This window comes from Macaca fascicularis, chromosome 16 (assembly GCF_037993035.2).
Source record: "Macaca fascicularis isolate 582-1 chromosome 16, T2T-MFA8v1.1".
Taxonomy (NCBI): domain Eukaryota; kingdom Metazoa; phylum Chordata; class Mammalia; order Primates; family Cercopithecidae; genus Macaca; species Macaca fascicularis.
The window spans coordinates 14107899-14396256 of record NC_088390.1 but is presented as its reverse complement, the minus strand read 5'-3'; the positions used below and the strand labels follow the sequence as shown (position 1 = coordinate 14396256).

Genomic DNA, 288358 nt, shown 5'->3' with positions numbered 1-288358 from the left:
AATCTCTTGGGGAGCTTCTTAAATATACCCATGTTAAGGCCTCTGCCCCTAGTGTTTCTAAATGTAATTGGTCTGAATTGTGTTCAGGCTTCAGAATTTTTTTTTTTTCTTTTTTGAGACAGGGTCTCCCTCTATCACCCAGGCTGGAGATCAGTGGCACGATCACAGTTCTCTGCAGCCTTGACTTCCAGGGCTCAAGTGGGTGCCTCATCCTCTTAGGTAGCTAGGACCACAAGTGTGCCACCACACCCGGCTCGTTTTTGTATTTTTTGTAGAGATAGGGTTTTGTCATGTTGCCCAGGCGGGTCTTAAGCTCCTGGGCTCAAGCCATCCACCCACCTTGCCTCCCAAAGTGCTGGTATTACTTGCGTGAGCCACCGTGTCCAACCAGGCTTTGGAATCTCTTGAAGTTTCTTCAGGTCATTTGAATATTTGCCCAAGCTCGATGACCACTGCTCTAAACTGTGCCATCAGGTTAATAAGCAGATTTTGTGCCGGGCACAGTGGCTCACACCTGTAGTCCCAGCACTTTGGGAGGCTGAGGTGGGTGGATCACTTGAGGTCACGAGTTCAATACCAGCCTGACCAACCCGGAGAAGCCCCATCTCTACTAAAAATACAAAAAATTAGCCAGGCATGGTGGCGCATGCCTGTAATCCCAGCTACTTGGGAGGTTGAGGCAGGAGAATCGCTTGACCCTGGGAGGCAGAGGTTGCAGTGAACGAAATCGTGCCATTGCACTCCAGCCTGGGCAATAAGAACTAGAAATTAACAGCAATGTTAATACAACACAACTAGAAATTAACAGCATTGATTTGCTTTCATTGTGCCTTTTAACAAGAGCAAAATTCCATCTCAAAAAAAAATAAATAAATAAAAACTAGATTTTAGGTCCATTTTGTTGTCTTTCTGTAGAAAAAGCATAAAATTGATGAGATGGGGTGCAAAGTCAAGTCAACACTTCTATTTCACACACCTATGTCACTGAGTGGCCAATTTCTAGCTTTGAAGAAACTAGTCTCCACAGAATGCTAGCTTTTGAAAACCAAATCTTAAGTAAGGCTCGTTTTCTGACTGACGCACTTACACCCTGTTCTAGTTAAGTCAGGGTTTTCTTTCCACTGCTTTCCCAAAACGCTAGACTAATTTTCAACTCCATGCCTCTCCGAGGTATTTTCTTAGTGGGAGGCACAGTGTTTCCAAAAATGTCAGAAAACCAAGAGAACTGCCAGAGATGATTTGGGGTTGGGAGGTGGGCACCCATATTTTAGAGACCTAACCACGAATAACATTGAGTAAGTCATTCCTTCACCAAGTCCCATTTATTCTTCATGGCAAGATGCAAATCTCACTTATGTGCCAGTCTTGAACTGTAGAATCTTTGCCAGGAGCAGCGAGCGAGCCTAAGGTAAGGCTAGTGCGGCTTCAGTGATACTCTCTGGCTAGAAATGAACAGCATTGCTTTGCTGTCATTGTGCCTTTTAAAAATGATGATCTCTTGATGGCAAGACATCATGGTTTTTTCCTTAAAATATGTTTCCTTTTAAAGTTAAGTAAAATCAGAGTGTGAATCAAATGGTTAAAGTAGCAAATACTAATTGTACAGATGGTGTGCCAGGTCAAAAGTAAGCAGAAGGTAGTTTGAGACGGATTAAAGACACAGAAATGCTGCCGGGCGCGGTGGCTCAAGCCTGTAATCCCAGCACTTTGGGAGGCCGAGGCGGGCGGATCACGAGGTCAGGAGATCAAGACCGTCCTGGCGAACACGGTGAAACCCCGTCTCTATAAAAATACAAAAAAATTAGCCGGGTGTGGTGGCGGGCGCCTGTAGTCCCAGCTTCTAGGGAGGCTGAGGCAGGAGAATGGCTTGAACCCGGGAGGCAGTGGAACTTGCAGTGAGCCAGGATCACGCCACTGCACTCCAGCCTGGGCGACAGAGTAAGACTCCGTCTCAAAAAAAAAAAAAAAAAGACACAGAAATGCTGCCTCATCTGAGTCCTTTCTGTCTCTGTCTTGCAGATAAGGATCTCCACCTAACAGAAGAACGCTCTGTAAAAGTGAGAAGAGAAGGCACCTATTATCAAAATCCACCCAGCCATAGGAGCTGTGCTCACATTGCACCTGTCGTGTGACATGTGGCTGCCCATGCACACGAACCTGTGGCACTGAAAGACTAGGGCAGGCAGCGGCTTCAGTATTCTTGGAATCCTGTGTCATGGACAGCACTTCCTGGGGGCTGCAGGGAAGCTCCACCGGGGCACATGAGCCCCTCTCACCTATCTTGTCTTCAGAGTCATTTATAAAAAAAAAAAAAATCCACCCTAAATGCTTGTGGATTAGTTGTATATTGGATTGCACCCTTTAAAATCTGAAAGATCAGCCAGCCCTCAGAATGACTCTGTGTGTGTGTGTGTGTGTGTAAGTGCGCATGCGCGCACGTGGGATTATTAAATAAAACATTGCTACCTTGTCTTTCTGAAATACTTAAGAAGACATAAAGGTACCCACATGTTGGCAAAATATATTTTATTTGTTCATACAAAGAAATAGTATGAATTACCAGAATTTCATTTGCCTAGAAACATCTTTCTCTGTGTAAAATTAATTTGTGTTATACATAGGACAAAATACTTGATTTAATTTTTTGTACATATTGGCTATCCTAACATCCAAGTTATCAAAGACATACTGCTAGAATTTGCACAGTATTTTAGATTACTGGGTTGAATGAGACTCAGTGATAAATTAATGTCACAAAAGTGAAAAACCATCTAACCACACCTTTTAAGTTTTATTGGCCAGCCTCTTGACAAGCTGAAAAGAAAAGTCACATTAGCTTCTGTGTCAGCGTCTTAGATATGTACTGTTTCTAGTATACTGGAACCTTCCATTATCCTTTTATACAAAAATATCCTGGCAGGATCTGAAACTGTTTCTCCAAATGTCTAAAATGTATCTGTCACTCAAAATGACCCCCAAAGAGAATCCTGGGAAGAAAACAATTTCTCCTCCTCCGTCATCCAATTAAGTATTTATTAAACAGTCACTACACTTAAAATACCTTTCCAGGTACCACCTACTAAGTTAACAGACTACTGTTCAAACACCGCAAAGAAAGCATGAACTAGATAGAAACAAGAAAAACCTCCCAATTTTTTTTTGGTTGAACTTTTTGTTTGTTTTTAAATGAGAAAAGAAACAAAACTGAGGAAAAAAAAATAAAGTATTCCAATGAATATCAGAGCTTTTCCTGTAAATTGGAGGAAGCCCAAAACACATGCCTGGACAAATTGCCGAAACAGAAAAGGGTGTTTTTCTTCTGGTAGCTAAAAAGTTAAGCTTGGTGGTCTTGCAGATTGCTAGAACAGGGAGAAATCTAAGGCTTACGTTACCTAACTTCCGCAGGAGGAAGATGACCATCAGATGACGGGGTGCAAGCTCCGGCAGATGCTGCCACCAGATCTGTCAGGAACTTTAAGCCATCAGACCCTTATGAGGAGATGTACATGATGCTTGATTTGTCTTACATAGAAAATCTTGCTGTATTCCATCCGTACTAATTACGGACATCTGTTGGAATTCAAGGATTTGACCCAGAATAGAATTTTGACTCACTTCAGTGTTCATGACTAAATGACCCTCCTTCTACCAGAAAATTTCCTGTTTCAGTTTTAAGGCAGGGAATAAAGAATGTAATAAAACATTGTCCAGCTTGGAAAGAGGGCGGGGCCCTGAAGGGGAGGGAAAAGCTCCTGCGTGTTTTCCTATGGCTTTGTTGCATACTCTTCTCTCAACTCTTCCGTAGTTCCACATCGACAGCCACGTCAGACCATGCGAGTGGTCAGAAATTAGACAGGGCAAGACCAGGTAAAAGACTTGGATACTGCCTTTTACTTCAAGCCAAGTTATGCTGTAAACTGAAAAGAGGTGTTCTCAGTTTGATTTCAAATAAATGAAAAAATGCATGACCAATTAGCACCCTTTTGCAGGTGTTTTTCACACCCACTCATCAAGAAGGCAGAACCACACTATGATTCGGGTATTTCCCTAAGTGCAGGTCCCACATTACTTTCTGGAGACAGTGGAAAAGCTAAGAAATGGATATAGCATTGGAGAACAGGGAGAAACCTGACATGCGCAGATCCCCCATGAGCTTCCTCCAAAGCAGAACCTACACAATGATGGTTTGGCTGCTAAGTGTAAGCTAGTTAGATGTAGGCTAAAACTTTTGGGCAAATACAAACCGGATTTTCAAGACATCACTTAAAGACCAGTGACATCTCTGATCAATTTCCAAAAATGAATTATCTTTTCCTCTTTTCATACAATGTTTCTTACACTATCAGGCAAGTGATCCCATACAACATACAGAAGTGTCCTTTGTAACTATCCCATCCCAACCATTTTGACAATATGTCCATCTTCCCACATATTCCTTGATGGAAGTATAACTGAAATCACAATCCTTTTACGGTAGAGGCATTCTGGTTTAAAAGGTTTAAAAAACTGAGGTTAAATTAAACATGTCATTATGTGATATTGCTATATGTTTAACCAACTGCCCCTGTATTACTATATGGCTACTCAATTGCCACTATATTGCTATCTGGTTACCCAACTGTTATAAACCAACAGAGAAGCATGGGGAGAGCATTCTGCACATCAGTGACAGTGCTGCTAACCCTTCTGTCAAGACCTGGCTAAAACAAGGGACAGCTGTATGAGCATCAGGCTCAAGGGTTTACAGGCAACATGGGGCCAGCTTTCCCAACCTTTTTTTTTTTTTTTTTTTACAAGGGCCACTCTTCGTTCTTGCTGTTTGGCCACTGGCTACCACCCATATTATCACTCTGAGAGATCACTCTGAGATGAGCTAGGAATTCCAAAGACACATCAAGCTGAGGTGTCAGACTCCCTTCCTCGGCCAGGCTGCCTGTCCTTTTGAGGCCTTTGTCCTTTCTGCCTATTGAGGCTGTGAGCCTGCTGCCCAACACTGGCTGGCTCTGTACCTTAGCAGCACCTTGGTAGACACTGATGCCGAGGGACACAGCTGACCCCTCTGAGTCTCGACACCCAGCGCCCTTGGTTTGTGCCGGCGGCTCTGCTAGCCTACGGGATTCTTTGGTGTGTCAAAGCAGAACCGTCTGCCTGGGGAATGCGGCATGGTGTAGTTTCATGCAAATTAAAGGAGATCATCTTGATTTCTAAAGCAGCACCCAAGCATCTCACACATGTGACCTTGGAAAGAAGGGGCAACAATCTGCATACACTTCACACTGGTTAACGAACCAGGGAATGGGGCAGAGGAGGATACAGGGCCATCCTTTAAAAATCAAAAGCTGAAGTCAATGGACCCTAGCAATCTGACTCTAAAAGGATGTGGATAGCGGGCGCAGTGGCTCACGCCTGTCATCCCAGCACTTTGGGAGGCCAAGGCAGGCGGATCACCTGAGGTCGGGAGTTCGAGACCAGCCTGACCAACATGGAGAAACCCTGTCTCTACTAAAAATACAAAATTAGCCGGGCGTGGTGGTGCATGCCTGTAATCCCAACTATTTGGGAGGTTGAGACAGGAGAATTGCTTGAACCAGGAGGCGGAAGTTGTGGTTAGGCCCACATTGAGCCATTGCACTCCAGCCTGGGCAACAAGAATAAGACTCCATCTCCAAAAAAAATAAAATAAAATAAAATAAAGGATGTGGATGTCCTTGTAAAGGGAGTGAGAGATTCCTCCATGTACTGAATGGAGGTGGGGACAGAACCCTAGCCCTGTGGCTTTCGGGCTACATCATTGGACCTACATCTGCAAGGAGGCTGTTACATGAGGTCTGCCCTTCAGAATACAGCCCTGTTGAGGCAGCTCAGCGTTCCTAGGAGGTACACAGGCAGGAAGAGACAGGGAAGCTGGAATGGGAGACCCAAGACAAGACAAGGAGGCAGCAAGTGGAGAACTCAGACGGTGACTGAAGGCTGAATACCCGTAACAACAAAAATCTCAAGTTGTGCTTTTCTTTGTTTTAAATATAACAGGTAGGGGAGAAGAAAGAAATGGAAGCACCATCAATTGTGAGGAAGAGAACAAAATTTTAGAGTTAAACACTTTGGAATGTTAACAGATTATGAAGCTAACTCTCTCAAGAGTGTGGCTAGGCAGCTTAGTGAATTAATTGCTTATGAATTAAAAATAAATTATTATAAAATAGATTTCTGTACATTTTACATACATATAATCTCTGTCAATAGATAAGCCACGTGGGTAAGGTACACAGCCCTGGTCTGTTCAATCCCAGCCAAAGTCGTGCCCGGTCATCTGGTAGAACTTGAGGTTGAAAGGCCGGTAGAACTCGCGCAGCCTGCGCACCACCTCGCGGTCGATCTCAGGGTGGGTCCTGCCCTTGGTCTTGCCCAGGCAGTGGGGCCGGCTGCTGCCCTCCGCCTTCTTCAGGCAGGGGAAGCCCTTGGTCTTGTTGAAGTAGAAGTGCTTGTCCGTGATGATCCGCTTGAGGCCCAGGAAGTCCTGCACGCGGCCCAGCTCGCCCGCCGGGTCGCTGATGAGCCGCTCGCCGCTCACGAAGAGCATCTGGCGGATGGGGAAGTGGCGCAGCCAATGCTCCAGGTGCTTGGCGTAGATGCCGATCTGGATGGCGCTCCACGACGTGTCGATGAGGCCCGTCGTCCTGTTTTTGAACGTCAAGCTCTCGAAGGTGGGGATGTCGGGCCGCTTGGACAGCGTCTGTGTGTAGTCCGAGATGGCCCTGGTCACCGGGTCCCGCACCACCACGATGAGCTTGGTGTCCTTGGACATGGCCGAGATGCGCGCGGGCGCCTCCCGCGTGACGAAGTAACTGGGCGTCTTCTCCATGGTGATCTGCCCGTCCAGGGTTCTGGGCATCAGGTCCCTGAGAAAAGCAAGCAAACAAACCGGGGTCAGAAGGTGACGCCTCTCTGGCCACACGTCTTAAGGTCACCACTTCTAATCCCAGCTCCCTCTTATTTCTGGAAGCAGTGGTAGAAACATGTAAAAATGCAAGTGGAACTTTAGAGATGAAAGGTACATTAGCATCCCACCTGGTGTGGAGGGCAGGTACCATCTACCGGAAACATGAAGGCCCCTTCACCAAGGTTGAAAGAGCAAGCTACCTGTTTCTCTAAAATCCTCTTGTGGGTATAACCTTCCCTTATTTTCGCAGCTTTCAGATTGCCCCAAGCATCTCGTGCCAAAATACAAAAGCCTTTGGCCTCTGGTAAGTGCCTTTCCTAAAAATATAGCACCCAGGATTCCCAGAGATTTCACTGTCCATGAGTCCTGCCGCTAGTCCGCCTTCCCACACTTGCCAAACCCAGGCAAATGTGCCGTGGACACCGGAAGGAAACATCCCTTGGGTCCAGCCCAGTTGTTCCAGCTTTGTCACAGTGACTGCTGACAAAGCCTTTACCCCGCAAAGCAACAAAGCACACAGCAGTCAAAACATTCGGTGACATCAGGTAAGTAAACTGATACAAACATGCCACGAGAAAATTCCCAAGACACAATTCTAGAAACCTCCAAAAATACTTTAGAGGGGGTACTATGCTCACGGCCTGGGTGACGGGATCAATGGTACCCCAAATATCAGCATCACGCAATATACCCACTTAACAAATACCTGCATATGTATCCCCTGAATCTAAAACAAAAGTTGAAATTATAAAACAACAACAACAACAACAAAAACGCGCTGGGCACAGTGGCTTACGCCATTAATCCCAGCACTTTGGGAGGGGGAGGCCGGCAGATCACCTGAGGTCAGGAGACGGAGACCAGCCTGGACAAAATGGCAAAACCCCGTTTCTACTAAAAACTAAAAATAAATTATCCGGGCGTGGTGGTGCATGTCTGTAATCCCAGCTACTTGGGAGGCTGAGCAGGAGAATTGCTGGAACCAGGGAAGCGGAGGTTGCAGTGCGTCGAGATGGTGCTATTGCACTCCCGCCTGGGCAACAAGAGCGAAACTCCGTCTCAAAAAAAGAAAAAAGAAAAAAAGGCTGGGCACGGCGGCTCACGCCTGCAATCCCAACACTTTGGGAGGCCGAGATGGGCGGATCACGAGGTCAAGAGATCGAGACCATCTTGCCTCACACGATGAAACCCCATCTCTACTAAAAAAGCAAAAAAATTAGCCAGGCGTGGTGGTGGGCGCCTGTAGTCCCAGCTACTCGGGAGGCTAAGGCAGGAGAACGGCGTGAACCTGGGAGGCGGAGCTTGCAGTGAACTGAAGTGGCGCCACTGCACTCCAGCCTGGGTGACAGAGTGAGACTCCCTCTCAGGAAAAAAAAAAAAAAAAAAAAAAAAAAAGAAACAAATTAAATGAGCTTAGATCCAGCAATCCCATTTCTGGATATATATATATACAAAGGAATTGAAATTGGTATGTCAAAGAAATATCTGCATTTCCCTGTTCGTTTTATAATAGCATTATTCAAAATTGACAAGATATGGAAGCCACTTAAGTATCTATCAACGGAGAATAGATTTTTTAAGTGTAGTATATATGCACAATGAAATACTATACAACCTTTAAAAGGAGGAAATTCTGTCATTTGCAATAACATGAATGCAACTGTAAGACACTATGTTAAGTGAAATAAATCAGCACAGAAAGACAATACTGTGTTATCTCATTTATATGTAGAATCTAAAAAAGTTGGTCTCACAGAAAGAGAGTAAAAATGTGGTTACCAGCGGCTGGTTGGGGGATTAAAGGGAAGATGATGAAAGACAAGATGTTGATCAAGGGGTTCTAAGTTTCAGTTAGACTGGAGAAATAAGTTGTAGTGATCTATTTCACTGCACAGTGACCACAGTTAATAATAAGGTATTGTGTATTTCAAAACTTCTACAAAAACAGATTTTCAAGTTTACCACACACAAAAAATGATAAGTTGGTGAGGTGATGGATATGTTGATTTGCTTGATTGAATCTTTCTTTTTTTTTTTGAGACGGAGTCTCGCTCTGTCACCCAGGCTAGAGTGCAGTGGCATGGTCTCGGCTCACTGCAACCTCTGTCTCTCAGGTTCAAGCAATTCTCCTGCCTCAATCTCCTGAGTAGCTGGGACTACAGGCGCCCACAACCACGCCCAGCTAATTATTGTATTTTTAGTAGAGACGGGGTTTCACCATGTTGGCCAGGATGGTCTCGATCTCCTGACCTTGTGATCTACCTGCCTCGGCCTCCCAAAGTGCTGGGATTAAAGGTGTGAGCCACTGCTCTTGGCCATTGATTAAACCTTTCTGGAATGTAAACGTAGATCAAAATATCATCTTGTACCCCCAAAATATGCACAATTATTTATTACAAATAATTTTTTTAAAAAAGGAAAAAAATTAAATGAAAGTCATAAAGCTGACTCAGTTTAGCTTAAATTAGCTCCTTAAATTAGTTAAGGAATTTGGGCTCTAAAGTCAGACTGCCTAGGTTTAAATCCTGACTCTACCACTTATAAGTTATGTCACTTTGAATAAGTTATTTAACTTTTCTGGGCTTCTTTTTCTCGTCCACAAAAATGGAGCTACCAATACGTATTCATGGAAGTTTAATGAGGATTAAACAATTAATCATTATAATATGATTAGAACACACCTGACATATGGAATATACTTGACAAATATCAGCCACTACTACTGTCATTATTATTATCGTTATTAAGTTGCTCAATACACAGTTTATGGCATGTGATAGAACCAAAATTCAGCATATGTGTATAAGTGCTAGCGTGTATGCATCAAAAGGAGGTGTGTAATCTAAGTGGATACTAAGCTTTGGCCACAGATCTACAATCAGGCAAGTTATTATTTACAAGTCGGATCATTTATTGTGTGCCTGCGATTATTCTAGATATCACGTTAGCGGCTATATCATCTATTAGCTATCTACTATGGAATAGAGATTTCTGATTGATTCCTGCCTAGGCACAGGAATTAAAGGGGAAAAAAAAAGACAATTTCCACATTATTTTTGACCAAATATTTACCTCTCAGTAAGGCATTCTAAGCTTCAAGCCATCTTAATCCACAGAGACCACAATTGCCCTGTCTAGCACTGATAGGGAAACAACAGAAACTTTATCACAGGAGACAGAAAAGGCAATTCTCTAGAGGGCAGGCACTCCTTCTTCCGGACTGCCAACAGGGAGTTTGAAGAAGGGTGCTTTTCCCTTAAGGAAGATTGCGCAGCAGCACTGCAGTCAGCCTTGGTTTAAGCTAAAGCTGGATTGACCCACTTTGCCCATTAACCACTTAAATTAATGTAGCAGTGTCATCAGCCTAATGTGGTTGAGGATTAGAGAGAGTCTCGGCTCGCAACTTATTTTGCATTTGACCAAAAAGCAGGTCAAGTCAGATAAAGCCCAACTTCTTTTTCCTCTGTGTTAAACCATCTGCAACTAGACAGTTTACAAGAGGTTAATATTCAGAATCAAAGCATTATCACCACGATTGAAGGAATATACCAAACCCCAGGGTTCTTCAGGGCAGTTGCAGAGAAGGGGGTTTAGGGGCATACTCGGTGTCAGTCTGACCTAGCATGGGCTTGGAAGTCAGGCCACCAAGTTTGACTCTCAGCACCTCCATTTACTAAGGTGTGTGACCCTGGGGGATACATCACTTAATCTGTTCATGCTGCAGTTTTCTCATCTGAATTTAAAAAAAAAAAAAAAAAAAAGATGATGTTTGCCTCCCAGGGCTTTTGAAAGAACTGCAAAGTTAGCTTTGGTACCCAGCCTGGTACCTAGTAGGCTGTTAGAAAAATGTTATCAATTATCTTCTGTTAACAAGATCTTGGAAAGGATGTAAGGAAGCAAGGTTTTTGCGCAGGGGACTTGTCACTCATTCAGTTCTACCCCACAGTGGGGCAATGAGGGAGGTTTGGCTCCTGGAAGAGGCTAAGTGCAGGAATGCTGGATTCTGCTTTCAGCCTGCCTGGGGTCCACAACCTTCCCTGAACTCTGCAGCTGGAATTTCCTCACTGGCCCTAAAGAAGGGTTTGTCAGAAGCTGAACAGAATGCTAAATTGGCAATTGTGTATAAGAAACCACATAATAAAGCTAGTAAAAAGGAAATGAGAGATCAACCATAAATAAAGATTCCCTGAGCTGTGGGCAGATTTACTGTGCTCGACCGCCTGCTGGTCCCCTCAACCATATAAGAGCCCCTCTCCCCAGGACAGTCTGGTGTTTGTCTACATGTGTCAGAAAGCACTCAAGGAGTCTCAGAATTTATTTTGATTATTGTGAAAATAACCGAGCCAGGGGAACTACTGCTGTGACAGAGACTTCTAAGCCCTTGTCCAGTGGAGGCTCTGGGGCTGCGCTCCCCTCAGCATACCTGGGTGCAGACAAGCAGTGGCTGAGAAGTGAGATCCACAACAGAATTTATCATTTTGGCAAATGCCTCCTGAGCCCTCTCCAAAGGCTTCCTGGGACACATCTGTAGTAGGCGCTGGGCTCAGACCCTGGCATCTCCCAGCATGCCCCTGTGGATCCAACTGTTACAGAAAAAAATTACTCAGCCGGGCTCGGTGGCTCACGCCTGGAATCCCAGCACTTTAGGAGGCCGAGGTCCACTTGAGGTCAGGAGTTCGAGACCAGCCTGGCCAACATGGTGAAACCCCATCTCTCCTAAAAATACAAAATGAGCTGAGCATGGTGGCACACATGCCTGTAATCCTGGCTACTCGGGAGGCTGAGACAGGAGAATCTCTTGAGCCTGGGAGGCGGAGGTTGCAGTGAGCTGAGATTGCGCCACGGCACTCCGAAAAAAAAAAAGAAAAAATTAGTCAATCACGCTTGTTAAATCACAGTAGCAAAGACTTTATTCAGGACCATCGTGATAGGTATAGAGACCCACTGCAATGGAGTCTTGCAGTGACGGGGAGACAGACTGGCCTCAACTCAGAACACAGCATGGGCAAGCGGGGTTTATAACCAAGGATCAGGGTGGAGTCAGTGGGTAGAAAATTACTACGAGGTGCCATGAGGGATAAGGGAAATTCTGGCTAAACCGATCTAATGGGACTCTCTCTGAAGATAGGCCAAAGTGACCAGACATCACCTGGGGGCTGGTGGAGGCTGAGGAACCTGATAAGATATCAACGGTGAGGAGTTCATGCTAAAATGACTTATCAGGGGCCTTTGCTAAGACTGGGTTTTACAAGGAAGTGCACAGGAGGTCCTGGGAGAAGGTTCAGGAGGCAGACTGAAGTTTGGTCAAGCAAAGAACCTTTGTCACACCAAGTGAGAAGCATGGCAGGCCTGAGAAGTGTGTGAACGGCTCCTGGCACAGACCCATCCAGGCAAGTCCCTCTTTGCCCCTTTGGCTGCTCTTCTTCCGCCACCCTCGCCCCACCACCACGCAGTCCTGGAGTCAAGTTCTTTCCATTCACTAACTGGGCACACCTTCCTCTTCCTCCGCCCCTCCTCTAGGCACGCTTTCCTGCCCTCACTCTCAGAAACCTCTCTGGTCTCAACAGTGGCACAGAGAAGAAAGGATAAGGATGTGGCCGAGGGTGAGACCCCCTCACATGGAATCTGCGTGCCCATCCCAGCAACCTCAGCAGCCTGTCCAGCCCCAGGCTGGCCCCGACAGTGAGCATATGATGCAGGTTAATTGAGTCACTCATTATGAAAGCCAGTTTCTCAAAGGGATAGTCAGAGCTCATAATTATATAGCGCGAACTTTCACCTGCTTTATCACCTACTTTAGCGCCTTTGTGGTAGTTACTGTAATCTCCAATTCAAATGAAGACACTGAGTCTAAAGGAGAGAGGGTGACTTGCTTGGAGATGGGTCACCAGCTGCAGGTCAGAGAATTGGGATGTGTAGTCAGCTCTCCTGATGGGCCTCCTTCCATTCATGATGATCCTCTCTCTTTAACACACCTTTGCTGCTTCTTAATATGATTTAGAACATGTAGAGCTACACACCTGTCCTCTCTTTAAATAGATTTCTGTATTTTTTTCTTTCATTCATAGATTAGTAGCCTAATCGGTATTTCAGTGCTAATCAGATCACTGCCGATCATAACTGTTCAAACAGGCCTCCAATTTCGAAACAATAAGGTTCTTTGGTTTACATGTTCCCATTGTTAACTGCCTTCTATGGGGCCTGGAAAATGACCAATCATTGCAACAGCACCTCCTCTCCAGCAACGCTGCCTTACCTCTTCTTCCCCTCTTTACCGCGTGGGCAGGAACGGATAGCTTTTTGAAAAGCACATAAATCTGGCACATATCACTAATAGACGTTTGTGAGGCCGATGGGGCTAGACAGCATCTCCAGTCCAAAGCTAAGGAAGACACAATGCTCACAGCCCACAACAGTATTCCTTGGGACGAGCCTAGGAGATACTATCCAGATATGTGTGCCCACATGAACACAGGGTGACAGAACCCAAGAAAGATCCTACTTCTTCAATTAAACCTAAGGGCAAAGCAGGCTTGTCACCCCATTAAGGTTTGGGGATGACAAGCACAGTGAACTTCCAGGACCACCAGTGGCCTAAAAAAACTGGGCCATAGTGCATGATTCTGAGAACCAGGAGGATTTGGAGTATTTCAGGCTTTCAATTTGTTTAAGGATATTTCAAGAAAGGTATTAAGCCAGGCTGGGTGTGGTGGCTCACGCCTGTAATCCCAGCACTATGGGAGGCCGAGGCAGCTAGATCACCTGAGGTCAGGAGTTTGAGACCAGACTGGCCAACATGGTGAAACCTCATCTCTAGTAAAAATACAAAAATTAGCCAGGCATAGTGGCTCCCACCTGTAATCCCAGCTACTTGGGAGGCTGAGGCAGGAGAATCACTTGAACCTGAGAGGTGGAGGTTGCAGTGAGCCGAGATGGTGCCATTGCACTCCAGCCTGGGCAACAAGAGCAAAACCGCGTCTCAAAAAACAAACAAAAACAAAGAAAGGTATATAGGCCGGGCGCGGTGGCTCACGCCTGTAATCCCAGCACTTTGGGAGGCCAAGGTGGTCGGATCACAAGGTCAGGAGATCGAGACCATCCTGGCCAACATGGTGAAACCCCATCTCTACTAAAATAAAAAAATTAGCCGGGCATGGTGGCGTGCACCTGTAGTCCCAGTTACTCAGGAGGCTGAGGCAGGGGAAATCATTTGAACCCGAGAGGTGGAGGTTGCAGTGAGGTGAGATTGCACCACTGCACTCCAAAAAAAAAAAAAAAAAAAAGGTATATGCCACCTCTGTGGCACTCAGTTTCATCCTAGTTGCATTTTATTTTATTTTATTTTTTATTTTTATTTTTATTTTTTGAGACGGAGTCTTGCTCTGTCACCCAGGCTGGAGTGCAGTGGCCAGATCTCAGCTCACTGCAAGCTCCGCCTCCCGGGTTCATGCCATTCTCTTGCTTCATGTTAGCCAGGATGGTCTCGATCTCCTGACCTCGCGATCCGCCCGTCTCAGCCTCCCAAAGTGCTGGGATTACAGGCTTGAGCCATGGTGCCCGGCCCTTAGTTGCATTTTAAATCATGCAGGGTGCTTTCAACCAGCATTAAATGTCTGGTCCCTCCCCACACCCATTGAATCAGGCCCTGGATGGGTGGGGCTTCAACATGGGATTATTTTAGATGATTCTAATGTGCAACCAGGACTGGAAACCATTATGCTGTGGTATCTGTGGGCCTGGAACTTGTCATGATCTAGTCATTTATTCTGCTGATATTCATGTGCGCCTAAGTGGAGGTACTATGTGGGTATAGAGGTCCACCACTGTGGGGGAAAAAAGTGACAAAACAACATTGTCAGCAGAACTGAAACTTGTTCAGCTAATCCAAGACTAGCTATTTGAGTCAAGGCTAGAGGAGTGAGGGTCACACGCTCAGATGCCTGTAGACCACCTCCCAGGGCCAGTGAGGGCTTGTGTCCTGATGGTCTACAAACTGCAGAGAAAAGAAAAGCATTCCAATCAGGCAGGCCAAGTGCAATGGCTCACGCCTGTAATCCCAGCACTGTGGGAGGCTGAGGCGGGCAGATCACCTGAGGCCAGGGGTTCGAGACTAGCCTGGCCAACATGACAAAACCCCATTTCTACTAAAAATACAAAAAAAAAAAAAAAAAAAAAAATTAGCCAGGCATGGTGGTGGGCTCCTGTATTCCCAGCTACTCAGGAGGTTGAGGCAGGAGAATCACTTGAACCTAGGAGACGGAGGTTGCAGTGAGCTGAAATCGTGCTACTGCACTCCAGCCTGGGTGATGGAGCGAGACTCCATCTAAAAAAAAAAAAAATCCAATCAGCCTAAGATACTTGTTGCCCCTAAACACACACCACACCCCTCTGAGAGTTGGTTAGCCAATAGGAATCAGGCTACCAGTAAAACAAAACAAATGAAAGGAAACTAGAAGAAAGATAAGTCCACGTCTACTGGTGTGATAAAGAAAAGCTAACAGAGGTATCTAATTCTTTCATCATCAAAAGTTAAATAATATTACACTAAGCAGAAGAAAGACAGGTAAAGAATAATACTAGTATTAAATTGTCTAATTTATGCTTGTATAAGAGTTTGTGGCTGCAAATTAAACTCCGTGCTCTTTTAGAGTGTGTAAGTGCACTCTGCCTCTCGCCGTGGGACGCCTCAAGCAGCCTCAGGACTCAACAGAGTCCCCACCAGCAAGAAAGCCCTCACCAGATGTGTCCCTGAAATCTTGGTCTTGTCAGCCTCCAGAACTGTAAGAAATAAATTCCTTTCTTTATATAAAAAAGGAAAGAAAGAAAGGACAGAAGGAAGGAAAAGGAAAGGAAGGCACTAAGCTCTCCTTTAAAAGAAAAAAATTCCATGAAAGTAAGATGAATTCATGGCATAAATTCTCGTTTTCCTTTTTCCCAATCTTGAGGCAGGATGCTCAGAATCACGTTTGAGGATTTAGAATATCCATCCGCAGTGGCAGATAGCCTCTGCTCCTTGCCTTTCCTCTCCAGAATAGAGAGGTCAGCCGAGAAGATGAGCCGACTTTCTGTCAAATCAGTTTCCCACTAGGGAACGGCGGTCCCAGGGCTTTGGAGAAACACGAGACTTTACCACTAAAGCATCCCAGCTTTTGCTGGGGCTCTTAAATACTGCAGCTAGAAATGGACTATTAAAAACCAACCTTGAAGGCTAAAGGCGTAGGAAATTAAAATGAACCAGAGTGGTTCTAAAAAGCCCTGTAATTCTGATGTTACCCAGTACCAAATGTTGCCCTAATTTCTTCTTCTGCTTCTTCCTTTCCTCGGGTGATATCCCTCCTCCTATAGCCCAGCAATTGAAGTTACTGTTTGAACTGGTAAATTACACAACAATAAAAAAAGAAGATTATTGAAATGGGCGTAACCTAACTCACAACAGGCAAACAGATGCCTGGAAATTTATGTAAAACAGATGATGGAAGTTAATGTGCTTCAGAGAGGAGAGCAAGCTGCAGCCCACATTGAGTGGGGGTAGGCCCAGTTTTCCAAACCAATTGAGGAAAACTGGGAAGAGCAAAGGAAACCTTCACCCCACCCACTTCTCCTGGCCCGTTAGGAAAATGACTTCCTTGTTTAGTCACAGAAATACCCCATGTTTTCTGAATTCCAACAAAGATTCTTTTTCTTTTTTTAAACATACTTTTTAACTTATATAGAATGAAAATCATTCTTGGTGTCCAGTTCCAATAATTTTGACAAATGCATAGAATTATGTAACCACCACTATCACCAAGAGGGAGAACAATTCTAGCATTTCCCAAAAGCCACTTATTCAGCCTCTTCTAATGAAGATTTTACAAGTTCCCTTTGAAAGGGCCAAAGGTTGCCCAAATCCTTGTTTTGACACTGCTTTGGGGAAAATATTGATTGAAATGAAAAAATGGTCAGTAGAGACATAGAAAATTTTTTTCCTTTTTCTTTTCTTTGTTTTTTTTTTTTTTTTTTTGAGATGGAGTCTTGCTCTGTTGCCCCGGCTGGAGTGCAGTGGTGCAATCTCGGCTTTCTGCAACCTACGCCTCCTGGGTTCAAGCGATTCTCCTGCTTCAACTTCCAGAGTAGCTGAGATTACAGGTGTCTGCCACCACGCCCAGCTAATTTTTGTATTTTTAGTAGAGATGGGGTTTCATCATGTTGGACAGGCTGGTGTCAAACTCCTGACCTCAAGTGATCCACCCACCTTGGCCTCCCAAAATGTTGGGATTACAGGCATGAGCCACTGCATCTGGCCAAATCTTCATATAACTGATATATTTACTGTTTTTTTTTCTTTAAAGACAAGCTATTTTTGTGAAGATATCTGCTCCTAATCGGCATGTCCCAGTCGTTACTTTCCTGGGCTTCAGCTTCCTCATCTGTAAAATTAGCTCAGCAGTGGAGTCTCCAGAGGTTCTGCCCATTCTGATAAACTGTTCTCACACCAATCCCAAGAGCTTCAGCTTTTCTGGGCCTTTCTGGGCCTCAGCTTCCTCATTTATAAAATTAGTTCAGCAGTGGAATCTGCAGAGGGTCTGCCCATTCTGATAAACTGTTCTCACACCAATCCCAAGAGCACGGGACAGGAAATTGTGACGTCACATCCGCTTTACCTTCCAGGAAGCCCAGGTCCAGCCTCTGAGAAGTCACAACTCAAAAATGTGACAAAGAGAAATCTTTACAAACACAAGAATCAAGATTTCTAGGAAGGCTATGTTTCCCCCCTCCCCACTCCAAAGCAAAACTTGTTCCTAGCATCTACACAGCCACAAATCTGTCTAGGAAATAAGGATGCCTCCTTAAAAAGAGCAAAGGAAATAGAGAGCACAGGTTTTTCAGTGCCAAACCGACCAGCATCAGCAGCTAAACTCAAAAAGAAAACACTGGGATCCTGGGGGTTGGGTGAAGGGCAAAAAGAGATGATTCAGAGAATATTTTAGGGCAGTGAAACTATCCTGCAGGAAAATAACATGTAGGTTCCATGTCATTATACGTATGTCCAAACCCACAGACTATGCAACACCACCAGTGAACCCCAGTGTAAACTATGAACTTTGGGTGATAATGAGATGCCAATGTAGGTTCATCTATTGTATCACTTTGGTAGGAAATATTGATAATGGGTGAGTTTATGCATGTTGGGGGTGAGTAGGAGTATATAAGAAATCCCTGATGAACCTGGCATGCTGGCACGCCTGTAATCTCAGCTACTCAGAGGCCCTGAGGAAGGAGGATTACTTGAGCCCAGGACTTTGAGGCTGTACTGGCTATAATTGCGCCTCTGAATATCCACTGCACTAAAGCCTAAGCCACACAGTGAGACTCTATCTCAATAAATAAATAAATATCTGTACCTTCCCTTCAATTTTGCTGTGAACCTATAACTCCTCTTAAAATTAAGTCAATTAAAAAAACAAACAAACAAACAAACATGAAAAAACACTGGAATCTGGCAAAGATTCTTCTCCCAATCAAACGACTCAGGCTCCCCCAAACTTTTCAACGAGGCCTCAACTTTTGTCTTTCTCTTTGTCTCTGCAATGTCCAATTTTAGCAATTAATTCTACTGAGTTGGTTTAGCTAGAATACCCCATCCTCTAAAGCTGATCAAAGGTTCTCAGCCTTGGCCGGGCGCGGTGGTGGCTCACGTCTGTAATCCCAACACTTTGGGAGGCCGAGGAGGGTGGATCACCTTGAGGTCAGGAGTTCAAGACCAGCCTGACCAACATGGAGAAACCCCTCTACTGAAAATACAAAAATTAGCTGGGCATGGTAGCGCATACCTGTAATCCCAGCTACTCAGGGGGCTGAGGCAGGAGAATCACTTGAACCCCCCGGGAGAGGGTGCGGTCAGCCAAGATCGCACCACTGCACTCCAGCCTGGGCAACAAGAGCGAAACTCTGTCTCAAAAAAAAAAAAAAAAAAAAAAGTTCTCAGCCTCTACCATCCCTCAGGTGATGTTGGGCCACCCTGGCCTGTCTTCAGTAAGAATCTGGTTAGGTGGGTTTAGCCAGAATCCCTGGACCCCGATGACTCCTCTTAGTAATTTTCTAACCACTGACAACCTCTCACCCCCTGCCCAAAGACATCCCCTACTCCTCCCACACCCTACCCCACCCCCTCACCCACAGCACCTTGCCTATAAATCCCCACTTGTCCATGCTGTATTAGGAACCGAGGCCAGTTCTGAGGTCTCTTTTCCTTTGTTGCAATAGTTGTTGAATAAAATCTGTTTTTATATCACTTTGACGACTATGGCTCTGGTTTTCTTTGACAGATCCCATCTCTCTCGTTTCTTTCCTACTAGAACAATCATTTTCTCCTCTGGGGACGAACAGGGTCTCACCCCTTAACCAAGGCCAATATCATCGGTATTACTCTCATCACCTGTATTTTTGGAACTGCGGGCGCTTCCTAGGGTGCAGGGAGCATGCGCAGCTTTGCTGGTCTTGAAACCCCTAGCAACCACCGCCACGCACTCAAGAAAAAGAAAAACTCTTCTTCCTACTCAGTAAAACTGAGATTTGTCAAAGTCAGCACGTCTTAGCCTAAGACATTAAAAAAATAAATAAATAAAAGGTCCTCTTTTATGAAAGGATGCCCCTCGGTTATAAGGGACTCTGCTCTGTACCCTCACCGTGCTGAATGGGGTTACCCAAGCCCCTCCTTTGGCTTCTGCTGCTTGGAGCTGGATCCTTAGCTCCTGCTCTGTTCCCTGGGGAAGGAAATGTGATAATAAGGGAAATGAGGCACCCACATTCCAAACCGGTGGGATGGAAGCTGAGGGCTTATTTCAGGCTCAGCGTTGACTGGACCAGTTGCTCAATCTTCCCATTCCAGGGAGATCGGTGACACCTACTCAGGTGACCAGCTTGAAAGGGCGGTGGGAGCGGTTGCAGACTTTTAGGTTAGCTGGGAATGGGGGAGGGTAGAGGACGCTTCCAAGAAGCAAACTTCCTAGCTGCCAGGCAAGTCCTAGAGGTGGAAGACGCTCGCAGGTTATGCGGGGAGGGCATCTGGTACTCCAGACCAATGCGTTAAAGTGTTTTCAAAAGAAAATGCAAGGAAAAAAGAAAGAGTAGGCCGCAAGGTCATTAGAGTCCTAATCACAGCATTTTCTATAGCAACAAGCACGGCCCAAACTACTGTCTTCTCCGAAAGCCAATGTACTAATCTTAAATATTCTCCTCCCCAAAACTGCCCGGGATCTTTCCACATGACCTTATACATCACAGGGAACCTCAGGGGTCAAAAAGACAAAGGTTGCAGTCCCTCCTCTCCCCTTTCTTCTTCTACTGAAAGATAAGACACCCAGCCAGGGATGCGAAAAGGGTTTTCCCAGAAAACGTAACACAGTCATGGGGACAATGACAGACGAGAGCTGTAACTTGAACTGCAAGTTGTAACTCCGGGAAGTTTCTTCTTGAAAGCAGCTTTCATCCCAGGGAGTGGGGTTTGGCGGGAGGCGGCCGGGCGGAAGATGTGTATCAGCCCTGCCACTCCTTATCTGGAACCTCCTTCCTTTCCTAGGAAGCCTCAAGCCACCTTTTCTGAGAACTCCCTTCAAAGGCCCACATCTCCATAAATAATTATCTCCATTTGGAGGAGATGTTTGCATATCAAAGAACTCCTTTGGGAGGGTTTAAAATAATTTGAACTGAAATTGTAAATAGTTACTGGCTCTCAATTTCCGATTTCGCAGCAGGATCCGTAGGGCTTCCGGAAGTGATGTCATTATTCATTAAAAGTTTACTAGGCCTTTTCTCTTTCCTTTTTTTAAATGTTTTAAAGGTAATGGGTAGGAAAGAAGAAAAATAACAAAGGATGGACTCCCCAGCCCTCCTCCTCTTCCAGCCCCTCTCTCCTTTCTCCACGCCTAGCCCCCAACCCCCACCACAAGGATTTGGCCTCCATTGTCCTAGAATTTCAATACTGCTCAGAAAGTGAAAAGCCCTTGAATACCATAAGGGGGTGGGGCTCAAAAGAGCATCTCGCTTCTCTGGGTCAACCCAAGATCCCTTTCATTGGGGCAGAATCCTCGGTTATAGGCCCCGCTTCACAATGGCCAAAAGTTCCTGTTCCTGGAAGGGGCTGGGGGTGGGGGTGGAGGGAGGGTTTCAATTAAAAGCTAATAGTCTTTTGTGGGTGAGCTCTCTGGGGTACTGCTCCTGTTTACAGGACCTCACTGTACGCCGGGACAAATCCTGTGAAATCAGTGATCCTGTGTCCTATTTCCTAGGAGCGCGCGGGGGAGAAAAAAGCAAAAACAAAATCCAACTTAGAAATAAAATCATTATAAAGAAAGAACAAGAGTTTTCTGGGAAGCAGACTTTTTAGAAAGTAAAATTAGTGCTGCCCATGGGCAGGGGCGGGGCAGAGCTGAGTACCCAGAAAGAAGGGGAGGAGGGCACCGAAATCCAACGGCAGTTGAAGTGGTTCTGTTGTTTCCTGCTTGGACGGATTCTTCTCTGCACACGCTGGGCCAACGTTTTGTCTCTGATGAGTCCTAGCTTCCCTATCTGTAACACCCTTCTTTTTTTCTGGGCTGGTGGGGGCTCCAGCCCTATGTGGGTTACTTTCTTGGCAACAAAGGGTCATTCCTCCAGCAGGCAGCTTGCAATTCGCTTTTTTTTTTTCCCCCCACATGCCTCTATCGTCCCCTCCCTGCTCCCAGCTTCATTCCCAAGAAAAGCAGCTTTCCCTGTACCCTTGGTAGCACAGTGTAAATGTTTGTAAACAGGCCTTCAGCCAGAGAGCTTCCAAAACACTCTGCAACACCAGTCAACACAGAATTGATGAAAATCACTAAACCTCCACCCGCAAGCAACACACACACACTGGGAAACCAGGAGAGAAACAGGATAGGGGGAGGGACTGCTCAAAGCAGAGTGGGCACTGGGCATATGAAACCCCAGGTTCCTGCTCCTGCCCGGACACGGACAAGAGGTACTCGGACAAGACCCTCAAAAGCTTGGACTCAGTTCTCCATGTATAAAAATTAATGGATTGCTTTAAAAGGGTGTTCCTCAGCTCTAAAGTTATTACAACTACCTTTTCTCCCACCACTCCCCACATACCACTTCCTCCTACAGCCAGCAGTAGGGTGGCACAAGCTGGCAAAGGTTAAGTAGAACCTCTATAAATATTTGATGTTTGAATATGTACAAAACGCACCCCAAGGGCATCAGTACAGGCCACCCCCAGGAGGTGTCATCAGATGGTGTTCAATGTCAAATGTACCCTAAAATGAGGCACTCAGTCTGGTGAATCAAAAGAAAAGTGGAGTTCAAGGTCAGGCTGTGTGGCCTCAGGCAAGGGCCGCCTTCTCTCATCTGTAAAACATTTGTCCTGCCGCTTTTACGAAAAAATTCTTCCAAGAATCCAGTGTAGTTTGTAGGTGGATACACTCTGAAAGCAGCAAAACCCTACCTAAGGGTAAGGTGGGATGCATCCCACTCGCATCCCCTCTTTATATCTCCCTTGGCATTTGGCTCTGGATGAGAGAAATGCTGTTAAGGAAGAAGAGACATAAAATTGGTTTTTAAATTTAAAGGCTCATGTAACAACAAATATTTAAAAGAGTTTGCATTTCCTGTAATTTTCCCCTTGTGGTATGAAGCATTCCATTTTTGGTGCCCTCTTTCTTAGTCTCCCTGTAGGATGTTGGAGAGAAAGGAAAACTGAGTCTCCTTCTGGGGTTAACATCACTGAATGAACTGGATGATCAGCCAAGGAGGAATGGAAAATGAGGCAGCTTTTAATACAAGCTCTTTCTTTTCTTTTCTTCTCCCTCCTTCTTTCCTTCCTTCCTTCTTTCTTTCTTTCTTTCTTTTTTCTTTCTTTTTCTTTCTTTTTTTCTTCTTTCCTTTCCTTTCTCTCTCCTTTCTTTCCTTCCTTCCTCTCTCTCTCCTTTCTTTCTTTCTCTTTCTTTTTCTTTCTTTCTTTCCCTCCCTTCCTTCCACACTCTCTCTCTCTTTCTTTCTATCTTTCTTCCCCTTCTCCCTCCTTCCTTCCTTCCGTCTTTCCTCTCTCTCCCTCTCTCTCTCTCTTTCTTTCTTTCTTTCTCTTCTCATGGCAAACAATTAGGTTGAGAAGGAGAGAAACAGCCCCAGTTTAGGGGCAGGGGTCCATCTGAGGCTACTAAAAAGAAACAACCACTGTGGGAAGACTCAGTATCATCAGCGACCTTCCCTACCTCCTGAGTGCAGGACCAGTAGGAGTTTGGGACAAGAGAAATTTCAATCAGCGCTTGACTTAAGTCGTGAGGTAATGGCTCCATCCAGCTCTCTGCTTCCCTTGTGCTCAACCAACAGAACTCTACTTCATGGCAATCCACTAAAAACAGTACAAGGTTAACTAAGTCAATAAAAATCTGAAGACATAAGCTTGAGTTCAACTAAAATGAAGGGAAGCGAGTGCAAATAAACCTCTGTTATCATAGGCTTTAAATAGCTCAACAACATTTTAGAAAAGAAATGAAGTGCTCGCTCACTCTTGTTTTGTATTATTTTATTTTGTAGAGACAGGGTTTTGCCATATTTCTCAGGCTGGTCTTAAACTTCTGGGCTCAAGTGATCCACCTAGCACAGCCTCTCAAAGTGTTGGGATTACACAGGTGTGTGCCACCTTGCCAGGGGCAAAAGAGGCAATTTCTAACCAGAGAGAAGATCCCAGTGAGTATAAAACTTGAGATGCTACAGACAAAGTAAAGGGTACTGTTTCTCCTTTCACACTCCTCCTTGTCATCAGTACTTCTTCCTAATTGGCTTGTCCATGTGCTTGAGGTTGACCAAGAGATGTCTCAAGAAAACAAGAGACATGGCAATGCCAATGGAAACTCTAATTGGACACCCATCAATTAAAGTCCACACCCCCTTCCCCAGCCTTTTTGGAATTCTCATCTTGTGAAGTTTAGATGTTACCCAGAACCAACTTTCAACAGGAGAAAAGTAAGCCCAACCTCCCTACATTCTCATCTTTTCACTGTCATGGTCAACCATTTATTCTAAAAGCCCAAAACATTTGCAACAGATCAGTATACAGAGTCCAACCTGCCTTGTGCATTTCACCTCCAAAGATATGAGAGAAGGAAAGCGTTAGAGGCTGAAGCTATGGACAAAGGTTCCACATTATTTGCTCAGGTTCCATGATTATCTGTTACATTCTATGAGAGCGTTTTGGTAGATGATGTTGCCTAACTGGTGAGTCTTAAAACTTCCAGCAACTTTTCTGTGCTTTAGACAAAGCATTCCCGTTTGTCTCCCATTCCCCACTGCTAAGGAACAACACAGTAAACACCAAGGAGATTAAGTAACTAAACCATCAGTGAGAGAGCTGCTAAGAATTACAAGTGAGATTAGCCTTTTACCCTGCACTGGCCTGGTGAAAAACTGACCCTGTGACTATTTTTAAGCCTAATGACCATTTCTAAAAACAAAATCTCTAATTGAAACTTATTGCCTTCCATGTTTTGTCTTGTATTTGTTTAGACTGTGAGTTTTAAAGACTCTATCTTAAAAAAAAAAAAAAAAAAAAACAGGAAAAACAGCAAAACGCCAGGCATTGCAAGCACTTGAAAATATTTGTTGAACGAAAAAATACATGAATGAAAGAAAAGGAATCAACTAGCAAGGCTTAAAGCTAATGACTGGAGGTCATGATGCAAATGTATCTAGAGACTCAGTGGTGAATCAGGGGCAACTTGGAATAATAAACAGGTGGGGCCAGGTTTCAGAAGGGTAAATCGTCTCAGTATCCTGATGCCCAAAGATGATACATATATGTATCATCACACCCATTACATTAAGTGACACAATGACATTAAGTGGCTATACCCATAAAAGTCTTGAACTTAAATGCTAAGCAAAAACACACAACAAATGTGGTAAGATCAGAGTTCTTTATTTTACCTGTGGATCACAGCAAACTCTGAGCCCATCTCCCCATTGAACTTGGAATGCTTTACTGCTGGTGGCCAGCAATTAACGTCTGTTCAGACTAATAAATGGTTACAGTTAATAACAATGAGAAAAATTGCACTAATTGGCAGATTCGTGTTAATTATTACTTATTATTTTGCTTTAATTATTACTACAGTTAGTTTGCATTCCCAAGCATCCCTCAGGGGATGGCAAATGTCTCCTAGGTAGCAGCAAGAGGAAAGAAAACTCAAATTTAAGTTTAATATTTGTCATGATGATGAAGGAGTCAGTGATATGGCCAGTAAGTGTTGTTGATCGGGATGATTCTTGCCCTCCAGGGGCTTACCGTTTATGTCGAGAGAAATTCCACACACAGGTTTACCAAGAGATATTATATACTTGACTCAAAAATGAGAAACGTGAAAAATTGGCACCCAGAGGTTGTGCTCGGGGCAACTGAAGCTTCTTCTTCTTCTTTTTTAAGACACAGTTTCGCTCTTGTTGCCCAGGCTGGAGTGCAGTGGCGTGATCTCCGTGCACTGCAAACACCACCTCCTGGGTTCAAGCAATTCTCCTGCCTCAGTCTCCTGAGTAGCTGGGATTACAGGTGCGCACCACCACGTCCAGCTAGTTTTTTGTATTTTTAGTCGAGACGGGGTTTCATCATGTTGGTCAGGCTGGTTTCAAACTCCTGACCTCAAGTGATCCACTCGCCTTGGCCTCCCATAGTGCTTGGATTACAGGCGTGAGCCATGGCCCGGGTCCTGAAGCTTCTTTGAGCCTGCCCCAAGGGAAGGTAGAAGTGAAGAAATCAGGAACAAACGATGTTCCTATTTAGAAACATGAACAAAGCCTACTCAATGAGACAGCCATTGGGCCATTTAGCCAGGACTGAAGTTTTCGTTTTTTGTTTTTCTATTTGTTTTTAAGAAATGATGGCAAATAAGGTTAGAAAAATGGGTTGGAAAATAGGCTGGGAATACCCTCATCCACTCTGCCCATCCCTCCATCCTTTGCTTCCACAGACATCTTTCCGAAAGCCAAATCTGGAAATGTTCATAGCTTCTCGCTGTGTTGAGAATGATCTGCAAACTCCCTGGCAGGGCACATGTGCATTCATTCACTCCAAGGGAATTCTAAGTTCCTCCCTCACTGTCTTTCCAACCCTCCTTCCAACTCTGCTTCACTCCAGCTATCAGCAAAGCACCTGTGGTTTCTCCAGTGGGTCATGAGGTTTCTTGGCCCCCATGGACTTCCCTCCTTGTTCCTTTTTCATAACTATTACATTCCTTCCTGAAAATGCACACACACATACATGCACACACACACACAGAATCATCATAACCTCTATCCATCTGCTACAGCAGTCCTCCAAGGGTGTGAGGACTGGTTTATTTGCACTGTGGCAAAAATAAATGGTTGCTAGATAAAGGAAGAGTCAACAAATGCAGGAACAAATGCTAGACAGAATTTGGATTTGACCTCTGAGGCAATGAGAAGCCACAGAAAATGTAGGAGATTGGCGGCATGAAAATCTTGCGTTAGGCGTCAGGGAGCCAGAGCTCACCAGCAGCATATCTTAAACAGGCTTAGGCTTTGAGCTGATTATAAACTCCACGAGCCTGCTGAAGACTAGTATTTTTAAAATGTGAAGAAATATGGAATAAGCAAAAAAAAGATCACTAGGTGTCTCCAGTGGAAAACTTGCATTGTTTAGAGCATGCTCGCTGACTAGCTGACTCTAGCCTTTTATTGCTTTTGAGAGACTCTGCAACTTTCTAAATTATAGACAGCAATCCAGGAATCCAATATAATTCTTGATTCTTGACCAGAGATATGCAAATAAATTCTTTCTGGTGGGAGTTCTATGGACTTTCTTCTCTACCTCCTACTCTGTGGAAGAGGTCAGTTTCTCATCTATTCGTCAATTTAAGTCCAAGTAAATTTGTATTCTTTTGACTTCTCCTTTGAACCAATGGTAACATTTGTCTGGTTCCTTCATTAATAATGAGTGAAATAAGGCTTTTAACATAGTCATTGTATACCTGGATGAGAGCATGATTTTAGCTTTTTCTAAGAAAATTATCCTTTAACAAAAAGGCTGGATTAACCATGTGCTTCTTGCAGGGGCTCTATCTGTGCCAGTAGCCATTGCCCCATGGCAACCTCTTTATGCCAACCACTCGGCTTAATACTAAGAACAGTCATGGTTCTCTTTGAGCAAACAGCTTGTTTTTGTGATTTGTGTAATTAAGGTTTACCCTTTTTAAAAGCTGTGAGAAAGCTGTGGATCAGGTCCATAGTCATTTGGGGTACGTTTCTTAGGACAACTCCTGGGTCCATCTTACATGCCCACTTTTGGTTTTCTTCTTTAACTGTCATGTTTTATGTGCTTTTTGTGCTTTATATATCATTTTTAAGAATCACTTTAATGGTGGCTCACACCTATGATTCCGGCACCTTAGGAGGCCAAGATGGGAGGATTGCTTGAGCCCAAGAGTTTAAGACCAACCTGGGTAACACAGTGGAGACCCTATCTGTACAAAAATTTTTTAAAATTAGCCAGGCGTTATGGTGTGCCTGTAGTCCCAGCTACTCATGAGGCTGAAGCGGGAGGATCACTTGAGTCCAGGAGGTCGAGGCTGCAGTGAGCTATGATCACACCATTGCACTCTAGCCTGGGCAACAGAGCAAGACTCTGTCTCTAAAATATATTTTTAAAAAACAAATGATAGATAAAAATAAATGAAATTATGTAGATCTGAATGGGGAGGGGATAGTGAGGATGTAAAAGAAGGGGCAGCTAATTCTAAACATTTTGCTACTCAGGAAGCTGAGACTGGAGGATTGCTTGGGGCCAGGAGTTCAAGACCAGCCTGGGCAACATGGCAAGACCCTCATCTCTAAAAATAAATAAACAAACAAACGTTTTAAAGGAAGATAAAAAGAAAAGCCAGTAACAGGTTAGAGATGGAGAAAGAAGTGGGGACAAGGAGCACCCTCGATTTTTAAGCAAAGTTGATCAAAGGCATGACACTAAAGTACTTTGCGTACACCCACAGAAGTAGCAGCAACCCAGGTAGTTTTAGGGGTAGAGGGTGAGGAAGAATTTAGGTGTTCATCCAAGAAATGTTATAAACAAATGAAGATTTAGGTCCTGTGTCCATGTGTAAAAACAGATCAAAACTGAGAGAAGGTAAGAATAACCCCAGATTATAGGCTAGAAAAGGTCTCCTGAGTCCAGAAAGGCTCATTCTGGGCAGATGAATCAGCCTAGGTTGGGGTTGGGGGCAGGGGTTGGGGGTGCACCAAGAATAATTTATTGCCTGTCTCTGAAAAGCTCAGTGGTGTTCTCTATTCTCTGACAAAATCAAGTAAAGACCTTTAAGCTGTTACTTTCCCAAATGAATCAATTTCCAATTCCCTGGGCTGGGAACACAGGGCATTAAGCCCACAAGCAAACACCACCCAAAGGAGAGAACAAGAGCTGGGGTCTCTATTGCCCCATTAGCACGTTTTGGAGATTAATCAAGCTCAAACCTCTCCAAAGACAATGTTTTCCTGGGTTTGCTAAACGCACATCGATTCACTTGTCACTTGGAGACAGTCAGGACTATATCAGGCAACAAACTGAGGAACGGAATCAACCAACTACAGAGCTAAAGCTGGTGCAGTCATCAGCCTCCTTACATCCAATACGAAGTTATCTCAATGAATCTGGAATTGAGATAGCTTTCTTTATCAGACAAATGTGTCTATCCAAGGAAGGATCCCCTTTCCTGGGCTCCTCCTTCCTCTGAAGATAGATGATTCTTCACTTGTTCAGAACAGAAATAGGTCTTATTAAATATTACAACAGAATGCTACCCTTGCTGACTGCAAAAAGGTATACAAATTCCCCAGTGCAGTACCAAGGAGCAGAGATCTGGAGCTTTTAGGAGCTGCAGAGAATCTGAGTAAAGGAATGCACCCTCTGTGCGGCAAAATGCAGGTATAAGACATACACACGGCCGGGCACAGTGGCTCGCGCCTATAATCCCCAGCACTTTGGGAAGCCGAGGCGGGTGGATCACCAGGTTATGAGTTCAAGACCAGACTGGCTAACATGGTGAAACCCCGTCTCTACTAAAGATACAAAAAATTAGCCGGGCATAGTGGCACACGCCTGTAATCCCAACTACTCAGGAGGCTGAGGCAGGAGAATCACTTGAACCCAGGAGGCAGAGGTTGCAGTGAGCCGAGATCGCGCCATTGCACTCCAGCTTGGGTGACAGGGTGAGACTCTGTCTTAAAAAAAAAAAAAAAAGACATACAGACAATTCTCGGTTCTCAACTTCAGGAGATTCACAGATTCCAGCACCACTGTGGGCCCAGATTAAGAGCCTTGGCACAGCCCAACAGCTACCCACCAGCCACTGGCTGGTTGGTTGTTCTGCTGGTCAAAAGCCTGGTTGACATGATCTGTGTTAGGCGTCAGTGAATGGGAGAGAGAGGACATGGACTCTTCCAGACTTTCTAGATTTCATCCATCTGGGAGGTTAGCATAACACTTAGGCCCACCCAAACACTCTCCCTGAACTACACACACATGAGATCTGCCTTTATATTTTATTAAGCATTGAAATGATGAGTCCGCACAGTTTTGTGAAATCGCAAAGAAACTGTCCAGTCCAATACTCAAAGTTCATGCTACAGAAAAATAAGTTTGCCTCCTGGAAAGAATAAATAGTCTTCCCTTTTATCAGAAGATGATTCTCTTTCCCTTGGTCATCATGATGTCAGCTCTAAGATTTGCATAGCACTTTACCCGCCACAAAGGACTAGATATTCAGGATCTCATTGGCTCAGTGTAATAACAATGAAGGGCTGTTTCCTTCCTTTTAGAGAACGGGACGGTGAAGCTGAGGGAGGGGAGACTGAGTGGCCCCAGATCAAATACTGGGCAATATAGCAAAGCAGGGACTCAAAATCCAGAATGTGAAACGCTGAGTCTCATGCTCATCCTACTTCTCTACATTTCTAAGAACCTTCTAGATCAAAATGCTCAAATATAGTAACCGCCCCACCTCTGACTCATCTCTAATTACCCACCCCCTTTCTAAAGAGATTTTCATCTTATTTTCCTATCCGACAATTTAAAAAAAGGTTTGGGTTTAAATTAATTTTTTGGAGTTATAGGGCCTGTAAATGATAATGAAATAAACAGCACTTTATACATACATATATAAAAGAGATGATGATGATAACGATGGTGATGTGTGTATATATATATACACATATATATATGAGAGAAAAATTAATTTAGAAAGTGGAAGCTAAATCTTTTACTGGTTCTTTGCACTTCTGCACCAATGCCTTTATTTTAGGAGTTCATTTGTCACTCAATCCCACTGAAAAGAATGATCACAAAACTGAAAATAACCAGATTAGCCTCTTCAAACCACAGCCCTCATTCCTCTGTCCCAATTCTTATTCTGTTTTATGTACTTCAGCCAGTATTTTTTTCAACCTCATCAGTGTTCTATGGAAGAAAAACATCACTTACCCACATTCTGGAACTAATATTACAGGCCAGAGTTGCTCAAGGCAGCTCACCTAAAAGGTTCTGCTGGTGATACAAACCCAGCTGGAAAGAAGGAAAGAACTGGAATTTCACAACGTGCTTTACGGGTATCGTGGGCTCATGAACCGACCCAAGGCTATCCCCTCTCCCCTCCTTCTTCCCTTTGAATAAACCAAGTGTGTAAATGGAAAAGAGAGCTGATTCTAAAGGTTCAGAGGCCAGAAGTCAAGTTCAATCCATCTTTAGAAGAAGGAAGATACATGAAGCTGTGCCAGGCTGAACAAGCCTCTCGAACCAGGAGACGAACGGGCTAATAAATTAGGACGGCTAAACTACTGAGCCGAGGAGCCAGAATCAATCCAATAGGCTGCCTCCTCTTCTAGCTCATTAACTATTTGAGATTACCATCATATGGGGAGTAGCCTCTCAGCTGGAAATTAAATTAGCCTAGCTATAAACCTGGAATGTAGACAGAAAAGTGTCTGATGAGTGAGCAATCCCGGGGAAAAGATCCACCACCAAATGCTTGTCCAAACTCCATCCTCAGGCACTCCCAGCTGGCCTTCCTTTACAATTTCTCTTTTTGAACAACAAAAGGAGTGAGACTGCCTTACTTTGGTGTTCAGAAAATGCACAGTAAATCAAGGTTGTACACACACACCCCACCGTCCCTGCAAATGGTCTGTGCAGAGGGCTGAGCTCAGTAAGAAGGGCGGCAGGCACTAATTGCACACTCAGAACAGGTGTGTGCCTGCAGAGCCACCTCTTAATTACCAGGTTGGGCATTTTGGCACTGGCAGCCTGGCACTGAATGCTGGAACTGAGCGGCCAACGGGGCTGTTCGCATTGTAGGTCCGTGGAGCTGAGAAATGGAATTTCTAATTACATGGCTTCAGCCTAATGAAAGACTCCTTCCAGACAGGCAGAAAGCAACCAGATTCGAGGACGTGGAACCTGGAACACATCCTGAGAGGATCTCTGGCGCTGGCCCTTTTTTCTGAGTGGCATCTTTTTTGATCACCAGCAAAAGCCATTTGTGTTCAACGCTACTCAACAGCATCTTACAATTCCCACTTCTGAGCTGACATACTGGAAAAAGAACAAAAAAAAAAGCGCAGGATAACCTGTACTAGTTACCCTTTGATGTCACGAGATTAAGGCTTACTTACAAACATCCTCGATCCCCCTCGTGGTGTTACTCTCTTCTCCTGGTCTGTCCCTGCACCAACCATATTTTTTCATAGGAACCTCCTTGCCTTTTCACAGGCATTCCTTCTGCCAAGATCTTCTTTCCCACCCAATCTGTACATGAACTCTTATTCATCCATCAAAATTTCACTCCCATGTCACCTCCTCCCTGAAGCCTTCCCAGTGCAGCTCCTCCCTGCCTAGACAGATTGAAATTCTCCCTCTGTAGGGTTTGTTTTTGAACTACTTCTCTTTTTGCAAGTATCATGCCATACTGTATTTAGCCTTCTCACCCTCTCCCTTTATTCTCACGCTCTACAGTCTGTCTCTGCAAAGCAGTCAGGGTTTTTCTAAAATGTAGGACAGGTCCTGTCCCTTCCATTCATAAAGCCCCATACACGCTGGCATCCCACACTAAGATCTGCTTCTCTGACCCTCTCTGTCCTCATCTTTTTACCTTTTCACCTTTTTAAAAAGGTCTTGCTATGGAAAAGCATAAGAATGATATAATGGACTTTGGGGACTCGGCGGGAGGGTGGTGAGGAATCGAAGACTAAACATTGGGTACAGTGTACAGTGCTTGGGTGACTGGTGCACCAAAATCTCAGAAATCACCACTAAAGAACTTATCCATGTAACCAAAAACCACCTGTTCCCCAAAAACTACTGAAATTAAAAAAAGTCCCTCCTGACCTCCAGCCTATACTGTCCCTTTTCTCCCATCACCCTCTCCCACAAAACTGTCTACCCTCTCACTCTTGGTGACATTATATTTTTATTAGTCTACTTGTTTATTTCTTTACCGCCCATCTCCCTACTCGAATGTAAGCTACAGGAGGGCAGGAACAGTGCTCATAAAATAGGCACCCGATGATATTTGTGAAATGACCAAATCTTTGAATCCCAGAGCCTGACCCAGAGTAGATGCTCAATAAATTAATAAAGTCAGTACTTAAATTCTAAGGAACAAAACGAAAATCAGTGGACATTCAGATACAGAGAAAAAAAGAGCTAACTAGAATTAACCTGATTCCTCCCCCTCTTCCCTGTGCCCACTGTTGGTTTCCAAATGGATATAATCAATCCTCAGGGACTGCCCTAATGATGGTCTCCTCTGGGAGGAGGGTACATGGTACCTGTTCTCTCAATACACTCTGAGTAAAGAGAAGCCAAAGGATTTTAGAATGGAGACAAAACAGCACCAAATCCAAATCAGAATGTAACCGACAAGCTGCTAGAAAACTGTCTATGGAGGGCATGTGTGAGACAGAATCTAAGCCCACCACTACCCTTGGGCTTGCAATCACTCAGGAGGCATCTTTACCTGCAGCCCAGACCGCTGCTGTCTGCTAGTGCCCCTCTCCGCACCCGAGCTTCTGGCACCTATGATCCATCTGCCACATCTGGAGGCTGATCAACCACAAAAAACTCACAGCCCTCGCTGATGTGCTTTTGCACTTCCCATCCCCCAAACCCACATCCCCAAAAAGACACCATCTGGGTAAAATGAGGTGGCTTCCATCAAAGTCCTCGAAACCAGCGAAAGCTTCAGTCTTGAGGAAGCCAGTACATCTGCTGCCTGGCAAATGCTCTTTTCACAGAACCCAAAACAGTCATGGGTCTGTTCTGTACTTCTGTTTCCAGCTGGGACTGGAAGAAAACACCACCCTAAAAATAACAGTGAAAGACTGAACATTCCCTTGGAGGAGACAGATGGGAAGGAGACACAGCCAGGGCAGGGGGCCACCCAGCCACAGTGGCAGCTCCCTAACCAGCTGCCTCCTGGCTGTGTCCTCTTGAGTCTATCTCTCAGCCTCTCTTCTCCGTCTCCTCTAAACAGAAATAGGATCTGATCGGGGCAACCCAATTCTGAGCTAGACCTTATCAATAACTGCAATCACTTTTATACGCTAACAAGGAAGATTGCTAAACTTAACCACAGTGAGTGATGGGCCCAGGACTACATCACACTGGGAGTGCTGGCAAGCAGGAGCCAAGCGTGGCTGCTTTAGACTGCTCGCAATTCTGAGACTGAGGGCGAAGGTTCGCTCCGACCCTGTCTGGTTGAGCCAGAGAGTCGTGGCCAAACGTGGCATTCCCTCATCTCCTCTCCCACTGTGCCTGCTGACATGCCCCTCCTGAAGAATGACAGGGATCCTCTCTCAGCAGCACTGGTGAAGGGAGAGGAGAGGTGGCAGGGCCCAGTCTGCAGACTACCTGCCTCTCCACACCGTCGGGCTGGAGAAGCTGGCCTGGGGAGCCTGGCGGGGAGTTGGAGAATGGCTCTCTTTCCCTCAGTACTTCAAACCACAGAATGAAGGTGCCGAGGACAGTTACCCAAGCTACCCAGGGAGGCGGCAGGGAGAGGGGTGTGTGGATTCTGCAGGGGCAACGAGTGGGGATGAGGAAGCACGTCCCAGCCATATTTGCAAACACCACAAACTGCTGCTTGTTCCTTTGGGAGCCTTACTTGAATCGCTCAGCACAGCTGAATGTGGTTCATCTTAGAAAACCATCTATGTGTTTTTTTGCTTTCTCTGTCTTGAAATCACAAATTTTTAAATTTTCCTTGCAAATACATGAAAAGAATTTGAATTCACAACTCATAGAAAGCTTGTGAATATCTCTGGTATAGGAGCTCTGCTGGCCCGAAAAACTCCCTGTCTGTAGGATAAAAGTCCTCTCTTTAATGTGCCATTCCGGCCTCTCCACCTCTGAGCCAGCCTCTGGACTCCTCTCTCCCCCAGTCCCAGGCACCCTCACTGTTCTGCCCAGGCTGCAGTACTCCTGTGTGCTTCTCTGGGCCTTTTTCACACAGAGCTTCCCAGTCCTGAATATTCTGATCAGTTTCCAGGACAACCAGCCAGCAAGCTCCTATCCATGCTTCAGAGCCCAGCTGGATGGTGGCTTTTTCTTTGGGCCTCTTTCTCTCCTCTCTCTGCTTCTACAGCATTTCTTACTTTGTTCTATACACCTCTCGCCATGGCCCCTTGACCAAGATGGTGAGTTCCTTGAGGATTTGAACAACGGCTTAAAACCTTGTTTTCCCAAATGTCTGCCTATCACTTGACCCATTCTAGGAGTTCCAAAACTGTCTGGTAGATAAAATCATGAATGAAGGAATGAACGAATGAATGAATGAATGAATGAATGAATGAATGAATGAATGGTAGACAAGATGATATTCCACCAGTAGTGCCATCTAGATGCTCTGGTCATACACTGGCAATAAGGCTGCCCTTGTTATTGCCTGATTTTCACAAGGCTGCACAGAAAGAGAAGGTGGGTATTAAATTTCCCTTTAAAAGATACGTAACTTTATAGGAAGGGAAGTGTGATAAGAATGAAAAGCTAGTTGAGTACATGCAATAGAGGATCCCACTCTGGTGTGAAACTGTTCACCCACAAACCATGTGAAATGTCCTTGCCAAACGCCTCCTCCAGAGCAAGGGCTCAGGTAGACGTGAGCAGGCTATCCATGCAGGTGTTACAATTTCCCTGAATACGAAGAATCTATGGTAAGTGTATCAGGAGATAATAAGATAACTATGGCAAGCTTAGAGTGCTTGCAGGAGAAATCCAGATACTCCTGTAACTTTAGTTTTATACAAACAGGTCAATCAATCCCCATCTCTCTCTGTTAAAAGGCTCCACTCGCCTCCTTCCCCAGTGACACCTAATCTGAAAGTTTCCTTTGTTTCTGGTGCTGTGTGAACTGCAGAACGCTTTTCAGTGTTCCCCTTGGCCACACAAAAAGGGGAAAAGGCATTTTTAAAGAAAGTTATTGGCTTCGATTGCAGCTCAAGGCCGCCAATGTTTACATGTGGCACTCACGTTATTTAGCGAAGGCCTCAACATTACACCCAGGGTGAGCAATCGTCTCGGAGCCAGCATAAAACATACCCAGACCCCAAGAGGAGCTACACAGTGCCAGGCAGGCTGAAAAAAGGCTTCACCTTTTCCAACACCATCAAACATCTTGCTCCATAAACACCACCGACACAGAACACTTACCTTTGAAAACAGACATAAGCTGCTTGGGGGAAAGCTGAACCTGCAATTAGCCTGCTTACGGAATAACAGCAAGTGGAGGCCTACCAAAGGAGCTTTCTGCAAGACCTGACTTGAAATCCTAATCAGCAAGTCTGTTCCCCTGGCCTCGGCCTCAGCCTCAGCCACTTTTTATCCAGGGTCCTTGATTCACTGCAACTCCACTTCTCGCTCTTTATTCTTTTTGCAGCAATCATCTGGGGCCCGGGGAGGGTGCAAACATATTAGGTTTGAGATGACATCACAATGGGAGATGTGCAGGAGAGAAAGAACTCAAGCTATAGGAATAGGAAGCCTGCTGCAAGGGGTAAAGGTGGATGGAGAGAGAGCGGGAGCACTGGATTAGGGTCGGACTATTAGAACTGCAAGAAACTTCAGAGTATGGGCCAGTATGGCCCAAATTGGCACCTGGATGGACACAATGTCTCAGGATGCTGGTAGGTATGAATGAAAGAAGGGTTCTGTACTCGTGGGGGAAGTGCTAGGTGAAACAAACATTTATTTACTTTAATTTATAAATAATTTTTTTTGTTTTTAGCTGCAGTATTTATCAGGGCCTTTAATATGCTAACATGGAACTCTTTTTTTTTTTTTCTACACTCTATTAATCAATCTTTTTTTGTTTTGTTTTGTTATGGAATCTTGCTCTTGTTGCCCAGGCTGGAATGCAATGGTACGATCTCAGCTCACTGCCACCTCCACCTCCCAGGTTCAAGTGATTCTCCTGCCCCAGCCTCCCGAGTAGCTGGGATTATGGATTGCAGGCACCCACTACCACATCTGGCTAATTTTTTGTATTTTTAGCAGAGACGGGATTTCACCATGTTGGTCAGGCTGGTCTCGAACTCCTGACCTCAGGTGATCCACCTACCTCGGCCTCCCAAAGTGCTGGGATTACAGGCATGAGCCACGGCACCCAGAAGAACTTTCTCTTCACTCAAAGAAGCGTGGAACAGTGCATCTCAAAGTGTGACCTGCAAGACTACCCACAAATTGTCCTGGAGGAGATACATGCAAAACCTGAGAGGAAGCATTTAAACCTATTATAAGTAATTTGACATTGCGACAGCATCCAAGGCCATATGATCAATGAACTCACTGGCCAGTGTGCGCGTTGCTAATTGTATGGCAGGAGGCACATGGCATGCTCTGTGTGCTTGTCGCATGTCATAGGACAACAAATTGAGCCACAGTGGATTGGGGGAAAACGTGGTCCTACAGCAGAGTTGGCTGAGAACTGGTTTAGGAAACGCTGCTGGTTCCAATTTCTATGGTACACATCGGGTATTCTGCTGACACCAGAATAACTGAGTGACCTGACTAGGTCACATCACAATGTATCCACAGCAAAAGGCTGACCTTAAGACTCACCAACTGGGAAACCCGATAAAAGAAAAGTCAGTTAGGGAACTAAAAAAGTAAAAAATAGGAGAAGCATGTCACTGAAAATGATTTCATCATCACGGTGATTCTGATTTTAATGGGCAGCCAGCTAAGCAGACCTCCACACATCCTCTCCTGCGATCCCTATGAAGGTGTAAAATGAAAAAGCCAAATAGATAAAAGCTCCTGCCCAACTCTCACAAGAATGCCCGTGATGAACTGGATTGAGGACATTTAATCCTGAAATGTACATACCTGAAAAAAGTGGGAAAACCGTTTGCAGCTCCCCACTCTGGTAACAAATGAGAGAAGCTGCCCAAGTGTGAGACAGGAAGGGGCAGGGAGGGCGGAATGTGGGAAGGAGAGAAGAATCCCCCATCTAAAAGCCCAGGGGCTCACCAGGTCCAGCCATTTGTTGCCATGAGAAAGGCAGGCATGGTACTGTCCCATCCTTTACAAAAGCAGCAGGAAATCTGGATTTGTATGTGAAATCTCCCAGCCTGTCAACATAGGCAATACATGTGCATGTTTTAAAACTCCATGAATGGCCGGGCGCGGTGGCTCACGCCTGTAATCCCAGCACTTTGGGAGGCCGAGGAGGGCGGATCACGAGGCCAGCAGATCAAGACCATCCTGGCTAACACGGTGAAACCTCGTCTCTATAAAAATACAAAAACTTAGCTGGGGGTGGTGGCGGGCGCCTGTAGCCCCAGCTACTCTGGAGGCTGAGGCAGGAGAATGGTGTGAACCCAGGAGGCGGAGCTTGCAGTGAGCCGAGATCGCACCACTGCACTCCAGCCTGGGTGGCAGAGCAAGACTCCTGTCTCAAAAAAACCCACAAAAACCCATGAACATTCACTGTTAGGCTTCATTGATATTAGGTTCAACAACAGGCAAAACTAACCGGTGGTGGTAGAAGGTGAGATAGTGGTTGTTCTTGGGATGGGGACAGTGACCAGAAGGGCATATAGAGGTAGCTTTGGGGGTTCTTGAACTGCCACTTCTTGGCGCTTGTTACCAACAACATACTTGTATGTTTGCCTTGTGAAAAGTCATCAGGTCGTGCACTTCTGATTTGTATACTTTTCGATAAGTATGTAAATAAAAATTTAAATAAGAAACCCAGGCCTGGCAGGGTGGCGCACGCCTGTAATCCCAGCACTTTGGGAGGCCGAGGCGGGTGCATCACCTGAGGTCGGGAGTTCAAGACCAGCCTGACCAACATGGAGAAACCCCGTCTCTACTAATAATACAAAATTAGCCGGGCCTGGTGGCTCATGCCTGTAATCCCAGCTACTTGGGAGGCTGAGGCAGGAGAATCGCTTGAACTCGGGAGGCAGAGGTTGCAGTGAGCCGAGAGTGCGCCATTGCACTCTAGCCTGGGCCACAAGAGCAAAACTCCGTATTAAAAAAACAAAACAAAACAAAAAAAGAAACCCAAACCCCACAGATTTATAAACAATGTAATGGGCCGGGCGCGGTGGCTCAAGCCTGTAATCCCAGCACTTTGGGAGGCCGAGACGGGCGGATCACAAGGTCAGGAGATCGAGACCATCCTGGCTAACACGGCGAAACCCCGTCTCTACTAAAAACACAAAAAATTAGCCGGGCGAGGTGGCGGCGCCTGTGGTCCCAGCTACTCGGGAGGCTGAGGCAGGAGAATGGCGCGAACCCGGGAGGCGGAGCTTGCAGTGAGCTGAGATCTGGCCACTGTACTCCAGCCTGGGCGACAGAGCGAGACTCCGTCTCAAAAAGAAAAAAATAAAATAAAATAAAATAAACAATGTAATGTCTGAGATTTCTTTCAAATAATACTGAAAAGAGATAACACAGCACTTCCTTAGAAATAATGGAGGGGGCCAGGCACGGTGGCTCATGCCTATAATTGCAGCACTTTGTGAGGCCAAGGCGGGTGGATCACCTGAGGTCAGGAGTTCGAGACCAGCCTGGGCAACATGGTGAAACCCCACCTCTACTAAAAATACAAAGTTAGTCAGGTGTGGTGGCGTATGCCTGTAATCCCAGCTACTTGGGAGGCCGAGGCAGGCGAATCACTTGAACCTGGGAGATGGAGGTTGCAGTGAGCTGAGATCACATCATTGCATTCCAGCCTGGGCAACAAGAGTGAAACTCCATCTCAGAAAAAAAAAAAAAAAGAAAAGAAATGAATGGGGGAAGTCTTGGGGAAGGTATAAAATAAAGCCATGTCGAGAAGTGGTTAAGAGAGTGGTGTTCATATGCGGGCTGCCATCTCTCTGAGGTTTCTCCTTTTGTGTAGGGAGAGCTAAATTAACTGGTGCTTCAAGGAAGAGGATGTCCTGCAGAGAAACAATGCACACAAGCCGTCTTGGCACAGGTAAGGGTGGTGACTAGCAGAGCTAGCAGCTGCAGAGTAAGTAAGGGCCAAGTTCTCCGTGGAGCGCATGAAGTTGGGATGGGCCGGATCAGCTTTATATAAGACATTTTTGGCCAGGGGCAGTGGCTCACGCCTGTTATCCCAGCACTTTGAGAGGCCAAGGCGGGCGGATCACAAGGTCACGAGTTCGAGACCAGGCTGGCCAAACATGGTGAAACCCCATCTCTACTGAAAAAAAAAAAAAAAAAAAAATTAGCTGGGTGTGGTGGTGGGCGCCTGAAATCCCAGCTACTCAGGAAGCTGAGGCAGGAGAATTGCGTGAACCCAAGAGGCGGAGGTTGCAGTGAGCCGAGATCATGCCACTGCAATCCAGCCTGGTTGAAAGAGCAAGACTCTGTGTTGGGAAAAAAAAAAAAAAGACATTTTCATGCACACCTGCTGGGGACTGTACAAAACCCAGTGTCTCCACGGGTGGGGCGTTCACGGTGCTGGACAATATAGCTCAGAAGCAATGGGCCCCAGAGTGTAAAATGTTGGAGGGGGATGTCAGTGTGATCCCAAGAGCTGAGAATCTGAGTGGCGTGGTTGTGGGGGGCAGCGCAAAGGGCAGGTGGGAGAGAAGGGATGAGTTGGTAGAGGAGGGGATGGGAGCAGGCCTCAGTCAGAGAAGGGGAGTCAAATGCACAGATGTTGGGGCAAGGGCTACAGGGATAGCAGGAAAGTGCTGGGTTGACACACGGATGGCGTGGTTGAAGACTGCCACCATCAACACGGGCATCATAGCAACAGAGACAGGCTAGGAACCAGTGTGGGGAGTAAAAGAGAATAGGGACAGAAAAATGGATGAAAAAACAGAACCTTGCAAATGCTTTTAAGTGGAAAAGTCTACATCTTTGGGAGGAAAGAAACAACAGAAGAGATGGCTTAAACTGGTCCAGAAGGAACATGGCATTGAATTGCAGCCAGGTAGACAGCCTCCAAGTTGTGGAGTTTGAAAGGCCCTCAGGGAGTCATTCCCTTCTTCCTTAGGTCCAAGAGGTAGAGCCACCTACAGATACAGCTGTATGACCTTAGGCAATCTCTGTGAGTTTCCGTTTCCTCCCTTGGAAAATAACGGAAATCACACAGGAAGCATCACTGTTAAGATTAAGTAAGCGCCTGGCCCACTCGCCTGCACACAGCAAGTTTTTGCATACTGAGGCTAAGACATATTTTTTTTCCTTTTTTTTAAATCACACAGTCGCTGACTTTCTGGCCCCTTCTTACCTCCTTAGCCCTCTTCGGAAAGCTACTGGAAAAGTAAAATGCAAAAATCACATTTGAAAATTCGTACTACCTTATCTCATGCTTCTGCTTCCTCCTCAAATGGTTTTCAGATTTACCAGTAATTTAGTAGGACTAATGATTTCAAAAATAAAAATAAAAAATCAGGCTTAAATTGCCTGCAGATCTCCTTGAGCCCGTAGATGTCAGTCCACTGACTAAAACAGGCTTCTCAGGGACAAGTTCATGGCTCCTGTACTTCCTCAGTGCTTTAAGTGCTGCTTTGCACTAGATAAGAGCAAGTGCTCCAATGGGATTTTTGAGGCAGTAAAACTACCCTGAATGCTACTATAATGTGGGATACAGGTCATTACGCATTTGTCCAAACCTATGCAATGTACAACACCAACAGTGAGCCTTAACGTAAACTACGGACCCTGAGTGATGGATGATGTGTCAAATGCGGGTTCATCAGTTGTAACAAATGTACCAGTCTGGTAGAGGATGTTGATAGTGGGAGGCTGTGTGTGTGTAGGAGTGATGGGTATTTGGGAAATCTGTGTACTTTATTAAATTTTGCTGTGAACCTAAAACGGCTCTAAAAATATGGTCTGGGTCTGGCGTGGTGGCTCACACCTGTAATTCCAGCACTTTGAGAGGTTGAGGAGGGCGAACTGCTTGAGTCTAGGAGTTTGAGACCAGCCTGGGCTAGCATAGTGAGATTTCATCTCTACACATTTTTTTTTTTTTTTAAATTAGCCAGGCATGGTGGTGTGCACCTGTAGTCCCTGCTACACCAGAGACTGAGGTGGGAGAATCGCCTGAGCCGGTGAGGTAGAGGTTGTGCCACTGCACTCCAGCCTAGGTGACAGAACAAGACCCCGTCTTTAAAAAAAAAATATATATATATATATATATATTTTTTTTTTAAAAGTGCTCAATAAATCCTTGTTAGATGAGTGAAAAAGTAAGTAAACACGATTTATACGAATGTATTATTCATTGACTGTAGAAAAGGATTTTAAATGGTCACCTTTGACTTCCTCCATTAATAAGTATTTTAAATCAATGATAAGGTAATGATCACTGCCTTTCTCTCTTTACCCCATTACTTCCCACACTCATCCACCCACACACTTGGGGATCTTCCGTGGGAACAGGATGTTTACTGCTTTGTGTATCTGTGTCAACTGGCAGCACTAGCATATGCTAAGTGCCCCGAGGCAGACGGGAACAATCAGAGAAGAGGGCACCAGGGACCAGCCCGACAGCACATCAAGAGGAAGGGCTGGACCCAGCCAGGAGAGTTTCCTGTGCACAAGGCCAGGACGGGCAGGGAGAGGCTGCTCAGCTAGGAAACGGCACCAGGAGCTATCTGGAAGAGAATTACTGGTCTCTAATTGTGTGCTCTGTGTGTGTGTGTCTCTCCCCAGGGAAACTGTACTTTTTTAATGGAAGTAATCACGAAATTTTGTATTTCTTCAACATCTCATGCAACAATGTTCAACGTCTTATGTGCACTTCCCGACGTGCCCTTTTCATAGGCCTTTAGAAACGCGAGGAAAAAGGTTGCCTTTTTCAAATCCACAAGAGTTCTTGGCACCACGGAGGAAGCCTATCCGCAAAGGCTGGGGCTGGGGCGTTTGTGGGCTGAGTCCACCTTGGGCAGCACTAGAAATGGGTGGGCTTATCAGTGCCCACGAGGAGAGATCCCCTCTCCCCTCTGAGACTGTCCAGGAGAGCCTTCCTTCCCCTCCTCCGGGTAGGAGCGGCTGCAGGGCCCTGTGCACACGGCTTAGGGTTAGGACTAGCCTTACATGAGTGAGCAGCGGGGAAGGTGCTGGGGAGAGGACGGACCACTCGGTCTGAGTCCAGGTGAGATTCAGGAATCGGAGGGGGCTTGAGACTTACTGGCCTTTTCCTCCTCTCCTCTCCTCTCCATCCCAGTCCTTCTCACTTTCTCTTCATCCAGTCACTTAATGGGCCAAATTATGGAAATCAAGGTATTCTATGTTATCTCCCGAATCTGCGGAATCGCACCCATTATAGAAGTGGGTGGAAAAAGGATTATCCATTTCTTTCCCCCAAAGAGAAAAGGGGGCGGGGAAAGGGAGAAACGAAAAGCGTGCTCTTTGCAAACTGACTCAACTAAATTCACTTTCTTGCCAGCGACCCCTCCCGCTTCCCAGATCCAAAATAAGGTCGGAAAAAGCCGAAGTGTCCTCTCTGGCTGTAAAGAATCCACTAGGGCCCACGTCCTGCCAGCGAGGGCTGCCTAAGGCGAGGCGGTCTCCCTGCAGGACTCGGGAGCCGAACATTCGGGGAACACACATCTCCGCTCCAGAAAACAGGAGAATTTGTGCAGGAGGGTGCAGACAGGACAAAGAGAGACGAACCAAAGGAATAGAGTACAATAGATCAGCTGATAGGCTCGACTTGGAAAGCGAAGGCAGCTCAGGACCAAATCAGCAGCGCGGAGTAGAAGCTGAGCAGCGGAACAGCCAGGCCAGCACCGGCGGGGGCGGGGCGCACCCGCTCAGCCCGCCTCTCTGGGCGGGGTTCTCCTCTCAGGCGGAACCCCATTGGTCTCTCCGCAGCCCCTCCACCCAATCAGCGCGAAGACGGGTCCCGCCGGCACCGCCCACCTCGGGTGCAGGCAGCTCAGCCCGGCTCAGCCCAACAGGTGAGGCCGCACGGCGGGGCTGGTCACGTGGCCACGGCAGACGACCCGGCCGGCAGAGGGGCGGGGGAGGGGGCCCCAGTCTCGGCTGCCAGCCCTGCCCCCGCACTGGGAAGCTCCGCCATCTGTCTCCGGCTCAGCGGCCCCTGGGCCAGAGGCGGCGATCCCGCGCGACACCAGGGCCTCGCCGATTGATGCCCGAGGCCGGGCGACTCGGAGCCATTTTCCCTGCCCGTGGCAGCGCCCCCGGCCACCCTTCCACAACGCAATGTCCAAGCCAACGCCCCCCTTGCTCCCGAAAGGAGCGTACACGTGGCAACGTCGTGGGCCGCTGGGGCCCTGCTGGACGCTTCCGTCCCCAGACCTGAAAAAGGGGGACGGCTCTCCCCCCCGCTCCATTCATTAAATCACGAGTGGGATTCTCACTGCTCTTCCCAATGTTTCTTTCACTCTCCATTTGCTTCTCAAACCTCACGTTGCCCAGAACCATCTTTCAGCATTTTATGGGTTTCTAAGCAAGGGTGACAGTGTTAAGTAGTGTGGGGCAAAAAACTTGGGAGAAAACAGGGATTCTGAATCCTACGTGTAAGGTGCTTCACGGACACACATGGAATCGTTCACATTCTAGGCAATGGTGTTTAAAACAGTGACCCCTTGGCGAGAGAGTCTGGGCCGAAACACAATCAACTTGATGTTAAACCAGAGTCTTATTTTTTCACATTTGCCATATTTAGAACAAAAATATCTTATTCCAACACTGTATGGTGGGTGTACTTTTTTTTGCTGTCCGGAAAATATAAACTCCGCTCGGACAGTACTCTTCAACCAGCTCTAAATCTAAAGATACGCACTCATAATTTTTACAAACAGCAATCTTTGGGAGGCAAAACCTGTGCAGTACAACTTTGCTATTTAAACATGTTTCATCCACGACACAGTGAAGTACATTTTCTGAATGAGCCAGTAAAAATATATTTTTGATATTTTTCAGGTTACAGGAATTGTGTGAAATTTGTATTTAAAAGAACTCATAAAGGAAATTTATACCACTTTTATCTATGTACAAATAAAATTAATGGTGGGTCTTATTAGCATTAGCAGTATTTTAACACATAGCCTCTTGGTTGCCATAAAAATTATTTATTATCATTTTATTAAGATGGTAATTGCTTCTCACATCCTAAACTTTTCCCCAAATCTCTTGACAAGAAAAAACCAGAAATAAAAATCAGCATGCACGAACATCAGTTTTATTTGATGTTAGTTTTATTTTGGCATAGTTTGAGAGAAACCCGAGAGTTCCAACAAGGTAATGTTTTAAATATATAAAAAGTTTCATGCTCTACTTACAATTAGTTTTCAAAGATATCAGTATCTCATTTCTTTTCGGTCATGGTAAATGTTTTCATTCGAGGTAGGCAGCATATTGTTTTCATTACCCTTTAAAATATGCCACATACTTGGGGGACTCATTTTGCTGGAATTCCTGACTGTCCCAACAGCCTAGGATTGAAATTTCTCTTACTGTCTGAAATCATCGACTGTTAAATGAGAGAGGTAGCGCCCTATTTGGAAACTAACTCTATTCACAGCAAAAGAAATGCTCATTATGCCCTGCCTTTAGAGTAGGCATTTTGTGTTTCTGTCAATCAACTTAATTTCCATGTTCATAGAGTGAGAACATAAAGTATTCAAAAAACTACTGACATAGAAACCAGTCGGCAAGCAGCCTAAGTCACGTATTTCAGTTCTGAAGCTTTAAATAAATGCCACCTCCCTGATTCATAAAACTAGCTGACTGGTGAGTTTGTCTTTTTAAAAATTCCTGGTGTGCTTTTAATTATAAATAATTTTAGTGATTCAAGGAGTCATTTCGTATAACCAGAAAACCTTATTCCTACAACATATTATAAACCAAAAGATAAATTAGCATACATACGTGGGATGAGGTTATGTGACATTGACTTTTCAAAATATTAAAAATTTTTTTTTTTTTCAGACTAAAACATCAAACTAGAAACTCAGAAGCTGTGACAGGTCATTTTAAAGTTTCAAGCAATACAACTTTAGCTGGAAAACTATCTTTCACAAATACTAGTCTGTGCTAAATTATAAATTTTCAATTATCAGATTCCATTAAAAAACATAATCTAGTTTAGCCAACATGTAATTCCTACTTGTAGTATTCTATTTTGATAAATATTTTTGAAGACATGTACTGCAACCTAATTTTTAGAGACCTGTTCAATAATAACATATCATTTGGAAGATAATAAGTGTAATCTAATTCATATATTTTAGCATCATATTTATCTAAAACAAATGGGTTGCTATTAAATTTTGACTCTTTTATTAACTCAGAGCATCTGGGAAAACACTTATGATTAGGTTAATTTATGTTATATTTTCCCTTCAACTTGTAGAAGATTAATCAACCATTTTATGGTCTAATTTAGGTGCCTAATTAAAAACAGAGTTCAACACATGCTCCACTGTCTTGCTAATAAATCTTGACAGCTTTGTAACATGATGGTTTGTATTTCAAATTGTTGCATACAAATGTAGATTTTTTTTTTTTTTTAATCTTCACCCAGCATCTTGGAAGTGAGTTCCATACTTGGTTTAAACTCTGGGACTGAGAGAGTGCAATTACTTCAAAATGGATTATCCCCAATCAGATCTTATCTTAAATTTCCCTCAGTGAAGACAGAAACATTCTTTGCTACCAGGTTTTCTGAAGTAGACTAGAAAAATAGGGGGCAGTTTTGTTTTCTCAGCATTTGTTACATTGAAAATGTAGGGAATATTGCTATTTTCAGCTATTAGCCTTCAAGAGAGAGATTTCTGAAGTTACAGAGTTTTCTATTTTCATTCTAAAAAAATCTGCTGAAAGTGTTAGCTGTAATTGTCTGCTGATTAATCAGTACAAGTTAATTATGGACTTGATTTGAGGGCACTCTTTTTTAAGAATAAATTAATTTCACGAAGTTCTGGAACATGTCATTTAACCCCACAACCTCCCAGCCTTAAAAAGGGCAAATGACAGAAGATAAATCTCAAGAGGGACACTCACTATGTTTTCTCTGTCCGGATGCTTGAGGGATTTTTTGTCATTTTAGTGACTCCCTTGATTCTAACTGTCCTTTGCAGAAAAATGAAACTGACACAGTGGTGTGATTATCCTCACTCTAGTTATTAACCAATGTTAGATGTAGTAACTAGCCTGTTTGGGGGCTGATATTGTTTTCAAGTGAATGACAAAATCTGCAGTCTGCACTGAGACCACTAAAGGCATGTCAGAAAGCTGTCAAACTCTTCTAAGGCAAACTCAGTTTTGGACCCATGCTATATGATAAATATCCCGCTTCGATCACTTAAGCGAGGAAGCGTGATCCAGAATGATCCAGAATGATCTCTGAAGCAGAACTGCCTGAGTTGGTACATTAGCTTTGGTTCTTCCCAGCTGTGAGATCTTGGGCACATTGCTTAACCTCTCTGTGCCTGTGTTTCCTCATCTGTAAAAGTACCTACTTCACAGAACTGTAATGAGGATTAAATTTGCTAATCCTGTAAAACTTGAAACAGTGCCTGGCACATAGGGAAAACATTCGGTAAGTGTTAGCTACCACCATTATTATGCCACACACACACACACACACACACACACAATATACTTTGTTTAATGTTGGCCAGAGCATTAAAGTGTCAGCTTATTTTGTATGACCCAGACTGGGAAAGGGAGGCAGAGGTGGTAGAGGGGGTTTCTGCCGCTGTACAGTCTAAGGCATATTTTTGTATAACAAACGATAATTACGCAATATTTCGCTAACTTAATTCCCAAACGGAGGTCATTAAAATTTCAGAATATTTACCAACACTTCAGTAAAATCACAAAGTGAAACTTTCAAAGTTACAGATTTATTTTTTTGACCACTCAAAGTTTAAATTAACATCCCAAGTGTAAATGTACAGGGCAGGTGCTTTCTCCACCTTGGCATATGTGAAATTGTCCTGAAACACAGCCCCATGTTTCCCAAACACTATGGGGTACCCATGGAACAGGAGATAACACCCAGTTTCACCAGCCTGCTTGATGAACCTCTCTGTGGTGCCTGCTAAGTTTGGGAGGCCTGATTCAAGAGGGTTGCATAACGAATTGGAAAAGTCAACCGAGAAGAGTCATCATCGCAGACTAAAACCAACTGCAGTTCCAGTGTGGATGGACAGTTCGTACTAGCACGTTTGATTTTTGCGGGGTCAAGGAGGTAGAAAGGCTCCCACTCTCTGGCCAGTGGCACGGTCAGCTCTGGGCACCACCTCGGTGGGTTCCATCTCTCCGTGACCCCTCCTGATCCTGCTGATGGTGTCTCCTTTTGCCAAGTGGAAGGAAGAGCAATCAAATTCCGAGATGTCATGCAAATCTGCCAGGCCCTGGGCTACTGGTTAGGCCACTAGCAGGCTGTGTATCAACCGATTAAACCCGTTAACGACTCCCAGACACAGCCACGACCTCGTTCTCTAACAGATTACGATGCTGATCCTCAGACTCAACCATTCGTGCCCATCGTTTTTTGTTCTTAATGCCTTCAAAATGTCTCCCCACTCTCATATTCTCTAGTTTTTGAGGACTTGTTTTAACCAGGTTTCTGAATTACAACTCTCGCTGGTTAATTACTATTTATACTCTTCTCCAATTGGCTGCCTGACTGCAGGGACAGAGCGGAGGTACAATGGCGCACACCTCTGGCAAGGAGCAAAGCTTGGCAGACAGGAGAGAACTCCAAGGCGGGCGAAGGGTGCACTCTGCGCACCAGATTTCAGGTAAAGCGCTCTGGGTCAGGAGTCTCCTCCTGGCGGCGTGGTCTGTTTAAAGTTAAAAAGGCCGCCTTCAAAATAATTGTGACGTCCATATCTTTGCCCAGACATCCATTCATTATTCTTAGGTAATTAAAATTTTTAAAGTAAACAGATAGCATTTGAAATATTTTTTCCCCCTTAGAAAATATCCACCAACCCTGCGGCCGCGCCAGACGGTGCTGGTGCAGTCCAGGAACGCAGTGTTTGGGGCCAGTTGCGGCATTTACAGTGGGCTCCTCCGGCCGCCCGGTCCGCCGGGTCACCGCCCCGGGCCCTGTGCCTCCTGGACCCGGGAGTCGTGCTTGTCAGTTCTGAGAGATGGCTCGGGAGGACGAAGAACCTCCCGCCTCCGGCGGCCCAGCCAAGCCCTTGCGACCCCCTAGGTCCAGCCGCCGTGCGTGGCCACTCGCAGAGCAGCCCCCCGGGCGCAAGTACCCACCCGAACCTCCCGGGCTGCGCTCTCCGCTGCTGGCGCGCGGCGAGGGTTTCCATGCGACTTCGTTCTTCATTCAGCGTTTTTCAGTCAATCAAAAAGAACGTGGCAGGTGGAGGGCAGCCGCCTACGAGACTGCGTGAGCCCTCCTGTGGGGATTTCCATAGCTTGCCCCAGGTGCTTCAAAACCGCCTGACATTAAGGGTTCAGTCCTTTTCCTGCCAGTTCCTCCCAACCCGGCCCCAAGTGTGTCTGATCTCAGAAAATCCTAGGCTGCCTCGGGGCTCTGGCGGGTTCCACCTGGAAGGGCGCTAGTTATAGCCTGCCGCCCCGCCCTGGAATCACCATCCCAGGAGGAGGGGGAGTGGTGGTGGTAGAAGTAATAACAATACAATCGATGACAATAGCTAACAATTAGAGAGGTCCTCACGTGCCTGCGAGGCACCTTACCGTACCAGCGCATTCACTCTTCCCATCCCTGCCCAGAACTTGCATTATTCCCACTGCACAGATGAGAGCATCGAGGTTCACGCGACTAACCGGGACGTGAATCCAGGCGTCGGACTCCAGAGCCCCCCATTCTTGTCCACCAGTATCCCGAGACTGGGTCACAGCCTGGGAACGGTGGGAAGGGTGACTCTCACAGCTGGCTAAACCTCGAGACTTAGGCAACTCCTGACAATAATAAAAAACATTAAGGACAAAGGGGAAGGGGTAGGACGAGGCTGGGAAGGGAGCGGTTTTAATCCGCGGGGTCAGCCCTCTTTTATTCTCCATCCCACCCAGGTCCCGAGAGTGGGGTGGGCACAGGGAGAGGGGTTCAGTTCTCTTCTCCTCTTTTGTTTTCCCAAGTCTCGAGCCTCTGTGAAGCTAATTGGGCCTGGAGGGGTGCCTGAACGTCGTGTTGGCTGGGGTTGCGGGTGGAGACCCCAACAAAAAGGTGGGGGTCGGTACCTGAGCCCCTGGTTGAAGACAGTTACCGGAGGTCGAAATCTAGACCTCCTGCCCACTCGCACTTTACCCGAAGCTCGGGAATCCCAACAGCTCACCCCAAAGACCAGCAGCTGCGGAAAGCAGTGGGCAGAGGTAGTGATTATGACCCGGGGGCCGCTGTCCCTTTGGAACCTGACCCGCAACCCGAGTCGAGAACAGAATTTCCGGAAACCGCGACCTCAAAGCAACCCTCATTTCTCAATCAATGGGCCCCCGAATATTCTTTGCCCCGGACGTGTAAAAGCCCTGCGGAGACACGCGTCCTTGCTTTCGCTATCCCAGCACCGAGGCCAGGGAGGCGGAAACGGGCGGCGGTGCCCGGGGGCCCGGACGCCTTCAAAGCCGCGCGCCGCTCCAGCCGGTTGCAGTGCGCGCCTTTGCCCGACAGGGACCAGCACAACTCCACGCTCTGCGCGCCGCCCGCCCGCCCGCCAGGCGGAGGTGCCGGGCCACCCGCCCAGCTCACCCTCCCGAGCCCAGGCAGCTCGCGAGCGAGGCGGGTCTGACCCCCTTGGGGTTCCGGTAACCAGGCGGACTGTAACAAAAAGTTAAGAGACTCTGCAGCCTCGGCGGGACGCCACGGCCCCCACCCCCTCTCCCCATCTGGGAAGCAGAAGCTGCTCTAGAAGTTCTTTGAGGGCGGAGACCAACCAAAGGGGCGCAGAACATTCCCAGCGTCTCGGGCTCCGGGAGGAAAAATTTAAGACGGGTCATAAAATACTATTCGAGTCGGATACCGCCATGGTTGGAGGGTGGCTCGCTTTGCTGAGCGCGGTCTCAGACGCTGCCCTTCTTCTTTGCGGCGAGGTCGCCTGATTAATTCAAGGGCACCATAGACCACTGAGCCGCCAGTGCTCCGCGAGAACTTTCTGGTGTTTTGACGAGAACCGAGCGGAGCGCAACCCTCACCTCACCCCGACAGGATGCGCGGCGCAATCTGCGGTGGTTTCCCTGCCCCGCCCCGGGTGGTCCGAAGCGGTAACACTGCCACTTCCCTATCATACGCCATGTCTCCCTTCGCTCAGGGTCTGAATCGACGATGGAGACCCTGCCCCTGGCAGGGAAACTCACCGGTACCAAGCGAGGCCCTTGTCGTAGCTGCGATCGAAGAAATGGGGCTCCGCGCCCACGGCGCGCACGTCGGGGTGCACGCGCAGAAACTCCAGCAGCGCCCGCGTGCCGCCCTTCTTCACGCCGATGATGATGGCCTGCGGCAGCTGCTTGCTCCCAGACCCACTGAAGAAGCTGGAGATGGGGCTTGGGGAGTCCGGCACCTCGGGGCTCTGCTCCTCAGGGCTCGCAGCGCCCTCGGCCATCTCCTTGCCTGAAGCCAGTGGGGTGGCTGGCTGCGCCCGGAACGGCAGCCTGGGGGGCGTCCCGTCCGGAGCTGTGGCCAGGGCTGGCGGGGCGTGTGCGGCGCGAGACCCGGAGCCCAGCAGCAGCAGCCCCGGCGCGGCGGCGCAGGAGCCGGCGCAAGAGTACAGGAACATATAGAGCCAGACGCAGAGCATGGCGAAGAGCAGCGCGAGCTTCCTCCTCACCGGCGGCGGGGGCGGCGGCGGCTGCGGTAGGAGCCGGCCGGGGACATCGAGGCAAGATCTGCCGCCACTCAGGCGCTGCCCCATGCGCTGCCCGCGGGCGCGACCAGGGGCATGGCTCAGCACATGGCGTGGGTCCCGCCAGGCAGTGAGCGCAGAGAGGGTTTCCCGGCCCGCTGGACGCCTGTGTGGCTGGGTTTATTGCCCCCGCGTGCCCGCGGCCGCCGCTGCTGCTGCTGCTCTTCCCCAGGTGGCGGCGGCAGCTGTAGCGGCGGCGGCTCTTGACATATTGCCCGGCAGGAGCTGCAACTGCAACGGAAAGTCGGGACGGCGGTAACTGCTGGCCGAGGATCTGCTCCTGGGGCGCGACGACGCGCTCGGGGCCTGGAGGACGTTGCACTCCTGCGCCCTGGCCACTCTAGACGGTGCGCCCCGCCGCACGCCGGGGCTGCCTCCTTGCAGTCCTAAGAACTGAGCCTGGAGCAGCCCCGGCACTTCCCCGCAGAGGCTGCGGAGGCGAACTGCGCAGGAAGAGAGCTGGGGACCGAGGTGGAGTGGGCGGTCCCGGCCTTCCAGAGTGACGGGCTGCTCTACCTACCAAAAATCCCGAACGCCATGCAAATACAGGCACTTCGCCGAGCTCTCAGCAGCCAACCCTCTCCCAAGACGTGGGGGTGTGGAAAGGCTTCTGGGCGGTGTAGGGCGGTCGGGGATTGCCATTGGCTGCGGAATAAGGGGCGGGCCCAGAGGGGCGGAGTTAGGGGCTGGTGACAGGAGCAGATGGTGGGAAGAATACTGCAGTGACCGAGCGCTGGGAGAGGTCCTACCCTACTGAGTGGTGCGTTCCCGCACCCGCATGCATTTCCGCACTCGTTCCCTAGAAGTCAGCCTTGGCGGTAGTTGCCCAGATGTTGGGACACGAGTCCCCATCCAGATGTTTCGCAGGAGGTTTCGTGATGCTTACGTGTTGCAGAGTAGGGAGGCGGTTGGAGGAGGGAGAGCAGGGCCGGAGATGCACTAGGCACTCGAACCCCCCCCTCCCCAACCCACGCCGGAGACTTATTCGGAGGCCCTTCCTGAACAGGCACGGGATTAGGAAGTTAAAGCAGAAAGAGTGTTTGGAAATCGCTGTCGTGTGTGTGTGTGTGTGTGTGTGTGTGTGTGTGTGTGTGTCTTTCCTTCTTTGCCTGGTTAGCTTGGCCTGCCGGTTAACTGAGATCAGTGTAAAGTGTCCTTAACAAAAATCTCCAGCCTTCCAAACTGCCGAAAGTAGGTTGGGGAGGGGAAAAGAGACAGGAGAAATTAACAGGAAGAGAGAGTCTGGTAAATGAAAGTTTCCTGGTCGAAACGTGTGTGTGGGAGTCACGTGTAGGCAGTTTTATCTGGATATGAGTTTGTTGGAGACTTTAGGTTTGAGAAAATTTTCCATCTCCCCCTTTTCCCTGAATAGATATAAAGCCAACATTTGCCTTAATTTAGGAGACAGTTTGATTTGCTAACCTGTGACACTGATTATTTCGTGTTGTCACTCGCCACCGCTTTTTTAAAAGTCAAACATCAATTTGGAACAAATCCATCACTGAGGTGCACTTATTTAATAGTGAAAGTCTACTCGAAGGCACCCCCAACCACATTTTCTTTGGCAAAATGACCCACTCACCCAGGACGGGGCGGATAAGCGCGTCTTCCAAGAAACAACAACCGCTAGCTGGGGGAAGTGCGGGTGAGCGGTGCTACGCTGTGCTGAATTCTTGCCCAGGCGTTTGGAGTTCGGAAGCTCGAGATCAAGTTCGTACTGGTCGTGTTCAGGAAGTTTTCGATGCCTGCAACCCAGCCTCTGCGGGGCCAGAGGACCTCCAACTCCCGGTTGCAAGCGGTTCCGGGGACAGAACATTCCTTCCGATTCTGACCCCAGCGCGACCCCCGGGACTGAGTGTCACTCACGAAGTGACTCACCGGGAACCGCCGCCCGCACTGTACTTACATCACTGTCGGCGAAGGCTGGCTCAGCGGAACCGACCTGAGTCCTGGTCCCTCGACCACGCTGTCCAGGACCAGCCGCCAGCAGCCGGCTCCTCTCACTTCCTGAGTAAATGTTCCCAAGTGTCCCCGAGTTTACGCAGCCCCACCCTGAGTCCCGGTCCCCCACCTTCGGAAGCAGACTGAGAAATCCAGATTGACGTTAGCACCTCTGGTTTGAAAATGTGCCTGAGCAGCGGTAATGGTCAGAGAGGATTCAGATAGCACAGCCGCCAGCACCGGACCCGTGTGCCCTGGCTGTGCTACGGGACACTTCTTTGCAGCTACTTTGAGCCCAAGACGTTTTCTTACAAAACTGTTGAGGGAGAAATAAATGAGGCAGCGGATTTCCCTCCCGCTTTTATATTCTCAGCAATAACTTCTTTCTAGCTTTTCTTTCCCTCTCTCACTGGGAGGTTGTGTTTGTTCTTCGAAACGACTTATTCGCTCTTAATTTTTTAATCTAATCCATTTATTTTAAACTTCTAAAACATGAGAACAAATATATTTCTGAGCACTAACCCGACTCTACTTGGAAATGTGAGGAGAAAATAGTGTCTCCGTAGGGAGTGTCTTCAAATTTTATGTTATTTAGGTGGAAAATTCATGTTGTATAGGTGTGTGTTAGGCGAATTGTAGCTCCCATGTGGCTAACTTCAGGCCTGCCTGGGTGTGAGTCTTCCAGTGTTTTAAGGATTTTGATAATCCCAATAAAAAAGGTCCCTGTTCTGAGGATTAGTACAGTCTAATAAGTGAGCAATTACAAATCGAGGCAGTTGAATACATTTGACATTTCTTTTTTCCGGGGGTGGATTGAGGGAAGGAGGGAGTAGAGGTAAAGATGTGGGCGTCGGAAATTGTTCTGACTGCAGAGCAGAGCTGAGCTCCCACAGCTGAGTCTAGGGCCCGGCCCACCTGGCGTCCATTCAATTGTCACTATTGAGAACGATAAGGGAGTTCGCGGTGCTCACCGTGCCGCGGGGCCTTCCCGGCACAACGTTGGAGGGTCGTCTGGGGCCTGGACAGCGCCCGGGCGGGCTGGGAAGCGGCGCCAGAGGACGACCTGGGCGGCGAACTCACGCTTTGGCCCTTTGGCCCACCCAGCTGATCCTCCCATTGCTCTAGAGAGTCGCAGGCTGCGCCGTGAAATTCCCACGCTCAGCCGTCGCTCTTGGTTCACCCTTGGCAAGCGCTACCTCTCCCAACCATATTCCCATTCCGCAGATGCAGAACCCAAGGCTCAAACCTGGACAGAACTGGTAGCCAAATTAACCGTGAACCCAGTTTGAGCTTCTGCCCTTAACCTTTAGCTCAGCAGTGCGGGGGTCCCCATGCTTGGACCCTGGGCATCATCAAACTGCCACCACTAAAACCGAGGGAAGGTTTACCTCTGATAAACTCATTCAAAATGTTTGCATTTGGAAATGGAGAAAGGAGTGAATTCTATTTCAGCACGCCTATATGGTTTGTGTTTTATTTTGGTGGATTTGTTTGGTATTACCTAATGGGGTGCGCAGCTAGGGCCTCTGAGGGCATCTGGGAGGCAGCCCCTCTCCTTTAGGACAGGGCAGGGCCGCCACAGGGGCTCTCTCCTCTCCCTCTTTCCCCAGCTACTGCTGCCAACAACCCTCTGTGCGACCCCAATAGGGTCACTCTAAAATTTCACATCTGTAGAATGGGAGACTTGAGCCAAAAGATCCCCGCAGTATTTTCCGCCTGAAGTTTCTCAGATTCTAGGCTCGTGATGGGAGGCTCCGCAGCTGCTCCGGCCCTGCGGCCAGCTCCGCCTCCCCAACAGCCGCCCTCCGGGGCCGAGCTCCCCCACACCCTCTGCGGGACCGCAAAGCAGGCATTTCCTGGGGCCGCCTGAACCGGTGGTCCAGAGCCCCCGTTCCTGCCACCGGAATCCGGACCCTCCTCCCGCGCCCCTAGCCAGCGAGGCGGCGCCTCGGGGGTTAGCAGCTGCCAGCTCGCTCCGCCTTTTTCGGCGGCCCGGGCGTGAAGCGCGGTCGGCGCCGCAGCGGCTCCGATGCCCGCCCGGAAGGGAGCGCTCTGGCCCCGGTCTCGCAGCTGCGGGACAGCCGGGAGCGGAGCAAGGGGCAGCCGCGGTCAGTTGTCTCCCCAGTGGACTGGGAAGGGAACTTTATCTGGGCCTAGACTCCCGCTGTACCTTTGTTGGGGGTTAGTGGGGAGGCTGCCGTCGTCAGAGTTCCTGGATGTCTCGGGAACCCCTGGCCAGAGACCGGCACTGGCGCAGCCCCGCGGATGCCGCTGGCCAAGCCGACGACAGGGATGAGAAATTCCTTGCAAGAGTGGCTGGAAGGCTCTGCGGAGAGGGAATAAATGCTTCCCAGAGCGAGCTCCCACTGCGCCTTGGGAATGGTGCACTCTCCAGTCCCCGTTGGACCCTCTGACATTGTCACAGGAAGCGCTGCCATGTATGAGGAGCCCTCTGCAAACTACAGGCGAAGGATGACTGCTCTTGGCCTATCAATAAGATTTTGACACTCAGGTTGGTTTGATGACTTGTGTCATGAGGAGTAGAGGTGTGGGCTGATTTCAAATTCTTCTTCCACGCGGCATCCTTGTCTGGGCCGGAGCCTCCCTTGTCTCCTAGAGAATGGGGCAGGGAATGGAAGGATGGGGAGACTGAGGGAGAGGCCCCTATTCCGCAGGCTGTCTCCTGAAGGGCTGGCTGCTTCCCTCACCTGGAAGTCCAGGCCCCTGTCGGGAAGCCCTCTCCGCACAGCCTGCCAATCACCTGGTTCTGTTACCATTGTTCTCCTCCCGCTTCAGGCCTCGGACATCAAGGACAGCTCCCACTCACCAGAGCCAAGGCACTATGCCGTTCCTGGGTGTCCTCTTCTCCTCCAGCCCCTTTGTAAGTCACATGCTCTTCTATTTACCGGCATAAGATACGCCAGAGCTGCCTTGCTTTTCCGAGTCTAGTCAAGCTGTAGAATACTTCTGAGCCTCAGTACCCCCAGCCACCTGTGGTCCTCCATTTGTCCTCTTCTCCTACAAATACCTCCAGCCCCTCTCTTCCTCCATGATGCTTCTAGCATTGGAAATCCTCCAGGACAATTCTGCCTTCAACTTTCCTGGCCTGAGCCACGGAGTTGATGGAGGGAAACGTGATAGAGATGACTGGTCCTGCTTTAATTTTCCCACTCCTATAAGCACATAAAGGTGCTCTGCCACTCTCCTAAGTGTCCCCAGGAGGCCCGCTTTCCCAGTCTCTGAGACAAACATTTCTTAGCCTTCTGTCCTGCAAGAGATGACATTTCTCAAAGTGTCTTTGAGCATGTAGATGCTGACAGGGGATGATCTATCCCTTCCACCACCAAGCCTCCACACCAGTTGGCACTCCACACTTGTCATAGCGGAGGAAGTTGCAGGCTAATTCCAACAGACAGTGAACCTCAATAGTGCTTTGCTTCTCAGCCTTTGCTATCTCCTTGTCCCTGAGCCATCTCCCTGTGGTGGACACTGATGGGCCACCAGCACTGCATCAGTGAAGGACTTGCTGCCCTAGCCACTGGCATGCTGTCAACACGGCCTCCTGCAGCCCGCCTCTCCACCATTGCAGAGAGCAGCTAGGCTGAAGGGTACGTATTCTGCTTCCCGGGTGACCCCTAGCCAGTGACTGATGTAGAAGCTAAAGGCTTGCTCTTCTCAATCCAACTTCGGACATCTCCAAAGGGCTGTTCAATCTCTAGAGCTTCTTGTGAGTTGGGCAAAGGATGTTGGGCTCCATCATAGCTGATCTTCTCCCCGTGCCCACGCCTGCTTCCTCCTCCTCCCTTCTACAGGTGCGGGTGCTATATGCGTTGGTTTATATGCTTCCTGTACACTTCCCAAGGAACTCAACCTGCACCTCTCCTCTATAGTATGGTTCCCATCAGCATCCAAACATACTCTTTTTTTTTTTTTTTTTTGCTTCTCTTCATAGCAAAATGTATGAACAGTTTTTACCTTTCACCTGTCATTTTCTTTTTATTAAGCTAGTTTTTTTCTTCAGTGATGAAAAATTTATACACGCCCTGAAAAGGATCGAATGTGTAAGAAATACAGAATATGACTCTGACCCCAAACTGCCAAACATTGTTTGCGCATATAAGCAAAAAAGTATACATTCCTCTCCTCCCCTCTTTTCCTTTCCCAAATGGCAGCATTAAAGACCAATGTTCTGTGGTGTGGGTGATTGCTGTCTATCAGTGTATGTTTCTTAGAAACATTGACTATAAGTAACGACAACTTAAAAATGATCGAAGTTATAAATGTCTCTTTATGCTTTCCTTACCTCCAAACACATTTTCCTTTCCGCGGCTGCCCCCTGCTCCACTCCTCCAGGCTGTCCTGCTGCTGCGAGGCTGGGACCAGAGCCCTCCCTTCCGGGCGGGCATCGGAGCCCCTCCAATGCCATGGGAGTATGGTTTCCTAAATGGTACCTCTAAAGTTAAGAAGAGAGTACAGGCTAGGCACGGTGGCTCACACTTGTAATCCCAGCACTTTGGGAGGCCGAGGCGGGCGGATTACGAAGTCAAGAGATTGAGACCATCTTGGCCAACACGGTGAAACTGTGTCTCTACTAAAAATACAAAACTTAGCTGGGCATGGTGGTGTGCATCTATAGTCCCAGCTACTTGGGAGGCTGAGGTAGGAGAATCACTTAAACCTGGGAAGCAGAGGTTGCAGTGAACTGAGATCGCACCACTGCACTCCAGCCTGGGCGACAGAGTGAGACTCCGTCTCAAAAGAAAAAAAAAAAAAGTACAATGGTTGTGTCTGGACTCATTTTTTAAACTACACATTTTCCCTGTTGACAGCATTTATTCACTCCTTAATCTTAAAAAATAGGTAAATAAGCATACATACTTGCTTTCATCCTTCCAACTTAAAAAAATGAAGCAGTGTACATTTTATTTTACTCTATCACGATTGATAATATTTGTAGTCTTAACTACAATTCCTGGAGTTCTCTACTTTCAGTTTTATGTTTATGTGACTCGCAGGAGCCAAGAAATCTGAGAACTTCATTTTTGATACATTATAGTTGGCTGGCGATCATAGAAAGATTGGTTATTGTTTGTTGTTTGAGAAGTATTCACTGATGCTGTATTTTTTGTTGTCTTACCTGCTTGAGAACATCTGTCTGTTGCCTTTAATACTTGATGAAAAATTTGACGGAGTAGAGAATCTTTGGTTAAAATGTACTATTTCTTTCCACTTAGAATTGAATGAAACTTGTTTTGTTCTCTACTGGCAAAGGATGTTGCTAGTTCATTCTTTGTGTTCATTCTGCAATTTCTCACATTCATTGAATTTTTTTTTTTTTTTTTTTTTTTTTTTTGAGATGGAGTCTCACTCTGTCGCCCAGGCTGGAGTGTGGTGGCATGATCTCGGCTCACTGCAAGCTCCGCCTCCCGGGTTCACGCCATTCTCCTGCCTCAGCCTCCCGAGAAGCTGGGAGTACAGGCACCTGCCACCACGTCCGTCTAATTTTTTGTATTTTTAGTAGAGATGGGGTTTCACCGTGTTAGCCAAGACAGTCTGGATCTCCTGACCTCATGATCCGCCCACCTCGGCCTCCCAAAGTGCTGGGATTACAGGCGTGTGCCACCGCGCCTGGCCCATTGAATATTTTATTTCAACCACTATATGTGTTATATCCACCGTATCTATTTTTTAACTGTTAGTTTGCATGCCTCAATTGTCTATTTTTTTTCTCAGTGAGCTCATGTTCCTGGGGGCTATCAGCCGCTTAGTAGATAATATTTAGTTGGGAAGGACAAAAATCCCAGGCCATAGCCTGTGCCTGCTCCACTTGTTTTTTTAGGGTAACAGGAAGTCTGGTGTTGTCAATGGAGTTCAACTACTACCTATGGAACCTTCTTCCTACTAACTTCAGATGACTCCCACTGTCAGGGAAACTTCAAGTACCTGAGCTCAGGGTACCATTATTTCTTTTATTTTCTTTTTTGAGACAGGGTCTCACTCTGTCACCCAGGCTGGAGTGCAGTGGTGCCATCATGGCTCATTATAGCCTTGAACTCTGGGTTTAAGCAATCCTCCCACCTCAGCCTCCGGAGTAGCTGAGACTTCTGGTGTGTGCTACCACACCCAGCTAATTTTGCTTATTATTTTGTGGAGACAGAGTCTCACTATGTTGCCCAGGCTGGTCTTTAACTCCTGGACTCAAGCAATCCTCCTGCCTTGGCCTCTCAAAGTGCTGGGATTATAGGCGTGAGCCACCACACCCCAGCTAGCACTGTAATTTCTAATTGCTGCATCCTTACATTGTAATTACGTGTAGGGGAGGTGGTGGGGAAACAAAGCTCCTCCTTCACCTATTTCCTATGGTGACAACTGGCCCCCTTCTACTTTAGGTACCATTTTTCTTCCCCACAATGAAATACAAAAACCTTCTACCTTCCTAAGGCTTCTGGTGTTTTCCCCACCCTAAAGTCTGGGATCTCTTGCTTTGGTGGCATCTTTACAGTTGAATTCAAGGGAAGAACTTTGCAAAACATGCTTTTCCAAAACTTTGACTCAAATTATCTGCTACTTTTAAAGCCGAATAGCTTCACTAGCAGCTATTTTGACGTTGACTTTTCTGTATCAATTTTAATTGAAACATAATATGTTTCCACCTTCATGGTTTACTCACTGCTTAAGGAGTATATTTTTAGTTTTTTTTTTTTTTTCTATTTTGCTTGTTTTATTCTATTTTTCAGAATACGGTCATGGGCTGCAAAACAACCTTTTGGTCAACAAAAGGACCACATAGAAGACAGTGGTCCCATAAGATTATAATACTGTGTTTTTACTGTATCTTAGATACACAAACCATTACCCTCATGCTATGATTGCCTACAGTACTCAGTACAGTAACATGCTCTACAGGTTTGTAACCTAGAAGCAATAGGCTGTACCATGCAGCCTAGGTATATAGTAGGCTATGCCATCTAGGTTCATGTAAATCCACTCTGTGATGTTTGTACAACAACAAAATGACCAAGTACACACTTCTCAGACATATTCTTGTCGTTAGGCAACATGTAACTATACTAATTATGAACTCAATACATCTCCTTTGTCTTTCATGCTTATACTTTTCTGTATAATAGTTTCAAATCTTATTCTCCAATGTTTAATGTGTGTATCATTTCCTTTAGCCTGTCTAGTTGATCTCTGAACAATTCAATTATTTTCATTTTTTTACTTGTTCATTTTGTTCTTCTCTTTCACTCTTTTCTGCTATCTGTCAGCAGCTTGCTTTTCTTTTTCTTCTTCTTCTTCTTTTTTTTTTTTTTTTAGCATTTTATATGAACCTGTCCATTCTTTAATCTTGTTTTTCAGAAGGGTCATGTTATTTGTAATTCTTTGAGAGTTAGGGAATTATTATTCTTCCTCAGCAATTTTTTTTGTAATGAGTTTTACTTTTTAGAGCAGTTTACATAAAAATTGAGTGGAAAGTACAGAGAGTTTCTATATATCTCCCTTAACACAGACACACACACACACACAGAGACACACACACAGACACAGACACACAGACACACACAGACACACACACACACAGAGACACACACACACACAGACACACACACACAGTCACACACAGACAGACATACACAAATACACACACAGACACAAACACAGACACACAGACACACATACACAGACACAGACACACAGACACACAGACACACACAGACACACAGACAGACACAAACACAGACACACAGACATACACAGAAACACACACAAACACACACACAGAAACACACACAAACACACACACAGAAACACACACAGACACACACACAGACATACACACACAGACACACACACAGAAACACACACAGACACACACACAGACGTACACACACAGACACACACACAGACACATACAGACACACACAGACACACACAGACACACACAGACACACACACAGACACACACACACAGAGTTTCCCCTGTTGTTAACTTTTTGCATTAGCATGGTACATTTGTTACAATTGATGAGCCAATATTAATAAATTATTATTAATGGAAGTTCACAGTTTACATTAGGGTTCACTTTTGGTGGTGTACATTCTAGGGGTTTGGACAAATGTATACTGACATGAATCCACCATATAGAACAGTTTCACTGCCCTAAAAATTGTCTGTGCCCTGACTGTTCATCCCTCCCTCCCCACTAACCCCTGGCAACCACTGTCTCCACATTTTTGTCTGTTCCAGAATGACATTGCTATGATCTGAATGTGTTCCCCAGATTCATATATTGAAACTTAATGGCCAATGTGATGGTGTTAAGAAGTGCGGCCTTTAAGAGGGGATGGAGCTGTGAGGGCTTTACCCTCATGAATGGTGCTTGGTGCTCTTATGAAAGGGCTCAACAGGGAGCTTGTCCTTTTTCACCCCTTCTGTCCCTCCCATAGGGGACACTGTGTACCTCCCATCAGAGGATGCAACAACAAATGCAATGTCATGGAAGTGGAGAGCAGCCCTTGCCAGACACCGAACCCATCAGCACCTTGATTTTAGACTACCAGCCTCCAGGACAGTAAGAAATAAATTTCCATTCCTTGTAAATTACTCAAGTCTCAGGCACTTTGTTGTAGCTAGCACAAATGAACTGACAGTCATACGGCTGGAATCATGCAAGATGTAGCCTTTTCAGATGGGTTTCTTTCACTCAGTAGTGTGCATTTTTTTTTTTTTTTTTTTTTTTTTTGAGATGGAGTCTCGCTCTGTCACCCAGGCTGGAGTGCAGTGGCTGGATCTCAGCTCACTGCAAGCTCCGCCTGCTGGGTTTACGCCATTCTCCTGGCTCAGCCTCCGGAGTAGCTGGGACTACAGGCGCCCGCCACCTCGCCCGGCTAGTTTTTCGTATTTTTTAGTAGAGACGGGGTTTCACCGTGTTAGCCAGGATGGTCTCGATCTCCTGACCTCGTGATCTGCCCATCTCGGCCTCCCAAAGTGCTGGGATTACAGGCTTGAGCCACCGCGCCCGGCCAGTAGTGTGCATTTAAGGTTCCTCTATGTCCTCTTTTCAGGGCTTGATAGTGCATTTATTTTACTGCATTGTATGGAGATGCCACAGTTTGTTTATCCATTTGCGTATCGAAGGATATCTTGGTTGCTTCCAAGTTTTGGTAATCATGAATAAAGCTGCTATAAGCATCTACAGTTAGTTTTCAGCATTGATGTAAGTTTTCAACTCATTTGGGTAAAGATAAAAGAGAGCAATTTCTGGGTCCTATGGTAAGAATATGTAAAAAACTGTCAAACTGTCTTTGAAAGTGGCAGTACCATTTTACATTCCCATGAACAACAAACGGGAGTTCCCGTTGCTCCACATCCTTGCTAGCATTTTGTATTGTCTACTCCTCACTTTTTAATAAGATTTAAAATACAATTCCTCTGTGAACTATGCCTTTTTCTTTTACTCAGTTTAAAACAATACATTTTAAACAATGTATTCAGAAATATTTAGAGAATAGTTTTTAAAAACACAGAAAGTGATATAACAAACATCTGTGATTCCATTATCCAAATATTTTACATTTATTTATGTATTTATGTATGTATGTATTTATTTATTATTTGAGGCAGGGTCTTGCTGTGTTGCCCAGGCTGGAGTGCAGTGATATTGTCTCAGCTCACTGAAGCCTCAACTTCCTGGACTCTAGCAATCTTTTCATTTCAGCCTCCTGAGTACGTGGGACTACAGGCACACCACCACGCCTAATTTTGTTTTTTATTTTTTGTAGAGATAGGGTCTCATTCTGTTGCCCAGGCTGGTCTCTAACTCTTGGGCTCAAACAGTTCACCTGCCTCAGCCTCCCAAAGTACTGGGATTAAAGGTGTGAGCCACTGCGACTGGCCTTCATAACTTATTTTTAAATAAAGTATTACAGAGACAATTGAATCCCTTTTTATATTGCAAATAATGAAGTAGTTGCACTTATTTTTACCATTTTATTTAAGATGTTATTTGCCACCCTTTATCTTTGCTTCTTTTCCCCTAATTTTCTACCTTGTGTTGAACTGTGTTTTCTGCATTTCCACCCCTTGTTCTTTTTCTGATTTGGAAGCTATAGATGGTATTTTTATTCTTCTGGTGGTTGTGGTAGACGGTTACATTAACGGACCTCATTAATCCACACCACTTGACATTTATACCCTTACATTTTCATCTCCCACACTGATTTCATTTGACACAGATTTGACCATGCGCCTTGATTTGTCCAATGACACATCAGCAAACATGACTCAAGTGGAGTTGTAAGAAGCCCTTGTGCATTGGGGCATATTGGAACATTGCCACCACCTTCTTCGTGATGAAAGATCTCTTGGAGACAGAAGCCCAACCAGCTCATCTGCCTCCGACACTCAACTGAGGTCAGTTCCCAACTGCTCCTCCAGATGAACATTGCCACCTAAGTGGGATGCATAAAAGAACTACCCAGCTAGCCAACACGATCACAAGAAACAATACACTGTCATCTTAAGTCACTAAGTTTTGAGGTCGTTTCTTATGCAGCAATTGATAATGGAAACAGTGGGTATCTTTAAGTTTGTTATAGACATATGCAAGAAATTAATAAATTTTTCAAAATGTTGGTTGTCTGTAAATGCATTTTTATAAACTTTTGGTTATGTGTCAGTCTGATTGGTTTTTTTTGCCTCTATGTAACTGCATTATCTAGAAACTTGTAAGTATTTCTCTTTGTTCTTGGAGTTGTCAGATTTCTCATGATAGGTAAAGTTCCTGACAATCCTTTCAGGAATTTAGTAAAACTCTTCAACCCAGAGTGTCAAATCTTCCTCTCAAGGTAAATTCCTTCTTGTTGGTTGAACTATTGCCTCCCCTTCCATTCAGTTTACTTCCATTGGCATCTTTATTTTTTACTTGTTATAACTCCTTGACTTAACGCCAAGTATTCCATCTTTTCCTTCCTATTTTCTTTTCCTGTGGTATTTTTGCTCTGGTCTTGGAAATATTTCTTTCACTTGATCTTCCAAGCAACTTGTTTGGAACTCACCAGGGTCTACCTGGTCCATCTACTGAATGTTTTGTTCCAAATTATGGGTTTAAAAAATTCACCATGTTCAGCCAGGCACGGTGGCTCATGCCTGTAATCCCAGCACTTTGGGAGGCCGAGGTGGGCGCATCACCTGAGGTCGGGAGTTTGAGACCAACCTGAACAACATGGAGAAACCCCATCTCTACTAAAAATTCAAAATTAGCCGTGCGAGGTGGCGGGTGCCTATAATCCCTGCTACTCGGGAGGCTGAGGTAGGAGAATCACTTGAACCTGGGAGGTGGAGGTTGTGGTGAGCGGAGATTGTGCCATTGCACTCTAGCCTGGGCAACAAGAGTGAAACTCCGTCTTAAAAACAAACAGACAAACAAAAAATTCACAATGTTTTGTTTGTGTTATACTTAAATGTCCTAAACTGTGCTCCTTTGTCTTGTCTTCCCCCAAGAGCTTTATTTTTTAAGGATCTCTTGTGAAGGTTCTGCTTGCTCCTTCTGTCTCCACCTGCTGGGTCCCCTTGGTATGTTACTCTCTTCCCCAAGTCCTTTCAATGGGGCTCCGTTCCTGCTGCTGTAGGACAATAGATGGTGCCGCCTTGAGTGGTGACAGGGTCAGCAGCCTGTCCCCAAGAGCCTACAGCCAGTGAGGCAAGGTTGTCAACTCCCTACAGAAACATACAAGGAAGACTCCATGTCTTTGAACTCCCATCGGAATGGAAAGAGACGACTTGGGCCACCTCTTTACACTTTCTGGAGCCAGGAAGGCCAGGAACCGGAACCCTCATGGGAATGGAGAGCACTTTCTCTCCCAACTGTCCATGAGTCTGTAGTAGCAAAATTCAGACACTTGCTTTTGGCTGCTGCTTGTCTCTTGGAAGGAGCTTGGCATTGAGGTTGGGAGGGAAGAGGAAGTTGCACACAGTTGGGATGACGCCATCTTCCCGGAGTCCCCTGATTCCCCCAGGGAGCCAGTGCACACTTTTCTGTCCTTATCTTGCATAGGATCTCAGCAGCATTAGATACTGTTGACCATTGTGTCCTGCTTGATACTCACCTCTTTTGGCTCCTGATACCTCACACTGTTCTGTTTTGTTTTTTTTCCTTCATCTCTAAATTAAAAATAAAATCCTAACCCCACCCTCACCAATGAAAGAACTCCCTGTTGGCCAAGGGTACCACAGAAAAAACTTAAAACTGAGTTCCCAGTCATGATGGGATGGCAGGTCAGACATGCCTCATTATGCCCCCTCTCCCGTCTGTGGTTTAGACACAACTGACCAGCAGTAATGTTATTATTTTTTTATTATTATTTTTTGAGACAGTCTCACTCTGTCACCCAGGCTGGAGTGAAGTGGCACCATCACAGCTCACTGCAGCCTGGACCTCCTGGGCTCAAGCAGTCCTCCCACCTCAGCCTCCTAAATAGCTGAGACTTATAGGCCAAGCAGTTCTCCCACCATGACTTCGCAAATAGCTGGGACTTACAGGCATGCACCACCATGCCTGGCTAATTTATGTATTTTTTATAGAGATGAAGTTTCGCTATTTTGCCCAGGCTCGTCTTGAACTCCTGGACTCAAGCAGTCCCCCACCTTGGCCTCCCAAAGCGCTAGGATTATAGATGTGAGCCATCACAACCAGCTAATATTAATGTTAAAATAGAGATTATAAGACTGACATAATGAACTCTTTATGGCAATAAGATATCACATTATAGGCCAGGTGCGGTGGCTCATGCCTGTAATCCCAGCACTTTGGGAGGCCAAGACAGGCAGATTGCTTGAGTCCAGGAGTTTGAAACCAGCCTGAGCAACATGGCAAAACCTTGTCTCTGCTACAAATACAAAAAATAAGTCAGGCATGATGGCACATGCCTGTAGTCCCAACACTTGGGAGGTTTAGGTGGGAGGATCACCTGAACTCAGTGAACTCAGGAGGTTGAGGATCACTTCAAGGCTGCAGTGAGCCGAGGTCGTGCCACTGTACTATAGCCTAGGCAACTGTAGTGAGATCCTGTCTCAAAAACAACCACCACCACAACAAACAAATTATAAACAGGACAGAAGGCCATGCCAGGCAAGGGTTAATTCATGTACCCTACATTTCAAGAAGAAATTACGTTCTAACTACCACAAGGTTGTTCTTTTTCTCTAGCAGCTAAACAAGCACTGGCCTCAAGATAAACAATATTAAAACAATTAAAACTCATCCAGCTCACTGATGCCGACTTAACTGAATCCGTGTTCCACGGAAAGCTACTGAAATCAGTCTCGTAGCTTGGACTGGACAAGAGACTGATTTCAGTAGCTTTCTCCTGATGAGACCAGTGATCATGGACTGGTTCTGGCCAGTTGACAGAGATTGCACACTTGAGTAATCTTTGTGTCCTGAAAAGGCCTTTTGACATATAGGGGCTAATTGTAACACATTTATATGTTCAGTCTCCACCCAAAGTGAACATGGGTTATATGTGACACGCATGTTTGTTCGGGATGTATGTGTCAGGACCACCTTTGTGAATATTCATAGCTCCTCCTGTCATCTGTTGAATATGTATGTTTAGTCAACCTGACCAGTATAAAGCTCCTGCTTCAACCCCTCCTCCTTCAAAGTGTCTTTCAGGCTTTGTGTTTCCCAGCCTGTGGGATGACTACCTTGTAGGCTGTAACCCCTGACAAGAAATAGTCTCCTTTTCCAAATGTATAGATTCTATGTTTTCTTTTAAGTTGACGCACCTAACTGTTCACTGTATCTCATCTTCATTTCCTTTGCGTATTCCGTACTCACTCCCTAGCTCAGTGGCTTTCAAGCAGGGGCGATTTTGTCTTCATCCCCTTTCTCAAAGGACATTTGACAATGCCTGGAGACATTTTTGGTTGTCACAACTGGGAAAAGTGCTACTGACATCTAGAGGGTAAAGGTCAGAGATGCTGCTAAACATCGAAAATGCACAAGACAGTCCCCCTCCCCGACCCCACCAAGAATTATCTGGCTCCAAAAGTCAGAAGTGCCTAGGTTGAGAAGTCCTGTCCTAGATGATTTTGCCGAGTCCAATGGCTTAAAATATTTTCCATTTTACGATGACTCCAAAGGTACACGCCCAGCCCAGATTTTTTTCTGAGGTCTAGACTCATAACACCCAATGATTTATTAACAGTTCCACTTGGATGTCTCCCAGAAACATCAAATTTTACTTAGGATAGGAATCTTGATTTCACCCCAGTTTTGCTCCCCTCATCCTTATCTCTCATAATTTTTCAAGCTAGAAACCTGAGATGAATCCTTGATTTCCTTCTTCCCTCCACCTTCCATATCCAATCTATCGGCATGTCTTGTCAGTTCCACTGAGACGCAAAGCTTGAGTCTCCACTCTTCTCTTCACCATCATTGCTACTGGTCTGATCCAAGTGTCCGTCTTCTTTTCCCCGGTGTTGCGCAACAGTCTTCTAACCCACCTCCCTCTTTCCATCCTTGGCCTACCTCCAATCCCACTTTCCAATTACAGCCAGTAGGAGCTTTAAAACACTCACCATATCCCCTTTGCTGCTTATAAGTTACCAGTATCTTCCCCAAATACTTCAGGTCCTCACACTGTGTCACAGGTTGTAAGCCTCTGCATGCCCCAGCTCCTGCCAACCTTCTCAACTCATCCCGTCAACACTCTAGTTGATCACTGCAATCCAGTTACACAGGCCTTATTTCAACCCCTTAAATGTTCCAAGTGCTTTTCCTCCTCACTGGAACTTTGCACTGCTAATTCCTCTCCTTGTAACTGCCCTTTACCTCAATCTTGAATGATTGCCTCCTTCTCAACCTTTAGTTTCAGTTTAAATGCCACTCTTCAGAGTCCTTTTCTGATCATTTTATTAAAGGTAGGTCTTCTCCAGCTCAACTCCATTTTTTTCCTTCCCAGTACTATTGGTAATTTATGTGCCCACTCATTGGATCATCTTTCTCCTCCACTAGCAAAATACCTGCTTACAGGCTTTCCATGTATATTCGTTGAATAAATAGATTAGCTTGGGTGGATTAAATTAAAGTGTAAGTGTAAGGTGCCTAATAATATACCTGACACATTGTACAAGTTCAGCAATATTTAAATTTCACTTTGTAGAATGTGGCTATTTCTACAAAGGTACCATGGGTTGTTTGCAAACAATCCAGCAGGTTCCCTTTGTTTTTGAAAGAGAAAAGATGTCCTTTGTGGAACCCTAGGAACAGTGGTTCTCAAAGTGTGCTCCTTGGACCAGCAGTATTAGCATCACCTGGGAACTGGTTCAGAAGCAGTGTTACAGCACTCTGTGTTACTGTAACAAGACCTCCAGGTGGCTTCTGCTGTGTGCTCAAGTTTGAGAATTACTCCCTTAGCATTTTGCTTTTCTTTCTTTCTTATTTTTTTTATTTTTACTTTTTATTTGTAGTTGTGGTAGCCCTCTTTAAGTTTACAGTTCATAGTGGTAAGTATATTGACATTGTTCACACTCACAGTCTCCAGACTCTTTTCATCTTGCAAAACTCATTAAGCAACAACTCTCCATTCCTCCCTCCCCTAACCACTGGCAACCCCCATTCTACTCTCTGTCTCTAGCAATCTGACTACTCTGGGTACCTCATGCAAGTAGAAATCACACCATACCTGTCTTTTTGTAACTGGCTTATTTCACTTAGCATAATGTCCTCAAGATTTATCCATGTTGTCCGAACTTCCTTCCTTTTCAAGGCTGAATAATATTCCATTTTGTGTATATACCACATTTTTCTTAACCATTCGTCCATTGATGGACAGTAGATTGTTTCCACCTTTTAGCTATTGTTAAGAATGCTGCTATGAACACAGACGTACAAATATCTCTTTGAGACCCTGCTTTAACTTTTTTTGGAGCAGATGCCCAGAGCTGGAATTACTGTATCACATGGTAATTCTATGTTTAATTTTTTGAAAAACTAACATGCTGTCTTCTACAGCGGCTACACCATTTTCCACTCCTACCCACAGAGCACCAACGTTCCACTTTCTCTATAGCCTCACTGACACCTGTGATTTTTTTGTGGGTTTTTTTTTTTTTTACTAGTAATGATGCTAATGGAAGTGGGGTGGTATCTCATTGTATTTTTGATTTGTGTTTTCCTAATAAGTGTGCTTTAGCGTGTTTTTACTAATACTTGAGCCCAGTTTATAGGATAACAAACTTATAGTACTGCTGGGGATGGGGAATTTTCAATCACTGCAACATTTAATTTTTTAAATTGGATGAAAATGCAAATTTCCTATCAATGCCCTTAAAATTTTGGCCTATGTGTATTTTTCAGCCATCGAAATGTGACCTTTTTTCCACCTCCACCATCACAGCTAGAAAGGCTAACACACACTTACATGAACAGGTCTGTGCTGAAAATCTGCTTGCAGAAACGGACTCTTCCTCACATAGAGACGGCCTGGTTAGAAAATGGTACGAACCACACCCAGGAGTTCAATTGCCCTGAAGTAAATTGCTCAGGGAATTGAAAGAGCTTTTGAAGTAGCAGGTGGCAGTTTGAGAGCCTTTGAACCAGATTCGACTTACATATTGGCTAAAAAGGAATCTTGTCATTTTAATCGAAGAGAAAATCCTCAGAGGTATGTGGAGGCATCAGTGATTCTGATAACCTACCTCCCAAAGGCCTGCATACATTTCAATCCGATTCCTCTTAAAGTGGCAAGAAGTTATTGACCCTTGTATTTGATCCACCAACAGCCACAGACTTGCCGAAGTCATACAGGGAGTTTTCCCAAACCAAACCCGTGGAAATATAATGTGGGATTCCTTCTAAATCTTGAGATTTGTTCACCCTGGAATGTTCCCTGCAGCCAGGCAGATGTTTGCTACCCTGTTTTGTGAATAGTCACCAGATTTGCCAACCTGGTTTGAATAAATGCAAACGCTCACTACCCCTTGCTCCATTTCTCATCCGAAGGGCTGCCGATTCCAGAGGTTTCCATGCTGAGTGTCACTGTCCCTTTATTTCCACTGGAAACGTCATCCACACTCACCTCACTGCTGATGCATTCTCTCCTTTCATTTCTGACCATTCTTTTCCATTTTCCACTCTCTCTCCCTCTGGAAATCACCTTTGTAACCTATTCCTCATTTTCAATTCCCAGCAGTCTCCAAACAGGCTGAAGCAGGAGATAAGTGAGTCTCCTGTCGTCATAAATGCTAGACTCGTCTCCTTCACTTTGCTAAGTGCACTATGGAAAAATTGGCCACGCAAGGAATATGATTTTCCCATTGACTTCCATTAGCAGCTTATGATTCCCCAAACTTTGAGCTTTTGGGAAACCCGCTTGAAATAGGAACGCCTGGTAGTTTTCGTGAGGTAAGCGTGTGAGTATAAAATAATGATGTTGACTTTCATAAGCCATCCATGAAAATCAGTTATGTAACTGAATGGCAGGCTTTGTCTTCACAGCGCTCTGCCCAGTTTTTAAACTTCCGGAGGCCACAATCACACTTTTTTTTTTTTTTTTTTTTTGAGATGGAGTCTCGCTCTGTCGCTCAGGCTGGGGTGCAGTGGCCGGATCTCAGCTCACTGCAAGCTCCGCCTCCCAGGTTTACCCCATTCTCCTGCCTCAGCTTCCCGAGTAGCTGGGACTACAGGCGCCCGCCACCTCGCCCGGCTAGTTTTTTGTATTTTTTTAGTAGAGACAGGGTTTCACCATGTTAGCCAGGATGGTCTCGATCTCCTGACCTCGTGATCCTCCCGTCTCGGTCTCCCAAAGTGCTGGGATTACAGGCTTGAGCCACGGCGCCCGGCCCACAATCACACTTTTAACCCTTGTTTCTATCTGGGAGGCACAACAGCACAAATGTGAATCTATCAAAAAAAGAGCCTAACTTACAAAACCCAGAGTTGCCTCTTATTTGGTTTCCTTCAGAATTCATCCTGAGGAGGTTCACGGTAAAAGTGCTTGGCAGGAAATTGCTTTTCCAGCCATTATCAACAATTCAATTAGTATGCAGTACCCAGGCTCTGTTTCAGCCATTCAGATCAATCCTCACCAACACCAATTTCTGCCTGTCGCCCTCCCACTCAAAGGCCTGTGGGGTTCCTTGGTTGTGCACATCTGTGGCCCTCAACCTTGGTTTCAGAGAGACTATCTAGCTCTGTTCTTTTTTTTTTTTTTTTGAGACAGTGTCTCGCTCTGTTGCCCAGGCTGGAGTGCAGTGGCACGATCTCAGCTCACTGAAACCTCCATCTCCCGTGTTTAATCAAGTCTCCTGCCTCAGCCTCCCGAGTAGCTAGGATTGCAGGAGAACTCCACCACGCCCAGCTAATTTTTGTAGTTTTAGTAGAGATGGGGTTTCGCCCTGTTGGTCCGGCTCATCTCGAACTCCTGACCTCAGGTGATTCACCCGCCTTGGTCTCCCAGTGTTGGGATTACAGGCATGAGCCACCACACCTGGCCCTAGCTTTGTTCTTGTGTTACCTTGCTTCACCTTGGTTTCACGTGAAGTAAGACTGTCTAGCTCTGTTCTTGCCATCTGGAGCTCTTTGGAAAGCTACTAATCTCTTCATGCCCCCCTTTCCTCTGTAAAATGGGGTCAATCATGCTTGGAAGGGCCTTAGAGCAGTGACAGGCCCAAGCAGGCATTCAGTGAACACTGGATCTTGCTATCATCACTGAAATGATCAGTGCACGCCCCTCACCTGCCCTGACGGGATGCTCTTTGCTGTTGCTTATGACACCCTGTGATTCTCAGCTAAGGATATGAAGGGAGGGTACCATCAGAATCTCCAGGCTTGGAAAACCTTGCTAGGTTCCTACCCCACTGGGGAGCCCTCTCCCACCCACACCAACATCCACATGCTCCCCGAGAATCACTTGCCTGCGGGTTACATTTTGAATTCCTTCTGATCCTTACACCTGTTTTGAAACTTGGTCTACAGACACAGACAGGCCGCGTAAGACAAAGATGAGGCCCAAGGTCAACAGGAAAGCAGCGTGGCCACCTCCAGACTGCTATTTGCCTGGTGTTGTCAGATCTGATCTTTCCGGCAAAGCTGGAAAACTGGGGTTACTGAAATCACCTGAATGTTAAACATGAGTTGATTTTAAGGGTTACAAATTTGAAATAAAATTTGAAAAGAGCTGTGGAGCCATTCATTGATGAGCCAAACACAAGCCTGCACCATCGATTCAGACGGTAGAACTCCAGCTTGTAACCTCTGGCTCCTGTTCCCTCCTTTTAGATAGTTACTGAAGACAAAGAGGAATGACAGTGTTAGAGTGGAAAGGACTTCTGTGTGCACAGAATCTAAACATTCCCTCCCCACCTTTTTTTTAGACGGAGTCTTGCTCTGTCACCAGGCTGGAGTGCAGTGGTGCGATCTCCACTCACTGCAACCTCTGACTCCCTTGTTCAAGCGATTCTCCCGCCTCAGCCTCCCGAGTAGCTGGGATTACAGGCGCCCGCCACCATGCTCAGCTAATTTTTGTATTTTTAGTAGAGATGGGGTTTCACCATGTTGGCCAGGATGTTCTCGATCTCTTGACCTCATGATCTGCCTGCCTCAGCTTCCCTAAGTGCTGGAATTACAGGCGTGAGCCACCGCACCTGGCCAAAACATCCCTTTTTATAAAAGAGAACACCAACTTTCCACAAAGTGAAGTGACCTCCTGCTGCAGGTCATCTAGACTGTAACACTGTCACTATTCCTCCACACGAGAGCCTCTTGCTCCATAAGTCTCCTCGTAGGGGGACGCATAGACCGCAGACCACCACTGACACAGCCATTCCTCTCCTGTACTGTTCATTTTCTTCCCTATGTCTTAGTTTGCAAGCTGAAGATCAGTTTTCTTCCAGTTCTTTGTAAACCCTCCTCCAATCCTGCCCCCCCCCACCCAGTGCCTGGTACAATCCTAGACCTCCAGTAAACGACCAACAAATTGTTGTTTCTGAAAGTCACAAAAGCAATTAAGTGCCTTGGATTATTTCATTACAGTAAGAACTTTTAATGTCCATTTAAAGACTTATATGGATAATATCAGTCTATGGTCTGCTTCAGACCCCTGAGATTCTAAAGGAAATGAGTTTCTGGATCCTCCACTAGCTCAAAGCCTCCATTCACTTATTCGTTTGCTCACCCATTTGGCCTTTATTTACTCCTTGGTCTGGGCACTGTGCTGGCAACAGAGACACGGTTGGAAATGAGAATGCCCGAGGGCACTCTTTCAGACACAGTCTATAGAACAATCTTGATATAATTAAGTATAGATATTAGAAAGATATACATTCATTACAAAATGGAAAAAGACATACTGATTTAATTCATGAACATAAAAAGTGAATGCAGGTAGAAACTGAGGCAGCTGTATACAAGGACTCTCTCTCCCTCCATCTGTCCTATATCCTTTCGGTGGCTCAGAAACAAATAAATATTTCCTCAAGCAACTGAGGAAGCCTCACTAATTCCTGCACAGCAAGTTGGCATCATAGGAGCACAGTTCTGGAAGAGGCCTGGGGGATCTATTTGCCCCTACAGAAAGCATTTACCAACCTTTTAGAGCAGCATTCCGTGACCTTCCATCTGCCTTTGGCGTCAGTGACTGCTGAGTATAAACACAGATACTATCTAAGTCATGATTCCAGCCATTAGACTCCATTGAGTAATTCTGGAGAAAGTTTATTTCAGTAAATCCTGGCACTCAGGCGGTCTGATCTGGACATGTTTTAGGGCCTAGCTAATGTTAGGCCATTCTTTTGCTGCTTCCCCCCCGCCCCATCCACTTGGCCTCTGAATGGTGGTTTCTAGGTTTTCCTCTTCTTTTCTTCTTATACGCTCTCCCTAGGTGATCTCATCCATTCTTCTGTTTTGATAAATTCTATGTTTTGAGGGCTTCCACACTGACATCTCCAGCCTGGTCTTCTCATGTCTAAACCACAGCCTCATATGTTCTCCCTAACCAACATTTCCACTAGAGCTTTTATAGATATTTCAAGATAAATCAAGAGAAATCTTTCTTCCTTCAAATTTCCCCCAGTACAATAAAGTGCATAATCATCTATTCATCATGTATACAAAACCAGGAGTTATTCTTAAGTTTCTTGCTCTTCCTCTCATCTATCCTGTCCATTCTATCACAAAGCCCTGCCACATCCTCCACCATGATATAGCCACATATCCCCCTTCTCTGCATTTCTATCTCTACCTTAGTCCAAACTACTACTCCATCTCTCTGGACTATTACAAACATCCTTCCAGGTAGCCTCCCTACTCCCATAATACCACCCTCCAATCAGTTCTCCACTCAGCAACAAGTAAGATTAAAAGATCAATCAGAGGCTGGGAACAGTGGCTCACACCTGTAATCCCAGCACTCTGGGAGGCCGAGGCAGGTGGATCATGAGGTCAGGAGTTCGAGATCATCCTGGCTAACATGGCGAAATACTAAAAATACAAAAAATTTAGCTGGGCGTGGTGGTGGGTGCCTGTAGTCCCAGCTACTCGGGAGGCTGAGGCAGGAGAAAGGTGTGAACCTGGGAGGCGGAGCTTGCAGTGAGCCAACATCGTGCCACTGCACTCCAGCCTGGGCAACAGAGCGAGACTCCATCTCCAAAAAAAAAAAAAAAAAAAAAAAAGATCAATCTGAGCATGTCACTCTCCTGCTTAACATACAGCTTCCCACTGAACTTCAAGTGACCTTCAACCGCTGTCCAGTCCCTGCCTCCTCATGTGTTCTCTCCTACTCACAGCCCTGCAGATTCAGCAGTTGCCCTTCAGTCCTGCAAGCAGGTTCATACAGCATAGGATTGCCAATGCCATCCATTTGCCTGGTGTTCTTTGTCCACACTCTTTACATGGTTTTCTGCTTTCCAGCCTTCAGATCTCACTCAGATATGCCCGGTTCAGAGGGACTTTCCCTGGAATCCCAGAAAAATCCCACCCTCAGCCCCCACCAATCCAGTCATTCCTGATATTATATTAGATACTATATTAGTTTTTCCCCCCGCCCCTTCATATCACACATTAGAACTTACAATTATCTCTGTTATTTGTTTATTGGTCTCTCCCACTAGAAGAGAAGCTGTATGAGGAAAGGAATTGCATATATTTCATTTGCTGCAATATGCCTAGTGCTTACAGTCACATAGAAGATACTTAGAAAATGCTATTTGTCTTTTTCACACAAAGTGGTGGCAAAACTGGAGGAAAGAGCAGAGAAAAATGGCGGACTAGGAAGCTAGAAGCTCTCACTCCTGTACAGAAACGTTGAAAAAACAAGTAGAAACAGACAGAATCAACCTCGTGAGAACTCTGAAAAAATGTCAAGAGTTTACACAACTCCTGAGAATGACAAATTAAAATGAATACATACATCAGATTCAAAATAGTGGGACAAATCTCTGGCATTTTCTCTTGTCCTCACCCCAGCTCTTTCCTGGCACAGTGGTTGTCTTGGCCTTGAAGTAGGTGGTAGCAGCTCATGTTCCGATTTGGGACCCTGGTTCTACAAACCAGAGGAAACAAAGTAGACCTCATTTACAAATTATTGTGTGTCTGTTTTAACCTGTCTGTGGGATACTTGAAGGACACATGCCAGGCACTCATCTCTGCTTCACCTAACTTGGAACTTAGATGGGAAGAACAGTAGGCACTGCTCATAAAGCTGCAAGGTGGACTAAAGACCCACAAGTGCCTGGGGTGAGATTCTTTGGGAAATTGGGCTTTAAAAACTGCCCCATATTGCTGGGCGCGGTGGCTCATGCCTGTAATCCCAGAGCTTTAGGAGGCCGAGGCGGGTGGATCACCAGGTCAGGAGATCAAGACCATCTTGGCTAACACGGTGAAACCCCATCTCTACTAAAAATAGAAAAAATTAGCCAGGCGTGGTGGCAGGCGCCTGTAGTCCCAGCTACTCGGGAGGCTGAGGCAGGAGAAACGCGTGAACCTGGGAGGTGGAGCTTGCAGTGAGCCGAGATCACGCCACTGCACTCCAGCCTGGGCAACAGAGCGAGACTCCGTCTCAAAAACAAACAAACGAACAAACAAAAAAACTGCTCCATATATATGGAGGAACTGAGAGAGCCATGTACATGCCCAGGTCAAGATGCATGCTTGGAAAAGACCTAAAAAGACCTTAAGATTTTGCCATAGGCTTAGTGAAAGCCTAGCTGAGTGTTGAAGGAGTGCCTTAGCACAAAGCCAATATGTAAACACTGGAGAGGTGTTTTTTCCTCTTTTATCTATGAGTATGTTTTGTGTGCATATTTTTTGTTTGCTTGTTTGTTTTACCTCCCAGCATTCAATGAAATCTCTCTCAATCTTTAGCTGAACATAAGCCAAAAAAAATTTAAGACTTAAATGACCACGAATGACAAGCAATTGTTGTCACAAAAATGGTTTGGAAAAGTCTCAAAATAATTGGACTATTGTAGCCTTCAACAATCAAAACAAACAGAAAACCCAAACAAAACTAATCAAATAGAAACCTTCAGAAAACTGGGAAGAAAATCTGATCTTCGGTTACAACATAATAATAGTAAAATATCCAGTTTTCAACAAAAAAATCACAAAGCATAAAAAGAAACAGGAAAATATGACCCACTTTTCAGAGGAACAAAATAAACTGACAAAAGCTGTCCTAAGGAATCCCAGACATTTAGACTCTTTTGACAAAGACTTTAAGACAACTGTATTAAGTATGTCCAAAGGGCTAAAGGAGAATACAGAAAATGAAATCAGGAAAACAATATATGAACAAAATGAGAATATCATTAAAGAGAAAGAAATTATAAAGAGGAAACAGAAAATCTGGAGAAGAAAAGTACAATAACTTAAATTTAAAAAAAATTCAGAAGAGGGGTTCAAAAGCAGATTCGAACAGGCAGAAGAAAGAACTGCCAAACTTAAAGATAGGACAATTGAAATTACTGAGTATTTGGCCGGGCGCGGTGGCTCAAGCCTGTAATCCCAGCACTTTGGGAGGCCGAGGCGGGTGGATCACGAGGTCAGGAGATCGAGACTATCCTGGCTAACATGGTGAAACCCCGTCTCTACTAAAAATACAAAAAACTAGCCGGGCGTGGTGGCGGGCGCCTGTAGTCTCAGCTACTTGGGAGGCTGAGGTGGGAGAATGGCGTGAACCCGGGAGGCGGAGCTTGCAGTGAGCCGAGATCACGCCACTGCACTCCAGCCTGGGAGACACAGAGAGACTCCATCTCAAAAAACAAAATAAAAAATTGATTTTGTCTGACAACAGTATAGCCCATATAACTCTCTTTTGGTTCCTATTTGTATGATGTATCTTAGTCCATCCTTTCACTTTTGACCTATTTGTGACTTTAGATCTCTTTTAGACAGCATATAGTTGGGTGACTTTCTTTTCATTTTGCCAGTCACTGCCTTTTTATTGGAGAGTTTAATTCATTTACATTTAAAGTAATTACTAATAAGAAAGGACATCTGCCATTTTTCTATTTGATTGCTGTGTGTCTTACAGCTTTTCTTGTCCCTCATTGTCTCTATTACTACCTTCTTTTGTGTTTAGTTGATTTTTTTTTAGTGACATGTTTTGATTCCCTTCTCATTTCTTTTTCTGTATATTCTACATATACTTATATATACTTTCTTTGTGGTTACCATGACACCTACATTTAACCCTCTAAAGTTATAACAATCTAATTTGAATTGATACCCATTCAATATCATATAAAAATCTTGCTCCTATACAACTCTTTCTTTACCTCTTTATATTATTGATATTACATATTACATCTTTATACATTGTATGTCCAAAAACATATTTTAACTATTTTTATGCCTTTGCCTTAAATTATGCAGAAAAAAATAACTGGAGTCATAAACCAAAATTAAAATAATACTGGCTTTTCTATTTGCTCATGTATTTACCATTACCACAGATTATTGCTTCTTTTTTCTTTTCTTTTTTTTTTTTTTTTTTTTGAGATGGAGTCTCACTCTATCTCCCAGGCTGGAGTGCAGTGGCATGATCTCGGCTCACTGCAAGCTCCGCCTCCCGGGTTCACATCATTCTCCTGCCTCAGCCTCCCAAGCAGCTGGGACTACAGGCGCCCACCACCATGCCTGGCTAATTTTTTTGTATTTTTAGTAGAGACAGGGTTTTACCATGTTAGCCAGGATGGTCTCAATCTCCTGACCTTGTGATCTGCCCGCCTCAGCCTCCCAAAGTGCTGGGATTAAAGGCATGAGCCACCATGCCTGGCCAATTCCAAGTATCTTTTCTAATCACAATAGAATGAAATTAGAAATCAATTACAGAGTGAAAACAGAAACATTCACAAGTATGTGGAAATCAAACAATTCTTAACACATTAAACACGTTCTTAAAAAACCAATGGGTCAAAGAGAAATCAGAAAAGAAATTTAAAGATAACTTGAGAAAAATGAAAATGAAAAAACTACATGCTAAAACTTATAGAAAGCAGCAAAATTATTCTATATTGATGCAGAACTACTCAATAAAATAATAGTAAAGTGAATTCAGCAGTATATTAAAAAGATTATACATCATGATCAAGTAGGATTTTTCCTGGAATGGAAGAATGGTTCAATATATGAAAATCAATCAATGTGATAGTCCACATTAATGTAATGAAGAAAAAACCTAAATGTTCATTTTAATTGATGTAGAACAAACATTTGACAAAATTCAACACTCTTTCATTATAAAAATACTCAGTAAACTAGGAATAAAAGAAAGGAGCTTCCTCAACATGATAAAGGCCATTATGAAAAGCCCACAGTTATCATTACATACAATGGTGAAAGACTGAAAGCTTTTCCCCTATAATCAGGCAAAAGATAATAATGTCAGCTTTTACTGCTCCCATTTAACATAGTATTGAAAATTCCAGGCAGAGCAACTAGACAAGAAAAAATAAATTAAAAAATTAAAATTGGGAAAAAAAGGAAGAAGGGAAATAATCTGCAGATGATGCCATCTTACATGTAAAAAAACTTAAAGAATCCACATATACACGTGCAAACTTCTAAAGCTAATAAATATATTTAGCAACATTGCAGGATACAAAATCAACACTCAAAAAGCAGTTTCATTTCTATTCACTAACAATAAGCAACCCAAATAGGAAATCAAGAAAGTAATTTCATTTACATAACTATAAAAAGGAATTCAACACTTAGGAATAAACTTCACCAGGAAGGTGAAGGATTTGTACACTGAAAACTATATAACTTTGCTAAAAGTAATTAATGAATACATACATAAATGAACAGACAGCATCTATTCATAGTTTGGAAGAATTCGTTTTGTTAAAATAATAACACTACACAAAATATTCTACAGATTCGATTCAATCCTTATCAAAATCCCATTGGCATTTTTGTGAAATAGAAAAACCCATTTTAAAATTCATAATGGAATCTCAAGAGACCCTGAATAGCCAAAACAATTTTGAAAAAGAAGAACAAACTTAGAGGCTCACATTTTCTGATTTAAAAACTTACTAAAAGCTACAGTAATGAAAACAATGTGATACTGGCATAAAGACAGACACATAGACCAATGGAATAGAACAGAGAGGAAAAAAACAAAAACCAAAACACTTTGTCTATGGTCAATTGATTTTCAATGTGGGTGCCACATCAATCAATATGAAAAGACAGCCTTTTCAACAAATAGTTCTGAGAAAACGGAATATTTCTAAGCAAAAGAGTATTAGACCTTTACCTTACATAATATACAAAAATTTACTCAAAGTAGATCAAAGACCTAAACCCAAGAGCTAAAACTATAAAAGTTTTACAAGAAAACTTAGCAGAAAATCATGGCATTGGATTTGGCAGTGATTTCTTCAATGTGACATCAAAAGCACAGACAACAAAAGGAAAAAATAGATAAATAGATATGATCAAAATTAAAAACTTTTATGTATCAAAGAATACTATCAAGAAAATGAAAAGACAATTCACAGAGTGGGAAAAATTTGCAAATCATATGTCTAATAAGGAATTAATATCTAGAATATGTAAATAACGCCTACAGCTCAAGAACAAAAATGCAAACAACCCAATTCAAAAATGGGCAAAGAACTTGAATAGGCAATCCTCCAAAGAAGTATACATACGGCCAATAAGTTCATGAAAAGATGTGAACATCAGTAGCCACTGGGGGAAATGAAAATCAGAACCACAATTAGACACCACTTCCCACACATTATAATGACTATGATTTTTAAATTTTTTTTTGAGACAGAGTTTCACTTTTTTCACCAGGCTGAAATGCAATGGCATGCTCTTAGCTCACTGCAAACTCCGCCTCCCAGGTTCAAGCGATTCTCCTGTCTCAGCCTCCCAAGTAGCTGGGATTACAGGCGCCTGCCACCACACCAGTCTAATTTTGTGTATTTTTAGCAGAGACGAGGTTTCACCAAGTTGACCAAGCTGGTCTTGAACTCCTCACCTCAGGTGATTGACCCGCCTCGGCCTCCCAAAGTGCTGGGATTACAGGCATGAGCCACTGTGCCCAGCCAATTTTTTAAAAAATGGAAAATATCAATTGTTGGCAAAGATGTGGAGAAATTAGAACCCTCACACATTGCTGGTGGGAATTAAAATTGTGCTGCTGCTGGAGAAAACACTTTGGCATATGTTCACAAAGCTAAACATAGAATTACCATATAATTTAGTAATTCTACACCTAGTTATATACCTCAAAGTGAAAGCAGGGACTCAAACAGATACTTGTAGATTAATGTTTACAGCAACATTACTCACAATAACTAAAAGGTGGAAACAACTCAAATATCTATCAACAGACGAATAAACAAAATATAGTCTATACATAAATCATATATATATAAATATGTATGTGTATATATGCATATGTATGCAAATATATATGAACCCTTATGCATGCTATAACATGGATGAACCTTGACAACATCATGCTAAGTACAATAAGCCAGACCCAAAAGGACAAAGATTGTATGATTCCTTTTATATGAGGTACTTAAAATAGGCAAATTCATAGAGACAGAAAATAGAATAGCGGTTACCAGGGACTGGGTAGGAAGGAATGGAGAGTTATTATTTAATGGATACAGATTTTCTGTTTGGGATGATTTAAAAGCTTTGGAAATAAATAGTGGTGATGATTATACAACATTGTGAGTGTACTCAATGCCACTGAATAGTACACTTAAAAATGGTGAAAATAGTAAATCTTAGGTATATTTTACTACAATAAAAAAAGTAGAGGGAATAAGATATTTATAAATCTGTGAGGCATGACAGAGGAAAAGATTGAGACATGAAAGCCTAGGATGATTACATTGATGACATAATCGTCATACTCAGTGGTCAACTGGGTAAAATGAGGAAGTGGCCTATTTGTGGGCGGGGACAATGGTGCAATGATTAAATGTCTAGTGATGCCAAGAGCACGTTTAGTGGGAGCTCCAGGGAAGTTAGGCACCAACACCCTCTACTTGTGTTCATTAAGCATTTTTAGGCTGCAAGGAGTCAGGGTGACCTCTTACCACTGGGGATAGGAGTTCATTGTAAGGATGCTTAGGGCAGAGGAAGCACAGAGCACACTGTCCACAGCCACCCTAATCCCTCTAGACACCTTACCAATGCTGCTCAATCAGATCTCAGAGAGACCGATCACCCTGCTTCTCTTCCACCCTCCAGCAGGGAGCACCTCTGGTCTATCCCCTTACTATAGCCCAGTTGCTCTCTGTTTCTGCACCTGCCTCTTTTCCTTGTCTTTCAGCTTCTCCTTCTTCTGCTGTCCCTCTCCCCACGGGGTACGCTCCATCTACACAGCTTCTGACAGCAATTCTGGTTGTTCCAGTTATTCTGTCTCTGGTTTGGCAAGCCCCTGCCGGCAGGGCTGCAGTTCCAAGACCCCTGTAGGGCACTAGGCAGCCTACAGATCTCTCCTGCAATCATCTGTGGTCTGCAGAACAAGTCAAGTGGTACAAGAACTGAGCAACTTATGCTGGGGAAATGACCTGCACCACTTTCTGTTCAATGGAAACACAGGGCATGAGCCATAGCCCAGATTCCTCTAGGAAACAAAGCTTGAGACAAGAGGTAAGGCTCAAAAGTTTGAGAAGAACAAGGTGTGGATGAGTAGTGAAGGGAGGGAGTGAGGTTGTTACCTTGTGGGCATTCACTTCATTAAGAGCTTGGATGGTAGCCCGGCCTAGCAGGCTTGTTCTCTTAGCACACATGCCGTCCCCGGTAGTGTGGAAGGGGGTTCACAGGAGAGGGTGGAGGCATTTATCTACCCAGTCTCCTCCTTCTCTTGCCTCTCAATGGTCAGTGTTCATCAGTCTGGTTACTTTGTCACACTTCCAGATTGCATCATCAATTCCGTGTTGGCTGCTCTGGAAGCCAAATCCCATACACTGTGGTGTGGTGTGTCTTTCATGTTCGAAAAGTAGAGAGGTGGCCGGGCGCGGTGGCTCAAGCCTGTAATCCCAGCACTTTGGGAGGCCGAGACGGGCGGATCACGAGGTCAGGAGATCGAGACCATCCTGGCTAACCCGGTGAAACCCCGTCTCTAGTAAAAAATACAAAAAAATAGCCGGGCGAGGTGGCGGGCGCCTGTAGTCCCAGCTACTCGGGAGGCTGAGGCAGGAGAATGGCGTAAACCCGGGAGGCGGAGCTTGCAGTGAGCCGAGATCCGGCCACTGCACTCCAGTCTCGGCGACAGAGCAAGACTCCGTCTCAAAAAAAAAAAAAGAAAAGTAGAGAGGTGCAGTGGTTCAAATGGAAGGCCCCTCAAAAGGTATGACCACCAGGAATCTGTGACTGGGACCTTATTTGGTAAAGAAGTCTTTACAGATGTAATTAAGTGAAGGATGTTGACATGAGATCATGCTGGATTAGGGTGGACACTCAATCTAGTGACAAGTGTCCTTACAGAGAAAAGGAGGGTTTTCTCTTAGCTGGGAGGCTGAAAACTATGAGATCAAAGGGAGTCACAGAGGAGAAGTCCACGTAAAGGCAGAGGCAGAGATTAGAGTGACGTCATCCAAAACCAAGGAATGCCTGAAGTCACCAGAAGCGGGAGGTGGCAAGGAACGGATTCTCGTCTGGAGCCTGCAGGAGGAACATGACTGCCCATACCTTGATTTCAAATGTCTGGTGTCCAGAACTGCAGGAGAATAAATTCTGTTGTTTTAAGCCACCAGTTTGTGGTAATTTGTTACAGCCGCCCCAGAAAACTAAAACAAAGGATGACTGGGCACAGCTGGGGCTGCCTACAGAGGAAAAAGAAAAGGGAAGTAGAAGAAATTTCAGGTGAGCAACATTTGTGTCCAGCGTAACTCCTCCTCCAGAACTGGGAGGAGGGAAGAACCAGATCTAAAGATGCAGCCCTGCCTGTGGGTGGCAGATGGGAAGTGGAGCTGGAAATCAAACAAGGCTGGGAGGCTGAAAGCTATGAGATCAAAGGGAACCACTGGGTCATTAAAAATGGATGTTGTTGTCAATGAGGATTATGGCAGGGGATATAAAGAGAACAAGAAGGATAAATACAGGGTTGAAATTATCTAAGAGATGGAGATGAGTTCTGGTAGGAAGGGAATGAAAGCAGTGATTATTTGGCAAGAATTGAACAGACAAATGGCTTGAATTTTAGGTGATACTAATGGGAAACTGGTGAGAGGGATGGGTGTAGATGGGATGTAGATGTGGAGGAGGGTGTCTGTGTCTTCTGCCGACCCCTGTGAGGGTGCAGGGAGACAGTCTTAGCGCCATTGTGCAAGGTAGCTGCCACTGGGGATGCTTCAGTTAGGATGAGAGATTAGAAGAAATAGAAGAAAGTTTAAGGTAAAAGAGAATCTACCCTCAGTGGAATACAGGGCTCCACTGAGGTCATGCAAATGAGGGAGAGGAGTGTTTGGGCTGGGATCTTAGGGTGCAAAGAATAGCAACTAACTTAAACTACTTTAAACATAGTAAGTTTTTTTTTTTTTTTTAAGGATGCAAAAGTTAACTTAATGGATATCTAGGATAAAGTGGGCTGATCACCAGGGAAATTGGAACATAAATCTCATAACCGAGAAGAAGCCTTCCCTCTCTAAGGGGTCTGAAGGGTGTCCCCTATGAAAACCTCTCTGTTATTTTCTCCAATCTTCTGCAGACCAGCCCCTGTGGGCTCCTGGGCTGTCCCTCACCTTTACCATGTACTCATGTGGATATGGCTTGCCATGCCACCTCCTGACCTTATAGATACCATGTTACTCTGCGGATCCTAACTGCTAATGGGCTCTCTTAGCAATTTGAAGTTGGCCCCCACACACTATCTGACTGGTTCTATCCAGCCTGTGGAGTGGTTCTTCTGAGTCAGGAGCCCATTATTAAAGCATTCAGCTGTGGTCAGGTAGATACGTTTGCCTGGAGCACGCACATGCTCCTTCCCTTGGGCTGTCTATAGTGCAGTAGGTTGAAAAATGTCCCACGAAGATATCAGGCTCTAACCATCAGGAACTGTGATATTATATTATGTGACAAAAGATGAGATTAAGTGAAGGACTGTATTAGTCTCTTTGTGTCCTCCTCCAGAACTGGGAAGAGGGAAGAACCAGATCTAAAGATTAGCTAAATATATAAAGGAATACCGGACCGGACCTAGGTAATTTATTTTTAAAAAGAGGTTTATTTGGCTCATGGTTCTGCAGACTGTAACAGTAAGTTACAGTAAGTATTGTGCTGGCATCTGCTTCTGGTGAAGGCCTCAGGAAGCTTCCAATCGTGGCAGGAGGCAAAGAGGGAGCAGGCATGTCACATGATGAGAGAAGGAGCAAGTGAGATGCTATGTCTTTTCAACAGCCAGCTCTTGCCTTAGCTTATTACTGCAGGGAGAGCACTAAGCCATTCATGAGGGATCCATACTCATGACCCAAATACCTCCCGGTAGGCCCTACCTCCAACACTGGGGATAACGTTTCAACATTGGATTTGGATGGGACAAACATCCAGGCCATATCAAGGATCTTGCCATGGGTAGGTTATTCTGGGTTATCCCCAGGGTTCTAAGTGAGGATATATGTCTTTTGTGTGTGTGTGTGGCAGGGGGGCAGGGGTTAGGGGACAGATTCTCTCTATGTTGCCCAGGCTGGAGTGCAATGGTGTGATCTCAGCTCACTGCAAACTCTGCCTCCCGGGTTCAAGTGATTCTCCTGCCTCAGCCTCCCGAGTAGCTGGGATTACAGATGCACACCCCTATGCCTGGCTAATTTTGGTATTTTCAGTAGAGTCGGGGTTTCTCCATATTGGCCAGGATAGTCTCAAACTCCTGCTCTCATGATCTACCCACCTTGGCCTCCCAAAGTGCTGGGATTACAGGCAGGAGCCACAGCGCCCAGCCGGATATATGTCTTTATATGAGACAGGGAGAGGGAGAATTGATGCACACACACACACATGCACACACACACACACACACACACACACACACACACGACAAGACAAACTGACAAAGGAGGCAGAGATTGGAGTGATAGCATTAGAACCCAAGGAACGCCAGGGGCCATGAGAAGCTGAAATAAGCAAGGAAGGATTCTCCCCTAGAGCCTCTGGAGGAAACTCACACCTATGGACACCTTGATTTTTGCCCAGTGATACAGATTATGGACCTCTGTCCTTCATAACTGTGAGAAAGCACATTTCTATTAGTTTAAGCCTCTCAGTTTATGGCGACTTGTTACAGCTGCCCCAGGAAACTAATGCATATGAGGAGGAAGGAAGGAAGGGCTGGTCAGGCATCCTAAACCATGGCTCCTAGAGAATCTAGGGGTACACAGGGAGGAAATGAAGGCTGAAGAGATGGAGGGTATGATTCCATTAACATGTTCTGCAGCAGGCACTGTTCGATGCCTATGAAATGCAAACGCTTACCCTTGAAGCACAAGAACAGAAATGCGAGGTACCAAATGCTGCTATAGAGATGTTAAGAGGAAACAGCATGAGTAGAAGATTTACGTCTTCTTTACGAAGCCTTGTTGTATGAAGGTAGGAGTAGTGGGGAGATCATGAGCTTAGCACCTAAACAGAAATAGAAAGCACCAGTTGCCTCGAATGAGTGGGTAAAGCAAACAAGGAGACTCAGCCAGACGCTTTGACATGCAAACATATACACACGCCTACACCCTACACTTTGAGGCATTATGACTAAAAAAAAAAATCTTGTTCTACTTCATAGCCTCTGGCTGTGTCTACATGAGGCCAAAACAATTGGGCAATTCAATTGAACCATTAGTCAAACTAAAAGTTCAGTGAGGCAGCACGCCATAGAGGTGTGATATGGTGATTTATAATAAATATATATTTGGTCTTCATCCAAGTTCCTAGGATAGAACTCCTGACACCCTCATAATTTCTTAAGTGACGAAAGCCCTAAAGGTGAAAGGAACATCTTTTATTGCTCATACAGGGCCCTTTCAAACACACTTGAGTTTATGTTGATGAGGTAACTTTTGGAAAGCCCCAAAGAATAGGGGGTTGGCTGCCAGGGGAACTAATATATAATTAGAAGATTGGAATTTTCAGGGGAAATTTTCTGGGGAGGGGAGAGGGGCTGGAGATTGATTCTAATCACCAATGGCCAATGATTTAATCAACCATGCTTACATAACAAAGTCACCATAGAAACCCAAAAAGACAGGGTTCAGAGAGCTTCCAGATTGAACACATGAAGGTGCTGGGAGGCTGTCACGCCCAGAGAGGGCATGGAAGCTCCATGTCCCTCCCATACCTTGCTCTTAGCATCTCTTCCATCTGGCTGTGTTCCTAAGTTGTATCCTTTTATAATAAATCAGGAATGGGGTAAGTAAACTATTTTCCTGAGTGAGCTGTTTTAGCCAATTATCTAACCCAAGGAGGGGTTTGTGAAAACCTCAGATTTATAGCCATTGGTCATAAGTACAGGTGACAGCCTTGACATGCTACTGGGTGTCTGATGTGGGGACACTCTCATGGGACCAAGCCCTTAACCTGAGGGGTCTGCACTAACTCCAGGTAGACAGTGTCAGAATTGAATTAAATTGCAGGACACCCAGTTGGTGTCTGCAGAGAATTGCTTGGTGTGGGAAAAACAATCACACATTTGGGATCCAGAAGTTCTGTTTGTGGGTAGTAGAAGAAAAGACAGTTGTTTTCTTTCTTTTTTTTTCTATAGAAGAGGAAAGAATATGGATTATTTACTCCAATACCTCCTCCCAGCTTATTGTACCAGATTATTACAGATGAGGGTACAAGCCAGAGTTTGCAGGAGTGGCAATGCATGCCCGTATCACACAACTGAATAGCAGACCAGAATTTGAATCTGGGTGTGTATGACTTTCAAATGCATGGTTGTTCCAGCAGTATGCAGACTGAATGAATCCAGATGCTCATTGGATCTTCAGAAGCAGTCTGGCTTAGTCAGGGAACTAAGACATCTGAAAGGAGTAGGGCAAAGATCTGTTAAGAAACCACCCCACCATACTAGAGACAGCCTGATTTCTCCCCACAGCCTGATTTCTTCAGGAAATCCATGGATAAGCATCAGGGGAGCCATACATGCTCTAAATGTGTTTGCAGAATTGGCATATGTTCATTTTCTGGGTGACAAAGACCTTACTTCTTACCAGAGTCTCAAGGTGTGTTCATCTTCCTATTCTAAACATAGGAAACCATGCCAGGTTTTATGAATAAGCATCAATTTTTCTAATGCCACCTGCCTATAGCCCACAAATAAAAACAGTGCTTTGGGAGGAATCTATAACATTTGCATATAAATATGCTTTTTTTTTTTTTTTTTTCCAGTTTAGGCAACTTCTGTCCAGGCAGTTCTGGTCCCAACCAGGTATGAAATAAAGATATAAAGGTGTCCCCCTACCATGGAAATCAGGGTACCCATAGCAGAATGAACATGAATGGATAGCTTGATGGTGAAAATAACAAGGTGTCCACTATATAAAGTTTTGTCAATTTGTAGACAGTTGAGTGTAGTTCTCAGAAATTACCAAGTTATTCTGAATTACATAAAGATTTTATTAAAGTTTTTTATAGCCTTGTGCCCCCCATGCCCTACTCCTTCCTCTGAAACTTTCTAAAGCTCTGGGATCCTTTCTCAGTGAAGTGGCAAAGGTTAATTTAACAGGGCAGCCTCATCCACATTGGAGAAGTATAAAAAGGTAGGGGCGAGAAAGCTTGAATCAAGGGAAGGCATAGATTTCCCCCTTACACACTTGTTCTGCCAAAACCCATTTGTGTTCGTCTGAGTTCTTCAGAGAAACAGAACCAACAGGATAATATATATGTGTGTGTGTGTGTATGCCACACATACAAACACACGTATATACGGACAGAAAGAGATTTTTAATTTATATAGATTTAGGGGATATAAGTGCATATAAGTACAGTTTTGTTATGTTGGTATATTCAGTGGTGAAGTCTGAGCATTTAGTGTAACCTTCACCTGAATAGTGTACATTGTACTCAAGATGTAATTTCTCATCCCTCACCTGCTTCCCTCCTTTTGAAATCTTCAATGTCTATTATCACACTCCATGTGTCCATAGGCACACATTGTTTAGCTCCTATTTATTTGTGAGAACATGTGGTATTTGACTTTCTGTTTCTGAGTTATTTCATTTAGAATAATGGACTCCAGTTGTATCCATTTTGCTGTGAAAGACATGATTTTATTCTTTTTTATAGCTGAGCAGTATTCCACGGCATATGTGCCACATTTTCTTTATCTGGTCGTCCATTAATGGCCCTTAGGTTGATTCCATGACTTTGTTATTGTGAAGAGTGCTGTGGTAAACATATGAGTGCAGGTGTGTTTTGATATGATTTCTTTTCCTTTGAGTAGATAGCAATAGAATTGCTGGATTAAATGGTAGTTCTATTTTTAACTCTTTGAGAAATCTCTATATCATTTTCCATAGAGATTGTACTAGTTTACATCTCCACCAACAGTGTATAAGCATTCTCTTTGAGAGAGAGATTTATTATAAGAAATTGGCTTATGTGGTTATAGCAGCTGAGAAGTTCCAAGATCTGCATTCAGCAAGATGAGGACCCAGGAGAGCTGATGACGTAGTTCCAGTCTGAGTCTGAAAGGCTGAGAAATAGGAGAGCCGATGGTGTAATTTCCAGTCCAAATCCAAGTCCAAAGGCAGGAGAAGACTGATATCCAGTTCAAGCACTTAGACAGGCAAAGTTTCTCCTTACTTGACCTTTTTGTTCTATTCAGGCCTTCAATGGACTGGATGAGGCCATCCCATATTAGGGAGGGCAATTTGCTTTACTCCTGATTCTGATGTTAATCTCATCCAGAAACATCCTTGCAGATATACCCAGAATAATATCTGGGTACCCCATGGTTCAGTCAGATTGACACATAAAATTGACCATTGCACCACCTGTTTACCCTGCTATCTAAGCCCAGAGGAAGAGGGTCCCGCTTCTTCCAAAGTGAATTTCTCTACCTGTCCTCAGCCTCATTGTTCAACCCCAAAGCATTCTTGAGAATTGCCTAAACATAGAGAAACTAGCAAAGAGGAAAAGTGTAATATTCCAGGTAACCTATAACTCTAGTGCAGAAAAGGCTATGGATATTGTAAAGGGAAAGCAAGTTTATAGATTGCAAGCAGATCAGCAAATATATGTTTTGGTAGAAAAAGTTAAGACCCAGTGTTAGATCAGTAGGATGGTTATAGTTCACAATAATTTATTTTACATTCCAAAATAGCTAGAAGAGAATAACATGAATGTGTCTAGCATTAACAAAAGACAAATATTTAAGGTGATGACTATCCAAAGTATACCGATTAGATCTTTACACCTGATATACATTTATGAAGTTGTCACATGCATCCTGAAATTATACACATCTATTTTGCATCCATTTAAAAATATTTTTAAAACTCTAATTAAATGTTACCATAAGGATCCTTTGCATATAAGAGGAAATTTAACACAAAATGGCTTATGCCCAAAATAAATTGATGGGCTCATGACTATGAAAAATCCAAGAGAGAAACCTGGCATTAGACATCGCTGGATTCAGAGGCTTAGATAATGTCATCATGAACTGGTCTCTCCCCTTCTCTTTGTTCTACTTTCATCTCTATTGGCTGCTTTTCCAGAGAGGCTCTTTTTGGGGTGGCAGGATGGCAGCTGGCAATTCCAGGCTTATATTCTCACAAACGCAAGTCCAAGAGTTCATGTCAAAGTCCTCAACATGACTGTACAGATCATGAATTGGACCCGGCATCAGTCGTCGAACAGATCACTGTGGTCAAGAGGATGCTGTACTCCCACTGATCAAGCCCGTGTAACATGCCACCTAGGGTACCTGGTTAGAGTCAGCCCCATCCAAACCCCATGGACAGAGTAGCAGAGGGAAGTCAGGGTGCCCTTACCAGAATAAACATAAATGGATAGGTTGGTGGTGAAAATAACATAATGCTCACTACATTTTTTTTATTTTTTTTTTATTTTTTTTTTTATTAAATCTGAAGATATTTGAGTGTAGTTCTAAGACAGCGGTTCTCACTGGGGGAGATTTTGTTGGCAGGGGACATTTGGCTATGCATGAAAACATCTTTGTTTTTCACAACTGGGTGATGCTACTGGCATCTGTGGGGTAGAGGCCAGGAATGCTGCTAAAATCCTATGATGCACAGGACAGCCTCCCTCAACAAAGAATTACATGGCCCAAAATGTCAACAGTGCTGAAGATAAGAAACCCTGGCCTATGACCAAAAATGCTGCCAAGGATGCTGTGGTCCATGTCATTAGATAACAAAAGATTTCTGTACAGATATGTTGTGAATATTCATGTCCTTGCAGTTTGCAAATACCTGTTGGCCCGTCACAACGAGAAAGAGGCTTCAGATCTTTCTCTGCTTCCCTTAACTCATGAGTTAAACTTCCAGCCCCATCCATCTATATATCAGGAATTGTAATCTTTGAAGTGACCATTTCAGATCCAAAGCAATTAGGTGGGAAAATCCTAGAGGGCCTTTTATAAATCAAGATTATGGGCAAGAGTTAATACAACAGATGGTGGGCACTCGCCTGTGATCTCCTCCGTGAAGATCAGCCAAATGGCTCCATGTATTCCACCAGGCAGGGCTTGGAGGAAGCTGCCTACCCATCTGCACTTATTTTACTTTTGTTCCTATTGGCTGGTAAAAATAGCACCAGGATCAGGGCCTTGGTAGCACATTCCTTGGGGCTTCCAATGGTATCCCTATAGAAATGATGTGTGTCATGGGAAGCTAGGTGAAGAACCTTGCAAGTCTTCTTTACGTTGTCAATTAGGATGCTTTTGGCTGCCAGTGACTGAAGGCCCTGCTCAAGTTGTTTTACATAGAAGGGCAATGTATCATCACAAATAACAGTAAGTCCAGAGGTCCTGATTTTGTTTTGCTACAGATCTCCTAGGTTTGTTCTTCCCTGAAATAGTTACAGGGATCCCATCCAAGTACCACACACACAGAGAAAGAGGAGGAGCCTTGTATCTTACAAATAAGGCCTTTCCCAGAAGCTGTGTAGCACAGTCCCCTCATGTCTCATTGGCCAGGATTGAGTCACATGCCTGTTCTAAACCAATTCCTTATAAATGAAATGGGATTACAATGGTCGGGTTAGGAACCTAATCACTTGGAACGAAATAGGTGCTATGTATTCACGTACTGAGCACTGTCTCCACTTAGTAGAAGGGAGATGCTGGCCCCTGGCAAACCAAAGTTGCAATTCATAAGGCTAGGAGTAAACAAGCATTTCTCTTGGTGGCGATGTTTGAAACAGTTCCTCAAGGATGGGCATAATTAGAACAGTGAAGAATATCAGAGTTGAAAGAAACTTTATTTTTTGTCTCTGATGTATGTCTTCATCTGTCAGCAAGTCTTTGGAAAAATAGCCCAAGGATCTCGGTCTCAATAATGCAATGGACTAAGTTCCAAGATACCAAGGATGACATTTAACTAACCACTACATTACAATGTGACAAAGACCTCAAATGTCCAAACCTTAGATGGAAGGACCTCTAATGCCACTGGCTCACTCTGAGTGAGACAAGTCTACATTTTAGGGACAGTCATTTGTAATATTCCATTCCAGGTACAAACTACCTTCTTCATGAGCAATGAGAGTTCATTAATGAAACAATGGTGGCAAAATCTTTGGAAGCTAAAAGTTTTAACCTATTTGGTACATGCAAAAATGTGCGGGCCAGGCGCAGTGGCTCACGCCTGTAATCCCAACACTTTGGGAGGCCAAGGTGGGCGCATCACAAGATCGGGAGATTGAGACTATCCTGACCAACATGGTGAAACCCCATCTCTACTAAAAATATAAAAATTAGTCAGGCGTGGCAGCACGTGCCTGTAATCCCAGCTACTCTGGAGGCTGAGGTAGGAGAATCCCGTGAACCCGGGAGGTGGAGGTAGCAGTGAGCCCAGATCGCACCACTGCACTCCAGCCTGGTGATAGAGCTAGACTCCATCTCGGGGAAAAAAAAAAAAAAAGTGCAAACATAGATGAAAAACAATAACCCTAAAGAAGAAGCAAGCACATTTAGGAGCGATTAGCCATCCTTCACTAATTTATTATTACTGATCACTTCATATCTTCTCCCTACTTTTAAATATTTTACCTTGGAGAAGGACCATTACAGACTTTCTCTACAGCTACACAAAACTCTTATCTGCTTGACATTAAGTCTCCTCCAGGTAATTTTCTCCTTTGAACTTTTTTATTGACAAACTCCGTGTTTGCCTTGTCTCAGAGAAGACGCTTCCTATGGGAGTCGAGTGCTGTTTTGTCTCAGCCCGTGTCTTTATGAACAGTAGGTTGCACATCATGGCCTCTTGTTGGGGTGGAGGGACATTTTAAGTGGAAATGATGGGCGTCATCTGTAAGCTGGAGCATTTCACTGCCAGTGTGAGACTTTCTGGGCCTTTCTCTTCACTGCAGAGACCACCAACTTTTAAGATGATGGCTACTCTATCAGTCTGGGTCCCAGAAGCTGAGGAGATATAGCAGAACCCTCACCTCAGCTGTGGTGGGCACCATCTCTACTAAAAATACAAAAATTAGCTGGGCGTGGTACTTGGGAGGCTGAGGCAGGAGAATCGATTGAATCCAGGAGGCAGAGGTTGCAGTGAGCCAAGATCATGCCACGGCACTCCAGTCTGGGTGACAGAGCTAGACTCCATCTCAAAAAAAAAAAAAAAAAGAGGGCAAGATTGGAAGGAAAGAGAGCTTTTCGAGCAACGCAGGCAAAAGATGATGAGAGTTGTGCAGATAATGAGAAGTGAGAAGCAACTGGATACTGGATACACCCTGAAGATACAGTCAGCAGGATTTCCTGAAAAATTGGGATATGAGAGAAAGAGAGGAGGGTGTAAAGAATTGAGCTGAACAAATGAAAGAACGGAGTTGCTGTCAACAAAGATGTGGAAGGTTGTGAATATCTGGGGGGAAGATCAGGAGTCCATCTGGGGCATGCTGAGTTTGCAATGTCTTTTAGGCATTTCAGCAGAAATGAAGGGGCAATTGGATCGATAAGTCTGGAGATGGCTGTAAAAACCTAAGCTGGAAAGGCACATTTAGGAGTTGCTAAGCATCTAGGTGGTATTTACAGTCTTGAGACTGGATTGCATCACCAGTCTGGGTGAAGTGGCTCACGCCTGCAATCCCAGCACTTTGAGGGGCCGAGGTGGGCGAATCACCTGAAGTCAGGAGTTCAAGACCAGCCTGGCTAACATGGTGAAACCCCATCTCTACTAAAAATACAAAAATTAGCCGGGTTTGGTGGTGGGCACCTGTAATCTCAGCTACTGGGAGGCTAAGGCAGGAGAATTGCTTGAACCCTGGAGGGTTCAGTGAGTTCCACTTACTGTCGGTTGCAGTCAGCTGACATCACGCCATTGCACTCCAGCCTGGGCAACAAGAGTGAGACTCTGTTTCAAAAACAGAAAAAAGAAAGAAGAAGATTGAGGACTGAGCCCTGGAGTGCTCCAACATTAAGAGATTGAGAGAGAAGAACCAGGAAAACAGGCAGACAAGGAGCAAACCGTGAAGTAGGAAGAAAAACAAGGAGCATGGTGTACCAGAAGCCAAGAGAAGAAAGTGAATCAAGGAGGAGAGAGTACTCAGCTGGGTGAAGTGCTGCTGAGAGGTCAAGTAAGATGAGGGTGAAGACTCACCCTGTGGATTTAGCAGTGTGGCGGCAAGGCGTGATGTTGACAAGAGCGATTACAGTTGACTGGTGGGTGCAGGAGCCTGTTTGGTGGGTTGAAGGGATCATGGGAGCAGGGTGTTGGGGACTAAATGTTTATGTCCCCCCCAAATTCATCCATGAAAGCCCGAATCCTCAGTATGGCTGTATTTGGAGTGAGGAAGTAATTAGGGTTAAATGAGGTCATGAGGGTGGGGCCTTGACCTAAGAGGATTAGCGTCCTTATAAAGAGACAGCAGAGGCCAGGTGTGGTGGCTTCCTCCTGTATTCCCAGCACTCTGGGAGGCCGAGGCAGACGGATCTCTTGAGCCTGGTGTTTGAGACCAGACTGAGGGACATGGTGAAGCCCTGTCTCTACTAAAAATACAAAGAAATCAGCTGGGTAGGCATGGTGCATGTGCCTGTAGTCCCAGCTACTTGGAAGCTGTGGCCGGAGGATCATCTGAGTCTGGGGAGTTTGAGGCTGCAGTGAGTTGTGATCGTGCCACTGCACTCCTGCCTGGGCAATAGAGTGAGCCCCTATATCAAAAAACAAAAGAAAGAGACACCAGAGGGCTTGCTCTGGCTCACTCCAGGAGCATGCTCAGAGGAAAGGCCAGGGAGGACAGCGTGCCTTAATTGTCTGTAAGCCAGGAGGTGAGCTCTTGGCAGAAAGTGAATAGGTCGAAAGCTTGATCTTGGACTTCCAAGAGTGGTTGTGGGTACTGGATATACTCTGAAGATATCAGTGAGATTTTCTGAAAATCCAGAAGGGTCTTTTCTGAAAAGCCTCTGGAACTGTGAGAAAATACATTTCTGTGGCTTAGGTCACCCAATCAATGGTATTTTGTTATGGCAGCCTGAGCAGGCTGACACAGAGGGTAACTGAACACAGCAAGTGTAGACGATCCTTGCAAATTCTGCTGCAGATGTGAGCAAAGAAATGAGGTGGTGGCCAGCAGGGGAAGAGGAATCAAGAGGGTGTCTGTCTTGTTTTCTCTTAAAATGGGCAAAATAGCATTTTTTAAGTTTGTGAGAAAGATCTAATAGAAAATAAGAAACTGGCTTTGTAGGAGAGGGAAGAGGAGAGTTTCTGGAGCAATGTCTGAGTGGATGAGGAGATGAAATTAAACGCACAAGGAGAGGGACCGGCTTCAGACAGGAGAAGGGACAGATCACCGTGGGAACAGAGAGCCAGGGATGGGGAGGAGAGGCAGAGAAGAGTGTGTGGGATGTAAGATGTGACAGGGCTGTGGTCCTGGGGCATCAGCGCTGGGCCCTGAGTGGCCATGAGGCCGGTCCATGTTTCCCTGATGCCAGCAGCTGGTCAAGCGCAGGTGTGAGTACGCAAAGTTGGCTCTCCCCGGCGGTTGAAGATTTTGCCAAGTAAGCATGACCAAATGAAGCAGCAAGATGTCAGGAGCAGGCTGAGGGGTGGGTACGGGGCTGGGGGCAGCTGGAGTGGGAGCCAGGTAAGGAGAGAGCACATGGCCTTTTCTTTGAAACAAAGAAGCCCAGCTCACCCCTGGTACCCACCCACTGTGAAAAGTCTGCTTGGATTGCAACTGAGTCTTTCCCACCCGCCCGGTTCCAGGTATCACCTGACTCTTGGTTCTCAGTGAACTGAGCCATCCTGTTGAAACTGTAGGGACCGCTCTGCCCAACAGCACACGAGCCCTTCACCAGAGGCTGCCTGCAGAGGGCAAGGTCACGCTGAAGCACAGCCTGCACTGGTGGACACGTCAGGCACGGTGACAGGAGCTGGTGGATGGGGCTGTCAAGGTCTTTCCAGAGACACAGGTGGTTCCAACTTAGAACCATGGATATATCCAGAGCACAGGCTGGAGAGAAAGCAGAGCGAAGGCAGGAGAGAGAAAGGAGGCGGCCATGGGAGAATAGGAAAATGTCAGACCAGTGCGAGGGGCAGCAGAGACCGAGGAGGTCCTGGGCCAGCCTGGGATCTTCCACAAACCGTGTTGACTACTCTGGTTTCCAGCTGTGCCCAACAGCCAATGCATTTTGTCTTTTGACTTTGGGGACTGTGAGGCTGTCACTAACTATGTTCGTCTCGAAGTGGCCTTCATGTTGGAGCAGGTTCAGAGACCAGATGGCGCCATTGGCACAACCCAGGGCCTAGAAGGAGCCCCCTTTCTGCCCCGTTTCTTTCCTCTACCCCTCTGAGAGCTCAGCCAGGACACCCGCTCACCTCTCCCGAGGCCAGGCTAATTACGAATTAGAACTGGCTAATTCGTTTTCTCCAGCTGTCCCAACCTCGGTTTGTTATAGTTGTCTGCTGGAATGCCAGTTGCACAAATACATATGTTAGGGCCTTTGATCTCTGAGCACAATGACATAGATTTATCAAATGTTTGCCTCTTTCTGCCTCTTTGACAAAGGCTGATTTATTGGATGCAGCCCTCGCCTCCCTTCCATTCTTGAAATATGAAGTGTTTGTGAATAGCCAAGGTAATATTTAATATCCTGCCAACGAGCCTTTTGCACTTGCTAACAAATGAACGACATCCCTGCCAAATGGCCCACATCTGTTTGGGCTCCTCTTTTTGACTAAACGCATTAGCATGAAAATGCGTCGTGGAGAATGCCAAGTGTCCCTTTCTAGATGAGGGAGCAGGGACAATTCTGGGGAAGAGGACCACTTCCCGGGCGGCAGCAGCCGTGCTTGAGGCAGATGCTCTCCTCTTTCCTGAAGTATCTGGGCATGAGCTGTTCCCCCAGCAGGGTTGGGGCTAAGGAGAATTTAGTGGCCTCCCTTTCCACTCCCCACATAAATTCAGAGCATGGGGCTACTGTGAAAAATAAACATTGCTAGCTCATTTCTGGCTCTTCAACCCCGAAGGATTTTCCTTAAGGCATTCCTAAGAAAGTGAAAGTGGCTTCCAAGCCACATTTTATTTCGAGAAGAAAGCTGCTGAAGTTTAAAGGTGCTGATTCAGGTGCTTTTGACGGGATCTGGCCTTAGCCCTGACTGTGGCTCTGTCTTCCCTGAACATGGCGCTGTCTTGGGAAATCCCAGGCGGTAGGGGTGGATTTGGTTTAAAGAGCAGGTAGTAAAATGTCCTGGGTTGTCTTCGTGTTAATGGCCTTGTAATAGGCTGACCTTAATCTGGGACTATATATAAATGTGGTCTTTCCTTACAATAAACTGAGACCACAGGTGTAAAATGTTCGGGACAGCCTTGCCTCTTGGCTGTGGGTGGGAGAGTCTGAGGGTCTGCAGAGGAGCTGGGCCCAGCCTTGACTGGCACTCCTCTCCAAGGCCCTGGGGCCCACTCCCTTAGAGCTCCTGACCCCAAAGTCTCTGATGACCAAACTGGAAGGAATTTCCCCTTCCTCCGCCCTCTTCCTACCACATTTCCCAAACCTTTAGTCATGGGAAGGGAAGACTGTGTTCTACACGCAGCCTCTGATTGATTCGAGCCAGGCTCAGTGAATCAAAAATGGGCACCAACCCTGAATCAGACCAATTAGGTCCTGCATCTCAATTCCAAGACTTCCTCTTTCTTACTGGGTTTGAGTAAGAAGCTTTTCCCAGCCCGACAGTTCCTCACCCCAGAGGCAACCCCAGTTACTAGGTTTTTTGCATTTTTTTTCTAGAGATACGGGCACGAGGGCAGGGATTTTTAACTCTTCTGTTCACTGCTGCATTCCCAGTACCTGAAACAGTACCTGGCCCAAGGTAGCTAAATATAGAGAAATAAAGGAATGAATAATTGTTTAAGGGGTCTCAGTATCTTAAAGGGAGAGAGCTTCCCAAGAGCTGTGGCCAGGAGCAAGTCTTGCCGGAAGCCAGTGTGCTTCTTTCCAACTATATGAACCAACACATTCCTATTTTTGATCAATTCAGTTTTAGTTGGAATTCCTGTCACTTGCAATTAAGTGTCCAGATGGATACAGGAAGGTTGGTTAATGGTCAGCTCATGAGGACGCAGCCCTATGGGAATGGCTGTCTACAAATAGACAACGGGCTTAGTAGGGAAGAGTTTTTTCTGCTTGTCTGGTTCTGGGGAGATCATTTCTATTTTTGACGTGACTAAGTGTCAAATGGCTGTGTGAGGGTTCTGGACATCAGCCATAGTTTGGGTCGGTTTTAAGGCAAGCAATCCCATTCTTCCTTTTTGTCAAATGAATTCAGACCCTCTGACTGAATAGGTTGGTGGGTTATTCAGGTTGGGGAGACTTGGATGGAGAGAAAAATCAGAGGAGTTCCTGCTTTGAGCACCTTCCAGGCAGAGGCAGTTGACTGAGGGGAACCGTGGGGCCACTCTGTTAGAGCAAAGGCAACGCACCTTGTCTTCAATGAGCTGGTCATTCAGCACACCACACCACACCACAGCAGGAGACTGCAGCTGGGACTGGCCAGGGGAGCTATTTCCCAAGTGCCAGGCAGTGGGGAGATTCCAGGCAGAGGCTTGGGTGGCCTGGAGTCTGCAGTGTCGAGGGAGGCAGGATTATGTGAGCGTGAGGGGCTGGGGGCCAGGCTGAGGCAACCTGGGTCTTCCACTAGAGCTGAGACCAGCAATTGGGATACTGGTGACCACAGGCAAAGGGAGAAAAGGGGACATGAGAAATGCAAGGGGTACTCCCCTTGAGCGAAGGCACCACCTTGTCCTCAAGCTGGGACCCCGGGAATATCCCAGGATCTTCTCTCACCCCAATCAACCCTGCGGAGTTTCCTCTGCTCTCCCTCTCCCTCGTCTGCCCAGATTCAGACCCATGATTGCTCCCCTGGTCTTCCCAGTTCTTCCCATCCACCTTCTGCTCTGTGCCTGGATTTTCTTTCTAAAGCACAAACATGATCATGCTACTTTCTAGCTTTACTCTTCAATGGCTCCCTAGTGCCCTTAGGGTAAAGTCTAGACGACTTAGTTGGGCAAACATAAAGTTGGCCATATCTGGTCCCTCCACTTCTCTCTTGAACCTCATCCTCCAGCTTCTCCTGGCCCCTATACTCCAGCCATGCAGAACTGATCATGCTCCCCAAACACTCGATGCCCCTTCACCCTGGGCCTTTGCTCACCCTGCTCTCTGCTTGAAGTGCCTTCTCTCCTCCCCACTCCCCCTACTAGTGTTTGGCCTAATGACCAATCACCTATGCTGAACTATTTCCTTTGAGACACAGAAACACAACTGCGGTGATGTGTAGACGCTAGAATATCCCATAAAAAAAAAAAAGTCATGGGCTGGGCTGAGTGCTCGGTTTGCCTCAAGTCCCCTTATAGAGTCAGGGCCTATGGCCAGACCAGCCCTGTGACAGAGATGGAGCCTGGAAGGAAGGACCCTGAGAGCCAGATCAAGGGACACAAGAGTCAGGATCATGGAGAAGCGGATGTTGAGAAGCCCCCAGCCAGGCTGCACAAAGGCAGCCCTAAGTCAGGTGGCGGGTCCTGAGAGTGGCACAGGCGAGGCTGGAGGATTCTAGGTTAGGAACGGGGGTTGGGGGTGGGAGGGAGGGGAAGGTTCCTTTTACTTAACTCACCTCATGGCTGCACTGCCTCTCCCGGAAACCTCCGGAGTGTGCTCCTGGGGGCTGGGAATATTCGGGTGCATCTCACTCCCCGACACGAGGCCTCACTCACAGCCTCGTGCTCAGTGGGCACAGGATAGCTGGCGGGTGGGCGGAAGGTGGCTGTCCTCTCCATGGGTCTCTGTTTTGATTCCTGGCTTCTTGCTTTCTGTGTTTGTTGAAGCTGGGGAGGGCTGAGGACCTTGTTTGGTGTGTCTGGCTCATCTTCAGATTGTCTCGGTCACCTTGCCTCTCTTTGGACGTTTGGGATGGGGCGGATTGGGGTTACTCAACCAAGAACTTTGCTTTGCCTCGCCCACTGTGCCCTGTGCGGTCCTCGCCCCGCCCTCTCCTGAATCCCCGGCTCTGGCCCCGTTTTGCTGAGTGGGGTGCCCTCAGCCAACAGCAGCTTCACAGCGCCCCAGCCTGCAGCGCCCCCTGGCCGCCGGCTGGTGAGGAAAGACAGGCTTTTCCCACGACCCTGGAACCGCACCCTCTTTCCCTGAATGGGGTCCACCTGCCCTCTTGACCTTCTCTGCATCTGGGAGTCCTCATTGTCTTGGCTTCTACTTCACAGGCAGGTCCCCAATTTATAAACCCCCTCATTTACGGTGACCTGGATGCATGACGCTGGTGCTCAGGAGGTGACGCCTGAGCTCCTATCTGGTGGAAGTGAGTTAAAGCAAAGCCTTTAGTGGCAGATGATGAGGGATGAAGATGGAGACAGACACTAGATTCTCTGCTAATGCATTTAAAAAGTAAAAATATTGGTCAAGAATCCAACTTAATTTACTGGGCTGAAAACTCTTTGTTACTAAGTAGTTGTGGGGAAAAGAGCGATCAGACTGTTACTGTGTCTATATAGAAAGAAGTAGACATAAGAGACTCCACTTTATTCTGAATTTGAGATGCTGTTAATCTGTGACCCTACCCCCAACCTTGTCCTTGCAAGAGACATGTGCTGTGGTGACTCGAGGTTTAATGGATTTTGGGCTGTGCAGGGTGTGCTTTGTTAAACAAGTGCCTGAAGGCAGTATGCTTGTGAAAAGTCATCACCATTCTCTTAATCTCAAGTACCCAGGGACACGTACTCCGCCAAAGGTCGCAGGAATTTCTGCCTAGGAAAGCTAGGTATTGTCCAAGGTTTCTCCCCATGTGATAGTCTGAAATATGGCCTCGTGGGAAGGGAAAGACCTGATCGTCCCCCAGCCTGACACACGTGAAGGGTCTGTGCTGAGGAGGACTAGTATAAGAGGAAAGAAGGCCTCTTGGCAGTTGAGATAGAGAAAAGCATCTGTCTCCTGCCCGTCCCTGGGCAATGGAACATCTCGGTGTAAAACCCGATTGTATGTTCTGTTTACTGAGAAAGGAGAAAACCACCTTAGGGGGAAAGGTGGGACTTGCTAGCAGTGCTGCTCTTTATGCACTAAAAAGGTTTATGGAGATGTTTACATATGCATATCAAGGCACAGCACTTTTCCTTAAACTTATGTCACAGAGATCTTTATTCATATGTCTTACTGCTGACCTTCTCCCTACGATGATCCTATTATCCTGCCACTTCCCTTTTTCTTTGATGGTAAAGATAATGATCAATAAATACTGAGGGTCCTCTGTATGCTGAGCACCGGTCTCCTGGGCCCACTTTTTCTTTCTCTATACTTTGTCTCTGTCTCATTTCTTTTCTCAAGTCTCTCGTTCCACCTAACGAGAAACACCCACAGGTGTGGAGAGGCAGGCCACCCCTTCAGTAGTTAAGTCAAAGTACCCCTGAAGATACAGAAAATGATGAAAATTGATGAATGAGTCAAACTAGGAAGAAATAGTCACTTGCCTTGGTTCGACTTTGGCAGTTTTCTTAACAAAGCAGGTAGAAGGGTGCACCTGTTCCAGATTCAGTCACAAGGGGCAGGCATGTACCAATCTCCTCCACCTTCAAGTGCTCCCACCACCTCCGCCTCCCACCATGCCATAAAAGGTACTCGTTCATTCCTTTCATCATTGATGAAGCACCCATCACATGATCACTTATGGATTGTCTTCTCTTCTAGGTGCCTGTGGACACAGCAGTGAGAAACAGGTATTTCTGCCCTACTGAGTTTACAGTTCAGGGGTGGTGGTTGGTAGTCAGTAACAAGTGAAAAGTGTATGGCACATATTAATAGGTGCTATGGGAAATGAATACATCAGGAATGGCCGTGGCGGGGGGGGGGGGGGGGGGGTGGAAGTTTGAAGTTAGAAAAGGCAATTCCAGAAACAAGTAGAAGCTGTGGGGTGGTGGCCTGGAGGCAGTGGAGTGCATTCTGGTTGGTGCAGCCTGGGGACAGAGTCCTGAAGTCAGGAGTGGGAAGAGTGATTGCACCAGCCAGATAAGGACTATGTGGAAGCCATCTTTTCTCATGGAACCACATGTCTTCAATACCTTTCCAAATCCATTCATTCTTTATCCCAGGCTAACAGGCTGTTTCCCTCTGACCACAGGGACTTCATACAACCCAGATGGGATTATTCTTTTATTTGTTCAGGAAAAGGCATTTATTGAGCACCTACTCTGTGCTAAGCATTTGTTCTAGAAGCTGGAGATAAAGTGATGCAAAGATACAGTCCTTGCCTTCACGGAACTTATATTCCAGGGAAGACAGTCATTAAATAATGAGATATGTAAACAGACATAGAACATGAAGTAGTGTTAACTGAGGTCAAGAGTTCGAGACCAGCCTGACCAACATGGTGAAACCCCATCTCTACTAAAATACAAAATTACCCGGGCAAGATGGTGCCTGTAATCCCAGCTACTCGGAAGGCTAAGGCAGGAGAATCGCTTGAACCCAGGAGGCGAAGGTTGAAGTAAGCCAAGATTGCACCATTGCACTCCAGCCTGGGCAACAGAATAAGACTCCATCTCAAAAAAAAAAAAAAAAAAAGCAAAAAGCAAAGCACAGCAAGGAAGTAATAAGCACTGGGGGTGGGGACAGGAGTGCTATTTGGTAAGGTGGCCAAAAAAGGCCTCTCTAAGGAGGTGTCATCTCAATGAAATGAGAGGACCCCACGCAGAGGGAACAGGAGTTATCAATATGAATACACCACAGCGGGTGTGCTTGAGTATTGAGGAAAAGCATGGAGATCTGTAGGCAGGACAGTAGGTGTGGCAAGAAGGTATTTCCAAGATCAGAGAGGGGAGCAGGACCAGATGGCATGGGACCAGATGGCATGGGACCAAGTAGGGAAGCAATGACAGGGTGGAGAATGGGAATAGCAGGATCTGCCTGGTAGCTTAGAGGGATCATGCTGGCTGCCGTGTGAAAAACAGACAGGGCTGGGGCAAAGAGGAAAATAAATTGCAGGCATGTCTTGCAGGCATGTGTCTCGGATAGACGGGTGGTTCAACCAACCTGGTGGTGGTAGAGGAGGTGAGCAGTGGTCAGACGGGATTTTCAGAGGGCTCAAGTTGGTGGCGTCATGCAAGCTGAAGTGTGAGGCATGAGGCATGATCAGAATGCAAGCACAGAGTTGTTCCACGCTGGTGGATACCTTGCCTCTCAGATGCTCTGTGATGTGCATGGCGGAGCCCAGCCACTGAGTGATGGACTCTGAATGAGTAAGTGAACATGAGAGCCTCTTTGATGCAGAGCGTATCTTCACATCTTGCAGTTAGGAAATAGTGGCCAAAAGATGCTAAAAAGTGTAATCTGTCCAGCAGGTCAATTATGTTTGGGTTTCCAACAAACAAGAAGCAGGTATATTGCTTTATTTTTCTCCAGGCAGGCAGATATGTATAGCAGTTCTCCCTTATCCGTGGTTTCTCTTTCCACTGTTTCAGTTACCCATGGTCAACCAAGGTACAAAAATAGTAAATAGAAAATTACAGAAATAAACATTCCAGAAGTTTTAGATTGTGTGTTGTACTTAGTAGTGTGATGCAATCTAGCATCACCTGCTCGGGACCTGAATTCTCTCTTTGTCCAGCAGATCCATGCTGGACACCGTCCCACCCATGAGTCACTTAGCAGCCAACTCGGTTATCAAATCCGACTGTGGTGGCAGAGCTTGTGCTCAGTAACCTTTATTTTGCTTAATCATGGCCTCACAGTGCAAGAGTAGTGATGCTGGCAATCCAGAGATGTCAGAGGAGCCAGAAAGTGCTGCTCTTAAATGAAAAGGTGAAAGTTCTCAACTTAATAAGGCACAGAAAGATAAATATTGCATTGGTTCATACTTATATGTGGAATCCAGAATAATCAGACTTGAAGAAGACAATAGAATGGTGGTTAGAGAGGCCAGGAGTTGAACGGAACGGGGACAAGATGGTGAAAGGGTACAAAGTCAGTTTAGGACGATTATGTCTCCTCCCTTTGACATATATCACACGCTGTATGAATGCAGTAAATAATGTATTATAATTTCAAAATTACTGAGTACATTAAAAATATTCTTACCACAAAAATAAGTGTATGAGGTAATGAATACATTCATCAGCTCGATTTCATTATTCCAATTGTCTTCATAAATCATAACATCACTTTTTTACCTCATAAATATACACAACTATAATTTGTAAATTTACAAAACAAAAGCAACCTCCCCACGCGCCCTCTGCCAGCTCTTGAAGGCGTGATCAAGTGTTGCCAGCTCTACCAGAAACGGTGTGAACTCGGCACAGGATGATTAATTCCAATGACGTCACACGCACTCCTGTTCTTGTATACCGTTTTATTGTGGAACGAAAAGAGAATCCATGAATTGTACAAGCGTGAAGGCTGTAACAAGTTGTAGAGGCGCTTTCCGGACATTCCTATGCATTGTTCTCCACAGTAAACAACCTGGGGGCAGCCAAGAGGGAAGATTTCAGATAAGTGGAAACAGTGATGGATGTTATCTACCTACAATCCCTTTAGACATTTTCAAGAGAACTCTGTTTAAATGCTGTTCAACTCTCCCACTCCGGCCAATGAATCCCTACAGACCAGCAGTGCCCTGAGAGACTGAGTAATGAAAACATCCTGTCAAGCTTCAAGACCTTTGGGCAGATGGGACTCTGCAGACCCGTGGGAGTACAAAGGACCAAAGAGCTACAGGTAACCCTGTTTGGTACCTGAGGCCACACCTGGCCACAGGATAACTCGCAAAATTCCCAGAACTCGTCTTCTGGCTCTTAAAGCCATTGCACATGTGGAGGCCAACTTCTGAATTCAGGAGATATCAGGATGGACAAGTATTTTTCACCCAAGGGACAGGAATGTGAGCTCTGTGGGCTGGTTAGCCCAGCACACCCTTATTCCTAACTTCCCTTCTCAATACAGCCTTGAAAAAGCTGTGCTGTGTAGCAGAGCAGCGGCGACCCACAGTAGTGACTACCGAGGTACAGTAATGGGGTGGGGACCAGAGGTATCCGGTTGGTATTAAGTCCAGGGCTACCCTTTCTGAAGGAAATACTTCCAATAGTGTATGTTAATGTGAACTACAAAGATGCCTGTGACTTCTTGGACTTCTGAAATGCTCATACGCAATGGGGGTGAAGGGAGGACAGGGGCTGGCAGTCCAGCTTGAGACTCCCTAGGCAAGCATGTGGAATCCCCAGTCCCAGCGCACAGCAGCCGGGTCCTAGCTATTGGCATTGTTAGAAGGACTATGGCTGAGAATGTGTGGGGTGGGGAAAATCAAAAATGTAGGCCCTGGCTCAGTCACCACGAAGGGGATGCCACGAGGCCCTTGAGGAACCTGAGCTCACAGAACTACAGACAGCAGATCATGAGGTTCACGCTGTCTGGCCACAAAGTGCCACTCCGCTGGGCAGGTGGAGTGTGTGTGTGGTGTGGGGGTAAGGAGGAAGCTGTGTATGTGTATACCCATGTGAGGAAGAAGAAACAGAATGGAGGGTGGGGATGGAGGAGAGATTATATATAAAGACCCTCAACGGGAAAAATATTCCTTTTTTGTGTTCACTGACTGAGCTGATGCAGTTCTTATTTGGGGAACATTTTGGGTATTCTTCTTAAAAAAAACCGTCAAGTGATCACTGAGCACCAAATTCATTTATAATCTTGTTCTAAGCCCAGCATTTTCTCTTCTTGTGATGCAGAATTACCACAACATGCTCGCCTGGCCGTGGAGGGAAAGGAGCGGTGGGCGTCCCCATGCGCTCAGCTGGGAGGGGGCGCCGCGTCCTCATCCCCGCGCGGCCGCTTGCAGGTGAGCATGAGCAGCAGCAGCAGCGGCAGGTGCCACAGGCTGCAGAAGAACAGTCTCCGCGAGCTCCTGCGGTCTGCGTCCACGTAGAAGCGGAAGCCGAGGTAGGAGATGTAGGCGTTGATGGGAAGGGCCACGAAGGGGAAGGTCCACGTGGTGATGTCCAGGACAGGAGCTGCTGCGGACAGCACGAGCAGGGCCAGGCAGTGGCGCAGCGCCACGCGCCGGCACAGGCCCGGATGGGTGACCGACATCATGCAGTAGCCGCCCCGGGAGTAGTCTTCACGGAGGCCCCAGCTGAGGGCGTTGAAATGAGGAAACTGCCAGGAGTAGAGGATTCCTCCCAGGAGAAATGCACCTGTGTTGGGGTCAGGGCAGGAGAGGGAGACAGAGGCAGTCATCACCAGAGATTTCCAAAGAATGGTTTCCTCTCCTGGGACAGTCTGCCTGGCAGCTCAGAAGCTCTGCCACCCTGTGCTCTCATCACTGCCTGCCTATATCACAGGGTGGCTGGGAGACAGGTGCTTACATCAGGCTGGTGGGGCAGCCGATGAGCTAAGATGCCTCCTTTCTCACCTGGGGGTGCCTGCGTGCCTGGGGGCAGGAGGCTGTGGGGTCTGGCTCAGACCCTGCTTCACAGGAACGCTGCCTGCGCTGCAGAACCCTTAGCATCGGTGGCTCCTGCACACCTGGTGCTCCTCATGCCTTCCCACATTGTGGGGAGGAAAGAAGCCCCTATACACGGACAAACACCGTAGGGAATTCAGTATCTACTTCAGTACCACCTCCGGGTGCAACCTCTGTGCTAGAGCGCTGAGCTCCATTTCCGCCTGCTGGGACCTGGGTGTGTGGCTTCAGGCAGGTGGAAGCAGTGCTGTAACCTGGAGGATGCTGCGAGTCAGCTCTGCCTGTTCCGTGAACCCTGGCTCCCTTCCCAGGGCTGTTGGCGCTCCCGGCTCAGCACTGACACAGAGCTGGATGTACCTGCAGACGGGTTTGTCACACCCTGGCTCTGATCTGTTTACCTGTTTCACCAGGGCTTCCAGGGCACATGCCTGCCACATTCCTCTCACCATCCCCCAGAGCCTGGCACAATGGCACAAGCAGGAGGTGTGAAAAACCACATGTGCTAAATAAAATGAGTCATAAAGGCAAAACGGTCCCAGAGTACAATGATAACTCGTCCATGTCTTTGTAAGTTTTCAACAAGGACATAATACCCTGAGCACCATTTTGCCCCTTTCTCTGGAACAGTCTCCCCAGCACCCACACGGGTGGAATGAAGGCTGCTGTCCGCTGAGCTCCTATTATATGACAGACCCTACTCTCATAGTTTGCCCCATTTAATCCTGACCATTGGATTTTGAGGTAGATTCATAATCTTCATTGAAAAAAAAAATCAGACAATGTCAAGTTCTCCAAAAAGAGGTGGAAGGGCAATTCAAAACATGGCTGCTTGATTTTTAGGCCAGCGTCCTTCTATGACATGCACGAAGCCACCTAAGGACAGGCAGCAGGGTGGGGGCTGGAAGGCAAGGGTTGGCTATTCCTGTGCAGGTGATTGAGTACTCACGCCAAGAATGCTCCCTGGGCGCCTACCATGGGGTAAGCACCGTGCTAGGCGCTGGGGATACCATGGCGAGCAACAATCTACACGTGCTCCTGCCTGCACTGAGCAGACCCTTCGCTCAAGGAGGTGGACGTCAAGAGCCACACTAGTCACTCTAAAGTCACCACTCCAAATGCAGTGAGGAAAAGAGCATGGTGCAGTGAAGACACACAACAAGAGATGACTGAGTCTAGGGGACCAGAGGAGGCTTCTCTGAGGAAGGGATGTCTGAGCTGAGCTGGACAGAGTGGTGACCTTGTCAAGTCAGGGCTAGTGGAGGGGACAGTATTCATAAAGGCCTTGGGGCTGGAAGGTTTGAGGTGTGGGTGGTGTAAAAAAAAAAGATTAACACGTGTTAGGAGTCACAGAACTATATATGTTAAAAAAGTCAAGTTTACCGCATGAGGAAAAAAAGGAAGGTGGTGTGGCTTGGCTGGAGTGCTGAGAATGACAGGGAAAGTTCTTCAGGACAAGGCTGGCTGGAGTGCGGTGGCATGGTCTCAGCTCACTGCAGCCTCGATCTCTTGGGCTCAGGTCATCCTCCTATCTCAGCCTCCTGAATAGCTGGCACGATAGGTGCACGCCACCAAACTCAGAAAACTTTTTAAAACAATTTTTTGTAGAGATGGGGTCTCACCATGTTGCCCAGGCTGGCCTTGAACTCCTGGCCCCAAGCAATCCTCCTGCCTCAGCCTCTCAAAGTACAGAGATTACAGGCATGAGCCACTGCACTCGGCCTTGACTTTGCTATTCTAAAGGCAACAGAAAGCCACGGAAGGATCTTAACGTATATGAGTGCTGAGCATGTGTGCCTGCGTGTGTGCGTGTGTGCACCTATGTGTGTAGGGGGTGAGGGGAGGGGCACCAGTGCTAAGTGATCCTATTTGTGAAGGACACACTGGAGGGGCCTAAAGCAGGTATGGAAGGATCAATCAGGAGATGAGGAGTGAGGGGATGAAGGATGACAGTAGTTAGGATCAGGATGGTGACAGTAGAGATGCCAAGAAGGTGAATTTGGAAGGAATTTGGGAGGCAAAGGGACAGGATGTGCATGCAGTGTAAGTAAGGAGGGGAGGAGACAGGGAGGAGGTATCAATAGCAAGTCCTGGGCTTATGGGTCCATGGAGACACCACTCATTGAGACAAGCAGGGAAGAAGAGGAGAGGAGGTTGTAAGTGTGACCTTGGGTGTGTTCAGTCTGAGATGCCTTTGGGATATCTAAGGGGAAAGTCACAAAGAGGGTCTGGCAGCCAGAGTGTGGGTATGGTCTCTGATAAGCAACTGTAAGCGTCTTTTCCTGAGTAATCCAGGCAGACATTTATGTATCTGCATTTCCTACCTGAGGTGAACTTCTTAGGGTATGTTCACTTACCTGTGAATCTCCAGGCATTAGAACATAGAAAGTAAGTAATAATATTGTAGTAAAGTGCGCCCAAACTCATCGTGGGAGCCAATGTGGAAAAAAAGTGGATTTACTCTAAGCTATCCCCAAGATCACTGTTTCCCAACACTGGCTTGGGAACCCGTCAGGCGAACTGTAGGATTCTGTCTACCTTCTCCTTCCCCTCCTTTGGAACTGCCTTCCCATGGGGTCCCTGGCAGAGAATTGAGAGTTCACCAACCCACTGTGTCATCTACCCTGGAAAGCGCCATCCTGCCCAGAGGGAGAAGAGGTTGAGGATTTGTAACCACAGTCCTATTTCAGGTAATGAGGATCTTTTAAGCCTCTGGTCTGTGGGAATGTTCAGAAAAAGGGAGCTGGGGGCTATTGCTAGGCAGAACTCACCAGGAGACAGAGCACTTTACATAATGCAGAATACTTCAGAAAATAAGTCTGAGGCTATAAGCCACTGAGGGGCCCCTGTTTGTGCAAATGCCAATGAGCATGAGAAGGAACCAGCTCCTCCTTTAATCTCTGATCTGTATTTCTCAACAGCGGAGAATGCAGAGTGACACTAGGGGCAGGCTTTGCAAGTCATCTAAAAGAAAGGAGGAGGATTTTTAATGCACATTGTTCTGGAGAGAAACTTAATCATTTCTGAGTTACGTTTATCAGGCAGGGCAGTTGTAGTTTACCGAGTGGAATTTGTGTGGGTACAGATGATTTAAGAGGGATGAGGGCTTCCTTTTATATCCATGAAGAGTTTTCTGTGGCTTCCATAAGTCAGTCAACCCCTTTTCAGTCTTCCAGTATGGGAGGAAACATAACAAAGACCTGATTTTAGGGTCCCTATTTCAGTAGGGTTACTGTCAAATCCCCCAAATTCATTTTTAACCTTAAATTATGTATTTATACATACATATATATGTGTATATATAGTTGAGTGTGTTTGCATGAACTAAGATACATACGTGTATATATATGTATAAAAATTTAATTTTAACGCTGATAATAGGAGCAGCTACTATTTATTGAATCCATTAACCTGGTAAACAGTTGACAGGTGTCTCACATGTAGGCACAATTCTGGGTGCTAGAAAGGCAGTGGCAATCAAGACAAAGTCCTGCTTAAAGTCTAGAGGGAGATGGACATAAACATAAGTAACAGTGCTGATCGCTATTTTGAGACTAGACTCAAAACAGGGTAATGCAATGGGGGTGACTTGAGACTGAGTGCTCGGGGAAAGCCTTTCCATAGGTGATATTTAAGCCATGACTCAACTAATGGCAAGCAGAACTCTATCAGATGCTGGGAAAGGTCCCAGTAGGCCTCTGGGACAGCATGGAGGCTGGAATGAGGAAGGGAGAGTTACAAGAAGGGGCTGGGAAGGCATCTGGAAATCAAGATAAGGAGTGGGGTCTTCCCCCAGCGCAGGGGGAGAACAGGCTGGGAGTCGAGAGACAGAGGGGATGGCAGAGGGGGGTTATTCAGGTGGGGAACCCTAGGACAGACACTAGTGAGTGTGCTCATGGTAGAGACACGACCAGTTTTATTTTTGACTATTTTAACTTTGAGGTACATGATAAACATCTCAGTTGAAATGCCTGTGGCTGTCATGTGCCAGGCAGTTACACATATGCTTTCTAATCTTTACAACAACCCCGCCTATAGGTACCATTATCATCGTCTTATAGATGAGAAAGACTAATTTGCCTGATGATATTCAGCACTACTGGCACAAGATATTAGCACCTTCTGTTAGAATGTGATTGGTTATCTGGGGCAACATAGCAAGACCCCATCTCTAAAAAAAAAAAAAAAAAAATTAGGCAAGGGGCCACATGCCTATAGTCTGACCTACTTGGAAGTCTGAAGAGGGAGGATTGCTTGAGCCTGGGAGTTGTAGGCTGCAGTGAACTATGACTGCACCACTGTACTCCAGCCTGGGTGACAGAGCAAGACACCAATTCTTTTTTTTTTTTTTTTTTTTTTTTTTTTGAGACGGAGTCTCGCTGTGTCGCCCAGGCTGGAGTGCAGTGGCCGGATCTCAGCTCACTGCAAGCTCTGCCTCCCGGGTTTTTACGCCATTCTCCTGCCTCAGCCTCCCGAGTAGCCGGGACTACAGGCGCCCGCCACCTCGCCCGGCTAGTTTTTTGTATTTTTTAGTAGAGACGGGGTTTCACCGTGTTAGCCAGGATGGTCTCGAACTCCTGACCTCGTGATCCGCCCATCTCGGCCTCCCAAAGTGCTGGGATTAAGGACACCAATTCTTAAAAAAAAAAAAAAAAAAAAGGCCGGGCGCGGTGGCTCAAGCCTGTAATCCCAGCACTTTGGGAGGCCGAGACGGGTGGATCACGAGGTCGGGAGATCGAGACCATCCTGGCTAACCCGGTGAAACCCCGTCTCTACTAAGAAATACAAAAAACTAGCCAGGCGAGGTGGCGGGCGCCTGTAGTCCCAGCTACTCGGGAGGCTGAGGCCGGAGAATGGCGTGAACCCGGGAGGCGGAGCTTGCAGTGAGCTGAGATCTGGCCACTGCACTCTAGCCTGGGCTACAGAGCGAGACTCCGTCTCAAAAAAAAAAAAAAAAAAAAGAAAGTTGTTGCCACACAGAGACTCAAATTAGTGACATTCCTACATCAATGGACTGTTGGATGCTGTGGGCAGAGGAAGGCTTGCTGAAAGAAAAAATTGCAGAAGCATTTTCTAGTACCTTAAAAAAAAAAAGAGAGAGAGATCTGTTTTAACAACAAAACCATCAACCAGATGGCATTCACTTGGCAGTGAGTACTGCCAGGGAATTCAAAAGGACAGAGGAAAGGTTGGAATGCTCAGGTGCAACTGATGGAGTAAACAGGGTGATGCAAGGAGACTTCTTTGTATTTTGATGGGAAATAAAGTGACCTCTGGATTTTAAAGTGACTGGTAAGAGGAAGTGTTGTCTCGGGGCGCAGGGTCATGCTGAGACTTTGAACACGACGTACAGAGAAGCCCAGCCCCAGCTCACAAGCTGTCTCAGATTCAAAGAGTTTGCAGTATGACAGCCACAAGCACAGGGGGAAGTGTCTTTCAAGAAAAACAACATCAGTGATAACTTAGAAATGGGGGGAGGGATTGGATCATTCAGGGCTCAGTGTCTGCTTTGCTCTAGAAATGGCTCAGAAGGAGCAACCTCAGCTGGAAAATGGCTAAAACACCAGCTCCAAATGTGGGATTTTCCTTGTCTTTCTCAAAAGCCCTCCTTTTCTTGTGTGTGTCAACCGAAGTATTTTGTTTTGCTCAATACACTTTTTCAGTAATGCTTCTGCTTAAAATAAACATAATTAAAGAAATCATTTTCCTGAGAGTAGCATGCTGCTTTCTGTAAGAGGAAATTGGGTGTGGGTTTGGCTCATGTCGCAAATGAAGGAGGTTTGGAAATCACAGCCTAGCCTTAATGGATTGTAATCAGAAAACCACCACCCACACACAGCTTTACTTGATATGCTTCAACTGCCTCTCCTCCTATAAAAGCTGAAAACTAATTACTCTCTTCATCAAGATAAGGTGAACTAGAACAGGAAGACTTGAATTAGTGCCGGGGCTGTGGTGGAACCCACCTTCCTTGTGGAGTAAACATAAAGCACTCAGTGGACTAATTCAAAGACCTCACCTTCCTTCAAGATAAGTATTCCACTCATCTCCTCTGCCTCAAGCTCCTAAAGCAGTCCATTTTTATTGGGTCTGTCATCTATGACAACAAATCTGGACTGTGTGCCCCTAGATATAGGACAGTCTGTTTTCAAAGTCCTCTGCTGGTGTCTGGCCAGGGAGAAAGACAACACAAAGGGATTACAGTCCACGGTGAATGTTACTTAGTGCAGGGCAGGAGAACACTTAATTCAGCCTTGAGAGGTCAGGGAAGGCTTCCTGGAAGAATTTGTAAACTGAGATCTAAAACTGGTCTCTGAGTTTCAATCCATTCACACAAACCATGTGCTTTTGACTTCTTTTAACCGTATCTTCCCATTTTCCTGCCTAACCCTGCACAATCTCTGTACATATTTGGTTTAATCACATTGGAAAGAAACGTGCACTTCCTTTCTGTTAATCGATTACTTGCTAGTCTATGAACATAGAAAATTCTGAAAATCTACGTGGCATATCTGTAGACATGGCTCTCCAGAGCACGACAGCTTCCTGAGAACATGGGGCCGAAATCCCACTGCAGAGGCAACTCCACAGAATGTCCAGGTGTGCAGGGCATCATTACTTCCCTCCTTACTCAGAAAATGGAGAAGGGCACATGCGCAGTAGTGTGTGTGAGAACAGCTGGAGGGAACCCTCATCCAGTGGCACCTGGCTCTGATTAGAGGGCTGTATTAGGTGGGGCAAGGCTCATTAATATCTTCCTGATGACTCGTTGAAAATGTATGTATTTTTACATTCTCTTGAAACTTCTATCAAACATCCGACGACATACAGACTGGAGGAGAATCGCAATTATTTCCACCTCTGTCCATTGTTCAGAAATGCTCTTGTCCACGGCACACCTCCATCACTTTGCTGACAAAACTAAGGCAATTCCAGCTAAATGGTATCGGAATGGAATGGAGACAAAAATCCTCAAGCTGGAGCTGACTCTGTCAGGAAATTCCCTGTGGAATGGAGTTCATCGGTTTCGGCTTGCTTTCTCTGACTGCCCAGTGGGCACCTTCCCACCCCACCCCCCAAACCCATTGTCACTCACCATCCACGCATGGCCTTGCAAAGGATAAAGAGCCCTAGCTCCAGTGAACCTTGGTGCTGGGTTTGGGAGGTCTTCCCTCGCCAGTACAATAGGCTCCTCTATGATGGGGCCCACGGTAGCGCGTCTGCTCCATGGCCGGCTCTATTTGTGCTTTCAGGGTTATGTGGTTATGTAGACTGGGGGCTAGCTGGGGAAGCAAAGCCAAACCCAGAGCTTCATGGTCACAGATTTCAAAGCCTTTCTTTTGAGGGGCAACACAAAGGAGCTTGTGAAACAGATCAGCCTCAACAGTGCAATAGACTTCTATGGTGCTGCAGATAAAGGGAAGAGGATGTGGGGCCAGTTTATCAACTGCACAGGCGACAAAAGGGAAGATTAAAAGTCCCCTGAAAATAGGAAATAGAGTGGGCAATAACTGCTTGCCCTTGAAGAATTCTTTGCTAGTAGCTTAGGAATAATGGAGAGGCTCAGGGGGCGGGAGGGAGCTGGATTCTCTCCTCTCCCTCACCTCATTGTGTGCTGCCTCCCTCCAGGCAGAGTCATGGGGAGGTTTCACTTAGAGAGGAAGACGGGAGTAAAGGAAGCAAAAAGCTCTGACTCTGAAAACAGTGCTCCCCTTTTTCTCTTCTTGCCATTTCCTTGGAAGGACATTTCAAGCACCTGTGAATCCTCTCTGAAATTCAAATGCTTCCTACTCCCTTAGCTCATGTTGGAAGGTCTTTCCATCCTTATCACTTAAATATTAATTCATTGAAGAATACTAGTTACATGTGCATTCTGCTCCAGGCACACGTCTACCAGAGGCTGGCCTACCACACCGTCATCTATCATTCATTCAGGAAGGCACTGGCCCAGCTCCCTCAAAGCTAGTGATCAATTATGGTCAACACAGCACAACTGATAAGACCTCAGCGCCCTTGGTACCAGTTTGCCTCCAATTTTACCACCAATCTGGGGGCTTGCAACATAATTTCTAGCATGTTCTTTCATAGTTCTCTCTTTTTTTTTTTGGTCTTTCAAGAGAATATAGTGTTCTAAATATTGTTTGTTTGCTAATGTTCCCATGAAAATGTTCCTTATTTTGTCTTTAAAAACATCATTTAGCTTAATCTGGAGCTCCAAGGCTACTATAACTTAATCTGGAGTGCTAAGGCTAGTTATAGTAAAATCTTATACAAAGTGAACACAGACACAGATACTCATTTGCAAGCTTGGTTTCAAACTGAGGCAGCATTATAAAGGAAATCGTTAAGTGCGTGGGTTAAACAGTACCTGGTACTTAGTAAGCCTTCCATAAATATTTGTTGAATGAGTGAGTGAATAAATTCACTCTGACTCTACTTTCTCATCCAGGAATAAGAGAGGTAAATAAAGTGAAACAGCACTGAACATTTTGTAGTTTACCAGCTGAGGGCAAAAAATCTCATTCTCTTTTTGTTACTAAAACCATCCATCTGCCCAGTGTCACTTCCTGATAAGAGCCCATTTCTAAGTCCTCATTTGTAACTAAATGTTGGGTGACATAATTAATGCTTAACACACATTTGAATTACAAGCCACAGGCGACTGCAAATCCACTCTACAAGATGGTCATTACGGAGGCCCAATCCATACACTCCCAAAACATGGGATTTATTCAAATTTAGGAAAATGAGGAAAAAGAACCTGAACCTTTCTAAGATATGGGAGTGACGAAAAGAGGGGGCCTTGGCCAGAAGGAGGGGGAGGGGATTTAACTCAAAGCCTCTGAGATACACTAATAGTCTCTGGAGATAAACACTGCTGAGAGGCCTAATGCGTGTGGCTCCAGGCCTGCTTGCAGCTGGAATGTCGGCTGGGCACTTATCTGCAGTCCCCTCCCTCCGCTACCTCCTCAGAGTGGACTCCTTCACCGGAGCTGCAGCAGGTCACTTCTGTCATTGCCATTCCCTGTGTGCAGAATGAAACCCAGTACTGCAGTTCCGGTGACAACAAGCTGGCTAGACCAGGGGTCAGAAAGCAACCCTCTCATTCTGCCTTTCCTGAATTTTAGCTAGGAAGCATTTTTAATGTTTTCTGCTGTTAGCAGAATACTAAAAAAGAATTAAGACAAGGTAATTAGGCAGGTGAGAGGAAAAGGCCTAATTCTGAGGCTCAGAGGAAAATGGACACAAGTAAAATCCCATTGTAATGATTACCTTTATAGACAGAAGGGCTTTGTAAAATGAAGTTATTTCCTGTGCACAGAAGCAGCGGGACTGCAGAGACCCGACTTTCCTAACAGAATGACCACAAGGAGTGTTCTCTGGGCTGGACCCGCGCTTTGCAGCACAGCACTCTCTGTAGCAAGCACTGGACTGAAAGCTGTTGGCACTGTGATGGGGACAAAAGCTGAGCTGCTTACAGTTCATTGTGCAGTTATAAAACAGCAAACATTAAGAACAATTCACATTTGCTTAGCTTTTACAACGGCTGTCTTCTCATCTGTGTCATTTTCTTCACCCCGCCATCTTACCTCACTCACCCCATGCTGGATTCCCGAAGCAGGCAGGTCAGACACCTGCGTGGGACCCACACCTCTCACCGGGCATCTAGAACAATTAGAAGTTCCTTTACACTGTCTGATTTTTTAAAAAGTCAAAGTAGTTGTGGGGGGGAAAAAAAATCAGAATCCCATGGAACATCCTTAGAGTTATTTTATATTTTATGTCTTTGCAGGAAGAGAGAGGGCATCACAATTTCTTCGGTGCTCAAGGCCCCTTGGAATTCTTAATGTGACCTCGTAGCCACCACAAAAACCGCGAAATGATCCAGACACCACAGAGGGGAAAAGGAACTTCCCGACATGCTGCATTTCCTTGCTTGGGGGAGCCCTGTGACCCACGGGCTGCCTTGAATGCACAGTGTTTTCTGTATCTACCAATCTGTAAATGTCTCCCCTCCAAACCAGATGGTTAGCTGGGCCTTCAATACATGAGGCTGCAGGATTTCCATTTCAAATCTTTGCCCAGCTGCTTCCTCTCCATCTTGACTACCATCTACTGAGCCCCAGGAAGGGCTTTTGCAAAAGTATCCACAGTCAAGGTGACTGGGTGACTAAAGGTTGGTGCTGGCTATTTGATGTCCTGGCTCATAAGGGAGTATGTTCAGCGCAACCTGCCTCCCTTCAAACACGTATCCTTCATCCATTTCCCCACTTGGAGGGTCACTGGTGGTAACAAGCTGTTTCTTCAAAGGATGATCAGATTGACGCTTCACTACTTAAGAGGCAAAATGTTAAATTAACTAGGTAGGGCAAAGAGAGTGTGGGGGGGGGCAGGTCTAGGGTAGGCGGAGCTCTAGTGCAGAGAGAAGGAAGTGGAGGAGAGGAAGTAGGAGGTGAGAGGAGGCACACAGGCTTGGAAGGACAATAAAGGCAGGCTTCTGCAATGTACTGACTTTCCAATACCTCGGAGAACCTGCAGCACACTGTTAAATGATCCTGAAAGTATGGCCCTGCTGTTAGGCTGCCTCAAGCTCCAGTGGGGCTTTCTCACCACTGAATGAAGTATGAGTTCCTCTATAGGTGGCTCATCCTTGCGCGTGTCCCCACCCCACTGTGCACTGGCTTTCAGGCCTGTAAGCCTTTGTACAGGCTCTTCCCTCTTCTTGGAAAGCATACTTCCTCCTCAAGTAGACTGGTCATGACTTAATTCTGTAGTCTTTCTTCACCAAAGTCATCTGGGACCAGTTTGGGATAAGTTAAGAGAGCCCACAGCCCTCTGAAGATACCCTGCAAAAGCTCTTAGATCACTCAGTCATTTGATTACCTGCCTGCCTCTCCCCAAAGACCCTGAGACATGATTTCCTGAGGACACTCACTGGATTTTAGTGATGTTTGTGTCTCTCAATGCCTGGCAAACAGTAGGCCCCCAGTTGACACTTGCATGATGAAGCGATGATGGGGACCAGTTTATAAAAGTGGCTATCCAAAGTGATCCATCTTTAGGGGCTCAAAGATTAAGTGCTTGGCAATACCACAGAAGAAGGGAAGCCTTTTTGGCCATTTTTTTTTCTCAGAAGGGCTCTTTATAACTATACACGTCCCCTAAGACAAGAACCCAGATGAGAGATATCCCCCCTGTTGATATCATTAGTACATCTCAAATAATACCATCTGCCCATGCCCTAATCTCTAGGTATTTTTAAGATATTCTAATGGCTAGAGCTCTCTCTGGTTCTATCTTTGCAAACTGGTGGTTCTTAACATGTGGTCCCTGGACCACGGGCATCAGCAACAACTAGAAACTTGTTAGAAATAAAAATTCTCAGACTCCATACCAGCCCACTGAATTCAGAAGTTCCAGGGGTAGGGCCCGGGAATTTCTGTGTTAGCAAGCTCTCCAGGTAATTATCGTGTGCACTGAAGTTTGCGAACCACTGTTTTAGACTTCAGTGAGACCACAGGTACAGTCTCATTATTTGAAGTACATATTCAGGTGAGGATGATGAAATATAGATTCATAAGGACATCAATCTTTCCACCTAGGCAGTACGGTCTAAGTGAACATTCTGCAATAATGGAAATGTTTTACATCTGTGCTCTGGATAGTGTAGCTACTAGGTACATGTGCCTTTGGGCATTTGAAATATGGCTAATGGGACTGGGTAACTGAATTTTAAAGTTTAGTATAAATTTAAATTTAAATAGCCACTTGAGCCTAGTGGCTACCATATAAGACAGTACAGCTCTAGAAGATGACCAAGCAATATAAAACCATATTCAACCCAGTTCCTAAAATCCCAGCAATAAAAATCTTTTAAAAAATACATTCTCTTAGATTCTGTCACCTGTAAAATGGAAGGTACCTATATTCACTGATTTGTTCATTCAATTAAGTATTTGCTGCTTATCTCAAGTTGGTTCTATCAAATTAATGTTTGGAAACTTTTTTGAAGTAGTTTAAAGCATTATGTAAAGTAGCAGTATTCTTTCTGTATAATCTTGACAAGGCTTTAAGCCTATGGTTTGATCTGCAATTAATTAGGATCCTGGGGGCAGTAAGTCATGTTGTTACTGTGTGCCCCACAATGTATCTTTAAGATTTAAAGTAAAAGGATATACTGTAATAGACGCCAACCTCAAAAACTGCCCAGGGAACTTCTCTTTGTAGTTATACACGTCTTTCAGGCTGCTCTGTTTTATACCAGGTTCTACTGAGGTAGATAAGGGGTCTCGCTTTCCAAGACAAATATGTACTTTCATTCTGCTACCTAAACAAGGGATGAGCTGCCCTTAGCTGTCCATCATTAATGAGTTTGTATACAAATGATTCAATCTGTATTATAGAAAGACTATAATCAACATTAAAAACATTTATTTTAAATATGACTATTGGCCGGGCGCGGTGGCTCAAGCCTGTAATCCCAGCACTTTGGGAGGCCGAGACGGGTGGATCACGAGGTCAGGAGATCGAGACCATCCTGGCTAACACGGTGAAACCCCGTCTCTACTAAAAAATACAAAAAACTAGCCGGGCGCGGTGGCGGGCGCCTGTAGTCCCAGCTACTCGGGAGGCTGAGGCAGGAGAATGGCGTGAACCCGGGAGGCGGAGCTTGCAGTGAGCTGAGATCCGGCCACTGCACTCCAGCCTGGGCGACAGAGCGAGACTCCGTCTCAAAAAAAAAAAAATAAAATAAAATAAAAATAAATAAATAAATAAATATGACTATTAGCAGTTTAGCCAAATCCAGACTATCCCTAAACAAATGAGGGCTCTTGCCTGAATGTGCACTCCTAAGTGAGGACTTTTGAAAAGTTCTTTTTCTCTAGCCTCCGGGGAGGCAACTCCAGCCTGCACATGCTGAGGCTCTCTTCAGGAGAGAAACTGCCTGGAAGTGTGACAAGGGCCTCTAGCCCTCAGCAAGAACCTGGGCCCTAGGACAACACCGCACAACAGTGGTGACCAAGTTCTCCATGGCCGGGGACTGAACTGCCCATATCAGTCTCCTGTGCTACCCGTCCCTAAGGCTGTAATCCGCGGCTCTGACTCTGGCCCTGTCTGGGTCTTCCCAGATACAGAAGGTTCTTGTTGCTTTGTGCCAGGTTTGCGGAAGTTGAATAGGGTTCAGGCACTCCTGCCAGGGATGGGGTGTCTCCATCAGATAGGCAGGTGACTCGGTGCAGGAACCCAAGTGCTGAAGTGGGGCTACACCCTTGAGGACGGGGATACTCCCCATGCACAGCTTAGGCAGTTCCGCACTGTCTGTCATGGTCTCCACCTCAAATGTCTGCACAATCACTACAAAGGTTTGAGGGGAATAAGAGGGAAGAGGATACTTGCGTTAAGGGAGAGAGGGAGTTGGGGTCAAGTCAGATGAGCTCCAGGTGGAACTAAGGAAGAGGAACATGACTGGGAGCGGGAGGGCTGGTGGTGTGCAGCTGTGCTCTGTGAAGGTCAACTATAAACCAGGGTGAACATGCAGATGTCGTCTAGCCTAGGGATGCCAAGCCCGGGCGTTAAACCCTCGCTTCTCTTTCCCAATCCAAACCTCACAAAAGGACCCCAGCACTCTTTCCCACCAGGCCTGCAGGCGCCTCAGTCTTCAAAATAACAGCCAGAGGACAAGGCTGCATTGCTCAGTTTACAAACCAAACAAAATCTTCCAGTTCCTGATCTGTGCCAGTCCCTCCACTGTATGAAGGAGGACTCCTGATTGATAACAACAGATTACGGGTCCCAAATTGAGCCCTCGCCATGGTCCAGCACTTTACAAATAACAACTTGTTTCATCCTCACAGTGACTCCAGGAGGGGAGAAGACTATTAGCCCCACGTGGGAGATGAGGAGACAGTGGCAGAAGGAGGCTGAGGTCAGCCGAGAAGGATGCACACAGCTCACGAGTGGTGGGGTCGGGCTCCCAATCCAGGCAGTGCTGCTGGCTTCCTTATTCACCACCGCTTTGCTGACACTACCTCCCATGTGGGTGGGGCTCTGGTTTTAGGTTTATCAGAGAACACACAAGCACATGCTTTAGAATATGATATTTGTAGATTCATTAAAATCCGACCTTTACAGGATATTAAAACCATTCTAAGAGACAATCATGGTAAAGGTGTAATCGCATTTGTAAGCCTGCCAAATTGGAGTGTAAGAGCTTTTATGAAAAGTTTCAGAAATGTGGCTTACAGGGTAACGGTTTATGGTCAACTGCCTTTTGATCTCTCATGTGAAAAATATGTACTTACATATATTGCAGGAAACCTCACCACTTCCTTCCTAAGTGTCGGTCAAAAACACTAATTACTTGACTAATTAGACTGTGAAACTTCCCTTACAGATGGTAAAAATGAGCTATTTTCACCCCACAAATTTAGTTGTGACATATCAGCAAAAAAATGTAGAAATCTTTCAATGGTTTTATTGTAGACAGTATGAACAATTTAAGCAAATCATATAAAAATAAATGAGAAACTAATGAAAATAATCTGCCCTTTCATAAGAGGAGAACACAAGAGGCTGGCTCGTGAGATGACACCCCTTTGATGGGAGACTGGAGGTCGGATCCAGATACCTTCTCCCCGCCCCATGAATTGGTTAGTCCTAGCTTGGTTTGTGATTTTCATCGTGGCTTCAGGTACTTTCTTTATCCACCTGTAGTCACAGGCAGGCAGCACTCTTTCTTTTGTTTTCTCCCAGTCATTCCCTACAAGGGAAAGTGTATGTCATGTCCACCCACCAGCCACGATGACATGGTCTCCCTTGACTCTGCGTCCACAGAATTTCAGTCTGCGGCATCAGCACATTTGCCAAAAGAATTAGTGTGGGATGAAGTGGAACCGAACCAAGTGCGACAGCTCGGGGAGGAAATGCCTCCTTGACCAGAGTGTGCTCATGTGAGACTCCACGCCGCGGAACACTTACCAGCATCGAGGCTGCCCGTGGCCGCTGTCCAGCCCATGACAGGCGGGATGGCCCCAACCATGGCTCCGACCCATGTGTTGACAATGCTGATCCTCTTCAGTGGTGTGTAGCAGCAGGTATACAGAAAAATATTGAAGAGCCCCAGGGCTCCTGTGAGTGGATTCACCCCCCAGGTCAGAATGGCAACTCCCGGCACAGCACAACAAGTGGCAAAGGCCACAGCTAGCAATGGGCTGGAAAAGAGCAGAGAACATGGAGTGATCATCTCCGACGCAACTCAATCACACTACCTAGAATCGGCACTGACAAAGTGCAAATAATCCACCCATCCAGTAGAGGCAGTACTGATCTGGCTTATTCCTGGATATGGGGAATCCTCTTAGGAAACAAACTTACAATAAGACAGAATATGTTTGTGGGAGCTCTGGCTGCTCTTCTTGATTTTGCTGGCTAAGAGTAAAGTGGTTAAGAGAGTCAGGGTTAGAGTGTTCTGGATTCATATAGGTTGTGTCCCTTCCTGGCTATAAGACAGCTAGGTTTCACTTACTCCTTTCTACAAGAGAAATGATCCTCTCTTCCTCCTAGGGTTGAAGTGAAGCCTGACTGAGACAATGCCTCCTCTGCACATTGTTCCATTTTATATTTAGTCATGAGCAAACCACTTCAAACACAATATTGGAAGATTTGAGCAGAAAATAGAACCTGAATTCTGGAAGCAGTTCTCCCCCTGTATTTATACTTTATTATAACGTCACTTAATTAGTGATCATGAGTAACAATGGTGTGCCTCTGACTGCCTTCATTACAATGTCTGTAATGAATTACAGGCTCAGCATTACCGGTTCCCGATAACAGTAAACACCAGGTGGCCGTTGTGTAGTACCAGTGCCGTAAAGTGACTTATGGACACAGGATTTTCAAGGGGAGGTCGCACAATGTTATTTATGTAAATGAAACCCATCATCTAAAACTCTACAACGATAATGATTATTATAAGCCTGTTGCTCAAAAGAGCCAACTTCTAAAAGTAGACTTTGTATGGAATCTTGTGAAAGGCTTTTTGAGAGTCTAGATAAATTGGATCTACTAGTTCCTGCTTATATGCATGTTTGTTTATTCTTTCTTGAGAAACCTAAGGAGGTTACTCAAGCCTGCCTTCTCCTAGCAGAAGCCATAATTCCACTTCTGAATAAGGTATGTTTGTGTAGTGTTCAGTGACCCTGCTGGATTACAGATTCCACGACGCGCTTCTTGGCAAGCAAGAGTCACCAGTGTGCAGCTTCTAGGGTGCTCTGGTTTTAAAAACAGCCGATTCCCTAAAGAGGCAGTCTTTACCCTACGTGCACACATGTGAGATGATACCCTTCTATGCACAGGGCTGCAGTGTTCCCACGGCAGGAGAGAAGGCCTGTATCTATGAGACGGCCCCTCCAGGAAAAAGACTAACTTGTAGAATTATGTTAGTCCAGGAAAAAGACTAACTTGTAGAATTATGACGAGTTAGAATTCAGCTGGGAGGGAGTCAGGGGAGAGCCTAGCAGCTGGAACTACAGTACTGAATGAAGTCAGGGCAACAGAATATGAAAGCGAGTAGTGACTTGATGGAGAATTCTGGCCACCACTCTACCACTCTGCTATGGGGGCCAGGCCTGACTCTTTCCTATCAGGCCTGCAGCCACTGTGCCCAAAGAGTGAACCAACAGAATGGGAATTTTCATGGAAAAATGAGAAAATACAAGGGCTATGTTGCTGTCAAGGTGCTTGTGACAAAGAACCACAAATTACAGCTGAGAGACTTCCGAGTGCATGTTCTGCCCTGAGGGGGCATTTCCACCCACCTGTTCCTGGGCCATCTCTTCTGAACCCTGTGGTCAGTTACTTCCACAACACTCACTCAGGTACCCTCAATAATCCATTCTGCCTTTTCCGTCCAACATTCCCACCCTGGATCTGCTCAATAACCTACTGTCTCTGCTCCTGCTGGGAAAGCCCTACACTCATACTAACTGGCCCCATTTCAAGGGATGGCTTAACAGTGCGGGTGCTTAGCCAGGGCTGATTTCCATTTTCGTTCCTTATAGTGGCTATTTTAACTCCTCTCCTGCCTTCTCAAGGCTCCAGGTTCACTCTAGCTCCCAAGACGCCTTAACAGATGCCCTTCCCTCTTATACAACAGTGACAAATGCCCTCAGATTTACTTCCTTTCTCCCATTTCAGAAGAGGCTGTCTTCACTCCTTTTAAAGATTAAACTGTTTTTATTTAATCTCCTCCCTAATCTGTCTTTTATCTTTTATATCTACTGTCTATTAACCTCCAGCATCAAATAAATTACTTTCTTCATATTTCCCCCAAGGTAATACCCCTCTTGCTTCAACACTCTTCAAAGCCAAGCATCCTGATGGAGTGGACCACATGCATTCCTTGTCTCTATCTCTTCCATCCCTCAGTTTCCTATTTGTTCCTCAACTGTATCCCTCACCGACTGCTGAAACACATTTTTCTAAGGTGGAGATAAACAAGGGGACTTCAAAAAGTTTATGGAAAATGCATATTATGAAAAGACTATGCATGGATTTCAAAAATTTTTTGCACCAAAATAAGCTGGTACTAACTTGTTATAACATGTCTGAATAGGATCGAGTTTGAGGCACTAAGAAGGGTAAGACATCAGTTTGAAAAGAGCCCTTATCAAAGCAACATGAATTCTGCTAAAACAGAAGCAAGAACAAATATCAAATTTATGCTAACGTTTGGATGGAAGAACAGTGAAATCACTGATTCTTTACAAGAAGTTTACGGGGACAATGCCCCCGCAGATCAGCAGTTTACAAATGGATAACTTGTTTAAGAACAGATGATGCTGAAGATTAAAGTCCACAGCTGCAAACCATCCACATCAATTTGTGAGGAAAAAATGAATCTTTGTCATGCCCTAATTTAAGTGGACCAACGGTTACCAGTAGAAACAACAACCAATACCATAGACATCTCAATTGGTATAGCTCACACAATACTGATGGAAAAATTAAAGTTGAGCTAACTTTCCACTCAGTGGGTGCCAAAACCGTTGCACCCAGATTGGCTGCAGACAAGAGCAGAGCTTTCAATGGAAATTTTAAACAAATGGGATCAAGATCCTGAAGCATTTCTTCGGGGGAAAAAAAAAAAAAAAAAAGAAGAGCCGGGCGCGGTGGCTCACGCCTGTAATCCCAGCACTTTGGGAGGCCGAGGCGGGCAGATCAGGAGGTCAGGAGATCGAGACCATCCTGGCTAACACGGTGAAACCCCGTCTCTACTAAAAATGCAAAAAATTAGCCGGGCGTGGCGGCGGGCGCCTGTAGTCCCAGCTACTCGGGAGGCTGAGGCAGGAGAATGGTGTGAACCCGGGAGGCGGAGCTTGCAGTGAGCTGAGATCACACCACTGCACTCCAGCCTGGGCGACTGGGCGAGACTCTGTCTCAAAAAGAAAAAAAAAAAAAAGAAAATGAATATATAACAGGAGGTGAAACATGGCTTTACCACTACAATCCTGAACACAAAGACAATCAAAGCAATGGCTATCAAGAGGTGCCAGTGGTCCAGTCAAAGAAAAAGTAGACAGATCAAGAGCAAAGCTCATGGCCAGAGTGTTTTGGGATGCTGAAAGTATTTTACTTGATTCCTTTCCAGAGGGCTAAAGAGCAATAACATCTACTTATTATGAGAGTGTTTTGAAAAAAATTAGCAAGGCTTTAGCAGAAAAATGACTGGGAAGGCTTCCCCAGAGAGTCCTTCTCCAGGATGTTCCTGCTCATTCCTCTCATCAAACACGGGCAACCTTGTGAGCATTTGGATGGGAAATCATTAAGCATCCACTTCACTGTCCTGATTTGGCTCCTTCTGCCTTCTTTTTGTTTCCTCATCTTAAAAAGTCTTTAAAGGGAATCCATTTCTCTTCAGTTAATAATGTAAAAAAGAATGCTTTGCCATGGTTAAATTCCCAGGACTCCGTGAGTTCTTTACAGATAGACTAAATGGCTGGTATCATTGCTTACGAAAGTGTCTTGACCTTGATGGAGATTAGGTTGAGAAATAAGTTTTTTGTTTTTTGTTTTTTTTAAATTTTAATCTTTTAATTCTATTTTTTTCCATAAACTTTTTGAAGTTCCCTCATACATCATATTATCTGGGACCATCTACCTTCCCAACATGGCACACAATATTAATTTCCAGATGAAAGATTACAAAGATACCTCTGCGTTGTTACATCTCCCATATACCCAGAAAGGAAACTGAAATAGCTAAAAAGCAGTACACATATTATAATGTTGTTCTTCCAATAAGGTAATTTATAGCTCATAAGAACAGATTTTTTTTTTTTCCTATGAGACTCCAAAAAACTAGCTTTATTTTGGGAGACAGAAAAATGTGGTGGCTGATAAACATTTTATTTTTCGTGAATTGGCCCTTGTGTTAAAAAAAAAAAAAAATTGAAGAAGGTTGTTTATTCCTTTTCCAAGTTCTGTGGAGGCCAGTTGGATTCAAAGGTATTAGTGTTATGAAAAGCCCTTTTGGAAAAGCACACATTAATTTAATTTATTGAGATAGGCCATTTTATGTAAAGTTTAGTTTCTGACCTTTGTTAAAATCACAGAAAATGATGTGGCTCAATTTTGGTATTTATATCAATGTGCACAAGGCCATGAATGAGAACTGGGTAGGTTGACGGGCCATGCAAATGAAAATGAACCTCTTTACCCAGGATGCCATGATCACTCTCAGCATTCAGGTACCTGAAGGAACCCATCCCCCCCGGCATGAGGAGCCCTGAATCGGTGCACTTCAGAGCTTTCTTGTGTTATGGGCAAAGGTATTCCAATTGCAAACTGTGTGAAATTTATTTTTCCTTTTATGTTTCATTTTTCCTAAAACATTTATAACAAAAGTGATATACATCCAATTCAGAAAATTGGCAACTCTAGAAAATCACAGAGAAGAAATTCTTAATGAGTTATTCAGAGAAACATACTAGTTGATATCTTCCCAGCCTTTTTCCAATGATATAACTACTTAAAAAAATTGAGAATATGCTAAATTGTGGTTTTATTCCCTGATTCATTTCAATATATCTTAATAATTTCCCCAGGCTATTAAATATATATTTTAATCATCATTAATATTTATAACACATAGTGGCTTATTCTTTGGATACACCACAATTAATTGAACCAATATACTTTTTTTTTTAGACGTTCAGTCTTTTTCCATTTTTAAAAATCAAAAAGGATGCTGGGATAAATATCTTATAGGTAGACTTTTGTTCACAGCTCTGGTTAGGAGAAATTCTGAAGATAAATTCCTAGATGTGAAACTGCGAAGTCAGATGATATGCACATGTTGTAGGGATTTTGACATGTACTGCCAGGCTGTACTCCAGGGAGTCTGCACACAAGTTGACACTCCCACCAGCACTATGTGAGAGCACCATCTCCTAGAACCTGTATCAACACTAGGTGTGGCATTAAAAACAAAGCAAAACAAAAAATAAAATTTGCCAATAGGATTAAAAAACAGTATTGAGTTTCTTAAAAAAAATAACACCTTAAAATTAACAAACAAGACAAGTTTACTGAGATAGCATTACCTCATTTCAGCAATGAGAAACTGAGACTTAAGGCAAGTAAAATAACTTGGAAACAGGATCTATACTCAGGCTCATTTGTTGGCTCTTCGGTGTAACCCAGAGTCTCCCAACTGTACGTGGGGCACACTGGTGTAATACAACTTGCTGAGCCTCTTCTTTCCTGGGTCTGCTGAGGGCCTGGGGTGGCCAGAGTCTTGAGTTGGGATGCCAACACCTGGGAGTAGCCTCCTGTGGGCTTAAAAGCACCTTCAGTTTACTCCATTATGCACATAGCCTAATACTGCATTCCCTGAAATCAAAACAACTGGATATAATATGGTAAGCAAGACAGGTGTGGTCCTTGTCCTGGGGGACTGATGCTGTAGTGGTGGTCAGTTCAGTGGGCAAAGGCAAGCACGTGTGGCACAGCAAGTGGAACACAGGGCAGTCAGGGACACCTAACCTAGTTTATGCTGGGTGGTGGACAGGGCGTGTTTCTAGGAGGAAGTGATGTTTAAACTGAGACCTGATGGATGGGTGGGAGATGGGCGGAAAGGGTGGAGAGGGGAGTTGCAGGCAGTGGGAACGGCATGTGAGAGGGCCAAAGGGGAGAAGAATGGCAAATTTATGTTCCACCTATCTGGAGAGCAGAATGAGGGTAGGAGGTATCAAGGGAACACAGAAATTAGGAAGGCCACATACAGAGACCTCTGGGCAAATGCAGACTCAGTGAAGTCTTCTAGTTTTTAAAAAGGGGAAGAAAATGATCAGATCTGCCTTTTAGAAGGATTACTCTGCCTGCCATGTGAAAGTCAGCAAAGAGAGACAAGCACTTGTTTAATTCACCTCCCAAGAGAGGCTCAAGTTAGGCATTTTAAAGGAAGAAGAATCATGGGCACACCACCACATAATTTTTATCAAATGTTTCGTTGAGAGAAACAGCCTTCAGCTAGCTTGTATCTTTAATCTATCTTCCAGATTTCCTAAAATGCATTGGCGGAGCACATTAGACCAGCAGAGAGCGGGCCCTCCTCTCCCACTGAATGGCTCTTTGGTCTAATGACACCAGGGTGATCGTGGTTTCCACTTTTAGTTCTATTATTCTTGGCTCCACTTTGTCTCTCCTTAGTCTTCTTTTTCTGGACTATTTTGTCACATTTTACATATCTTTGCAAGTTACTTGAACTCTTATGTGAAATAAGGCAGAGGAAAAAAGTTAAATAAAGGGGTAACTACAGGATTTTCTTTAGAATATTTGTATATAATGAGACATCAGTAAAAAAAGAGTAAAGGACTCTCTTTGGAACTGTATGTAGAAAAAGGACAAGCAATAATAACGGGTTTGGAATAAAGAGAGAATATAGCAAATGATATGTGGGTTATTAAGTTTGATTTACCATGAAATCTTTAAATATCATGGTTATATTCAGGTTGTTGAAGTTTAGCTGTTTTAATCAAGAGATCTATCTTTTAGATAGAAAAGGGTTAGAAAAGAGTGTTCATTTTTCATCTCAGTTAAACACAACTATGATTTTCTGCCTTAGTGCTCATAAAATGTGGTCAGACCTAAATCTCAGCGATCTCAAACACTATTATGTCAAGAACTGATTTCTTGTTATTTCAGGTCAATTATTCTATATACTTTTTCTCCTAATCATACCATTTAGCCTTTGATAAAACAAACAAACAAAAACCATCTGCTCTTCCCATTCCTAGACGGATTTTTGAAAGCACCCCAAGCCTGGAGACACACACATATACACACACACACCTGAGTTTTCTCCTTTCATAATTTATTCAATATTTAAATTTTTTGTGAAATATGTTTCTTTTTTATTAGTCCTTTTACTCCTTTTTATCATTTAAATTCCTTAGCAGTTTGCTTCCAGTTCAAGTGTTACCCTGACATCTGGTTTCTAGAAGCAAGATAAGGAGGAGAAAGGCTAAGCTGGCCTCCTTTGGCATCTCTGGACTCAGTTACCTTAGGAAAGAAGGCCTCATTGGAATTTCCAGGTAGATCCTCCACATCATGATTCTAAGTGTGGCTCCTGGACCATCAGCATCACCTGGGAACTTGTTAGGAATCCCTGTGGTCTGGAAGCTCTCTGAGATTTGATAACTACTATACCATTACAAATGTGATGCTGGTCCCCATCTGGTCATGCTACATATGCTGAGTCAACATAAACCGCACCACTCCAGTGCCGACTGTGGCAGGCCTGGTTAGGTCACCCACTTTCAGTTGTCTTTCATTATATGCCTCTTGGCATGTTCCAGTGGAAGAACAGAGGGCTGTGAACTAGCTCTGTTATCAATTAGCAGAGGAACTTTGGATATATCCTTAGACTTCTGACTTGCCTGCACTATCTACTTTGTTTTAATTTAATCATACAGCTACAAGTGTTTTGATCATTAAAAGTACTTAAAGGGCAAGATGAAGCAAGTGTAGTAAAAGTCTTGATAATTGTTGATTTTGGGCCATGAGTATGTCGAGGGTCCACTGTACTCACTCTACTATTCCAACTGTTGGGATTTTTCATAGGAAATATGTTTTAAAAATACTTTAATACTTTTTATTATTAGTGTTATATTCTGGTTTCCTCATGTTGGCATAACTAAGCATGCTGAGTAGGATCAGGTGGCCTGCATTCTAGTTCTGACTCTGATGTTAGCTAGGTATTTAAAAGTGGGCAACTTATTTAACCTCTCTGGTCCTTGGTTTCCTCACCTGAAAGGGTGTGGTAGGGCTCTTTCAGTGGCAAGACTGAAACTCAAGGCAAACTTGCTTAGGTAAAAAGGCTCAATAAAAAGACAATAGGGAAGGTGGGTTTTCACTTTAGTCATGTGATCTTGAGCAAATTATTTCATCTGTTGGCCTTAGATTCTTCATCTGTAAGATGGGAAGTATTTTATAGAGTTGTCTTAAGAATTAAATACAATGATGTAAATAAAGCACTTAAAAAGTGCTTGTTAAATGAGCATATAGTGTTGACTTGTTCATTCACTCATTCATTAAAATTTCTCATTGCCTAGAGAGTCAGTCACTATGCTAAGTGTGGCTGTACAGCAGTGAACAAAACAAGAAGAGTTTAGTCTAGAAAGGAAGACAGACCTTAAACGAATACATGTAAGTACTATGAACTCTCCAATTGTAAAGTCAGCTACAAGAAAGAACAGATGAAATAAGACGGAATAATTTAAATAGGAAGGACCTATGTAAATGGAGCTGGAGGGAGGGGCTGATAAACTTGCCATAAATTGTTTCCCCGATGTATTTTGTCAGACGTATAAAGACTTATGAATATACCACTCTTTTTATCTTCAATTTTAATTTTATTTAGAATTTAATTTTATTATACCAAATTACAAAAAGTGGTATATTGAAAAGCTAGATTGATCACATACAAAACATGTTTTTTAAATGTTGGTATTCTTGCACCACTGCACTGGTAGCTATAATGGCCTTTTATTAAGAACAGAGGAATTAATATCTCTGTGAGTGAGTCTTGCTGGACTGAATTTATATAGGAACAATCTGAAATAGAGTAGAACAGGGTGTGATAATATTGCAAAAAAGTTTTAATGTTCAACAACACAGAATAAATGTATGAATAAGAAAAACAGCACTACTTGATAGGGGGTGGGCAGAAAAAGAGTAATTTTCTTGAACAAAAAAATTCTTTTATATTCATTCACTCATGCATGCAAATAGGTTCGTGGTTCATGCTGAGGGTTGAATGATGATTTGTTTCAAAACTTATACACAAAACTGAATTACATTTTACATTAAGATGTCTTTTTACTGAACATCAATGCTTGGGATTTTTCTACTTCTGCCTTTCCCGCCCAAGGCTACTGTAGAACACAAATTGATGGATTGAGAGTGGGGAAAAATTGGTCCACACATTTCTATGAATTATTTTTTTCTCCTATTTAAATATAACACTGTTTTGTTTACTAAACACCAGCCCTTACATAGCTCTACGAAAGTATAATTTTCTACAGAAATTAAGAACAAATAAGAGAGAAACAAGCTTTAATTTGGTGCCTATGTATTACACTTAATAAATGTAATTTAAATTACCTGACTTTTAAATAACTTCCTGGAGAAACGCGGCCTTTCTGTTAAGCAATGTCTCAGGGAAGCCTATGAAATGTTCAGTCAAGAAAGCTTTATATTTTGAGCAGCTCTGCAGATAATTAGTTTAGACAAAAATTAATTTCATACTTCTTGGTCATTCCTCCAGAATAAATGATTTTGAAATTACAAAATAAAATATCCTTTCTTCAAAAACAAAAGAGAATGCAGAACCTTAATCAAACCAAGACAATTTAACTTTAATTTCTTGCATAAATCCCACACTGGAGCTTAGAAATGAGTTTCTGGAGAAAGTCTCTACCGAAAACTGTTTTGAAAATGTCTCCCCAGAATCTTATTTAGGAGTTTTCTATTTCTGAACATGTCTCAAGTTATAGATACTGTAGACTGGCAGACGACTGATGCAAATTCAGAACTTAAGGAAATTGTGAAGAAAATGAGAAAACAAAATCTATTTTAAGAGAAAAGTAAATTTTAAAACATGTTTAAAAGAAATGCGAGGAATATAAGAAAATATATTTGGCATAATTAGATTCAGAACATGGAGACTGTGGTTTCACACACACGGACACCTTTTTATTTATTTATTTATTTATTTATTTATTTATTTATTTATTTAAGAAATGGGGTCCCATCTCTAAAAAATGCTCAAACTCTTGGCGACAAGTGATTCTCCCACCTCAGCCTCCTGAGTAGCTGCGATTATAGGCATGCAACATGATGTTTGGCTCAGAGATTGTGGTATTATATTAACAATTTTTTTTCAAGGAAGAAAACAAACCAGATCTACGCTGTATGAGTTTTGAAAGCGGACTGAAAGAATCTTATTAATCTAGAAGGAAGAGAAGAAAGATTGCCTATAAAAAAAAAAAAAGAAAAAAAAGACCAAAATGAATCTTCCCCATTGCTGACCACTGAGATTCAGCCTTCGAATTCACAGGGGAGCACGTGGTGACCCCTGAATTATGCTATACCAACTCAGCTTAAATTAAGGGTAATTTGTACAAAGACTCTGGGATTTTTAAGGAGAAGTGATTCCTACTGTCCCAGTCATGAAAATCAGGGTTTCCAGCATAGTAGTCCAATCTCTTAGTTTGTTTTTCCAATTCCTTGAGGGCAGGGACCACCTACTGAATCCCTCCATTGCTCCTGGATTCCAAAACATCCAGTGCCTGCCACGTGAGAGACACATACTTTTCCTTTCTCCTCACTGAGTCAGATAGTTGAATTCTCTGATCTGCCTCCTTATTTTTAATTTATAGGACTCTATCAAAAAAATACCTTTGTTCACCTGCACAAAATAGGGTCAACAAATTTTAAAGAGTCTTTGAAATTTATAAAGAATGAAGCTGGGAAATAAAACTATCCATCTCTGCTGCTTTGGAGACCAGGAGTGGCATGCACGTGCAGCTACCTGAAGGTATAGGTGCTGACCTCTGACTCCATCTCCTTACCTGCCCCTCAGGACCAGGACCTTTGGCCAGGGACCATGTTTACAAACGCAGACATCTACAAGGACCAGGTTGGCACAGCAGGCCAAACAAAAAATTGCCTCTTTGGGATTTGGTCTGTTGGCCATCATTTTGCCATCTCTGATCTGTTCTGTGAAGGTATCTAATTAACTGTGCATCTATCTAGCTCCTTTGCCCTAGAATTGACCCCCTTGCCCCCGAAACACTTCTCTCTATCTTTTGTATGGCCATCTCTTACTCATCCTCTAAGACTCAGCTTAGACATCAAAAAACTCCTCCAAGGACATTTTCTATCTCTGTTCTCACCTTCCTGAGCCCCTCCCCATGGTTGGTCTCCATGTCTGTCCCTGAGTTCTCACAGCACTTCTTAGTCCTTATACTAACATGAGCTGCTGCTGTGCCTGCCCATCCCATTATGCCATATTTTTTTTAGTGCAGTGACTCTGCACTATTCATCTTTATATTCTCTGTACTTAAGAATGGTGCCCAAATGAACCTTTACAAACCATGCAAAAGAGAGAACACTATCGTGAGACTTCCACTCATGTAACACCAACCAATGAAAACAGCATTTGATTGTGTCCCATCTTTTCACATCATCTTATGTGAGAAGAGAGGAATCAAAGTCAAGGGACATTAGGTAAAATGATCCTAGATTATTAGTAAAAGATATTTGCTCCTAAAACATATGTTTTAATTGGCTACAAGTGACAGACTAAGTTACTATGACAGTTAACTCTTCATATTTATTAGAATATCTGGGTATTTTCTGGTTATAAAAAGGGAGATGAGAACAGAAGAATCCTTCATCCCTAGGAATACTGCCACAACTCACAATGCTTCAAAATAGTCACAAATGCTTTCTTTTTTCTCATGATGAGAGGAGTGTAACTTTCAGAAAATCCCAGCAGCGTTCCTCTTGTTCAACCTTTGTAACGACTAAGCATCACAGTATGTACAAAAAGTTTTTGTGAACTCTTCATAGCATGGTTAATAGAGAGTAGTTTTATTTTAAGGGTAAGTTCTCTACATTAACACCACTATTATTAAGTTGAGGCCAAATTTGTTCTTCCTGCCACTTTACTGGTTAACACTAAAAAAAAAAAAAAAAAAAAAAAAGAAATTTCTATACTTGTAAAATGTTTATGTTCTTATTACATTAGCAATATATACACACCAAGAGAGTAATCATAACAATCCTTAGAAACTCTGCAGAGCTTTAGCCTGGCTGGGTACCCGTCTACTAGACTAGTGTGCCTGGGTGATGAATAATATCCACAGCTCCCCTGCAGCCCACAAAATGTTTACATTTGCTTAAGTGCTTACTGGTAAAACCCTCAGTAAATTTGAAAAATGTCTCCTGGAAAGCCCTATAATACTTAAGCTAAACCCTGTTCTTTAAGTTAATAATGCCAACTAAACAATCCATTCATTTCATTTCTAAAACTCCATTTTCATCATTCATTTCAAAACCAGGTATTGACTGACCCCGATTCCAAGTGTTTTAATTTATCCTCTCTAAATAACCCTTTGCTCTGCTCTTATCGTGCAATCTCTCCTGCTCACAGCCCACACCTGAAGCTTACATGTTATGGATCACTCTCATCTGACCCATTAAGCTGGAAAAACTAATGCTGACATGTATTATTTCCCTGTCAGCGTCACCAAGCTGGAAAACAGATAATTCAAAAGAGACATAATCAAAATACAGATGTCTCTGAAATAACAAGAAGAAAGGCCCGGTCCTGGCTCCGCCTGCAGGAAGCTTTCACTGTCCACTCTGTCCTTCTTCTTTGTCTGACTTTCCAGAGAAATTCTTGTTTGTACCGTTCTATTCATTTCACTCAACACATATTTCTGGGCTGCCTTATGCTGTCTGTTAAGCATTTTATACATGTGGCTAGGTTTTTCACCCAGATTATAAAGCTTTGAGCATTATAAAAATAAAACTGACAGTGCTTGTACATTACAGGTGATCAATACATTCTTGATGAATTGAAGAAAATAATTATATGATTCCAAAATATTTAAAAGAAACAGTAGGTCTTGACAACCTTAAGAAAGATTAAATTAGGATAGACCAGCAAAAAGGATATCACTAAAAAAATGTGTAAGATACCTTAAAAATGTAAGTCTCAAGGACCTCAGGTTTGATAAGAGATGGTAGATTAAAGGTGTCTATCTCTCTGTCTTCTCTGAAAACAAGGAGAACGTGAACAGAAACTCCAATTTTAATGGAACTAGGAAACACATCTCTGAAGCAAAATATAAGACTTGGTAAATATTAAGAATCTTTTTGGCTTTAATTATAACACACAGAAATAATTTGACGTAATGTGTGTGTTGAAAGTTGGGGAGGTAGATTACAGCTAGAAAGTTAAAAAGCAGAATCATAGCTTGAGATACACATCTGGCCAAGTGCTGTGGAAGCTGCCCTGGATCCCTCCCTTTGCCTTAGGTACTTTTGTCCTCCCATTCCCATCCCTAATGCTTAATTGTCCTCATAACCCTTTCCTTTGTCCCAGGGAAATGGCCCAGGGAGGAACTATCAGGCCCACGCTGGAGCCATCAAATTTTCTCTCATAAAGATTTGGGGTTGGGATAGGGAACTCAGCTGGAGGACCTAAGGGTTAAGGCTGAGGTTGCCATTTTGATATGAGTCCATTTAAGTGAAGAGTGATCAGGATTGGAAGGGCCCACACACAGAGAGAAAAATGCAGTGAAAGTACAGAGAAAAGCAGAGATGAATAGTAAGGCTGGAAGCTGAACTGTAACTAGTGAACTGGTGAGCAGGCCACTCTTTTCCAGAAGTCTGGCTACAAAGAAGATAAACAGAAGAGTAACTGGATGGAGCGGCAAATTTAATAGATTTTTGTCTAAGACAGGACAACCTGTCAAATATGAAGTCGGAAGAGAAGGAACCAATGAGGCAGCAGGGCTGGCAGAGGTGCTGGGAGAGCCCTCAGGCCCCACAACCTCCATTCAGGCCAGCTGGTCTCCAGGTCTTATAGCACGGAAGACCATAAGATAGAAAAGGGGTCCCAAGGACCCCCAGAAACATTCCAAAATAGGTGTTAGACTCTGCAGCTATATAATCTGCTGGGGCAAAACACTTGGTTTTATATCCTCCTGAGAAGAACTGAGGTATATTTTAGAAGAAATATTGAGAACATTCACTTTTAACCACTTGTCTCTTCTGCCGTCCCCTCCTCTTGGCCACTCTAAAACTACTAAATCCATTTATCCTATTAGGGCCAGTGTTGCAAGCAGATATGGAGCTTTGTTAAGTGGAAGGCGTTCAAGGACACCGGCTGCCTGTGTGATATGTAAGAGGTACAGGGAAGGGAGTTACTAGTGACGATATAAAAGTGGCGAAGAAACGGGCTCAGAGGTGTCAGAAACAAACTACTTGATTTTGCCTCTGCCAAGTCCCACTTACCAGTGTGGGTATCCAGAATGGAAGCCATGGGTCCCTGAGGCTGTGAGGTGGCTGTGCTGACACAGCCTAAGGGGAACAGATGCAGTTGTCTGGCTCCAAGTTAATAGGGATAAACTCTGTGGTGAGAAGCTGACAGCAGAGGTTAAGACAGCTCCATTGTGACCCCTCTGGAGCACTTCTGTCCAGACTTCCTCATGTGCAGCTCTTTAGCCAAATGCACCATGACTCTAGATTTATCCATGAGCATCTGGGAAGCTTCCTAAGTGATGTGATGTACAGCGTACTCAAGTTCATCAAGTGGCCCCGAGCCATTAAAGACTCTGATAAATAATTCTATCATAAAGGCCCCAGAGCTGACATAAAAAGCAGAAAGCCACGGGGTCAAGTGTTTCTACAGGAACTACATTTGGTAAATAGAAGCTGCAAAAGGATGTTTCTATTAACCACTTGCAATTATTGTAAGGCCACAGTCTTTTCTGGAACGGATGGTCAAAATTGTGTCCCTGGAAGTTTTTGGATGAATTTAAATAGAAGGAAAACAGGAAGACCAGAATTTTCCCAAACATGATAAGACAATCATTTTTTTTTTTTTTTTAATTATAAGTGATACCTCAGATATATGGAAATGGTATTTTCTTTCTTTTCCCTTTTGTGTCTGCTCCCAGACTAGAATGAAGCAACCAAAGTAAATGCCTGGCACCCTCTCAAGGAAGCACAGCTCTGCCCTGCGCCAGTGCCAGAAGCCCCTAGAACTGTGACGTGGGCGACCAGATGAAGAAGACAAGACATTCCTCTCCCAGCAGTGTGAGAGACACCTGGCGACTGCTGGCAGGAATCAGCATTTTACATAAGCAATCAACATAACTAAAACTTAACTACTGTCCTCTCTATTCTCCTTGGGAAGATGAAACAAATGATAATGTCATTGCATTGATTTTATTCTCATTAAATGGTATTTTAATGGTATTTTAGCTATAAACATTTTCCCCTTTGATTTGCAAAAAAAAAAAAAATTTATAGAAAATTTCTATGTTGCTTAAAACGTAAAGGGTTTTTACTGTAACTATTTCAAAAACAGTCAATTATCTTACTGTTCCTTGTTTATTAAATATATTCAAGGTCACTTTCTCCATCGTTTGAAACAACATAGACAAAAGGGAGCCCAGTAACAAACAGGCAAGCAGCACCAAGACGGGCACTCAAAGCTGTAATAGGACCAGATGCATTTTCAGTTTCTTGAAACAGTAGAGCTGCAGTTTATTCCGTTTATTTAGGTCAGCCCTAAGGTGAAACTATATTATATTCAAAATTATCCTTTAAAATCCCCTGAACTCATCCATAAAGTACACAGAAGGTTATGTATGTGCAATTCTGGAAAATAATGACTGTGCTCACTAGGATTTGAGTTAAATTAAAAGAAGGAACAAAGAAAAGACTATATTTAGATGGCTGGGCATTCAAACCATTCTGCCTTTAAGAAGACTCTCAGTAGAGGAGAGGTGGAGAATTCTATGGGGTTCAGTTTCCCTGCGGGGTTTACTCTGTTCTGTCTTCACAGTACAAGCATCGGCAGCCTGGCTAAACAGAAATGTATTTCTGTTGGTGATGGCTATGAGGATTTGAGTGAACAAAGCAGCGGCACCTTCTCTGGGATTATGTTCTAGTGTCTCCTTTGCTCCTTTCCCTTGTAATGAATTACAGGTAGACAGAGCTATAGCACTGTAATAAAGGTGAAGATACACATAGGTAATAGAGATGGGAACATTTCAGAGAAGATAGGCAATGGTAGCCAGCCTGAATTCTGAGCTGAGTAACAGCAGAACTTCTGCTGTGACCACCCTGGTCCAAGCTATCATCAAGTCATGCCGGGAGCTGTCCCAAGTCTCTCTCCTGGGATTCTATGGTCTATTTTACCCAGGCAGCTAAAGGGTTCTTTTAACCTAAATCTGGTCACACCAGCCCCCTCTGTACAACTCACTTCTGGCTTCGCCCACTGCGCACGGCGTTCCAGCCCTTCCGACTTCATCTTGTGCCACCCTGCCCCTTGTTCATTATGTTCTCACCACACTGGCCTTTCTATTTATAGTGTCAGGTACAAGCCCACTCTAGCCACCGTGTGTTCCCCCAGATCTCCGCATCACTCTCCTTCAGGTCTCAACTCCAATCCACTCCCTCCCAGTGCCTTCCTGCTCTGGAGTGCTCTCTCCCAGTTGTTCTGTATTATCATTCTGTCTCTTTCCTTGGTACCATTGATGCCCACCTAGAATGATGTTTTAGAGCTCATCTGTTCACTGGCTGATGTTCTACCTTTCCCACTGGACTGGAATGAAGGCAGGGATCAGGTCACGCTGGTCATATTCCAGCATTTAGCGCAGAGCATTACATCCAGAGATGCTTAGGACACAGTTCTGAAAAAAGTAGTAACAATGAGGACAACAGTATCATTTACTGATGGCTTTATGAGAACAGTCGTTTTCTCACATAACTCTGTGAGGTGGAAGGCACGATCCTCATTTTATAGGTGAGGAAATAGAGCCTCAGAGAAGTTAAGTAATATGGTCAGGGTTGCATGGTGAAGCAGGCAGAGGAGCTAGGCTTTGATTCCAGGCAGTCGGACCCCAAAATCTTATGTTCTACAAACTATAGCATTCTATTCCCCAAGGAAAAACCAAGTGCTCTGAAAATCTAGTCTAAAACAGACTCTAATTTTTCATATACAAATTTATCAATTTCAAGTGTACCGTTAGTTTTAAAAAAAAAAAAAAAAAGGTAAACACAGCGTAACCACTACCACAATCAAGATATAGAGCATATAAATTTATCTTTTCAAACAGTTTCTTATGCCCCTCTGTAGCCAGTTCCCTCCTGTCACCCCCCAGTTCCTGGTAACCACTGACCTTACTTCTGTGCCTAGTTTTGGCTTTCTGAAATGTCACATAAATAGCATCATACGGCACGTCGTCTTTTGTCTCTGTCTTCTTTCACTTAACATAGTGCTTCTGAAACACACCCGTGTCACTGCATGTACCAGTGGTTTGTTCCTTTTTATTTCTAAGTAGTATTTCAGCCGTAATTTGTTCATCCATTCACCAGCTGAGGGATGTTTAGGTTGTCTTTAGGGATATTTAAGCTAATATTCATGTACAGATCTTTGTATGGACATGTGTCCACACATACACAGGAGTGGGATTGTATGGTAAATTTTGTTTAAATTTATTGAAATCTGCCAAACTGTTCTCCGAACTGATTGTACCATTCTGCATTCACACTAGCAATATATGAGAGCTTCAGGTATTCCACCCCTTGTCAGCACTGTATTGTTGCTTTTAATAAATGTTAATTATGCTAATCGGTGTGTAGTGGTATCTCATTGTGTTTTTAATTTGCATTTCCCCTAATGATTACTGACGCTGAAAATCTTTTGCTTATTTAACATCTGTATTTCATCTTTGGAGTAGGGCCTATTTAAATCTTTTACGCACCTTTTTTTTTTTTTTTTTTTTTTTTGAGACAAGGTCTTGCTCCGTCACCCAGACTAGAGTGCACCAGTGTGATCTTAGCTGACTGCAATGTCTGCTTCCTGGGCTCGAGTGATCCTCCCTCCTCAGCCTCCCAAGTAGTTGGGACTACAGGCACATGCCACCATACCTGTCTAATTTTTTAAAAAAACTTTGTAAAGATGAGGTCTCACTATATTGCACAGACTGGTCTCAAACTCCTGGGCTCAAGCAATCCTCCTGCTTTGGCCTCCTAAAGGGCTAGGATTACAGGTGTGAGTCACTGTGCCCAGCCCCTTTTGTCTACTTTTAAGATGGTTTTCTTAATGAGTTTAAGACTTCTTTCTGTATTCTGGACATGAGTTCTTTACCATGTCTGTGTTTTACAAATGTCATCTCCTACTCTGTGGCTTATATTTTCATTTTAAGTGTCTTCTGAAGAGCAGAAGTTTTTAATTTTGATGAAGTACAGTTTATCTACGTTTCTTGCGTGGTTTGTGGCTTTTGTGCTTTATCGAAGAGTCCTTTGCCGAGCCCAGTTTCACTGGGGAGCAGCCCATGTTGCCATGCTGGAAGTGGAATCCCACAGGTGATTTTGGTATACTGACCTTGTATCCTTTACCCGTGCTAGATTTACTAATTACTGCTGGTAGCTTTTCTGTAGATTCCTTTGAATTTTCCATGTAAACAATCACATTGTGAAAAGAATTTCATTTCTTTCCAATGTATGTGCCTTTTCTTTCTCTCTCTTGCCTTACTATGTACTAGTTAGGAGCTCCAGAACAACATGGACCAAGGTCCAATTCCCACAGAACAGCCCTCACAGTGTAGTCTGGTCCGTACATTTTCCTTAACCTCTTCCCAGTTTAACTTCCTCACAATTCTCCTATACACATTCTTCCCTCCACCGCTGGCCGGGTTGCCTGTTTTTATCCTTACACATATATTTTGCACTCCCGTCTTTGCACCTTTGCTCACCATGTTCATCTTGCCTGATATGGTCTTTGCTTCATTCTCTACCTATCCAAAACCTATATTTCTGTCAAGGTCTACAGCCTGACTCTCTATCTTGATGTTCATTTTGCCTCTTTCCTCATTCTCCACTCCTGTCCTAATAACCTTCTCATCGCCTTGACAGCAGAAGCTATGTATTCCTTCTTTGGTATCTTTACTTCTGTATTTCTCCCACCTGGGAGGTCATTTCTTTCTCTATCATCCATCCACCTGTCCATCCATCCATTATTAAGCATTAGCTACCTGCCACATATAATGGCTAGCATGCAAGCTCCACGACAGCAAGAATTTTGTCTGTTTTGTTCACCTCTGTAATACAGTATTGACAATGGTGCCTACAACTGTTCATGCGACAGTGTTAATACCCAGAATGCACAAGGAATTCAAACAGCTCAATAGTAAAAACAAACAAATAATGCCATGGAAATGTGGGCAAATGACATGACATTTTTTGAAAGAAGACATACATGGTGGCTCATGCCTGTAATCCCAGCATTTTGGGAGGCCAAGATGGAAAGATCACTTGAGGCCAGGAGTTTGAGACCAGCCTGGGTGACATAGTGAGACCCTGTGTCTACAAAAAATTAAAAAAAAAATTAGCTGGGTGTGCTGGCTTGCACTTGTAATCCCAGCACTTCAGGAGGCTGAGGGAGGAGAAACGTTTGAGCCCAGGAGTTCGAGACCAGCCACAGAAAGTAAAAAAAATTACCTAGGCCCAGCGACTGGCACCTGTAATTCCAGCTACTTGGGAGGCTGAGGTGGGAGGATCACGAGTTCCGGAGGTTGAGGGTGCAGTGAGCCATAGTCCTGCCACTGCACTCCAGCCTGGGTAACAGAGCAGGACCTGTCTCAAAAGAAAAAAAAAAAGAAAAAGAAAAAAAGAAAACATACGAATAGCCAAAACGTATACAAGAAAATGCGCAACATCACTAATCATCAGAGTAATGCAAATTAAAACCACAAAGAGATATCATTTTACCTCAGTCAGAATAGCTATTGTTATTATAAAAAGACAAAAAATGAAGATGTTGATGAGGATGCAGAGAAAAGGGAACTCTTACACACTGTTGATGGGCATGTAAATTAGTATAGCCTTTATGGAAAAGAGTATGGCGATCTCCCAAAGAACTAAAAATAGAACTACCATTTGATCCAGCAATCCCACTACTATCTACCCAAAAGGAAAGAAATCAATATAAATCAAAAAGATACCTGTACTCATGTTTGTTGCAGTACTTTTCACCACAGCAAAGATACGTGTTTTGTCTTGAATATGTTTGGTGAAAGAGTGATTGATCACTTACGGGAGACCTATCTGCCAGCTGAGTGGAAGACAGATGGAAGGAGGGTTAGGAAGAAGGCAGAGAAATCAGCTGGGATGTGCTGTAATAACCCACGCAAAACTGATGATGGTCTGAAGCTAAAGCACTGAGGTGAGAGGGCATAGATTCCAGGGTAAACCAGGGGGTTGAAAAGACACAATTTGTTGAGTAATCAGATGAAGGGGATAACAAAAAGAGTGTCTAGGATGGCTTTATAGGTGCCTGACTTTGGAACATAAATTAAGGTATTAAGGAAAAAGATTTGGGAACGAAAGTGAATTGGGGTAAAACATACAAATGTGAGCTGCCTGCAGGGGCAGCCCAATAGATTTCAAAGGAACTAGGCTCAGAAAAGCAATCTGGGCTGGAGGTACAGACAGTGTGGAGTGTAGTAAATGCAGGGAAGTGAGATGAGAAGGAGGTTAAGGACCACCAAACTAGAGTAGGTGGAGGAGGAAGGAACAGAAACAAGAGCTCAGCAGGGAACAGGCAGAATGGCTTATTTCTTACTCATCCTCTGGTTCTCAGCTTCAAGACTCATTCCCTGAGAAGTAATCCTTGTCCTCCTCAGTTTGAGGCAGATACTCCTCTTTGTGCTCCCACGTCACAGTGGGCCTGTCTGTGGTATTTAGCACGTTACACACATGAGATGCTTCATGACTCAGAATCCCACGAGACACAGAAGTGTGTCTTCATCACCACTGCGCCTCTAGGGTCGAGCACCATGCCCGGCTGGCGTGTGCATTAAAAAAACACATTTGTTGAGTGAAATGTACCTTTGCCAACACTTAGTGTCCTTTTAATGCACGTGTGTTGCCATCTCCTTGACGTGATTGCAAGAGAATGAAGACCATGTTATTCACCTCTCTGCAACCTTAGGAACTAGCACCCTTTTCTACATAGACAACACTCTCCACAAAAGTGTTCTGATGATGATAGTATGAGGGAAAGTTTCAATAACCCGCCACTCTACTTTCCACTGAGTGTTTTTGCCTACCAACTTAATCATAATGGAAACACACAGTTTTCACTCTGAGTTCACTTATTCAGCAAGTGTTTTTGCTTACTCCTCCCCATCCTTTGAAAATAACTTGAATTTCTTTTTTATGTTATTAGCTGACAAGTATATTTTAAAGCAAATTTTAAAAAGACATTCAAATTCTGTAAACAACTCAACACTTCTCTACAGCTTTAAACCTCTTCCCTAACAACGTACTTTTATTTACATGATTTTAGTGATCTTATTATTATATCCATAATAATGTTATGAGATGAACAGGTTAGGATTTTTCTTTTCCCTGAGACAGGGTCTCATTCTGTTCCCCAGGCTGGAGTGCAGTGGTGCAATCATAGCTCACTGGAACCTCCAAATCCAGAGCTCAAGGAATTCTCCCGCCTCAGTCTCCAAGTAGCTGTGATGACAGGAGCGTGCCACCATGTACAGCTAATTTTAATTTTTTTTTTTTTTTTTGGTAAAAACAGGGTCCCACTATGTTGCTCAGGTTGGTCTCAAACTCCTGGCCTCAAGTGGTCTGCCCACCTTTGCCTCCCAAAGTGTTGAAATTACAGGTGTGAACCATGCACCTGGCCTAGGTTAGCAATTATGATTGTTCTTTACACATGAGGAACCAGTAATGTGGAGAGATTAATTAAATGACTTGTCATGCTTAGAGTCAGTTAAGTAACACTTTTCATTAGACCATGATCATCATATGAAGAATGCCTGAAGACTCACATGTTATTTATTACATAAAAATTTGTAAAATTGCTAATTGGCTTTTTCCAGTCACCAAGTTAAAACTGGATAATATTTAATCTTTCTATTAAGAGGTTAAACTTCTCTGACATTTTCCTTAATTGCATGACTGAGTTTGCAGACTCAACTTGTAAAGTGGTTTTACTCACTATATTAGTCCATTTCATGTTGCTATAAAACAATACCTGAGACTGGGTAATTTATAAAAAAAAAAAGAAGTTACTTAGCTCACTGTTCTGTAGGCTGTGAAGTTCAAGGGCATGGCTCTGGCTTCTGGTGAGAGCTTTCACACAGCATCAAAATACAGCAAAGAAGGTCAACAGGGAAGCAGACATGTACAAATGGGAAAACCTGAGGGCATCCTGCTTTATGGCAACCCACTCTCTCAGAGACTAATCCATTCCTATGAGAACTAATCCAGTCTCCTGAGAGCAAAAACGGATTCACCATGACAACAGCACCAAGCCATTCATGAAGAATCTGATCCCATAACCCAAACACCTCCCACTAGGCCCTACCTCCCAACACCAACACATCAGGGATCAACTTTCAACACAAGTTTTGGTGAGGACAAACAAACCACATCCAAACCAAAGGATTCACTCTTCAATGTGAGTCCCTAATATGTGACATATGAACTCAAAGGTGTGTTCTTTGCCAGGGAATAAAAGGAGGCTCTAAATCTAACTCCCTCATTACAACAATCATTATAGCCAGAACGATTTGCCAGAAATGTTCAAACAAGTCAGTTTGTTTGTCCATATGGCCTCCCCAGCCATGTGGAACTGTGAGTCAATTAAATGTCTTTTCTTTATAAACGACCCAGTCTCAGGTAGTTCTTTATAGCAGTGTGAAAATGGACTAATACAGAAAATTGGTACCAGGAGTGGGGTGCTGTTATGAAGATACCTGAAAATGTGGAAGCGACTTTGGAGCTGGGTAGTGGGCAGAGGTTGGAAAAGTTTGAAGGGCTCAGAAAAAGACAGGAAGATGTGGGAATGTTTGGAACTTCCTGGAGACTTGTTGAATGGTTTTAACCAAAATGCTGACAGTGATATGGACAATGAAGTCCAGGCTAAGGTGGTCTCAGATGGTGACAAGGAAATTATTGGGAATTGGAGTAAAGGTCACTCTTGCTATGCTTTAGCAAAGAGATATTATGCCCCTGTCCTAGAGATCTGTGGAACTTTGAACTTGAGAGAGATGATTTAGGATACCTGGCAGAAGAAATTTCTAAGCAGCAAAGCATTCAAGAGGTGACCTGATTTTTTCTGAAGGTGTACAGTCATATGCATTCACAAATAGATGGTCTGAAGTTTAGAACTTACGTTTAAAAGGTAGGCAGAATGTAAAAGTTTGAAAGATTTACAGTCTGACCATGTGGTAGAAAAGAAAAACTCATTTTCTGCAGAGAAATTCAAGCTGCCTGTAGAAATTTGCATAAGAATGAAGAGCAGAATGTTAATTGCCAAGAGAATGGGAAAAATCTCTCCAGAGTATTCCAGAGATCTTTGCTGCAGCCCCTCCCATCACAGGCCCAGAGGCATAGGAGTGAAAAATGGCTTCATGGGCTGAGGCCAGGGCCCTGCTGCTCTGTACAGCTTCTGTACAGCCCTGTGTCCCAGCCGTTCCAGCTCTAGCTGTGGCTAAAAAGAGCCAAGGTACAGCTCAAGCTATGCCTTCAGAAGGTGCAAGCCCCAAGCCTTGGTTGCTTCCACATGGTGTTGGGCCTGCAGGTGCACAGAAGACAACAGTTGGGCTTCGGGAGCCTCTGCCTAGATTTCAGAGTATGGAAATGCCTGGATGTCCAGGCAGAAGTCTGCTGCATGCAAGGGCTGAGCCCTCATGGAGAACCTCTGCCAGGGCAGAGCCTTTATACAGAGTCCTCACTGGAGCACTGCCTAGTGGAACTGTAGAAGACAGCTACTATCCTCCAGACCTCAGAATGGTAGATCCACTGACAGCCTGCACCGTGTGCCTGGAAAAGCCACAGACACTCAAGGGTAGCCCGTGAAAGCAGTCATGAGGGCTGTACCCTGAAAAGCCACAGAAGCAGAACTGCCCAAGGCCTTGGGAGCCCAACTCTTGCAACAGTGTGCCCTGGATGTGAGACATGGAGTCAAAGGAGATTATTTTGGAGCTTCAAGATTTAATGATTGTCCTTTTGGGTTTCGGACATGCATGGGGCCTGCAGCCCCTTTGTTTTGGCCAATTTCTCCCACTTGGAATGGGAGCGTTTAGCCAATGCCTGTACCCTCATTGTATCTTGTGGGTAACTAACTTGTTTTTGATTTTATAGGCTCATAGGTGAAAGGGATTTCCCTTGTCTCAGATGGGACTTTGGACTTGGACTTTTGAGTTAATGCTGGAATGAGTTAAGACTTTGAGGGACTGTTGGGAAGGCATGATTGTGTATTGAAATGTGAGAAGGACATGAGATTTGGGAGGAGCCAGGGGCGGAATGATACGGTTTGGCTCTGTGTCCCTGCCAAATCTCATCTCAAATTGTAATTCTCACATGTGGAGGGAGGGACCTGCTGGGAGGTGGTGGTTGGATCATGGGTGTGGTTTCCCCTATGCTGTTCTCATGATAGGGAGTTCTCACAAGATCTGATGGTTTAAAAGTTTGTGGCGTTCTCCCTTTGCCTTTCTGTCTCCTGCTACCATGTAGGAAGGTGCTTGCTTCTGCTTCACCTTCTACTATGACTGTAAATTTCCTGAGGCCTCCCCAGCCATGTGGAATTGTGAGTCAATTAAATCTCTTTTCTTTATAAATGACCCAGTCTCAGTAGTTCTTTGTATCAGTGTGAAAATGAACTAATACACTGCCCAACTGATTGACTCTCCATTTCATGAAAGATTTTTCTACAGAATGCAATGCTATTTGATAGCAATTTACCCACAGTAGAACTTCTTTCAAAATTGGAATTAGTCCTCTCAAACTCTGACACTGCTTTATCTATCAAGTTAATATAAAATTTTAAATCCTTTGTTTTCATTTCAACAATGTTCACAGCATCTTCGTCAGAAATACATTAGGTCTCAAGAAACCACTTTCTTTACTCATCCATAAGAAGCAATTCTTCATGTGTTCAAGTTTTATCATGAGATTGCAGCAATCCAGTCACATCTTTAGGGTCTACTTCTAATTCTCATTCTCTTGCTATTTCTTTCATATCTGCCTCCACTGAAGTATTAAACTCCCCAATGTCATACATTAGAGTTGGAAGCAACTTTTTTCAAACCCCTGTTAATGTTGACATTTTAACCTCCTCCCTGAATCATGAATGTTTTTCGTGGCATGTAGAATGGTGAATCCTTTCCAGACAGTTTTCAATTTGCTTTGCCCAGATCCAATGGAGGAATCACGATCTATGGGAACAGCCTTACAAAATGTATTTCTTAAATAAAACTAAAAAGTCAATCATGGTTGTAATCCCAGCACTTTGGGAGGCCGAGGCAGGCAGATCACAAGGTCCAGAGTTCGAGACCAGCCTGACCGACACGGTGAAACCCCATCTTTACTAAAAATACAGACACACCCACACAAATTAGCCAGGGGTGGTGGCGCATGCCTGTAATCCCAGCTACTCAAGAGGCTGAGGCAGGAGAATCGCTTGAACCCAGGAGGTGGAGGTTGTAGTGAGTAGAGATTGCACCACTGTACTCCAGCCTGAGTGACAGAGGGAGACTATCTCAAAAAAAAAAAAAAAAAAAAAAAAAGTCGAAATGACTCTTTGATCCAGGGCTGCAGAATGGATGTTATGTTGGCAGGCATGAAAACATTAGTTTCCTTGTATATCTCCATCAGAGCTCTTGGGTGACCAGGTGCATTGTCAATAAGCAGTAATACTTTGCAGGCAATCTTTTCCTCTGAGCAATAGGTTTCAAAATATTCAGTAAACCATGTTGTAAACAGATGTACTGGTATCCAGGCTTTGTTTTTCCATTTATAGAGTACAGGCAGAGTAGATTTAGTGTAACTCTTAAGAGTCTTAGGATTTTTGGAATGGTAAATGAGCACTGGCTTCAACCTAAAGATAGCATCAGCCTTAGCCTCTAATGAGAGAGTTAGCCTATCCTTTGAAGTTTTGAAGCCAGGCATTCACTACTCCCCTCTAGCTATCGAAGTCCTAGATGGCATCTTCTTCCAATAGAGGGTTGTTTTGTTGATATGAAAACTCTATTGTTTAGTTTGGCGACGTTCATCAATGAACTTATAGCTAGATATTCTGGATAACTTGCTGCAGCTTCTCCATTAGCACTTGCTGCTTCACCTTGTACTTTTTGTTTTGAAGATGGCTTATTTTCTTAAACCACATGAACCAATCCCTGCCAGTTTCAAACGCTTCTTCTGCAGTTTCCTCACCTCTCTCGGCCTTCATAAAACTGAAGAGAGTTAGGGCCTTGCTTTGGATTAGGCTTTCGTGTGAGGTAATGCTGTGGCTGCTTAGATCTAGCCAGATCACTAAAACATTCTTCATATCAGCAATAAGACTGTTTCACTTTCTTATCATTTGTGTATTCACTGAAGTAGCACTTTTGATTTCCTCCAATAACTTGTCCTTTACATTCACAACTTGGCTGTTTGGGGCCAGACGCCTAGCCTTCAGCCTATCTCAGCTTTCAACATGCCACCTTCCTCATTAAGCTTAATCGTTTCTAGCTTTTGACTTAAAGTGAGAGACATGCAATTTTTCCTTTCACTTCTACACACAAGGCTATTGTAGGGTTATTAATTGGGCTAATTTCAATATTGTTGGTTCTCAGGGAAGAAGGAGGTCCAAGGAGCGGGGGAGAGATGGGGAAACTGCCAGTTGGTGAAGCAGTCAAAACACACACAACCACTTATCGATTAAGTTTGCTGTCTTCTATAGGCACAGTTGGTGGTGTCCCAAAACAATTACAATAGTAACATCAAACACCACTGATCAAAGATCACCATGCCAGATATAATAATAACAAAAAGCTTGAAATATTGTATGAATTATGAAAGTGTGACACAGAGACACAAAGTGACCATGTGCTGCTGGAAAAATGGCACCAACAGACTTGTCTGCTGCAGGCTTGCCACAGACCTTCAATTTGTAAAAAATGTAGTATCCGTGAAGCATAATAAAGCAAAGTGCAATAAAATCAGGTATGCCTGCATACCTGGAAACTATAATAATTTAGATACATTATACTTTACATTTATATGTTTTTCTCTTCTAAGCAAAATAAGCAATGCCAATTTGCATGAAACAGCCTCAGAAATAAGGAAATTCTGTGAGCATCAGAATCATATTTCCCTCTGTACAGTGTGGCATTATTGTTATCATCCAAACTGGGCATTGTTGAAAGGGAAACAGGACGTTATCAATAATTCTGTGGGGGCAAACCAGGACTGTCCTGGGCAAACCCATTTGACCTTCAGCCCATTTTACAATCATGCTATGTGGGAGAACACTTTCCCTACGTGATCTCTTTGATCCTAATCACCCGATATACACGTAACAATGACACCTTCTCTTCTTTCTTTCACTGACTCAATTTAATCTCTGGATCTAGCTGAATAGCTAGAGATACATCTTTGGGCTATAATGTCTGGCCAATGGCTTCTTGTTCCTCACTTGCTTCAAGGCCACATACTCTAAATGGTTCTCACTGGGATCTATTCTTTGCCATTTTGTCTATGGCTTGCACAAAGGGATGCCTTAGAAACCCGTTGTTTATTTTCCTCAACAGAACGCCATAATCCCAAATGTTGAAATCTTGAAAAATCAAAATCCTTAAAGTCTAAAATCCCAAAAGATCAAAATCCTGAAAATATAATTCTGGAAAAAATAATTTAAAAATTCTTTAAAAGATATCTGTACATTTTTGAAAGGGAATTTGAGAAACATACAAAAACATGATAGAACACTTTATAAGCCACTTTACACAATAAAATAGGCAATAATAACATATTCATTTGTGCAAGCATAAACACTCAGGTATACTAATGACAGTCACATGGGCATAACAGTTAAAAGCAGACAAACCTTATTCATAAAGAAAGAGGTCAAACAAAGGAAATGTATAAATCCGTATCACTATGAATGGTGATGGTGTGCAGCCAGCGGTAAAACTGTGTTCCTCTGAAATGCCATGACAAACAACCTAAGTCTTTTCACAAGACTGCTCAAAAACCATGATGGGTCACCATCACCACATACGCAGTCCCCAGAGCCAAGATCTTGAGAACTTCTATCTTTCACAAACACAGATGGATAAAAAGGACATCTTTCCATTTGTTGAGGAACTGTCAGTGTTTTTACATCCATGCACAATGCTAATACACAAAGTCAAATTTGTGATAATGCACTTTGTGGAGTCAGGTTTGCAAAAAACGCACAAATTGAATTAGAACTCTAAAAGGCCTTACACAATCTACACCTCCGGAATTGGAAATGATGTGAAGATGAAATACATAGCATAGTGAATTGTAAAAACAATGCTGACAATTTAAAATGGTGAATAAAACTGAAGAGAAAGAAAAAAACTAAAAAAGAAAATTAGACAAATGAAAGAGCATTACAGGGATAGATTATGAGCAATTGAACAGAGACAGTCCATTAGAGCAGGCCGACTTTCATAATCATTACCCATATCTTGATTTCTTGCATCACGATGAATAGCTGCTTTTTTTCTTTTAAGACACGGCTCTCCTTGGAGAATACATTCACATTCATTTTCAATGTGGTTCTGATCTTTTTGAAACTCTTCTATGATTTGATATAAACTGACATGAGCATGCCTTATTAAATTTTCCTGGCTGGGCACGGTAGCTCATGCCTGTAATCCCAGCACTTTGGGAGGCCAAGCCAGGAGGATCACTTGAGGTCAGGAGTTCAAGAGCAGCCTGGCCAACATGGCAAAACCCCATCTCTACAAAAATACCAAAAAATCAGCCAGGTGTGGTGGCACACACCTGTAGTCCCAACTACTTGGGAGGCTGAGGGAGGGGAATCACTTGAACCTGGGAGGTGGAGGTTGCAGTGAGCCAAGATCACGCCACTGCACTCTAGCCTGGGCAAGAGAGTGAGACTCTGTCTCTAAATAGAAAAATAAATAAATAAATAAATTTTCCCGTCTTATGCCATGCTTCTATGTTATTTTGGGTAAAAGGAAATCCATTCCATATGCACCCATATACAGAACATAAATTTGGTGGAAACAATACTGGTGATCGAAGAGCAGCACCATTTCGTGTCATCTTATCCTAACATGCACATAATTATTTTCAAACCAGTCAGTAACTTTACTGGTTTCTTCAGGCAAATGCAGCTTTAATTTATTAAAAGCTCCTGGAATGTCATAAGTTGGAAGGAATGCCAATGCAGGCAAATAATGTATTTTTAAAGTGAGGTTTTCGGTTTTCAGTGTTGCCAAATCGTGTAGCCAACCTGCTCATCTGAATTTTCCGCCAAATGCATTGGGCTGAATGGAAAAAATACACTTTATTGGTAACATCTTGAAATTCACTTTAGATGCCTTGATTGCACCTAACTCTGTATCTGTGTTTGAGGATCTGATTACAATCCATTTTCTTTTGCAAAGTCTTCCAAATCTTCAAATAAGTGTTTATAAACTGCTTCACATTTTCCAGTCATTAATACATAAAGGAGGGAATAATTTTTAGAATTTGTGGATCCAACAGGGGCATATTCTATATAGTTGATTAAAAAAAAAAAGTGGGGATAGTTGAAAGTGCCATCCATTACCCAACGTGAAGCATGTGCTGATTTTTCTACATTAGACTGAGTGGTAAGTATAACAAGTCTGTCTTCTTTGACAGTCAAATCACTAATCAAGAACAGGTCACCATTTAATGGTTTTTTGTGACACTAGAGGAACTTCAATATCGGCAAGTGTCTTTGGTTCAGAAGGTTCCTGGGCTTGTTGAATTCCTTTTATTCTCTGATGAAGGGCATTTTTTGAAGGCAAACATGGTGTTATGTGTGAAGGGGCAGAAGTTGTACATGACAGAATAATTTGACAGGGAAGATTTCTTGTATTTTTTGCCAGTATTTTCACTTCTATGGTCTTCGAAACACTCACTACACTTGTTTTCCGAAAGTGGTTGTGGTCTACAAATTTTATAAGTATATGCTATCCATTTGAAAGTCTGGTTATTGCCAGCTGTTGCAATTAAGCAATTTTCTGCTTTCAAAGCACCAATAATAATTAGCTTGAAAATGTTTATCTTTCACCATTAGGTAGCCTCATACACTTAACTTATCACAGTCTTTTTTAGAGGGAACAATATCACAGATCTCTTCCATCGTGCTGTAAGAAATACAGTAAGAAGGAATAATCTTTGGCTTCCCCAGTGGCAAATCTGTATTAGTCAGAGTTCTACAGGGATACAGAACCAATAGGATGTGTATATAGATATATGAGAGGGGATTTGTTAAGGGGAATTGGCTCATGCAATTATGGTAGCTGAGAAGTCCCACGACAGGCCATCCGCAAACTGAAGACCCTAGGATGTCAATGACCCTAGGAGCTTTTCAGCTCAGGCTGAAAGCCTCAGGACCCAGGGGGCTCCTGGTATATGTCCTAGAGTCCAAAGGCCAGCAAGCCTGGCGTTCTGATGTCTAAGGCAGCGGAAGATAAGTCTGTCCCAGCTCTTACAGAGACACCAATTCGCTCTCTTTATCTGTTCTCTTCCGGCCTCCAGCCAACCGGATGTTACCCACCAACATTGAGGGCAAATCTTCCCTATCTACTCAGATTCACACACTATTCTCCTCTGGAAATACCCTCACAGACACACCCAAAATAATGCTTTCCCTGGTTTCTAGGTATTCTTCAATCTAGTCAAGTTGACACCTATAATGAAGTCCACAAGTTCACCCCTTGTCAACCTGGCATCCATATGCATCTCCTTAAACCATACTTAAGCTTTAAATAAAGATAAAAATAAAGTGATAGTTCCACCTAACATGATTTTACTATCCTGTGATTGGAATTTGCGGGACTTTGGACATTAGGGATTCGAGACTTTAGGAATTTTGATCTTTTGGGACTTCAATATTTGGGACTGTGTCTTTTGGGATCATGATCCAAACCCCCTTTAAAAGGAGAGTGTTGCCAATTACAACAGCTAAGGCCCCAGTGCTCCCTCCTGAGTACTAACAGGTTGTGCATCCACCACAAAGTAAGATGGGCTGGACAAAGTAAAGATGGGCTGTTTAAAATGATGAGCCTTTATCTGATTATGCTTAAAGACTACTTGCTGGGCCTATTCCTACACTTCCCTGGTTCTAAAGGAGGGTATAATTTCACTGAGGAAAAACGACTGAACAGAAATTCCAAAGCATTACTAGGGGCAACAGCAGCTTTTAGCTCTTGAGATAGGTTACAGACTTTGCATTTTCCCCTCTAAAACAGATCTACCCAAATAAAAGTACTTTTGACAGTTTCTAAACCTCAAACACAGCATATACCTTTGTTTATATTTCAGAAAAAAGAAATAAAGTATCAGTAGATGTGAGTTTTTTGTTCTTACATCTTTTCATCTGGTTCTATTGCCCTTTTTAATAAATTCATTGAGAAATGTCTAAAACCAGATAATATTAAAGATCATTTTTGCATAGATTAATCTGACTGCATATACATTTGCTTCCTTTATTGTTTTACCTAAATATGTGTGATCATTTGATTCACAAGTGTTACCACAATAAATTTTAAGCTCCATGAGGGCATTGCCTAGAAACGTGAAGACAGAATCCAGTGATTTATCACAGTCAGTATAAACCATTTGGCCCTTTTTATTCTTCTAGGCTTGTAATATATATTAGGTTAAAAAAAAAGTTTTTAAATGCCGGTTTAGAGGTCTCCAGGAAGTAAAATGTTTAATTATTAAGCATTAGTGATATTAAAATATTTATATGCCTTTTAGTTCTACTTAATTGAAATTGGTGGAGAGTGATGGAGGCAGTGCTTTACTTGGCATACAACAGCATTATCAGTTTATCTGAAAAAGTAAGATTTCAGACATCCTTCTGCTGAGACCCTAGATGGATTTGTCTGAAAATCATTTGCGTTAATGCAATGTTTTCATCTTCAGCCACTACAAATGAAAGTCTATGTCTCAAAGTAGAATTAACAAAAAAAATCTATCACATAATTTACTACCATAAAAAAAAACCCTGCCATTCTTACATCCATCTCAAGTGCTTTATAAAACATTTTGGTTAGAGGTGGAAAGTACTGCATTTCCATATCAATTTGTTCCTTTGTGGGTATTTTATTTTCACTTCACAGCTCAAAGCAAAATAGTGGGAAATGACTCAGATGAACAAGCAAATGAATGCTTTATAATGTGGAAGACACTTGTGTTCATGATTTTACCTGATCTGTCCACGAACCAGCGGTCTGTTCTTTGTCCTATTCATGTTTGAGTCAAATGGCACCTCAAAAAACTGTAAAAAGACAGACAACATTAACTATAAAACAGTTCCTTTCTTCTGCTTTAGTACTGAACATTTTTTCTATAGTGAACTTCATTTTAATTTTGATAGTATAAATCAATACTCTGGCACTTCTTGAAGAAAAATTAAAAAAGAAAACAATTTGCACTAGGTGCCAGGAATATCTACTTTTATCCACTTTGAAAATCACTTGTTAAACATACAAGTGGTATGTCCCTTGACAAATGCAGACGATTGGCTCTAGGATCCCCCATGTGTGGATAACCAAATCCACACACACTCAACTCCCGCAGTAGGCCCTCCAGAACCCGCCTATGAGAAAAGGTGGCCCCTCTCTATATTCAAGTTTCACATCCTGCAGTCTACGCTGATTGAAATAAATCCATGTATAAGTAGACCCACACAGTTCAAACCCGTGTCACTCAAGGGTCACTTGTATAGTTTCAGATTTGAAGCATTAGCGCTGTAAATAATTTCAGAATCTTTCACACAACCCAAAGCCTGTGAATCAACCAAGAATCAACTGACCCTGGGGAATGGACTACTGATGTCAAGAACCAGGGCTGACATAATTAAGATCTCAGATGAAATTGAGGATATACTGTGATGAAGGTAACCATCCTGTTCTGTCCAGGATAGTTCTAATTCACATCTTGGTGCCAGCATCATTAACAGAAACCTCTTTCATTCTGAAAGCATCCTGGCTTGGACAATAGATTGGTATGGTCATCCTAATAATGAAGTACAGTTTTAATTGTTTACCTATTAAAAGACAAGGCCCAAGGGATTATCAAAACTAATTTTCCAAAACCTTGACAAACTGTACAGTATGTTCTTAAATTTGTTATTAATGTCTCTTACTTGTCTCCTTTTTTGCTAAAACAGAATACTCAAAAAATGTGCTGATCAGGTTATTATTTAAGCATATCTTTGACTCAGTGGGCTAGAACCAAATCAACAGATGAAACAATAATTCAATGGAAGGCTGAAGTCAGTATTTCCCCAGCTATGTTCCCTTACTGTTCCTGGAGTTGCTCCAGGAAGAATAACTGACTCTATGGTCAAACCATATTAGTACAATAAAATCTCTGAGAAATCCCAAAGTGAAGAAACCTAATTAACCTTACTTTAGGCAGTGTTCCCCAAATTTATTTGACCACAAAATTTTTTTTTCAAGAGAAACATAAACAACAGATTTCAGAAATTCCTGGTCTGATTAGATTTGAGTGACAGGAATCATGTCTTACTAATGTCTGTATGAATCATAGCTCTTTGTAGAGTGTGTTGTACTTGATATGCGTTCTATAAATGTTAGAAAAAAGTAAACACTAGTGCTAAAAAGACGAATAAGTAACATGGTATTTTATTGTACTTTTACAAGTCATCTAGTATGATTTGCTAAGAAGTACAGGTTAAAAATGAAAGAAAATTTATTCTGAACTATTTGAGAAATGTAGAATTTATCCCTGTAAGTTTGGGACATCTGGTAAATTGTGTTCCCTTTAATTTAAAAAAAAACTTTGACGTACGTTTCCTTTCCCTGTATCCTGTACTACAGACTATCTACTTTTAATTTTTTTACAATGTCTTGATATTCCTAAACACAATGACATTTTCCAGTATGATTATTTACTTTTTTCTTTCTCATTCCTTTCACATTACTATAGTCACTTCACTCACAACACTCTGAGTGTTACGCACAGTGAGGATTCCCTGTCATTCATATTAAATATCTACTAGCCCTAGTCCCTCACACTTGGGGCATACTGACCATCCAGTTACAGCTCATTTAACCACAGCTACCTGTGATTCTCAGACCTTTAAAAGAAAACTGCATACCAATAATGATAACCACCACTGTCCCCACAGCATTAAGAGAGCATATATTATCTATAATTGTAAGAATACAAGATATTCTTCTCTTGATGGCTAACCTTTACGAAGAATGGGCTATACATGTTAAGCATTTTACATGCATTGCAAAAGGAGCTGTATACCAAGCCTGAGTTTTCAGAGCTTCCTGGGCACTGCTGCACCTGGGTTCCTGTGTGTGTGGCTGTAGTCAGAGTAAGAAACTAAATGTCAGGAGTCTGCATTGCCTCACCTGCATTGCCTGAGGCCATGGCTGCATGAGAAGACCCTAGATTAGGAAATGGCAGTGTTCACTCTACAGGTGGCTTTTTTGAATTGGTTTCTGTTGGAAGAAACTGTGGCAGCTGCAGTTTTTATCTACTGCAGCATATTCCACTTAATGGATATACCATAAAACCAATCCCGTAGAGATGAACAGGTAGGTTATTGTTCATCATTCTATATGACAAACATCCCTAAACATGTATCTGCATATGTGTGCAATTATTGTTACAGGATAAATGCCTAGAATGTTCCCCTCCTTTTGAAAACAGTCATGCCTTGACTTGAACACACTACTTAAAAGGGGTTCTCCTAATTCTACATTCTCTCAATGCTCCTCTTTAGGTCACTATTCAGTCCATACAATTTCCTTAGTGTTTACTACACACCATACAATGCGGATACGAAAGTCAATTAGATTCAGAACCTGCTTTCAAGAAGTTCTTACTCTATGCAGTATGCAGGTGTTGGCAAACTATAGCTAATGGGCCAAATCCAGCCTGCACCTGTTTTTAAGACCCACCAAGCCACTGTCTTTTTATATCTCCTTAATAATTGGGAAAGTAAGTTAAAAGAAGAGTACTTGTGGCATGTGAAAATTATATGCAAGTCAAATTTCAGGGTCCATAAACAAAGTTTTATTGGAATTCAGCTACACCCATTTGCCTAAGTATTGCTATGACTGCTTTTACAGAACAGCAGAGCTGGGCAGTTGCAACAGAGACCCATAGCCCACAAAGCATAGAATGTTCACTGTCTTACTCTGTGGAAAATGTCTGCCAACCCCTAATCCACTAGAAGGACTGAGATAAGAGAACCTGGTTAATTATAATCACATGTGCAGTAGGAGGACAGAGTTGTGCAAAGGATTATGGGAGTCCAGAGAATGGGCTCTGAACCCAGGTAGGGAGACAGAAAAGGGCAAGGACGATTTTCCTCAAGTACTCTTTAAGGGAAGCTTAAAGGCTGAGCAGGGCTAGATGGTTAAGGGTATAGGGTAGGAGGGACAAGCACTCCAGACAGAGGAAGCACAAACAAATGCACAGGAGGCAGAATTTTGATGAAATGCTGGAGTACCTAGGAGAAGTTCAACACAGCAGACCGATTAGGAGCCCAGTCTTGTACCTAGAGAAATTAGGGTTAAATTTCAGATTTAGGCCGGGCACGGTGGCTCATGCCTGTAATCCCAGAACTTTGGGAGGCCGAGGGGGGCGGATCACGAGGTCAGGAGATCGAGACCATCCTGGATACATGGTGAAACCCCGTCTCTACTAAAAATACAAAAAATTAGTTGGACGTGGTGGCGGGCACCTGTAGTCCCAGCAACTTGGGAGGCTGAGGCAGGAGAATGGCGTGAACCTTCCCGGGAGGCAGAGCTTGCAGTGAGTTGAGATCACGCCACTGCACTCCAGCCTGGATGACAGAGCGAGACTCTGTTTCAAAAAACAAAAAAAAAAAATTCAGATTTACCATTGAATAGTGGCTGTGCAACCTGGGTAAACCTAATTTCTTCATATAATATAGAACTTGTCAGGTGATGTAAGGATTAAGATAATGTACATACGCATGATGCCTGGCACACAGAATGTGCTCACTAAAGATTAGTTTATTTGCTATTACCATGAGTGTTGCTGCATGGCTGGTGATGAAGCTCCAGAGGTAGACAAGGGTCACGGAGAGTCTCACGTGCCACGCTAATGTGCCAAGACTCTGCTGTGTACGAGGTGTATTTTGGATTGATCCCTATGACCGCCTCTTGGAGGATGATTTTGACAGAAAACATTGTAAAGAAGCCCAGGTGAGATGATGAGGGCCTGAACAAGGGCTGTGACAGCGGAGATGAAGAGGAAGCAATCTTTCCCTTTCCCTCCAACACAATGAGCCTTACCCAAAGTGCAGAACCTTGCCTTCTGTGTTCACTCTCCAATCTTTTTTTTTTTTTGAGATGGAGTCTCACTGTATCGCCCAGGCTGGAGTGCGGTGGCGCAATCTCGGCTCACTGCGAGCTCCGCCTCCCGCGTTCACGCCATTCTCCTGCCTCAGCCTCCCGAGTAGCTGGGACTACAGGCACCCGCCACCACATCCGGCTAATTTTTTGTATTTTAGTAGAGACAGGGTTTCACCGTGTTAGCCAGGATGGTCTCGATCTCCTGACCTCGTGATCCACCCGTCTCGGCCTCCCAAAGTGCTGTGATTACAGGCGTGAGCCACAGTGCCCGGCCTCACTCTCCTATCTTTCAATAAAACCACTACGTGTGCAGCCCCGACTTTCTCCTGGGCTCCAATTTTGTAAAGTCACTTGATTGCTGTTTTTTTTTTTTTTTTTTTCGTTTAGGTGTTTTAACATCACAGACTCAGTGTGTCTCAAATTGAATTCAACACATTCCTATGAAAATCAAAGTGCCTCTCCAGATTCTTTTTTGTTAAACATACAACTTCTCTATAACCTATGTCAGAATCTTTAGAATCAGCTGATTTCTTCCATGCATTGGCCAACCATATCCAATTCATCACCACATCCTGATTATTTGGACTTCATAATATTTCTCAAACCTACCCTTCCTGGTTCACTCTGCTATTGCCACTACTATAGAAGCCTAATGAAATTACTTGCTCAAAAATATTGAAGGGACTCCTCACACTGCTCACTTCCAACAGACACTGAAAAATCCAAATTCTTAGAAAGTTATTCAAAGGCTATCCCTAATCCAGCCCTCACACTACTTTCAAGCTTCTCAATTACTTTATTTTTATCCCCTGGTCACACTCGTCGCTGTCTCAGGAACAGAGCAAACTGCCCACGGGAGTTGAAGACTCAGCCAGTTTCTGACTCTGAAGTTGGAGAAAATTATGTCGGAAGCCTTAGTTTCCTCAGCTGCAAATGGGAATAATTTCTCTAACTATTGAAGTTACTATGAGGATCTGAAAAGACAGTGTAAGTGATGGACTGTAGCACATCATGCACTTCTGCTCATTTCTCGCCTATGTCTGCATCCATTGATTAGACTGATGTTCCTTGAATCTTCACTTAACAAACCCAACCCATCTTTTAACACTAAGTTCAAATTCAACTACCTAGACTGAAGCCTAAACTTCTGACTTAAATGTTATCCCTCTCTCCTTTCAATCCCCATGGCACTTGTCTGAACCACTGAAGAGATGTGTGGTTGCAATTTATGTGAATTCAAAATAATGCAAATAGAACAAACACTCATCAAGAATTACATAATTTAAAAGTAGCAGGTCAAGTGAATAAATCTTTTATAATTTTACAACATAGCAATGTCACTCTAGTTGGTAAATAAAAATACAAATTATCCATTGTTAGAGTCAATCTCTTTTTCTTAACAGTTATATCTTTATTAAGGTATAATCGACATGCAATAACCTACACATATTTAAACTATTTAATTTGGTAAGTTTCAACTTATGTATTTACCCACAAAACACCCACCAATCAAGGTACTGAATATATTCAAATCAACCCAAAATGTTTCGTTATGTTTCCCTGTAGTCCCCCTCTTCCACCCAATTCACAAGTTTCTTGTCCTCAGGCAGCCACTGAATTGTTCTGTGTTCCTATACATTACTTGCATTTTCTAGAGTTTTATGTAAATAAAATGGACTCTTTTTGTCTGAATTTTTAGCACTCCAAATAACAACTTTTGATATTCACCATCTTGCGGAGGGTTTCAATAGTTCATTCCTTTTTATTGCTGAGTAATATTCAATTGTATCGCAGTTTGTGCATCCTTTTACTTGCTGATGGATATTTGGTTTTTGGATGGATATCTGGTTAATGGATATTTGAACATTTCTAATAGTTTTTAACTATTACAGAAAAGCAGCTATGAACATCTGTGTGCAAGTCTTTGTAAGGACATATGCTTTTCACTCTCAAAGCTAAACACACATATATCATATAGATGAGGTATTTAAACTACTTAGGAAACTCTCAAACTATTTCACGAAGTGGTTGTGCCACTTTTTCATTCCCACAGCAGTATATGAAAGCTCCAGTTCCAGGTTTTGGTTGTGTTACGGGGTAAGGACAAAGTGTTTGCCAAGGACAAAGAGAATAGGGACTGGCTATCAGAAGAAAGTGGTTATAAATACCAGCAATGACCCTGTGATCAGTTGCAGAAATGAGGACTAGAATAGTTATAAATGCTTTTTTCATATTTTGATAGAACTGTATTTGTATATATGAAACTTTTTATTCCTCTCTCCTATCCTCCTACCATTTAATGTAAAATATGTTAACAGTATTTAGACTCACACCTCACTATTTAAGTTATGCAATATCAAGGAGCTTGAAGAGAAATGAATGGCACCTAAAGATGAACAGAGACTTGTATTCTCTTTTGGGGAGTAAATTAGTGATTTTTTGGTTGTAAGAGGGAAAGTTTTATTGTGTTTGGCATAAAACACGATTCTGCTATCACCTTATTTGGAAGTTTAGTATGGCTGAAAGATGTATCTGACTGCCAAGTTGACAAGAGTGAACCGTGATGGCTCTGTGCTGTGTCAATTTAGTTAATCCAGAACTACATTACCCAGAATTCCCTTTCTGTACAGTTTTAGGTTAGGGCTGGCCAAAAGAAGCTTACATGAGATGTGGAAGTTGGAAATGAAGCAGTAGCCATGCTTACACTTGGAAAATTGGCATAAGGTCAGGTACTACAGTGGAGCACACACAATTGTGAATCTGTTGGCTCACACTGTTGGCCTGGAGCAGTGCTGGGCCTGCAGTTTCTGTAGCTCCTGCCAGATATCCTTGGGTTGCAGCTGATCCCCGAGCTTTTCCAGCTTCTCATTATCCTGGGCCAAGTATGTGCGCTGCTCCTTGGGAGAACATACAAGCTCTTCTGTAGGCCATGTGCATTATCAAAGTCCGATGTTTAGAAGTGGCAAGGGCAAGAGACAGTCATGTGGTCTAGTTTATTCTGATGATTTTAGGTCATCCTCACAGATTCCAGGTTGTTCTTGCTCTCTTCTACTTCCCTTACAGACGGCTCTGCTTTTGTCAGGCCCAGCACTAGATACTGGGGCAACAGCCTCACAGGCTGCTTAACTCAAAGGAATGCATAAGGTCTAACCCCTACATCAGCCTGATATGGTTTGGCTGTGTGTCCCCACCCAAATCTCATCTTGAATTGTACTCCCATAATTTCTATGTGTTGTGGGAGGGACCTGGTGGGAGAGAATTGAATCATGGTGGCGATTTCCTCCATACTGTTCTTGTGGTAGTGAAAATGCCTCACAAGATCTGATGGTTCGATAAGGGGAAACCTGTTTCGCTTGGTTCTCATTCTCTATCTTACCTGCTGCAATGCAAGATGTGCCTTTCACCTTCCACCATGATTGTGAGACCTCCCCAGCCATGTGGAACTGTAGGTCCAATTAAACCTCTTTCTTTTGTAAATTGCCCAATCTCGGGTATGTGTTTATCAGCAGCGTGAAAACGGACTAATACACAGCCCTGATATCCTGCATAGTGGTTCTGACATTCTGATCAAACTTTGATACAAATTTCTCTTACTTTCAACAGAGCCACTGCTTAAAGGTATTTAGTTTTTCAATATATTCCTCTTAACTAACAATCTAAATGGCTGACTTCCTGAGATATGTGAATTCATAATTCCTTAATGTTAAGGGGAAACGGTGTAGTACCATGCAAATAGGCACTCAATAAATAATTTATTTAATAAACCATCAGTGCAAACAAACATATCTGCAGACTGCACTATATTATTTAAAACTGATGTATAATTTATATAATAAGTGTCGAAAAATTATTTGCTTGTTAGGGTCTATCTTCTTTACTGAATTAGTTGAAATTACATGTAATTAAAAGGTCCTGCCTGAAACATTCACATTCTTTCCCTTCCCCAATATTCAAACACATTCTGTAAGTATTTGGAATAATCTTTCCTCATGACTTGATATATGTACTTTAATTGAATTTCATGGGATAAAAGAGGATTCCAATTACAAATCAAGTGATTTAAATGCTTGTAAGGTGTTATCTAATTTAACAAATAAACTTGTGGTTAAGTAACTATCTTGGCAGTTCTCGTGTGTGTGTATGTGTGTGTGTGTGTGTGTGTGTGTGTGTGTTTAGTTCAGGAATTCTAATGTGTCATTTCATCTGGATGAATGAAAAAAGATACTATCTTTTCTATGTTTCTGGTACATCATCCATGGAAGGATAGAAATAAATAGCAATTGAACTCCAGGATGCCATAACTTGGCAGCAGCATCTGACTCCCATGAATGCTTAAATTTTGCAGGACAAGCAACATTTGGGCAAAAATACCATGCTAACCAAGACTCCTGGTTCATTTCAGCGAGGGCCCAGCAATTCTTCCTAGCACCAAGGGATCAGAACTCATGATGCTACTTGATTCTGTTCTTCATGCATTTACTATAATGCTTTCAGTTAGGGTTACTCTATTGGTTTAGATATTTAAACCACATTTCCTAAATATAAAGCACTGTATATTTCACTGAGCAATTTAAACACTTCAACAGTTATTTCAGAACCTATATACAGCTGGCTTTAGTCTACTCATTTTTTTTCCTGTGCTTTATAATAACTAGTTTTTCATAATGTTATCATTTTCAGTTGGTTCCAACTACTTCTGAAGCAGTGAAGTAAAAACTCTGGCAACTTGTGCTGAAAACAAGACAAATGCAGTCATATCAACCCTTAGAATATACTGTTTGGCCCCCTTTTTCATATGCCCTCACTACTTCAGAGAACACTGAAAGTAATATGCTGTAGTAAACAGAATTTGGGCAGCTGTCCAGGTCAAGCTAATTCTGTCAGGGACCAGTCTTGTACTGCACCTGCCTTCTTCTAGTTGAAGGCTCTTGTTCATGGTCTCAAATCCTAAAGAATCCAGTACCTTACACTACTGCTGGACACAGTGATTACTGAGTGTATTATCTGATTCAAACTGGGCCAACTGAAACGTCTTTCCCTGGAACCATACAAACCAAACCCCCGGAAAACATGCCCTCCTTTCTCTTAGTTGTCTGTGGCCACAGAATGGGATAAAAGAGAAGTGAGGGAAAGACTGGACATCGATTCTAATGGTCAGGTTACCTCCAAGGCCTCCACCCTTTCCAGTTGAAATCAAACCTACAACGGGGTTTGACTCCTTTAACCTCCAACATCCTAATACACAAAGACTAAACATTTCAAACGTTAATATTGCACAGAAAGGAATAACACCTTTTCTTCAGAAATCAACTTATTTTCTGTCTAGGTTAAATGTTCAAAAGAGGTTTTCCTCTCAGTCTTTCGTCATTAAAATCCACCAATCTTTTAGAACTCCTTTCATTGTAAACTTTTTTCTTTTTTTTTTTTGAGACAGGGTTTTACTCTGTTGCCCAGGCTAAAGTACAGTGGCACAATCACGCTGGCTGCAACCTCTGCCTCCCGGGCTCAAGGGATCCTCCTACCTCAGCCTCGCAAGTAGCTGGGGCCACAGGTGCACGGCACCACACCCAGCTAATTTTTTGTATTTTTGGTAGAGATGGGGTTTCACCACATTGTCCAGGCTGGTCTCGAACTCTTTGCCACAAATGATCCACTTGCCTCAGCCTCCTAGAGTGCTGGGATTACAGGTGTGAGTCACTGTGTCTGGCCGTAAACTTTTCCTTTTTTTCTTCAGGTTCACTTCCTCACCATCTCCCTTCCCAATCAGTCATATCCTCCCGCACATTTATCCACATTTATTGCCCTCTGGCAATCCTGGGATCTGTTATAGTACTCAGGCTCTTGGGATTGCAAGTGATAGAAACACAACTCAAACTAGCTCAAAGGAAAATGGGGCTTTATTATTGCTTATAACAGGGTTGTACCTGCTTTCAGGAAGGACAAGATTCAGAATTTCAAATGATGCCATCATGACACGGGCTCCTCCCATCTCTTAAATTGGCTTGGTTTATTCCTGCATGCAGGCTTTTTCCATGAAGCAGGCAAAATGACAACGGTAGTCCCTGCCTTCCACACTCCTAGCCACCCTAAAAACTAGCTTATTTCCGCCTAGCTCCAAGAAAAGTCCAGAACCATCACAGCCATGAATCATCATGGCCAAGGAATGAGGTAACTATCCTGCGAGCATGCGGAGGGTGTTGGTAGAGAGACACAAAGACACAGTATAGCCACTAAAACCACATGTACTATTTTCTCCATAGCAAAGGAAAATTTTATTACAAAAAAGTGAGAAGATGCTCAGTAGACAGATGCAGTTAAATTATTTATAATACACTGTAAAGCTAACAACCTCGAATCATTTCATTTCACATACATCATACCTACAAAATAACTTGCCTGTAGTAGAAAGGGTATTCCTAGTTTAAGTATCTGAAGGGCAATAATTGATATAAACATAGTAAGTATTTATACTAGTCTTCGTCTCATAATCGGTTTGGGAATCAATTAACAGTTCTATTTAACAGAGTAGTAAATGGATCATTTTTTTTTTTCCTCATGGTCACATGATAAAAATCTAGGGCGTGTTATACTAATGGATATATCTATTAGACACCTATTCTAATGTTTGTGCTTTCTTATATACATTTTTATGTCAGTGAATATTAACTTTAATATATTATAACTATATTGTTATATATGTTATAGGCTATCTAATAATACCTTTTATATTACAAAATATAACATGTTGTATTTTAATATAGTATATATAATTACCGAGTAATACATTAAAATATATATTAATTATAATTATATATTATCCAAATAGTTAATGCTCAGATACAAAATACACACTTACTAATCCTTCTAACAGACAATACATACTTATGATACTATTGAACTCTGTGAGCCAAAATACATAGATAACAAAAATGGCTAGAAATAGAACAGCCTAAGTGATGTATTTCCTAGTCCTACTTTGATTAATTATATCCTATGCAAAAGACAGATGTATTCCAGAGATGTTTGTAAGACAGGCTCAGAAAATACTGAATTTAATAATAACTTTTTCTTCCCCTGCGTTAAATAATGGACGCAACATTCTTCTAGAGAGTCAACAGGAAAACAAACATGTGACCCTCGTGGGAGTTTGTTTTTCCATCCATCTTCTCAACACTGTCAACAAGTGTTTGTCATTCCAATATGGCTCACAGCTTCCAGGGTTCAAGATAATGTCTCAATCAATCTCAGACCAAGTTAAAAGGGATGTTAAAAACAAACAAAAAAAAAAATAAAGTACAGGGAGAGGCACCTTATCCAGCAGGATTCCACATGCCATTACTTTCAGCTTACAAATCAGTAAAGACACCCAGTCAGCCATTACTCTCTCGTTACCAATGCTCTGTTGCCTTACCTAGAATAAACAAACTAAGTAAGACTCCTTCCCATTGATTTTCCCCCTATGAGGCATTTGAAATAATGAATGTGTGTGCTCTGGCATTCATCAGAAGTGGCTTTTCACTCCATGTGGTGATTGGGGCAATATTCTCCTCTAAACAGATTACTCAGGCCGTCTCTCATTAGGCTGGATTTTAAGGCTTCATCCATGAAGGAAAAAATAAAGGATCTAAAAGGTCACCTAGCACTTATCAGAGGCAAAGTGCCACATCCTACAAGTAAAACACTCAGAAAGTTAAACTGGTTTCTACTAGCTCCAAGAATCACTGCTATGGAACTGACCCCTTTTTCCTTTCAGAGAGATCTCAATTTGCAAGCAATGCTTTCTGAAAAAAGATGGAAGGAGAAAACATCAAAATATTTACAATCCTTGTCTCTGGATAGTGAGAGGTAAGCTAATTTACTATTCTTTACCTTTTTGTAGTTTTCAACTGTCTATAAAGACCATGTGTTTTCTTTAAAAATTGTTTTTAATTGTTTTAATTTTTAATTTTTGTAGGTACATAGTAGGTATATATATTTATGGGGTACATGAGATGTTCTGATACTGTCATGAAATGTATAATAGTCACATCATGGAAAATGGGATATCCATCCCCTCAAACATTTATCTTTTGTGTTACAAACAATTCAATTATACTCTTTTAGTTATTAAAATGTACGATTAAATTATTATTGTATAGTCACCCTGCTATACTATCAAATATTAGGCCTTATTCATTCATCCTATTTTTTGTACCATTAACCATCCCCACCATCCCACTATCCTTCCCAGCCTCTGGTAACCATCCTTCTACTCTCTATCTCCATAGACTCAATTGTTTTGATTTTTAGATCCTACACATAACTGAGAAGATGCAATGTTTGTCTTTCTGTGCCTGGCTTATTTCACCTAACATAAAGATTTCCAGTTCCATCCATGTTGCTGCAAATGACGGAATCTCATCCTTTTTAATGGCAGAATAGTACTCTACTGTGTATAAGGACCACATTTTCTTTATCCATTCATCTGCTGATAGACACTTAGGTTGCTTCCAAATCTTGACTATTGTGAACAGAGCTGCTGCAGCAAACATGGGAGTGCAGATATCTCTTCCATATACTGATTTCCTTTCTTTTGGGTATATACCTAGCAGTGGAAGTGCTGGATCATATGGCAGCTCTATTGTTAGTTTTCTGAGGAACCTCCAAACTGTTCTCCATAGTGGCTCTACTAATAATTCACATTCCCACTAACAGTGTACAAGGATTCCTTTTTCTCCACATCCTTGCCAGCATCTGTTATTGTCTCCCTTTGGATACAAGCCATTTTAACTGGGGTGAGATTATATCGCGTTGTAGTTTTGATTTGCATTTCTCTGATAATTGATGATGTTGAGCACCTTTACATATGCCTGTCTGCCATCTGTATGTCTTCTTTTGAGAAATGTCTATTCAAATCTTTTGCCCATTTAAAAATGAGATTATTAGATTATTTTTCCTATAGAGAGTTGTTTGAGCTCCCTATACATTCTGGTTATTAATCCCTTGTCAGATGGGTAGTTTGCAAATATTTTCTCCCATTCTGTGGGTTGTCTCTTCACTTTGTTGATTGTTTCCTTTCCTGTGAAGAAGCTTTTTAACTTGATGTGGTCCTATTTGTCCATTTTTGCTCTGGTTGCCTGTGTTTGTGGGGTATTACTCATGAAATCATTGCCCAGGCTGATGTTTTAGAGAGTTTCCCCAATGTTTTCTTGTAGTAGTTTGAGGTCTTAGATTTGTCTTTAATCCATTTTGATTTGATTTTTGTGTAAGGCAAGAGATAGGGGTCTAGTTTCATTCTTCTGCATATAAATACCTAGTTTTCCCTGCACATTTATTGAAGAGACTGTCTTTTCCCCAGTGTATGTTCTTGGCACCTTTGTGAAAAATAAGTTCATTGTAGGTGTGTGAGTTTGTTTCTGGGTTCTCTATTCTGTTCCATTGGTTTATGTGTCTGTTTTTATGCCAGTACCATGCTGTTTGGTTACTATAGCTCTGTAGTATAATTTGGTCAGGTAATATGATTCCTCCAGTTTTGTTCTTTTTGCTTAGGACATCTTTGGCTATTCTGGGTCTTTTGTGGTTCCATATAAATTTTAGGATAGTTTTTTCCATTTCTATGAAGAACGTCATAAGACCATGAATTTTCCAGTCAGGAAAAAAAGATAATAAAAAAATTCTACCAAAATGATACAAAATATGGACAGACCCTCTTTAGGTAAACTAATAAAGTATTACTAAAGTGAGGTAATATAAAACCAACATTAATGGAGCCTTAGTCAATTAACCTTTTTTTCTCCAGAAAGTCAGGGGAAGGCAAAATGTTGATCCAAAATATTTCTCAAATACACCCATTTTTTAATCCTATCCTCAGTGCCACTTCCTTAATTCAGGTTATTTTATTTTGCCTAGATTACAACAGCCCCCTGGCTACTTCCCCTACGTCCAGTATTGATCCTCCCCTAGTAATTTTTCACAGAATAGTCAAAGTGATCTTGTCAGATGCAAATCTTATCATGTTACTTTCTACCAAGGAATAAAGTTAAATACTCTAACGCGGCTTATAAAGCTCTTCATAACAGCTCTTGCCTCCTTTTACCTCTCCAGGCTCTTTTCTTTCTTGCTCTCTACCTATTTCATGCTATACTCTAAGCATTCTGAGCTACCTTTTGGTTTCTCAAGGATGGCATGCTTTCAGGTCTTCACTCACTCTACCCCCTGGCTGTCAAGACCCATCACAGCATTGAAAGCACATATCCAACTACCTAGGGCTTATTAGTTTTTACCCTAATATTCGACTCTTCTCTGTGCATGTGCCTAAGCAGTGGAGCTATGCTGGAAAAAGACACCTTATAGGACAAGAGGATTCATTACAAGTACACAACCACAAACTTCAAATGTGCTCTCTAGTCAACTCAATCTGCTTCTCTCCACAGGATTTCATATCTGGTCCATTCTCAAGAATCTGATGTTTCTACAGAGCACCCCCCACCCCACACCTAAAATACAGGGCACAGCCTTCTATTTTATTGAACACTGAGGTCCTCAAACAGGACACTCCCTCCTTTTCCTACTATCATCGCTACCACTGTGTAACCTCTTCTCTCCTAACCTGGACTGGTAATCCTGTCCACTTCCACCTTCTAGGAAATTTATTCCATCAATTATCCTTTTCTGTAGAGCACATTTAGCCTGTTGTCTTTTAACTGTATTATTCCCATTTATACCTAACTATGCTCAGTTTTGCCCCATCCCAACCCCTCTCCCAAATCCCACAAATCTCCCAGCATCATTATTTGATTTTAGCACAAGGTTAGCATTTGGGAGACAGAAAAAGGAAAAAAAAAAAAGAAAAGAAAACTTTGGGCTCACATTGTAGGCAGCATATTTAGTTAACAGGGGTATCCAGGGTGGGGTTAAGCTCCTTCTAAAATCTCCAAATAAGCTCGAAGGAATTTCTACTCTAACAGCTGCCAACGGCTACAATTCCATCTTTGCAAAAACTGTTTTAAAAACAGTTCATTCTTAAGGCCAGTTTTCAAGAACAATAAATATAAATGTATTAAAGCTCACTAAAAACTTCTAATGTTAACAGACTATTTAGGTTGCAAAATTGAAAGAAAACCAAACACCTTTCAAACTAGGACTTAAAAGATTAGAAAATTTTTCATCCACTGGTGCTACTTCATCACAATCGTATATGAATACAAGACTTTCATAGTTAATAAATCCTTGCAGATCCCCTCACAATTAAAACAAAATAGGCATGCTTACTGACAACATTAACAAGGAGAAAATAATGTGACAACAGTATGACCCTGGAATCCATTCTCAAAAATACTAGAGAGTTGAAAATGCCATCATTTAAAAACAAACAAACAGAACATGAACATTTACTGCAGAAAAATGATATACTCAAAAAGAAAAGGTTATACCACATACTAATCAATAAAATTGGCAAATCTACAGAGGTCCAAATACAGTTATGATATACATCTGGTCACAACACGGTGGGGGTGGAGGCCAGAGAAATCATTAAGCAACCTGAGAACTCCCAAACAAAGAAACTGTAAAATTCTGAACTATAAAGCAAAGGAAACACATTAATCCCTCAGGAGTTGCAGTATTTCAACTGGGCTATCCCTTCTCTTGGAAGGACACAACAATTCACCAAAAGCTAGGGTGACACAGTATCTGCACTGTAGGCTTGTGGGCACAAAGCCAGCTTGCTTTAGCACTCCTGACACCTGTTGCCTTCATCATCAGCAAAAGCCTGACGCTATACAACAGAGAGAAGGGGAAGGAGGGAAACAAAAAAGGGGAAGCCAGGGGGAATGGGGAAAAAGTAGGTCTCATCCATTTTGCCTATCAGAGAATATAGAATACACCTTTAAAAGACAGTTGCGTATGCTTTTTATAGTGTTCAACATGTTCAAAATGTTCAATAACACCCTGAAAGATTTACACATTTCCTCTAAGATTACAGTTTGTTTTCGAACTTCAGATCCTACCCAAATGACATGGGAAGTGATTTGGTCAGAGAGGAGATAACAGCTTTCTACTATATTATCTAAGCAAAGTGACTTGAAACCTCTCTTTAACGATTCTGTTTCTTCCATCTCTGAGATGCTGTGTTGGGAGTACAAGCAATTCTAGTGCATTTCATCTTAGGCAAAATTGCTCTACTGCCCATTTTCTCCACCATCCTGAAAGACTTTCTTACCAATTCCAGAAAAGCATTTTAAAATAACTTAAAAATCTTCACGTTTAAGGAGTGTATGTTTTCAAGCAAATACCTTACAAAATGTGCTTCTTTATACATTTCAATGGAAGACACTGGAATCATAAATAAAAACAATGACTATCCCATTAAAACAACAATAAATAGTAAATAATAATATTTGCATTAAAGGATAAAATGAGTACTTGAAATACACTGGGACATTTTCAAAGAGGTCTTAAGAAGACAACACGGGCAATATGCATCTATAAGATAGTTGTTAATTTGAATACTGACAGCTTTTTACAACTGTTCCTAGCTTTTCTTTCAAACTGATTATTGGCAATGCCTTTATAGTAGAATTGGACCATCCACATGATAGAGGGGGCCTAGAGTTCCTTTGCTGAAAGATGTAAAAAGGCTGAAAATTCTTACAGCGGGGTGAGACATTTGTCATGCACAGTGGACAGAATATTGGGTAATTCCCCAGAACCCTGAAAAACTGAAGTACATAGCTTCTTTCCTGAGAGGCCAAACAAAAAGCTGTAATGTGTTGCAAGCACAGTCATCACGTCCTGAGAGAGTAATGTATGAACTTACCACCATAAAGAATGAAAAAGATAACAACGTGGTCCATCTATGGAAGAAAAGTTTTTGATATACACACAAAATATTTTCAGTTCTCTTTTTAATAGCAAAGTGGGAAGAAATGTTTGCTTTTCTAAAATACGTAGATAAAAATTCCAAATTATTAAGAGTTTCTAATAAAGAAAAGATATAATAGGGTTCAATGGTTCATTTTCAGTCTTTCAATGGTGCTTTGTTTTTAAGGAAAAAAAGACTTAATTAGTTAAAAATGGCATAAAGGGAATTTATTTCTAACTCTTCTGCCAAATACCAATTTAACTCAGAAAGCAGGCAAATATTTTTAAATACTCATAAATAACAGTAATTGATGTGTGACTATGATTTAACTGGCATAATTATGCAGCTTTAGATAAATGGCATTTGGTCATCAAATCCCAATATTAAGAGAATTACAATAGGTTATGTATTTATTGGCTGTCTGCCTATGTCACAGTTTTCTGTCTTCGACATAATTTTTAAAATCCAGAAATATATGTGATTTTTCCATGTTTGCACAACTATCTGTGTAAAGTAACATCTAATTTTCTGACAAATATGAGTTAAAGGAAGAGCATTAATGTCTTAGTAAAATACTTCCAAAAAGAAAAGGTTTTAATCTTACTAACTAGACTTGACTCTTGAATACTAGTTTCTGGCAATTGGGAGGGCAGGTTTTCTAATACAGAGGCCGTTACCCCTTATTTGAGTGACAGCAGCGCGGACGGGCTTGATATTGACAATGACCATGTTAAAATCATAATGAAAACCTGATCCCAGGAGAAATTCTGAAGACTTCAAGACAGAAAAGACATTTTAAAACTTATGTGAGTACATTTCCAAGCAGAGATTTTACTTTAGAAATGTCATATGGACCACAATTCTCTATTTAGTACAATTCTATATTTAAAAAATCTTCCAGATCATATACTGCTACTCTTATGTGAGGCAGTGAAATTCTAAATTATATGTGGCAAGTTGAAACATTAAACAACAATCATTACCACAACAACAAAATTCATAACAAATGGAAAGGTAAGTGGACTCCTGAAATATAATCAAATCTGCAATTACATAAAACAATGTTAGATAATAAATGTCTTTACAAAAAAAAAGTCTGTAATGCTAAATCATCTAAGACTTACTAAATTTATTTTAGCCTATCCAGTTTACAGTGATTTTTATTCCACTATGAGAATAGACTGAAATATTCCTAATTCTTATAAAAGGTAGTCTTTTTTTTTTTTTTTTTTTTTTTTTTTGAGACAGGGACTGGCTCTGTCACTGAGGCTGGAGAGCAGTGGCACCATCTTAGCTCACTGCAACCTCTGCCTGCTGGGCTCTATGCCATCCTCCCACCTCAGCCTCCCAAGTAGCTGGGACTACAGGCATGCACCACCATGCCTGGCTAATTTTGTATATTTTGTAGAGACAGGGTCTCACTTATTACCCAGGCTGGTCTCCAACTCCTGAGCTCAGGCGATCTGCCCACCTTGTCCTCCCAAAGTGCTGGGATTACAGACGTGAGCCACTGTGCCCGGCCAATGTAAGGGGCAGTCTTTATAGGTATAATACAAATAAGGAAAGTCACACTGGGGAGGGGGAGTGGAAATTTTGTCAACTGGCCTTTAATAATACATATTTTCGAACGGTTTCAGATAAAAAGTGAGATCTAAAACACATAGATTAACACTATAACATAATTAAATTAACACTACAACTTTAAATTAACACTATAACTCATGATTAGGCAAAAAAAATCCTAGACGATATCCATGTATGAATTTTGAAATGTATGAGTAATAGCAGTAAAGTAGAAACTAGTTTGTACTAATATAATTTTTCAAAATGATAGTTTTAATAATTCAATGTATTAGAGGCATCATTTATCATAATGTGACAACTTATTAATTCTGTTAAAAGCTTTTTTAAAAGCAGATTACCACACGTCAAGATTCTGAAAGCTTTGCAACAAAAAGATCAGACGTAATGTTGCAATTAAATGAAGAACAAGCTCACTGAAGATTACTAGCTGACGATTACTAATCACATATATTACATGCTATTTAATAATCTAAATTTTATATTGCCTCTTAACAGGTAGATGAGGTTACTATTGGAATAGAAAATGTTTAACATTAAAAACAAAAACATAAACAGGAATATGAAAGTAAGAATACAGTGTTTCAAAATCATTTATGAATGAAAAGGAAAAATGTTCTCATGAAAGACATAAGAGACTCTAAATTTAATGAATTTAGTTTATCTCTAATGAATTCCACTTCTGAAACTACATATTAAGGAAATACATACAGAAATAGAGGAGAAAACTATCTATCTACCATAAAAAGTGTCTACTGTGGTTGTTAACAGGTATGATTAGAAGAAACACTAATAGAATGATTAAAACATGGTAAACAACTTGATAGAATATCAGGCAGTCATTAAAAATGTTAACTAAGATTACTCTGAAATAATCTGGAAGAATGCCTAAAATACTAATATAATTTACAGTTTGTTATTTGTTTCAGAGTGGTAGGTCTATAGTTTTTTGTTCTCTTGTCAAAAAAATCTTATTAAAATAAAAAGGAGACGAATCATAAACAAAGAATAAGTACAGATCGATGTGGCTACATGCTTTCAAAAAGATTTGCACATGGTTGGGAAATATTTTTTAAAATTGAATGTTACATTACATTTTCCAAACCACATTAAATCTTTCAGGCTTTCCAAAACACATTGGAAATGCGAAATTTTCATCAGAAACTCTTTTGAAGGTTAGTTTGAGGAAGAAAGTTCCTTGTAAAAAGATGGCAATTCAAATAGACTTACAAGAGAAGCCCTATCAGAAAAGGTTTCTTTACTGTTGAGTGCTTTTCAGAATGACATTTTCTTTATTTGTTTATGGATAGCTGCAGTTCTCCATGCCTACATTGCTCAGAACTTTTGTTTTATTTTTACTACTATTATAGCACATTCTAATTTTTCTTTTTCTTTTGTTTGTTTGTTTTTATTTTGAGACAGGGTCTCCATCTGTCACGCAGGCTGGAATGCAGTGGCACTATCTCGGCTCTCTGCAACCTCCGCCTCCCGGGTTCAAGAGATTCTCCTGCCTCAGTTTAGCTGGGACTACAGGCATCTGCCACCACACCTGGCTAATTTTTGTATATTTTTTCTGAGACGGAGTCTCGCTCTTCTTGCCCAGGCTGGAATGCAATGGCGCGATCTAGGCTCACCACAACTCTGCCTCCCAGGTTCAAGCGATTCTCCTGCCTCAGCCTCCCGAGTAGCTGGGATTACAGGCATGCACCACCATCCCCAGCTAATTTTGTATTTTTAGTAGAGATGGAGTTTTTCCATGTTGAGGCTGGTCTCGAACTCCTGACTTCAGGTGATCCACCTACCTCGGCCTCCCAAAGTGCTGGGATCACAGGCATGAGCCACTGCGCCTGGCCTAGCACATTCTAATTTTTTCCAAGAAGTTACAGACATCTAGTACAGCAAGACAGGCAATCAACAAACACTGCAAGCTGAAAAAGTTTTGGATACTAAATACTGGAGTCAACACAGGGATCCTTCCAAGTATAAGGCTTCAAATGTGCCCACCTGTATTTTTTCCTCTTAACACAGTGATGGTTATGAATGAAATACCTAAGCTTGCAATCACTATGCAACTTTTATACCTATTTATTTTATTGCTAAGAAATCTCATTTACTTATTTAGGTATAGGAAAGGTGTAGCTAGGTTATTTCATGTGAAACTTTCTTATGAAAATTTCAATAACAAAATTATAAAACCTTTTATTTTTGTCAACTTTCTACTTGAAAAGTAGTATATATTCTCAGCTGTGGGTTTAGTTTAGTGATTAAGGCAGTACATTTGCTATGAGTCAACCAGCAAATTTGCTATAAACAATTCATTAGACCAACACTGGCTAATATTACCAGGGTTAATTAATGTGTTAGCCTCTCATGATAGTCATTCATAATTTTATTAAAGCAGGTGAAAATCTATAGCGAGTTTAGTAACTGGATGACTATAACAGACATGCAAAACATTGAACACCAGTGCCTTTTTTTATACTGATAAAAAAAGACTACAGCAATGCCCCAACTTACTTTTTACAAAAATCAAGAACAATTTACTACCATTAGTTACTATTTACTAAGGGCTTACTATTACCAAGTCTGGGCTAAGTTCTTTTGTGTATTACTTCACGTAATTCTCACTGTAACCCTATTCAGGAGGCATTATCATTATCATCATTTTAAAGATGAGGAAACTGAGGCCCAGACAAATAAAGTAAATGATGGGGGTCGCACTGCTTGGATATGATCCCAGGCAGTCTGTCTTGAGTCTCTGTTGCTTCCTTACTGCCGAATACACCACACAGCACACTATACTGGAGCAAGAGACAATGCTGGGATGAGGAGACAATCAGGCAGTGTAAGACAAAGATCCTGGCTTCAGCTCAGGGCCCAGCTTAGGAGATAAGACACTTGTTTATAAAATAATAGGAAGCAGTACAATAAGATCTACAGAAATGCAAATGAAAAGTGCTAACAATAAGTTTAGAGAAAGGACCGATTATGAGTCTCAATACTGTACATCCAAAATGTGGCCCACCAGGCACTGGGTACAGAACACCTGAGCGCTTTTCACAAAAATCTATGTTTACTTATATAGCTAGCACTCAAGAACCGGTAGGGCTAACCCTTCACAATATAAAATGTAAACTTAAACAAAATTACTCTTGCTACCAATACAGTGGTTGCCATTAGGAGGATACTATGGAGAAAACATTTTAAATGATTTTGTTCTTTTCAACAAGGACAATCAGCATGTTTATCTTTAGTGGAGTTGCTTATAATGTACTAGATATAATTTCAATGTCTGACAATGTGGGCTACGTTAATGTAAAGTTTGGCTTATCTGTAAAATGGCACAATACGCAATATTCTAAAAGCCCCTTAAAAACAAATAACATTTAGTGACCTGGAAAGTCCATGATTTGATATTAAGAGAAAATATCAGATTTTGACATGTCATATACAGTATGATGTCTATTTGTGCATGTGTGTGTTATTGAAAAGAACTGATCAAGAGCTGTAAGCCAATATATTATAGCTGAGTCACGCTATTCCCTTTGTAAGGAAATTTTATTCATTTGTGTCCCTTTAATGACCACCACATTATGAAATATTTCAAACAATCAGAATCAGAGTAAGAAATCTGGTTGATTTTAGTGTAGTAAGATTGCTAGGTTGTAGAAATATGGTAAAAACAAAACAAAACAAACAAAAAAACAACTTAATTGTGTCAGCCACTTAAGAACATCTTGGAATTAAGAGCTCTGACAGAATCACAAAACTCTGTCTGAATAATGACCTAATCTGCATGGGAAGAAAAACCAGGAACACAGGCAAATTGTTGAAGGACACGAAGATTAATCTAGACATAGAAAATGCATTCAGTAACTGATACCCTTTCCAGTCTACCTTAATACTATTTATTTTTCTTTCATTTATTCGTTTACTATTTTAAAGGGATTTGTATTAGATAGTGTCAAAGCCTATAAATGAGTCGGAAACCCTAATCACACTCTTTTAACAATATTATTCTTAAAATTTTGTGTATGAAAGCAATAAATATATAATAACCCACACGGGAAGAATTATTTTTATTCTCCTACCTCTGTTCAGCAGTTTAAAAAGAGATGTAAATATTTACTTTCACTTAGAATATATTAATTTCTAAAAGAAGAATGAGTTAAAAAGTATAAATATTTTCTGATCCAATCACTCAGACATATACATACTGTGCACACTATTATATTCTAATAGTTTCTCATTTAGGACTCAGAAACTTTCCATGTCATTAAATATCATCTGGAAATGCAATTTCTATGATATTGTATAGTATTACATTATATGAATAAAACATAATTTACTGAGATCACTTTTTCTATATTGAAATATTTAATACGTTTATAATATATAAATATATTTGCACATATTTTGATAATTTAGAAAAAAAACTGTAGAAATGGAATTACTGGGTTGAAGAAAATATATGTTTTTAAGAATTTTAAACTATGCTTCTAAAATTTCCCTTCAGAAAGGCATTACCAATTTAGTTTCACCAACAGTGAGAAGGCCCGCCTTCTAGCATCCTCACCAACTCTTGGTAAAACAATTTAAAAAAAAACACCACCTAAAAACACCTTTACTCATTTAATTGCTCACCACCTCACACAGACTTAGACAGCCTTCTTATTGATTTTCAAAAAGAAACACACACAAAAAAATCATTAGGACAGTCTAAGTAAACTTGAAGTTTCAATGAAAAATATAAACTTACAAACAAATAACCAAAAATATTTCAATGTCAAATGGATACTAAACACTATAGCTTTTACTTTATGAAAAAATCCAAAGATTTAATAAAGTGTTGATTTTTTAGATGAGGCAATTATCACATGCAAATATCTTTATGAACAGACTAAAACCATACATGTCCATCTTTGCCATCTTTCACTATAATTAATTTCTAACATTGGAAGACAAGCTGAAGTTCTTGTTCTGCTAACTTTATAATGATTTTAAAAAAGCTACCATAAAAATATATTTTGAGGTCAGAGATTCACTGAAAGTTTTGAAATGTACATACCAAGGAAACAAATAAGTACAGGATTCAAACGGCCAAAGTCTCAGCCGTGCTTTATAGCAAGAAATTTCCTAAAACATCAGTATGTCCCACACAAGCCAAATGTCAAGGTTTGAGCAAACTGGAAATGAATGGAAAGCACATCTAGGCTTTGTTTTGCTAACAGAAAGAAAAAAGTCTAAAAAAAGGTATGTATAATTACCTAGCTTTTTCTTAGAAGGAAGATGTTACTCAAAACTCAAATGAGTAAGTCACACTTCATTTTTATGGCATCTCTGGGAAATAAGATGTTGCATATAAATGAATTTTCTAGATTAATGAAGTAATTTTCTTGTATGCATATCCAAATATTAATGAAATTGAAACCAGTTTTGATGGAAGTATTTCTAAAATATCTCATATTTCTGAGCCTTCAAAACAATTTACTGAATATCATTTCATCTCTTTCCCAATGAATGACTCAGTGTACTTGCTGTCACATCAGATTGCTCAAACTCCTTAGCTTCTTAAAATCAATCACCTTTACATTTTGCTTTGTTTGATGCCAATGTTTTCTTCCTCTCTATCTCCATCTCTAATCCCCAACTTGCTATTTTTAATTTCTTTTGTCATTACTTAAAAAGAAAATTAAAAATGCCTGAAGAAAACAAAATCCAAACAACTTATTTGATGAAACACAACTATTGACAGAGCACTTTTGGGTGGCTCTCAATCCGTATTCCAAGCTCTTTTCTTTGCTACTCAAATGCCTTTACTTTTCCTGAGTTGCTGGCCATGAGTTTGAAAAAGATTTTAATTGCAGAGCACAGGTATTACCGAACTGTAATGTTGAAATCTAAAAATTCCAATAGGTTACGTAGTAAGACTATGAAAAAACAGTAATTACATATTTGAATAAAAATCTATTTTTGGAAAACAAAATGATGTTTTTTATACACATTTAGAGTACAAAATCAACACGCTATTGCTTCTACAATACAATGTAAAAAGCTCAATATTAAGTGTTTCTCAAAGTGCAGTTCAGGGTTCATCTGCATCAAAATCTTCTGCAGTCCTTAATTATAAATGCAGATCCCTGGGTCTCACTTCGGACCTAAAGTAGAATATCTAGGAGTGGAGACAAGTATCTGCATTTTCAGTCAGGTCCCCAGGTGATTCTTTATACACGGTAAAATTTGAGAACTACCAACCTAATATCTAAAATTGGTAATATGTTTGCTAAACTAATAATAAACACATTTTCATTCATAACAAAATAGCTACATTAGTTCCAAAGAAATTTTATAATTAAAATATTGGTTACCAAAATTATTCAAAGATTTCAACTTAATAAAATCTGTATACTACACAGATAAAGAAAAAGATTAAAATAAAATATTTCGTTAGAACAAACAAACTGCATAGGAAGCAAAGAGAATACTACATAAAATTTCGAAATGTTTTACCTATTCAAATATGAACAGCTCTATATAGTATGAATCTTCATGCCCACACTGGAACAGACATCTCATCATATATTTATTAGGCTAATTTTTAAGATAATTTTTATATGCATCTTATATACTGTTGCCTTTTATTCAGAATAAAATAAAACAGTGTTATGCTTTGGCCATTTAGACAGACTCAAAAAACATTTTTAAAACAAAAAGTCAACATCCTGCTTGTAATATTGTACTATATAGTTCTGCAACATTACCAGTGTGGGAAAATAGGTAAAGGCTACATGCAATCTCTCTATATTATTTCTCACAACTGCATGTGAATCTATGACGATCTCTAAATAAACAGCTTAACTTAAAAAAAAACAAAAACAAAAAAAACCACCAAGGGCATTTAATTTATCCATGTCTAGTTAAAAAACTACTACCTTAAAAGGCACACTTTCTGCTATTAAAGTTAAATAGCATTGCTGTTTTTTAGCTTACTCAGCTAATTACTTTCGAAATCCTCTCCAAGAGTGTGTCACACCACACATATTCTTTGGGAACGAGTTTGATCTCCTTTTATGTGCTTGCTGTCCCTTTTTGGAGGTGAAAACATCTGTGTCCCACATACAAAGCAAAATTAGGCATCTTACAGAGTTATTCTGTGCTCTGAAACACTATCTGACAAAGGCGGATGCTTTTCATCTTCCAATGTGAACAACCATTAAAATACTTGTAAGAACTCAGTTAATTTTTTCCAGAAAACAAACATTTTCTAACACGTATGTTGTTTACTGGAGTTCTTGATGGTTGGAAAAAAAGCTGATAGAAAAGATAACTTTGTATTTTTTATCTCGTCACATTCTTTAAGAATACTTTAACAAGCATGTATGCATATGATTAATAATATTCCTAAAGGTCATGAGTACAAGACAACTAGATAAAACCTAAAAATAATTCTGTAAAGATCTATATATAATCAATTATAAAGAATCATTCGTTTTTCCTTTAGGCATTAACATTTGTTGAATTTGAGGGCATCATGGAGTCTACATTATGAGGCCTTTAAAGTACAAGTAACTAAAAAGTATTACTAATATTTATAGTATAAAAAGGAATTATTTAACACCAAAGCAAAGAAAAACCAAAAGAGTTCAGAAACACTGACTCAACCATTATGAATACCAGGGTTCCTCTTGGTAAAAGTCATCCATCATCTACTATATTAAACACATTTTTAAAAAAGAAAAGACTTCTATATGAAAACATATAGTCTCACTTATGCCCTATAAAGTAAGTCAAGCCGACTAAAATCTCACTAATTAAGACTACACTGAAACTCATAAAAATCTGAATTAAACACTATTTTAAAGAAAATTCCTTATCTGCAATTATGATACCATCTCATGAATTTAGATATTACCGTTTTTTTTCATCATTCAGACTGAAATCTGGATGAAAGCAATTAACATCTAGCAAACTCTTTTATTCCATGTAGCGCCATTTCATAGTTTTAATAATATGTGGTGTTGGTAGTGATGGCAAGCATTTTAAATGACTGATACCCAACTGTTTAAGTACCTTTAAGTATATTTAGTAAGTGTTTTATATTACATTGAGTATAATTACAACTCATGTTCGTTAATTCACTTATAACATTATTAGCTACTATGGGTCATGCAAAAATAGACATAAATACCCACCACTCAGATTACTTTTAACAATAAGAAACTCTTCAAGGACTTAATTATTCTAATTTAATTTTAAAAATAATAATATTATATTTCTTCAAAACTATTTCACAATTTGAACTTTTCACAAATCCAGTTAGTCCAAATTAGTGTAATAAAGATTAACGGATAACCAGGTTCTCTCAAAGCTTCCTTTATGAGGAAGCTTTCATGAAAACATGAAAACATTTTCTAATAATTTTCATGTTTAGATGTAAATATGTACTTCTAAAATACATTTGATTATTAAACAAAATACAATCACAGTTGACTTATTTTAATAAACTTGGCTTATTTTTAATACATTTGAGGGAAGTTTTAGGGAATTTTATCAAATCAACATTAACCCAAGATTTACCTGGTTCCTTTGTAAAGAACTTCACAAACACCCCACATTTCTAAACAAGCTGTAAGTGTTACCATGTTATAAGCTTTTAAGTTAAAAATCTCAACACAATTTCCAAAGTGATTGAGTTGTACTATTTCTTTTAGAAAATAAATCTAAAATGAAATGAAAATAAGAATGGTTAAAGTTCTAATTACACAGTACTTTCAACATTATTAGATTACTATTAATATTTCTATAGTCACATTGCATATTTTTCCTTAATATTTAATTTCCTTAATATTTAATCATTTTAAAATAGAAAATAAATATTTGAAGCTATAATTTTGCATCAGAATAAACAATGGAAAAGTAAAAAATAACCAGGAGTATTCTTTGATATAGACGTTTCATAATGCTACAAACATGTCTTTTTTCTTCTTTTCAAATTATTTAACAGGTTAGAGGTTAAACTACGAATATATCCTCTGGAAAATTTAACAGTTCATAAAAATATTCTAAGATAGGAAAATGTATTTGTAAGACTGAATAAAATATATAAAATTTAATTGTTTAAGATTAGGAAAATATTATGGCTAAAAAATTTTAAAATACAAACTATTATGCTCACATACAACCACCACCATTCAGTAAAGTGCTTATAAATGCAAAGTGACAGAAAGCAGAAAATCAAGGGAAGAAATATTTAGTAATACAAGGATCATACCTCTGTGCTGTCTCAATTGAGATATCAGTAGTTTTACTTCAGATAAAACTTTTCTAAGTGATAGATTTGACCATCTACACAGATCCTCCTTCAGAATTTAAAACAACAAAATTACAGAACCTGGTATCGTATACGTATGTTAGGCACGGAGTGATCACACAGCTGTGGAAAGCTACATCTCAAATATCAAAAATTCCTGATATAATAAAATAGTGTAAACTTAAACCATCCATTTCTAATCCAATTACTTTATCTCCTCACCTCATCTGCAATGATTTCATGATGTTTGGATGAAGAATGAGGTGGCATTTGGTTCATGATTAAACTCTAACATAGGATGTAGGAATATTATGAAAAATAAACCAAATGAAAGCAAATGTAGGTGTTTTTAAAGGAAGATATAAACGATGACAATGTAATAGCTAAAGAAACTTCTAGTAAGGAAGAAATCATCCCATAAACAATCTACTTTTGCATCACTTTATAATTTAATTTCCCAATTTTTTTCGTCAGAAGATCTAAGTGAAAAGGACTTTGTACAAAGCTACTGATTTAGGCTTCAGAATCTCCTACATAATTACTTTCCAGGCATGATGTATGTCAGTATCGCAACATTTTTTTTTTTACAGTGACTGTCTCAGTCTCATGAAACTCCTTTGTATTTACTATTATTACATGGGAACAATACAGGCTGTAAGAGAATGATTTATTTTAAGGGGAAAATCTGTCCTGTAATATTTCCAAATACTGTTTTCTAAATTATTGTCATCAGGACATTTAAAATGAAATGTTTTATTCCTTGACCTGCTTTACTTGCTTCATCCAGTGTATTTTATGGCATAATGTGACCATCCAGTCACATTCAGTTATCTAAAAGTATTTCACTACAAAAAGCCAGGGCCGGAACAAATGAGAGAAAATTCATTTCTTATAGAAAAATAAAAAAATAAGCCAGAGTACTGATACTCATATATGAAGAGTTAGTATTTTGATCTATATTTTCATATATACTGCCTTCCAGCATGCTTTTTCACTTTATAAACATCATGTGTATTAAAAAATATGTTTATATACAGATAGAGCTACCTTATCATCTGTTGTAGCATATTGTCTTCAATGAATGCATCCAGATGTATTTAAACAATCTCCTTTTGGTTTCTCTTAACCTGCTTTCTGATTATTCTTATAAATTACAGTAACTACTTAGGAATGCCCTTTGACTCCCTCTTCAATAAACTGCCCTTTTAAGATGTCTACAAATCAATGAGCTGGTCATTCATTTAAATAACTTAAATATATCCAAATTACACTTCACAATAAAAATTCAATCTTTTACTTGTGAAGAATTTTACTAAGCCACTATGACGTGCTACTAGGAATAGTGGTGAACTAGGTTCTTTATCCTGGGAAGCTAATATTTAGTGAAGGTACAACCAAAGACCTATTTTGTGATGGTTTTTCACACACAGACTAAATCATGGGTTTTAAAACAGTGTTTGAAGAATCACAGGTCCTAGAAGGTTCTTGAAAGGGCTCTATAGGAGATGATGAGACTATTTAGTGAAGAGGAGCAAAGGAGAAGAAAAAGATGGGGAACAGAAAAATGAGGAGGAAAGAAAAGAAAGCAAAGGAGAGACAGCAAACAACAAAGATGAAGATGACAATGAAGAAGATGGCCATGGAAATGCATATGATGAAGACAATGAGGCTGGCAAAGAAAACAGCCAAAAAACAAAGACAGTGGTGAAGAAGATAACAAAAAAGAAAATTTAAAAATTAACGGATTTACTTTAACTCTTAGAAAAAAATCCTATAAGGGTAGATGGTACAGGCCTCAGTTTACATATGAAAGAGCTGAATGTAAATGAGATGAAGGAATTACTTAAGCCAAACACCTAATAAGTAGAGCTAGAATTTGATTCTAGGCCTGTTTCAAACTTTGACCTTAAGCAATACATTACTATATGTATTATTTGTAATACCTATTACAATTAACTCTATCAGAAGTCCCGGGGAATTTTTAATTGCCTATGAAGCTGCACTTTAGAGGCAGTGATGGGTCTCAAATCTTCTAATCATTGGTAGACATTACTCGGATTTTATCTTAAAGAGGTGAAATTCCCTAAGAACAACACTATATCTAGTGCCTTTAGTTGTAAAAATATGCACAAAAATGGGAGGAATATTTTCCTAGAAAGGGAGGAATTATTCTGAGGGAGGCAGAATACAATCACCTATAAGATAATCACTTCTCCAGTGTAATGTAATTGGGAGTAGAAACTCCTCACTTATGTCCAAAGAATTTTTACTTTCTTAATTTTTTGTTGAAACTCCAGGCTGGCACTGGGTGGCTTCAGCACCTTCCCTACATTCTCCCAGGAAGAGAAGAGAGGAAAGAATATACACAGAGCTCATAGGTATACCCACCTAGGATTAAGAAGCCTCACGAACTAATTTATGTGGACTTCTTAGTATGTGACTGTAGAGTTTCCCAGACAGGCTGATGCACAGGCTGAAGAAAAGAAATGGGCTTGCAATCTGATTCCTCAATAGGTAAAAACAAGACCACCAACCCTATATACCCCTATATTACCCAGAGTCCTCCTATCCTTTTGCTAGCATAGCTCTGCTAAAGTTGGTTTTTCAAGGTAAAGAGGTCTGTTTTTGTTGAGCACAAACAGCCTGCATCTTCATGTCTTTTGCTAAAGGAACACATGGTTTACAATGCTTTCAGCACAATGAAAAAAAATAATTATGGGGAGTTTTCTCAAGGGGCCTTAACGAAACAGTCAAAGCAAAGAAAAATACAGAAGGCTGAAAGAGTTGATTTATCCATATAAGCCTAAATAAAAATAGCTCTGCTACAGAAGAATCAGATCCTGGTAAAGATTACAAAAGACATAAATACTATAGGAAGTTTTAACTGATTCAGCCAGAATGTGTATAACTAGAAATCAAACAAGGGAATTTAGGTAGGACAAACTGAGAACTTGAGTAAATAGTTTTCAGTGGCAAGGGACTCATCGGCTGAGGAAAGGTTACATTATTTATACACTGACATATTTACATATATTTTGAAATATAAAGTGTTATTTCAGTAAAGAGAATAAATTTCATTTCTGTGAACTAAAATTTAAACACAATATATCTAGCAGTACCCGAAATCAAAAAAGGAAGATTTTTTTTTTAACTAATGCAAAACCAGTGTTTAAAAAAAAAAAACAAGGCCAGGCACAATGGCTCATGCCTGTAATCCCAGCAATTTGGGAGGCCAAGGTGGGCCAATCACCTCAGGTCGGAAGTTCAAGACCAGCCTGGCCAATATGGTGAAACCGTCGTCTCTACTAAAAGTACAAAAATTAGCCCAGTGTCTGGCGCTTCCCTGTAATACCAGGTACTCGAGAGGCTGAGGCATGAGAATCACTTGAACCCAGGAGGAAGAAATTGCATTGGGCTGAGATCACGCCACTGCACTCCAGCCTGGGCGTAACAGAGCGAGACTCTGTCTCAAAAAAAAAAAAATAAATAAATAAAAAATAAAATAAAATAAATGTAGAAATACAGATTTTTGAAATGTGCCTGGAGATATGCTCTTCTTAAAGTTGACCGCTTTTGTTTAGGTTCTATAGTCCTGCTGTAACTCAGTCCAGCTGTACAATCATAAATCCATCCATAATGTACTTAAGTTCTCCTTCTTGAAGCACCCTGCTCCCTTCTTCCAATGTCCTTTTTATTTAATTATCTAAATATTTTTGGTGAAAGCATTTTTATGAGGATTCATGTGTGTAAAAAACCTACAGAATCCCTACTATATGAACACCCTATCAGGAGAATTCTGGATAATTTGCACCCTAAGCTACTAAACATTAATTGTTTATTATGACTAAATGAATATTTGAGAATAGTTACTTTCTGTCTGGAAATAGACAATAGAATAAAAAGAACACAGGTAATGTAATTAATTTATAACTGAATGAAATACATATCTGATATTTAGTATTTTTAATTGATGGCTTCAGGGAGAGCTTTCTTGTCAAATAAGCATTGTTTCTAATGTTCACAGCTAACATTTAAATCTCATAAATACATGACAAATTAAAAGAAAACTGCTGCTGAAAATGCAAATGCTCAAAATTGCATCATTAAAATAGATTAATATGAAATAATACATTAAAGTCGATACAAATGAAATAATTACATAATCCTTTCATTTATAAGCATTTGGAGGTTTATTTTTCACATCTTTTTCTTTTACTAAGAGTTCAGTTCAGTGAAATGTTCTTATTAGTATTAGAGGTACCAAAAAGAGTAAAATTAAACAGAAAACGTCTAGACTTAAAGAAAAAAAAAAGATAAATCAGATTTATATACAGCATCTGCAACAAATTTGAGGTACTGGCTAGGCAGGCCTTCTAAGTTCAATGCTGTAATTTAAAAACCACACACACACACACACACACACACTTAAAGATTCAAATTACTATTAAAAATGCAACTTTTGAAAAAAATTTAAAACACTTCTAAAGGTGGTGCTAACTTTGATGTGGTCAAATACTATTTTGGTATTTGAGGGCAAAATAATAGCTTCTCAGTAGTATGTAATTAATAAAAGGACATTAAGTGGTCAAAAAATATTACTTTTAATTTTTAAATACAAAAAGACAGAGTAACAATGTTAATATTTTAAACACAAGGCTAATGCATACATTCTCAGTGCAGCACATTCACACACATATATAATATTAATAGAAATCACTAGTGCAATATTATTTCTTCGCTTTGATCTACATGAATATTATAAATAGAATGCATTAATTGCACTTGAATTTTTGTATGTGATTTAAAAAATTCCTATAGGTACAAAATATTTAAACTGACTGGCTTATTTTTATTTATAATCATTAAGAAGATTTTACATCAGAATATACTTTCTCTTTCCCTGCACTCAGTACATAAATATATGAAAAAACTGAGGTAACTGAGGTAAGAATAATAAACAGCTAAAATACGCTTACAGGTGAGCTGTCTTGAACTCTATCAGAATGTCTCAACGTTATAACTTTACTGACTGGTAGCACACCAGGAAAAGAGACAGAGGAAAAGTATTCTTCAAACAATAATCTATTCAGAACATCAATTTTTAAAACATATACATCTATAGTAGAAAGTTTGGTTTAGTGAAGATGGGAAATAGCTAAAACAAGTTTCTTTATAACTTTCCTTAAAATTAACTCTCTTTTAAAAAGCCAAAAGTAATTCAAAAGTTATAACACACTTTTGGTCAAATTAAACTATTTTCTTTCAAGTTTATAGTTCAAAGATTAAAATATGAAGATTAGGACATTCAGTCATTTGCACCAAATTCGTGATTCTATTTATTACTCAAGGAAACATGAATTCGAGTCACTAACAATCTATTTTTTTCTAAAGTTAAAAACAAATCAGAGACCAAATCAATAAGATTTAGCATATTTCAGTAATGCTCATACTGATTAATATTTAAAGTAAATATCTCCCCATAAATTTTAAATACTAATAAAACATTATATAAAGCAAAAAAAGAGAGACATCAATACTTCAGGAGCTTGAAAGAATTAAATAAAACACCAAGTTATCAAAGGGACATTTAGCAAGTTCTCCCCCTCATGCTGTACTCCATTGCATCCTCCCACCCAACAGACATCCCTTGTCACCAACACCCTAATATCGATGAGCTGAACAAAAGATGAATTTCATCAAAATAATAACAGCAACAAAACCGTGACCACTGTCACCATAAAACACACACAGTTCAATTAGGCAGCTTAAAAAATGTATATGCATAAAAGTACAGAATACCATACTAAAATTTGAACACATCTACTATATAAAGTCAGAATACTGCAAAGAGAAAAGAGTTTTAGTTTTCAGTTGTTAATTAGCTGTGGTAACAGGATGTTTATTAAAAGTGAATTTATTTTTAAAATATACATTATACATCTTCAAAACTAAGAGGATTATAGAAATCAGAAACTTTTAAAAGTGTGTTTGAATGCAGTAATTCAAGAGTTTATACTGAACCTTTTATTCAATGGATTGGCTAAAGGAATTTAAATTAGTGAGACCCAAATGGCTTAAGTTTAAATGGATATTGATGGAGAAGTAAACATTTGGATACATTTTAAAATAAAGATGAAATGGCAAAGTGCCTTCAAGCTAAACATATTTAAAATAATAAATAGAAAGTAATGAAAGATGCATCCTTATAAGGAATCAGAAAAAAAAAACCCAGCAATGAATCAACACAAGTACCCCTTATTAATCGCAGTGTTTTGTTAGAAGCATTTTTCTAATTGACACTGAATTAGCATTTACTATCCCAGAGAGAGTTCTCCGTGGCAAACACTGTAATGGAGGTTGTCTGATGGCTTTGGCTCCTAATAGAGGTGTAACAAAATAGATTTAGTGAGCAGAGTTAGCTGCGGTGGTACAAACAGCACCGTGGAATAGTTCTCCTCCTCACCCACAGAACAAGTTATGCATGAAGCTCTTGCCCTTGACTAATATATTAGGTCCTCTAAAACAATGCATTAATTATGCATTCACTGTGAGTTCAGACACTGTGCTTAATATGATTAGTGCTGCTGTCTACCCTACTTAAGTATTGACATGTATTTTAAAAACCGAAAGTGAATTGGATGCCATCTACTACCCAGAACATTAGCCGTGAAGTCCTCTCTGAGAACATACAATAAAGATGAATACACACATGCCTCAACTACTAACACTGGTAGGAGCCCTGGTTTAGTTCTTTAAACTCATAGGCATTTCCCTTTGTAATCCTCTCTCAAATGTATTTGCCTCCCAAAAGAGCTGCATTTCATCGTCTGGCTCTGAATATGTTTTAAATTTTTACAATGTGCTTTTCGGTATTAAAGTAAAAATTTACTTTTCAATAGCCAATTTTTTTCCCTGTTCATTGCAATCCCCTTAACACAAGGCTAATTCAACAAAGAATGAATTTGACACTGTAAACATTACAAATAACAACCTAAAATTCCATTTTAGAAAGTTGTAAGATTTTCTTACAGTTTTATTAATAGGCTGACAATGTTGTGCAAAACAGGCATACTGTCGCTTCCTATCAGCTGTAGGAGTACAGCCTTCTATTTTCAGTGCATATTGAAAACTACAGCCTCCATGAAACGTTTCAACTAGATGTGGCAGGATAAAAACATTCCTGTAGCTATTTTACCAGTGTGCATTCGTCAGTGACAACCTGTGTAAATACGTTTAAAGATGAAGTTCACATTTCACTGTTCACATTTTAGTGGGGGAAACCTAACCAGCATCTCATAAATCAATTTGTCACTTGCTTTTACTGACCATTTTTTAGTGGATTTCAATTCAAAGTGAAAACTAGTAAAGCAACAGAAAAAATAACGAGATTGAAGTAAGTTTTACACAAAAGGGAAGATTTCTAAAATTGGAGCACATTTGTTTCAAGTATAGCTCATAACCTGGTTGTGACTCAACATTAAACAAGTAAGATCTAAAATGTGAACATTCTCATAACATCAAAACACTCAGTCCGCACAAGCCCATCCTATGGGGGAAGGAAGATGTCACATTATGATAGATAAAGAAATGAAAGAGGAAAGCACAGTTAGCTGAACTTCACCCCAAAACACTCCACAGAGGTATCTGCACCGGACCATCGAGGGCAAGAACATGGCAAGTCACTTTTTTCCTTTCTTATGTAATCCTAACAACCTACTGTTATGAAATGAATATACCATCTTAATTATCAAGAAGCCCACTAACAAATTACACGTGCAACATGAACTGTGAGAACAAACAGTGACCAAAAAAGCACAGTGGGACTGGCAACAGCATTCCCAAACTCTAATATTCTGAACAGAATAAGAAAAAATAATCTACCTTGAGTTGTCCTAGGGAATTTGATTTTCACCCCTTAACTTTATGCGAATGGAAATTAGGAAAAAACTTACTGTGTAATATGCTTAGGGTATGGCTCTGCTTCCCTAAAAATATTCTACTTCCCTATCTTTGATAAAATGGTAATAAAGTATAATAAACTCTAAATACAAATCTCTCTACTTGGCTTGCAATTCACAAATTTTGTGCCAAGTTACAGAGACGAAGCAATTCTTTCTATCATTAAAAAAGAGTTGTCAAGTCTAACGGAGTGGTCACCCTGCAATATTCGATGCAACAACTAACCTATTTATAGCTGAACTGAGCAGAAAACAAGAGTCAGGCAACCTGATTTATTCTTTAGAGACCCACAGTCACCTTGACAGGAGTGAGAAATGTGAAACTAACCACCATGCAATCAACTGTAACTGTTGTAAACATTTTATCTGCTTTTAAGTAACAAAAGGCAAGCCTAGTTTCACAGCTGGGTACTACTAATATGGAGCATTGAGGAAAAAAAAAGTACTTGATACTGAAAGGAAAAAATGTCTATGTCTCAAGATCATATGGTTTGACTTAAAACGGAATGATTAAAGATACTTAAACTACTCTTGAACAGAAATTGCATGCACCTGTTGTTCTCATAGTGTTAGCCCTTCCACACCCCATGTGAGCACAAGAATGCTTCTCCATCCACAGAAAGCCCTGGTTAACTCCATCTCACGTTGCCTAACACTGGAGGAGAGTGAATTTATTAATCGATTTCACAGTTTCTTTGGGATACATTATCTACCTTAAAACGTAATACTAAATAGACTACAGAAATAACATTTACATTCTCTATTTAATGGCTTTCATTACAAACCGCCTTCCTAATTTTATGATTTGTATAAATTTTTCTTTTTAATCAGACAAACTAGTTTCATGTGTTTCCATCATGCTCTAGGCTACTTTATCTACACTGGAAAAAAAATTCTGAATTCTTAAAGAAGTTTTAATGTTCACGGCTCACACATCAATAATATGGCCTGTGAGTCCATTCTATCCAAATGATCTTGAGAAAATTACTGAGTAATTAATGCTGCTGAGAAGAGATTTAGCATTTTGGATTTCAGATTCACTATGATAGATTGTGAATATGCAACTTAAAATTCTGAAGCAATAACTTCCCCAAATCAAGAGTTTACTGCATGAGCTGGTAGAAAAAGTAAGTTTAATGATAGAAGAAATTGGAATTTGGAGTTTAAGCTCTGGTGCTGAGGCAAGGAATTTTAACTCTGGGCCTCAGTTTCCTAATCTTTACTCATGTGGTGAAACCTGTTCCATATGCCTCAGAGAACTGTGGGAAGATCAAAGACAGGGTACGTGAAATAGCACTGTAAAGTGCTCTAAAAATCTAAGGCATTATACTATCATTGTCACTCCTAGCTCCCTCTCCACATCCAACTGACATATCCGCTTTGGTGCTATTCTCTTTCCAGTGCTGACCTGGCTTGGCTGCTGTTCTCAAACCATTTTTGAACCGCGCAGATGCCATGTAGAAGCAGCTCCTCCAAAGGCAAGCACTAGAGAAATATTATCTTGGTTTCTTTGGGTACAGGTAGGATTGAGTTGGTTTCCGGCTAAGTATAATTATAAAAGATATTAATTTAATGTGGTTTATTGAAGCAACAGTACTTTGGCCAATGGGCTGGCCAGTAACCTCGTGTTTAAGATAACTAAGAGATGGTACAATGAATGTATTCTGTGGCAATGAACAGGCCAAGTCTCAGAGATCCTGGCACCAATCGCCAACTGCCAGGACTCCTTATAGGTGGACAAGGGCATTTTTCTCCCTCAGATAATCCCAAGAGTCACTGCCCCTAACCAAGGCTTCAGGCAGCCCTGTACAGAAAATCATTTAATAGCAAATAAAAGTACAGAAAAAAAAATTTTCTCTCACCAGAATCATATATGATCATATTAAATGTCTCTTGGTTTCCTCTATTTTTAAAAATTTAACTGAACAAATGATGATAAACTGTAAGTGGATAAGCAAGGATTTGGTAAGATTACAGACGGTGAGTATCAACTCATTTAGTTGGTTGATGGGGATTGCCAGAGCACACGGAAGATTTTGCAGCCTCGTGTGTTTTATAAGTATAAGGACCCTGATCACAAAGGGGTGCCTGACACCCAGGCAAACAAGTGCCTCTTTGTTTACTAATAAAGTTACAGCTCAAATTAAATCAACTTTCTCAGAATGAAGGCCCTTTTTGGCCTCAAATCCATTTCCTCTTCTGCATTATCTCCATCATTTCCAAGTTCCTGTTTCCTGTAGTTGCTGGGGTGATGGCAATAATACCTGAACTGGTCAACATGCCTCTAGGCTTTGCCCACTTCAATGGCTCCCTATTGCCTACAGAATCAAATCTCAACTCTTTAGAACTGGGCAATTCTGATACTCAACAACATGACCCAAGCAGTATGGCCAACTACTTCCTTTTTGCCATCTGACATTCTAGGCCTCCCCACACTACACACATGCACATGAGTATGCTTCGCAGCTTCCCTCTCTGGGCTCAGGTTATTTCTTCTGACTAAAATCCTCCTCTCCTCATCTGCAAATCATGTACACCCTGTGTACTCCAGCTAAAATGCACCACTTCCTTTGGAAGCATTCACTACCACTTTCCACCACACAAGCCAGAGATAATCTTTTTTCTGTGATATTCTCTATCACTTTATTTTATTTATGTTCTAAATTAAACTGCATTTATTTGTGTACGTATCTTATATTTCCCACTAGGTTTTGGGAGTAGAAGTAATGTCTGTCTTACCCGTCTCCAGTGAGAGCAAATGATGCAGATAGATACTATTATTACTATCTCCATTGTGCAGATGAAGAAATCAAAACATAGAAAAGTAATTTGCCCCATGTCACACAACTACAAGTAGTGACAGCCAGGGCTCACATCTGTGTTCCTAGCCATTGTGGTACGCAGCCTATCAGGATACTGCAACTGTTAGAACTCACGATATTTTCATTGTTACTTTAATTATTAGGTTGCTCGAAGCCCAAGTGACTAAGTTGCAACCATGATAGCAACAGTGCAGGATATTAATATATGCATCCCTCAGCATTAACCTTGCTTCTGACTTAAGTTTTTCAATTTATTATTCTCTTTTCCTTGCCATGGTTTTTAGAAAGTGCCTGGGAATAAATATACAATTTTTAAAATCATTACTTCCTACTCACAAAATTCAGATCATAAAGCCTGATATCAAGGGTGAGATGAAATACATCTGGCTGAGGCAGACAAGATATAAAAAGAGAAGGAAGTTATGAACAAATAAATTTAAAAATACATTTTCAGAATTGAAATCAGCACTAGAAATGCTAAAGAACAAAATCCATCCCCAAGGAAGTTAAGCCAGTTAGTCACAGGCAGAGTGAGCATGACACATTCACCCAGGTTACAGAAGCAAAGGACAAAGAGATGAAAATGTCAGGAAAGAAAATGGAGAAGGAAAACATAACCAGTGCCTATATGGGAAGTGTTACAAAGATGTAGGTTCTCCACATCATAATTCCCGTATTTCTAGGGATCTAAGCTTTAGGATATAAAGCCATTGATTAGAGAGGCCAAGCTTTCACAAATTGTGGGACATTATATTCCAGAGGATACAGTTTTCACTCATCATTTTTGTGTAAAATTATCTGTACTCACGGTCTATGTTTCATCACTTATTTCTGTCTCTAATTTGGCTTCTCGTGGCTACCGTGCTGCATAAGTCCTGGAACTACCATTCATTTTTATCCCATCTGAATGACATCTTCTGGAATTCTGTCTCACTGTGGGTCTATGGCTTCCCCATCCAACAGACCAACAAAGCAGCTTTTCCTAAGGTCATCACTGGTGTCTTCATCACTATATCCAATGGACTCTTCTAGTCTTCAGCTCACATCACCTTATGACAGCATTCTATTAATCTTCCTTCCTCCTTGAAATATGCCCTCTGCTTCTGTGATACCTTGGTTTTCTTCTTTATGTCCTCTGCCACATCATCCTCTTCCATATGCTGTTCAATTATGTAGCTCTTCAAGGCTAATCCTAGGTCATTTAATCTCATTAGTATCCATGGCTACAATTACCATCTCTGTGCCCATGATTCTTAAGTTTCTATCTGCAACATGCTCCTCTATTCTGACCTCTAGACCTACATATTCATCTATCCACTTAATGTCTCCTCTTGGCTACACTGAAGGCAACCTCAAAGTCAACATGTCCAAAACCGAAATTATGATCCTTCCACCAAACCTAGGTCCTCTCTGGGTGGTCAATGATATCACTATCCACCTAATTTTGTAAGCTACACCCTAGGAGTCATCCTCATAAACTTCTTTCTCTCTTTCTACCACTGCTAATCAATCTCTAAATATCATTTATTTTATCTCTTAAATATCTTTTAAATTTATCCCCCCAACCATCACCCTAGTGTAAAGCATCATCACCTTTTGTCTAGAGTATGGCAGAAGGCCTTTTGGGCATTCTCTCTGTATCCAGTCTGGTTCAAATAACAAATCTGATCAGGTCTCTCTCTCTAAAGCCTGACAATGGTTTCCTAGTGCTCCAAAACTAAAATCAAAGAAAATCTTAACATAGTATATATGACTATTCATGGTCTGATCTCTACCCTCATCTCACTCGACACTCCCCTTTCTGTCTCTGTCTCATCACAGGGCTCTCAGTTTTTCTAAACCACGCTTCCTCTTGTCAATGGGCTTGTGCACATCTTATTCACTCTGCCCAGAACCCTCTTCCTTGTCCTATTGCCCAGAAAACTCCTATTCATCTTTAGGATTTCAGCTCAAGCATCACTTCAATCCCTTTTACAAATTCAAGTAGTACCAGGTATCACTCAATTTGCAGCTCCCACTAAACCAATTTTATAATTTTAAAATAAAATGTATAATTATTTAATTATTATCTTTATCCTCATTCTTCACTAGGCAATAGGTCCACTGACAACAAAGATCACGGCAGGGGTTTTTTTTGCCTACCATTGTATCCCCAGAGCTGAGTGACAGACGCTCAGTTGAAGACACAAATAACAGTTGAACACAAGTTGAACACATGAATAAATTGCTTTAATAAAGGCATAAATTACAAATTTTCACAAAATATCTGAAATAGGACCAGGAAATGTAACCTCAGAGCAGATGAACTCTCCATAAACATTAGGTAGGAGATACATACCTGTCAATGATTGGCAATCACAAGAGCAGAGAGGAGGCCTGTAACACCAAGTCTGTAGACACTACAGATTCCAGTAAATATCACACTATCACACACTCTGCATATGAGCAAATACTGCAACTGAATGTACCTCACTGAGTTCAATGATGAATAAACAGAGGGAAACAATAGCAACTGAAACTGTCAAAACTCCCCGACATAAAAAAAGGAAAACAATACTGAGAGGTGAGGGAAAGTTTATTTGAAAAAAACAATCCTACTAGAGAAAAACAAATTTTGAAAAGCATTTGTCCTTTACTCTCAATACCTAAAAGAACTAAGAGAAGATATGACAACATATTTGTATGAAAAAAAAAAAGCTTCCTGACTACACGTATTATAGAAATAAAAAGAAAAAGGGTGAGAAATGGAACTATTTTAAAGAAACTAAAAAGTCTAAGAGCAAAGAAAACCTAGAAAGGAACATTCAAAAACAGATACAGATCTAAATTTTTGAAATATACTTTACCATGAAATATAAAACATGAGAAATCAGGAAAAAAGTAGCATTTAAAAAAAATTTTAAGTCTTTTCTCCCGTACTTCTGAAATGGATTAATCTTCACATTGATTTGCACATTTAATATTGTCTAATGTTAGCCACCCTCCTGCCATCATGTGTTAGTAAATGGTCTTAGTCTAAGAAATACATTTGGTTAGGAAGATTAAAATAGTGCAAAGATGTATACTCTATACAAATACATAGGCAGATACAATGTAGTTCTAATTATATCCTACTTTTTAAAAAGAACTTAAAAAAGTAATTCTCAACCTCATCTGAAACAATAAACTAATTAAAAGAACTAAATACGTCTTGGAAAAGAAGTGCACTGTGGGAAGACTTGCTCTCTCAGATATTAAAGTAAATAACAGATTACATGAGTGGGGGGTGGCAGGGAAATGCTGGGTAGAGAAGGGCGGGGTCCCTGGTGAGGGCTCCACCCCCAGGTCTGTGTCCAGGGACCTGAATGAGGACAAGCATTTACATTTTCGCACCCCGAAAGTTGCCTTTTGGCCTGCAATGCCCACCTATCCTGTGCCCATAAAAACTCGAGATCCTAGCGAGCACAGACACGAGCAGCTGGACTTCAAGAGAAGCAGAAAAACACACTGAGAGACATCAGCAGACACTGGCAGGCCATCAACGGCGGAATAACGCAGATGCCGAGGGGAATTCAGCCGGGAAGGTCAGAGGAGAGTCCAGCTAGCCGGGCGGCCTGACTCCAGGAGAAGACCACCTTCCCTTTCCATTCCCCTTCTGGCTCCCCATCCATCTCGCTGAGAGCTACGTCCACCACCCAATAAAATATTGCACTCATCCTCCAAGCCCACATGTGATCCGATTTTTCTGGTATAATACAGGGCAAGAACGTGGGATACAGAAAGCCCTCTGTTCTTGGGATAAGGCAGAAGGTCTAACTGAGCTGATTAACACAAGCCGCCAGCAGACAGCAAAGTGGAAAGAATATATGCCCACTTGGGTTTCGGGAGCTGCAAACACTCACCCCTAGACGCTGGGTCAGATTTTGGGTCAGGGCCTAAAAACGCTCCCCACGACCTCTGCACCTGCCTGTCTGCATGTTCCCCCTTGGGGTTTGAGCAGCGGGGCACCGAAGGAGCGAGCCACACCCCTGTCACATGCCCTGCAAGGGGGATAAGGGAACTTCTCTCGTTTCAGAGACATAGGATGTGATTTTGAAAACAGAATAACGAGTCAGTAACAAATTCAAAATACAGCATAATGTAGCACATTGTAATAACGAGTCAGTAACAAATTCAAAATACAGCATAATGTAGCACATTGTAAGAGCGGCATTTAAAAATAAGACCAGAAAAACCAGCTAACAGTTTAGGACCGAATTAAGTTAAATCACCATCTCACACATTTTTTTTTAACCCACATATTACTATGTAAAGCCTTTGTAATGATCTTTCCCAAGGAAGAAACTACAAAACAAAACAAAAAAAGATGTGATATTTTGAAATGTAAAGCCTCCGTATAACCCAAAATAAACATAAAGAGCTAAGTAAGGGACCGGATCAGAAAAATAGTTGTAACAAAGGGTTAACGTTTTTAATGTAAAAAAAAAGCCCTTGTATGTTGTTTAAAAAGAAAATGTCTTCATGCTCAAATGGACAAAAGATATGACAACAATATTGGCAACTAACAAAAAGGGAAATACAAATAATGAATAAGTATTTGTAATTAAAGCATCACGAACATAAGCCCATGTTACTTTTCTCAAAATTTAAGATAACTAACATGAAAAGAACGTGTTGACCAGTGTGTGAAGAACCAGGAGTTGGGGGTGGGTGGCACAATGTTCACACAGGATGAGGGGAGTCCCTCTGCAAGGTGCTGATGAGAAGAGGGATATGATCTCATTTATATTTCCAGAAGATCACCCTGGATGTTGTGCTGAGGATGCTGTAGAAGGAGAAGGTAGAAGTAGTAATACCAATAAAGAAGTCATTACAACCCTGGCAAGAGATGATGGTGGTGCTAACGTGAAGGCTGTGAGAACTGGCTGGAAAGTCCAGCCATCCTCTAATCATTCCTCACAACTTCCACAGCTAACACATGTGTGTGTGTGTGTGTGTACGCGCGCGTGCGTGCGCAATCAGCATAATTTCCTGATGGCATGAATGTGCGGTTTGAGAGAAACCAGGAGTCACTGATGACTCCAGCATTTCTGGCCTGAGCAACCAGCAGATTGGATTAACAGTAGCTGAGATGGAAGTCAGAGCCGGTTTGAGGAGACAGATCAGAAGCCGTAGGAATGTTACACTTGTAGTGTCCTGCATAAGTCTAGGTGGAGCTGGTGAGAAGGCAGTTAGATCTAGAAAGAGTCTGGGTTTCTGTATCTCCTAGCTTGTGTTTTCCTCTAGTAATGAAATTTCTGATGAGAAAATGTATCTTTGAAATACATTTTCACTAATAGCTACTCAGGATGGCTGGCAACTTAAACTTAGGAACTGTTTATTTCTGGAATTTTCCATTTAATATTTTCAGATCTCAGTTGACTGTGGGTCACTGAAACACCAGAAAGGATAAGGGGGACTGATGTACCAGTTAATGAAGGGTAACTTTTAAAAGCTTTCAAATGACAAAGAAGATGAAATAAATACACAATTTCATTTAGCGTTATATGAAAAAAACTGCTTTGCTGTTGTAAATAACTTTTACATTGCCACTAACTTTAGCTTAATTTTATCTCTTCCCTTAGTATACCATGTTCTTAAAAATAAATGTATGGGGTAGAAATGTAATTTTATTACATGTATAGATTGCACAGTGGTGAAGTTAGAGCTTTTAGAGTATTCACCAACTGAGTAACTTACATTGTACCAGTTTCTCATCATCCACCCTTTCCAAACCCTGTCACCCTTCTGAGTCTCCACTGTCAATCATTTCATATTCTATGGCCATGTGTACACATTATTTAGCTTCCACTTACAAGTGAAAACATGCAGTATTTATCTTTCTGTGTCTGACTTGTTTCACTTAAGATAATGTACTCTGGTTCCATGTTGCTGCACAAGACATGATTTCATTCCTTTTAATGGGTGAATAGTATTCCATTTTCTTATCCACTTTTTCCTTATGTAACCAACCATTGATGGACACTTAGGTTGACTGCATATCTTTGCTATGGTGGTAGTGCAGTGATAAATGTATAAGTGCGGGTATCTTTTTGATACATTGATTTCTTTTCCTTTAAGTAGACACCCAGTAGTGGGATTGCTGGATCAAATGATTGTTTTATTTTTAGTTTTGAGAGATCTCCATATTATTTTCCACAAAGGTTGTGCTAATTTACATTCCTACCAACAGGGTATGAGTTCCCTTTTCTCTGCATCCTCTCCAACATCTGTTATTTCTTGTCTTTTTAATAATAGCCACTCTGACTGGTGACTGTTAACCAAATTTTAATTCAACTTGTTTTATTATAAGCTCACTGACTAATAGATTTCCAAGAAAATGTGTACGAACAATAGGACTATCTTCCTCTGTACATCCTAAAATGTAATTTCATTTTTAAATGACAGCTCTGATGAATTTGGAGTAATAAAGAAACTAAGTAACACTGTGTGTTTAGCCCCTTTTAATTGTTGAGTTTATGTTCTCATTTGTTGACCCATGTTCTCCTTCATTTATTTAGCAGCCATTCACTGAGTGCCTGTCAGGTACCAAGAATCAAGATGAATGAAATATGCCCTTATAGCAAGAGAGGGACTCATAGGCTAGTGGAACATTCAGATGCATAAAAATATATTGAAGTGCAATTTAATAAATGATGTAACAGAGCCATATACAAGGAGTTAGGAGATCTCAGAGGAGAATGTGTCAAAATTCTAGAAAAGATTACATTAAACCCTATCTAACTTGCAAGTTTATGGAAAGTAATTAGCAAACAACTATTGATTAAAATGACCTTAGTGGAAAAGGTTAAATAAACTAATATACGGACATTTTTATGCAACTACATGTAATCCCTAATTATCATAACTTAAGAATATTCATTTTAGGTATTTTCTATCTAACAACTAAGAGTTCTACATGGATATGACTATAGGTCTTTCACCAAATTATTTAACTCTAAAGTATTCATCAAACACCTAAGGGCTGGACTTCTTTTACAGAGGATTACGGTGTTAATGTCACCCGCTGGCAACTTGAGGTACTTTGTAGTAAAACATCAATAGCATAATCAGAAATATTTCTTTGATCAATGAATTATTAAAAATGAATGCTGAATTTTTTACTATTATACTAACCTATACTGACATTTAGAATGCAATTATGAATTCTATGTACAATTACTATTGAGATTTCAACTTGATAGAAATGATGATGAAAACGAGGATGAAAATAAGCATGACAATGAAAATAAGGATGACATGTTTAAAGTGATTTGATTTTCTCTTCTTGTAGAAAGAACACTGGAGTTAATTGGCTGAATGCCTAATTCAAGTGTTTATTTTTAAAGTTCATGTGAATTTTTAAACACTATGCTTGGAAAATAATGGTATCTAGAGTATCATACTTAATGTATGTGTGAACAGTTGCAGGAAAAAATGGGATAACTGAGGGAAAGGATGCTTAAGAAATGTGGATAACTCTTTAAATACTGAAGTCAAAAAGTATACTAATATGGAATGACACAAAAAGTAAATTAACTTTAGGATCTGCTGTTTTAATTTGACAGCTGTTTGACAACTGCAAAATGGAAAACTGACCTCAGACAACTGAGTATAAATGAGAGGCGATTAGGCCAAAGAATTTCACATGGAAAGATACAATATACATTGTAGTAACGCCTCACATGGGAATAGATCAATGCAGGCTGGAATTTTTATTGTCTTTGAAGGTGCTGATATTTAATAGACTTAAATTTCACAAAGAGCTGTGTGTTACTCTATCACAATTAATGGCACTTTCTGAAACATAATGCCATCAGTAAAGAAATAATTGTAAACACATTTGCAATTTCCAGGTGTTTCTTGAAGCAATTTTGAGTCTCTGTGATTTTACCTTTTGAATGCTAAAGCAGTAACACACTCCTCCTCTTTCAAAATTTAAAAACAATGAGCTCTTTTAGGGTATAATTCAAGAAGACACAATTGTCCATGGCTAGCAGCTGAAACTATGAGTTAAAATTCAGTACCTATGGCTTGATGCTATATAAGCTGCTGAGATATTTCATGCTTCACTTTCTCAACATGAAAATAAGGAGACAAAACTACATTCTATTACTTACTTGCGAAAAATTCCGTTTTCAGAAAAAAAGCTCTTTTTCATCATCATCCATTTTTGGTAAATGATAGTATAGAAATTATATGTCCTCCTTCAAAGACCAGAATTGTTGTGGAGGAGTCAAGACAAGTTCAACCCAATGACAGGTTTTGTTGGGTATGAAGGGAGTGAAGGGAGGAAGGCACAAGGGGACAGAGTACACAAGAACAGAGGACAGAAGAGAGGTTGAAATGCATGGGCTGACTTTTGGTGCTTTCTGTGATGAGAAAATGAAGATATTGGACAAACAGAATTAAAGTTATGCCAGAGGAGCATGACTAGGTCAACTGAAATGTCTGTTGAATGAATGACATTTTAGCTGAAATCTAGAAGATCCTATAGTTCAGACATGGACAGTGAAAGGAGAAGGGGCTTGAGAAGAATCAGATCATGCACAGTCTACAGGTCAAAGTCAGGTCTTCCTTCTCTAGCCTAACATTAACAGAAAGCCATTAACTATGTTACCAAAACCTACCAATGGCTGCTGGACACCTACAGGGTAAGCCTGGTTGCTTTAGCAAAGCACATGATGCCCTTCTTGGCCTGCCCTCCTGCTTCTTTAGCCAAATATCTCACAGTATCCTCCCAACCTTGTGCTTCGGCTACACTGCAGTGTTTGTAGTTTCCCAAATGGCCCCTCATGTTATAAAATTTCACAACTCTGGGTCTTTACTCATGATGCTCCCTCTGTCTGGAAAGTTCCCCTATCACATGCACATACCTAGTAAAAAACCCATCTAACCTTTTGATGCTCTGGTCACTTCTCTGAGAAGCTTTCGTGACCTTCACAGGTAGAAATGGCCACTCCCTACACCTTCGTTTATATGCCTAAGGCACTGCCTATATTCTGTTACAAAGCCAACAAATGTTATTGTTTTATTGTACTTATTTATTCATCTGTCTTCCTCTACCAGACTGTAAGCTGCTTCAGAGTAGGGACCAATCTTTTTATCTCCAGCAAAAGTAATCAATACATATACACGGATCCTTCCAGAAAACAGCTTTCAAGAAAATAACAGCAAAGAATATCAGCACTTTCTACTATGTAATGGCATTCTGCTTTCTGGTCCGGCCAAATCAGAATTACGTTCTAATAGGTGGGTGAATGTCAAGAGGATTTCAACTGCCTTCCCCAACCTCAATAATTTGAATTTGAACTAAGTAGAATAAACAAAATTCTGTGGAAGTGTGAACTGCTTTTCAAAGGTATTAAAGTCTTAAAGCCTGAAGGTTCACTGAGGGTTTACAAAAAGGGTCATTTCTGATGTAACCTGACTTTACTTAAGTCCTAGGTACTTAGGATGGCTGAGTATGTTCTGCTGGAAAACTTATAAACTATTTTTCCTCTTGGGGAAAAATACATTACACTTTGTGCATGCTCACTCAAATACACTCTTCACTCACTCACTCACTCACTCACTCACTCAAAGTGAAAATCATGAAAGGAATTCAGCCTCAGTAAATTCTGTCTTTTATTGATATCCTAATTTATAAATCCCTGAACATGTTTATAAGAACTGAGAATGTGGTCTTAACAATATGTTCTTAAGGTCAGAAGCTGTATTTAATCCCCATTATTTTAAGTTAGTAGATTACATCAGTAACATTAGGGGAAGAATCTTTATCCACATATCTTCAGCTAGCTGTTTAAGGGAATTATACACAGAACTATTTAATCCTTTTTACTTACTTCATCTAATGACAGCAATACAACACAATGGCATTTTCTAGATTACCAATCATACTTTTGCTAAAAGCAATAACAGATCATAATTTTATTCAGACATATCAATGAAAATGTTGGAATATTAAATTAGACTTGTAGTTCTTTTTTGAAATAAAAGTTTTCCTTCTTGTAAGTGGCAGTTTTCTTTCTTGTAAGCTAGCAGGTAAATATCTTTTAGTACTAAGGAAAGCCCAGTCAGAATGAAAGCTAAAGCTGCACTTTAACTTAGTATTTTAAGGTTACATGGTATATTTTAAAGCATAAAGATATTCTAGATTACAAGTATACATAAATCTGATTAACTACCAAAATTTCTCTTTTGTTTCATCCTATCTCTACATTCCATCATTCAAATCCTTTAGAATTTCTTTGTTCCCCCTGTGATCGTTGCTTCCGGAAGAAATCTGGCATAGGATCTGAAGGAAATGCCACAGTGAAATTTTCCTTAAGATTAATCACACAGGTAAGTAATTTCCCTTTCTTGCCCAACAATATTTTCTAAAACTTCTTAGAAAATTGGTAAGACAGAAATGGGTGGTCATGAAAATGTGAATTTTAGGATTTACTTAATCACTTACACACAAATTTTAAAGGTCTAATAGCTTGCCTAAAGCAGTCTGGAGCTCTATTACTAGTTAGAAACAGCAACAGACAAAGAAGTCTCAAAAGGTAGTCTGGGTTAAAGAAGCATAGGTATAACAATTAACATCTGCTCTACTGTCCATCCCCACCACCCTCTGACACCCCAATTCCTATTCCTTTCTGTGTCTGGGGGCTCAGTTTAGAATTCAGAATCATATAACGATTCCAATTTTAAAGTAAAAAATATATATGAAGGCATCGAAATGTTCACAAATTAAACCTTAAAAGCAGTTTGTCACTAAGGCAAAGAGAGTATGAGACAAAGAAACGATACAGTCTCTCAGGGATCAGCCACACAGTCAGTTTTTACATCAGTGCCATCAGTCATCAGTCAACCAAGAGTCAATCTAAGCCAGATAACAGGGAGGGGAGTCTGTGGTTCAGAGCAGAGAACTAGGAGGCTAATGGGATTCAGAAGAACAAAAACCATCAGGAATGGCAAAATGTAACTGAAGATTCAAAAAAGAAAAGAAAAGAAAGAGATAATTAGAAAAGAACGCTACTTTGACCTCTGCTAGGTGGGGGTGGTGGGGAGATGAAGGAAGCAAGTCCCCAAGCCACCCAAATCAGGTTTAATTACAACATGCTACCCAGAGATACACACCAAGAATTATAACTCCCCAAGTCCACATTCTATCACTTCCCTTATGTCTCAATTAATTATCTGCTTTTGAATCACTCTTTTCCACCAATATTTCTTTGATTTACCAGAACCTCATACATAATTCCACAATGCTTACCGAAGAGTAGAAAATCGATGTCTGCGGAACCCAAGTCATCGCCACATATTCAAATATGAAGAATTCATAAACAAGTATATACACACTTGACATAAATATATACATATATTCGTAACATACACATATTAAAGTTTGCCAGTATAACCCAAGTCTTAGTGCCCTGAGAAAAATAAACACGTCTCCTTCTCATTCTCTATTAAGACCCTGCTTCTCAGATCTGAAACTACTTATGTTTTGTGCCTTTCTTGTAATTTTCTCCAAAATAAAGTCTCTAAGAACATCAATGGTTCTCCTTAAAGCTAAGTTATAAATTCACTCATCATTTATTTCATCTTACAAAAGAGCTATTTTTTTTTTTTTTTTCTGAAATCCCAGGAATCTAGACTCAACCAAGACTGGAGATAACTGCAAGATATTCAGATTCTGAATATGTGAAAGATGTGGGCCAAAACCAGACCAAACTTTTATCTTAATAACAATAATCATAGCTAACATTAATGGAACACTTAGTTTGACTAAGACGTAAATGCTCTAGATCCTCTCGATGTCATCAGAGGGAGATACATCACCACACCCACTATGTTAACTCCACGTCTACTACACCGTGGCAAGGATGTCAGCAGTTAACCTGGTGGCAGAAAGACTCATATTAATAAAGAATAGCCTGATTCCAAGGTAGCGACAAGGAATAAGACATCTCATTTGAGAGGAAATAGTAGTGAACTGGGTCCACAGGTTCTGCTCCCAATTTGACCACTTTCAGACATGTGTGATCAATCGTACCATTAAGCTTCATTTTCTTCTTCTACAATACTGGAATAATGCCACCTCACAGAGTCGTTGTAAGAAGTGAATAATGACCAGTGGCATGTAAATTATTGAAAAACTATTTACAAATACATGTTCGAATTATCATAATTTCCGCATTTGTTGGCAAAACCTCACCTGGAGTTATTTTGGTTATAAATACCAATGCCAAACTCACTCCACTGAGATGGATCATTCTGGAAAGGGGAATCAAATGTAATTTAGAAATTATTTGAGGTTATTTAAATTCAGGAAAAGAGAGTCTGCATTCAAAATGCATTTTCTTTCTGTCATTGTTCAGTAACGCTCATCATTTTCCTTATATATAAAAACCATATTTAGTTAGAGACTCTTTCCCACATGGTATTCAAGAACTCTCTATGCAAACCTGATCTAGTGCAGTAGCTAATTTGAATCATCTGAATAAGCCACGAGTTATGAACTTCAGAGACCACTGAATGAATGCTAGTTGCCCAGCAGCTAAAACATCAAAGTCAAACAAATCACAACATTCAGAAGAAAAATATATTTCCCATATTGATTTTTTTCTTATATGTATGATGTTCAATAAATCACATCACTGGTATTCACTAACGTAAGTCTTATTCTCCTGGAATACAACACCAAATTTAATAACCACTTTTGTTCAACATAGAAGATGAAAGTCAATTTCTATTGCTCTAGGCAGACTGTATAGTCAAAACACAAGAAACATCAGAGAAAAGGAAAATGGAGAAAAATGCATTAGATATTAATCTCGTATTCACTGGGAAAACAAAAAAATCTTTACCTGTTTTTCCTTTCAGAGTTTAAAAAGATGTAAATTTTCTTTTGCCCTACCTACTCTCCACTTCAGAGCTCTTTATCCAAAGCCCTTCTTTTTTACCTTATTTCAGCCATGAACGTCTCTCAAGTATTGTCAGTATTAAACAAAAAGCAAGTCTCTTCTTGACCCTATTTTACTCACACCTCTTGATCTTTCATTTGCTTTCACAAAAATTATTCAACATTCACAGATACACTAGATCCCAAAGATAACATCCCCTTGTCACACTTACCTTTCTAATTATAACCTGCTTCTCAGATCTGAAACTCTACTTATGTTTTGTGCCTTTCTTCTAATTTTCTCCAAAGTAAAGTCGCTGAGAACATCAATGGTTTTCCTTAAAGGTAAGACTAAGTTATCAATTCATTCACCATTTATTTGATCTTTCAAAAGAACTCTCTTTTTTTGAAACCTGATGAACCTAGACTCAAACAAATGATCTAATGTATGTACAATGCTTAGAACATTATTTGGCATATAGCACAAGTGTTTGCTGCAATTATTGTTATCATGAACACTTATTGCTACTTTTTCCCCTCCCTCATACATATTCCTTCAAAGCTGTACTCTGTTGTCTTGCTCTATATGCTTGTAGGCAGAAGTGATGGATGTACAAAATATGTAAGTCATAATCATTGGTTTCCGGAAGTCAAGAGTTCTCTAGGAAAGAGATATAAATGAATAATTATACAGCAATACCACAAGTGGCTACTAACCATAGTCAGAAAGTGATACACTGGAAGTATTATCACATGAAAGAAAAAAGAACACTGAGTTTTTCCACATAGCAGAACTATGACCAACAGATTGAAGTTATAAGGAGGCTGACTTTGGCTCAGGATGAGAAAGAGCATTCTAGTCATCAAGGTTGTCCACTTACAGAGCCATAGTAATGAGAAGACAATCTGCCAGGAATATTGTAAAAACTAAGGAGATCAGTCATCAAGATTCTAGAACAACTTACTAAGAGCAGAGTAATAATGGATATAAAATGTTTTCTACGGTCGTGTGTGTGGGGGGGTGTGTGTGTGTGTGTAAAACACTACAATTAGGCTGACAGTAGAACAAGATGTAGCTACAAAGAGGGTGAAAGCTGAGGCCAGCCAGGTGACCTTGGCTGTGGTCAGGAAATCTCTACTTGTCTCATGGGAACACTTGCTGGAAAAAAAGGAAAAAAAAAAAAAAAAAAAAAGAACTCAAGATGAGATTTGTTTCGATACAAAGATATTTTTACATCTTATTTACGATAAAAGATTGAAGGCATAGGTGGGCTATGAATAGCAATATCATATAATTACTTGTCCAAACTAGGACACTTGAAAGTAAAAGAGGCATTCTTAGTAATTATGCCATGAACACAGGCATAAAGAAGTACATATGATCACCCTAGCTATCCACGAGTAATTAAACAAAAAGAAATGTGGGCCAGGGTTTGCCTGAGACAAAAATTATAGCCAGGATCTTGGGTAAACATCTCAGAAAAAAAATCAAAAGTAGAAACTATTAAAGCAGTGGTTCCTAATTGGGAGTGATTTGAGGCCCCAGGGACGATTTGGCGATGTCTGAAGACATTTTCAGCTGTCGCAAGTGGGGGTGGGGGAGTGCCATCAGTGTCCAGTGGGTAGAGATAGGGGTGCTGGAGCCACTCTGCAATGCACAGGACAGTCCGCACAACAGTCATCTCGTCCAAATTGCTAATAGTGCTAAGATGCGAAATTATTAAAATGTCTGTATTACATTTGTGTTAAAAATAAAAAGACCTCACTGCAAAAACATATGAAACATCTGCACTGTAAAACATTAAAGACAAAAACTGAAGAAAATATTTGCACCTTACATGTCAATGCAATCTATACACAGCAATAGCCCTTAGACAAAGGCAAGCATCCCAACAACAAAACAGGCAAAACTCACTAGCAAACAACTGACCAAAAAAACGCATCAGTGGCCAATAACCACTAAAAAATAAACACACTCCACCTCGTAAGTCATCAAAACAACTTGAACTAAAAGAACACTTCTGATGGGTTACCTATAAAGCCAGCCAAGATTTTCTAATTCACAGCGTTAGTAATGAGCACTTTAACATACTGATAAACAGAAACGTAAGTTGATTTCAAACAAACAAAAGACTGGGAAGACATTTAGTTTTACTTAAAGTAGTTTTTCTTAATTTTAACTTTGTATTTTGAAAACCTCAGAATCTCTTGACATGACCACATATTTTTAGAAAACTATCAAAATCAATAAGGATATATGCAAAGATTTAGCTAAAAGAATTTCAGCTCAGCATTGTTTACATGGACAAAAACTAGAAATTCCTAAAATGTCAAATAAGGAGAAACTGATTAAACAAATCAATATACAACTCTTAAAATCATGCTATGCCGGCTGGGTGCACTGGCTCACACCTGTAATTCCAGCATTTTAGGAGGCCGAGGTGGGTGGATTACTTGAGGTCAGGAGTTCAAGACCAGCATGGCCAACTTGGTGAAACCATATCTCAACTGAAACTACAAAAATTAGCTGGGCATGGTGGCAGGCGCCTATAATCCCAGCTACTTGGGAGGTTGCAGCAGGAGAACTGCTTGAACCCAGGAGGTGGAGGAAGTTGCAGTGAGCCAAGATTGCGCCACTGCACTCCAGCCTGAGCGACAGAGTGAGACCCTATCTCAAAAAAAAAATAAATCATGCTATACCAAATATTGACATGGAGAGATGTCCATGACATACTATTAAATGAAAAAATATACCCAAACTATAGATATATATGATATATATGTGAAGATATCCATATGTTAAATATGTTTCATATATGTTATATATGTGAAGATATGTGTGTATGTGAAGAAGTCTATAATAACATAAACCAAAATATTAACAAATGGATCTATTTGGGTGGTGAGATATAGGCACCACAAAAGCAAGATATTTGTTTGTTTCCAGCTGTATCTCTAACACAGAACAATGTCTGGCATAAAGGAAAAGTAAAATAAAATTTGTTATTGTTATTTTTGTTTATCTATATTTTCTCACTGATATGCAGTGAAAACATTATTTGCATAACACGTTTTAAATGTTGCCTTCTGAAAGACTAATTCAATAGCAAAACAAAATGTTTTACACATAGAAACAAAAGGAATGCCACCTACTTTAAGGATTATAAGCCTTTAAGAATAATTTATGTAAATATGCTCTGTAAATTCTACAGCACTGTATAAATGTAGAAAATTAATTATTTTGTTAAGATCATATATTCTGAAGTTAAAGCGGTTTCATGTGTGCTGTCACTGGCCGCCCTCCTCCCAGCAATTCATTTCCAATAATTTGTCCTTTAAAAACAATTAGAGACATGTGCAGTGTTACTTATAGAAGCAAAAAGCTGCAACAATGGAAAACTGGTTGAGAAAGTTGAGGCACATCCATAAAATGAAATACCATCTCACCACTAAAATGTTATCTTGTAGAAATGTATTTATTGACATACACATTGACTGATATAACCACTCTAAAACATCATGTATATGTAATCTAGGTAAAATAATCCCAATTACAGCTTATTATAACACTATTATGTCAAATCCTCAAAATAATTGTTATAGTTTTTTGATAATTCTTATCTTTTTAAATTTGTTAATTCAGCTATTCAGTTTGTCACTTGTTTCTCAAGACTTGATCAGTTAAACCATCCATAACATTTTATCTTCCAGTTGCAAAATTCAAAACATTTTATGGATTTTTCCATCCTTTGAAGGCGTATGCACTTTAAAGCCACACTACAGTTTCGAATGAAGCATGTGTATATATTACAAAATATGTATGTAATTTACTTTAACATTTTAATGTTAGTGGTTTCTTATACATATCTCTTTATGCACTAGTCACTTCTTCATAATTCAGAAGCTGAATCTCATTTTCTCTCCTTAAAACAAATGTAAAAATTGCTTTCCAAAGTTTTATTTTTTCTACTTTCACAGAGATCACAGAAATAGAGTACAAAGAATACTGAGAACTAAATGAATAACTGCTAAAATATTAATAAATTAAAAATATAAATAAAATGTGAATCTTTTTATAAATATGAACAGAAGGAAAGTTTTCCTCCCATAGAATTCTATTAAAAGTGAAGAACTTTTATACAGACCAACCACATATATGTATTTTTAATTTGAACACTAGCTCTCTAAAAAAAGTATCGTAAACTCTTCCTTTTTGCTAAGGACTACTGCTTTATTTATATGCTACTCAAAAACTCTGGTGAACCCTTATTGCTCAGTGCTCTTTGTTCGGCTTACACTATTTAAAAACACTAATCAAAATGGTTTTGCATTCCTTTATTTTAAATTTATAAGATTGCCTAACACTGGAACTAAAATATCTCTAACATTAATGGGAAATATTATAATTTGGGAAGCTGACTGATACCACAATGATAACACTAGGATTCTACTATACCGGGAATTGTTGAGATTTTTAAAGTGTTGTGATGCTTCCAAATGAAATCAGAGCCTGAGACAAGTGGAAGGAAGCAATATGAGGGGTACAAAAAGATGGAGAAATTCATTTGTACCACAAGCACTGATGAAGAACTGACATCACTCAGGACACTGCAGAGGCCTGTGTGGGATGAGTGACACATGGAGGAACATGACACCGAGTTCCAATGGAAGATCAAGAGCGCTGTGTAAGTGGGATACGGAGCAGGGCTGGAAAACCAGCCTAAGGAGGAAAGAGGCAGACACTGCACTTTTTCAGTACCAGAAAGAATCCCATCATGCATTCTGTGGCTTTCCTCCGTATTTTTAAAATTTACAGAATCCAACTCGCCCCCTATAGCAAAAATAGTTCTACAGACTAAAAATCAAGCAGCCACCTAAACACATCCTTTTAAATTTCCAAAACCTTGGCTTATGTTCAATTTCTGTCAATTTCTGCCTAAATGCAAATCATTCCATTTTTATTCCTCCAAATACTTTCTTGCTACAACTGAGAGGTTTTTTCCATGATAAATTCTTGAGCTACCTATTTTTAAAAAGAAAAGGGGTGGGATGAGAGGGGAGGAGGAGGAGCAGCTCCAACTCAAATAACTCCTCTTTTTTATAATATTTAGGAGTTTCTGAACCATTTGATGCTTTCTAGTTATTTTTTTCTCCGAATGTCCATACTTTATTTTAAACATTTTCTTTGAATCTACATAATTTAAATCCTTGAGATAATCAGTATCTCAAGGATAAATGGGGCTTTTCAATTTAAGAAAAGGAGGCTGAAAACTAGAATGTGCTCCTGGCTTAATCTCGGGTCCCAGATGTATAACCAAATAGAGGTAATAACTTTAAAAAATAAAAAATAGACCCAAGTGGACAAAGAAATCAATTTGGCTTATATTGCTTTTTATTCGCATTTTCATTAAAAATATGTTCATGGCGGAATCATGTTTATTCTCTTTACCAGAAAACATGGGAAGGTAGCAAAAGGAAGAAACTACTTGGAAGAGATGGTGTCTTGCTTTATAGAAGGGGATGATCCTTTTGGTAAAGTGGTAGCACTATTTGAACCTTACTGGAAGACTGTTTTGACATCCACAATACCAACAACGACCAAACACTTATTTGAAATAGATTGCTCCTTCTCCAAATAGCTGACAAGATATTGTAGAACCATAATGGCTAGAGGCATTATCACATTAAATTCACATATTTTGCAGACTAGCAACTTATATATCCACTCAGCCAAGCTGTTTTCCTGCTGGTAACTTGAATTCCTGTTTTAAAACTGTGCCAACTCCTCTTGGGTGTTCTGGTGATGAAAACGATTTTCCTTAAGTTCTAGCCAACATTTTTCACTATAGTATCTTATGAGAAAGCCACAACGTTAGGGCAGACCACAATGACCAGATGGGGAAAAAAAAAACTATTTGGGAGAATTATTTTGATGTTTAAAATAATGGGGGGGGGCATGTATTAAAAATAATGTGCTAATTTTGGGGTATAATCTTATTCCATATACCAAGTTAACTGAGTACTAAATTACCGATTTTTAAAAAAAATAGCTGAATATGTGTATTTAAAATATATTCTGTTCCTTATAGTGGTGGTTTAAAATGCAAAGAAATGAAACCAAGAAAGAATAGTGCATAAAAATGACAAGCTCAGGGAAATGTATCTGAAACGGATAAACAAAGATACCGCAAAGAGTAGAAAGTTATGACAGCTCAAAAACATGTTTTAACCCGAGGAATCCTAGTCATCTGAAGCATCTACTCTACTGCTCTCTCACCTGAACATATCTGAAAACCATTCATCTCAAAAGAAAAGACAAATTGGTTATGAAACCCACAGGCTCCTGTAGGATATATAGTGTTACAAATGCTTCTTCATCAATATATATGAGTTTGGAAGGTTTTTAAAAATATGACAATACAGCCATCTAGGAAAAAGTGACAGTATCATAATTTAGGTGAAGTGTGAAACTGACCTGATTGATGGAGTTGGCAGCACAGGATGCGAGGCCTGTCCCAACAGAAGCAAGCAGGAAACAGGGCCAGTCAAAAGGGCCCGGAGCCAATGCAAATCCAGCTGCAGTGGTACTTACAACTAGACCTGTGATACAGAAACAGAGCAGACGCACTGTTACCAACGAGAGTCCCAACTGTAAAGGCCAAAAAGACAAAAAACAAGCCATCTTTCATATAAACTAATTGATTATATTAATAATACAAAGTACAGGCTCATCTTTGGTTTAAAAAAGATCCACATATTCCTGATTATAAAAACCACATGTACTAATTATATAAAACTGTTAATTTTCTTTTAATTCCATACTCAAGAGAAAAAAATAAGGTCAGTCTTCTAGATTCAATCATTCACTTATTCATTCAACAGACGTTTACTGAACACCAAATTTGTAATCAGCATGTACTGTCAGGGATAAAGATGTATACGGTCTTATTCTTGCTCTTGGGTAATTTGAAAGGGAGATGGCAGATATACCTTAATAATTGTAACACAAAACAGCAAATAACAAATAACAAGGATCCCAATTATGTGACAAACTCCAGACAAGCCTAGGGGTGGGCTTGCCTATAAGAGATGATGGTCCCAGGGGTCAGAGAATGTGTAGTGGGAGATGATAATCCTACAAGCCATCAACAGGAACCAAGTGAAGAGGCGAGGTACAGAAGCAAAGCCAGACAATTCAAGCATCCACCAAGCCTGCTCCTTTTCGGTAGGCCCTGCTGCTTCTTTCCTGGGGTTTATAGAAGCTGACAGGCCCAGAAAGTGTCCAAGAGTGGTGCTGATATGGAGCTGTAGAAATCCGCTGGAAAAAGGATCCCCATTGGTGGGCAAATCTGAGAAAGCTTCAAGAAGATGGCATTTAAGATGGATCTTCTAGAGGGCATGCAGAGAAAGGAAGAGAATGGTGGGGTGAGCAACATTACAGGTACAAGGATAATTCCAAGAACAGGCACAAGAGAAGGGAAGACCAATGTCAAGAATCTAAAGTATGCGTGATACCATCTACCTAGATTCTCCAACCAAAAACCTAGGAAGCATATTTGATTATCTCCTTTGTCACTTGCTGCATCTCATTCATTACAAAGTAGTGTCTGCTCTATCTCTAGGTAGAGGTAGAGATAGTACCTACTGTAGAGATAGAAACCCATCACACTGCCAGCATCTAGTCCAGCAGTTCTTAACCAGGGGGAGTTTTGCCCCCCAGGGGACATTTAGCATTGTCTGGAAACATTTTTGATTGGAGGGGACGGTGCTACTTGTCTTCTAGTGGACAGGGGCTGAGGATGCTTCTTAACATCTTATGGTGCATAGGATACCCCCCAACGACAAATAATTTTCTAGCCTAAAATGCCAATCGTGCTGAGCTTGAGAAACCCTGACCTAGTCCAAGCAATTACCATAAGAGCTCACCCCCAACTGGTCTCCTTGCTTCCATCTTGCTTCTCTTCAGAGTGGTGTTTTTAAAATGAAAACAGATCAAATCACATCGCTGCTTTGAACACTGAAAATTCTTCGATGCTATACCTGATATAAAATGTAAACTCTTTCTCTACCAGTCAGTGCATCTCACACCTCTCTTTAGCTCACTCACTGTTCTCTGATCATGAGAATTCTTCTATTCTTTGAGCATTCCAAGCTCTTTCTTGTCCCTGGGTTCTTGTACTTTTGTTTCATCTGCCTCTTTCCATGGCTGGCTCCTTTTCATCCTTCAGATCCCATCTGAAATACTACTTGTTAAGGGAAACCTTCCTGATCACCTCATCTAACGTAAGCCTCCCCGGTTACTTCCTCGCTCACATCCTCCTTTTATTTCCTTCACGACACTTACTACACTCTGACTCCTCACCGGAATATAAGCTCCATGAAGGTAGGACCCCGGTCTGTGTAGTTCACTGCTGTATTTGGGGGGCCATCACTATGCTAGGCATAGAGCAGTATTTACTAGAAAAACAGGAGAAAAGGTGGCAACTGTCAGATTGCAGAAGAGCAAGCTGAGGAGTTTGTAGTTTGGTTGGTTGGCAGTGGAGAGTCACTGAAAGTCTAATGCAAGAAGGCAATCTATAAGTGGAAGTATCTGTGCACTATGACTTAAGAGAGGCAGAGAGTTTTACAGAGAAACATTTTAGGAGGCCATGCCATTAATTCATTGTGAGTAAGGGTTGTAAAAATGGGATATTTTGATTAGAGAATTGTTAGGATCTGGTAATTGGGAGAGGTAGGAAGATAAAACAACAAAAAAGAATGAATGGAAAAGTGCTCTTTACCATTTGCCATGCACTTGGGTGACATGGAAAGGAATGATAACATTAATAGAAGTAAGGACATTAGGGAAAGAGGTGATGAAGCTAGCGGCCTTAGCAACATGTGCTGTTTTGAGAAATCGTGGGCCATCCAGGGAGAAATAGAAAGAACACAGATGAAATATGAAACTAAAGCTCAGGAGGGAGACTTGAGAGACTGGAGAGGCGTGAAGCTCTGGAGTCGCCCAGAGGCCATGGCTGAGCCTGAGGGAATGGATGAGATCAAGGGGCAGCAGGTACAATGCAGAGAAGTACGTGAAAAAGTCAGACCTTTACAGATGTGGGGAAGGAAAAGAATGAAAGACATAAAGAATATTTGGAGACATGCATCAAGACGATAAGGGGGCATAGGTGTCCAGTAACCATGTGAGGGGCTACAGGAAGCCGGACAGGAAGCCACCACTATCGGCATCAGCAGGTACATACTGGAGAAACTGGTAGTTCCTCATAATCATCATGAATTGGCTGGCATGTTCTTCAATCTAGTCTTATCAGCAACTTACAATAATCCTTTATAGTTCTACCATATGAACAAGCCCCTTCCCTAGTATCAATAGGGGTCACGGATTTCTTGATATTGCTAAATCAAATAAATACTTTGGCTGGGTTCAATGGTAGTTTGTAAGGTGCCTTAAGTATAACTATCTCAATTCAAAGTACCTAGAGCACAAGTATTTTGGCAAGGGGTCCTTCCTTCAAGTCAGTCGTTCCCAACCAAATATGGCGTGCATCCGAATATCCTGGGGGAAGATTTACCTCCAGGAAACGAGAGACATGCACAGATGTAAGTAGAGAGCAAGGTTCAGGAATGAGGGTGCAGGTGTGGATAAAGATTACAGGAAGATGAGCAGATTAGGAGCTGAAGGCAAACGAGGCTAATCAGAAGTCATGAAGACACACACATTTAGGAGAAAGGTAGCATGGCTGAGGTGGGGAGTCTAGGCCAGAAAGCATGTGCTGTCCCCTCTCACATCTCCTCCGCTTAGGGGTACAGCCTGTTCTGGCCCTTATATGGTACTACAAGTCATAACACAACAAGTGCACACAAGGTACCTAACAGTAGCAAAGAATCACATGGAGCAGAAGGCAGCAATCAAAGGTAGAATACTCAATTTCAAAGTAAACATTCTGGAAAAAGTTTCAGCTATCTAATTCTGTAACAGCTTATGCCTAAAGGGAAATGCCATGGTGATTACAGACTCTGACAACAGTAGTCACAGGTACATTTCACCCTTGTGCCAACGGGGAACAAACAGTCTCTCCTGTAATAGGCCATTTAGTTTTACCTGCACACATTTAATGACCATCAAGAAAGACACTATTTTTTAAAGCAAACAACAAAGCTCCATTTAGAATATTCAAACAGCACCCATCTTTGAGGAAGCTTTTTCATTCTTTGTAGCTGTCACACCGTAAACTGCAAAACCTCCTGGACAGGCCAGTGTGAAAGAACAAGACTCATCTTGTTTTGCAAGACTTAAGAGCTCTCCAGATGGGTTAGGCGACTCTTCACATATTGCACAGTGCATCAGTGACAACCAGGACTAGAAGAAAAATCCTTAACATCCAGGCTGCCTCTCATTTGTATCAGAATTATACCATGAAGAAGAAAGGCTGATGGTATCAATGGGAGAATTTGAGGAAAAAGAGACTGCAGAGGTTTCTCTCTTAAAATCAAACTAAATAAATTGCTTCTCTCCATAGAGTAAATCAGCCAAAAAAATTTGACTATATTTTAAGGCCCTGAACACAAAAGTAGAGTTGTTTACTACTCATAAACAACTGTAATAGTTAAAAGAAAATCTACTACAACCTTCTCAACATATAGTTAGTAAAATCCAGAGTCACAAAAATAGAAGACTATAGTCAACCTTCTGTATCCATGGGTTCCACATCTGTGGATTCAATCAACCTTGGATCAAAAATATTCGGAAAGAAAATAGTTAGTCTGTAATGAGCATGTACAGGCTTTTTTTCCCCTGTCATTATTCTGTAAACAATACAGTATGACAATTATTTATATAGCATTTACATTGCATTAGGTATTATAAGTAAACTAGAGATGGGATACTGGAGCCAAGCCCCCAGGGATACTCCAAAGGATGATGTATTATACCTTAAAGATCTCTAAATATCCAGATCAACATTTTGTATTGCGCTTAACAAATTTTTTTAAGTCAATTACCATTATAGTGGACAAGAAAGCCTCATAATCATTGAACTGTCAATAATAGAAATGTTCTAAAAAGAAAGTTCATTTTGTCTAAAATTGAAAAGGGTATGTAGTTACATGAAAGGAAAACTGCTAATCAGAGGAGGAAGTATCTTGTTATTCTTTTTATTCACCCCCGAGCTTGATGGGGTGATAAAGCATAGAGAAAGTACATCAAATGTTTGACTGCATCTACTGATAAATTGAGGAGACAAAAAGTGATTTATAAAAAGCTAACAAAGGGAAAAGAACAGTGTTTTAGTAAGACATAACAATGATGAAATTTACAAAATGGAAATACTACCTAATTTTAAAATGTAAGAATTGTAAATGGTAATACATGTAAAAAGAATAACAACTATTACTAGAGAGAAGGAAATTTGAATTTTGTAACACATTTCTAAAAAAAATCCAAAAGCTAACAAAGAATGTATTTATACTTATTTCATCAAAGCAATTAATTTGAAAAAGAAAGGCAGGGAGGACTGATAAATTGTACAAGTAAAATTGACCAAAGCGATTTTCTCATACAACACTGCCATAACTGTAATTAAACTTTTCATTGATTTCCTGGGGTTCATTACATGGAATCATTTTGTAACACCAGAATCTCATTAAAAGTGAATGCAATATACTCCCTCATTAATAACACCTGAAATTATATTTTATTTGGTAATCTCATATTCTGCCCTTTCACAAATAAACATAAAATCAATGTTGTCAATGAAGCATGGCCCATCTAATATAGGCCCAGAGGCACTGCACTGCAGGCCCAGAAATAGCTCTGGGAGCCCATAGGAGAGTAATATTCCCAAACCAACAGAGCTTGACTCATCCCCACTCCTGAGTGGAAGGCCAGGTAGAGAACCTCAAGCTTCTCCATGAAGAGATCCAGTAGCAGCCCTCACTAAAGATGGTCCTGCCTACTAGGTCCCATCTGTTGTCCAGGATTCATTTGCTCCAGATGCTCTCTTATCTGCCTCTGCCTCCTCCAGGAATAAGTTCCTACCATGTTTCCCAAAATTAAAAAAAAAAACAAAAACCAAAAACACATTTTTTGCCAGATGCCATGGCGCATGCCGGTAATCCCAACACTTTGGGAGGCTGAGGTGGGAGGATCCGTTGAAGTCAGGAGTTCAAGACCAGCCTGGACAACAAAGTGAGACCCTGTTCTACAAAAAAATAAACTATCCCAGCTCAGTGGCATGTGCCTTTAGTCATAGCTACTTGAGACTGAGGTGGGAGGATGACTTGAGCCTGCGAGTTCAAGGCTGCAGTGAGCTATGATGATGCCACTGCACTCCAGCCTGGGCAACAGAACAAGGACGTCTCAAAAAAAAAAAAGCCTGCATTTTAAAATTTTGAAACAATCGCAGTGAGATATGCCCCCGTCTGAAAGTTGGTCCCCTCTGAAATTCATGTTGAAACTTAATCCCCAGTGTGGCAGTACTGAGAAGTTGGGCCTATAAGCGGTGATTGGGAAGGGAGGGCCCAACCCTCATGAATGGATTAATGGATTAATGGGTTAATAGACTATCATAGGAGTGAGACTGGTGGCTTTATAAGAAGAGGAAGAGAGACTTGGGCTAGCACACTCAACCCTCTCAACATGCCATGCCTTGTGCTGCCGGGGACTCTACAAGAGTCCTCACCGTCAAGAAGACCCTCACCAGAGGCGTCCCTGGACCTTGGACTTCTCAGCCTCCATAACTGTAAGAAATAAATGCCTTTTCTTTATAAATTACCTAGTTCCATAAGCAACAGAAAACAGACTAAAACATCCTTGACTGGGCGGGAAGAAAGCAAACATACACAATGAGAACTGCTTATGAGGGCCATGTACTTAAGGGCAAAGCAAGCACTACAGGCTGCTTCCAAGAGCTAAGAGCCGGCCATGCCAGCAGCTAGAAGGAAAACAGGCACTTCAGTCCTAGAGTTGCAAAGAAATGAATTCTGCCAACAACCAGTGAGCCTGGAAGAAGACCCTAAGCCCCAGATGAGAACAGTCTCAACCAACACCTTGAATTCAGCCCGGTTAGACCCTGAGCAGGGTGTCTAGCCACATCATGCCTGGACTTCTACCTGTTGAAACAGTGCAACAATAACTTTGTGTTGCTTTAAGCTGCTAAATTTGTGGTAATATGCTTCACTGCAATAGAAAATTAATATGTACTGTAATGAGGGTAGCACTTAAGAAGGACTAGTCTACCAGCAACACAGAGGACTGATTGGAGTGGAGGAAAATTTACCCAGGGAACCACTTAAAGGTTACTGCAGGGCGCTAGGTGGGAGGCGATGAGGGCCTGGGTAGGATGGCAACAGCGCAAACAGAGTTCGCTGTAAGTATTTTTAAAGTGGTGACAAAGGGCTTCGTTACTGAATAAATTTAAGCAGTTGTAGAAGGAGCTAAACAAAATCCAGTACTTCAAGTAATCAAATCCAAAAAGGTCAAAGAGGATTTAGGGTCAACTAGTCTAATTTCTCTCCTAATGTAAATCCCTTCTCCAACATCTCAGTGTATATTCTCTCCAAATCTGGTGACAGGAAATTATTTCTCCCTGGGCAACCCCTTCTGCTACAGAAGAGCTCTAGTTGCTCAACAGTTCCCTCTCCAACCAAGTCAGAATCAACTTCCTTGAAATACCTACTTAAGATGCAATTTCTGTGTTCTGGAGCAGCAGTGAATTAACTTTTTCTTTCTTAGCACAACCCTTCAATCATGCAAACCCAACTATTCCTACAGTTTCTGTCCCTCCAAGCTAAATGTCGCTAGTAACCAACCATGCTTGACTTCCAGGCTCCTGTCCGTGCCGAGGGCATCTTCTACAGACACAACAGTTTGTGACTATATCAAATGCACTGAGTACAGTGTCTGGTAAATAATAAGGGCTTAATAAGTAGTGCTCTTGGAAATTATTAAAATGTGGTTCATAAAATTCTAGATCAAATATTTCTCTGGCCACTACACTTGGACTCTACATTTCAAAGTAATGCCTAAAAGAATTTAGAGAAACAACAAAACACTTCACACCATACTCCTTATGCTACTGTATTATAATCTAAGTTATCTCTCTGTCTCCTTCAGGGGAGTGAACAGATAGCAACCCTTAACCATTAAAAATAATAATGATAAAAACAAAATTTACATTTGCAAAGCACTTTAGTGTGCCAAAATGCTTTTACGTTTATTTAAATCTCAAAAATACTGCACTTCAAAGAAAGGTGTGGATACCTCAGGGACACAGTAAGAAAACAGGAGAACTTTCACTTATATTTAATTTTTTAACCCTTTCTTTTTAAACCCACAGTTTGCATATCTTAAAATGAATATATCAGAGTAAGAATACATGAATTTTGTTTATATATAATTATTCATTTATTTTATATATAGCATAAATACCTAAGTACACTTAAGGTTCTTTTTACTTATAAAGTACAGGACTAACAAACTAGAGGACCTGGCTCTAAAATAAAAGGCAAAGCAAGCAATTGTAGGTACAAAGTCTGATTTTCTATATGGAGGACCATGTGCAAATTACTGGTAGTAAAATCTACCAAGGTCTAATCAAGAGAATCATATGGTTTATGTGTAATATTTGGCTCTCTCTTTTTTTCAGAGGCAGGGTTTTGCTCTGTCACCCAGGCTGCAGTGCAGTGGCACAATCAGAGCTCACAGCAGCCTTCAACTCCTGGCCTCAAGTGATTCCTCCACCTCTGACTCGGCTTCCCAAGGCACTGGGATTACAGGCATGGGCCACCATGCCCAGCCAGAATATTCTTTAGTAAGTACTACAGAGACTCATTTTCAGAAAAAGGAAATTCCACTAACTAAAGGAATGAAGCACATACAAACACACAATCACCTAGTTGATCATAAAATCACAAAGCAGGCAAGACAGGCTTTAACACTGTACCCTTAGCATAGGATCCATGATAACGCTTCTTCCTCTACAGATTTTAAGGGGGAATTGGAAGGAGTCACAGAGGGAGCCCCATACTGGGGGTGGGCAGAAGCAGCCCTGCTACGCATGCTGTTACTTCTGCAACAGAGGGGGCTTTATCTGTCACCCATAAATGGAGGCTTTTACAGGACTTGCAGTACAAATTTAGCCAGGCCCCTAGTTCTAACCTCACAGCATACTTTGCAGGGCAGCAGTAAACCACTTGAAATGTTTTGCCTTTTCCAACACATAAGAGGTTTTTTTGGAGAAGCAGCTTTATCAAGAATTTTTTTTTTTTTTTTTTTTTTTAAAGTCTCAATACTTTGAGACTATTGGTCTCTGTGCATAAGCATAATGACTATACTTAATTTTCTAAAATCATCAACTAAAAATAACTGTAAAGGTTACATTAAAAAATGGGTCAGCTATATCTTCCTTTTCTTCTTTCTCTGTCTCTTAACGCCTCACTATTTTTTAGCACTGGCCACAAAAGAACTAAGAGGAAAAACAAAAGTCCAAAAAATCAATTTGGATAACTATCAATTCTGATGAAAGATTTGGTAGCAAGAGTAAAGCCACTGGCTAAATGAGACTGAGATTCTCTATAGATTTCAAATTACCCTTGTAATCTATTATATCTCATTATCCTTGATAGCAGATACTATGGAACATTGTAATCCAAGTCCCATAAACTTGAGATGTAATCTCTTTAAAGCTGTTTAACGTGGAAAGCTGACGAAGAGTAGGCTGTTAATGAATTTGTATGTGGTTTTGTTTATGTGTGCATTGAAGCAATGGAGTTAAGCTTTTGTTAGTAGATCTCAAAGTTCAAAATCGTGTAACTTAATTCAGAGGAAGGAGTTAAGTCTTTCTTGATTTTTAAATGAGAGTGTACTTTTTACTAAATAGCTGTACTTAATGATTTTCATCTCTTTTTTATTAGCACCTTAAACTTTGAATAGTTGAATTTCTAACTTAAGTGAGTTTTTTAGGCTTCACAGCTAGGCAGCATTCTGTGAACCACATAATATAGTTGTCTTCCCAACAGACATATCACAGAAGGTGGTAATTCTCATGCTTATTGTTAAGTTCAGATGAAAAGTCAATTGACATGAGACATGGTATTTTTTTTTTCTCAGCCACGTTAAAAGATATCAATCAGGGGCCTAACTGATTACAAACTATAACCACTTCTGGTTCAAAAGATAAAACTTTTAATACAGGTTTTTAACATCACAGCTGCAAAGGTAAGAATTTATTAGGGCTTCCTGTTTTCCTTTCTTATTTTTCATAGGATTAACGATGAAAGTTAGACTGAAAGTCCTAGGACCAAATTAAATCGCACACCTTCAAATTTACTAAGTAACAATGACACCGAAGTGAAGCATTTAAGTATGGTCACCAAGGCAGTTCACCAGGAAGCATTTGGTTTACACTTACAGTTAGCATTCAGAAAAAGGAAAATGAAGTATCTATCAGGCTTGACAAATACATAAATAAAAGCTGTTTATATTAAGCTAATTTTGCAACACTGAGTGACATCCTAATCTTGTTCTTTCAATTATAGCTTTTCCTTGAACCAAAGAGCTTTCTTACCTTATCATCCTGCTTTTAGTTTGTTCTTCTCAATAAACTCAATTTACTTCATATACTCAATAACCAACAATTTATAACCTTTTTAATTAACTAAAACAAATTCCATAAAGCTGGTGCCTGTAAACTAAAACTGATGAATAAAACGGAAACTTTTAAGAAGCAGAAATATGTAGTTTCAAAACTGAGTTTGGTGAAAAGAAATTGTTAGTTGGACAGTTTTCACAAAAATAAAGCTTTATCTCAGTTTAATATCAAAATTACAATTGTGATTATCCAGAGAGCATATTGTACAAGATAAACAGTTAAAATAAAGAATTAAGTCTCCATTTCGAGTATCATTCTGATTTTGATGGTATTTAGTGTTTAGCTACCTGTGCTTATTTTGCAGAACACATGTAACAAATCAGTAAAATGCCAGAATGATTTTACATTTATTTAAATCTCAAAAATACTGCAGAAGAATCAACTTCCTTGAAATACCTACTTAGGATGCAATTTCTGTGCAATTACTCACTTGTGATTTACATCTGGACCTAACTGCATACATACATATTAATGTATCATTGTTTTCTTTTTCTTTGGGAATTTTCATTTATTCTTATTAATTGTTTAGGCAAGAATGATGCTTATGTCATTCTAAGCATTCAAAAGAGCTTTCTAGCAAGAATCTTTTAGAAATACTTTTGAGATGATAAACAACTAAAAGAATTCCCTTATTGGTGTTGCTGTTCCTTTAAGCAAAACTGAAAATCGATAGTTTGTCAAACCTAATAGCAATTCACTGATAACAGAATGAAGCAAAGTCTTTGCGGATCCCTCTGAGCTTCCATCGGTAGTTTTCACGAATTTGATGAACTTTATGAGAAACACAGTGGGGCTATCTCCAATCCTCCACAATTATCCTGAATACAAAAATCGCGTAACAGACTAAAAACTTCAAGACACAATCACAGCAGTTGAAAGAGACACTGTGAAAAGCAGATCAAGTAACTATAAATGCACAGCTGCCTAACAGTTTAGATACAATGCTTTTCAGTCATCACTAACCACTAAACTACTACAGTACAGTAAAATAATTATTTGTAATTAAAAGGCTAAGCTGTTCAAAATTCTACAAATGGTGGCAAGCTAGATCGCTACACTTCTTTTCTCCATTGAGCTACTATTTTTTGAGCACCTATTATTTGCAAGGCACTGTGCTGGGCAATGGGAATGTAATAGTCAACAAGACAGATGTGGTCCTGGCCATGTTGGGGCTTTCACCCTGATAAAGATTCAGAAAAGTCAACAGGCATGAATTACAACACAAGGTGACAGTGATTCAGCAGATGAGGAACTCTGAACATAGAAGGACCTCCAAACTCAGAAGGCTTCCCAAAAGTGATGTCAAAGTTGAAGACTGAAGGAAAAAAAGGAGTTAACCTGGCAAACACGGAAGATGGTGAGGTATGCGCGTTTGAGACGGGGCAACAGAAAGCACAAAATCCACAGGCTGAGAGAGTGCTCCAAATAGTCACTCTCTATCTACAGGTAAGATATCGCAGAGTAACTATGAACAAAAATGCATCTCTGCATCCTTGTAAAAGCTCACTGACATGCAGCATTCTTCTTTTCTTTCTTAATTGTCAAGTTTACTATTCTTCCTTATTTATTTTTTAAAGCTACCAGTAAATTTAAAACTTTACATACGTTTTGGAAAGGTTTTCCAAAATAAACAGTTGAGCAAAAACTTGAGACAATCTTGCAACATTCTTCTAAAATTCATTTATCTTAAGTGTTTCATTCCTTAATCTTAATAAATAAGATGCTACAATGCTTTGCTTTGAAGTAAAAACCAAGCCCTTCATAAAACCCAAAATGATGATTAAGTACCCAGGCAAGTCTGACCTGCAGGTTGAGAGGCAATCATTTGCTTCCCTCGAGTGATTCAGATAACATTCTCTCCACATAGTAGATAGAGGGAGATCTGCTTGGACGTGCAGAATCTAGAGGACCCCAGGTGTCAGGCTAAAAGTGCCATCCACTGAAGGGGACAAGGGGAGAACAGGCAGAGGAGAGAAAAAGCAAAAAAAGGTAAGAATTCAGATAAACTAGGTTAGCTGGAAGTTGTAGAGGTCTCTCTTAATGGGAAATAAACATTCTTGTGAGTAATGGGAAGCAAGGCAGTGTGCTGAGAGTAAAGAAGAGCTAGGAGAGAGAGTGCTGAATCAGTTCTACAGATTAGAAGAGTGTGTCTCAAAGTATGTTATGGGGACCATTAAAATATACAATTCTAGACCCTACCCCAGACCCAGAGTGAAGGAATTTATGGAGGTGATGGCTAAACATTTGCATTATAACAAGCATCTCAGAAGGCATATGAAGTTTGAGAACTCCTAGGAATAGTGAAGTTTTCTAGGTTCATGGTAGCATCTTGGATAAAGAAGAAAACTGAGCCAGAAGGCAAAACCCTCAACAACTACTGGAATGCAACAAGAAGTGAAAGACAGGAAAGTTTAAGGTGATCTTCAACTCCTTCGACATTCACTAACAGCTTTGCCACCTGGCTTGCTTTCTGGTTTGGCTGAAGTTCCATCATCCACCAACACTTTTTCATGAAGACGTACACTTGGGCTAGCTGGCTTTCCTCTGTTGTACAGTCCAGTGCTGACTACATACAACCCAACCCAAACCAGGAGTCTCCAAATGTGTATTTGATTATCAAGATGATAGGGAGAAACTGCTGCCAGATTAGTACACATTCGCAACTGCTAATGGAAAAGTAAATGCCAAGCTGGCAAGTCAGTCTTCATTTAAATATACTGCATTTGAAGCACACATATGTGGTGGTAGTCGCAGAGCAGACTAAAGAGTGGTACTGTATTTTTCTTTGGAAAAACTGGGTAGGGAAGAGGCAGGCAGTTTCATGTCCTCCTCCAAGAAGGGGATGTACTGCATAATGAGAGAGCCCAGTGAGGGCTATCAGTACAGAGAAGTAGGCTACTGTCAGAGTTGACTAGGCTGAATTTAAGATATTTGGGCTTTTAAAATGATAGATGTAAGAATTATGCCTTACTTTAAAACCTCCCTTGCAGCTGGAGGTAGCCATGTTGCACACTCCTGGCCAATAAGATATAATAAGTTCCTATGAAGAACTTTGCCTCCCAAATTAAGAGGCAAAGTCTTATAAGGAGGTTTCTGCCTTTCCACATTTTCCCCTCATTTCTTCTTTCTGCTCAGAATACAATATGATGATGAGGGTATGGAAGTCATCTTGTGGTCCTGAGGACAAAAACCACAAGCTAATGATAACAGACAAAGAAGGTACCAGGTATGTTGGCAACATCCTTAAGCACCAGCTCCAGACTCGGAACCTCAGAATCCTTGACACATGAAATAATAAACCCTTTACTTAAGTCATTTATTTTCAAATTTTCACTTATGTGATGTTGAATCAATTCTCAACTTAGTTTTTTTTTCTTCCTCTTTAAAGTTCTCAATATATTTTGAGAGTGATTATTATTCTTACAAAATTTATCTTTACCTTCCCCTAGCATCTATCACAACATCTTATACTTACAACCAGTTCAATTAAAATCATATTGAACTTAAGGCAATTAAATCCCATCTTAACAACTAAATCATCAGAAAACAGAGTAGCCTAGCTAAATATTTTTTTTTTTGTCTAAATTGGAACATTGGCTAAAGTATCTGTAGAGCCCCAGTCCCACAGAAACCAACTGAAATGATGGAATAAAAATGAAAATCGAAGAAAAATCTGCATCAGCAATAAATTAGGTAAAGACAGGATACTAAAAACCTCAAGAAGCATTTGTTAAATAAAGGACAGATGAGACTAAATTGAAGACAGTTACTGAGGGCTGAGTCACTACATTCATTATTTAAATAGCAAAAGAATATACTACATAAATAGCTACTAATAAGGAATGGATAAATATGGGAAATAAATATGGGCAATCAAGGCTATTCTAACCATACTCATTATTCCTTCCTGGTGAGGAGCAAGGACAGAAGCCAGGGTGAACCATGGCCAGATGAGCCCACTCCTCAGAAAGCCCCTTTGTCACCACAGTGTAGGAGAGCTGAGAGGCAGCTACATCATAGCTAGAGGGCTAGAAAGCAGTAGAGGGTCATGAAAAAATGAAAGCAGGGCCTCACCTTGACATAATTCTCACTGAGACAAGGGAGAACACTTTTCTGATGGCTTCACACAGTGTAGCAAGCCACCCACTGCCACCATACTTTGGCACACTGTGGTATTCTTCCAACTCAGCAGGCCCCAGCACCAGAGAAGAGGCTGGACACAGACATACCATATGCAGAGAGGAGAAACAGATGACACCAAAACCCAGATTTGGGAAACAGGACATTGGCACTGTTGTTTCAGAAACATGGTAAATAAAAAAAACCTTTTGGAGAAAAAGTTCCCTCACTGCTTGTGCCCTCCTCGTTTCCATAAATGCAAACTGATGGCCTTGGTTCCTCTCATTTAAAATGAGAGAGAACTCCAACAACAAGTGAAACTGTTAGGTGATGAATACAAACCCAACCCTGCATCCGTTCAATCGACACATAATGAGCGCTTACTATGTGCCAGGCACTGCTGTAGGTACAGAAGACAGAACAGCGCAAACAGACAAAATGCCCCACCCCATGAAGCTTACATTCATTTGGGGTGTAACTACTGTCTAGATAGTGTTGTCTTCTTGCCGGAATAGAGAAAGATAAAGAGAGGTAAAGCGAATCAGTGTGACTCATTAAAAAAGATTCTACAGTATAAAAGAAAAAAAAAAAGTAGCATGGAAGAAGAGGCTGAATATATTTTTAAAAAGATGTACCACAGACCCACTAGACTATAAACTCCTGAAGAGTAAGACCTATCAAGGCAGAGACTGTGTCAGTCACCTGCACCTTATTCTGTCCACAACACTCAGAAGCGGATACTTGGAATATAATAGATGCTCAACAAACATCAGCTGAATGAACAGAACAAGTAAATTTGTACACTGTAGAAAAAAGTAAAGCTCATGAAACAAAGTAGGTTAAGAAAAGTAGTACAAGAAACAAAAACTGCCATAGCAGAATGTCAAAAGTCATGAGATGTAATAAAAAGTAGATGGCACAAAATCAAGTCAGCACTCTACATAACACATTTCAGAAGACCCTTCAGAATGAAGCAGAAAATTATAATGAAGAAAGCAAGTAGAGAAAGTACAACAAAGAGGCAATTACCAGAAAATGAAATAATTAGCATAAACATGAAAAAGGAGATAACTTGATCATTATTTCACTGTATTCCTGAAAAACTCAAGAAATAATCAACTGAAAAAAAATGTTTAAATACTTCCAAAATCATTTATCAATACATGTACTGATCTATTTAAGTAAAACTATGAAACTCAAGAGGCATAAAAGAAGACTTGTATAAATGAAGCTGACGTAACGGTAAAGTTCTCAATTCATCCCTGAATAAACATTGAAATTCCAATTAAAATATTAGCAGAATTGAGGTATTTATTCCAGGGATAGAGCTTCATAAATTCTTTGTGAATAGAACATTCAAACACTGGTTAATGATTTATTCAAAACTGGCAATATCTCTATCTTATACCACTGACCAAACTACATTTCTTATCAATAATAAATTTTATTATAAAATATAAAATCATAAAAATATAATATTAACAATGCAGATAAATACTGTATTTACAAAATCTTCATATGGGAAAACCTAAGCATGGTATAAAAACCAGAAACTTGTAAGAAAATAGCTTTGGTTACATCAAATTAACTTTCGCACATGAAAACAAAGATAAATGAAAACAAGACACAAACAACATAAGACATTTGTGACAGATACATATAATGAGATCAAATCTTTAATATATAAAGAATCCTTACAAACAATAAACAAAGACGAACACAGAAGAGAAGGCTGGGAGGCAAACAGGCCATTAACAAAGCAATACAAATCACCACTCGGCATATGACAAATATAAAACCTCATCAGAATTAAGTACAAAATTAAAAACCTAAGTGTACTTTCACACACTGAATTGACAGAGTTATTCAGAAAAATACATTATCATCAAGCATTCATTGGTGAAGATATGGTGAGGTGGCTAGCATGAATTGGTGAGGTGGCTAGCATGAATTGGTGCAACTTTTCTTGAGGGGAATCTGTTCATGAAAACTGAAAGCTTTAAAACCATGCATACCCTTTGACCTAACAAGGCCACTTAGATACACTTATCCTAAGAAAATCATTACAGATTTAGCTTATTTATTATAGTACTATTTATAATAATAAGGATAATAAAATAAAAAACATCTAAAACAGGAGAAATAAATAAATACATTATGGTATAACTATGCAATGGCATGCTATATACCCATCAAAAATAAAGGTATACTTCCATACAGCTAACTTTGAGAAAAAATACATAAAAGGATATATGTAAAATGATATTACAAGTCTTTATTTTTAATAACAAGAAGTAAGAGACTACTTAAATGTCCATTAATAAGGAAATGGTTCGATAAACTAAATACATCTATAGTATGGAATACTCTCAACCTTTAAAAAGAGAAGGCAGATTTAATTATATTGATGAGGAAGTATGAGGAAGATATACCAATTAGTGAAGAAAGCAAATAACTAAACAAAACATGTAATATAACCCCATTTTTATAAAACTAACAAAATAGAAACTATCTATGCACTAATGTAATAATAACCTTTCTTGAACATTTACTGGATATGGCAGTGAATCATTTGCTTACATTATTGCTTATAATCATCACAATAATCCTTTCTGGGAGGATTATCTCCATTGTACAGACAAGTAAACCAAGGCTTAGAGACTTGAAAAAAAATGTGCCTGTAACCACAAAGCCAATAAATTGTAGACCAGAGATTCCAACCCAGCCAGTCTGACTCCAGAGGCTGTACTGCTAATATTAAAACACAGACTATGCACAGATAAAGGCTAAAAAACTGTATGCAAAAAGCCTGGTTATTGGCTGGACATGGCAACTCACGCCTGTAATCCCAGCACTTTGGGAGGCTGAGGCAGGTGGATCACCTGAGGTCAGGAGTTCAAGACCAGCCTGGCCAACATGGCGAAACTCCATCTCTACTAAAAATACAAAAATTAACTGGGCGTGGTGGCAGGCACCTATAATCCCAGCTACTCAGGAGGCTGAGACAAGAGAATGGCTTGAACCCGGGAGGCGGAGGTTGCAGTGAGCCGAGATCACACCATTGCACTTTAGACTGGGCGACAAGAGCAAAACTTTTTCTCAAAAAAAATAAAAACCCTGGTTATTGCATGGCCTGAAGGGACTTTCTGTATATTATGTGACTGTGTTTTAAGAAAATGCTACTTTTAAATTTTAAAAGTCACTAAAAACAGGGTAAACATGTTGATACACAAAAAGACATAAGCAGAATATTAATTTTTTTCAATCACAGAAGGCATTTACACTATGATCGTATATTTGTTTATAAAGCAAAAATATATGAGATGCATAGAAAAAATTTCTGGAAGAGAATATACCAAAATATTCAAAATGGTTTTATTTTGAGATAGTGAAATTATAGGAGGATTTCAATCTTTTCTTTTTGCTTATCTGTATTTTCTATTTTTTCTAAAAATAAATACTTATTAGTCATATAATTAAAAAAATACTATAACATTTAGTAAGTATATCATTATTAAGGTACTTATTTCAAAAAATAAAGTTCAAAAAATCATAGTAATTCACTCATTTCATACTGAGTGAATGCTAATAACCCCTTAATACAAATATTTAATAACTGAAGATTACAGTAAGTTGACTTCTTAAACTATACAAGTGGTCTAAAATGAATGTGTATCCTCCATTTCTGCTTTTTTCTTTTAATAAAAAACAGCATTCTAGGCTCTAGGAGAAAAAAATTTATAAATTGATAGACCATACTTCATACCAGTTCCATTAACAGCATAATCTATTGGTTCCAATAAATAATCTATTTCAGTGTTCTGGTCTCAAAAAACGTGTTGCAGCGTTTCAGCACAGATGTTCCTCTGGAAAAAAGTTCTGCTTTTTACTGACCTATATTAAGTATAAACTCAGTTGAGTCACCAAAGCCTCTTATGATCCTAATCCAAATAAAATTTCTTTACCCCAGTGTGGTCCATGCAATGAACTCCAAAAACATATTGTAAATAGCTCAGTTGGCAAGAGAAACTCAAGGGAGACATATTATTCCTTCTTTATAATCTCAGTCTTACTTCCCTTCATTTAAAAAAAAAAAAAAAAATCTTTAAATGGCATTAGCACCAGCAAATGTTTGGCTCCTATCCTGGCCTAAATGCCAAGGCATCAGGCTGCTGCTACCTTCTATCCCACAGATGAAATGAGTACTATATGGCCCTTCACTTATTCTACAGTTAATTATCCTCCGTATATTGCAGCTATAAACAAAAGAAGGCAAAGATAGAAAGGCTAGTTCTAGGAAAGGGATCGCTGACTCCCAGATATTTCTGCCTCGGCTATCATTAGCTATAAATGAATTCTGCGAGATGTTAAGAGTCCAAAAGAAATCAACTGACAGATATCAGGTATTTTCTTAAATAAAAAATCCTGCTGACTCCAAGACACATGTGACTTCTAGTAATAAACTAAATAGAGAGGTAAAAGGTCAGATAAGAGGGTAGGGGTCACTCAAAGGGTGCTGCTTCTTTAAATGGAATAAGCAGAAGGAAATGGCTTTAATTCAATTAGTTCATCCAGAAACCTGGGGCATGGAATATATAAAATAATACAAGGGAAATTTACTGCCCTGGGACCTTTCCATCTGTGTGTGTAGGTGAGGCTGCTCCCCTTTTCTGTGGTGCATCCGTCTTGCTTTGCATGCCTCTCTTGTGTGGTCCAGATTTTGCCCAGTTGGCTTTTCCTGCTGCCAGTGGTAGCGACCGGCTCCGCTGGCTCTCACTAGGTGAGTTCTCTCCACATTCAGTCAGACCACTCGGTCTGGGACTGGTACTCGCTGTCTGCCTAACACCTACTTCGCTTTCTCGAAGTGTGGTCTAGGACCACCTGCATCAGAATCATCTGGTGTCCTCGTCAGACATGCAGATCTCTGGGTCCTGTCCCAGCCCTAGGGGATCTGAATCAGTGGAAACAGCGGCCAGGAACCACTGTTTTAAGAAGCCCACCATGAGTGTACATCACCATGCTGACATTTGGAAGCCAATGAGTTGATGTACACTATACATCACAGTATGTACTATTAGATCATTACTTTATTAATTTCTTGAGATTTCAGATAGTATGTTTTAGATATCAAACCCTGCATCTGGAATGACAATTCAGATTTATAACCATATAAGCTACATAAAAGGAGAAATAATACAACAATAGCCAGCATGAAGGAAAGGAAGATGTGGCCAAGAGAAAAGTTGATCTTAAACAAGTTATCCTATTTTCCTGTGTTCCTAATGAAACAAGCATTATGATAATAAACTTAAAATTATTTTAAAATGAATTATTTAAAGCAGCTCATTTAAGACTCTAAGAAGACACAGCAATCATTATTCTCTGATTTAGCAACCAGCCAACACTGACTTCCTAATTGGCAAATAAAATAACTCTCACCGGCCAGGCTTCTCAGGAGACCTCCAGCATTTGACATCCAGTCCAGATCACTGCCCTTTATGAACTGGATCTAGTCTTTTGGCTTCTGTGACAGGGTCTTTTCCGGTCTTCCTCCCTCTGACCATTTATTTCCTTGTCGGGTCCATTATATACCTTATCCAATCCTTAAAAGGGGACATGCTCCAAAGTTCAGGTGACCATCAGCATGGTCACTCCACACACTGATCCTCGGTAACACCATTTACTACCATGACCTCACTGCCAGCTCCAGGCTGAAGACCCCTGGTTCTTCCAGCCTAATGTTCTCTCTGAGCTCCTGCCTTTCACAGCCCCCCGCCCCACTGGATATGCCAGTAGCAACTCAAATTCCACTTGTCCAAAATTGAACTCATCATGTTTTCTTTAAATCTTTTCTTTCTTCCATATTTACACTCTTAAGTCTCAACACCACCATTCATCTAGTTTTTCATTCTGAAACCCCGTAATTGTGTCTGGAGCAGGGGTGGCAAATCCAAAGGCCAATGGGGGTAGCCAGGTATTAAATTTATTTTTTAAGAAATATGTGTATAGTTCTTGACAAGTACTAGGCACTTGCACGTCATTTGCAAATGTTAACTCACTTATTACTCAGAACAACCCTATGAAGGAAGTACTATTATTACCCCTAGTTTACAGATGGGTACACTGAGGCCGGTGAGATTCTAAAACTTGCACAAGGTCAGTCAGCTAGCCAAAGCCAGGATTTGAATGCAGGGAATCTTCACTCCAGAAGACGGCTCACTCTGCTCTCTCTCAGAGAGCAGGATAGAGCCTAGAATAATAAATGACAAAAGGGCCCATGAAGCTGGAAAATACCTGCTTCACCTCAAGGTATTCAAACTCTCTGCAGCTCCATGCTCTCAGCTCTTATTTCATGTCTCCTTAGCAATCCACTTCATCAAGCTAAGGTCCTACTCATTCAGTTCCCTTAATGTTTCTCTCTATATATCTATCTTTCTCTCTCTCTCCCTTGTTCTCTTTCCCCACCACAGCCTCAGTTCAGGCCCAAGTTGTTTCTCAGTTAACCACGACTATTTGTCTGCCATCATTCTTGCCTCTCACTAGTCTGTGCTCTCCGATAGAAGGTCAGCAAACTTTTTCTGTAAAGGCCAGATAGTAAACATTTCAGGCTTCCCAGGCCACAAGGTTTCTGTTGCAATTAACTCTGTCACTGCGGCATGATCTATGCTCAAAACAAGTGGGCGTGGTTGTGTCCCAATAAAACTGCATCTACAAAAACAGGTGATCCTTGCTCTATAGTACTACCCACAGCAGTTTTCTTAATCAAGCCTATTCCTTCCACTGAAATATAATCCAGACGGTTTCAAAGCATTAGAGAATATGCAAAAATATAAAAGCATCAGAAGAAAACATGAGTGAATGTTTTTGTAACCACAGGGTGATGAAACCCTTCTAAGCATGAAAAAAACAGACACATAAAAGTCAAAAATCTCCATGGGGCAAAATAAAACAAAACAAAACAACAAAATACCACAAAAAAAGAAAAGGACAAAATGAGAAAAAATATTTGTAATGCATATGATGTATAAAATGCTAATTTTCTTTATTTACAAAGAATTCTAAAAAGTCAATAAGGAATGACCAAGGATATAAGAGCTAAATAACAGAAGAAAAAACACAAATGATCAAAATAGAAAAAAGATGCTAAACCTTACCAAAATGGAAATAATGAAAACTCACACAAAATCTTTTTCAATGATCAAACTGGCAAAACTGGGAAAGACTGCTTATGCAGGAGTGGACTCTACAGAGAAAGTCTAATTCCCAAATGCTGGCCGGGCACGGTGGCTCACGCCTGTAATCCCAGCACTTTGGGAGGCCGAGGCGGGCGGATCACAAGGTCAGGAGATCGAGACCATCCTGGCTAACACGGTGAAACCCCATCTCTAGTAAAAATACAAAAAATTAGCCGGTTGTGGTGGTGGGCGCCTGTGGTCCCAGCTACTCGGGAGGCTGAGGCAGGAGAATCATTTGAACCCGGGGGGCAGAGGTTGCAGTGAGCCGAGATCATACCACTGGACTCCAGCCTGGGTGACAAAGGGAGACTCCGTCTCAAAAGAAAAAAAAAAAGAAAAGAAAGTCTAATTCCCAAATGCTGTTGAGGGGAAGGGTAAATTATACTATGTTTTTAGAAACAAATTTGTTGTTCCACCAAAGATTTAAATGTTCAAAGCTAGCTATTACATTTCTAAATACTGATCCTAAAGGCAGACTCACATGAGTATACAAAGACATACATAAAAGTTAATCACAGAATTGCTTTTAATAGTAAAAAACCTGGAAATACCACAAATGTTTACCTGCAGAAGACTAGTTAATAATGGCAGATTCATACAATGGAATAGTATGCAGTGAATACTGTGAGTGAAAACTATACGTCATAAGAAAATGGCAAGTTGCAAAACTGTGTGTGTGTGTATATATATATTTAAAATGATCCTATTTCTGTGGAAGAAAACTTACAACCATAGCTCTATCTGCATATGTGTCTATATACAGAAGGCGACATTTCACACAGGGGTTTTTAATCTAGAATGGTGGGAAAGGATACTTTCTCAGTTTAAAATATATGCTTCTGTATTATTTGAATTCTTTTTTATAATAAGCCTGTACTAATTTAATAGAAATTTTAAAATATTTAAAAGGTAAATAAGACAAAACATAAAGTCATCATATCCCTCCATAGAAGCTTCCAGGACTTTCCATGGCTATGGTCTAACTATTTAGCCTGATATACATACCAATATGACAACATGACCACTGCCTAACTCTTCAATCTTAATAAGCACCTCTCCTATATGATACTCAGGTCATACTATGCTACTCATAAGTCACACTGAAGCTTTTTGAATGTGCCAGGATAACTCAGACTTCTTTGCTTTTGCAAAGACTCTTCCTTCTACTTAAAATTCTCCTCCTCATCTTCCCTGCTGAGTAAATATTCATTCACCTCAAGTCCCTCCATAGGCAAAAACAACCTTAGGGGAAATATAATACACATTAAGCAGACAATCAAATGTTTACCTATACTTACTTGGAAATTTGCAGTGTCTCCCATGTGTCGAGCATGCTGTTGGATGCTTTCTATACATTAATTATTTGATTTAATTCTTAAATGATCTATTATCATTCCTGCTTTACAGATGTGGAAATCATCTCAGTAAAGTTAAGGAACTGCCCAAAGTCTCACCGGCTAGTAAATGTGACAGCCAAGATCTGAACTCAAGTGTGCTTGTCAATTCCGAGTTTTGAGAAGGGAGACTGGGACCAAGAGCAGGATTAACAGAGGCCTTGAAAGGATCTGACTGGATATAAGACAGGCAGACCAGTTTCCCATGGAGGTGGGGGAACAAGTATGGTGGGGTGGAAGGACTGGCCTAAATGGTAGGGTGGAGGGACAGGGAAAAGGGAAAAAAGGTTGATTCTGAGGAACAGTTTGATCATTCCAGGTCACAGTGTTCCTTTAACACTAAGCAGGGTTGAAAAAGAAGATAACATGGAGAAACTATAGACTCATATAAGCTAGGAAAATCGAAAGCAATATTTTCGGAAAGTTAGTTCGGCAACCCTGGGCTGCGTGAACTGCAGGGAAAGCAGGGCAGAGGACAAAAGAAAAGAACAGTGAGGAGCTGCTGCAAAAACCAACAGCCTCCCGTGTTTCTAACCTAAACTGGGATGGCAGCTTCAGAAATGAGGATGGGAAAGCAAATCTCATAGGCCTTACGAAAGATTCTGTTGGTGACAGAAATTAGACTAAAGATGAAGGGGAGAGCGGAGAGCAAAAAGTGAAGACGACTGGTTCTAAGGTTTCCCCTCTGAAGGAAGTGAAGAATGCTGTAACTGACAGAAATGGGACGATAAGAGACAAGAGCTAATCTGCCGGGTGGACGTGCTAAGTGATGGCACACACAAAGAAGCTCCTGCTGTTGACAGGCCACATCTGATGCCTACGGGCTGAGAGGCCTCGTTTTTGGGGTGGCATCCTTATAAGCATAACTTATCTACAGTCATTCTTAACATGTCAGCAGCATGACACTCAGGCCACTTGTGTAAATGACAAAAGAGAATTTCTTTAGAAACATGCTGATTCCTTGCTTAGTGACCATAAACCACTGAGACACGTTTTCAAGGTTATCACACAGAATTCATCTCACTGTCTTAGAGTTACATTACGTAAGTCTTACTAAGACGTTTTAGCTCCTTCACCAACCCCTCTGTGTCTATTCATCATTTCTTTAAAAACAACTTTCTTTAAGTAAGGCTGGTCGCTAAGGAGAGAAGTTGTCTAGTTGCCTGCTTTTGCCCTGGATTTCAGGCTCAAGTCTCTTAAAAAAAAAAAAAAAAAATCACTCTTTCCCTGATCCTTCTCTGCTCTCACAAGCCTCCCTGTCTCATCTTTTCATCTGACTCCAACATTATTTACCACTTTCTGTCCTCAAAGAGGCCTGGCTTACTCTTACTATTCCCACATTATATTCAGTCTCTTTATTCTCATTTAAGAGGAATCAACCAGGTTTCCCCCAAGTTGCAGCGTGACCCAGAACATACCTTCTAAACAAGGTTAGCCCAGAATAAGCTAAGTCAAAGTTTGGCTATACGATGGGATAATAATGATGCTCTACCTGACTTACAGGGTGATTGTAACAACCTGTAATAATAACTTAACTTAATTATGGTAATACAATTTGGCATAAGATGCTAGAATTAGGTTAAAAAACAAAATCTGGTTCAAATCTCCTTTCAGGGAAAATGCACCCTACATCCCCACAGACCTGTGACAAGCCCAGAGGCTCTACAAGAAGCAAACCACAGAAGTGAACTGGGAGACTCAGTAGCCACTGTGGATTCATATCAAGTCCAGCAGTGCAATTCTTCCCATTCCAGAACTCAAGTTGACAAAACTTATTATCTTATGCATCTTTACAGTAGGTGTAAAAACACTAACGACAAGGAAATAAGCAGGATAAACATTCAACTTTAATTGCAAAGGAAAGGGTGACTATTTTTAGTACAATACTTACAATGCAAAACTATTTACAATTCTGTGTAAATAGAATTCAGAAAATTTAATTTCAAATCCCAGTTAAATTGAAGCCAGGAAAAATACTAAGACAGGACCTGCAGTTCCAAATTATTCTTTTCGGGTGGTAAATAAAATGAGCTTTTTGTTTAACTAAAAATAAAGTTTCAAATAAGTAAGTATATCAGAAAAACAAAGTACCTGTGAGTTTGATTTTGGATAGTCGAGCCAAAATTCCTGGCAAATCATACACTTGTAGCTTCATCTCTTTCCACCGCTTTTCCTCTTTTGTCTCTTTCCATACATCTATTGAGTCTTCAATTACTGAGGCTGGCTCTAGTTCTATCAATTCCTTTTCATTTGGCTTTCTGGACAAAGATAGGCTGGGCGGTGAAAGAGGTCTCATCTCATACATTTCTGCTTTGGCTTGACCTGAAGATGTTTTTTCAAGGAAAGGAGATGCTACTGGTTCTGGCTTGGGTTTTACTTGCTGGTTGTGGCTTCTGTTCAGCTGTGTGACATACTAAACAAAAAAGCACAAGTTACTATAAAACCAAGGCCCAAATGCTCTCAAATGGTTGTTTAGCAATCTCTTTAATCAGTTCAGCTTTTACATTATTTGAAAGCTTTTCCCACAGCTTTAATATCTGTTAATTATGGAAATCACTATACTAAGAGATATGGAGAATAAAATTTAGGCCTCAGTAATGGTTTTCAATTTCTGTAGTTTAGAAAAGCATAGAAATATACGTTCCTTGAAAGAAAAATACATTTACTTGTTATCCATCTCCTCTAGAATTTGCCCTGGAGGCTTAACATTCCAAATACAATAAAAAAGTTTTCAATAATTAAGAGCCCAGCCGGGCACAGTGGCTCATGACTGTAATCCGAGGATCCTTGGGCCCAGGAGTATGAGACCAGACTGAGCAACACAGGGAATGTCTCTACAAAAACAAAAAAAAAATTAGTGGGTCATGGTGGCATATGCCCACAGTCCCAGCCACTTGGAGGCTGAGGCAGAAGGATTGTTTGAGTCTAGGAGATTGAGCTGTGATGGCATCACAGCTGAACGACACAGTGAGACCTTGTCTCACACACACAAAAAGAAAGAGCCCAAGTCAACCTGTTGACCTTCCATGTTCTCAGGCAAACAGCATAGGGAGGGGCTCAGTGGTAGGGCATAATCCAGGGCTGAATGATTTTCTAGCAGGGCAGGATGAAGACAGAACGTGGGCTGCAGAGTCAGATAGTCTCTACCACTTACTAGCAAAATTAATAACTACTACTACTATTTGTGAAGTACTTCACAGTTTCATATAATATATATCTCATTTAATCTTCTAAACAGTTGTCAAAGAAGATACATCATTATTAGTATCTCTCTCTCTTTCTCTCTCTTTAACTTACAGATAAGGAAACTAAGCCTCAGAAATAAATTGGCATATCAACAGCTAACAACCAGCTATAGGCAGGCCTGGGAGTGGAGCCACCTATGCTGATAACTATTTAAGAGCCTTTTCCATTACATCGCAAAGATGTGAAATTACATACATTAGTCTTAATAAAGAATTACAGACTCATGAATGAAGAGTTCTATTTACATAAAAAAGGGCATTACACATATTTGAATTTCTCCTCTGAATAGCCACCATTATCCTTGACCCCCCAACTTAAAAAGCCTGAACATTTCTGGAAATTTAAATTTCTTATCAACATATCGAGTTTTATTAAGATTTTAATTTAATTTTAAGTTTTAAGTTAAAGATGAGAGAAATGTAAAATAGGACTTTAAATTATAAGTTTGCTGTTCTTTCAGGCTGGCACTATGAGTTTTCAGCTACCATTCTGCCATTCTACGACCCTTTTTCTATCTGAGAAAATGCAAATGGCCTCGCTGGCAATTAACAGTAAGTTCCATATTGCCCACAAATTCACAGAGTCAACCTGGATTGATGTATGTTATCAATACCTATTATAAAATGCCGAGAAAATTATAAAAAGTGTCTAATTGTTTGAATTTACTCAGAAGTGCAATTGTTAAAAAAGACTTTTAAATGTACTGCTGATTTAAGAAAATGAGAGGGTTGGCCGGGCGTGGTGGCTCATGCCTGTAAGCCCAGCACTTTGGGAGGCTGAGGCGGATCACAAGGTCAGGAGATCGAGACCATCCTGGCTAACACGGGGAAACCCCGTCTCTAATAAAAATACAAAAAATTAACCGGGTGTAGTGACTGGTGCCTGTAGTCCCAGCTACTCGGGAGGCTGAGGCAGGAGAATGGCATGAACCTGGGAGGCGGAGCTTGCAGTGAGCCGAGACTGCGCCACTGCACTACAGCCTGGGCGACAGAGCGAGACTGTCTCAAAAAAAAAGAAAGAAAATGAGAGGGTCACACTTTTAAAGCAATTATTTCTCTATTACTGATGTAGTCACAGAACTCCAAAGAATTTTAAAAGATGTATCACAACAGTTCAGCTTTTCCCAATTTTGGCCAGGTTGAAATATGCCACAAGTTTTCAGTCTTTCTCTAAACTTAATCAGTAAGTTCAGGATCATACTTTTAACCTCAAACACCAGAATTATTCTGTTTTCGGTTAAGAATAATCAAAACAAGAGATTTGGATAAATTTAAGGACACTAAATACAAGTTGTTTTCAAACAGTATTTCTTAAAACTTTTATTAAATAGGAATTTCTGAAATTCCCTCAACAGAGAAACACAAAGGCAGAAAGTAACAGTAAGAATGGTCTTCTAAACATACCATGCGTTTGAGGAAGCTAAAGTGCTGAAATGTAATCCACCGCTTATTGACATTCCTGAAAAGATGTAAGAACTTGTGAGGGGATTCCTGTATAGTTCTTCTTTTAAGATACCAGACACAGCCTCCTACCCAACCTATAAAAGAGAGAGAAGTGGAAGAAAGGTTAAATGATTCGTACTTCTTATTAAATGATGACTACACCTCCCCAGAAGCAAAGCCAGCCACTAAGGTAAGTGCTACACTGTGTGATGGGTCTGAGCTTTGAAATAATCTAATCCAGATTTGTGAATAAATGCAATTTACCAGCCCTACTCATTGTTCAAGTCAGTGTAAGCCTTCAGAAGGGCCAGGGAAAATTTTCATTGCAGGATCACTATGCTTTATCACATTTAATGCTGAAATGACCACGCTACAGATCTTTTCAAGAAAATATAAAATGATCCGTTCAGTCAATTTTTCAAAAGTAGAAAATAAAAAGCATTAATTTTTCTTAATAAATGACAATAAATTGAAATAGATGGATTTCAGGTTAACATTTTAACTACGCAGGGTAAGACAACAAAAAGGAAGAAGAAACAGTTCCCGATAAAGTATGACTCTATCAGTCTAGTTAGGAATAAGCTATTTTTGTTGTATCTAAATTTGGCTTTTAGATTCTACTGAAACTTCTCTCAAGTATCAACAAATTCAATGCTTCTCTGCCTTGGTCCTCATCCTACTGAAGCCTCCGACAAGCCATACAACACTAGATTCTCCTGATGGCTTCCATGACACTAAGTGTTCCTGGTTCTCTGCATTCTATGTCTCAGTTGCAGATGGTGTCTATTCTTGCTATGTATGCCACCTTAAGGTAGTCATGTTCCCTCTTTCTGAACACTAAATATTGTCCCTGAGCAAATGTAATTATAGGATAATTTCTGATCTTCAAACCATTTCTAGAGTCATTGGGCCTATTTCCATCTCCTCTCTTGGTGTCTCTACATGGATGGATTGCAAAATGTCTGTAAGAGCGTTTTATGCTCAATCAATCTCTACTCTGTTCCCTATTGCACATAAAACCATTACTTATTTAAGACTTCAGGAACATCTTGAACTCTCCTGTTATCACCTAACAACCATCAAGTCCAATCTACTCTGAAATATAGGTCAGATCTGCCCACTTCTTTCCATTTTTACTGATCATCTTACATTTACCATCTTATATTTGGACTATGGTAATGACAGCAGCATTCAAGCCAGTCCTCCTGCCTTCAATACTTCCTTTCCTCTCTAATCCACGTCCCCAGAGACAACAGTTTTCTTCCTGCGGCCCTGAATACATATTACTCACACAACCCACCAAAGCAACATTGCCCATGACCCTCCACTAAAAACACCACACATTTCACAATTTGCTCATGTTTCTATTGTTTCCTTGTTTGCATGCCACTCTCTGTCAAATTTTCTGTCTTTTTGAACTACTCTATCACTTTATGCCATGTTGTATGACACTTCTTCATGCAAATTGTTCCCATCATCTAATATTTTAGTTCCTTGATGGCAAGAATTCCCCTTTACTCACCACCTTTGTACAACAGCTAGCAGAGCACTTTTATATAATAAGGAAATAATGTTTGATGACTAGATAGCCCAAACAGCACACCTGGACTATGGGAAGGAGAACTATCACAACCCCAAGAAATACATCACAATTTTCTTAGACTGGAGATAAATCACTTCTTCATTGAAATTACAGTCTCAAACCTGAGTTAACTGACATGCTTGTTTTCCATAAACATGAAAATGTGTTTGTCTTGGAACTACCTTGGAAAATAACTCTCAAGATTAAGTGGGTGGATTATCTGAGGTCAAGAGTTTGAGACCAGCCTGACCAACCTGGTGAAACCCCATCTCTACTAAATACAAAAAATTAGCCAGGCATGGTGGTGCATGCCTGTAATCCCAGCTATTTGGGAGGCCAAAGTGGGCGGATCACCTGAGGTCAGGAGTTCAAGACCATCCTGGCCAACATGGTGAAACCCCATCTCTACTAAAAATATAAAACTTAGCCAGCCGTGGTGGTGGGCACCTGTAATCCCAGCTATTCAGGAGGCTGAGGCAGGAGAATTGCTTGAACCCGGGAGGTGGAGGTTGCAGTGAGCCAAGATTGTCCCATTGCACTCTAGTCTGGACAACAAGAGTAAAACTCCATCTCAAAAAAAAAAAAAAAAAAAAAAAAGATTAAGTGGGTCAAATTGAGATTTTACAGAATGGTAGTAAGAAGAAAAAACAGTTAGGAAACTGACATTTCATTTAGTTGAAACACGTCACATTTCTATGAATCAGTGCCCAGAAACTGAAAGACATTTCAACCTTGTGTAAACAAATTTAAGTTTGAAGATACACAAAGATTATACATTAAAATTCTGGAAGCATAACACCATATCTATTATTCACCATCAACAATGGCTCCTGATTTTAGGATGTTTAAAATTAGGTAAGGAGACAAGTAACTAAAAAATGCTGACATTTTTTATTTTTACTTTTTTATTTTTTGAGATAGAGTCTTACTCTGTCACCCAGGCTGGAGTGCAGTGGCACGATCTGGGCTCACTACAATCTCTGCCTCCTGGGTTCAAGCTATTCCCCTGCCTCAGCCTCCCAAGTAACTGGGATTACAGGCGCACACCATGCACTTGGCGAATTTTTTTTTTCTTTTTTTCTTTTTTTTTTTGTATTTTTAGTAGAGAGGGAATTTCACCATGTTGGCCAGGCTGGTCTTGAACTCCTGACCTCAAGTGGTCCACCTACCTTGGCCTCCCAGAGTTCTGGGATTACAGGCGTAAGCTACTGTGCCTAGTTTTTAAATGGCTATAAAATACTTAGAACTTTTAGAAGCAAAATCAGGCATGATACTACTCGATCACTAACACTGTCCCAGGTTACCTTCTCTGCCACCTCGTCCCACCATGCTGCTTCCTCATCAAGCTCTCTTAGTAATCTTCCAAGTGGATCACAGGAAGTTATACAGGCCACTTACTAGCAGAGTTTTTGGCAATTATGTTCACAGCTTCAGGGAGTAAGCTGTTCATTAATTCCTTCCATACCACCACTGCAAAGACTGATGCAGCAACAAACCATGTGGGCCATATACAGCCCACCATTGGAACTGGGGAATTCATAGTAGTCAAGCAGAATTGACCTACAGCTGACAATATAGAATGGAAAGGCAGAAAAACAGCTAATCTGAAGGATGCATGCTGGAAAAACCTACATACAGAGGAAATATTTCAAGCACTAGAAAAGGATGAGTTCTCTGAGAATGAGTGCCCAGGATCAGGATCAAAGAACATTCAGAGTCAGGGATGGTAGACGGTAACAAAGAAGTGATTCAAAAAAGAATCACGGGACTTTAAAAAACAACAACTTTTCATTATAGAAAATCACAGCCATGTGTAAAAGCAGAAGAGTACCATGAGCCCCCATTACTTATCCCCAAGCTTCCTCAATTACCAAACCCTAGCCAATCCCGTTTCATCTATTCTACCTCTCCACTTTACAAACCAATCAGGACCTTTGAGATCACCTACTTCAATTACATCATTTTACAGATGAGTAAACTCAATTCCAGAAAAGTCAAATGAATTGCCCTGGGATCACACAGACCAGAAGAGAGCCATAAAATAACATTATGAAAAAGAAGAATGCAATTTCATAGAGTCACAGTGTCAACATCACCAGATGGTACAGAGAGTTTGTGTGTGGTTGGTGACAACTGAAAAAAGTTTCCGGGATGTGATCAAAAGGCAGTCCCTGGCTTCTCTTATCTGGCCTCTAATATGCACTACCAGCATCGCATTCCTCACACAACCATTAGTTAATCATCTAAGATACTGGGGGCAAGACAATTCCCAACGTCCTCTTTCATATCTCCATGGGGACAAATTGCATCCATCCACAAATAACTATTAGGAGCAAACAATGTACATTAAGTAATGTTCTGGGCACTGGAAACAGAGGTAAACCAGAGATGGACACTGTCCCTGCCATCACAAGGTTTATATTCTAGTTAGGAAAAACAAATAATAAACTAGTATATAAATAAACAAGTATAGACTGTGCTAACCATAATGAAAGAAATAAATGGAATGATGTGAACAGAAAGAGGTAGGGGGCCCTAGTTTATATAGGGTGGTCCCTATGAAGGCCTCTCTGAAAAGGTGACATTTGAGATGAGACATTACCAAGAGTCAAGGAAGAACATTATAGCTCCAATATACATTTGTCACTAGTTCCTTCGAGTGAAAGGTTATTCAAGACCACTCTGGCGGTACAAAGACAAAAGTCTCAGGGGGACTACAGCCCGCTGTCTGCAACTGTCATTATCATCACCGTTGTCATCATGACCCTTTATATTGGAACAAGGCTTCTGAGTGGAAAGCAAAGTACTTCCTTGTCATTGCAAGCCAGTGGCTAGAAGCTGAGAATCTGATAAGGAGGACTGCGGAACCCCAAGGTTCTACTCTGCCCTCTCCTCCAGCTTCCGCTATCTGAAAACCGAAAGAAGCACTAAGACGCCGCTCTTCCGCAGAAGCCGGATGGAAGAGGCGGTGTGGACCACCAAAGTCACAGTGCAAGACTGGACCCTAGTTCCGTAGCCTCTTCGCTCCAAGCTACTCCAGAGGTCAGTTCCCCCACCACACCGGTGGCCGGCCAACCTCGCCAAGGGCTCCCCAAGGTTGCAGCCAGACGGAACCACGGCCTCGCACGTGGCAATAAGAGAAGAATTTCCCCCAAGGTCGTGCCCAAGGCAGGTACAGTACCTGCCAGGAGGCGTGAGGAGAGAGTGTGAGGAGATGCGGCCATAATTCACGAGTCTGGCCGCTCCCCGGGATTCCCGTGTCCTCTCTCCTCACGGGCTGCCGGGCGCCGCCATCTTCCTTCCCCGCCCCCCTGTGGGAGTAGTTCCGGGCCGTCACTTCCGGCCGGCAGGCTCCGGGAGGAGGGCGTGGTGGCCGTAGGTGATCGCAACGTACACGCTGGAGTGTGGCGGGCTGACGGGTCTGAGACCTGAAGGACCCGGGAACCGCAAAGCACGGTGTGCCTCCGTTGTCCTGAAGAAAAAGCCGCGCGCAGACGACTGGCCGGCCCGCGCTCGCAGCTCCCAGACGTTGACAGGCATCCTCGGGTGACCGGGTGAGGTGGGCAGGGCTGGGCTGCAGAGTCCTTGCGGGCAATTTAAAGTTACAGCGGCCGAGCGCTGTGGCTCACGCCTGCAATCCCTAAGGAGGCCGAGGCGGGAGGATCGCTTGAGCCTGGGACCTCGAGACCAGCCTGGGCAACAAAGCGAGACCCCACCTCTACAATAAATGTAAAAATTCGCCGAGTGTGGTGGCGCGAGCCTGTGGTCTCAGCTACTCAGGAGGCTGAGGCGGGAGGATCGCTTGAGCCAGGAAGGTCGAGGCTGCAGTGATTGCGCCACTGCACTGCAGCCTCGGCGACACAGTGAGACCCTGTCTCCAACAATAAATTTTAAAACAAAAATAAAGTTACAGTTAGGACACTTCCAGGTGACAGGAGCATCATGAGGAAATGGTTCTCATGGCGATGCTTCCACCTCCACATCTGAACAGTTACACTTTACCATAGTCTCTATCAAATGGGAGCCCAGATGAACTCCGGGTTACTTGTTTCTGAGCCACACTAAAGGAACTGAATCATCCAGATGTTTCCAGATGAAGAAGGTGCATGTAGAGGTTCAGATTTGGTGCTCTGGAGTGAAATCCGTATTTTCTGCCCTTGTGACCTTGCTTGAGCGAGTTACCTAAGTCCTCTGGACCTCAGTTATGTAGCAATACAATGGGGTAATAATAGCACATCTTTTATAAATGGTTGAGATAATTAGATAAATGTGTGTCATGGGTAGTCAGGCACCTACTAGGTACAGGCACTAATAGATTGTTACCTGTGTTATCATAAGTGTTGTGATTACCGGGGCAGATCTCAGCATCCCCCAGCCCCTCAATCTTCTTTTCAGATTGGGGTTCCACAAGTAAAGGTAGATTGAAGAAAAGTTTCCACTTTTGAAAAAGAAGAGAAAAATAGGTAATTGGGTTCTAAAAAGGCAATTTCTTTCTGTGTTTTCAATAATGAGAGGATAGCGGTTTTGGTTCACCTCAACTAACATTGCTAGGCACAGAGAACGCTGAAGAGATTAAGACACCCCCCGCCCCCTCCCCGATTCTGTAGGAGCTTACACTAGACCAATGAGGGGACAAGACGTTGTCGATTGTTACTACCAGTGTGATGGGGTAGTATGCAAAGTGCTGCAGAAACGCTAATGTGGTAACATTTCTGTGAGGTTGGTTTAAGGAAGGCTTCAGAGATTTAAACTTGGTGCTCTGGAATGAATAGTAGGATTTTTACAGCATACAAGAAGGGAAAGGACATTCCGTAAAGAGGAAAATAGCATTAAGTACGGTGTTAACAGTTTTTGAACTCTTTATAATTTTCCATGTGCTTTTATAAACACTTGTTGTTTAAACCTAGAGCAAAAGTTATCCTAAGTCTGGCACATTAAGGCCCAAGAGTTTTAAGTAATCTGCTCAAAGTCACCTAGCTGTCGAGTGCCGGAACAAAGACCTGAGTCCCTGAAACCTGTGAGAATGTTATATTTTCACCATGCCATAAGGCCTTACTCACCTAAGCATCTTGAAGAGTCATAGCTTCTGTGATTTATAAAACAGTGTTTTCACCTTGGCTGCCTATCAGAATCAAATGTAGGACTTTAAAAAATTATAGATGTCTAAGCCACCTCTAGACCTATTGAATCTGAAGAGGTGTATGATAGATGTAGAGAGACCTGTAATTTTCTCTTTAAAGCACCGCTGGTGATAATGATACACAGAACTGAGAATACTGGATTCCAGCTTTTACTTCACAACACAACCATGTCTAAAAGGTTGATTAACATAAATGTTATATTTCACTAACTCCCAAGTTCTCTAGGCTTATGATAGACAAGGGGTTTAATAGACATGCACCTTCTTGACCAACAGATTTTTCCTTTGTTTTAAATTTTTTTCCAAAAATGGGGGCAAGGTAAGACCAAGTACACAAATGAATGCTTAGGTTTTTATTTATTTGTAGAAATTAGAGGCCGGGTGCGGTGGCTCACGCCTGTAATCCCAGCACTTTGGGAGGCCAAGGTGGGCAGATCACCTGAGATCAAGGGTTCGAGACCATTCTGGCCAACATGGTGAAACCCCATCTATACTGAAAATACAAAACTTAGCCGGCTATGGTGGTGGGTCCCTGTAATCCCGGCTACTCTGGAGGCTGAGGCAGGAGAATTGCTTGAACCTGGGAGGCGGAGGTTGCAGTGAGCTGAGATTGCGCCCCTGCAATCCAACCTGGGAGACAAAGCAAGACTCCGTCTCACAAAAAAAAAGAAATTAGAGTAAATGTTTTATGGAAGAAATGTCTGAGAGATAACACATTCTGGCTTTACTGGCCAAGAAATGCACTTATCTATCTACTATTTGTAATATAGTTAGCCTAGGCCATCATACTCTCCAAAAAAGTAATCCTTTGGAGATACTTCTGGAATGAAGAGGGTTCCATGGCCATATACATTGACTTGGCCATGAGTAGTGGCAAGAAAAGCAAGGAAAGCTGAAAATAGAATTGCAATGATTACCTTAGGCCAGTCACAATTCATCACTGTGGACCTAGCCATATTGCTGTCTCAAATCAAATTAACATTAAACCAAGGAAGAAGTGGGGAATAGATTTTGGATAAGTAACTGAAAGAGTATCACAACTATTTGACCCACAGTTTTCCACACATTTTGAACACAACCCATTTTATAAAATACCATTAAAACAGGAAATAGGACTTTTAGAGATAGGCCTCAGAAATCTATATAGCTCCCTACCTTTTCATTTCTAGATTTGTAAACCCAGGTCCAGAGAGGTTAAGTGATTTACTCTGTAATAAAACATTGACTCTAGACATCCAAGTCAGCATTTTTTCCATTTCATTATATTGTCTTTTTTTTTTTGTCCCTCAGTCTCCCTGTAGCATCTTCGTTAATGAAATAGTGTAGGACTCCACAATTAGATATAGTATTTATTTGACTTTACATTTCGCATTTCAAGCAAAATATGTTTCATAGGCTATGTTCAGTATCACTTGTGGAAAGAGATATAAGTAATCAAAAGCATTATTTTTTAACCAAAATATTAGATGTAAATAATTGAAATCATTATTTTTAGCTAACAGCATTATATGTATTATTGCATAATTACAGAAAGTTGAGTTATATCATTCAATTGTGTGTTAATATGGTCATTACCACTTATGTTTTTTCCTTTTTTTTTTTTTTTTTTTTTTTGAGACAGAGTCTCACTCTGTCACCCATGTGGGAGTGCAGTGGTGTGATCATAGCTCACTGCAGTCTCAACCTTCCAGTCTCAATTAACCCTCCTGTTTCAGCCTCAGAAGTAACTGGGACTATAAGCACATACCAGCATGCCTGGCTAAGTTTTAAATTTTTTGCAGAGACAGGGGTCTCACTGTGTTGCCCAGGCTGATCTTGAACTCCTGGGCTTAAGCAATTCTTCTGCCTCAGCCTTTCAAAGTGCTGTGATTATAGGCGTGAGCCACTATGCTCATCCTGCTTATATATTTTTAAATAGTATTCGTAAAGCTTTGTAACTTGTCTCTTAAAATTAACATTTCAAAAGCCTGAGAACCTAGAAAATGGAAACTAACTTATACTCTCATCCCATTTTGTCCTGTAGGTTGGCTGCTCCTTTGCTTTCAAATAAGATTTCTTCTCAGAAAGTCTACATGTACTGAATAAAATCTGCAGTTTATACAATATCACATGACTTCAGAGTAAATCCTAACTTTGTCAAAGCCTCGCTGAATTTCCCACAATAGATAAAGACCCAGCTTTCCCTAGGAGCTAAAGGGAGAAAAAAATCCCAACCTAGTGTGCAGGGTGTAACCAGTTGACACAGAACTGTGTATTTGAAAACAAAATAGATTTCAAAACCTAAGGGGAGGCAAATGATTTGAGTACATTTTCTCCCAAGCAGACTTACAAATGCCAAGAAGCACGAGGGAAAAAAAACCTTAGCATCATTAGTCATTAGGGAAATGCAAAACAAACCTACAATGAGATATCATTTCACATCCACTTGGATGGCTGTAATCAGAAAGTCAAATAATAACAAGTGTTGACAAGGATATGGAGAAACTGGAACCCTCAAAGATTGCTGACGAGGATATAAAATTATGTAGTCACTTTAGAAAACAGTTTAACTGTTCCATAATAAGTTAAACATGGAACTGTATGATCCAGCAGTTCCTCTCCCAGGCATAGACTCAAGACAAATAGAAACATACATCCACACAAAAATGTATATATGAATATTTATAGCAGTATTATTCATAATTGCCAAAAAGTGGCTACAACCCAAGTGTCCATCAACTGATTAATGTATAAATGTTGTATATCCATACAGTGGAATGTTTGGCCATAAAATGAAAATGGAGTACCAATACATGCCATGATATGTATGAACCACAAAAACATACCAAGACCACATATTGGATGGTTTCATTTATATGAAATGTCCAAAGTAATTAAATCCATAGAGACAGAAAGTAGGTTAGTGGTTGCCTATGGCTGGGAAGGTGGGTAGAGTTAAAAGAGAAGTGGCTGCTAATGGGTACAAGGTTTATTTAGGATAGAGGAGGATGAAAATGTTCTAAAATTGATTTTAGTGATAGTTGAAAAACTCTGAATATGTTAAAAATCATTGAATTGTACACTTTAAATAGGCACATTGTATAGAATATGGATTATCTACCAATAAACCTGTTTTTAAATTAGTCAGGAAGAGCTACTCAAGGAGATCAAAGGTCCTGGTGTTGGACAGACATCTACCAATAGCTCTTCCCTCCTCATGTAGAGTGGAAGATGTAACTGTCCAGAATAGACGCATTTCCCAGCCTCTCTTGCAGCTTGGTATGACTTTGCAAGTAATTCTCAACAGTGGAATGCAAGCGTAGGTAATGTGTTTAAGTTCCAAGCGTCCTTAATAATGAGATACCAGCCACATATTGAAGACAACGGAGCAATAAAATAGGCAGAGCTTGGGTCTCTACTGCTTGTGAAACTGCTGTATCAGTCCTGGACTGGTTTCCTGAGGGACAAATAAACTTCTAACTTGTTTAACACGGTGTTTGGGTTTTCTGCCCCCTCTGGTACTGCTTAATCCAAACAATATACCATTAATGTGATTAATAGTAAAGTTAGTGAGCTCATGTCCCTAGCTCATAGTCAGGTCAAAAGCGATAGCTGTTGCTATTAAATGACTCACCATATGCTTTAATAAGCAATGACGAGAAAATGTTAATAGTTTTTTAAATATGTGTTTTCAAAAGGAAAATTTAAGGGTCATAATGTTCAAAAATTTATTGTAATACAGCAATTTGATGAAGTTTATTCATGAAAATGAAGCAATTTGATGAATCTAGAGAAAGCAAAATTTACGCTATTTAGGAATGAGGGCACCATGAGCTTAGACAATTGGTCCCAGTTTGTCAGACACAAAATCTGTGAGGTGGAAAATGGAAACTTACTTACTTCATAGAAATATTCCTAAAGACCATCCAACTCACCTGTTCTCATTCACCACACTAGCATCTCAAAATTTGTTCACCAGACTCTACTTAGGGTTCTCTAGGATAAGGGTGCCACTCGTCCCCAGAAAGGAATGCTAATATGGATGGGTTAAGAACAAGGATATTAATGAGCATGCTGCTGAAAGTCAGGCTTTTGGAGAGGTGATGAAAAGGGATGAACATCTGGGTTTTCACTTGACATCCTTTCTTTGGAGTCAGTCTCTTGATTTTCCTGGCCTTTCGGTTCTTCTCACTCAAAATAAACCCCCACCCCTACCCATCATCCTTGATGGTTCTTCCCCTGGTCCCATGACGTTGGGAAGGTGATGACAAGACGAGTCTGAATATGTCTCTTGCTTGAAAAGGGTCTTCTGCTTTGAAAGAGACCCAGGGAAAAGGAGGGTGCTCAGGCCCCTCCTTGTCAGACCCGCCAGATCTGTCCCTGCTCACCAAAGTTAGGGCTTCCACATAAGCATATGGGGCCAGAACCTTAATGTAGTAATAAACAGTGGCCTCCCTCTGGTCTTATCTTCCATTGGAGGCTTTGTGAAGGTCCTGCAACTACAGTAAGTAACCCCAGTGTGGGGAAGCATAGGGTATTTTAAGATTTCTTCATTTGACTGTCTCTTCATGACATAACACTACTGAATTAGCTAGGGTCCAGTCAGGAGACAGAAATCACACCAATTATTTGAAAGAATTTAACCTAAGGAAAGGTTAATGTGGTATAAAGTTGTTAACTAGGTGTGGGTAACTAAGAAGCAGCTACCACCTCTATGACTGGGGAAACAAAAGGAAGAAGTTGGAATTATTACAACTTAGAAACTTAGAGGAGTGGAAACTCAGGCTGTTAAGGAGGGGCACTGCACCCCTGATGCTCTTGTCACTGAGCAGGAGCTGATTGAGCTGGTTCTTTATGTGTTGGGAAAGCTGCAAATGGTGCTCAACTGTTGCTGGGGATTCTAGAAGCTTTGGAGTAGTGCTCATAGGAATTGCAGGCAGATGGGAAGCAATAGGAGGAGCAAGTTCTCCTTGGCCCAGTCTTGTAGCATTACTAAAGCCTCATTGGCAGAGATTGTGGTTTGCAGGAATGTGGCTTGCACTCTGCCAGCTCTAGTCACAATATGGAAGGGTAGCTTTGGAGCCAGGGCAGATAACTGATGGGAATTTTCTGAGTAGATGTTCTACTCTAAGTGTACAGATTAGAGTTTCCAGTCAGTCTCCTCTGAGATTGAGTAACTTAAATCAGTTCCTAAGATCTCTTAATAGTTCCTCTGAAGTGACTGATAACATCAGGCTAGGATCCTAGTCCAAGATCACTCCAATCAGTCATTACACCTCAGCTGTAACCTGCCAGCCAACCTTTTCCATCTTTACTCCCTAGTGCTTTATTCCACACATGAGTTTTGGGATACCAAAACTGAAAAGTACAGTACTGGACACAGAAAAAGGAAAAAGCAGCAGGGAAATGCACTATAAACAAGTTCTATTAACTGCCATGGTGTTCTGCCTTTTTAATAAACAGACCTTGGTTTTGTTAGGGGAAGCAATATGCCAGGAGATGAATCATCATTGCTTTAAGTTTATCAGAGTACTGTCAGTCACATTTCCAGAGTTTCTTACAGCCAGTGATGGTTGTGTTTCTCAGTTCTGACTAAAGAGATAAGGCGAGACTGGCTGGTAAGGTTTTGGTGGATAATTTTGTTTACCATTGAAAGAGCTGGGCATGCGAAGGGAGGTGCTCCTTCTGCCTTTTTTCTTTTATACTCAGGATGTAAGACTGTGGATGGAATTGCTGGAACTGAGGCAGCCATCTTGCAATGATGAGGTGACAAGCATGAGGACAAGTAGACATGCCAAGGAAGGCAAAGCAGAAAAAAATAGCCACCAGTTTCTTGAGGAAATTGTTGAGCTGCTACACCAAGTCAGGAATATCTGTCTGCAGACTGATGGCTACGGGCATATTATGATGCTTAAGCTACTGTTTAGTTTTCTGTTCATTGCATCCTGGATGATGCATTCAATGAGTGACACAAGGAGTGAGCAACCTGACATCAAAGCTTGCTGAGGACAGGTGACATGGAGAGACTACTGGAATCATGTCAGCTATCCAAAAAAGATATCACATTTAACAAAAAGCAGATTTGTTATATCTGTTTCTAATATACAGATTAGTGGCTGTTTATAATATGACTTAAATCCACAATGGTTTAAATAATGCAAAAATAAAAGAAATTTTGTGCAGATTTGTTTCCTACCTTGTTTCTTGCCGTTTGCTGTGCGTGCAACTCCTCTGATGAGGTCAGAATGTCTGATTTCCCACACCAAGGAAAGCATTTCTTGCCTTGTTCCCTTCTTGACATCTTAGAGCTTCATGAAGAATACAGTGAAGTGTTCTAAGTATAGCAGGAAACTAACCTTATTGGGCACTACTGATTGAAGAAATCATAACCAGTCAGAGCATTCTCACAGATATATTTTCTCTTAGCTATGAGGTCCTCTTAAAAATGAGTCTTATGTATTATGGTAGATGACTTGTCAATCAATATGACCTGTCAATCAAATGACCTGTCAATTTGTATAATCAATATTATAAAAATAGAGAATAACATGGTATAAGGAGAATCCCTAAGGGCATATTAATAAGTAGGATCCCAGGTAAGTTATTTATCAGAACAATAATCATTAACAAGCCACTAGGAAGGGAAAGCATGGAGAGCATTCTTTTCTAAAATCAGCCACTATTTCTAATCTGTGGTCCTTCTTTCTCCCTGCATTTATACCTTTTTTTTTTTTTTTTCTTGAGACTGAGTCTCGCTCTGTCGCCCAGGCTTAAGTGCAGTGGTTTCACCTCAGTTCACTACAAGCTCCACCTCCCAGGTTCACGCCATTCTCCTGCCTCATCCTCTCGAGTAGCTGTGACTACAGGCGCCCGCCACCATGCCTGTTTAATTTTTTGTATTTTTAGTAGAGACGGGGTTTCACTGTCCTAGCCAGGATGGTCTCGATCTCCTGACCTCGTGATCTGCCCAGCTTAGCCTCCCAAAGGCATTGTACCTTTACGACAATCAATAGCAGATGAAAATGCTGATTTCTTTTTTGGAAATAAATGTCAATATATGTTGCAAAAATACACTATTAGCACTTACTGTGCTAACGATAATACTAATAATGCTTTATTGTGACATCTCATTCACTTTTTCACAAGAACCCAGATGCATGGTATTCCCATGTTCAGATGAAAAGCTAAGACCTGGTCTGGGTGCACTGGCTCACACCTGTAATCCCAGCACTTTGGGAGGCCAAGGCAGGTGGATCACGAGGTCAGGAGATCGAGACCATCCTGGTTAACATGGTGAAACCCTGTCTCTACTAAAAATACAGAAAATTAGCCGGGCGTGATGACTGGCATCTGTAGTCCCAGCTACTCAGGAGGCTGAGGCAGGAGAATGGTGTGAACCTGGGAAGCAGAGCTTGCAGTGAGCTGAGATAGTACCACTGCACTCCAGCCTGGGTGACAAGGCAAGACTCTGTCTCAAAAAAAGAAAAAAAAATAAAAGAAAAGCTAAGACCTTAAAGGTTCAATAATTTTCCCAGATTCCCATAGCTAGAAAGTAAGTGCTGCAGCTAGAATTTAAACCTTTCTGATTCCAAAACATGTTCTTAATCCTCCTATTGTACCATCTCCCATATTTTTTGTATCATGGAGGTATTGTTGAGGTATTACAATGCCTCATTATCTGGAAGTTTTGGGTCTAGACTCACTTCATCAAACTGGTGTAGTTATTGAAGTTCAACCTTGAAAAAATTACTCAAGTTTACATTTTCTGACTTGGTTCAATTTTCTTTTATTTCAGCTTCCATATTTATAGAACAGGAATACTAATGCGAGGTCTACACTTAAATGACATTGCACTTTTGATACTTAATGAGAGTTCATATCTGGATACCTTCAAACAATACCCATTCCACCAAGACCCACTGAATCAAAGATTTTTGGTAGTGGGCCTGAGAATCCACAGTTTAAAAAAAAATGACTTTATTGAGTTATAAAAATCATACAAGTTTTGTATAAAAATTTCAAGAGTATAGAAAAAAAAAGTGTTTCCAGGAGAGAGGACTATCCAAGGAAGTGGGTGGTGGTGATGGTAGTGTTGGTGTTGAGGATGATGACAACAAACAGCCCATTTTATTTATTAGCTGGAATGTGCCAGAATTTGTATATCTTGTCTCATTTAATCACATTTAATCTTCTCAACAATCTTATAATCTTACAACTTTAAACAAATTATCATCCACATTTCATGGAGTCATTGAAGCCCAAAGTGTTTGAGGAATCAGTTGCCTTAGTTTCCTGGGGCTGCTGTAATGTACTGGGTAACTGTAAACAACAGATGCCTATTGTCTCATTGTTACCAGGCTAGACGTATCGGAGGGGCCATGCTTCCTCAGAAACCTCCAACAAGGATCCTTTCTTACCTATTCCAGCTTCTGGTAGCCCCTGGCATTCTTTGGCTTGTGGCAGCAAAACTCAAGTCTCTGACTCCATCTTCACGTGGCTGTCTTTCCTTGTGTCTGTCTTCCCATGGCATTCTCCTCCCTAGGTGTCTGTGTCCAAATTTCTCTTTTCTTAAAAGGACACCAGTCTTATTAGATTAGGGTCCACCCTAATAACCTCACCTTAATTTGACTACACCTTATTTCCAACTAAGATCACATTCAGGCCGGGTATGGGATGGCTCACACCTGTAATCTCAGCACTTTGAGAGGCCAAGGTGGGAGGATTCCCTGAGCTCAGGAGTTTGAGACCAGCATGGGTAACATAGTGAGACTCTTATCTCTACAAAAAATTTTTTAAATTAGCTGGGCATGATTGTGAGTGCCTGTAGTCCCTGCTACTTGGGAAGTTGGGGCTGGAGCATCCCTTGAGCCAAGGAGATAGAGGCTGCAGTGAGCCATGATCCCATCACTGTGCTCCAGCCTAGGTGACAGAGTGAGACCCTGTCTCGGAAAAAAAAAAAAAAAAAAAAAAATGACAGATATGGGGGATTAGAATATCAACATATCTTTTGGGTAGATACAACTCAACCGATAACTTTGCCCAAGGATACAGTGGCTAGTAAAGTATGGAAACTAGATCTGAACTTAGGAGATGCTAGAATCTAGCCACTTGGCCGTCAGCCACCACATATTCCATCTCAGTGGCATGTAGTTGGTGAAAATGTGTACAATGCCTTGAGAAAGGGAGAAAGTGTAATAAATGAAAGAAATCTTTCAACTATTCAGTAAAAATTTATTTACAGGAGAACAAAACTTTGGGTTGGTTTCAGATGTTTCCTCTGCAACAGTTAGATGCCAAATGGCTCCACCGTTTTTGAGGAGGGAACAGTTATGAGCTAAGAATGTTATAACCAGCAATTTGTCTTTCAGTAGGACAGGCAGGCATTCTCAAAAATGCAAGGGCTCAGAAAATAGGCCACTTGTTGAAAAACTATTCAAAGATACATTCCAGTGGTTCGCAGGGTTTGGAATTATATAGACCAGAAAAAAGTCAAAAATAATTTTGAAACCAACATAGTATTGCCAACTTTTAACATTGTAAGGGTGTTTAAAACATGTCAAACTACCATCTAGTGTTAGAATCATTTCATAAAAGACAGATTATTTTAATGCCAAAAAAATTTAAAAGATACATAAACTGATGGCTATTTAAATAGAATAATTTAGCTTTATGAAAAAAATCCTTTAATATTTTGCCCCAGAGTAGTGAATAACTTTTTCCATAGATAAGATCTCTTCTATGAATGGGTGTTTGAAAACCAGGAACTGACAGGAACACAAAAAGAACATGATCTGAAAATGAGCTCTGGCTAGCACTCTGATTTATGCAACTGAGGGAAAAATGTTATTTGAAACAGACTCTAATCATTTCCATTTTCTAAGGAAAGTTTCAGTGGGAAAATCAATCCTTGTAGTACTATACCCTTCCACATACAGAGGGAAGTGGAAGGTCCAGAGAAGATACCCCTTTCCCTCAACAGACATCTGGGTTTCCACTTAGTGTTTTCCAAATTATCTTGGAAATATCTATGAGAGGACCACTCATTTAAAATAATGGTTTGAACCCACACATTTAATTAGTTCTCCCTCCCAAAGTCTCTATATTTAAAAACAAACAAACAAAAAAACAAAACAAAACAAAAAACCTCTACATTTGAAACCAGGTAGTGTCCACTTGGCTATAATTTCTAAGAATTTCTGCAAATTAGAGTATAGATGAGGTTAGATCGGGAAAATGGCCCATCGATTGGTGATTCATGACATATATAAGGTGAGATTCATCTAGGGAGAAAGAAGAGCCAATAAGCAAAATGTAACCAATACCTCCCTCCCCAAACTTGGAACAAGAGGACAGTTAGAATCTGGGAGTGAGGGCATCTGGAACCAACACAGAAGCTCCCTGAAGCATTCAATTGCAGTTTACACTTGGAATGAATTCCCAGGCTGAATAAAGCAGGGCAGTTGCAAAACTGCCTTAAAACTAAGGAAGTGGGTGGTTGTTGGGGAGAATTGCTCTGAAACATTGCCCTAGAGCTTAGCTAACTGAGCTAGAACTGCAAACAGGAATAGAAGATCCCAGGCAGAGGAGTGACATTCCTACCCTATATATCTGCTCCCTCCCTGACCTCCTAGGCAAATGGGCCTCCTATCTGGTATAGGGTAATACTATGGTAAATCAAAGCATGGTAGCCTCCATTTAAGAGCATGGGCTCTGAACTCTGCCTACATTTAAATACAAGCTCCTCTATGTACTAGGTCTTTAACTATTGGCAAGATATTTAACTTCTGTGCCTCAACTCATCTTTAAATGGAGACAATAATAGTACCTAGATCAAGGGTTTCTTTTTGAGTGTTGGTGAGTTAATGGAAAAGTTATGAGCTAAGAATGTTATCCCCAGTATGTAGATTACTTGGCTCTGTAACCAGAATTTAGCATTCAGCAAATGCAGCCACTATTATTGATGATATTACCACTATTATTATTACCAACATCACCAATATCTACTCTGAAGTAGATATTATTATACACATTTTATATGCATTGAAACAAAGGTTTAGAATGGTTTTTCAAAAGGTGTTTGATTTCAAATAATTAATGATTGATGAGCATTGAATCTAGATCTGACTCAAGGCTAGTATTTGGTTCCTATTGCTGCCATAACAAGCACCATAAACTTGGTGCTTGAAACAACACAAATATATTATCTTACAGTTCTGGAGGTTAGAAGTCCTAAATGAGTCTCACTGAGTGAAAAATCAAGGTATTGGCAGGGCTTTGTTCCTTCTGGAGGCTCTAGAGAAGAACTCATTTGCTTGTCTTTTCCAGTTTTGAAGGCTGTCACGTGCATTCCTTGGCTTGCAGCCCCTTCCCTCTTCAAAGCCAGTAATGGCTGATCAAATCCATCTCCTTCTGCATCACCCTGACACTGACTCATCTTCCGTCTTCTTCTTTTACATTTAAGGACCCTTCTGATTACACTGGGTCCAGCTGGATAATCCAGGATAATCTCTCTATTTTAAGGTCAGATGATTAGCAATATTAATTCCATCTGCAAGCTTAATTACCCTTTGCCATTTAGCCTAACACATTCACTGGTTCCTGGGATTAGGATGTGGACATCTTTGAGGGGCCATTATTCTGCCTACCACAAAGCCATGTCACTATATTATTTAAATCTCCCTATCCCTCCATCTAAGCTAGAAAGATAAGACTTAATCTTTGAAAGAACTTATCCCAACACTCCCGGTGTGATAAACATAGATCCTCCCCCTTTTCTCCATGCAGGCAAGATAGGCAAAAACAAAAAATTCAATACTTCAAAAGAAGACAACCAATCTGAGGAATCGACATATTCTTTATTTGTCACAGAATTTCTACCATAAATGGAAGGAAATAAGTGCAGATATGTCATTTCTATATCCAAAAGTGCTCTTCTCATATTAGCAATAGTTACTTAGAACTATTGAAAAATTTCCCTGTCACAATAACAACAGAAATATCCATATTTGGAAATAAACTGAATAAGCAATTTGCAACCTTTACTAAGGAACTATTCTATGGTAATAAATAAATCTCCAAATCTCAATGTCTTAACACAAATAAAAGGTTTATTTCCCACTCACTTCAAGCCTGATGCAGGCTGAGTGACTCTTCAAGATTGCCATCCTTCAAGTGGAAACTCGAAGATCCAAGAGGCTTTCAGTTGGCAGCTTCACCATTCTTAATATGTGGTCTTGGTGGTTACCACCCTTGGAGAATAGTGTGAGGGACTCACTCTCGATTCCTTCTGACCATAAGTGGCAAATGCCCTTTATTATCACAGCCCATTGGTTAGAACTAATTACGTAGCCCCAGTGTAACCACAATGCAAGGGCATCTATGTAGGTGAGCCATGGATTATACAGTGAGTGCACCTCTGCTCCAGGAACATAACATATTTGAATAAAATGAAGTGTATACTATGTTTCTGTATTAGGAGAGGTAACATTGTAATGATGTCCATTCTCTCCAATATAATCTATGGCTGTGACATAATCCGAGAAACAGTACATAATAAAATGATTCCAGAGTTTTCTGGGAAGAATAAATGAACGAGTATAGTCAAGAAAAGTTAGGAAATAAAATGGGATAAGGCAAGGTTCTCCACTAATATATTGAATTTACTGCAATGCTTTAATAGCTAAAATAACTTGGTGGTACTTGCCCAAGAATGGATAACAAGATCATTGGAACAGAATGAAAAGTGTAAGAACAGACCAACAAATATGTAAGTATGGTGCATATAATACTGGCATGTAAAATCAGTATGGAAAAGAGTGCTTACATGAAAAACAATGGAGGGACCTCAGAACCATTGCTTATGAGGAAAAATGTTACGTCCATACCTTATGCCCTACTTCAAAATTTATTTCAGGTCGATCAAAATTTTTAAATGAGTTAATAGGAAAAAACATAGGTTTTGAAAAGACAGTCTAAGTGTGATTTAAGTCAGAGAATCCATGAAGATAAGAATGCATACATTTTTTAACCTAAAACTTCCATGTCCCAAATAACAAATCAAATTAAAAAGCAATCAAAAATGAGGAAAGAGCTGGGCATGGTGGTGTGTGCCTGTAGTCCCAGCTACAGAGGAGGCTGAGGAGGCAGGATCGTTTGAGCCCAGGGGTTTGAGAAAGCCTGGGCAAAATAGTGAGACCCTATCTCTTAAAAAAAAAAAATTTGAGGAAAGAAATTGTATCCTATATGACAAACAAGCGGATACCACCATCAAAATGTAAACAGTCTTAGAGATAAATAATAAACTCATAACATTACATGAACAGAAATGTGGTTATACTTTCAATAAACACAATAAAAACTTAAATATCATTAGTAATAAAAGTAGTACAAATTCTAATAAAATGATACAGTCTTCTACCTGCTGAATTGGCAAAGATAAAAAAGAAATAATCACTCAGCACTGTTAGGGTGCAGGATGATGAGGCGTGTAAATCTGTATACTCTTTCTGAAAGGTTGTTTGTATTAGAGATCTCAAAATGTTCATCTCCATGCATTCTACTTATGAAATTTATCCTAAGGAAATAATAATAGATTTGTAGAAATAATTATCTGTAGAATAACTCATCCAAGCTCAGTTTCAGAAGCAAAAATTTGAAAACCTAAATGTTCAACAATCATTCTTAGTAAATATTCAATAACATAATATGTTTTGATTGAATAAATTGTTTTATAGCCATATGTGGAAACATTGTAAATATTGTTGTAGATGTAGTTTATAGGCATTAAAATGTACATGGGCTATATTTGAATAAACAAAGCAAGTTACATACAGTATGATTCTATTTTGATTTTGAAGAGTTTATATATGCATGAAAAATTCTAGAAGCATCTATTTAAAATTCACAGTAGTTACCTCTACATAGTAGAAATAAGACAATTTTGAATCTTTTTTATTGTATTTTTACAAATGTTACACCATCAGCGTGTCTTACTTGATTAAAAACTGGAGCGGGTGGAGGAAAAACGTGTGGGATTCCCGGAATAACCACTGCCAAGATCTAAGGCATAGATCAACAAAAGCAAATGGCTGTTTTGCCCTTATGGCTGCCTGAAAACACACACATATTTCAGAGTTGGCCGCATATTTTGTGGTAGCTTTGTATTCCAAGGGCTGAGTTTTGCAAACAAACTGAGCAAAGTACAGCGTGTGCCCCTTCAGGTGGTTTTTGGAGCTCATCAGGTATGAGTAACACTAACTCATTTATCTTTGGATGAATTTGCACGGAGCGCTGAGGTGTTGACAGAACCTAAGCTGAGAACAATGTTTATTTATATCTGCACAAAATAATTCATGTCTCTGTAAATCTAGGATTTTCTCCTCATTTGCTCACCGTTTGCAAACATTTGCAGTTCTCCCCACTGGTGATCCCTGGTTTGGTTTGGCTGGGCTTGAGCAAATGAAAAGGAACATAAGACAGTGAATGGAGCTGAATGCTGTGATTCACACATGCTGACATGTTGGAAATGCTGAAATCTGTAGAGTTCTGTTTTGCATCTTCATGACAAATTGATATCTGCATTGTTTATGTTACAAGGTGTCTCAAACTGTGTAACTCTATGTGTGTGTTTGTGTTTGTGGCCAGTTGGGTTGAGGCGGGACATTCCTAATGTCCTGGCTAGGTGCTGAGCCATTTGTAACTATTGAATGTCTTTATGGAACATATAAAAGTTTCTACCAGCCTCGGTTTATTATGGAAAATTTCAAATACAGAGGCAGAGAGATTAGTATAAATGACTCCCCCATCACTGTCCTAATTTGAGTAGGTGCAATGGACAGGCATAATTGCCTCAGCAATTACCAACTCATGACCAATCTTATTTTCTTTATAATCCCTACACTCTCCAATGGCAACTATTAGATAGTACTAATGCCAGCAGATGTTGAGTTCAAGTTGAAAGCCTTAGACCCTGACATCTTATTGTAAATTGTGGGATGAGAAAGAATTAAGCAAAAGATTAGGGAGTCAGGTAGACCTAAACTAAATCAGGCTCTACAATTACTATTTTCTAGTTCATTGATTTTAGGCCACTTAACTTTTCTGAGCTTCATCTGTAAAATAGAATTATAGAATGTAATTTATAGAACAACTAAGTTAAACCTATGGTATGAAGTACAAACAAATACCACTCTTTGAATCTAGTAGGTAGTTGGTCACTGTTATTTTATTACTGTTACTGCTTCTTTGTCTAGAGTAGAAAATCAAAGTATAGAAAGACAAGTCAACCAGAATATTAAAATTTCCTGATCAGCTGATAAATATGAGTTACCTATTGGCTGAGGTCAATAGTCAGCAAATGAGTGCCTTTTGAGAGTAAAAGCTGCACCTGGACATTATTTTTAGTGTGAAGTGATTGTTTTCTCAGTATAAAGGGTGAACACACCTCTCTGCCCCAAATTTCGCCAACCTTGGCCTGTACAGATGTGTGTGTGTTTTTTTTTTTAATTCCCCTACTAACCAGCCATTTATTTGGGTTAAATTCTGTAGACACAAATCAGGTGATCATTTAGCTCTTATCAGTGGGTGTCATTTAGCATTTCAGCCTAAGTAGTCATCCATCTATCAAAGAAATAGAAAACAGATGGGAAGCAAGGATGCTAGGAAAGATAGGGAGACTGAGCAGCTGCTTCTCAGGGTGCTTTGACCTACAGAGTGCATGAGGTGCGGTAGGGGTGCCAAGAGGGCGAGGCTCTGGGTAGCCATTTGGAAATGTGATTCTCCTGGATGGTATGTGCGGAATAGAAAATGTCACAGAGCCTGAGATCAAGGAACACTGTGGATAAATGTCAACATGTGTTCCTGTCTGGTTCGGGGTCTGTGTGAACTCAGAGATACCTTCCAGCTCAGAAACAAAAGGGTTATATATTTTTAAAGAGGTTAATTAATTTCTTTTTTTCTTATTTTATTTTATTGAGATGGAGTCTCGCTTTGTCACCCAGGCTGGAGTGCAGTGGTGCGATCTCAGCTTACTACAACCTCTATCTCCCGGGTTCAAGTGATTCTCCTGCCTCAGCCTCCTGAGTAGCTGGGATTACAGGTGCCCACCACCATGCTAGGCTAATTTTTTGTATTTTTACTAGAGACAGAGTTTCACCATGTTGGCCAGGCTGGTCTCGAACTACTAATCTCAAGTGATCTGTCCGCCTGAGCCTCCCAAACTGCTGGGATTATAGGCATGAGCCACTGTGCTCAGCCTTTATTTCTTATTTTTTAAGTTGATGAATAAAATTGTATATACTGATGATGTACACTACGGCATGATGTTTTGAAATATACATACATTGTGGAATGGCTAAACCAAGCTAACAACATAGGCATTAGCTCACATATTTATATTTGTGGTGAGAACATTTAAAATCTACTCTTTTAGCAATTTTCAAGTACACAACGCATTGTTATTCATTGTAGTCACCATGTTGTATAGTAGATCTTCAAACTTATTCCTCCGGTCTAACTGAAATGTTGTATCCTTTGGCCAGCATCTTCCCAATCCCCCCCCACCGCCAATTACTTTCTCAATGACCCTTTCTAATTAATTTCTAAACGGTTTTACCTCTTAGTAACTGTGCTTGCCTCCGTCACTGAAGCACAGTGAAGTGTGCTGCTCAGTTCTTCACGGGAGAACCTACCTCTGCCTCATCTGCAAGGAGGGCAGTTAGCTAACAGCCTCCAGCTCCTGCACCTTGGGATCCAATTCAGCTTTTGAGCTGAGGCCATGCTCTTTGAAGAAAGGCACCAGTCAGTGACTGAGCATGACATGAATTCTAGGGCCTGGCCGTTTCTGCCCAGCATGAGCCTCCTCTAATGGATCCTCTTTGGTCTAAGGCTCCCGATCAGACTAGCCTGAACTTTGACAGCCCAGCATCAAAATCAGAGGCTCTCCCGCTAAATCCTGCTTCTTTCCCTCCCTTTTTTCATGAGTGTCAGATCAGCATCATGGTCTGAAAGCTTTCTATGTAAGTCTATATTAGGAACAAATGGAGTCTTGCTCTGTCACCCAGGCTACAGTGCAATGGCGCTATCTCCGCTCACTGCAACCTCTGCCTCCTGGGTTGCACTGATTCTCCCGCCTCAGCCTCCTGAATAGCTGGGATTACAGGCGCCCACCACCACGCCCAGCTAATTTTTTTGTATTTTTAGTAGAGACGGAATTTCACCTTGTTGGCCAGGCTGGTCTTGAACTCCTGACATCAAGTGATCCTCCCGCCTCGGCCTCCTAAAGTGCTAGGATTACAGGCATGAGCCACCGCACCCGGCCAAAAGTATACCTTAATTAGAAAATCATTATAACATGTCCCAGCATGTCTTCATCACCATCCTCTTCAAGTAATAACTAGGGAAAATTTGGAGTAAATACTGGTGAGCCAAAGAGAGTCTAGAAAGGGAATCAAATAGGAAAATTACTGCCTAATTTTTTTTTTCATTCACATCTCCTGGCCATTGCTTCATAGAGAAGATAACCAGAGATCTTTATTTACTGTGCCTGTATTTATTTACTGGGCTGATGCTTTTAAAATGGGTGGGTCAAGATATCTTATTTTGTTTTAAACATTTTTTCATACAATTTCACCTTATCTTCTCATTTGGACCCCAAAATAATGTGTTCCTTAAAAATGGGAAAGCAAACACATCGAGTTTAGATAACTTAAGGTATTTTAAACACTCAAAGAATAATCAGCACTAAATACTGATGATTATTTTACCAAGGAGTTATAGAATATTTGTCCCATTTGAAAACTTTCTTTGCCCAAAATGTAAGCCTTAGTGGTATCTCCATTATTATCAGAAAAATTTGAATTTGCTTATGAACTCCTTAAAGGCTGATTTTGAGAATCATGCCAAGAAATAAACAAAAAGAAAACGACCCTTTTTCAAATGAACACATCATTTGCCAAGTTAAGCAAAGGAAAAAAACACATAGTGCTGATTAACGGTGCGATGTTAAGTGGTATTAGAAATCTTTTTCTCAAAAATAAACAGTGGTACAACCAGGGCAGAAGAAGGAAGTGTTAATAGGTTACGATTCTCAGGCTGGAAATGGAAGGAAGCAAGAAAAGTGTCTTATTCCCCCCCCCCCCCCCCCCGTGGCAGCTTATATTCTGTTCCAAGCTTCTAGTCTACCATATTGGAGGAAACAAACTTCATCAACTCCAGGTCCACTGCCCTTTCTATTGGTCTTTGCCCCTGTCAGTCCGGGTGCGCTTATATACTAGGGAGATGTGCATTTGTCAGGAGAGTGGAATGGAAGTCAGGTCAAGGGGCAATAGTGTTGATTGTTTGGATATGGGTTATGATTCTCTTCCCCCGCCTCACCCACCCCCAGCTATTCCCTTCATGTTTCCTCCATGACCCTAAAGGTCCCTGCTGAGTTGTCCCTCTGTCCTTCTGTAAGGCCCCTCAGATGCAGTGGTTTCTCTGCTACTCCTGCTTCCTTCTTGAGCACAGGAAACTGCATGAGGCAGAGGCCCCTTTTGCCTAGAAGTGCCCCATAGAGTTGCTTCTGAAAGATCTTCATGGCTTCCCAGAACTCTGTGTGGGGAATGCAGATCATGTCATATAAATCTGCCTCCTCTCCTTACTTCCCTTGGCCTAAATTGAGGTCAAGAAACAGAGCCCTTTCTTAGGAATCCTGCATAGATCTCCGCAAACACATATGGTGCCTTTGTGGCAATTAGAAAAAGCACCAGGGCTGGGTGCGTTGGCTTGTGCCTGTAATCCCAGCACTTTGGGAGGCCAAGGCAGGCGGATCACGAGGTCAAGAAATCGACACCATCCTGGCCAACGTGGTAGAAACCCCATCTCTACTAAAAATACAGAAATAAGCTGGGCATGGTGGTGCATACCTGTAATCCCAGCTACTTGGGAGGCTGAGGCAGGAGAATCGCTTGAACCCAGGAGGCGGAAGCTGCAGTGAGCCAAGATCACATCACTGCACTCCAGCCTGGTGACAGAGCAAGACTCCGTCTCAAAAGAAAAAGAAAAGAAAAAAAAAAGAAAGACATAGGAAAGAAAGAAAGAAAAGGACACTAGAGCTGGATGGTCCCAGCAGAAAATAATGCCCCCTGTGGATGCATATGGCGATGCAGGCTGGTTGGTGAGCAGAAGGACCTTGTGCCTAGAGAAAGGCCTTTTTTTGCTGGTGGTGGTGGTTGCTGGAAAGTTGAGAGTTGGAGCCTCGGGGGTGGGAATTGCCATCCCTCACCTAAAAATCTCATTGCTTCTCTAATCACAAGGAAGAACATTTTTTCCAAAATCTACGTTTGGGGAATATAGGCATTAGAAGCCCAATACCTAGAAAAAGAGGCCTTTTTTTCTTTCTTTTTTGCTAATACATCACTTCTCTGAGGCCAGCAGCCCATGGTCACCTGGCTGTTGCCTTCGTGTGTGTGTTGTAGGGGGAAGGGGTGATCACTGCTCACATCCTAGGCCTTAGAGGCAGTTGGAATTCTAATCCGGCAAAGAAAAAGGACACAAATATAAACTTTTCCCTTTTCTCTTCATCTAGGTCTGAACAGTTTGAAAGGGAATGCAAACAATCTTGGCAGAACCCATCTCAACTTTCAATGCCGGACAAACACAGATTCTCCCTGTGACAGGAGGAGCAAACAAGACAAATCAGCACTCACGCAGTCAATAGTTCAAAATGAGGGGACCAGATTCAGCAATTGGCATAGAAGAGTCCTCATGGGGATGGGTAGCTGCGAGAAATGAGACACACCTGGAAACCTAAACCATTCTAGCAGCTTCTAGGAATTGTTTATAAAGTTGTAGCGTATTTCATTTGTTTTTCATATATTTTATTGTAAGCATAATTAACAATCTCGATCTTCTCAGGAATTACAATTAGCTCCAGTGAGTGAGGAGTGAGTACCTGGCTGTGATTATACCAGATTTTGAGGGAGACTAGGCAGATTCTGCCAAACGTTTATCCCTGTAACTAACTCAGTAGCATATATGGCTTTTTATAAATTCTGGTTGGCACTGGATTAGGTTCAAAGGAGTATGTAGATATCCTTATCTTTTATATATAATATAATGTTTTGTATTTTAGAAGATTAAGAAAATAAAGCTTTCAAACCACTACCTATAAATTATCCCTCCCTACTTGTTACAGTACCTGTTCATCATGACATTTATGTGTTAACAAGCATGTTTTTACACAGACAATGGATGCTTGCCTGTTATTTGGCTACAATCCTGCATGATCCTGTAAAAATCATGCCCAGCTCAAACTTCCGGTAACGTACTTAAGAATTTGTGTTAGTGTTTCTCATTCTTTAAAGTGCGTACAAGTCCTTGGGGAACGTATTAAATGCAAATTTTAACTCTGTAGGTCAGAGGTGGGGCCTAAGTTTTTGTATTTCTAACAAACTTCTGGGTGATACCAAGTCTCTTGGTCCATGGACCACATTTGTAGTAGCAGGGTTTTATATGGCTGGAAAAGGGACAAAGGTACTGTGCTGGAGACTCCAGCTAATCTCAAATTGGCCTCCTTTCCAATCTCCCTCACTCTAGTTCCAGTGAGCAAGATCTCTTATGGTGCCAGGAAGCAGTCTGGGTCTGGGGTTGTCAACATGAACTAGATGGCTAGCAGGTCTGGGATGGTGGTGTGTCAACACTGCTCTGAGTATACAAAGTAGATCCTGTGTCAGGCCTGTTGTGTGTCTGGGAGACTCTGTGTTCAGGGCTTAATTTTGCTCAACACTGGGTCTAAAATATGCATGGGCTGGGCCAGTCTCTGGTTAAGTTCATGTATCTGGGGTGTGGCCATTGTATCCAGTCTCTCAATCTATGAGTGTTTAACAAGTCCAGGCGAACAGTGTGTCCAGTGTGTTCCATCTCTCCAGCTTGGTCGAGGTTTTGGGCTTTGCATTTTTCCTGCACCATGTCATAATCCTAAAAATGTCGACAGCTCTCAAAGTCAGGATTTCAGCCAATGGGTACGCTTGCTGGTAGCTTTACTAGGCTGGTAGGTCTCTAGCCTGGCTACTCTGTCTATAGAAGGAGTCACCCCCAGCCTCGTGTGTGTGTGTGGCGGGGGGGCGCGGAGAGAGAGAGAGAGGTCTCTCTCCGTTCCCCAGACTGGAGTGCTATGGCACAATCATGGCTCACTGCAGACTTGACCTCCCAGGTTAAGTGATCCTCCCACCTCAGCCTCCCAGGTAGCTGAGACCACAGGTGTGTGCCATCATGCCTGCCTATTTTTTTTTTTTTTTAATTTTTTGTAGAGACAGGGTTTTGCCTTGTGCCCAGGCTAGTCTCAAACCCCTGGGCTCAAGCAATCCACCCGCCTTGGCCTCCCAAAGTGCTGGGATTACATGCGTGAACCACTGCACCTGGCCCTCAGCCTCTTAAAAAGGGGAATCTGCCTCTGCTCTCACTCATTTTCTATCCCTACTGCCACCCCAGATATTCCACGGATGGGGAGCCAGATGCCGGCCTGGGCCAAAGGACTTTCCCTTTGACCTCCCCACATCCCACCCACCCAATAAAACAAAGAAGCAAAGAGAAAGAAACAACGATTTCCTACCTCCAGGCTCATGCAGAGTAAAGAAAGAGGAAAAGCACAGAACTCTCCCCGACCCCATTCTCAAACTCTGGGCATCAGTTTTTGCATCAGTGAAATGCGGATAATGATAATTATCACTCGTAGAGTTGTTGGGAGGGTTAAATAAACAGCATGTTTGTAATGAATTGAGCTGTGTGTAGGGCACAGAGTACCACAATAAAGAATAATTATCAATTTCTTTTCTCTATAAAAACTCTGTAGGGACACATATATGAACAAGGCCCAGCCGAACCATACAGAAAAATAATTCAGTTTTATCATTTTATAGAGACTAATTATATAATTTCTTCTCCAAACTGGAATACCTTTGAACAGTAAATATCATATATTTTGCTATTAACATGTGTGGCAGAACAACAGAGGTAAACAGATTCTTTCACCAGAATGAATGTCCATTTAATTTATATACAAAAGTTTAAATTCAAAACCCTTTGGTTCATTTTTTCAAAACATATCGGAGAGGTCGTTGCTTATTCATCAAAACAATCTGAGCTAAGGAAACAATCAGGTAAAAAGCTAATACTGAATTAGAAACTATCAATAAAATGTCAATAGAATTAGGAAACATAGGACTAGAGAATACAGAAAGTCAAATCAGTGAGCGGGAGGAAAAGTTCAACAAGTTCTTTCAGATCTCAGAGACAGGATAACTGGAGAAAATTATTCTAAAAATATAAGAAATGGTGCTAGAACAACTGGACATCAACATGCAAAAAAGTGAACCTAGACACAGATCTTACACTTTTCACAAAATTGACTCAAAAAGGATCATAGACTTGAGTGTAAAATACAAAACTACAAAACTCTGAGAATAAAACACAGGAGAAAAAGCAGGTGACCTTAAGTTTGAGAATGACTTTTTAGATACAACACCAGAAACATGATTCATAAAAGAAAACAAAGGTAAGTTGGACCTCATTAAAATTAAAGACTTCTTCTCTGCAAAAGACAGTTAAAAGGATGGAAAGATAAGCCACACAACAGGAGAAAATCTTTGCAAAACACAAATCATACAAAGACTGGTATTGGATATATATAAAGAACTCTTCAAGCTCAACAATCAGAAAACAAATAATCCAATTTAAAAAGTGGACAAAAGGTCTGAACAAACACCTCACCAAAGAAAATATACAGATGGCAAAAGAGCATATAAAAAGTTCTACATTATATGTCACTGTGGAATTGCAAATTAAAACAACAATGCAACACCACTACACGCCTATTAGAATGACCAAATCCAAAACACTGACACCACCAAATGCTGGCAAGAATGTGGAGCAACAGGAACTCTCATTCATTGCTGGTGGGAAAGCCAAAATGGTACAATCACTTTGGAAGAAAATTGGACAGTTTCCAATAAAACTAAACATACTTTTTACCATATGATCCAGCAATCACGCTCCTTAATAGTTACCCAAATGAGTTAAAAACTTACGTCCACACAAAAACCTGCACACAAATGTTTATAGCGACTTTATCCACAATTGCCATAATCTGGGAGCAACCAAGATGTCCTTAAATAGATGAATGGATAAACAAACTGTGATATATGCATAAAATGGAATTAGCAACAAAAAGACATAATTAATAGAGCTATGAAAAGGCATAGAGGAAATAAATCCATATTGCTAAGTGAAAGAAGTGAGCCTGACAAAGTCACCAACATGAATCCAAGTATATGACATTCTAAAAAAAGTAAAATTATGGAGACAGCAAGATCAGTGGTTGCTTGGGGTTTGAGGTAGAAGAGAGGAATGCAGAAGTAGGGCATAGAGAATCTTTAAGACATTGAAACTCTTATTCTGTAGGTTACTGTAATGATGGATATGTCCTTATACATTTAAGACTCACAGAAAATATAACACAGAGTGAACCCTAAGGTAAACTATAAACTGTAGTTGATAATATTAATGTATTGATATTGGTTTATTGATTGTAACAAATGTGCCATACTAACACCAGATGTTAATATTAGGGAAAATTGAAAGGAGGAAAAGGGGGACATATGAGAACTCTCTGCACTTTTCACTCTTTTTTTTCCTGTAAATCTAAAATGGCTAAAAATGAAAAGAAAAGTCTATTAGTTTAAATACATGTATACATATTTGTGTATATATATGTGTATATACATGTACACACACACACGCGCGTATGTATATATGGAAAAGGGATTGCCTGAAGAGAAAATCAGGAGACTTCATATACACAAAAAAAAGTATTTCCAGGTGGAAAAACCAAAAGGGCAAAGAGAAGCAATAATGGAAGAACTTAACACATAATTTTCTTTTAACAGGAGAAGGACTTACATATTTAAATAAAATAAAAATTAACATCAGAAAAACTTAATAAAAATAACTGAATTTGAAGATAATGAAAAAAATAGATAGGCTTTTTTTTCACCACAAAAATAAATGCCTGAAAAAGGAAACGATTTCAATATAATTTTGCTGGAAAGAATATGACCCAAGTATTTTATATTACGCCAGTATTGTTTTATGTAAAAATGTAACCAGAGACATTCATAGATTCACTCTGGGATTCAGAAAATATGCCCATATATGTCAATTCTGAAAAAAATTATCTGAAAACTTCCTGCTCACTAAAAATACAGCTGAGAATTCAAGAATATAAAAACACTGCATAAAAGAAATGGTGATGGATCTTGTAAGCAGGAAAAAATACCTAAGATTTAAATAATCATCGTTACCATGGTCAAGAAACAACATAAACTAATTCTTGTAAGAGACTACATATAATAAAACATTTATACATATTCATATTAGAATTCACAAAAAGTCAATAAAATGCTAAACTAAGAAATTATGCCAGCAAGAAATGCAATAAAACTTGAAAGTTTTGACACAAGTATACAAACATAAAAATTAAGGGTACCTGGCAATTCAAAATTTTCCTAAATAACCCAGGGCAAGGATTAGAAAGTAATGGCAATTTCAAAATTACATATCATAATTAATAGGATGTGGATTAAGCTGTATTCCAACGTAAATTTATTACCTTAGGTACAATGAGAATCATTGAATTAAGATTTCAACCCAACTCATATTTTAGAGTCCTCTACTCTTTATTTGGCTAAGACTAATTAATGAGAACAAGCTTGCTTTACCTTTTCTTATTTGCTGTGTAGGTTTTTCCCCGTGATGCTAAACTTTGCTCGGCTGCTTATAGCTATTCTTGTTATTGCTCAAGCTGAGAATCTGGAAGAACTTTGCTTAGATGTTGGTTTTCAAGTGCTGACTCGCCAGTACACATTGAGGGCCTCTGACATCCTTAATGGAATTTCTTATGGATACGCCATCAGAAACTGGGGCTTCGTGGAGAGTTTGCAGCTTTGCTTCTCCTAGTTCTCCCGATAGTAATTTTATGGAATATGCATTTTAAGTAAGGAAAGGGGAATGACCTGGGAGGGAGCTAGCAAAGGATGCTTTTTCTTGATGAGACTTAATAACCTACATAATTCTTTGATGTTTATTCCTTGGAACTGAGTTTGAAAAATCACACCATCATCTCACTTTCTTGTATCATGATGATGTAATGCTGTTTTCTAAGGTCTGCAGCCCGCGCTGGTCTCTCCCTTGTATTACATTGAGCCACAGAGAGGCCACAATGCAGGGGAGGGGTCGTGGTAGGGGCTGGTGGGAAGACTCTTACTTTAGGGATGTCAATAAAGGCAACCAGAATTTCTTTATTGCATTATTGACAAATCAAAAGAGGACCCAAGCCCATCTGTTAAAAGAGAATAGTATAAATATTAGCAGTATGGACTTGTTTTAGGAACTAAATTTTCTTTTTTGTTTTTTTTTTTTTTTGAGACAGGATCTTGCAGTGTCACCCAGGCTGGAGTGCAACGGCATGACCATAGCTCACTGCAACCTTGACCTCTCATGCTCAACTGATCCTCCCATCTCAGCCTCCCAAGAAGTTGGGATGACAGGTGTGTGCCACCATGCCTGGTTAAATGCAACCTAGTCTATTCAAACCTAGGTTGCATTTACATTGATTGATTCATTTATTTTTTCTTTTATTCATTTACTCCTCGTATTAGTCTGGGTTCTCCAGAGAAACAGAGCCAATAGGATATATATACAGAGAGAAATACAGGAAGAGATTTATTAGGGAATTTTTTTGTAGAGACGGAGTTTTGCCATGTTGACCAATCTGGTCTGGAACTCCAGGACTCAAGAATTCTGCCCGGCCGGGTGCGGTGGTTTATGCCTGTAATCCCAGCACTTTGGGGGGCCGAGGCGGGTGGATCACCTGAGGCGAGGAGTTCGAGACCAGCCTAACCAACATGGAGAAACTCCAGCTCTACTAAAAATACAAAATTAGCTGGGCGTGGTGGCATGCGCCTGTAATCCCAGCTACTCGGGAGGCTGAGGCAGGAGGATCACTTCAACCCGGGAGGCGGAGGTTACAGTGAGCCGAGATTGTGCCATTGCCCTCCTGTCTGGGCAACAAGAGCGAAACTCCATCTCAAAAAAAAAAAAAAAAGAGACCTGCCCACCCTGGCCTCCCAAAGTGCTGGGATTACAGGTTTGAGCCATCATGCCTGGCCTATATTTTTTTAAATGTGTACCAACCAATACTTTCAAAAAGAGTCACAGCAGGCTTTCTTTGATACAAAGATACATGTCATAAATAGTCATGGAAGCTTCATATTAATAGTGTATCTTACAAAGAAGGGGGACTATTATACACTTTAGTATTTTGAAAGAAAAAATATATAATATTGTATCTAACTTTTTACTGAAATTGTTTCCAGAATGTCTTCAAAAATCTTTATCTCCTGTACTTACAAAGGAGGTACTAAATATTAGAAGCTTGTTAACCAATAGCTTTATCACAAAGTTTTATGTGCTGTATTATGACTTCACTTTTATGTGGGAAATGCTTCAAATATAAATTTGTTTTGCCACATTTAAGAAAGCCCTGTCAAGCAAAATTAAGTGAATAATGGATTTGTTATTGAATGAACCTGAGTAATTTCTATTAAAAGACAAAAGGACTTCTGCTGATAAAAGCTTTTTTTTTTTTTCTGAGATAGAGTTTCACCTTTGTGCCCCAGGCTGGACTGCAATGGCGTGATCTCGGCTCACTGCAACCTCTGTATCCCAGGTTCAAGCAATTCTCCTGCCTCAGCCTGCCGAGTAGCTGGGATTACAGGCACACACCACCACACCCAGCTAATTTTTGTATTTTTAGTAGAGACGGGATTTCACCATGTTGGCCAGGTTGGTCTTGAACTCCTGATCTCAGGTGATCTGCCCACCTCGGCCTGCCAAAGTACTGGCATTACAGGCTGAACCACTATGCCTGTCCTGATAGAAGTTTTTGAAAATCAGGATTATCTTGTTTACCTTTAATCTATTCAGACCTAGGTTGCATTTACATGAGCATTTTCACTTGTTGATTGATTGAACCATTCATTTATTCATTTACTCTTTGTATTAGTCTGGTTTCTCCAGAGAAACAGAACCAATAGGATACCTATGTAGAGAGATATATAAGAATAGCTTTATTAGGGAAATTGGCTCATAAGATTATGGAAGCCACGAAGTCCCATGGTATATCATCTGCAAGTTGGAGACCCAGGAAAGCCAATTATGTAAATTAGTCTTGAGTTCAAAGCCCAGAGAACCAGGGAAGCCAATTCTGTAATTTTCAGTCTGAGATCAAAGGCCTGAGAAGGAGGTGAGGGGCACTGGTGTAAGTTCCAGAGTTCAAAGTTCCAAGAACTTGGAGCTCTGATGTCCACGGGCAGGAGAAGATAGACGTCCCAGCTCTACAAAAGACATCGCTTTTCTCTACAGGAGAAAGCGAATGCTTTACTCCTCCACTGTATTATTCTATCCAGCCCCTCAATGGATTGAATGATGCCCACCCACATTGGTGAGGGCAGTCTGCTTTACTCAGTCTGAGGATTCAAATGCTCATGTCTTCTAGAAGCAACCTCACAGACACACCCAAGAATAATATTTTTACTAGTTATCTAGGTATCCCTAACCCAGTCAAGTTGACACGTAAAATCAACCATCACATTTCTTCATCAATTCAGCCAATTCATTAATTAAATGCTACACAGTAATCTCCTTAAGGGTTGGAAGCATGTTATGTTCTTTGCCTATACCCAGGTCCTAACCAAAACCTGGCACATAGTAAGCACTGCCACATACACATACAAGCAGTGGGATACAAGCAGTGCTATGATTAGGGCTAAATCCAGGTGTGTGAGAACATACTGGAGGAATAACTAAAACAGTCCTTGGGTGGTTACACTGAGGGGATCCGAAGGCACATAACAGAAGAAGTCCACACTCAAGTAGGGTTTAAGCAAGTGAGGGGGGAAAGGAATGAGGGTAATGGAGAAAGGCATGAGCGCTTGGAGGCACATCTGGAGATACAGGAGGAGTCTCTCATGACTGGGGTGCAGGATAGAAGGTAGGGGGAAAGGAGGGGAGAAATAAATTTGGAAAAGTAAGCAGGGTTCAGATTCTAAAGGGCTTTCTGTGTTTAACAATTTAGCTTTTATTCTCAGAGCAATAGAGAACCATTGAAGGGTTCTAAATAGGAGAGCAACATGATCAGATTTCTTTTTTTTTTTTTTTTTTTTTTTTTTTGAGATGGAGTCTCACTTTGTTGCCCTGGCTGGAGTGCAATGGCAGAATCTTGGCTCACTGCAACCTCCACCTCCCGGGTTCAAGCGATTCTCCTGCCTCAGCCTCCCGAGTAGCTGGATTACCAGTGCCCACCACCACGCCTGGCTAGTTTTTGTATTTTTAGTAGACATGGGGTTTCACCATGTTGGCCAGACTGGTCTCGAACTCCTGACCTCAGGTGACCCACTCGCCTTGCCCTCCCAAAGTGCTGGGATTACAGGCATGAACCACCATGCCCAACCCAATCAGGTTTATTTTCAAGAGACCATTCTACATGCAGAATGGAAAAATAATTTAAAATAAGGCAGGAATTGTGACAGGAAAACTAGTTAGGATGCTGCTAAAACAATCCAGGATTAGAGATACTAGTGGCATCAACAAGATTGCTGGCCTTGGACATGGAGAGAAGTGGACGGGTTAGATGGTTCTGGGAGAATTAACAGGGACTGGAATGGATTGGATGTAGGGGGTGCAGAAGAGAAAGGAGTCATAGGTGGAGCCCATGTTCCTGGCATCGCCTTGGTGCAGAATGTGGTTCCATTCACTGAGGAGAAGGAACACTGCAGGGATGAAGTCTGGTAGATGAAGGGAGAGAAGACTGCCGTCTGTTTTTGACAGACTTTTTGAAATTGGAGGTGACCGTGGGCTACTTAAGTGGTGGTTTCTACCCAGCAGTTGGGTGTGCATATCTCAAGTGGGCTGGAATAAAGCCGTGGCAGTGAATGAGATCACCACTGGTGCCAGAACAGAGACCAGCATGGAAAAGAATGTTTACAGAACAGTCAGCAGAAGAAAAGCCTAGAGACAGAAGAATGTGTTAAATGATACCACAAGGACCTAATCAGCAAAACCCAGAAACTGGAAAGCTCTGCAGAATGAACAAACCATTGCAAAAGGCAGGACCTTTAGATTATATGACAATTAAGAGACATAAAAACCAAAAGCAAGGCATGGATCTTGTTTAAACAAACTATAAAAAAAAAATCTTATGAGTAACTACGGAAATTTACATTTGATGAGGCATTATTTTTCATTTTTTAAGGTATGATAAGGATATTGTGGTTATGTTTTTTACAAAAATGATATCACTTAAAGATACATAAAGAAATATTTACAGATAAAATGATGTAATGTCTGGGATTTACTGCAAAATAATCACATGAGAGCTGTTGCTGGGGGAGTGATTATGGTATAGATGAAACTAGAATGGCCACGAGTTGATCGTTATTGAAGCTGGTTGATCAGTACATGAGGATTCACTCAACTAATTTCTCTATTTTTTGTTGATATTTGACATTTTCCATAAGAATAGTTTAAAAATACAAAAGAGAACCTCTGAACCCCTCCATGGACAAATCCATGCAATGCAACATTTTGACCAAATGAAATCTTACGCAGAAAATATCTCCAAAGTACAGGTTGAAGGACAGCTGTTATACACGCAAGGCTGGAAACCCAAGGTCCACACTCTCACTTCCCAATAACCTCCTTGGCCTGCCTCTTAACTTCCCAGAACCCTAGTTCTTTCTCAGAACACAGCTGGTAAACAAACTGACAAGCGGGTAATGAGTAGCAGCCTTGCCAGTGTATACTTTAACCTTTTCCTCACTTCCATAAATCTCACCTGAGAAAATGAGCTATGTCCATATAGCCTATATAGTGGTCATTATATTTACCTTAAAATAAAGTCAAGCAACTTGCCTGAATTTCCTCAAAGTAGGTTCTATACCCAATAATCACTCTGCAAACATCATCAGTTTCTCTGGAGAAAAACATGTTGTCTCTTCTGTCGCACAGAAGATAATTTATTAAAAGTGTTTTACTTTTAAAAAGTTTAATTTAGGCCGATGCGGTAAATTTAAACGCCTAAAAAAAATAAAAATGTACTGTGAAGCTATTCAGAGTGTTTTTGTAGGCTCTGCATCCTACGGTTGCGTATTATGTAGCCTTGATACATTAATCCAGACTAAGAAATTAACATGGTGTAATACTATGAACTGAACTGTAGAGTTTATTTGGGGTTTCTCAGTTTTTCCATTACCGTCCTTTTTCTACTCTAGGATTCAATCCAGGATGCACCACATTGTACTAAGTTGTCACACCTCTTCAGTCACCTCCAGTATGGGAGAGCTTCCTTTCTTGTCTTTCATGACCTTGACGCTAAAACAGGCTCCTTTAACAATCAACGGAGTAATGCTCTCCTCTAAGATTGCAGCATTCCATGAGAAGTGGAGGGCAGATACCCCTTACAGTGATATTGTTTGGATCCCTGTCCCCACCCAAATCTCATGTTCAATTGTAAGCTCAGCGTTGGAGGTGGAGCCTGATGGAAGGTGGCTGGATCATGCGGGCAGTTTCTCATGAATGGTTTAGCACTGGCCGCTCCGTACAGTTCTCACTGACAGTGAGTGAGTGAGTTATCCTGAGATCTGGTTGTTTAAGAGTGTGTGGCATCTTCCCACTCTCTCTCTTCCTCCTTCTCCAGCCCTGTGAAGTGCCTCGCTCCCACTTTGCCTTCTGCCACGATTAGAAACTTCCTGAGCGGCCCCTCCCCAGAAGCAGAAGCTGCTATGCCTCCTGCACAACTTGAAGAACCGTGAGCCAGCGAAACCTCTTTTCTTTATAAATTACCCAGTCTCAGGTATTTCTTTTTTTTTTTTTTTTTTTTTTTTTTTTGCTGGAGTGCAATGGTGCCATCTCGGCTCACTGCAACCTCCACCTCTCGAGTTCAAGCGATTCTCCTGCCTTGGCCTCCTGAGTAGCTGGGACTACGGGCACGTGTCACCACGCCCAGCTAATTTTTGTATTTTTAGTAGAGACAGGATTTCACCATGTTGGCCAAGATGATCTCGATCTCTTGACCGCGCGATCTGCCTGCCTTGACTTCCCAAAGCGCTGGGATTATACGCATGAGCCACCGCGCCCAGGCCAGTCTCATTATTTCTATATAGCAATGCAAGAATGGACTAATAGAGACAGCAATCGTTCTGATGAAGAGAATGTTGTAGAAATTGAAACACCCTCTCATCCCTTGATGCTGGAGAGTGGGAGAAATGGGGAAATGCTCAAAGAATACAAACTTTCAGTTATAAGATGAGTAAGCTCTGGGGATCTAATGTATAGCTTGGTGATTATAGTTAATAATACTGTATTGTTTACATGAAGATTGATAAGTGAACAGATTTTAAGTGTCCTCATCTCTGTCTCTTTCTCTCTCTCATATACACACACGTAACTATGAGTGGCAATGGATGTGTTAATTAACTTGTGGTAGTCAGCACACAATGTGTATGCATATCAAATCATCACATTGTACACCTTGAATATATACGATATCTTGGCAATTAAATATTGTAAAATAAAAATAAAGCCAGGGCTGCTAAATCACTCACATTACAACAAAAGTCTATTTAGAAGTCACTACAACAAAATACAAAACAAACCTGACTTAGCTAGTGGGAGCTACTGCTTTATTTATTGATTCATTTGCTTTATGGTCTAGAATGGAATTTTAATAAATATATGCTCTGGTAGACACATTCAGAACCAAAGTATTTCATATCTGGGTTGCTGCCTTCCTGCCAAGGCTCAGCACTCTTCATCTACCTCAGGGTATCCAGGAAGGCAGAATGCACCCATCACTACTTAGAGTCTTTCTTGCCTTGGGCACTTTCTCCACAAATACCAAAACGTATACATCAAGTGTGAGCAGGTCAACCTGCTCTCTGTCATCTCTGTTACCTTTATTTTCATCCACAAATTTAAAGATAAACCATCCAACTGGAAATCACCATACTCAAATGCAAATACGGTGAAGTCTCATTAATTTAGACTCTACTAAATTAATGAGTCTATGATGGTTCATAAATGGTAAAATGCTTCAGTGAAAAATTGGACTTGTGTCTTTATGAATGTTCAGTTTGCTTAGGGGTAAAGTAAATCTATTCAGATGCCAGCAGCTATTTCAAAAAAAGGACTGATCTTATGAATTTAAAGATTTGTCTTATATACTTTAGGACCCAGTGATTTTTGTGTGGTGAGGGATTCTAACATTTGATACATTATGATATGATAGTACAATTTATTGCTTGATTGATAATAGGTGCCATCCTTGAAAATAATGGGACCACCTTAAAACTGATATCTGATTTAGGATTTTTACTGTCAAATGTTCTCCTCAACTGCATTATAAACTTCTTGTATTTAAGGATAATACATTTTGTACTTTTTTGTATCCCTATGCCCTCTCAGTCTCTGCCTCATCGTGGGATCCAGAAAAGTACTGTACATAGGAAACCTTTAATAAAAGGTTTCCTTTAAATATTGTGGGACTTGATTATTCTGAACATGTGGATTCAAACCAGTTTAAAGCAGCCAGATGTGTTCTGTTAGCTCCTTATCTATCTAGATTTTCAAAATCTCTCACTAAATTACTTGCTTTATACATTTCAGTGTGAGTATGGTATCAGGATGATTCGACGACTGCAAGCAACAGAAAAATCAAACAAAAATGGCCTAAGCCAAGAAGAGAAATGGTTATTTCTTCAAGAAGTTTGGGAGTCGAGTGGTTAAATGGCTAATTAATCTAGAGCTCAACGGTATCATCCAGGGCCCATTTTCACTATGGTGGCTAAAGCCCTGCACCCCTCAGGCTTGCACCATGGCAGCAGCAGTGACAGTAAAGACACCCTTGTACCACAATGCTCCATGACCACGGAGAGGGTCTCCTCTCTCCTGCCCCTTTCTAGTGGCTCCACCAATTCCCTTCACATTCTGTTTCTCATTCGTAAAGCAGTCTCTGGCAAGAGGGATGGACTTACCACAATGGGTACAGAACAATTAAGATTCACCACTAGGTGAGTCCTTTGGAAAACACTTGGCCCCCCAATATATAAACAAATCTAGTACTCCTGTCAAGAAAGAGCTGGGTAATTCCCAACAGCCAACAGTGTCTGCCACAAGTGAAATATCTCATTAGAGAAAACTGAGTAGGTACTACACGATTCTGAGTTTTCTCTGTTTTCCGCCTTTGCCTTTTCCATTCCGTAAGACTCGCCCATGTTGCTCTTTGTGGCTCTTCCTCCTTGGTAATACAACCCTGGTTTTGTTCAGATATAGGTGGCAATAGGCCAGAAGGGTATGATTCCAGTCCTAGGAGACAAATTCGTGATGAGCCTCACACAGTCATGACAATCCCAATTCCATTTGCCAGTGAACAATTTAGGGATGTCCTTGTGACTCAGTTCTGGTCACCAAGGTGGTGGAAGAGAAATTCTCTTGAGTGGCATCTGGGAAAGATTCTCCTGTCTGATAAAACAGGAGGTGAGCAAGAGTTCTGCTACCCCATTTGCTTTCTGCCTTTGAACTTGGCTGTGGGAAGACATGATGCTTAGCGTTGCTGCAGCGATCTCATGACCTTGGGCAAAACATCCCAACACAGAGGAGGGCAAAATAAGCAGCCAGAAAAAGCCTGAGTCTTGTGGGTGTTGTTGAGCAGCCGAACCAACCCTAGCACGGCTTCCCCCCAGACTCCTTAGGTTTGCAAACAATGAAGCTCTATTGTTTAAGAGAGGTGTCGATGGTTATTGTCACTTGCCACTGAAAGCACCAAGACAGAGAATCGTCTTTCTAGGAATATAGCCATAAAAGCCTTTATTATGGTATATGCACATAAAGAATATAAAAGTTTTCTTTATGTTCCTCTTTAAAATATAGCTGAAGTCTGCCTCAGGCAAAAAGACAAACAGAAAACATAAATGTATACATAATTCAAGAACAATAAATATTCATTTAAAAATGAACAAATGTTCTACAGGATACTATAATAGTTTTCTCAGTGAATATATTTTTCTAATACTTACATCAACCAACAGTATTTCTGTGGCATCTCCAGGTCCTGTGTGTTTAAGTCCTCCCTAGAAACTGTATTTCTCTCCTTTTTTCCTGCTACTTTGGATCTCAGATGTGCCTAAAAAGAAATACTTTTAACTTCTCTGGTTTTTCTTTTTTCAAATATTAACTTGTAACTTGCAATTGTAACGTGCTTGTTGCTAGCTAGCTGTCAAGCATTTGCCCAAAAACATGTTCCTAGAATACCTTCATCTTATGGTCACTCAATCCACAATAGAGTTTAAACATTTTTCTGTAATATTTCACAGAATAGTCATGTTTTTACATAAAAAACACTTTTAATATATGAACAATCTGAAACACACAGCAAAAACCAAGTTATATGACATCAACAGCCATATACTAAAATACACCCGACAATGTATTCATATTAAACTCGAATTTAATATATGTTAATATGTAGGCATATTTACTTATACATAAAGCTGTAGATTTCTCTCTATCCTTCCCCCTTACTTCCCAGAGGTAACCATTGTCTTGATGATGATGTTGATGACAGCAGCAATGATGATGATAATGATGGTAATAAAAACCGCAAATTTACTATATGCCAGGCAGTATTCTAAGCACTTTACATACATTAACTCCTTAAATGCCCACTGCAGACATATGACATAGATACTATTATTATCCCTCATTTTATAGATGAGAGGTTGAGAAAAAATTGGTTAAGCAGCTTGTCCAAGGCCACACAGCTGGTGTGCCAGGCAATCTGGCCCTGGAGCCCTTTGCCATATCCCACTGCTATATGGATATTGCTGTGTATCATTATATACTTTCTCAAAACATGTATGCATCCATAAAAATGATTTGTCTTTTTTTAAAAAAGTACATAATTTTATAACATTTGCGGGGTCTTTTTCCAGTTATTTTACTATTATGAACAATGTTTCAATGAATCGTCTTGAATGTACCTCCTTGTGCACTTACTCTCTGGTAAACATCTAGAAGTCAAATTTCTGCCTGATAGGTTACTCATATTAACATTTTGTTTTTAGTTATTCCAAAATTGCTCTTTAAAGTAATTGTACCAACTTGCAGTCCTCCCAGCACTGTATAAGGTTTTCCATTACTCACTAACTCCATCCATTCTTCATATCATTGGGTTCACTGATTTTTGCCAATCTTATTGGTAAGAGGTGGTATTTCATTATTATTCTCATTTGGACTTTTCTTTGATTAATAGAGAGGTAAGAGCATCTTTTCATATGTTTATTATCTATTTATGCTTTTTTTTTTCTTGGATTTTCATGTTGTCTGATTTTAAAAGAATTCTATGACATTCTGCCAATATAGTCAGTTACATAGGTTGTAAACACCTTCCCAGGGTAGCTATTGACCTTCTTTTTGTTGTCATCTTGATACATGGAAGTATTTAGTTTAATGTAGTTACATTCTCAATACTTTCTTTTCTCAATATGGTTTATGCTTTTAGCATTATAAGTAATATGGCAGTACTCAGATGTCATCAAAGTATTCTATACATTTTTTTTTAAATTTAGCTTTTCACATTTAGGCGACTTTGTGTATGCTATGAAGTAGTACCCAGTTTTACCCTCTTTTATATAAATAGTTGGACCTATCTTTTTCTATAAGGTGATGTCTCAGCATCATTTAATAAATAGTCTCATTCTTTGCCCAGTGATTTGTGATGTTATCTCTGTCATATTCCAAATTTACATATCTAAGTGGTTTTATTCCTACACTGTCTATTCCCTGTGGCAATATCACATTGTTTAGTGTAGTTTTACATGATAATGTAGTATCAATATTCAAAAGGATAACCACCTCGCTTTTTTTCTTTTCCTTCTTCTCTGCCTCCTTCTCCTCCACAATCGTCTAGCCTATTCTTGAATTTTTATTCTTTCGTATGCATTTAAGAATCATCTTGTCAAGTTCTTTGAAAAACCCTACTGAAATTTTTATTGAAATTGTATTGGATTTATAGGTAAATTTGGGAAAAAAATTTTTTTTTTTTTTTTCAGACGGAGTCTCGCTCTGTCGCCCAGGCTGGAGTGCAGTGGTGCAATCTCAGCTCACTGCAAGCTCCGCCTCCCAGGTTCACGCCATTCTCCTGCCTCAGCCTCCCGAATAGCTGGGACTACAGGCGCCCGCCACCACGCCCGGCTAATTTTCTGTATTTTTAGTAGAGACGGGGTTTCACCATGTTAGCCAGGATGGTCTCAGTCTCCTGACCTCGTGATCCGCCTGCCTTGGCATCCCAAAGTGCTCTGATTACAGGCGTGAGCCACTGCGCCTGGCCCAAAATTGTCATCTTTAAAGTACTGAACCCACCCATCCATGAATATAGTACATTCTTTCTCTCTTTCTTCAATAAAGTTTTGTTGCTTTCTCAATAACAATCTTACATATCACTTATTAGATTTATTTATGGGTATCTTAGAGCTTTTAATGCTGTGGTTAATAATATCCTTTAAAAATACACTTAAAAATAATTTGATTTTTATATATTGATTTCTAGCAAGCCTACTGAAATTTATTAGTATTAGTATTTAATCATTAATTCTCTTGCATATTCTATGTATACACATGTAATCTATTAATTATGTTTCCGCTTTTTCTTAATCTTTTGCCTTTTGTGTCTATTGTGCTTTTTAAAGATTGACTATCATTGCCATACAATAAAATACACAGATGTTAATTATTTATTTTAGTTAGCTTTGATAATTATATACCCTTATGTAATTAACACCCACAATCAAAATATAGAATACTTCAGTCACCTTGTGTTTCCTTGCCATCCCTTCCCATCTCCTAACTCTAAGCAACCAACAACATTTTTTTGTTACCGATCAACTGGTTTTTCCTGTCCTTGCTCTTTATATAAATAGAATAATAAAGTATATATTATTTTGAGACTGGTTGCTTTTGCATGCCGTAATGCCCTTTTAAGATTTCATTTATATTGTTGCCTGTATTAGCAACCCATTCTTTTTTTTTTTTTTTTTTTTGAGACGGAGTCTTGTTCTGTCGCCCAGGCTGGAGTGCAGTGGCGCGATCTCGGCTCACTGCAACCTTTGCCTTCCAGGTTCATGCAATTCTCCTGCCTCAGCCTCCTGAGTAGACCCATTCTTTCTTTTATGACTGAATAGTATTCCATGGTGTGGAATAACTCTGTGTGTTTACTGATTCGCTTGTTGATAGACATTTTGGTTGTTTAGAGGTTTTGAGCTATTATGAATAAGGCTGCTATAAACATTTAAATATTTTAACTTTTTCTTTTATTTTTGTGTTACGATGATTAGAACCCACAGTATAACATTGAAAGTAGAACGAGGGGTGTTCTTATGTTTTTGACATAATTAGTTTGATATTTGTAATAGTTTTAAAATATTTATTTGTATTTATTTATTTAATTTTTTTTTAAGAGACGAGGTGTCTCTCTTTATGTTGTCCAGGCTGGTCTCCAACTCCTGGCTTCAAGTAATCCTCCCACCTTGGCCTCCTTAAAGTACTGGGATTACAGGCGTGAGCCATCACACCTCGTCTGCAATAGGTTTTTGAAAGAATCCTTTATTAAATTAAGGAAGTTCCCATCTATTCCTAATCTGTTTAAAATAATTTGTTTATTTGGGGGGATATTTTGGTTTCATGAAGAGTGTTTGTTAAATTCCATTAAATACCTTTTCTGCATTTATTAAAGAAACCAGTTTTTCTCCTTTAATCTGGTAAAGCAATAATTTATATTGATAGATCTCCCAAGGCAGTTTTACATACTTGAATAAATCTTAATTAGTAATGGTTTAAGAAATTATATAGCTAGATTTTAAAAATATGTTACTTGTGGGTATAAAAATGGAAACAATACACAATGGTACTACAAGAGGGGAGAAGAAAGGAGGAGGGCAAGGCTTGAAAAACTCCCTATTGAGTACTATGCTCACCACCTGGGTGATGGGCTCAGTTGTACCCAAGTCTCAGCACCACACAATATACCCATGTAACAAATCTGCATGTGTACCCCTGCATGTTAAAAGTTAAAATTAAAAATACATAAAATAAAATATTTGTATGTTTGTCACTTTGTTCAGGTGTGAAATTAGCCTACAGACTTTCTTTTTCATTTTGTTTCAAGAGTTAATGGCCTCATAAAATGAGCTGGATAGCTTTCTTCCTTTTTCTATTCTCCTGAAGCAATTTTACAATATTGAAATGATCCATTTCTTGAAGGCAGAAGTTACCTGTAAAACCAACCAGGCTTGGAGATTGTTTTTGTGTGTGTATTTAGAAAACACAGCAGCAGCGGGGAGGTGACCTGGATTATTTTCTTTGATGGTAATATGTATGTTCACATTTTATATTTCTTTTTGAGCCAGTTGTGTTATATTTTTCCAGAAAATTACCTTTATAATGTAAGCTTTTAAATTTATTGGCATTAAATTGTTTATGACATTTATCTATTAATTTTCTACTACATTCCTAGTATGTCTTGTCCTTTCTATTAAGAATATTATTTATTTTTATTTAAATTACTCTTGTTTTGTTCAAGTGAGCAGATATTGGTCCATCAAATTTGTCTTCTAAAAGAACCATTTTTCTTTTGTTTATTTTCATGACTGAGTCTTTGGTTTAATGCTATTAATTTTTGCTCTTATCTTTATTATTTCATTTCTTCTAATTCCTTAGGGTTTACTCTGCTATTCTTTTGTTAACCTTTGATTTAGATACTGAGTATTGTCATTTTCAACTTTCCTTCTTTGTCTAATGTGTGCATTTAAAGATATATTTTAATTATTTGCAGTGGTGTGCTGGAGCCAACTGTAGTTCATATTGGCTTGTGGGAATCTATTGTGTGTAGCCTTCCCAACTCCACACTTCACATTGGTAGCTTGAAATAGACTATGTGGGATATTTACACTGGATATTGACAAAGGGTGCAATTATAATAGTTCTTTCCCATCCTCCTTTCCCTCCAAATATACACACCAGCCTGAGGAACCTATTGGAATACATTTACCAACACATCATTGGTTGACTCCCAGATTTGGTATTTAGTGTTTGCATTATGATTTTGTTCTAAAATCTTATTTCTTCTTTACTCTTCGGTTGTTTAGAAGTATTTGTTAAAATTTCCAGATATATTAAATGTGTTGTTGTTGTTGCTTCTGGCTTTTAATTTTACTGTGATGTGGTCTATAGAATGTTAATTCTTTGGCATTTGTTAGGACATGGTTGGGAGCACACTATGTGGTCAATTTATTAATTTGTAATTTTTTAATTAAGAAAGTTTTTAGAGACAGGATCTCGCTATGTTTCCCAGGCTGGAGTGCAGTCACTATTCAGAGGCAAAAGCATAGCACACGATGGCCCTTTAACTCCTGGGCTCAAGCAGTCCTCCTGCTTCAGCTTTCCAAGTAGCTAGAACTACAGGTGCATGACAACTGCATCTCATGATTTCTTTTTAAAAATCTATTTATGCTTGAGAACATGTGTATTCTTTAATTCTCAGCGTTCTATATATGTCTCTTTGTTCAAGCTTGTTAATTATGTTGTCTCAATTGTCTATGTAATTACGATTTTTTGTCTATATAACTACTGATTCCTGCTTAATCTATCAACTATGGATCTATCAAATCTGTGAAAGGAATCTCAAAATCTCCACTATGTTGCTATCTAACTTTCTTTTCCTTTTGTATCAGTTTTCTGTAGATTTTGAGGCTACACTGTTAGTGTGAACAAAAGTTATCTGAAAAGGAATCTGAAAGAAAGAGACTTTATTGCAGTGAACAGTTTACAAACTGGGGGGACACAGCCTTCAGTGTAAAATGAAGATGCATTCCAGAGAACAAAGGGAGGCTTTGGGTTTCACAGTGAAAGCTCCTGTCCAGGTTCCTAATAAGGTCTGTTTCTGCAAATGAAAGAGTCAAATTTGCTTAGTTCTGACTGGTTAACAGAGCTGAGCTCTGATTGGTTGATACAGCCGAGCCCTGTTTGTTGATACAACTGAGCTTGCATCAACACTGGTTGGTTCAGGTGAGCTCTGGAAGTATCAAGGTGGAACAGAGGTATTGGTTTTGGCAGAATTCAGAGTAGGTGTGTGACCTGTAGTCAGCCAATGGTCACTTGACTCTATTTTAAATTTAGGACTGGTTAGCCACTTGGGATCCATGTTGAAAGACTGGCTCTTTCAGATATATGTTCACATTAGGTACATATGTGATTATTCCATGTTTCTGATAAATTTTTTCTTTAATGAATATGTAATGTCCTTCTTATTCTTAACATGTCTTTTGTCTTAATTATTCTTTCATCTGATACTATTTTTTCACCAGTGCCTTTTTTTTTTTTTTTTTGGTTAATATTTGCCTGGTATATCTTTCTATCCTTTATCATTCACTTTTCTATTTTAGATATGCCTCTTATAAACAGCATATAGCTAAAACTTCTCCTATTATAAGAGTTTTCACTTTTTAATTAAGACAATCTCTTCACATTTATTGTGCTTGATCAGCTTTTAAAAATAGTCATTCTCTTTAACTTCCTGCCTTGTACTGTCTTGATTATGAAATTTTTGTGTGTTTATTTATATGAAATATTCCATTCATGAAGATAAGAATTGAGACCAGTATAGGTAAAATGAACTCCACATACGCAGAACACAGCTTTATCAAATTATTTTTCATCCTGTGTTTGGAAATCACAGATTCTGCCCCTGTTTGTTTTAGTGGTAGCCATTAGCTTTTAAACATGCATCCGTGACTTGACCCAGGACAAGAAACTTCAAGTGCTTTTATTCCAATCTCATCATTTATTCAGTTTATAATAGCTTTCTAGTATTTTATTTAAAACATCCTTTAAACTATTAGTTATTTCTCTTTTTGATCGTTTGAGTCAATGCCTGTCTAGATTTACCTATAGACTTACCAGCTATATTGTTTGCCTAACGGTGAGCATTAAAAAACAATATTTTCTGCTAGTGGCAAACTGTAATAGCTTGTTATGAAAATGTCTTTATTTTACTCTCAGTTTTTAGTTATGGTTTAGTTGATAATAGCATTCTAAGTTGCTGGTCATTTTCCCTTAGTACTTTGAAGATATTTTTCCAGTATCTTCTACCCTCTAATGTTGCTATTAGAAATTCTGTTGCTGTTCGGGTTATTGTCCTATTTTAAGTAATCTAGTTTTTCTTCCTGGATATTTTGATTTCCTTAGATTTCATATGACTTCACTGCAACTAATCCAAGTGTCAGTCTGTTTTTATTTATCTTGTTTAGACTTATTGTGCTTCTTCAGTCTAAAAATTCATGGTTGTAAAAATGAAATCTGGATAATTCTCAACTGTTATCATTTTGAGTAGCGTTACTTTCCCATTATCTTTATTTTGTCTTTCTGAAATTCTTACTAGATGCTTGTCAGATTTTCT

The 288358-nt window shown here is 41.3% G+C and overlaps 3 protein-coding genes and 1 long non-coding RNA gene across 12 annotated transcripts; 1 reads left to right on the top strand and 3 right to left on the bottom strand.

The window, feature by feature from the left end:
• Window positions 1–2509: 2509 nt before the first annotated feature.
• LOC102135242 (heparan sulfate glucosamine 3-O-sulfotransferase 3B1) lies at window positions 2510–53287 on the bottom strand. Of its 2 annotated transcripts, none has more exons than XM_074018623.1 (2): window positions 52857–53287; window positions 2510–6899 (listed from the first exon to the last, which is right to left on the bottom strand). In XM_074018623.1, the coding sequence occupies exon 2, from the start codon at window positions 6890–6892 to the stop codon at window positions 6281–6283; it is 612 nt and encodes a 203-aa protein (XP_073874724.1). In that variant the 5' UTR covers window positions 6893–6899; window positions 52857–53287; the 3' UTR covers window positions 2510–6280. The 2 variants fall into 2 exon arrangements, with proteins under 2 accessions (XP_073874724.1, XP_045231257.2); XM_045375322.2 differs by lacking the exon at window positions 52857–53287 and adding an exon at window positions 50730–51721.
• Window positions 22769–48956, bottom strand: LOC135967949 (uncharacterized). The gene has a single exon (XM_065532795.2). It carries the CDS (start codon window positions 43772–43774, stop codon window positions 43367–43369), a length of 408 nt encoding a protein of 135 aa, XP_065388867.1. The 5' UTR covers window positions 43775–48956; the 3' UTR covers window positions 22769–43366.
• Window positions 53288–104714: 51427 nt separating the features above from the next.
• On the bottom strand, window positions 104715–244964 carry COX10 (cytochrome c oxidase assembly factor heme A:farnesyltransferase COX10). Of its 8 annotated transcripts, XM_065532794.1 has the most exons (8): window positions 244825–244964; window positions 240023–240156; window positions 237465–237786; window positions 212452–212576; window positions 154391–154461; window positions 121809–122041; window positions 106119–106563; window positions 104715–104839 (listed from the first exon to the last, which is right to left on the bottom strand). In XM_065532794.1, exons 1-7 carry the CDS (start codon window positions 244865–244867, stop codon window positions 106160–106162), a joined length of 1332 nt encoding a protein of 443 aa, XP_065388866.1. In that variant the 5' UTR covers window positions 244868–244964; the 3' UTR covers window positions 104715–104839; window positions 106119–106159. The 8 variants fall into 8 exon arrangements, 7 of the variants coding, with proteins under 7 accessions (XP_065388866.1, XP_015293142.3, XP_073874723.1 ...); XR_012425299.1 differs by lacking the exon at window positions 154391–154461; XM_015437656.3 differs by having other exon boundaries at window positions 104715–106563.
• A 28-nt stretch (window positions 244965–244992) lies between these two features.
• Window positions 244993–248888, top strand: LOC102133086 (uncharacterized). The gene is made up of 2 exons (XR_285102.4): window positions 244993–245197; window positions 248807–248888. It is a non-coding gene; the product is annotated as an uncharacterized lncRNA (long non-coding RNA).
• The last annotated feature ends 39470 nt before the right edge of the window (window positions 248889–288358 follow it).

Coding starts and splice junctions, on each gene's coding strand:
- LOC135967949 (XM_065532795.2), bottom strand. CDS start 43,774: ATGGAGCGGGGGGGAGAGCCGTCCCCCTTTTTCAGGTCTGGGGACGGA.
- LOC102135242 (XM_045375322.2), bottom strand. CDS start 51,283: ATGGGGCAGCGCCTGAGTGGCGGCAGATCTTGCCTCGATGTCCCCGGC. Junction 6,900..50,729: donor AAGGGCCTCGCTTGGTACCG/GTGAGTTTCCCT, acceptor TGCTTTTCTCAG/GGACCTGATGCCCAGAACCC.
- COX10 (XM_015437656.3), bottom strand. CDS start 244,867: ATGGCCGCATCTCCTCACACTCTCTCCTCACGCCTCCTGGCAG. Junction 212,577..237,464: donor ATCCAAAATCAAACTCACAG/GTACTTTGTTTT, acceptor TCTGTATCACAG/GTCTAGTTGTAAGTACCACT. Junction 122,042..154,390: donor CTGGTTCGTGGACAGATCAG/GTAAAATCATGA, acceptor GCTCTTTTCCAG/CCCATTGCTAGCTGTGGCCT.